At 40.6% G+C, this 273,940-nt stretch overlaps 2 protein-coding genes and 1 long non-coding RNA gene across 7 annotated transcripts; 1 reads left to right on the top strand and 2 right to left on the bottom strand.

The window, feature by feature from the left end:
* Positions 1 to 8,153: 8,153 nt before the first annotated feature.
* On the bottom strand, positions 8,154 to 69,893 carry LOC134347510 (protein maelstrom homolog). Of its 2 annotated transcripts, none has more exons than XM_063049848.1 (12): positions 69,635 to 69,893; positions 62,874 to 62,975; positions 47,497 to 47,569; positions 39,855 to 40,010; positions 30,578 to 30,619; positions 29,032 to 29,162; positions 27,766 to 27,820; positions 24,925 to 25,069; positions 19,246 to 19,308; positions 17,671 to 17,800; positions 9,242 to 9,308; positions 8,154 to 8,595 (listed from the first exon to the last, which is right to left on the bottom strand). In XM_063049848.1, the coding sequence occupies exons 1-12, from the start codon at positions 69,764 to 69,766 to the stop codon at positions 8,468 to 8,470; spliced, it is 1,224 nt and encodes a 407-aa protein (XP_062905918.1). In that variant the 5' UTR covers positions 69,767 to 69,893; the 3' UTR covers positions 8,154 to 8,467. The 2 variants fall into 2 exon arrangements, with proteins under 2 accessions (XP_062905918.1, XP_062905917.1); XM_063049847.1 differs by having other exon boundaries at positions 47,497 to 47,572; positions 69,635 to 69,892.
* Positions 69,894 to 100,730: 30,837 nt separating this feature from the next.
* On the top strand, positions 100,731 to 225,861 carry LOC134347945 (immunoglobulin-like domain-containing receptor 2). 3 transcript variants are annotated; one of them, XM_063050613.1, is made up of 10 exons: positions 100,732 to 101,020; positions 156,214 to 156,552; positions 157,754 to 157,873; positions 182,216 to 182,272; positions 197,445 to 197,591; positions 205,224 to 205,388; positions 205,664 to 205,777; positions 207,509 to 207,704; positions 210,780 to 211,401; positions 215,798 to 225,861. In XM_063050613.1, exons 1-10 carry the CDS (start codon positions 100,972 to 100,974, stop codon positions 215,831 to 215,833), a joined length of 1,845 nt encoding a protein of 614 aa, XP_062906683.1. In that variant the 5' UTR covers positions 100,732 to 100,971; the 3' UTR covers positions 215,834 to 225,861. The 3 variants fall into 3 exon arrangements, with proteins under 3 accessions (XP_062906682.1, XP_062906683.1, XP_062906684.1); XM_063050612.1 differs by lacking the exon at positions 215,798 to 225,861 and having other exon boundaries at positions 100,731 to 101,020; positions 210,780 to 211,549; XM_063050614.1 differs by lacking the exon at positions 182,216 to 182,272.
* LOC134347948 (uncharacterized) lies at positions 147,647 to 250,073 on the bottom strand. 2 transcript variants are annotated; one of them, XR_010018306.1, is made up of 5 exons: positions 249,683 to 250,073; positions 169,044 to 169,165; positions 156,444 to 156,520; positions 154,268 to 154,352; positions 147,647 to 147,907 (listed from the first exon to the last, which is right to left on the bottom strand). It is a non-coding gene; the product is annotated as an uncharacterized LOC134347948 (long non-coding RNA). The 2 variants fall into 2 exon arrangements; XR_010018305.1 differs by lacking the exon at positions 156,444 to 156,520.
* Between the last annotated feature and the right edge of the window lie 23,867 nt (positions 250,074 to 273,940).

Below are 273,940 nucleotides of genomic sequence, written 5' to 3'. Positions count from 1 at the left end.
CCTGGAATCATTCTAGTGAATCTTCTCTGTACCCTCTCCAACGTCAGCACATCCTTTCTTAAATTAGGAGACCAAAACTGCCCACAGTACTCCAAGTGAGGTCTCACCAGCGCCTTATAGAGCCTCAACATCACATCCCTGCTCCTACACTCTATTCCTCTAGAAATGAATGCCAACATTGCATTCGCCTTCTTCACTACTGACTCAACCTGGAGGTTAACTTTAAGGGTATCCTGTACGAGGACTCCCAAGTCCCATTGCATCTCAGAACTTTGAATTCTTTCCCCATTTAAATAATAGTCTGCTCGTTTATTTTTTCTGCCAAAGTGCATAACCATACACTTTCCAACATTGTACTTCATTTGCCACTTCTCTGCCCATTCTTCCAATCTATCCAAGTCTCTCTGCAGACTCTCCGTTTCCTCAGCACTACCGGCCCCTCCACCTATCTTCGTATCGTCAGCAAACTTAGCCACAAAGCCATCTATTCCATAATCTAAATGGTTGATGTACAATGTAAAAAGAAGCGGCCCCAACACTGATCCCTGTGGAACACCACTGGTAACCGGCAGCCAATCAGAATAGGATCCCTTTATTCCCACTCTCTGTTTCCTGCCAATCAGCCAACGCTCTATCCACGTATGTAACTTTCCCGTAATTCCATGGGCTCTTATCTTGTTAAGTAGCCTCATGTGTGGCACCTTGTCAAAGGCCTTCTGAAAATCCACAGATACAACATCCACTGCATCTCCCTTGTCTAGCCTACTGGTAATTTCCTCAAAAAATTGTAATAGGTTTGTCAGGCAGGATTTTCCTTTAAGGAATCCATGCTGAGTTCTGCCTATCTTGTCATATGCCTCCAGGTACTCTGTAACCTCATCCTTGACAATCGACTCCAACAACTTCCCAACCACCGATGTCAAGCTAACAGATCTATAATTTCCTTTTTGCTTCCTTGCCCCCTTCTTAAATAGCGGAGTGACATTTGCAATCTTCCAGTCCTCCGGAACCATGCCAGAATCTATCGACTTTTGAAAGATCATCGCTAATGCCTCCACAATCTCCACAGCCACCTCCTTCAGAACACAAGGGTGCATTCCATCTGGTCCAGGAGATTTATCTACCTTTAGCCTATTCAGCTTCCTGTGTACTTTCTCTGTCGTAATTGTGACTGCGCACACTTCTCTTCCCTGCCATCCTGAGCTTACACAGGCTAGACATACAAAAATAAGCATTTGGAAGACCAGCAATTTGGATTTGCCAGCTGCTGTGAGGCTGCAGGCTTCTACTGCCATGAAGAAACATGAATCACAGCTGCATTTCCAAATTCTGGGCTCTTCAAGTTACAATTGTTCACAGGAACAGAACCCTTGTGTAGCCTGGAGAGGACCTGGATATTGAAGCATCACTTGCAGCTTTATGGTATATTCTGAAAGAGCGGATAAAGCATGTGATTACATTGTATTGCTTATGATGAGCCAGAGGATTTCCTGTCCAATTGAAATTGTTAGAACACAATTGCAGTCAAACAGCAACCCAGATTATGGGTGTACCATTTTCAATTAAAGATGTGTGTTGGAAATGTTGCATTAGATACAGAGGCTTTAATTCTTCTGAATTTGGTGTGCCTTATGCAATCTGTACTTGCAGTGTCAAAGATGCAGGCACAAGGTACATATAAGATATTTGTAAAATACAGTTTGTTACGTACCGCGTAACTGGGTTGCCAAACCAGCAGAAATGGAATGCTCGTTGAGGTCTGTGATTACTAGGAACTAATAAAATTTCATTAAAGAAATAAGTAATACAGCACACTAATCACAAGGATATAAATGTAACAGGTTAGCAATGATAATACACACATATACACAGAAATAGGGTAATAGGAATCAACCAAGCTCTATCGCAGTCTAGGGGTAAAATGATCAGTCTTAAGTGAAGCAGAGTTCAGTTCAGTTTAGTGCAGTTCAAAGTAATCGCTGTTGTTATACCGTTGGGGGGGAGAGAGGGGGAGAGAGGGGGAGAGAGGGGGGAGAGAGGGGGGAGAGAGGGGGGAGAGGGGGGAGAGGGGGGGAGGGGGGAGAGAGGGGGAGAGAGGGGGGAGAGGGGGGGGAGAGGGGGGGAGAGAGGGGGAGAGAGGGGGGGAGAGAGGGGGGAGAGAGGGGGGGGAGAGGGGGGGAGGGGGGGGAGAGAGGGGGGGGAGAGAGGGGGGAGAGAGGGGGAGATACAGTTGGTTTTGGGCAGACCTTTTGATGTCTTCTGATCCCACTGTGGTCACCGACTGTGACCCCTCCTTTCCGGATACGATCGTTCTTCCGCGGTGAACCCGGCACCCAGGCAAGGGCGGACACACACCCCAGGTTCCCACCGATTGTACCTTTACACCCTGTGAGCCTCTGACTGATTCCCGTGAACCGGTCCTCCAAACTTCCGCCAACTTGTGGGGGCACACTGCTCTTTCCAGGGTCTCGTGGCAAGTCCTGCCTTAGCAAACCTGCTCCTTTTATCCCCCTGCTGGGCTATCGCCTGTCCATCAGATTTCAAACAGTTCAGGTTCAAAGCAAACGGTCTGTCAATATCTGAATTGTGTTTCTTTCTCGTTAATCTCTCTCTTCTCTCTTATTAGCATTTTGAATGTTTCTCCATTGTCTTCCGTTATCTCTCTCATTAAGATCATCCGTCCGGTAGCTCTGCTTGGCGTCACACATGACAAGTTGCAGAAAAAAAACATGGTCCAAGACCCCGAGCCCATGAATGTTGCAGCAGTCTGCAGTTGATCACAATACAGCTTGTCTTCTGCCAAGTGAACACTCAAGGGCAGCACCACCTCCAGCTCGGAAGCTGCACCACATGCCACTGGTGGAGCACACCGACTCTTGACACTCTCTCCTGGGCAGCTGTAAAAAGGTGAAAATGCAGCTAGTCCTCGCTCCAACAGAGGCCACACAGCTCCCTTGCCATCGCCAATAAATCAGTGAATCGGACTTGGAGCATTTCACATTAATAAGGTCCAACATGGTCTTGCAATGACAAGAAAAGTGACCAAGATAAATCACTCAGTTCGACTGCACACCACCTTTCTGTCACAGGCAACAACATGATCTACACCAAGTCCAGCTCCTTCAGCTGATGAACAATCAGCAACTCACTGATGGGGTAGACCTGTAGTACTTTAAATCCTTAATATCCAGCATGGTTTTGAGATCATAAAAAATGTTTAAAAAGAACAATAACATCTTTTGCTGACTCCATAGAAGCTGTTTCAATTGAATGCTCCACCATCTTACTGGAATATTGATATCCGAAATGCAGCACCTCACAGTCAGCCAAGTTGAAATCCATTTGCCATTCCTCAGCCCATCTCTCTAAATGATCAAGATCTTTTTGGGATTCATTATAATCTGCTTCACAATGAACAAGACCCAAATTTCGTATCATCAGCAAAATTGGTAATCGTGCCATATACATTCACATCCAAATTATTTACATAATTAAATAAGACTAGCGCTCCACTAGTCACAGACCTCTAGTCAGAAAATCAACTTTCAATTATCACTATTTCCTATTGACTCAATTCTGAATCCCACGCAACCTAGTCATCCAACTCAGCTTCCCGTGCAGGACCTTGTTAAAAGCCCTACTCAGGCTCATACAGATAACATCCAGTGCCCTATCTTCATTCAGAACACAAATTGCTGGAGGAACTCAGCAAGTCAGACAGCAAGTATGGAAACCAGCTGACATCTCAGGCCAAGATCCTTTATCGGGGCTGGAAAGGAAGGGGCAGAAGCCAGAAACCCCTTAGGCACCTCTTTAAAAAAACTCATGAGAATAATCAGATATGACCTCCCACCATCAAGATCATGTTAACCATTCTTTATCAGGCCATGTCTATCCAACTGATGGCAGACCTCATTCCTCAGAATCCCCTCAGTAATTTCCTTACAACTGAAGTCAGGCTCATGGGCCTCTAGTTCCTTGGGCTTTCTTTGCTAGTCTTTTTGATCAATGGAACAGCATTAGCCACTCTCCAGTCTTTTGAACTTTAGCTGTGGCTATTGATAAAGCAAATAACTATACAATGGCATCTGTAATTTCCCTGAACTCCCATAAGACCTGTGGGAGTGGGAGAGGTGCACTTGGGCCCTAGGGATTTGTCCACCTTAATGAACTTCAAGGCTTCAAATACCTCCTTCCTTGTAATATGCATATGTTCCAAGACACTTTCACTTATCAGCCTCAATTCTTCAGCATCCATGGTATTCTCCTTAGTAAATAACAAGAAGAAATAAACATAAAAAATTTTGGCCATCTCTTGCATCTCCACACTTAAGCAGTCCTGATGGTATTTATTACACTCAGACCTTACATAACACTGGTTCAATAATAGTTATTCAATTCTTTATTAATTTTTTTTTTAATGACAAAAATTCATTCTAAACAACACTTGAAACTTTTCAAGAGTGGCTGCCATTACAGTAAACATTTGATCAGCTTTGCATACGCTCTGAGCCACTCGCATATGAATGCTCTGCCTCCCCCACGTGTGTAAACATTCTTGCTCCCTTGCCAAATTATTCCATTTGCTTCACCAATAATAATGTCTGGAAAACAGCCTGCAACCTCCAGTGAGGGTACATTCAAGATGTCTAGGGAAAGTATTAGCATGGATGTGAAACTGCAAGTGATACAGCGTTTGGAAGCCGGTGAGTTAGGTTGATGTTGGTGCCTCTCTGCAATTGGGTATGTCAACGATCAAAACAATTATAAAACAAAATGCTGACAAGATAAAAGCTTCTGCAATGATGACCTCAAAGTTATCAATGAAGGTGACTCGTTCAGGGAGCCATTTACTTGGGAAAAAAAATGGAAAATAGACTAAATATAAAGGTGGATGGCCAAAAAATTGAACATGCCCCTAAGCCAACTGATAATAATGGAAAAGGAAAGAAGCATCTTCAATCATATTCAACAGCAAGATATGTTGGTAACATACACAGCCAGCAAAGGTTGGTTTGAGGGATCTAAACAGAGCAGTAGCCTTCATAGCATACATATCTCTGGTGAAGCCACTAGTGCAGACAGCAAGAACTTCAATAACGAAGAGCTTAGAGATTTGGCAGAGCAACACATCCTGGGTCAATCTGAGGACACGGATGGAGAAGAGATGACACCAGCAAGAAACTTCACCACAAAATTCCTCTGCACTAGCATCACCACAGTCACACAAATCATGGACAAGTTCATCAATAATGCAAAAGTTGCTGGTGAACGCAGCAGACCAGGCAGCATCTCTAGGAAGAGGTACAGTCGATGTTTCAGGCCGAGACCCTTCGTCAGGACTAACTGAAAGACCTAGTAAGAGATTTGAAAGTGGGGGGGAGGGGGAGATCCGAAATGATAGAAGACAGGAGGGGGAGGGATGGAGCCAAGAGCTGGACAGTTGATTGGCAAAAGGGATACGAGGCTGGAGAAGGGAGAGGATCATGGGACGGGAGGTCTAGGAAGAAAGAAAAGGGAGAGGGGGGGGAAACCAGAGTATGGGCAAGGGGTATAGTGAGAGGGACAGAGGGAGAAAAAGCATGTGTGTATATAAATAAATAACAGTACGAGGAGGAAGTGAGGCATTAACGGAAGTTTGAGAAGTCAATGTTCATGCCATCAGGTTAGAGGCTACCCAGACAGAATATAAGGTGGTGTTCCTCCAACCTGAGTGTGGCTTCATCTTTACAGTAGAGGAGGCCGTGGATAGACATATCAAAATGGGAAAGGGACAATTTCATGCAAAAAAGCAGACATGATTTCCTGCTACCAAGAACTGCTTCATGGGAAGAAACTTAAGAAAAGGCAGTCAAATCAATGCCTACTTGAAGAAACCACCAGAGTTTGAGGAGCCACATCCTGGTCCCTCCTCTAAGATATAGCCACCACCCGCTTCCCTCTGCTGCTGCTACGATGTGTTGCTGAGCCAATGATGTACAGGTTAGGTGTTTGTTACTCCATGAATTACTGTGTATACATAAAATATCATATATCTCTGGTTTAATTTTTTTAAAATCTGACACACGTCCATTTACGTAATGTTATAATGACCCCGCGTAACACTGATTTACATAGCGCTCCACCTCCAAGGAACACATCCTCAGCGGTAAAGTGAGTTCTGCGTAGTCTCTTCTAGTAACTCTTTTACTGTTAACATGATTTAAGAATCTCTTGGAATCATTAACCCTGCCTGTCACATCCTCTTTTTGCCCTCCTGATCCCCACATAAACTTTTTTTATATTCAAGGGGTTCATCTGTATCCAGCTATCTAAAAGCGATATACACTTCCTTTTATTTCCTGCCCAAGGCCTCAAAATCTTTCATCAGCCAGGGTTCAGTGAACTTAGTCTATCCACTATTCACCCTAACAGGAACATAAAGACCTTGGACTCTTGATATGATCCTTTTAAAAGCCTCCCACTTACCAACTGTTCCTCTGCTTTTAAAGGGTTATGTAGTCTTCCCTAGCTAGATCCAGCCTAATGCTCTCAAAGTTGGCCCTGCCCCAGTTGAGGACTTTAACCTGTGCACATGTTCCATCTTTCTTGGCAACCATTTTAAAACTAAGCACCTCAGCACCTCGAAGAGTGGAGAAAAAGTGGTGCAGCAGCAAGCAGAACCGGCCCAAGCTTCACCTCTGGTTCTGACATCCTGTCTTTTCAATCCATCCAGCCTGGCATTTAAATTGTCTAAACATTGGGTCATTCCTCGCACTGGGTCCTGGACCCTGCCACCACGTTTTGGCCTGTACCCGACCTTTGCATATCGGCCTGGCCCTTAAATCGTTCCAACCTCACTCTCAACTTAGATGGATGGGCTCTGAATCTACCTCTCCTTTATTGGCTCGCTCTGACTCCATCTCAAACATGCTTTGACCTCAGTCCGACTCGTCTCCATCTCAAACATGTCTCGACTTTGCCTCGCACCTGCGCACTTCAATCCTCGACTCACCCTCACCTACCACTTCCTTGTTTGCATTGATAATTTACCATAACTTTGCATCAGGACTTCAGAACTGGCACCACTCACACCAATTTCTACTTTGACTGTATAGCAGTGGAAACCGCGAGTAGTTTCAATTTCTTGGGAGTATACATCTTGCACAACTCTTCATTGTCAAAGAATACATCCCACACCATCAGGAAAGCTTACCAATGCCTCTACCTTCAGAGAAGGCTTAAGAGAGCTGGAGAATGCACATCAATACACACATCCTTCTACAGATGCACAGTTCAGAGAATTCCAACATGCTGCATCAATGCATGGTATAGAAACAACACTGCAGCGGACAGGAAGGCTCTATAATGGGCAGTCAAAATTGCCCAATGCATCACCAGCACACCTACCATTAAGGATGTACATACAGAAAGGGCCAGGAAAAGGGACAGTAACATCATGAAGTATCCCACCCACCCTGTTCATGGACTCTTTGTCCTACTCCCATCATGGAGGCGGCTAGGTAGCATCCATGCCAGGACCACCAGACTCAAAGTTACTTTCTCCAGGCAGTAAGGCTGATCAGTACACCCACCCTCCACACCTCTTAACACCACTACTTCTTCATTTCCTGTCAGTTATGTACTGATACTGAGTCTAGCATCACTTTATGGACATACAATCAGTGTATGTAAGCTATATATTTATGTTTTGTTCTTTATCTTACTGTGTTTTTGTGCTGCATTCGATCAGGAGTAACAATTATTTCTTTCTCCTTTGTACTTGTGTATTGGAAATGATATTAAACAAACTTGAATTCCAAATACAGCTCTTTCCTGAAGTTCCCCTATATAATGCCAAATATTTCTCTATATATGGACAACATAACACTTAAAAATTGAAAACTATCTTGAAAATCTAATTCCTAAAACACACAGTAAAAGGTCTGTCCTTTTCAATCCCCTTCTCTCTACCACACTACAAACATCCCACACTACACTTCTGGCTAGCTAGTTAAATTCAGTTCAGCTCATTTGATAAAGTGCACAAACACAAGTTTCCATCTGCCAATTGGTATAGCATCACTTAACCATAAGGTTTTCCTTTATAAAGTAGATCCTTAAAACTTAAAGTAATCCTCTATAAATTATCACCAAAGCACACTGTTGTCAAACATTTTATTTAATAACTTTTACAGGAACAAATTCAGGAATTTGATCAATAAAACACAAAACAAATTAAGAATATCACTCCGTGGCATTACTCCAGTAAAAGAAATTCTACTATTAATATAATGTGAAAATCTTAAATTGAACATGCCATTTGCAAAAAAACTCTTTTCTATGCAGAGTGATCCATTACTAGGTTTCACATTCTGTTTTATATTTTTATTCTAGTATTGTTTATGTTCTTGTGCATACACACAAAGTTAGAGCTGAACACCAAATGGCTTTGTCTTTCTTTAACAGATTCAATAATTAAACGTTTTTATTGCTGAAATCCTGATGGTGAGTGGGATGGAAAATTCAGCCATGCTGCAACAGCACCTCTCCCTCTCCCAAACTGAGCTGCAAGGGGGTAATCCATCAAATTGGATGCCAAAGCACTGTTTTTACCTACATTGTAAAAGAAGAGAATCTTTTTGAATCCTAATGCTCATAAAAATATCAAAATTACTTCCCAACAAATTATTGGGAAATGCATGTTATCATTATGGAATTAATTTTCACTGCCATACCCTTTATTGAGTCAGTACTAGTAGTAGTGAATAGCTGCCTGTAGTTAATGGAAGGGTAAGCTCAAATGCAAAATTACATGGGTTTGCTGCCGAGGACTTATTCTGCTGGCACTAGGACATAGCACACTTGGGTTACCTATAGTACAGTGAAGCAGTTCTACCTCCAATACAACCCTGATGTGTTGATAGGGAGTAAACACAAATACTTAGCTTTGCTCTAGTTACCAGAATTTAAACAGGCATTGAAAAATAATTAAAGAATAAAAATATTAAAAGTTAGCTAAAAACAAAACAAAATAACTTTAGTATTTTAAATAAGTTGCAGATCCCACACTATTCTAGAGCTAACACTTTTCAGTGATTAATGGCCACGATGTACTGAAATTTTCTTTTTCCAAAAAATGAACCGGGTAGAAGTTCTAATCAAATGGAAATATGTATATTTTGTTGAAGTATGCAGTAGGTTTTGTAAGACAATGATGCATGATAAATGAGAACATTTCAAAATAAATAATTTCACTTACCACTGGAAATGCGTTCAGAAGGTGAGTGAAAACAATGTCTGGTCAAATTCTCTGTGGCTTTTGCTTGCTTTTAACAAAATCAGAAAGTTATTTGCAACTATGACTTTTGCTTTATTAAACAAAATCAGTTAAAACTTCCTTCCAGGTTGTTTATGATCTTTACCCCCTCCTAAATTATTCTCTCTTCAAGAGAGAAAATCCAGTGACCATCTCATAAACGTTTGATCCTAAGATCATATTCACAGCAGTAGAACTAGGCTATTTCACTGATTGAGTCAGCTTCACTAGTCAATCATGGCTGATCCAATATTCCCTTTCTTCCCATTCTCCAGCCTTCTTCCCTTTAACTATCAACCTTTTCTTTAAATATACGCAGTAACTTGGCTTCCAAAGTTGTCTGTGGCAATGAACTGCCAACACTCACTACCTTCTGTCTAAAGAAATTCCTCCTCATTTTTGTTCTAAAGGGATGTTCAAACACACACAAAATGCTGAAGATGCTGGAGGAACTCGGCAGGCCAGGCAGCATATACGGAAAAGAATACAGTTAGCGTTTCAGGCAGAGACTCTTCAGCAGGACTAGACAGAAAAACGATGAGTTGAGTTAAAACGTGGCAGAGAAGGGGAAGAACTACAAGGCAATAGGTGAAACTGGGAAGGAGGGAGTGGTGAAGTAAAGAGCTGGGAAGTTGTTTGGTTAAAGAGATACAAGACTGGAGAAGGGCAGAAGGCCATGGAAGAAAGAGAAGGGGAGAGGCACCAGAGGGAGGTGATGAGAGGAATAAAGAGATAAGGTGAGAGGGGAATGGGAATGGGGAATGGTGAAGGGGGGGTTGCGGGAGCTAGGAAGTCACCAGAAGTTTGAGAAATAGATACTCATGCCATCAGGTTTGGAACTACCCAGGCGGAATATAAAGTGCCGCTCCTCAAACCAGTAGAAGGTTGTGAACTGACATGTCAGAATGGGAATGGGAAGTGGAATTGAAATGGGTGGTCACTGGGAGATCCCACTTTTCCTGGTGGACAAAGTGCAGGTATTTGGCAGTCTCCCAATGTGCGTCGGGTCTCACCAATATGCAGGAGGCTACACTGGGAGCACCAGATAGAGTAAATAGAAGTGGCAAATGAAATACAATGTTGGGAAGTGTATGGTTATGCACTTTGGCAGAAGAAATAAACAGGCAGACTATTATTTAGATGGGGAGAGAATTCAAAGTTCTGAGATGCAACGGGACTTGGGAGTCCTCGTACAGGATACCCTCAAGGTTAACCTCCAGGTTGAGTCGGTAGTGAAGAAGGCGAATGCAATGTTGGCATTCATTCCTAGAGGAATAGAGTGTAGGAGCAGGGATGTGATGTTGAGGCTCTATAAGGCGCTGGTGAGACCTCACTTGGAGTACTGTGGGCAGTTTTGGGCTCCTTATTTAAGAAAGGATGCGCTGACGTTGGAGAGGGTACAGAGAAGATTCACTAGAATGATTCCGGGAATGAGAGGGTTAACATATGAGGAACGTTTGTCCGCTCTTGGATTGTATTCCTTGGAGTTTAGAAGAATGAGGGGAGACCTCATAGAAACATTTCGAATGTTGAAAGGCATGGACAGAGTGGATGTGGCAAAGCTGTTTCCCATGATGGGGGAGTCTAGTACGAGAGGGCATGACTTAAGGATTGAAGGGTGCCCATTCAGAACAGAAACGCGAAGAAATTTTTCTAGCCAGTGAATCTATGGAATTTGTTGCCACAGGTGGCAGTGCAGGCCAAGTCATTGGGTGTATTTAAGGCAGAGATTGATAAGTATCTGAGTAGCCAGGGCATCAAAGATTATGCTGAGAAGGCGGGGGAGTGGGACTAAATGGGCGAATGGATCAGCTCCTGATAAAATAGCGGAGCAGACTCAATGGGCCGAATGGCTGACTTCTGCTCCTTTGTCATATGGTTTTATGGTCTAAATAGAACAAAGAACATATAAATCTACAGCACATTCCAGGCCCTTCAGCCCACAATGTTACGCCGACCATATAATCTACTCTAGAAACTGCCTAGAATTTCCCTCCAGAGTCACCTATTTTTCTAAGCTCCATGTACCTATCTAAGAGTCTCTTAAAAGACCCAGCTGTGTCCACCTCTACAGCTGTCTCTGCCAGTGCATTCTAGGCACCCACCATTAACTGTGTGAAAAACTTACCACTGACATCCCCTCTGTACCTACTTCCAAACACCTTAAAACAATGCCTTCTTGTTAGCCATTTCAGCCCAGGGAAAAAGCCTTTGGCTATCCACTCGATTGTAATGCCTCTCATCATCTTATACACTCCAATCAGGTCACCTCTTCTCCTCTGTCATTCCAAGGAAAAAAGGCCAAGTCACTCAACCCATTCTCATAAGGCATGCTCTCCAATCCAGACAACATCCTCGTAAAGCTCCTCTGCACGCTCTCTACAATATCCACATCCTTCCTGTATTAAGGTGACTAGACTGAACACAGTACTCCACAGTCTAACTCTTATACAGCTGCAACATTACCTCATGGCTCTTGAACTCAATACCACAGCTGATGAAGGCCATCACACTATACGCCTTAACAACACTGTCAACCTGCACAGCAGTTTTGAGTATCCTATGGACACGGACCCCAAGATTTTGCTGGTCCTCCACACTGCCAACAGTCTGACCATTAATATTATATTGTCTTCAAATTTGACCTAACCGAAATGAACCACTTCACACTTACCTGGGTTGAACTCCACCTGCCAATTCTCAACCTAGTTCTGCATCCTATCAATGTCCCGCTGTAACCTTTGACAACCCTCCAGACTATCCGGAACACCGCCAACTTTTGTGTCATCAGCAAATTTACTAACCCACCCTCTACTCCTTATCCAGATCATTTATAAAAATCACAAAGAAAAGGGGTCCTAGAACAGATCCCTGCGGACCACCACTGGTCACCGTCCTCCATGCAGAATGCAAACCATCTACAAACACCCTTTGCCTTCCACGGGCAAGCCAATTCTGGATCCACAAAGCAGAGTCTCCTTGGATCCTATGTGTCCTTACTTTCTGAATGAGCTTTGCATGGGGAACCTTATCAAATGCTTTACTGAAATCCACATACACTACATCCACTGCTCTGCCTTCATCAATGTGTTTTGTTACATCCTCAAAGAATTCAATCAGGCTCAAAGGGCATGAGCTGCCCTTGACGAAACCATGCTGACTATCCCTAATCAGGTGATGTCTCTCCAAATGCTCATAAATCCTGTCCCTCAGGATCTTCTCCAACAACTTGCCCAGATGAAGCGTCGCCTCACCTAGAAGGACTGTCTGGGGCCCTGAATGGTAGTGAGGGAGGTGGTGTAGAGACAGGTGTAGCACCCACTCCACTTGCAAGGATAAGTGCCAGGAGGGAGATCAATGGGGAGGACCGAATGGACAAGGGAGTCGCATAGGGAGAGATCCCTGCAGAAAGCATGCTGGGGGAGGAGGGAAAGATGTGCCTGGTGGGGGGATCCCATTGGAAATGGCAGAAGTTACGGAGAATTATGTATTGGGTATGGAGGCTGGTGGAGTGGTAGGTGAGGACAAGAGGAACTCAATCCCTAGTGTGGCAGCAGGAGGTCTGAGTGAGGGCAGACCTGTGTGAAACGGAAGTGGATCAGGGCAACACTAATGGTGGAGGAAGGGAAGCCTCCTTCTTTGAAGGAGGAGGACATCTCTTTAGTTCTGGGATGAAAAGCCTCATCCTGAGTGTAGAAGCGGCAGAGATGGAGGAATTGAGAGCATTTTTACGAGAACAGGGTGGGAAGAGGTAGCTGTGAGAGTCAGTGGGTTTATAAAAGACATCAGTAGAGATCCAGAGATAGAGACAGAAAGATTGAGAAAGGGGAGGGAGGTGTCGCAAATGGACCAGGTAAATTTGAGCGCAGAGTGGAAGCTAGAGGCAAAGTTGATGGTGTTGAGTTTCACATGGGTGTAGGAAGCAGCACGAATGCAGTCATCGATGTAGCGCCCACCCCTCTTCTCTCACTACCATTCAGGACCCCAAACGGTCCTTCCAGGTGAGGTGACACTTCACCTGTGAGTCTGTTGGGGGGTCACCTACTGTATCTGGTGCTTCCGGAGCAGCATCCAGTATACTGTTGAGCTCCAACGCATACTGGGAGATCATTTTGCCAAACACCTACGCTCTGTCCGAACAAGTTGGAACTCCCAGTAGCTACCCATTTTAATTCCACTTCCCATTCTCATATGTCAGTCTATGGCCACCTCTACTGTTATGATGAGGCCACACTCAGGTTGGAGAAGCACCTAATACTCCGTCTGGGTAGTGTCCAACCTGATGGAATGAACATCAATTTCTCGAACTCCAGGTGATGCTCCAACCCCCTTCTTCACCATTCCCCATTCCCCTCACTTACCTTACCTTCTTACTTGCCCATCACCTCCCTCTGGTGCTCCTCCTCCTTTTCTCCATGTCCTTCTGTCCTCTCCTCTTACATTCCCTTCTCCAGCCCTGTATCTTTCACCAATCAACTTCCCAGCTCTTTAATTCACCCCTCCCTCCCAGTTTCACTTATCACCTCATGTTTCTTCCTCCCCTCCCCCTACTTTCTTACTCTAACTCATCTTCCCCCCCCCGCCCCCCACCAGTCCTGCTGAAGGGTCTTGGCCCAAAATGTCAACTGTACTCTTTTCCATTACTCTGGCCTGCTAAGTTCCTCCAGTATTTTGTGTGTGTTGCTTGTACTTCCAACATCTGCAAATTTTCTCGTTTCCAAAGGAATATTGTTTTATTCTGAGGCTGTGCCTTCAGATCCTATTCTCCCAGTGCTGGAAACATCATCTTCATGTCCACTCTATCCAGACCTTTCAATATTTGCAACACACACAAAATGCTGGAGAAACTCAGCAGGCCAGACAGCTTGTGTTCAATATTTGGTAGGTTTTAATGAGATTCTCCCTCATTCTTCTAAAATCCAGCTAGTACAAGCACAGAACCATCAAACTCTCTTCATACATAATCTAGGATCATTCTTGTGAACCTCCTTTGGAACCTCTCCAATGCCAGCACATTCTTCCTCAGACATGGGCCTTTAAATAGTTCAAAATATTCCAAGCTTAGAATGACCAATGCCTTATAAAGCCTCAGCATTACAGCCTTGCTTTTACATTCCAGTCTTCTCAAAATGAAAGCTAACATTGTATTTGTTTTCCTCACTGAGTTAACCTGAGAGTTAATATTTAGGGATTCATGCACTAGGACTACCAAGTCCCTTTGCAACTGCAATTTATGAGTTTTCTGCCTATTTTGAAAACTCTTTACTCTTTCTACCAAAATGCATGACCATTTACTTCCCAAGGCTGTATGCCAACTACCACTTCTTTGCCTATTCTCCCAACCTATTCAAGTCCTTCTGCAGAATACCTGCTCTTCCACCTACCTTCATATCAACCACAGACTTAGTCACAAATCCATCCAGATCACTAACATGTAACATGCTAAGTGGCAGACCCAACACTGACCCCCATGGAACTTCACTAATCACCAGCAGCCAACTAGAAAAGATTGCCTTTATTCCCACTCTGCCTTCTGCCTGTCAGCCAATCTTTTATACTTGCTAGTACCTTTCCTCTAATACCACAGGTTCCTATTTTGTTCAGCAGCATCATGTGCAGCACCTTGACAGAGGCCTTCAGAAAATCCAAGAGAATAACATCCTCTGATTTTCTGTCTATCCTGCTTGTTATGTCCTCAAAGAATTCCAACAGATTTGTCAGGAAAGATTTTCACTCGAGGAAACAATGCTGATTTTGGCCTAATTTATCACGTGCTTCCAAGTACCCTGACACCTCATCCTTAGTAATAGACTAAAATTGCTTTAAAGATCACTACTAATGACTCCACAATTTCTTCAGCTACCTCTTTCAGACCCTGGGGTGTAGTGCATCTACCTTCAGACCTTTCAGTTTTCCAAGTAGTTTTTCCTTAGTAATAGTGGCTACACCCACTTCTGCCCACAACTCTCTCAAATTTCTGGCATGTTGCTGGTGTCTTCCATAGTGAACACTGGCATAAAGTATGTACTCAGTTCATTTGCCAGTCTCCAGTGTCGCTTTCCAGCAGTTTGATATTCACTCCTGCCTTTCATACTCACCTGAAGAAAACTTTTGGTATCCTCTTTTATATTATTGGCTAGCTATCTTCAATTTTTTCTTCCCTTATAGCTTTCTTATTGCCTGTTTTTAGTCTTTCAATCCAAAAGTTTCCTGCGTATTTTTAAAAACTGTATGCTCTTTCTTTTGCTTTTATGCTGTCATTGACTTCTGTCATTAGCCATGATTGCTTCATCCTCCCTTAAGAGTGCTGCTTCTTCGTTGGGATGAAATTATCCTGTGGCTTCTTAATTACTCCCAGAAACTCCTGCCATTGCTGCTCTATTGTCATCCCCGCCACAATATCATTCCAATCAACTCTGGCCAGCTCCTCTCCCATGTCTTCCTAGTTAGCTTTACTCAACTGTAATACTGATACATCCAACTTTAGCTTATTTCGCTCAAACTGTAGGATGAATTCTATCATATTATGATCATTGCTTCCTCAGGGTTCCTTTACCTTAAGTCCCTCTATCAAATCTGGTTTATTGCACAACATCAAATCCAGATTTGCCTTTTCCCTCGTGGACTCAACCATAAGCTGCTCTAAAAAGCTGCCTTATAGGTTCTCTACAAATTCCTTCACTTGGGATCAAGTGCCAAACTGATTTTCCCAATCTACCTGTATATTGAAATACCCTATTACTATAGTAAAATTGTCCTTCTGAAATGCCTTTTCCATCTCGAGTTGTAATTTATACACTACATCCTGGCTAGCATTTGGAGACCTGTAAATAACTCCCATAAGTGAGATTTTACCCTTGTAATTCATAATGATCCTACATCTTCTGATCTTATGCCATTACTTGCTAAGGATTTAATTTCATTTTTTAAACAGAACCATCCCATCCCCTCTGCCCACCTAACCGTTTTTTCAACAGCATGTGTATCTTGGATGTTTAACTCTCAGTTGTGATCTTCTCTCAACCACAACTCTGTTAAGCCTTCAATGTTGCACCTGTTAATTTCTAACTGTGTTGTAAGCCCATCTACTTTGCATTGTATGCTGTGTAATTTAAAATAACACATTTAAACCTGTATTTGCCACGACTTTTCAAATTTGTGTGTATTTTACTTGAAGTTAAACTCTTAATCCTTTTTAAAGTTTGTCTTTTTTCATTCTGGAGACTTCAATAACTTCTCCTAAGCTCTCCTTTCTTGATACTTTATCAGGGAAAGGGAGCTTAGGAAAAGTTATTGAAATCTAACATACTTCTCTAATCTATGGAAACCCCCAACTTTGTTTACTGCAATAAGTAAAAAATTCAAGTGCAGAGATTGGAAATCTGAAATGAAAACAGAAAATGCTAGTTAAAACTCAATCCTTGAATAATCTTAATCAGAAAAGTTAACTGTTTCTCCTTCTACAGATCCTACTTGGCCTGTATTTTACCAGCATTTCTGTTTTCTGCCATTATAACACTATTAGATGATTCCTGGCAATCTGCTCAAGATGGATTTATTAAGTTTGTTTCAACTGACAACTATGGAGATATATGAAATTCCACATGACTGTACCCTCTAGCAAACAATCCTATCCAAACATATCTGCTTGCTCAATCCAGAGGACAGGCTGATTTGACAGAATTGACAGCCTTGTTTGTCAGCATTAATATAAAGGATCTATTTTATCTGATGGGATTGGAGTAATTGCTTAATAGGTTTAATGATTTTTTAAAAGTTTTAATTTGTAGTTCTACTAATCATCATCCAGATTGATTTCTTTTAGCTATTAATTATAGAAGGAACTTCTTGATAATGTAATTATATATATTTCTTTCATCATGCAAAAGCAAATGCAGATTTTATACCAGAAAAATGCTGAATCTCAGAAGCGAGTATTTTAGAAAACAACTCAGGCAAGTTAGGTAGAGACTACAAGTTAATGCCAATAACAGAAACCATTATAGTTGAAATGGTAGCAAATAATTGCACACTATGGATATATATCAATATATATATATCACTATATCAACACATCTTTCGTTCTAAAGCACCAATCTTGAAAATATGACTGTTGGTCAGCTGCATGCTAAGTAGTTACCTACTAACCCCAGGTTAAGATTCCAAGTAGAATATCTAACATTCAAAAGTCTTCACTAATGGAAAAGACTTCTCATTTTAAAATACAAACATTTACAATTCTCTATAATTCACATGCATCTGTTACAGATTTGTTGGCAAAGTCATTTAAACATTCACTCTCAAAGAAGAAGAACAAATTTGATCAAATCCTTGATCACCCAAAAGGAAAATATAATGCTAAAGCCTATTACCTGGCTAAGATGGTCCAATACCAATACTTTAGGATTCAATATGGTGCCATAGGTGAACTCTCTTTTTGGAATGTGTGCTGCTGTTATCTCAAATTTATAAATGGAAGACAATGAATCACTGATGCAGTATCTGAAATAAACATCAAATCAAACTTCAGATTTCTACAATTTGTGGGCACTAACTTATGTTTACTGAAATAGATTATATAAGATGCTTAATTGGAAAATCATATTCCTATGCATTAATTAAAAAGGCTTCAATGCACTGTGGACAGAGCATAGGAAACAGTTTAACATAATGACACCACAGTGCAAATAGTTCACTGAAATTGGTTATTAAAGCATGTTGCTCTCACCTGCAACAATTGTCACAAGAAGGGTATATAAATGGAAAGCCTTTTGAAACAATTGCAATTATGTAATACAACAAAGAATGCTGGATTCCTTAACAGGTGTAACATTTCTAGACTTCATACTTCTGTGATTTTGAAAAACTGGACATGGAGTTACAAAGCACTACAGCACAGAAACAGGCTTTTCAGCCAATCTGGACTGTGCTGCACTATTATTCTGTCTAATATCATCAATCTGCATTTGGATAATAGCCCTCCATACCCATCCCATTCATGCACATACCCAAATTTCTCTTAAATATTGTATTCACCACTGCTGCTGGCAGCTCATTCCACATTCAAACCATCCTTTGAATGAAGTTCACTCTTAAATATTTCACCTTTCACTCTAACTTCTAGTTCTAGCGTCAACCAACCTTAGCAGAAAAAAAAATACACCACTGATAACTTCGTAATACCTCTATCAAATCACCCCTCATTCCCCTATGCTCCAAGGAATAAAGTCCTAACCTATTCAAACTTTCCTTGTAATTCGGGTCCTCAAGTCCAGGCAACATTGTTGTACATTTTCATACTGATATCTTTCCAGTAGGTAGGTGAGCAGGACTGCACACAATACTCCAAATTTATACATAACAACATCTTATACAACTCCAACATAACATCCCAACTCCTGCACTCAATACTTTGATTTATGAAGGTCAATATGCCAAAAGATTTCCTTATAACCCTATTTATCTATGACACTTCCAAAGAATTATGGATCTATAATCCCAGACCCCACTGTTCTTTCAGACAGACAGAGAGAGATACTTTATTGATCCCGAGGGAAATTGAGTTTTGTTACAGTTGCATCAACCAAGAATAGAGTATAACAATCCTCAGTTCCCTACTGTTCACTGTGTATGTCCTACCCACCCTGGTTTGTCCCCCAAAAGTGCAACACTTCACATTTTCCCATATGTGGCACTTGATATTATTGCTGTTCCCTGGGTATCATGATACACAGATAATGGACACGATTAGTAATTTGGTAGCTGGGTTATCATAGACAGTATAATATTTTAATAACAGAAACCAAGAAATAAAACCAAACAATTCCATTTCTACAGGACACGGAAATAAATATTGAACACATTTTCAGTAAGATATATTGCTATTGACTACCTTATCCACGTTCCAAAAGTACATTGAGCGATTTTACTGGAAAATATTAACTTACGCACATTTCTTGGTTGTTGCTAATGCACAATACACTATGTCACGCTCATCATGCCATTTACACCTTTAGAGGAAAGAAGATAAATATTTTTTGGAAAAGCAAGTTCTTTAGCATCATTTCCAGAATATTTTGTGTAACAATACTTCATACAGAATCCAATAATACGCTATAGGATCTTAAATAACTGTGTTCCAAAACACCTGTATTTCTATATCTAACAAATCAGTTGCAAGGTAGGTGCTGAAATTTTCCACATCACTAATTGTAGCATTAGAAATGATCTTTCAAAAATCATTGGACTTTGACATGGTGCCAGAGGACTGGAAAACTGCAAATGTCACTCCACTATTTAAGAAAGGAGGAAGACAGCAGAAAGGAAATTATAGACCAGTTAGCCTGACCTCAGTGGTTGGGAAGATGTTGGAGTCAATTGTTAAAGATGAGGAGATGGATTACTTGGTGACACAGGACAAGATAGGACAAAGTCAGCATGGTTTCCTTCAGGGAAAATCCTGCCTGACGAACCTGTTGGAATTCTTTGAGATTACAAGTAGGATAGTTAAAAGGGATGCAGTGGATGTTGTATATTTGGACTTTCAGAAGGCCTTTGACAAGGTGCCACATGTGAGGCTGCTTACCAAGTTAAGAGCCCACGGTATTACAGGAAAGTTACTAACATGGTTAGAGCATTGGCTGATTTGTAGGAGGCAGTAAGTGGAAATAAAAGGATCCTTTTCTAGTTGGCTGCCAGTGACTAGTGATGTTCCACAGCAGTCAGTGTTGGGACCACTTCTTTTTATGCTGTATATAAATGATTCAGATGATGGAACAGATGGCTTTGTTGCCAAGTTTGCACATGATACGAAGATTGGTGAAGGGGCAGATAGCGTTGAGGAAATAGGTAGGATGCAGAAGTACTTAAGACTGATTAGGAGAATGGGCAAGGAAGTGGCAAATGAAATACAATGTTGGAAAATGCATGGTCATGCACTTTGGTAGCAGAAATAGATGTGCAGACTATTTTCTAAACGGGGAGAAAATCCAAAAATCTGAGATGCAAAGGGACTTAGGAGTCCTTGTGCAGGACACCCGAAGGTTAACTTGCAGGTGGAGTCGGTGGTAAGGAAGGCAAATGCCATGTTAGCATTCATTTCAAGAGGTCTAGAATACAAGAGCAAGGATATGGTGCTGAGGTTTCATAAGGCACTGGTGAGAAGGCCTCACCTTGAGTATTTTGTACAGCTTTGGGGCCCTCATCTTAGAAAAGGTTTGCTGGCATTGGAGAGGGTCCAGAGGAGGTTCACTAGGATGATTCCCGGAATGAAAGGGTTATCATACGAGGAACGTTTGATGGCTCTGGATCTGTACTCACTGGAATTCAGAAGGATGAACCTTACAAATGTTGAAAGGCCTAGACAGTGTAGATGTGGTAAAGGTGTTTACTATGGTGGGAGATCGAGGGCAAGAGGGCACAGCCTCAGGATAGAGGGGCGCCCCTTCAAGATAAAGATGCGGAGAAATTTCTTTAGCCAAAAGGCAGCGAATTTGTGGAATTTGTTGCCACATACAGCTGTGGAGGCCAGGTCACTGGGTGTATTTAAGGCAGGGATTGATAGATTCTTGCTTGGACATGGCACCAAAGGTTACAGGGAAAAGGCCAGAAACTGGGGGTTGAGGAGAACAAAAAAAAGGATCAGCCATGATTGAATGGTGGAGCAGACTCGATGGGCCAGATGGCCTAATTCTGCTCCTATGTCTTATTGTCTAAATCAGGAAGGTGAGAACCACAAAATCACAACTAATCTAATTAGGATGCTCTAGCTCTTCCAATAAATGCAACTGTTTTATGTAAAGTAAGAGAGATTTTTCTTTGATGCGACACGTAAAATGGAAGATAATGTACATCCAATCACTGCACAGTAGCATTATGGCTGTTTATATGGAATACAGACCAGGACAAATGAACCAGCAAAATTCATTTAAATCTGACCTAGGAAATCCAATAACCTTCAAGGAAAGAAGCCTTTTCTTTTTATTTGTGTGGGTTGGCCTGTGCGACACCAAGCCATAATAAATGTTTGACTCTTAATTAAAGAGGAGGAGGAGAAGATGGCAGCGCAGCCTCTCCGGTGAATGATATCTGTAATCTGTCAAGTAGGGGACCGTGCACAATTCTGATTTGATGGAGACAGACGTGAGAGTACGGAGGAACATCTGGAGAAACTTCTGAAATGCCTGCTTCGCTGCCGCTGCTACTGTGTGGTAACCGGAGTCTCCGGAGCAGAAGGCCCCGAATCCTCAGCTTTGTTTGTTTCGGCGGCCAGGGATGGGTCAAAGGTGCTCAGCAGAGGATGGCACTCGGGAGGCTGTATCGGAGGGGCTGGTCGGAGGCTCGAAGTTTTCGGATGGACGGACTCTGTGTCGGCTGTGGTTGGCTGCTTCCAAGGCATCAGCAGTTGTTGGTGCCTTGAAGGTTTATGGCAGGGAGTTTCTCCCTTTTGCCGCCTGCTATCGGAGACTCGGGAGTCGATCGGGACTTGAGATTTTTTAAAATTGTGCCCATGGTCTGTTCTTTATCAAATTACGGTATTGTTTTGCACTGCTGTAACTATATGTAATTATGTGGTTCTGTCAGTGTTAGTTTTTGGTTTGTCCTGTTTTCTGTGCTATCACTCTAGAGGAACATTGTATCATTTCCTAATGCATGTATGCATTTCTAAATGACAATAAAAGAGGACTGAGTGTTCTCATAATCTAAAAAAAATGCCTGTTGAAATGGGTAAATTGATGACAATTTGAGATAGAAGTACCCAATTTCCTGAATGGATTTTTAAGTCTCAAAAGGTCTAGGAAAATTGCCAAGTCGACATTGAAATGTCAACTGTTTACTCTTTTTCCTCTTTTTCATAGATGCTGCCAGGCCTGCTGAGCAATTTGTGCGTGTTGCTTTAGATTTCCAGCATCTGCAGCTTTTCTTGTCTTTAGAAAAACTGAATGAATGGTTTTTAATTAATATTTGTTGGTTGGAATGAAGAGGTGCTGCTATCTTTGCTAGGCACATACTATAGCACACACCTATGAGCATGGAACTAACTAATCCAGCAGCACATTTAACAATATCAGTATCAAAGATACTGCAGCAAAAGATGCTGGAATGCAAGATGGCCCGCAAAGACCCAGAAAGAAAAGAAGAGATATGACAGCAAAGTGTACCACTGCCCTGGAAGAGAAGAGAACCTAGGTGAATAGTGAGAAAGGGACAAGAACACAGGGGTGGGGCATGGATTAGCTGAAATTAGAAAAAAAAAATCCACTTTGAATGATGGTGGCTGAATAAGAAAGCAACTTTAAAAAGTCCACTAATTTTATTGGTAATAGAGATTAATAACCCTGCATCAGAGCTGCCAATCTCCATGGAGTTACCAAGGCCAAATTAATTTCTGAAGCATGCTTTAAATAGTCTGGACAACTTCCTGAAAACACAAGACACTGAAATTGGAAATTTCCTCAAACCGAATAATCAGTCCAAGCATATGTGAAGCCTTATAATCATAGCTTCCTGCTTAGTTGTTGCTTCCTGACATATCTTTTATTGCCAAATTCTTCTTGAAGGCACTGATATTGCCTGTTTTCCGAGGCAGACTAGAATGCTAGCAATCAATGTTGAAATTTGACAGGAAGGAACCAACAGGACACGTATGCATGTTAAAGTGACCCAAACATTCCCTGCCCGCTTCACAATTTTAAATACTCAAATGACAGTTCAGTCTGGTCTTACTGATGAAAGTTTTTGTTTTGAAAATAGACTTATTGAAATCCCTACAACTCAGTAAATTGTACAGCTGAAGTCCACCATGCATTAGTTGGTACATCAAATTGAAGTGATGATTTTGCAACTTTGAAAAATGCTAGTGGTTTACAATAAAAAAACAAGCTCACTTAATTCTATTAATATGGTAATAACTACAACACAGTTCTACCAACATTAATGTTTTTTTTATGAAGCCAATGAGGTACTAAAGGACAACTAACAAGATGTAATATTAAGTGCAATCTTAAGCAATTAAATGTCTGAATAAGAACAAAGGAAGTTAGAATTTTTTTCACCCAGCCAACATTGTCACAGGCACAGGCCTTCCCACCACTGAGGACATGTTGAAAAGGCAGTACCTAAGGAAGGCAGCATCCATCGTTAAGGATGCTCACCATCCAGGATATGCCCTTGTCTCATTACTACTATCAGGGAAAAGACATCCAACATTTTAGAAAAGCTTCTTCTCCTCAGTCATCAGATTTCTGAACAATCCATGAAGACGACTTCACTATAACCCTATTACACAATTCATTTATTTATTTATTGTAGCTTAGGGCAACTTATTATGCCTACACCGTACCGCTGGTACAAAAGGACAGATTTCACATATGAAACAAGTGAAAATCTGCAGATGCTGGAAACCCAAACAACATACACAAAATGCTGGAGGAACTCAGCAGGCCAGGCAGCATCTATGGAGAAGAGTACAGTCGACATTTTGGGCCAGGACCCTTTGGCAGGACTGGAGAAAAAAAAAGCTGAGTAGATTTAAAAGGTGGGGGGAGGAAAGAGAGAAACACCAGGTGATAGATGAAACCTGGAGGAGGAGGGATGAAGTAAAGAGCTGGTAGGCTGATTAGTGAAAGAGACAGAAGCCATGGAAGAAAGAAAAGGGGAAGGAGCACCAGAAGGAGATCAAAGTCAAGTCAAATTTATTTATAAAGCACATTTAAAAACAACCCATGTTGACCAAGTAACACACACAAAAGTTGCTGGTGAACGCAGCAGGCCTGGCAGCATCTCTAGGAAGAGGTACAGTCGACGTTTCGGGCCGAGACCCTTCATCAGGACTAACTGAAAGAAGAGCTAGTAAGAGCTCTTAGTAGCTCTTCTTTCAGTTAGTCCTGACAAAGGGTCTCGGCCTGAAACGTCAACTGTACCTCTTCCTAGAGATGCTGCCTGGCCTGCTGCGTTCACCAGCAACTTTTATGTGTGTTGCCTGAAATTCCAGCATCTGCAGATTTCCTTGTGTTTCCATGTTGACCAAAGTGCTGTACAAACCACAACATGGTGATGGGCGGGCAAGGAGATAAGGTGAGAGGAATAGGGTGATGGGAAATGGTGAGGTGGGGGGCGGGGGGAGGAGAGGTGGAATTACCATATGTAATTTACTGGAGATTTCACAAGTGATGACAGTGACAATAAACCTGATTCTCACATCACCTAGGATAGCACACCTATGTGCAATTTATGTTTCACCAAATTAAGGGTAAATACAAAAAAAATGTGTGAAGACTGGTAACTAGGTTAATTGTGGCAATGCGTGAAGTTTAGCAATTTCACTTCACATTTTTCATTTTCATAAAATATTGAAGCAATTACATCTTGCAAATTTCATTCCATAGCTGACTTGTGAGTAGTTGTTGTTTATTGTTTGTGAGTAGTTTAATTTGTTTCTTACCCAGTACCTGGTTTTGCAAGTCATGCTTGCACAAGCCCAATATTAAGACAGTGGCATAGCACAATAATCACACAAAAGCAACATTCTTTAAGACAAAGATTAAGAGCTCTTTTTCTTAAAACTGACTTTTCCTCATTTTATGATTTCTTACATTAATTTAAAAGGACATTTTTTATGGACATACCTGGTATTCATGGCATAATCCCAAACTATAACATTCAGCATTCTTTCAACACTATCCTTTGAAGGCTTTTTTTTAAGCTTGTGCTCATGAAGTTTTATTATGAGTTCTTCTATCTCAAAAACATTCACTGGAATGCTGCTACCACCTGTTGTAAAAAGTATATAAAATAATAAAATTGACAACTAAACTTCGTGTCAAATTATTTTCATTGTGTGCAACAATCATGTTGGAGAGTAGCTATACATCATGATGAATTTCTGAACACACTGTCTTTTGCAATATCAACAAAATGACATGGAAGTCAACTCCTATCATTCACCCCAGTCCCACAGTTTGGCATATCTTTCTATGCAACTTTGCCTCATGACCACTTTACAGAAGAGGTCTCAATCATTCTTCCTTTAACTTATCATTCATTCTACCGCAGCATCAGGATTACATTTGTTTTCCCTTGCCATGAGTGCTAAATGAATATTCTTGCTTGTTTTCCATCACAGAATGGCAAGTTGATGGCCAGGTACACATTTAAAAAAAAATCAAAGGCTGCTAATATTTCTTTCCATGGAAACTGAATCTTTTTAAACAAAAGGAATGTTCCCCATTGCGTTCATTAAAGGAAGGTCAGGAAATATGGTTGGAATGCTGATACTCTGATATACAATTTCAAAATGCCACAAATTCCAGTTCTATGCCTTATGTTGCTTCAGAGGCATGATATCAATGAAAATGACAAATTTCAATGTAAATTTATTATCAAAGTAGAAATGTATATGTTACCATATACAACCCTGAAATTCACTGTCTTGTGGTCATACTCAATAAATCCATAGAATAATAACTGTAATGGAATCAATGAAAGACTGCACCAACTTGGGTATTCACCCAGTGTGCAAGACAACAAACTGCAAATACAAATAAAATGAAATAATATATAAACAATAAATATCAAAAACAGTGATTGAAACTGAGTACATAGGTTGTGGGAGCATTTCAATGATGGGGTAAGTGAAGTAGAGTTATTCTTTGTGGTTCAAGTGCTTGATGGTTGAGGAGTAATAACTGTTCCTCAGCCTGGTGGTGTGAGTTCTGAGGCTCCTGTACCTTCTTCCTGATGGCATCGGTAAGAAGAGAGCATGTCCAGGGTGGTAGGGTTCCCAAATGATGGATGCTGCTTGTCTGCAATAGCGTTTTGTGTAGATGTGCTCAATAGTGGGGAGAGTTTTACCCAAGCTGTTTCCATACCAGGCTGTGATGCAGCCAGTCAATATACTCTTCATTACACATCTATAGAAGTTTGTTAAAGTTTCAGATGTCATGCCAAATCTTTGAAACTCCTAAGGAAGCAGAAGTGCTGCCATGCTTCCTTCATAGTTTTATATTGCAATATTTATCCTCTATTCTTGGTTGGTGCAACTGTAACGAAACCCAATTTCCCTCGGGATCTATAAAGTATGACTGTGACTATGACTAAATGCAGTTACGTGATGGGCAAACAAAAAGTCCTTTGAAATAACAACACTGAGGAATTTAAAGTTGAATACACTCTCCACATCTGATCCTCCAATGAGGACTGGCTCATGGATGTCTGGTTTCCTTCTCCTGAAGGTAATAATCAATTTCTTGGTCTTGCTAACATTGAATTTGTTGTTATGACACCACTCAGCCAGATTTTCAGTCTCTCTCCTATATACTGACTCATCACCACCTTTGATTCAGCCTACAACAGTGATGTCATCAGCAAATTTGAATATGGCACAATAAATCTTTCATCAGATCTCTCAAAATGTTTTCATATTTTGTACACTGCTATCCTTGCCATAACTGCCATAATTCAAAGAATGTCACACTTTTGAAATATCAGCAATGAGCAATTTGGAGCATCCTTGGTTCTTACATGAATTAAAGTTCAGAAATGGATCTGCACACACTGATGTCAGTTGTCAAGTCTCTTGCAGATAACAAACCACACCAAAAAAAGGTTACTTGCAATGACACAAATGCAGCATAATATGATCTATGCTCAGCTTGTTGAAAGAATATATTGTAAGTACCTGAATGCATAGGAATGGAGAGAGAGAGAGAGACCCTCTGCTGGTCGGGGTCAGCCATGATGTTGCACTCTAGCTGTCGACATTCAGTCGATATACAAGCCAGGCCAGTATGATATGGAGAGCAAGCTGTTGTCCATGCATCAGGTTCCCCACCCCCCATCACAGCTGATGAATCCAAAGGAATGGCAGAGACCAACACAGTTTGGCACCAGCAGCATCACAGGAGTTGCCAGTCAGTGCTGAACTCAAAGTTGGACTGCCTTAGCGACTTCAGTTCCAATTTGGGGTTTACTCCCAGAGCCATCCCCATGAGTGGGTATGGCCTCAAGGCAATGGAAGTTTGAGATCAGAGTTTTCCTTCTGTTATATAAAATGCCAATCATAACTGATAAGCCCCAGCTGCCAGTAACCTGCCTCTGGCCCTTCTATCAGTAGAAACGGTTCTGCTGGGCATAGTAGCTAAACCACATGTGAAGGCCTGGAGGTGGACCTGATTGCCAAAGGATATTTGAGATGCACACCATTGGGATCATTAGGTAGTGGTAGTGCCACCCCACCCCTGCCCCATCTGCAAAGTAACTGGAATTTAGTAATATTTATCCCTTTTGTATGATGAAATAGTTTATATTCTAATTTAAATATTGCCTTAATATCTAATTCACAGGAACCAAATACAAACTTTTATCAATTTTATTGTAATAGCTTTCAAACAAAATTTAAATTAAATTTTAAATCTAGTACCAGCGATCCTTGCAAATCAAGAAAATACTAATAAGTATTAATTAAGTACCTGATTTGCGGGCTAACCAGTTCAGGCACCAATTTACTCTGACGCATTCAGCCAACTAGAATATGAAAAAGATCACTTTCAGTTTTGAAGAGCTGTACTTCTAACATGCACAGGTATATTCAGATAAGAAAAAAAATCTCCAGAACATCCAGATCAATAGAAAGTACAGAGACGAAAAGGAATAAACTGAACAGAAATTATATTTTCAATTAGAACTAAGAGCGTGACAACTAAATTCTACTGAAAAATAAAAATTGAAAAGTAAAATTAGATTAAAGAATCAGATGAAAAGTAAACAAAGGCAAATTTAATCAGTTATTCAACAATAAACTACTGAGACTAACTCTTTGTAAATGATATTTCTTTGGTAAAAATAATTTCAATGTGAAAAAATTTGTATATATGCAGCATGCCATAAACAATTCCTAAATGGTTTGCATACAAATGAAATGCAGTGAAATATGCAGGTAAATAATTGTACAATACAAACTTCATCTTCACTGTCTAGCTACTACCTCAGCAATGAGTGTAGAGCTGGTGACTAGTATTTGTTGATACCAGCCTTTTGGGATTAAGGAAACTAAGCTTCAAGATAGATAGGCTACATCATTTTCACCACAGCATTGACAAACTGAAAAGCATTTGAAATGGAATGAGTACTCAAAATTGTCACATCAATGCTCTGTATCTTAAAGAACCTTGGATGTGTAGTGTTTGGTAATAACTATACAAGGACATAAAGGCTAAATTTCACTTTTTTAAAATCATTTTAAAAATCCTTCTGAATTTCTTGAAGAAAACTTCACTCTAGTTGTCAAAGGAAAAATGTCAAGTAATCTTATCCAGAAGTGCTTCAAATGTAAATATTCCAGGGAGATGCAGCATGACCAAAGATGATAAATTAGCCTGTGTTTTGCATCAATGACAGACTAGTGTACTGTTTTTGCACTGTGTAAAATATTACACAGCAGAATAATCTGACCGATTTATTTGAATACTGAGTAAATGTTTAACAACTGTTACCTTTCAGGATGTTGTTAATTTAAAAGCAAACTTTCCATGTAATAATATACAAATACACAAAATTGCAATTAATACTTTATCTTTGAATAAGGATTACTGAAACACTTTAGCAATGAGATTTATGAATGCCAATCTAATTTTTGCTTTACAAAGCTGAATTATAACTCTCTCCTCATTCCATATGACAACGTTTCTTCAATATATCTATGGAATTTCTTCATTCAGGATTATAATCAACATTACCTTACTGTAAACTGGGATGAAATCATTGCTTCTTACTGGTTTCAGAAAAGCAAGGAACTGTTGAAATATCTCACAATAATTGGAACTGGCGATTTCAAAGTTTGAAAGTGGAATTTTATGAGTACTGTCACCTAGCAAAGGGAATATTTTTAAATTGCATCAACTTAATGTAAATAAAATCAGACTGTTAGTATCAACAGTGACAAAGGTTCACGCTATGATTTTTTTAATTATTACATAGTCCGCGACATACCATGCTGTGCAAAAGTCTTGGGCACATATATAGAGCTAGGGAGCCTAAGTCATATGTACTGTATTTGTCAATGTGGAGTGGAGAGCGAGTTTGTAAATCTTGCAGGATCAAAGGATGTTGGGAATGGCTAGCATGAAGCACTGCATAAGAGGCATGGGACAGGTGGCAGAAAAGGACGAGTGCCAGGGGTGGGGGGGAGGGGAGGGTTGCATGGATACAGACACACCCAGTCCTGAGACACCAGGCAAGGTAACTTAATCCAAACAATTGGTTTATTGATCATTACAGAATGTCTCTTTCATGCTTCCCACTCTCTGCCCTCTCCTTTATCCTTTTCCCCAACCATGACTCTTCTCTCCCTGCCCACTTCACCCACTCAGACCACAACAGAGACTCATATCAGAATCAGGTTTATCACTCACATATGTCATGATTTTTTTTTGCAGCAGTACAATGCCATACATAAAATTACTATAGTACCTCGCAGTAGTCTAAGGCATTTTAGCTATATTTGTGCCTAAGACTTTTGCACAGTACTGTAATGAACTAAATACTTGAACAATACAATATGAATATATTCAAATATTTTCTTGCACTGAAGTAGAAAAAATTATCTTTGGAGGCTGTTTACATTCAAAGGCCAAACATTTTAATGGCAGTCCCATCTCTAAAGTGGACAAAGAGGCAGAAAAACACCCAAGCATTTGCAAGCTTTGAAAAAGATACCGAGTAATCAGAATATATTCTGTTTTATACAAGGCATATTAACTCCTTATCACTGAAAAAAATAGTTAAAAGGATTAGAAGAGAAGAACAAAAAAGGATAATGCTGGAAAACTGATACAAGATCAGGACACACTCAGATTGGGCAACATTTGTAATCGCTGCCAAATATAATACACCATATTGCAAAGTAGCCAAATTCTTATCACTCAGGAGACTTTAAGCCCTCAATAGGTTTCATTAGTAGGGAATACATCAACATTTCTCTGGCCAGAATGAAGTTATGTACTCAGCAATATGAAATTAACACATTCTTCCATTAAATGCATTTTATTTCCTTCCTGTGCTGTTCTGCTTCTCCAGAAAAATCTATATAATAAATTAAGTGAAGTGCTACTCTAAAAATAGAGTAAAAGTAAAATCTACTGACAGCATTGCGCATTCACAACCTTCAAACAACATGGGTTCCTTTTATCTATCAGAACTCTGGTAATATCTACCCCATTGCAATTTTCCACAGACATTTACATAAATGGTAATTATTTCAAGTAAGAATATTCAATTACATACTTGAAAGTTGGCAATGATATCGAAAACCATAGGGGATCATGCCTAGATCATGAAGGAGGGAGAGAAAAATAAAAATTAACATTATTTATAAGTACACACACCACTTTTGCAAAACGTTAAGACTAGAGATAGTGAGGTAAAGGTGTTAAGTTAAAATTTTCTTCTGCTATTATTAGGTTCTTCCATTTAATTATGCTTTTAAAACATAAATAAATGCAAGAGTAACAGAAAATCAGGAATAAATGGTTTTAATTTTCATTTTAAAATACTTTTTGAAGTATTATTTCAAAACAACATTAAAATATATAAAAGTAAAATCAGCATTTTCCCGTGAATTGAAGGATTTTAAAAATCGCAAGATTTATACAGTTTACCAAACCTACTAATACAAACAAGCAGAAAAAACTTAAAATGAATGCAAAATCTTTACCCTAGTAACAAGTAATATGTCAGTTAAATCAGTACCAGATCATGCGGGTAAGCTCAGATACTCCTATATTCAAGTGAAGAACAATGTGCAGAGGAATGACAAAGAGTCACATTATACATTGCAAGCACACTTTCAATTCCAGTAACTTCAGCTACATTGCGATTTTTATTCCAACCATTCAGGGAAAATGTTCTCTGGCCACCATACTTCATAAAACAATCATTTTTATTTAATGAAGAAATTCTCCATATCTCACCATCAAGTAACTTTTGAAATAATTCAGAATGTAAAAGAAATTCCAGCTGTTAAGTGCATTTTGGTAAAATTGATCCGCATTCAAAATACATCTTGATGTCCAAAACGAGCTTGTTTTTTACTTGCATTACACAAAATTGAGATTCCATTTTAGAACAACATATTTATCAGCAAAAAAGTTGATATTGATTCTACTCACTTAACTGCCACATTCAATTATGTTCTATGTTTGTTCAACGTTCTAAATATCTGACAAAACGTGCAAACTCCAAGAACATTCATGATGCAAACCCATTCCTAATCATCTCTCCCAGCTTAAAACTGCTTCTTAACATGCTGAGTTAGAAATTATCTACAGACATTTCCCCTCTAGGCACATTTAAGACCACAAGACATAGGAGCTGAATTAGACCACAGAGCCCATTGAGTCTGCTTTGCCATTTTATCATTGCTGATTTATTTCCCTCTCAACCCCACCCTCCTACCTTCTCCCCATAATCTTTAACACTCTGACTAATCAGGAGTCAAACATCTCAGTCTTAAATACACCTGATGACCTGGCCTCCACAGATGCAAATCCCAGATTCACCATTCTCTGGCTAAAGAAATTCCTCCTCACCTCCATTCTAAAAGGACATTCCTCTATTCTGAGCTTGTGCCCTCCGGTGCTAGACTCCCCCTCTACAGAAAACATCCTCTCCACAGCCTTTCAACATTTGATAGGTTTCAATTAGATCTCCTCTCATTCTTCTAAATTCCAGAAGTACAGGCCTGGAGCCATGAAGTGTTCCTCATATTAAAAGCCTTTCAACCTGGAATCACTTTCATGAACTTCCTCCAAACACTCTCCAATGTTAGCACATCCTTTCTTAGTTAAGTGGCTTAAAACTGCTCACAATACTCCAAATGAAGCCTCGCCACTGCCTTATAAAGCCTCAACATTACATTCTTTTTATATTCTAGTCCTCTCAACATGAACGTTTTGCTTCCTCACTACCAACTCAATCTGCCAGTTAACCTTTATGGAATTTTGCATGAGGACTCCCAAGTCCCTTTGCACCTCAGATTTTTGAAATTTTTTTCCGTTTAGAAAATAGTCTGCTTCTAACAAAGTGCATGACCATACACTTCCCAACACTGTGTTCTATTTGCCACTTCTTTGCCTATTCTTCTATTCTGTCTAAGTCCTTCTGTACCTCCCTACTTCCTTAAACAGTACCTGCCCCTCCAGTTATCTTCATATCATCCACAAATTTGGCCACAAAGCCATCAATGCCATCATCCACATCATTAACATACAATGTAAAAAAGGGATCATAACACCAATCACTGCAGAACACTACTAGTCAGCGACAGCCAATCGAAAAAGGCTCCATTTATTCCCACTCTATCTTCTGGCAATCAGCCAATACTTGATCCATGCTAGTATCATTGCTGTAATATCATGGACTCTTATCTTACTAAGCAACCTCAAGGGCAGCACCTTGTCAAAGGCCTTCTGAAGAGTACACATATCCACCCATTCTCCTTTGTCTATCCTGCTTGCTATTTCCCTCAAAGAATTCCAACAGATGTGTCAGGAAAGATCTTCCCTCAAAGAAAACATGCTGACTTTGGCCTATTTTATCATGTGCCTCCAAGTACCCCAAAACTTCATTCCTGACAATCAACTCCAGCATCTTCCCAACCACTGAGGTCAGGCTAACTAGCCTATATTTTCCTTTCTTCTGTCTCCCTCCCTTCTTGAAGAATGGAGTGACAATTGCAATTTTCCAGTCCTCCATACCCATGCCAGAATCTAATGCTTCATGAAAGATCATTACTAATGTCTCCACAATCTCTTCAACTACCTCTTTCAGAACTCTGGTGTAGTCCACCTGATCCAGGTGACTTATCTACCTTCAGACCTTTAGTTTCCCAAGCATCTTCTCCCTATTAATTGGAACTACACTCACTTCTGCCACTTGATACTCTCAAATTTCCAGCATACTGCTAGTGTCTGCCACAGTGAAGATTGATACAAAATAGTCAGTTCCTCCACCATTTCCTTGTCCCTCATTACTAACGCTCCAGTGTCACTTTCCAGCTTTGACTTCCCTCTTCAGCTTTGATTATGCCATCTTTCCTTTAGAATACAACTACTTCTTCGGGATGTATCTATACTGCACCTTCGGAATTGCTCCTAAAAACTCCACCATTGCTGCTCTGCCCTCAGCCCTGCTAGTATCCCCTTCCAAATATCTTTTGCCAGCTTCCCTCTTGTGCCTCTGTAATTCCCTTCATGGCAATACTGATACACTTGACTTTAGCTTCTCCCCCTCAAATTGCAAGGTGAAATCTATCAGCTTGTGCTTGAGCCTACTCGGGGAAAGGCTATTTTAGATTGGAAGTTGTGCAATAACTCAGATCATATTGAGAAGCTTAACTTAAAGGAACCCTAAGGAGGCAGTGATAATAATATGATTGAATTCATAGTGCAATTTGAGAGTGAGAAGCACAAGTCACATGTATCAGTATCACAATGGAATAAAGGGAATTAAAAAGGCATGGGAGAGGAGCTTGCCCAGGTGGATTGGAGGAGGATACTGGTGAGAAGATGATAGCAGAGCAGAGATGGCTTAAGTTTCTGTGAACAGTTCACAAAGCGCAGGATAGATATGTCCCACAGAGGAAGTTGTTCTCAAATGGCAGGGATAGGCAAATGTGGCTGACAAAGGAAGTGAAGGACTGCATAAAAACCAAGGAAAGGGCATACAAAGTAGCAAAAGTGAGTGGGAAGTTGGATGATTAGGAAGCTTTCAAATCCAACAAAAGGCAACTAAAAAAGCTATAAGAAGGGATAAGATTAAATATGATGACAGACTAGCCAATAATATAAAGCAGGTGAGAGTTGATATTAGATCACTGGAAAATGATGCTGGTGAGGTAGTAATGGGGGAAACAAAGAAATGGCAAATGAATTTAATTAGTTATTTGTGTCGGTCTTCACTGTAGAAGACACTAGCAGTGTGCCAGTGGTCCGTGAGTGCCAGGAAGCAGGAGGAGTGCCATTTTATTAAAGAAAAAAGTGCCAGGCAAACTAAAAGGTCTTAAGGTGGATAAGTCACCCGGCCCAGAGGGACTACATCCCAGAGTTCTGAGAGAGGTTGTTGAAGAGATAATGGATGCATTGGTCATGATCTTTCAAGAATCACTTGATTCTGCCATGGTCCCAGAGGACTGGAAGATTGCAAATATTACTCCACTCTTTAAGAAGGGAGGAAGGCAAAAGAAAAGAAATTACAGGTCTCAGAGGTTGGGGAAGTGTTGGAGTCGATCATTAAGGATGAGGTTTCCAGGTACTTGGAGACTAATGATAAAATAAGTCAAAGTCAGCACAGTTTCTGTAAAGGGAAATCTTGCCTGACAAGTCTGTTAGAGTTCTTCAAGGAAGTAATAAGCAGGGTGGACAAAGGAAAGGCAGTGGATGTCACTTACTTGGATTTTCAGAAGGCATTTGATAAGGTGCCACACATGAAACTGCTTAACAAGATAATATCCTATGGCATTACAGGAGACATACAGGGATGGATAGCAGAACAGCAGGAGGCAGCAAGTGGGAATAAAAGGGGCCTTTTCTAGTTAGAGGCTGGTGACTAGTGGTATTCCTCAGTGGTCAGTATTGAGACTTTTCATATTGTTTGTCAATGATTTAGAAAATGGAATTGTTGGCCTTGTGGCAAGGTAGTGCTGAGGAAGCAATGTGATTGCAGCAGGACTTAAGACAAATTGGAAGAATGGGTAAAGAAGTGGCAGATAGAATACAACGTTGGGAAATATATGATAATGCATTTTGGTAAAAGGAACAATAGTGCGGACTATTATCTAAACGGGAAAAAGGTTCAAACATTAGAGGTACAGAGACATTCGGGAGTTCTCGTGTAAGACTCCCGGAAGGTTAATTTACAGATTGAGTCTGTGGGAAAGAAGGCAAAGACAATGTTGGCATATATTTCAAGGGGAATAGTATATAAAAGCAAGGAGATAATACTGAGCCTTTATAAGACACTAGTCAGGCTGCACTTAAAAGAGTACTGTCAACAGTTTTGGGCACCATATCTCAGAAAGGATGCATTGTCATTTGAGAGAGTCCAGAGGAGGTTCACGAGGATGTTTCTAGGAATGAAGGGGTTAACATATGAATCAGAATCAGGTTTATTATCACCGGCACGTGACGTGAAATTTGTTAACTTAGCAGCAGCAGTTCAATGCAATACGTAATCTAGCAGAGAGAAAAAAAAAACAAGTAAATCAATTACGTATATTGAATAGATTAAAAAACAGAAATACTACATATTAAAAAAAAGTGAGGTCGTGTCCAAAGCTTCAATGTCCATTTAGGAACCAGGTGGCAGAGGGGAAGGAGCTGATCCTGAATTGTTCAGTGTGTGCCTTCAGGCTTATGTATCTCCTACCTGATGGCAACAGTGAGAAAAGGGCATGCCCTGGGTGCTGGAGGTCCTTAATAATGGACGCTGCCGTTCTTAGGCACCACTACCTGAAGATATCCTGGGTACTTTGTAGGCTAGTGTCCAAGATGGAGCTGACTAGATTTACCACCTTTTGCAGCTTCTTTTGGTCCTGTGAAGAAGCCCCTCCGTACCAGACAGTGATGTAGCCTGTCAGAATGCTCCCCACGGTACAACTATAGACATTTTTCAGCTAGTACTCACTGGAATTTAGAAGAATGCATGGGGATCTCATTGAAACCTATTCAATGTTGGAAAGACTAGATAGGGTGGATATGGAGAGAATGTTTTCTATGGTGGAGGTATCAAGAACTAGAGGGCACAGCCTCAAAATTGAGAGGTGACCCTTTAGAACAGAGGTAAGGAGGAATTTTTTTTTAGCCAGATATTGGTAAATTTGTGGAATGCTCTGCCACAGGCTGTGGTGGAGGCCAAGTCCATCTGTATATTTAAGGCGGAAGTTGATCATTTCCTGATTGGTCAGAGCATCAAAGGATACAGTGAGACGGCATGTGTATGTCGTTAAGTGGATTCCGGGATCTGCCATGATTGAATGGTAGAGCAGACTCGATGGGCTGAATGGCCTACTCCTGCTCCAATCTCTTATGGTCCTATATTATGATCACTGTCTCCTAATCATTCCTTTACCTCAAGCTCCCTTATCAAATCCTATTCATTACACAACACCCAATCAAAAAAAGCTGATCCTTTACTGGGCTCAACCATAAGCTGCTCTAAAAAGGCTATCTCCTGGGCATTCTAGAAATTCTCTTTCTTCGGATCCAAAATCAGCACCAACTTAATTTTCCCAAACTACTTGCATATTGAAATCCCCCATGACTAACATAATATTGCACTTTTGATAGCAATTTCTATCTCCCATTGTAATTTGTAGCCCACATCTTGGCTACTTTTCAGAGCCATGTATACAACTCCCATCAGGGTCTTTTTAGCACCTGTAGTTCCTTTACTCTACCCACATTGATTTTACATCTTCTGATCCTATGCCACCTCTAAGAATTTGATTTAATTTTTTTTTAATCAACAGAGCCACCTCATCCCTTCTGCCTACCTGCCTGTCCTTTTCATACTCTAAGTATCTTTGGATGTTAAACTCCCAACTTATCCACAACTTGGGGGATGACCACAATGTCATACCAGCTGATCTCTAACTGCGCTTTAAGATCATCTATCTTATTCCATATACTGTATGCATTCAAATATAGCACCTTCAGTCCTATATTCATCACTCTTTCTGATTTTGTTGCCATTACACTGTGACTCATCCACTGACTGAATCTTTGTCGTATCATCTGTCTGTCTCACTACAACTGCTTCTGCTGATATACCAACAGTCCCATCCTCAGCCCTATCACTTAGTTTCTCATCCTCCTGCCAAATTAGTTTAAACCCTCCCCAACAGTTCTAGCAAACCTGCTGCAGGGATATTGGTACCCCTTGGGTTCAGGTGTAACTTTTCCCTTTTGTACAGGTCATATCTTCGCCAGAAGAGATGCCAATGAAACATAAAATCTGAAACCCTGCCTCCTGTACCACTTCCTCAGTCCTGCATTTATCTGCCAAATAATTCTATTCTTGCCCTCACTGCCATGTGGCACAGGCAGCAATCCACAGATTACTACCCTGGAGGTCCTGCTTTTCGGCTGTCTATCTACCTCCCTAAATTCTCGCCTCAGGACCTCCTCCCTTTTCTTTCCTATGTCAGTGGTGCCAATATGTACCAAGGTTTCTGGATGCTCACCCTCCTCCTTTAGAATGTCATATTAATGTTTCCTCTCAATCTTTTCACTTCATTTTACATATGTGAAGAAAGTATATTTCTTCAATGTTATGATGTACAAACTTACAGAACAACAGAATTCAAGCAAAGATCTTTTTCTCCCTACTACCTCAGAAAACTTCTCAACAATACACCGATTCCCGAGTTATCCATGGATCCCATTCCTTGAGGACAGACATAAACTGTATTTTCCCCCAAGTCAAAAATGAATAATTTCCTCCAAAAATGTGATGGGAAATCTTGAGCCTTGTCATCTCTTGGGGACTAATTTACAAAGGGTAGACTGGGGAAGGTCAATTCAAGTGATAGGACTTGTTACCAGCAACTGAGCTGTGACATGTTTGTGTGAATGTTGCTCAGGAGGAGTGACTGGGGGAGGAGAGCCAATATGCTAATCAGAAAGAAAACTAGAGTCAAAAAGTTAGATAACTAAGGTACAGATACTGGTACTTTGGCTGATATAGTCTGTGCCAACCTGCTCTTCTGCCTAGTTCCATCTACCTGCACTCGGTCCATAGCCCTCCATATCTCTCTCACCCACATATCTATCTAAACTTCAGATATTACAATTGAGCCTGTTATCTACTACTTCCACTAACAACTCATTTCACACTCACAGCACCCTGAGTGAATAAGCTCCCCCTCAGATTCCCTTTGAATATTTCACCTTTCACCCTAAACCTATGATCACTAGTTCTAATTTCACCCAACTCAAGCAGGAAAAGCTTCCATACATTCACCCTATCTATACATCTCAGTTTTGTATACCCGTATAAGATCTCTCCTCATTCTCCTGCACTCCAGAGAATAAAGTCATCACTTTTCCCTACAAGTTCTAGCAACATCCTTGTAATTGTTTTTTACACTTTTTCAAGCTTATTGATATCTTTCCCATGGATGGCCAGAACTGCACACCACACTCTGAATTCAGCCTCACCAAAGTCTTGAAGAACTTCAACATAACATCCTAGGTCCTGTACTCAATGCTCTTATTTATGAAGGCCAGAAACTCTTTCTACGACTTTATCTACCAGTGGTGCCACTTCCAAGGAATTATGAATCTGTATTCTCAGGTCCTTTTTCCTACCACACACCTCAGTGCCCTACCATTCACTGTGTAAGTCCAATAGTGCTTTAACATAAGTGGTCTAAAGGGAGATGGCTCAGGCTTCATACCACTTCATCCTATCTGAATGAGGAGTTTGGAGAAGGCTTTAGGTGTTTTTATGGGTGAGCAATACATTGTTACATAATATTGCACTTTCCTCAGTCATCTTCTTGCTAAACCTCCCCTATTTCCAGTACTTGACAGAAGAATGTTGGGGAAAACACTGATCCAAGTCTCATGGACCCTGTCTGCATCTTACAATTGCCTCTGGCAGAATACCTGCAGCCACACCGCTTCCGGTGTTCTCCTAGTCTCTCTGCAATTAGACCAAAGGTGATGGAAATCGAGAGGTGTCCAAGAACCACCTATTAACTGACCCTACCCCCACGAATTTAGAAAGAGTTGAAAAAAAGTTTTAAAATTAACAAAATGTAAGAAAATTGAATTGCCCATGTCTCTTAAATGTTTTTATTTTTTGAAAATTTAAGTAAAAGCAAAACTGTATTTTACTTGTCACATAGGTTAGCATACCAGCAGCTCTGATCAGTTAAAGACTGACCTAACCCCAAGGGGCCAGATACAAAACAAATTCAACTCTTCAGTTCAATACTTCATGAAACCATCTCAAATCTGACCACTGTTCCTTTCTATACTTAGTATTGCTTTGTTCAAGTGCAGAACTCCAAATATATACTAACATGCACTTGGCAGCTATTCAGCAATTAACTACCTAGCTATCAAATGGCCGTCAGGATAATCAAGCCCAAGGTATATCAGTGTTCCATTTTAGTTCTAGAAACTCGCTGTCTACCTTTATTAAATAATAACACAACTGTAGAAAATGGTAAAAATATTCAGTAGTTCAAAGAGCACCCTTGGATAGAAAATAAAGAATATAAATTTCTGGTTGATGTCCTTTCATCATTAAAGTTTTTTGAGCCTGTTTTGCTGAAATGTTAATTCTATTTCTCCTTATTGTTGCTGCCTGAACTTTCTAACATTTTCTGCTTTTATTTTAGAAACACAGTAACCTCCCGCAATATTTTATTCTCTCTGATGACCACTTTTATAAAGCAATCTATAATAAATACTGTTTTTCCATTCCAAACTGTTCCAGAGAACAAGACTCTCAATCTATTACAGTAGTGTAGAAACTAAAATGCACTAATGTTCACCTGGATCAATGAAGCAATGAAATTCATCTATTATGCCTTTCTTCATTGAATATTTAACACAAGCCATTTCACAAGGCAGGAAACGTTGTTCACAGTTTGAAGGAAGATCTGCCAAACTAAGGAAGCTGATAAAATGGAAAACTTCATCACAAACCTCTGAAGAGAGAAAAAAAACCATGAGCTAGCATGAAAACTTGCTAGTCAGCACATGAACAATTAGTTACTTTGATAAGAACATGAAGAATATTTTTGAATATAAAGAATGTTTAAAATCTAGAATTGCTAAATTATCCATCTTTAGTAATGCATACTATATGTTAATTTAATTGAGAACCACCAAATTCAAGCATACCAGCTTTTAGAGTACAAAGTCTTTTTTTAAACCAATCTGACAAGGAATTTCTGCAGCTTTAAAGATTCTTTTAAAGCAGGAGGAGAAGATGGCAGTGCAACACAGCGCGCACAGCTCTCCGGTGAAATGATATCGTATTTGTTAAATAGGGTACCATGCACAATTCTGATTTGATGGAGACAGACGTGAAAAGCAGAGGAACATCTGGAGAAATTTCTGAAATGCCCGGTTCACTGCCAGTGCTACTGTGCGATCGAGAATCTCCAGAGGGAAGGCCCCAAAATCCCCGGCTTTGCCTGCTGCTGGCGACCAAGGCTGAGGTCGAAGCGTTCGGCAGAGATGGTGCTCGGTACTCGGTGTCGGGGGCTGACCAGAGCTCCAAGTTTTCTGACGACTCAGAGTCGGACTGTGGTCAGGCATAGCAGGGAGAGTTTCCTTCCTTCTCCCGTCTGCGTGGATTTGTGGGACTTTCGAGAGACTCTGAACTTTTTTATTGTGCCATGGCCTGTTCTTCATCAAGTTATGGTATTGTTGCACTGTTGTAACTATAAGTTATAATTATGTGGTTTTTGTTAGTTTTTCAGTCTTGGTCTGTCCTGTGTTTCTGTGATATCACACCGGAGGAATATTGTATCATTTCTTAATGTATGCATTACTAAATGACAATAAAAGAGGACTGTGTGTCCCCATAATCTAAAAAAAAATTTAAATGATTAGATTCTTGACTTGGGGAGTAAAAGTTGGCATCCTGTTTACCATTTATTATTATTTCATGCCATTTAGATTTACGATTGTTTTTTTCCTTATTCTTCATGAAACAAGTGTATAGGAAATGATTGTTACTCTGGATCCGAAGCAGCAAAAAAAAAGCACACACACACACACACACACACACACTCACTCTCTCCCACATTCACAATAAAATAAACAATTTAACCATAGAATGAATTTTCCCATTCTCACTCTCCTTCAACTCAGTCTGCTTTATCCTCCTTCCATTAGCTACTAATGATCTTACATCCAAGTCTTTATCTAAGTATTAATTGACATAACTTGTAACAAAGAGTTTAACATGCAACAACTTAATCTAAGGGTCTTTGGGACTTACTGAACTGATTCTTTTCCTTCTGACCAACCAATAAATCTGGACAAGTTCTACCTCAAAAGCCCACTAGCTGTAATTGCTTCAGTTATTTTAATACATTAAAGTATTTCTCATAGTTGATTTTAGACACAAAAGTTTTTTATTATTAATTATTTATTGCAACACCAACAAATTACATTCAATACAACAAGTTGCCAATTACGTTTGACTGTTTAACCCAGCAAACCCCCAACCTTCATCACCATCCCCTCCACCCTTTTCTCCCCCCATCCCTCTCCCCTCCACCAATCAACTGAATAGTAGTACATACACAGACAAAGCATTCCTATTTTAACAGAAGATCTTTTAAGTTAGATATCAAATTTGTCCACATTATAATTGTGTTTGGTCATGCATCATTTACTCTTGCTGATGAAAGTTCCAGGTAAGAAATGTCCAAAAAGCTCTGAAGCCAGTGAGTATTTGAAATATCATGGGGAGGTTTCCAACGCTGGACTACAATCTTCTTAACTGCAGTCAGGCCTGCCAGCCAGATTTTGCGTGTTTTTTCCGTAAGGGAAAGGTGGGAGTCATCATTTAGATGTACAGCGGGGACCATTGGTAATTGTACCCCTGTTAGTTCTGTAAGAGTGCTGATAACCTTCCCCCACAAATCAAAAACCCCTGGACATTCCCATACAACATGCATAAAAGAGCCAATGGCTCCATGGGGGCAAAATGAGCAATAAGAGTCAGGAACCAGTCCCATTTGATGTATAATTCTCGGTGTTAAATATACTCTATGACAAAATTTCAAGTGTATATACTGATGATTTGGGTTTTTCAAAGCACTGGCAGCGTTATCCCAAATCGCATCCCAGTCTAAGTCTTGTCCCAATTCAGATATGTCCCTATCCCAAGCTTTCATTCCCGATGTGGGCATATAATTCCGGGAATTTAATTTATCATAGATATATGACACTATCTGTCCTGGAGCACTCTGTATCCAACTTAAAATGGGATGGTCCTTTAAATCTGACCCCCAGGGAACGCCGTAGGCTCTACAAGCTGATCTTACTCATAAGCAGAAGAGAATGTTTATCAATATTATATCGAGATATCAGTTCTTGAAAGCTAAGGATAGTACTTGCCCCATTAATATCTTGAAGAGTAGTAATACCTTTATCCTCCCAAGTTCTGTTAATGAATGATTTCCCCCCAGATAGAAAATGATCATTGTTCCATAATGGAGATGATTTACACCATACGCTTTTAAATTTTAGGAATTTTTCTGCTGCTCTAAACACTTGTAGTGTATGGGTTAAAATTGGACCATAATACAATACACATTTTTTGGTAGACATACCCATAAGGAGAAAGTCCTTCAACCTTATTGGTGCTATTAGCTCCTGTTCTATATTTTTCCAGGACAAAACTTTATCCTCCTCCATCCAATAGCTAAGACTTTTTAATACAAATGCCCAGTGATACAATTTAAAATTTGGACATGCCAATCCCCCATTCGACTTTTTGAATTGTAAAGCTGACCATTTTATATTGGGTCATTTACCATTCCAAACATAGTATCATAGTAAGGAGTCCAGTTTTTGCTAATATCCTGCTGGAGGTGCAAGTGGGATCATTGAGCTGATAAAATTAATGCGGGGTAAGATGTTCATTTTAATGACTGATATACAGGCTGGGACTGATGCTGGCAGGTGTCTCCATCTATCAATATCTTCTTCTATTTTTTTCAGAATTAAAGAGTAATTTGTTTTAGCCACAGATGATAGGGAAGTATTAACTTTAATACCCAAGTAGAGGACTTCATTTGTAACATTAATCTGGGGAGGAAGAGACACCTTACTTTTACCTGTATTAATCAGCATCAATGCTGATTTTAACAAATTAACTTTGTATCCTGGATAAGAAATCCAAATTGCTCCAGTGCTTTTAAAACATAGGGGAGAGTTTGTTGAACATTCGCCATATAAACTAGCGTGTCGTCCGCATAAAGTGATATTGAATGCGATGTTGTACCTATTGTAATAGGGGAGATCTGAGGAGAGTTTCTAACCAAGTGTGCAAGCGGTTCAATAGATATATTAAAAATTAAAGGAGACAAAGGATCCCCTTGACGTGTGCCCCGTCTTATGTCAAATAACTCTGAGAAACCTCCTCCCACATATACCCGGGCTGAATGATTAGCATACAGTGTTTTAATCATATTGATAAATTTATTGTTGAACTTAAATTCTTTTAGAACTCTCCAAAGATATGGCCATTCAAGGCGATCGAACGCTTTTTCAGCATCTAGAAATAGCAGGCCACAGGCAGGCGGGATTTTATGAGTTGCACTCAGTATGTGTAAGAGCCGGCGAATATTATCAGATGTAAGACGCCCCTTGATAAAGCCCGTTTGATCTGGGCTAATTATTTTCCCAACTACTGTCTCAAGTCTACTGGCTAAGACTTTGGAAAGTATCTTGTCGTCGGCATTTATCAAGGAGATTGGATGGTAATTGGCACACTCCAAGGGGTCCTTACCAGGCTTAGGTATAACTGTGATCAGGGCTGTGTTTAGATCTCTATGGAAAGCGCCATTTCCAAAAGCATAATTTAATGTTTCTAACCATACTGGTCCAAGAATATCCCAGAGTACTAAGTAAAGTTCCACAGGTATGCCATCTATACCTGGTGTACGGCCCTTATTTGTAGCTTTAATTGCTTTGAGTAGCTCATCCAGTGTAATCGGAGAGTCTAGAGTTTTGGTATCCTCTAAGGATAACGTAGGGAGGTCTAATCCACTAAAAAAATCTGTGAAGTCATTCTCAGGAACTGAGCCACTTGTATACAATTCTTTAAAGTAATTCTTGAATGTCTCGTTCATTTCCTCTGTTGAAGATACTACTCTACGTTTAGCACATCTAATCGCTGGCATAAACCTTTTAGTTTCCTGTCGTTTGAGTGTTAGAGCTAAAAGGTGGCTCAGTCTGCTGCCTTCTGCGTAATACTTATGTTTGGTTATATGGATCATATATTCTGCCCTGCTTCTTAATAAATCATTTAATTCTGCTCGTTCCCCTTGTTTTGAGCTCGTTTTCTTTTGTTATGGTGTACCTTTGAGATCATTTTCCAAAACCTTACATTCATCTTCTAAGGCGGAAATCTTTTGAAGTCGGCTTTTATGTAAGTGAGAACTGACCGATATGGCGTTATTTCATAAGAAACCCTTGATGGAGGCCCAAATCACTGTCACATCTGAGACACTATTTTTATTTAAATTTATAAATTCTGTCAGTTTTGTTCTCAATTGTGATAGAAATTCGTCGTTTTTTTTAGAAGGGTGGAGTTAAACCTCCACCTAGTAGCCTTATTTTTAATTTTGCCATAATTAAAAGTAGATATGACTGGGTTGTGATCAGATACATGTCTGGGCAAAAATTCTATTGAGTGTACTAAAGGCAGCAGACGGGAAGATATAAGAATATAATCTATCCGAGAGAAAGTTTTATGTCTTGTGGAGAAGAAGGTATAGTCTTTAGCAGATGGATTATGCACCCTCCACACATCAGTTAAATCTAAATCCGTTAGAAAAAGGTTAAGTGCTTTGGAAGCAGATTCTTGAGAGCTTGCTATAGTTGAGGAAGATTTATCGAGGTTAATATTTACCAAAGCATATAGTTGGTAGTCACTTAACTTCAGTAATTATGAGGTAATTGAGGGAAAAAAATTCAACCTTGAATATAGTTGGGGCATATAGGCTAATGAATGCAACTTTTTTTTTAACCTTGAATGGATGTGCAGCAAAAGGCTAGACGTCCTTTATTGTCAGCACCCGTCCTTTCAATTGATACATTAATATTACGTCTCATTACTATCATAACTCCTTTCGTACGAGTACCATCAGCTGATGCCACAACTGGTTTATAAAAACTGTTTTGAACCCTGGGAATGTCATTAGGTTTAAGATGTGTTTCCTGTAACAGCGCAATATCCATTTTCTTTCTACGTAAGAAACCTAAAACCTTTGAACGCTTGTAGGGAGAGTTTAATCCTCTAACATTAAATGATACAATAGTAAGATTTTCTAATTTATCTGTGTTGCTTATCTTCCCCTGGATCTGTTGTTGTAAGTTGGTGGTGGAGCCGAGTTACCCCCTTCCCACCCCCCCCATCACCCCTCTCATTCAACCCTTTACTTTGTAACATCTGTGTCACTTAGCAATGCCAGACACTGAACACTGACATCAACCGCCCCCCCCTTCCAGCACCAACAAATTAGAAAGGCAAAGCAGTTCTCATAGACAATCACATCAAAGTGACAAGAAAAAGAAACCTGGGCAAACCCGTTAACCTACATAAGTAAAATAGTTTCCGTCTCACACATATTATAGCACATGATCAAGATCCCAACAGCTATCTTGCAAGAAACTGTCGCTTCAATAGATCGTCGCTCAGCGATGGCGCTAATGACGTCTTATCTGGTGCCCAGAAATATAAACAAGTATACTGGAGACATAACGTTCTAAAGTTAGTCAGAACAAACAGCTGTTTCTCAGCTTCATTCCTGATGAAGTATTACATTTGGATATATTGAATATTACCTTAAAACTCTGACCTGCAATAGTCAGAAACAAATTGCCCCCTTAATTAACTAAATACAAGGGTGCAACGAATGACTTTCTGATAAAAGAATAACCAGAAAACTTCACACTTAGAATGTTAACTTGCCCGTGCCTGTTAGATTGCGCATACAGGGTAGTCCGAGCTCTTAATGCTGTTCTATCTCCTCCTGAGTGGCGTGTGGACTTCGCCCAGGGTCTTCTTCCACATCTCCCAGCACCGATAATTTCAGAACTTCTTTCGCTTCCTCTGCCGAGTTAAACGACACCTTCATGCCCTTGATATTCACTTTCAAGATCGCTGGGTATATGAGGAACAAATCGATCCCCTTCTGTCGAAGCTTATCGCGGATCTCCTTGTATCCCTGCCGTTCCTGCATCGTGCCGGGGCTGTAGTCAGCGAAGAACTGCAGCTGGGTGCCATCAGGGAGAGTAGGTTTGGCTTTCCTCGCACCCTCCAGGATAGCCTGCCAGTTGGAGTACCGTAGAAGCTTAAAAATTGTGGTCCGCAGTCTTGAGGAGTTGTTGGAAAAGATCCTATGAGCTCTATTGAACTCCAAAGGAGTGCTGTGTGAATTCTTGAGTGCTGGAATCCAATTAGGCAGCATCTTCTGGAGGTAACCTCTTAGATCGTCACCCTCAGCGCCTGTCGGTAAGTTGACCAGCCGCATGTTGTTTCTCCTGGATCTGTCCTCCAAGTCGTTTAACTTCTTCCATATCTTAGACACCTCTGCAAGACAGGAGTTAGTAACTTTCTCATTCTTGCGTAAGCAAACCTGAATGTTCTCTATTTTGTTGAAGACCGTGTTAAATTTTTTAGCGTGAATGTCCGCTTGCTCCTTTAACGACCGGAGAATATTGCCATTCTCTGCCATATGCTTCCGTATGGGGACGAGAGCCTTTTCCAACGACTCCTTTAGCATGTGTGCTACCATTTCTTGCAGCGATTCCATCTCCATTGCCATTATTTGTTTAATTAGCATAGCTATTTCTCCGGATGAATCGCTAGCTTGGTGTCGTCTGCTGGTATCTTGTTTCCTGGTTGAATTTGTATCTTTTTTTGAAGCCATGTCTTTAGTTAGATCTTCCTTCAACTCAAACTTGTATTAACACCGTCTATGAGCCCTGAAGAACTTGAAAAAGGAGGGTTGTATGTCAGCGCTCAGTGCCGTGCTGCCATCTTGCCTCGCGCCTCACTGGAAGTCCACAAAAGTTAAGCGATTGTGCCTGTAGTTGTTGGAATGATTCAGCTGTCCATGAAAAGTGAAACTTTATTTGCCCATTTCCCTGTAGAAATTATTTCCTAAAAGGATTCCAAATCTCCTTCCTTGCCTCAACACCCACTGGAATTTAAGAACAATAGTGATGGGTCTGTTTCACTTTATGGAATATAATACACAGTCTTCAACTATTCAACAAGAGTTCGGCATGATTATCCATGAAATGTCACATAGTAACTTCTACCTCTGGGTGAAACCCCAGCATTATAATATTATCAAAAAAGTATACAGTATTTGGGCAATATAACTAAAGTCAATAGTTTTAATGCTACAGTAGAAGCTTTAGATAAACATTAAATACCTTTATCACTAAACCAGATCATGGGAGGACTGTTCATTTCTCTTGTTGCTACAAGGTGCACAGGGTTCTGCAACTGCTAGAGAATATAACAAGTGAGTATTGTCAAAGAAATTGAATAAATCAATGATTATATTCACAGTTTAAGTAGGTATTGTCATACATAACACAGTAGATTTAAGAATTTCCTCAATCTAAAAAAGGCATTCAAGATTCCTAACAAAGGCAAAAATTAATGCTCTAAGCATAAGGGGGAGAAATAATCCAGAGAGCCACATATCTGGATAGGGAGCAAGGTTCTAAGGTTTACTTTTAATGCAAAACAGATCAAACATTGGGGCTTAAAGAAACACATTCAGAAAATGTTGGATACTTTGCCACTGAAGATATACAGGTAGATATAGAATATATTCATTATTTCTTGAAATATGAATTTTAAGACCTATACCTATTTGTGGCAGTAGATGAAATTCATCTTATCATCACACACTGCACTAGTAACCAGCTAAGCCTTCTTTCTCCCCTACCCTAAAAATACTTTTTGATCACATACTCCAAATGGAAAAGGTGGAAAGTTTGTGCATCCAAAGCCAATACAAATCAATACTTCTGTGACAAGGTCTTAAGGGCTAACATCACCATTCCAGGGAGAAACAAATGCCAGTTAAGACCATCAATTCGAAGCTGTGAAATTATCTGCTGTATTTCCATAATTTGAAAAGGCAAAGAAATTATAATATATATTTGGTATATCAGAAATGTAATATATATTTCACTCTTAAATTCAGAACCTACTGGCTGTTGGAGTAGCAGCGTTTTTATAATTGCTCTTACTCTACTTAATTTACTGTTTCCAACTTGTTTTGAAAACTTACTTCTAAATGCAATATTGCTTTACGAAGAGTCGTGCCAAAGCTACTAAAAAAGAAGAGGACCCTCCCGTAACTTTGGAATCTATTTTGGAGACACATCGAAAGCATAAAAATGAACTTTTGGAGGAATTCCAGCAGGAATTCCAGCAACTCAGCACTAAATTTAAACGAATGGATGTAAAATTGGATTCTATTCAAAAAACTTTAAGTGAACACGATAAACGGATAAAAGAGAATGAAGACACATTGACGATCTTGGATGTGAAGATTGATGACCTGGAAAAGATCTGTGAAACAGTCAAAGGTTAATGAAACATTAAGACAGAAGATTATCCACTTAGAAAATAGAAGCAGAAGAAATAACTTAAGTATTCTGGGTCTTAAAGAGTTAATGGAAGGAAATCAGCCTTCGGAATTTTTTGCAAACCTTTTGGCTAAATTATTTCCGAATATTTTAAAATCTCCACCTAAAATAGACCGAACTCATTGATCACCAGTATCAAGATCCTTTTCAGGAGAACGACCCAGTTCAGTGATAATTTGTGTTCATGACTTTCAAAGGAACTTTTAATTCATGAATCTCGTCAGAAACGTATGACTGATTATGAAGGCCAGAAGATCAGAATTGTGGAGGATTTTTCATCTGACGTGTTGAATGAACACTTCAAGTTTTAAAAAGTTATGTTGGAGATGAATAATAAAGGTTTTAAACACTCTCTTCATTACCCTGCTCATCTTAGAATCATTTTGAAAAATGGCTCTCAGAAATGGTTCCGTTCTACTCAAGAGGTGCAGGATTTCTTAATTTCCGAATCAGTATCAGAAGTTTAATTGTTTAATAATTCCCCACATAAATCTATGCTGTGTCTGCCTGATGGATCCTTTTTTCAGAATCAGCAGTCTAAATATTCATTACTTTCTTTTATGAACTTTTTTTTTACTTTTGGTATACCTTCGTATCTAATTTTTTTTGTACTTTTATTTCTTTGCTTAGAAAATTAAGGATTTAACATTACTAAGTTTTCATTGAGTTAATACATTCCAAATTAATATGTTCTGATTTTTCTTAGTTCTTTTTAATATTTTATACTCTATTTTTTCACGAGGTTTTTTAATTAAATTTAATTTTCTCTGTTTCATGTTATGTCTTGTTGGAATGCAGTTAGCCTTGGAAATTTTTTGGAGCTCAGCCAGTAAATTGTTTTGGGTGGGTAATGTTGGTAGGTTTAGCTGTCGACTGCCCTTTGGTCAACTTTTTTCCTTTTGGGGAGGGGGATTTTTCTTTTCTATCAGCTGTTTGGTTCTCTTAGCTTCATTTGTTGCTTGGTTACTTTATCTTAAAGTTCATTGTTTGGATTTAATATACGTTTCAGCTGTTTTTATTCTAAGTTCTCTCTTAAGCAATATTTCAAATGGACCATACTATTAATTTACTTAGTTTTAATGTGAAAGGATTAAACCATCCTGTGAAGCGTAATAAGATATTTAATTATATTAAGAAATTGAATGTCTCGATTTTTTTTTACAAGAAACACATGTACATAAATGTGATAATTTACGTCTTTTCAGCCGTTGAAAGAATCCGTGTTTCATTGCTCCTTTCAGGCTAAGGCTAGAGGAGTTTAGATTCTTATAGACAATTCAGTTTCTTTCATTCAACATAATGTAGTGTCTGACACCAAATGGGCATTTTGTTATAGTGTCTGGGAAATTAGATAATAAGTTAATGTTTTTTGCTAATTTGTATACCCTGAATATAGATGATCCAGGTTTTTTTGAACGCTTTTTTTCACTTTTACCAGATTTAAGTCTGTATTCTCTGGTTTTAGGAGGAGACTTCAACTGTTGTTTAGACCCTGTTTTAGACAGCTCATCTTTTAAACGACTGACTTTTAGTCGACCTGTCTCCTTTATCCAATCTTTTTTAATAAAATGTGATATTGTTGATGTTTGGCACTTTTGGCATCCAACAGATAGAGAGTACTCATTTTTTTTCTCATGTTCATCATACGTGTTCTAGAATTGATTTTTTTTGTTGACAGTCAATTGATTCCTTTGGTTCAATCCTGTGAATATAAAGAAATTGCTCTTTCAGATCATGCTCCTGCGTTTTTATCTTTAAATCTTCCGGGTGTCTCCTGAATAAACAGATTCTGGCATTTTAATCCAACTTTGTTATCTGATAAGGATTTTTAAAAAATTTTGGAGAGACAAATTACTCTTTTTTTTTGAAGCAAATAAGCTAGAAGAGACTTCTAGTCTTATTTTATGGGATGATTTTAAGGCTTATATTAGAGGACAAATTATTTCTTTTACCACAAGTGTTAAGAAAAAAGCTAATAAGGAGAGAATTGAATTAGCCAATCGTTGAAACAATTAGACCAAAAATATGCTTTGGCTCCAGATCCTGCTTTACATAAAAAACGCATTGAAATTAAAACTAAATACGATCTGCTTTTAACTTATCCAATTGAAACTCAACTTTTAAAAGATAAAAGTCAGTTTAATGTTCATGGAAGTAAAACAGGTAAACTATTGGCTAACCAATTAAAGATCTTTACAGTTAAATGCCAAATTACAGAAATTTATAAAGCTAATGGTGATAAAACATCTGATCATTTAGAAATAAATGATACTTTTAGAGAATTCTAAACTGTATAGTTCTGATCCTCCTAAAGATAATATTGTAATGAATAATTTCTTAGATCGATTAAACATTCCTATACTTTGAGGATAATTGAAAATTGCTGGATCAACCCATTTCTTATGAGGAAATTGCCAAGGTTGTTCATCTTTGCACTCGGGGAAGGCTCCGGGTCCTGATGGATATTCTGGAGAGTTTTATAAGGCTTTTTCCTTTTTGCTCACTTTCAGACTCTTAAATTAGGTAGGTTGCCACAATCTTTTTATGAAGCCTCTATTTCGCTTATTCTTAAAAAGAATAAGGATCCAACTGAACGTTCTTCTTATAGACCAATTTCCTTACTTAATGTTGATACTAAAATTTTATCTAAACTTTTGGCTCGTAGGACTGAAAATATTTTGCCGTCTATTATTTCTGATGATCAGACTGGATTTATCAAAAATCGATACTCCCACTTTAATATTCCTTATCAAATAGGTCCACTATCTCCACAGCTACTTTCGCTACAACCCTTGGATGCAGTCAATTAGGTCCCAATGATTTGTCCACCTTCAGTCCCACATGTTGCTCAAATACTTGTGACTGAGCTTTCACAGGTTCCTCCACGCCATTTGAAATCGGCCCATCTGCTATCTTTGGGATATCTGCAGTGTCTTTCATGGTGAAGAAAATGTAAAATACTGACTTCACACATCTGCCACTTACTTCCTGTGATTGATTCACCAGCCCTGTTCTCTAGCTGTCCCATATTTATTTATCCGTAGAAACCTCTAATTTTGATATTATGTACAAGTTTTTGGGCTTTTTTGACTTTCACTGCTGGGTCCCTAAATCATCTTGCTCCTTTGGCCTACCATCAGCCTTATTTCTCTAATTTAACATAATCCTTGATCCCGCTGGATTTTTTTCTGAAATAGGAGCTAGATTAAGATACAAACAAGAGAGAATCTGCAGATGCTGGAAATCCAAGCAACACACTCAATGTCCTGATGAAGGGTCTTGCCCCAAAAGGCCTACTGTTTACTCGTTTCCATAGATGTTGCCTGACCTGCTGAGTTCCTTCAGCATTTTGTATGTGTTGATAGGTTAAGTTAATAGTTGCAGTCTTTTTACCAGTGTAGAGGAGTCTAAAACTTGAAGGCATAGGTTTAAGGTGACAGAGGAAAAACTTAAGAGGTACTATTTCCACCATACAGAGGAGGATGGATCGAGCTACAAAAGGAAGTGGTAGAGGTTGGTACAGTTTCAACACAAAAAAGAAGATTCGGACAAGTACACGGAGAGGAAAGGTTTCAAGGAATATGGGCAAACTGGAGGCAAAAAGGCCGAACTCAGGTAGGAAACTTGGTTGGCCAAAAGGCCTGTTTCCACGCTACATTACTCACTGGGATAAATTCCTGCTGAACGCTATGGGTCAGCTGTTTGAATATATGTGACAGTTCAACTACTGACTTGTCTCTTAGCTAATATTCCCAGTAAACCTTAGACAAGTCTGTTATAGCATTATAACTACCCTTATTCAAGTTGAGATAGTGGTGTTCATCATCAAATTGCATTGGGAATTCTATCATATTGCACTCACTACCTCCCACAGGATCTTTAACCACAAAATCCCTTGTTAATCCTTCCTCACCATTCATGATCAAAATTAAGTTTGCTTCTGTAACAAACTGCTCTAAGAAGCAGTCCCTGGTACACTCCACAAATATTTCTTCTTCAATACCCTTACAGTTGCTTTGTTTAATTAATATGTAGATTAAAATCTCTCATACCAATTGCATTTTCCTTCAAATATGTCAAGATATTTCCCATTAATGCCTCGCCCTATGAAGAGAGGCCCAACTCTGCGGCCTAAAAACTATTCCTGTTGCCTTCCTTCTCATCAGAAACAGAATAATTAATTTTTCCTCAAAGGAAAGATTTTGAGTCAATATGGATGGAAGTCAGGAACAGGAAGGGAGCAGTTACTCTATTGGGGGTATTCTATAGGCCCCCTGGTAGCAGCAGAGATACAGAGGAGCAGATTGGGAGGCAGATTTTGGAAAGGTGCAAAAATAACAGGGTTGTTATCATGGGTGACTTTAACTTCCCAAATATTGATTGGCACCTGATTAGTTCCAAGGGTTTAGATGGGGCAGAGTTTGTTAAGTGTGTCCAGGACGGATTCCTATCACAGTATGTGGACAGGCCGACCGGGGGAATGCCAAACTAGATCTAGTACTAGGTAATGAACCGGGTCAGGTCACAGATCTCTCAGTGGGTGAGCATCTGGGGGACAGTGACCACCGCTCCCTGGCCTTTAGTATTATCATGGAAAAGGATAGAATCAGAGGGGACAGGAAAATTTTTAATTGGGGAAAGGCAAAGTATGAGGCTATAAGGCTAGAACTTGCAGGTGTGAATTGGGATGATGTTTTTGCAGGGAAATATACTACGGACATGTGGTCAATGTTTAGTGATCTCTTGCGGGATATGAGGGATAAATTTGACCCGGTGAGGAAGAGAAAGAATGGTAGGGTGAAGGAACCATGGGCGACAAGTGAGGTGGAAAATCTAGTCAGGTGGAAGAAGGCAGCATACATGAGGTTTAGGAAGCATGGATCAGATGGGTCTATTGAGGAATATAGGGAAGCAAGAAAGGAGCTTAAGAAGGGGCTGAGAAGAGCAAGAAGGGGGCATGAGAAGGCTTTGGCGAGTAGGGTAAAGGAAAACCCCAAGGCATTCTTCTATTATGTGAAGAAAAAGAGGATGACAGGAGTGAAGGTAGGACCAATTAGAGATAAAGACAGGAAGATGTTCCTGGAGGCTGTGGAAGTGAGCGGGGTCCTTAATGAATACTTTTCTTCACCATTCACCAATGAGAGGGAACATGATGATGGTGAGGACAATATGAGTGAGGTTGGAATTATGATGTTGCAGCAATTAGTGAAACTTGGCTACAGGAGGGGCAGGACTGGCAGCTTAATATTCCAGGGTTCCGATGTTTCAGATGTGATAGAGGCAGAGGAATGAAAGGTGGGGGAGTAGCATTGCTTGTTAGGGAAAATATTACAGCAGTGCTCAGGCAGGACAGATTAGAGGGCTTGTCTACTGAATCCTTATGGGTGGAGCTGAGAAACAGGAAAGGTATGGCCACATTAGTGGGATTGTATTACAGACCACCCAGTAGTCAACGAGACTTGGAAGAGCAAATCTGCAGAGAGATAGCAGGCAAATGCAGGAAACATAAAGTTGTGGTGGTAGGGGATTTTAATTTTCCATACATTGATTGGGACTCCCATATTGTTAGGGGTCTAGATAGTTTAGAGTTTGTAAAATGTGTTCAGGAAAGTTTTCTAAATTAATATATAGAGGGACCAACTCGAGGGGATGCAATATTGGATCTCCTGTTAGGAAACGAATTAGGGCAAGTGACAGAAGTCTGTGTAGGGGAGCACTTTGGTTCCAGTGATCATAACACCATTAGTTTCAATTTGATCATGGACAAGGATAGATCTGGTCCTAGGGTTGAGGTTCTGAACTGGAAGAAGGCCAAATCTGAAGAAATGAGGAAGGATCTAAAAAGCGTGAATTGGGACAGGTTGTTCTCTGGCAAAGATGTGATTGGTAGGTGGGAAGCCTTCAAAGGGGAAATTTTGAGAGTGCAGAGTTTGTATGTTCCTGTCAGGATTAAAGGCAAAATGAATAGGAATAAGGAACCTTGGTTCTCAAGGGATATTGCAACTCTGATAAAGAAGAAGAGGGAGTTGTATGAAATGTATAGGAAACAGGGGGTAAATCAGGTGCTTGAGTATAAGAAGTGCAAGAAAATACTTAAGAAAGAAATCAGGAGGGTTAAAATAAGACATGAGGTTGCCTTGGCAGTCCAAGTGAAGGATAATCCAAAGAGCTTTTACAAGTATATTAAGAGCAAAAGGATTGTAAGGGGTAAAATTGGTCCTCTTGAAGATGAGTGGTCGGCTTTGTGCGGAACCAAAGGAAATGGGGGAGATCTTAAATAGGTTTTTTGCGTCTGTATTTACTAACGAAGCTGGCATGAAATCTATGGAATTGAGGGAATCAAGTAGTGAGACCATGGAAACTGTACAGATTGAAAAGGAGGAGGTGCTTGCTGTCTTGAGGAAAATTAAAGTGGATAAATCCCCGGGACCTGGCAGAGTGCTCCCTCGGACCTTGAAGGAGACTAGTGTTGAAATTGCGGGGGCCCTGGCAGAAATATTTAAAATGTCGCTGTCTACGGGTGAAGGGCCGGAGGATTGGAGAGTGGCTCATGTTGTTCCATTGTTTGAAAAAGGATCGAAAAGTAATCCGGGAAATTATAGGCCGGTGAGTTTAACGTCAGTAGTAGGTAAGTTATTGGAGGGAGTACTAAGAGACAGAATCTACAAGCTTTTGGATAGACAGGGGCTTATTAGGGAGAGTCAACATGGCTTTGTGCGTGGTAGGTCATGTTTGACCAATCTGTTGGGAGTTTTTCCAGGAGGTTACCAGGAAAGTGGATGAAGGGAAGGCAGTGGATATTGTCTACATGGACTTCAGTAAGGCCTTTGACAAGGTCCCGCATGGGAGGTTAGTTAGGAAAATTTAGTCGTTAGGTATACATGGAGAGGTGGTAAATTGGATTAGACATTGGCTCGATGGAAGAAGCCAGAGAGTGGTGGTAGAGAATTGCTTCTCTGAGTAGAGGCCTGTGACTAGTGGTGTGCCACAGGGATCAGTGCTGGGTCCATTGTTATTTGTCATCTATATCAATGATCTGGATGATAATGTGGTAAATTGGATCAGCAAGTTTGCTGATGATACAAAGATTGGAGGTGTAGTAGACAGTGAGGAAGGTTTTCAGAGCCTGCAGAGGGACTTGGACCAGCTGGAAAAATGGGCTGAAAAATGGCAGATGGAGTTTAATACTGACAAGTGTGAGGTATTGCACGTTGGAAGGACAAACCAACGTAGAACATACAGGGTTAATGGTAAGGCACTGAGGAGTGCAGTGGAACACAGGGATCTGGGAATACAGATACAAAATTCCCTAAAAGTGTCGTCACAGGTAGATAGGGTCATAAAGAGAGCTTTTGGTACATTGGCCTTTATTAATCGAAGTATTGAGTATAAGAGCTGGAATGTTATGATGAGGTTGTATAAGGCATTGGTGAGGCCAAATCTGGAGTATTGTGTTCAGTTTTGGTCACCAAATTACAGGAAGGATATAAATAAGGTTGAGAGAGTGCAGAGAAGGTTTACAAGGATGTTGCCGGGACTTGAGAAACTCAGTTACAGAGAAAGGTTGAATAGGTTAGGACTTTATTCCCTGGAGCGTAGAAGAATGAGGGGAGATTTGATAGAGGTATATAAAATTATGATGGGTATAGATAGAGTGAATGCAAGCAGGCTTTTTCCACTGAGGCAAGGGGAGAAAAAAACCAGAGGACATGGGTTAAGGGTGAGGGGGGAAAAGTTTAAAGGGAACATTAGGGGGGGGGCTTCTTCACACAGAGAGTGGTGGGAGTATGGAATGAGCTGCCAGACGAGGTGGTAAATGCGGGTTCTTTTTTACATTTAAGAATAAATTGGACAGATACATGGATGGGAGGTGTATGGAGGGATATGGTCCATGTGCAGGTCAGTGGGACTAGGCACAAAATGGTTCGGCACAGCCAAGAAGGGCCAAAGGGCCTGTTTCTGTGCTGTAGTTTCTATGGTTCTATGATGTTCTGGAGCATGTTGATATTAAGGGAGAGGAGGTGTTGGAGTTGTTAAAATACATTAGGACAGATAAGTCCCCGGGGCCTGACGGAATATTCCCCAGGCTGCTCCACGAGGTGAGAAGAGATCGCTGAGCCTCTGGCTAGGATCTTTATGTCCTCGTTGTCCACGGGAATGGTACCGGAGGATTGGAGGGAGGCGAATGTTGTCTCTTTGTTCAAAAAAGGTAGTAGGGATAGTCCAGGTAATTATAGACCAGTGAGCCTTACATCTGTGGTGGGAAAGCTATTGGAAAAGATTCTTAGAGATAGGATCTATAGGCATTTAGAGAATCATGGTCTGATCAGGGACAGTCAGCATGGCTTTGTGAAGGGCAGATCGTGTCTAACAAGCCTGATAGAGTTCTTTGAGGAGGTGACCAGGCATATAGATGAGGGTAGTGCAGTGGATGTGATTTATATGGATTTTAGTAAGGCATTTGACAAGGTTCCACACGGTAGGCTTATTCAGAAAGTTAGAAGGCATGGGATCCAGGGAAGTTTGGCCAGGTGGATTCAGAATTGGCTTGCCTGCAGAAGCCAGAGGGTCATGGTGGAGGGAGTACATTCAGATTGGAGGATTGTGACTAGTGGTGTCCCACAAGGATCTGTTCTAGGACCTCTACTTTTCGTGATTTTTATTAACGACCTGAATGTGGGGGTAGAAGGGTGGGTTGGCAAGTTTGCAGACGACACAAAGGTTGGTGGTGTTGTAGATAGTGTAGAGGATTGTCGAAGATTGCAGAGAGACATTGATAGGATGCAGAAGTGGGCTAAGAAGTGGCAGATGGAGTTCAACCCGGAGAAGTGTGAGGTGGTACACTTTGGAAGGACAAACTCCAAGGCAGAGTACAAAGTAAATGGCAGGATACTTGGTAGTGTGGAGGAGCAGAGGGATCTGGGGGTACATGTCCACAGATCCCTGAAAGTTGCCTCACAGGTTGATAGGGTAGTTAAGAAAGCTTATGGGGTATAAGTCGAGGGATAGAGTTTAAGAGTCGCGATGTAATGATGCAGCTCTATAAAACTCTGGTTAGGCCACACTTGGAGCACTGTGTTCAGTTCTGGTCACCCCACTATAGGAAGGATGTGGAAGCATTGGAAAGGGTACAGAGGAGATTTACCAGGATGCTGCCTGGTTTAGAAAGTATGCATTATGATCAGAGATTAAGGGAGCTAGGGCTTTACTCTTTGGAGAGAAGGAGGATGAGAGGAGACATGATAGAGGTGTACAAGTTAATAAGAGGAATCGATAGAGTGGATAGCCAGTGCCTCTTCCCCAGGGCACCACTGCTCAATACAAGAGGACATGGCTTTAAGGTAAGGGGTGGGAAGTTCAAGGGGGATATTAGAGGAAGGTTTTTTACTCAGAGGGTGGTTGGTGTGTGGAATGCAGTGCCTGAGTCAGTGGTGGAGGCAGATACACTAGTGCAGTTTAAGAGACTACTAGACAGGCATATGGAGGAATTTAAGGTGGGGGCTTATATGGGAGGCAGGGTTTGAGGGTCGGCACAACATTGTATGTTCTATCGCAAACAACAGGAATTCTGCAGATGCTGGAAATTCAAGCAACACACATCAAAGTTGCTGGTGAACGCAGCAGGCCAGGCAGCATCTATAGGAAGAGGCGCAGTCGACGTTTCAGGACGAAGGGTCTCGGCCTGAAACGTCGACTGCGCCTCTTCCTATAGATGCTGCCTGGCCTGCTGCGTTCACCAGCAACTTTGATGTGTGTTGATTGTATGTTCTATCCTATTCTATGTTCTATGAAAGTAAACAACTTACAAGAATACGAATCATATCAGAACTTTAAATTCAACTGTAATCAAAATTCCTCTTGAAATATTTTCACTTCAATAATACAAGTGAAAATAAAAATATTTTAAAAATTTGTATTCACACTTGTGTAGTAAAACATCCCCTGGGGTATCATGGTAACATCAAACAAAACTGGCACTAAGCCTCACAATTAAGTCAGATTTTGATTAATATTTTAAAGAAAAATTTCAAGAATGCTGCAAAAAAACTATGAAATAAAGCAGTTAAAAACTTACAACAGATCACAAAAGAGCAGATTGAAAATGTAGAACAATGGATATTTGATTGCTTCTGATTCAAGGACTTTGGCTAGAAAATTAAAATCTAGCAAGGTTTTTGGTAAAAACTGATCGATCTTTTATTTAATTTATTGAGATACAGTGCAGATTAGGGCCTTCAAGCCATGCCACACAGCAAACCCCCAATTTAATGCTAACCTAATCATGGGACAATTTACAATGACTAATTAACCTACCAACTGGTACATCTTTGGACTGTTGGAGGGAACTACAGCATCCGGAGTCATGGGGCGAACATATAAACTCCTTACAGGCAGTGGCGGGAAATGAACCCAAGGTCGCTAGAACTGTAAAGTGATGTGCTAACCACTATGCTACCATGCTACCTTTGAATACAAAGAGGAAACCAAGATTAATTTGAATGTCAGGTCAATCTGGGATAATAGGTGGGAGATGATGAAACTAATCCCTGCAGGCAGTGGATGGCAGGAATAAGGTGGAGGGGGAGTTATAAGGAGAGGATGAGTAGGGATTGCAGATACTTTGCCCAATTGATCATTTTTTCCACAAGTGAGCAGATTTTACATCTGCAATATAATCAACTACACCTTCTGGATAATAAATAACACAAATGGTACAAATACAGTATGCAGTAATCCTCACTTTACTAAATGCCCAGAAAAAGCATAATTTCAGGCATATTGCAATGACAAATTGGAAAGCCAAGTTAATTTTCCCCTCCATAATTCTGAACCATCTTCAATGTCACAATTAAAATCAGACAAGGCCAAACTACATCTGCTAGAAGCTCAACATAGTACTTTCCATTCTATTTGGTTTAGCACTCTACTACAGTGGTCCCCAACCACCGGGCCATGGACCAGTACTGGGCCACAAAGCATGCGCTACGGGGCCGTGAGGAAATGATATGACCTGCACCTTTCCTCATTCCCTGTCACACCCACTGTTCAGCTTGAACGTACGCGAGGTCATTACCCACGTGTCATCCATGTCAGCGTGGGAAGGAGATCAACTCCTCGAGCTTGCAAATGATGGCGGGCTGAAAAGTATGTTTGACATAACATCTCTGCCGGTATTCCGGATCAAAGTCAAGGCTGAATATCCTGAGATAGCCATGAAAGCACTGAAAACGTTGCTTCCATTTCCGACATATCTCTACAATGAATGCAACAAAAACTAAACTGCGGAATAGACTGGACACAAGGAATCCCCTTCGAGTATCGCTGTCTCCCATCACCCCTCGATGGGACCGTCTTGTTGCAGGAAAACAAGCCCAGGGCTCCCACTGATTCAGTGATATTGGTGTGTTGCAATGATTTTATATGTTCATACAGGAAAAATATGTGCTGTGAGTTTAATATCCAAACGTTACTTAAAACGTTATGATGCTATTGACTTATACGTGACTTATATAACCATATAACAATTACAGCAGGAAACAGGCCATCTCTGCCCTTCTAGTCTGTGCCGAACACTACTCTCACCTAGTCCCACCGACCTGCAATCAGCCCACAACCCTCCATTCCTTTCCTGTCCATATACCTATCCAATTTTTCTTTCAATGATAATATCGAACCTGCCTCTACCACTTCTCCTGGAAGTTCGTTCAACACTTACTTCAAGCTCCCCTGATAATTGACTTATCACTATATTCACGCGAGGAAAATATGCGCTGTGTGTTTAATATTAAATTTGTTAGATAAACCCTTTTAGAAAATGAAATTGAGTATATTAGCCACTTATCACATATATTCTGGTCGTGATTAACACCCCGCCCCCGAACAGAATTGCCAAAAACAATTTGTAGAAAAAAATCGGCACGTACATGCATGCGCACGGGCGTTTAGAGATAGAAATAGGGAGGAGCTGAGGGCAATACTGAGGGACCTGAAAGCCAGGATACAGGGAGGCTAAGGACAGGTACAGGAGGAAGCTTGAGTGGAAACTCCAGCAGAACAACATGAGAGAGGTCTGGAGGGGGATGAGGTCCATCACTGGGCTCCGGCAAACTAGCAACAGAGGAGCTGAAGGCAGTGGGGACAGGGCCAATGAACTTAAACTGTTCTTTAACAGATTTGACATTGTGGCCCCTGCCCATCCCCCACATGAGCCATCTGTTGTTGGCCCCCAACCAACACATATTCCACTCTCCCCTCCTACCCCTCCTCACAGTCCCCCACTCTGCTCTCATGACTATACCCCTTCCCCACACGAAACCACCACGGTGGGCTTCACAGCCGAACAGGTGAGAAGACAGCTGAAATGTCTCAACCCAAGCAAGGCTGCAGGACCCAATGGTGTCACTACCAGGGTGCTCAAAGCCTGTGCCCCTCAGCTATGTGGAGTACTTCGCCATGTATTCAACATGAGTCTGAGGCTCCGCAGGGTTCCTGTACTGTGGAAGACATCCTGCCTCGTCCCTGTGCCGCAGATGCCACGCCCCAGCAGCCTCAATGACTACAGACCGGTGGCATTGACCTCCCACATCATGAAGACCCTAGAGAGACTTACTCTGGAGCTGCTCCAGCCTATGGTCAGGCCACACTTAGATCCCCTCCAGTTCGCCTACCAGCCCCGACTAGGAGTTGAGGATGCCATCGTCTACCTGCTGAACCGTGTCTATGCCCACCTGGACAAGCCAGCGAGCACTGTGAGGGTCATGTTTTCTGACTTCTCCAGTGTGTTCAACACCATCCGCCCTGCTCTGCTGGGGGAGAAGCTGACAGCGATGCAGGTGGATGCTTCCCTGGTGTCATGAATTCTGGATTACCTGACTGGCAGACCACAGTACGTGTGCTTGCAACACTGTGTGTCCGACAGAGTGATCAGCAGCACTGGGGCTCCACAGGGGACTGTCTTGTCTCCCTTTCTCTTCACCATTTACACCTCGGACTTCAACTACTGCACAGAGTCTTGTCATCTTCAGAAGTTTTCGGATGACTCTGCCATAGTTGGATGCATCAGCAAGGGAGATGAGGCTGAGTACAGGGCTACGGTAGAAAACTTTGTCACGTGGTGTGAGCAAAATTATCTGCAGCTTAATGTGAAAAAGACTAAGGAGTTGGTGGTAGACCTGAGGAGAGCTAAGGTACCAGTGACCCCTGTTTCATCCAGGGGGTCAGTGTGGACATGGTGGAGGATTACAAATACCTGGGGATACGAATCGACAATAAACTGGACTGGTCAAAGAACACTGAGGCTGTCTACAAGAAGGATCAGAGCAGTCTCTATTTCCTGAGGAGACTGAAGTCCTTTAACATCTGCCGGACGATGCTGAGGATGTTCTACGAGTCTGTGGTGGCCAGTGCGATCATGTTTGCTGTTGTGTGCTGGGGCAGCAGGCTGAGGGTAGCAGACACCAACAGAATCAACAAACTCATTCGTAAGGCCAGTGATGTTGTGGGGACGGAACTGGACTCTCTCAGGGTGGTGTCTGAAAAGAGGATGCTATCCAAGTTGCATGCCATCTTGGACAATGTCCCCCATCCACTACATAATGTACTGGTTGGGCACAGGAGTACATTCAGCCGGAGACTCATTCCACCGAGATGCAACACAGAGCGTCATAGGAAGTCATTCCTGCCTGTGGCCATCAAACTTTACAACTCCTCCCTTGGAGGGTCAGACACACTGAGCCAATAGGCTGGTCCTGGACTTATTTCCTGGCATAATTTACATATTACTATTTAGCTATTTATGGTTCTATTACTATTTATTATTTACGGTGCAACTGTAACGAAAACCAATTTCCCCCGGGATCAATGAAGTATGACTATGACTATGATGACTATGGTGCCCACGCAAGGCTTCATGGTCATTGTAGTCTTTCTCTGGGTAAACCCAACGTATTTGACTGCTACTTTTGTCCATTGGCAACCCTACCCCCCCCCCACCCCCCGGTCGGCCGGTCCGCAAGAATATTGTCAATATTAAACCGGCCCACAGTGCAAAAAAAGTTGGGGACCCCTACTCTACTAGATAGGATCAGAACCATTACAGAGAGAGGACAAGTACACTCTTCAATGGAAAATGAAAATACACTGACCTGTTCATTTTCTTCAAATTTGTTCACTGTCTTGTTTTTTCTCTCAGCTTTCCATTGATGTGCCATCTGTACATACTTCCCCTTCTCCGATTCATTCAGTGACTTCAATAAAGATTGCAGAGATTGTAACCATCCACACTTCTATATTCTATATTTTAAAATATTGATAAAGTATCTAATTGAGCTTGTCTGTTTAAAAAAAGCTTACTATAAGCTTGAATTTTTATGACTGTGAAATTAGAATTTTGTTTCCCACCTGTAAGTCAAAAGGGTGGAGTAACTCTGATCACTGGGATCTAAAATATTTTAAATTAGCATGTGTGATGTACACACTGCCTTCAGATCAACAGGACCTAATGGGTTGTGTAGATCCAGGGAAAGTTTCAGATGACCCAAGATAATAAAAGAGAAGATCCACTAGTTTTACAGAATGATATGCATTTTCAAAGATTGTACAGTCATAAAGATTATGTTTCAATGTTTTTCATTAAATTTCAGTAATTACATTTGTTTTCAGATGGTTATTCATGATGGAACATTAGATATATCAATGCATTTAAAATTGCAATCGTTTATCACATCAAGCATTTTTTTTTTAAATTCTAGACAAAACAAGAAGATGATCCTGCACAGTAAGAAAAATGTGAAATCCAATGAAATACAAACAGCTAAGGTAGGGAAGAGATCATTGATCTTTGAAGTAGTGCTTTTATTGCAAGCAGTCAATGACTTTGAAACAGTTGCTCAGCCTGTTCAATTGTTGGTTCCTCAAGAACTGTGTAGTACCTGGGCAGGAGTTAACAAATCTAGCCAGCACAGCCTGCAGTTGAACCTAATCTATACTGCTGTCATATCTATCTATACTACCCTTTGGCCTTAACAGTCACATATGTACACATAACAATTGACCTGTTTCAATGGTAAACTCTACAGTCTTCCTCAAGCACAAGTTAATTAAATAGCAAGTTTTTCTTCATCTTGTTTTACGATGGTTGGCACCCAGCTTAATGGTGCATTACTGCCACCTTCTGCTCCGGAGTGTGCAATAGACTTGCATTCTAAATCCCTTCACCCAATCACACACACGCACCCTAACCTACACTTTATCCTCCCATGTTTGGCCACCCTAGTACCCTACTCCTGCTTATCCATCATATCCTATTTAAAAAAACCTTGTGCCCCTTAAGAAAGCTAAAAATACCTTGACCTGTGCTCTCTCACCCATGCCCAGCAAATGACAAGTTCTCCTAGAGACACCTTATTATATGTTCTCTGAAACAAGCAGGGCATGGGCAGGGCTTAATGCTCAATTCTGATTGGCCAGATCTGAATTGCTCTAATTGTGCACAAGATATTTGTTCTTAGAGATGCAAAGGAAGAAGAATGCAAGATCAGAGAAGTATTCAAGAAAGATGACTACCCTGTGCACATAGTCAAGAAAGGAATGCAGTGCAACACAACACCATAAAGACAACCTCCTGATAGAACAGTTATTGTCATACAGTGGCAGTTTAACTGAAAAGCTAAGATGAATTTGCCCAAAATATGGTGTCCAGTTAATAGCAAAAAGGACACAATTAGAAAAATGCCAAGCAAAGTGGCACCTAGAAAACCTAAAGAACTGTGTTAAGGAGTTGTGTACTCCAAACATCTATCACCATGGCAAAAAGTATATATTGGTGAGACCTGCTCAGCTCTTGATGGGACGCCATTTGAGATCCAGTCTGCCAATAGATTAGAGCCTTCTGAGAACAGAGGGAGGTGAACAAGTGAAAAGATGGAAAGATGAACACAAAGCAAAGCAGAAAACATACTTTGACAGATGTTCTCATCCATTACCTGAACTGCACCAAGGAGATGAAGGATACAAGACAAAATGAACACATGGACACAGAAAGCTACAGTACTTGAATTAGTACAACCTAGATCATACATGGTCCAAACAGAAGAAGGAGCAATGTTAAGAAGAAATCGCAAAGACCTCAAGAAAGAGCCAACTTCAGAGTTGGCTAACTGATGCAGACGAGACAAAACATGGAAATAACGAAACACAAGAACTGTGTGAACCACTTAGAAGGTCTACTCTTGTTCATAAACCCCCAGAGAGACTGATAGAACATGTCAAATTATGCATTTGCTCTGGTCAATGTTGGTAATTGTTTTTCTTTTTAAGGAAAGGAAGATGTGGTGATATGATGTATAAGAACGTTGATGGGAGAGAGTTCAGAGCATGAGCAGGGATGATAGAAAGATCGAGAAACATGGTATTATAAAAACCTTGTGGTTGTTAAATAAAATTCTATTCCTTCCAGAACATGGTTCTTTATTAGTAACCCACGGTATGTATGAATATAAAGAACACAATAGTCAGCACTGTCCCTTCTTGTACAGAGCCTCTGTATTTTTAGTCCTGTCCAGATAGTGTTCAATTTTACTTCGAACTTTACTCCCGTCTTTGCTGTAACGTAGCAATCAGAACTGCACACAATATTCCCAAGTGCAACCTAACTAACCCTTTTTTTTCAGAAAACAACCCTTCCCGATTACTAACTCTTACTAACTTACTCTCGTACTAAATCTCTCTTACTTAATCTCTTACTAATTCTTCCTTCAAATCTCTTACTAACTCTTCCTTCAGTTAGTCCTGACGAAGGGTCTCGGCCTGAAACGTCGACTGTACCTCTTCCTAGAGATGCTGCCTGGCCTGCTGCATTCACCAGCAACTTTGATGTGTGTTGCTTCCTGATTAATAAGTAAGTTCCCTTATATCAGAAACTGCCGCTTAAATTGGTTAATAATCATTTTTCATATCTTGGGATAAAAATTACCTGTAAACATAAGGATTTATTTAAGACTAATTTCCTACCCTTAATCGACCACATTACACAACTTTCATTTAAGTGGTCTCCACTTTATCTAACCTTGATTGGTTGTATTAATGCTGTTAAGATGTTTATTCTGCCAAAATTTATATATATATTTCAAGCATTACCGATTTTTGTTCCAAAATCCTTTTTTGACAAAGTTGACTCTAAAATTTCTTCAACCAACATACATCAAAGTTGCTGGTGAACGCAGCAGGCCAAGCAGCATCTATAGGAAGAGATGCAGTCGACGTTTCAGGCCGAGACCCTTCGTCAGGACTAACTGAGGGTCTCGGCCTGAAACGTCGACTGCACCTCTTCCTATAGATGCTGCTTGGCCTGCTGCGTTCACCAGCAACTTTGATGTATGTTGCCTGAATTTCCAGCATCTGCAGAATTCCTGTTGTTTGCGTCTAAAATTTCTTCATTTATTTGGCAAAATAAAAACCCGAGACTGGGTAGAATACATCTACAGAAAGCTAAGAGAGATGGAGGTTTGGCATTACCTAATTTTAGATTTTATTATTGGGCAATTAATATTCGACACATGAAATTTTGGTTACTTGACCAAGATACACTATCCATTCCTAAATGGGTAGTATTGGAATTACAATCTGCTCAAGGTTATGCACTTGGCTCCATTTTAGGTTCTTCTCTTCCTTTCAATTTGTAACGCCATAAACAGGTTTGTAACCTGACAGTTAAACATACCTTACGCATCTGGTTTCAATTCCGAAAATTTTTCAATCTTAATCAATTTGGGCTAGCGATTCCTATTTTAGGCAACATATTCTTTCCCCCTTCCTCTACGGACCGTGCCTTTCAAATTTGGAAGACCAATGGTATATCACGGTTTTTGGATTTATTTTCTGATGGCTCCCTTATGTCTTTTGAACAATTATCTAACAAATATAACTTACTAAGAATACATTGTTTTAGATATCTCCAAGTTAGAAATTTCCAAAGTACCATACTTTCTTCCTTTCCGGAGTTACCCCCTGCATATATTTTAGATACTATAATTAACCTTAACCCTTGTCAGAAAGGTGTAATGGCTATTATTTATAATACTATCATGAAACTTCGGATAGCTCCATTCGATAAGATTAGGTCCGATTGGGAAAAGGAATTGGGCTTTACTATTTTGGCGGATGATTGGACACATATTTTACAACTAGTCAATACTTCCTCTATCTGTTCCAAACATTCCCTAATTCAATTTAAAGTTGTTCATAGAGTGCATATGTCTAAAGATAAATTAGCTCGTTTTTATTCTCATATTAACCCTCTTTGTGATAGATGTCATGGGGAGATAGCTTCCTTAACTCCTATGTTTTGGTTCTGTCCTACTCTGGAAACTTTTTGGAAAGACATTTTTAATATTATCTCAAAGGCATTGAATACAGATATTTCTCCCCACCCTATTTCTGCTATCTTTGGATTACCTAAAACTTCCAGTAATCTTTCCCCTTCAGCCCGTAGAATGATTGCATTTCTTACTGTAATGGCGAAAAGATGTATTTTACAACACTGGAAGGAGATTAATGCCCCAACTACGTTTTTTTTTGGTTTTCTCAAACGTTACTATGTTTAAATTTGGAAAAAATCAGAAGTAACCTTTATGATACTTCAGTTAAATTTGAACAGACCTGGAGATCTTTTATTCAACATTTTCATTTAATGTAACTTTTTCCTTCTCTTTGACCATATTTACATTCCCTTCAACATACATCAAAGTTGCTGGTGAACGCAGCAGGCCAAGCAGCATCTATAGGAAGAGGCGCAGTCGACGTTTCAGGCCGAGACCCTTCGTCAGGACTAACTGAAGGAAGAGTGAGTAAGGGATTTGAAAGCTGGAGGGGGAGGGGGAGATGCAAAATGATAGGAGAAGACAGGAGGGGGAGGGATAGAGCCGAGAGCTGGACAGGTGATAGGCAAAAGGGGATATGAGAGGATCATGGGACAGGAGGCCTAGGGAGAAAGACGGGGGGGGGGGTGACCCAGAGGATGGGCAAGAGGTATATTCAGAGGGACAGAGGGAGAAAAAGGAGAGTGAGAGAAAGAATGTGTGCATAAAAATGAGTAACAGCTGGGGTACGAGGGGGAGGTGGGGCCTAGCGGAAGTTAGAGAAGTCAATGTTCATGCCATCAGGTTGGAGGCTACCCAGACGGAATATAAGGTGTTGTTCCTCCAACCTGAGTGTGGCTTCATCTTTACAGTAGAGGAGGCCGTGGATAGACATGTCAGAATGGGAATGGGATGTGGAATTAAAATGTGTGGCCACTGGGAGATCCTGCTTTCTCTGGCGGAGAGCGTAGATGTTCAGCAAAGCGGTCTCCCAGTCTGCGTCGGGTCTCACCAATATATAAAAGGCCACATCGGGAGCACCGGACGCAGTATATCACCCCAGTCGACTCACAGGTGAAGTGATGCCTCACCTGGAAGGACTGTTTGGGGCCCTGAATGGTGGTAAGGGAGGAAGTGTAAGGGCATGTGTAGCACTTGTTCCGCTTACACGGATAAGTGCCAGGAGGGAGATCAGTGGGGAGGGATGGGGGGGACGAATGGACAAGGTAGTTGTGTAGGGAGCGATCCCTGCGGAATGCAGAGAGAGGGGGGGGAGGGAAAGATGTGCTTAGTGGTGGGATCCCGTTGGAGGTGGCGGAAGTTACAGAGAATAATATGTTGGACCCGGAGGCTGGTGGGGTGGTAGGTGAGGACCAGGGGAACCCTATTCCTAGTGGGGTGGCGGGAGGATGGAGTGAGAGCAGATGTACGTGAAATGGGGGAGATGCGTTTAAGAGCAGAGTTGATAGTGGAGGAAGGGAAGCCCCTTTCTTTAAAAAATGAAGACATCTCCCTCGTCCTAGAATGAAAAGCCTCATCCTGAGAGCAGATGCGGCGGAGACGGAGGAATTGCGAGAAGGGGATGGCGTTTTTGCAAGAGACAGGGTGAACGTCGACTGCGCCTCTTCCTATAGATGCTGCTTGGCCTGCTGCGTTCACCAGCAACTTTGATGTATGTTGCTTGAATTTCCAGCATCTGCAGAATTCCTGTTGTTTATATTCCCTTCTTGGTTTTTAATTGTTATTAATGGAAGTCGGGTTTGAGGACGTGATTGTTTAAGTTGTTTAAGTCTACTTGGTACCTAGTTAGCCCATTGCTTTGCTTTGCTTTTTAGGTTAGTTACACGGTGGGGTTTTTTCTTCTCTTTATTGGTTTATATGGAAAATTAGTATACTACTATATTACCTCGTTATTTTATAACTAAACTGCACTGTTTGTACTTTTTTATGTATTAATATCTCTTGTAAATTTTTATTGCATCAGTGTATTAGTTTCTATATGTTTTACCTTTTCTGTACTAATTCAATAAAAAGGTTTAAAAAGAAAGAAAACAACCCGAACATAATGTCCCAACTCTCATAGTTAATGCGTCAACCAATAAAGTCAAGCGTCCGATATCCTTCTTCCACGCCAACAACTGCGTCGCTACTTTAGAGGGAATCTCTGTACAGTACTGGTACCCGGGGTGTCTCTCTGCTACAACACAACCCAGTTCCATGCCATTCACTATGTATGCAGGAACCTTGGCTTAATTTATTAAAACGTATCTTGTCGTAGGTACTCACTATGCACCATCAATGTTGGTGCCTGCTACAGATTTACTACAATTATCATTTGTATCTAAATCCATTATGAGACAACAGAACCTAGCACTAGTTCCCTCAACACGCCATTGATTACAGCCCTCTAATCCATGGTCCACTCCCAGTTAAACAAATTAACGCTCCAGCTTCAGCCAGGCGGTCTGAGTAATTGGTCCCTGTTGGAAATGAGCTCGCACTCTACGCGCTTCACGACATGTCCGACACCCTGGGCCGGACCCCCTTACCTCCCAGTCCGAGCTGCAGAGCGGAACGGCATCCTTGAGTCCTTTCACTTCGATCCCTTTCTGCTTCAGCTCTGGGATCTTCTCGAGCATGAAGAAATAATACGCGTTTCTCACTGGCTTTTTCCGCGGCATTTCCGCGAACGGTGCCTCACTCACAGCGTCGAAAGTCAGGCCGCACGCCGACTCACTCCGTGAACGGCCTCCGCCCGAATCACGAGGCCGGAGAGGCGGGAATGGAGGGAGCGGGACGGCAGGCAGCTTCACAGCGAGGGAGGGCGTGGTGAGGGGCGCTTGTGAGGTAATGCGAGCTACCTCACACTCTAAGAATGAGGCTTCATTTTCCCATAACGTGTTTATGGTTTTTAATGTTTATCGTCAGCACTGTTTAGATTTCTGGCAAGGTTTGAGGAAACATTGTACTTCGAAGCTAACTTCGTTTGAAATGAATGATTTACAGTCTATTGTTTGTGCAAGTTTGAAAGATGAAACATGCGTATTATTCATTGTTTTTCGTGGCTGGATCAGAATCAGATTTAATGTCACTGACATATGTTGTGGAATTTGTCTTACGGAGCAGTACACCGCAATGTATAATAAAATTGTAAATCGCAATAGCTATTATGTATTTAATGTTTCAGTCATATTTGAGTAATATTGTAAAGGTCGTTAAGTATTCTTAGTTTAAATAATTCATTACGATTTATATTTAAACTGCAAATTGGTTACGTCATGACGCTACCACATGATACATGCACGCTAAACTTAAAATGCGAACCAAGTTAGAGTCGCCTTCCTGCCTCTTGTTTTCCTTTCAATTAGTTTTTAATGGTTTGGAGTTACAAAACATAACACTAACAATGAGGTATTTTTTAAAATGAACACGAGATGTCTAACTATCTGTTCAAATGCAGCGAGACTTCCGGGTTTAAAAAGTGCTGCAAGAAATTGAGTAACAAAAAATGTTTTTGTTTGGAACAGCACCTTTTCTTCGCAACAGGAAACGTGGTTGAGTTTTTCTAAAGGCAGAAAACCGAAGAATTCACGGGTTCGTAAACTCTGTACTGGGTGATAATCATAAAGCTGCATCAGAAAGACTGATGTGTTTGATGGCACAAAAAAACTGCTGTATATGGGACCTATATGGCTGAACAAATGGTGCTACTGTTGTGGCAGATGCTCACTTGCACCAAACTAATGTAGATTTAAAGGTAAAACTTGCAAAAAATGTAACAAAGTTGGACACGTACAAAAAGTATGTTGGACAGACAAATGGATTGCACAGGGAAGAGAAATATTTGAAGAGTCTTGTTGAAGTTTCTGAAAGCACTAATCTGCACACAGTTGGGTAAAAGAAGGTAATAATGAGAGTGACACAGCACTGGGCAGCCTTGAGATTTATAAGGTTTAAGCTAACAAGAGGCAAGCAATCTGTTCTGCACCACAAGTAAACAGCAGATTAATTGAAATGGAATTGGACACTGGCTCTTTGCACAAATTGAGTCTGAACAGCATTTCAAAGATACTGAACTGAAGCCTGCAAACATTCAATTAAGAACATGTACTGGAGGAAAAAATGATCCCTGTGGAAATGATATCAAGTGAAATGTACAACCAACAAGCCGCATTAGGTTTGTATGTGGTTAAACAACAGGGTGGGGGGCAACTGTAGGGTAATGATCGGCTGAGACAATTATGACTTGTTTGAAGATCATCCACTATTTGCATGCCACATCCCCTGCAAATGAGTCAATTGAAAGTGATTTAAGAAAGGTGAATTAAGATGATGGCACTAGAAAACTTGAACATAAAGGGTAAAATTGTGTTAAATGAAAATGCCACACCCAAGTTTTAGAAAGCTCCTTATAGGATCCGTGGTAAAGTTGCCAATGAGCTAGATCACATGGAGACTGAAGGAATTATTTCCTAGGTTGAGTGGAAACAATGGGCAACACTAGTGGTCTCAGTAGTCAAGAAGAATGGGTCTGTCAGGATCTCTGGTGATTTTAAGGTCAGCATGAACTCAGTACTGAAAGTAGATCAGTACCCTCTGGCAAAAAAAAAAGGATGTCTTTACTAACCTTTCGAGAGGAAAGTACTTCAGTAAAATGGACTTAAATGAGGCCTAGCTACAGATTGAGATGGAAGAAGTGTCTAAAGTTGATCCCACCATAAACACTCACAAAAGGTTTTATTACAATAATAGGCTTATTTTTGGATTAGTATCTGCATGTGCATTCTGGCAGAAAACTATGGGCTAGGTGCTGCAAGGTTGTCCAGGCACCCAGTGTTAACAGTATGGACGCTGAGGAACATCTCCAAAACAAGACAGTGTTAAAAAGATTATGGGCTCAGAGCACAACACAGCAAGTGTGAGGTCTTTAAACCAAGTATCACAATGTGGTCACACTATCAATACACAAGTGCGCTGAGAAGATTTTCAAGCAGTGCTGGATGACTAAAGCCAAAGGATGTGGCACAGTTGCAGTCTTTTGCAGGATTTGTCAATTATTTGAACTCATTAATGTAGTGGACAAAGTAGAAACATAGAAAACCTACAGCACAATACAGGCCCTTTGGCCCACAATGCTGTGCCAAACATGTCCTTACTTTAGAAATTACCTAGGGTTACCCATAGCCCTCAAGTTTTCAAAGCTCCATGTACCTATCCAGGAGTTGCTTAAAAGACCCTATTGTATCCGCTGCCACCACTGTCACCGGCAGCCCATTCCATGCACACACTACCCTCTACGTAAAAAGAAACTTGCCCCTGATATCTTCTCTGTACCTACTTCCAAGCACCTTAAAACTGTGCTCTCTTGTGTTAGCCATTTCAGCCCTGGGAAAAAGCCTCTGACTATCCACATGATCAATGCCTCTCATCATCTTATACACCTCTACCAGATCACCTCTCATCCTCCGTTGCTCCAAGGAGAAAAGACCAAGTTCATTCAACCTATTTTCAGAGGGCATGCTCCCCAATCAAGGCAACATCCTTTTAAATCTCCTCTGCACCCTTTCTATAGTTTCCTGTAGTGAGGTGACCAGAACTGAGCACAGTACTCCAAAGTGGGGTCAGACCAGGGTCCTATAAAGCTGTAACATTACCCCTCTGCTCTTAAACTCAATCCCATGGTTGTTGAAGGCCAATGTACTGTATGTCTTCTTAACCACACAGTCAACCTGTGCAGCAGCTTTGACTGTCCTATGGACAGACCCCAAGACCCCTCTGGCCCTCCACACTGCCAAGAGTCTTGCCTTTAATACTATATTCTGCCATCATATTTGACCTACCAAAATGAACCACCTCACACTTATCTGGGTTGAACTCCATCTGCCACTTCTCAGCCCAGTTTTGCATCCTATTGATGTCCTGCTGTAACCTCTAACACCCCTCTACACTATCCACAACACCCCCAACCTTTGTGTCATCAGCAAATTTACTAACCCATCCCTCCACTTCCTCATCCAAGTCATTTATAAAGGTCACAAAGAGAAGGAGTCCCAGAACAGATCCCTGAGGCACACCATGGGTCACCGACCTCCATGCAAAATATGACCATCTACAACCACTCTTTACCTTCTGTGGGCAGGCCAATTCTGGATCCACAAAGCAAGGTCCCCTTGGATCCAATGCCTCCTTACATTCTCAATAAGGCTTGCATGGGGTACCTTATCAAATGCCTTGCTGAAATCCATATACACTACATCTACTACTCTACCTTCATCAATGTGTTTAGTCACATCCTCGAAAAATTCAATCAGGCTTGTAAGGCATGACCTGCCTTTGACAAAGCTATGCTGACTATTCCTAATCATATTATGCCTCTCCAAATGTTCATAAATCCTGCCTTTCAGGATCTTTTCCATCAACTGAAGTAAGACTCACTGGTCTATAATTTCCTGGGCTATCTCTACTCCCTTTCTTGAATAAGGGAACAACATCTGCAACCCTTCAAAGGGCCAAGGAATAGTAGTAACACAGAAATGGTACTCACACATTATGATCCACATTGTTGAGTTAAGCCTGCTGCGATGTCTCACGTCGCCTCATGGAATAGGTGCAGTCATGTCACATGTTATGAGTGATGGAAGTGAAAACCCTATAGCTTTTACATCACATTACTGCTGCAGAGAAAAATTACACACAGACTGACAGAGGCCTTGAGTCCAGTTTGCGGTTGTAAAACGTTTCAACCAGTACCTGTATGGGTGAGAGTTTAGCCTCATTACAGATCGTCAACCATTAGTTTCCATTTTCAATCCACAGATCACTATGCTGACAGCAGCAGCATGAATGCAAAGATGGGCTCTGTTTCTATGAGGACACGATTACAAGAGGATGACTAATCATGGAAATGTTGACAGATTGTCCCCTCTCCCCTTGGAAAAGGGAATTCCTGAAAAATTTACCAAAAAATGCAGTCGTCGACTTATTCTTCCTAATGCAAATTGAAAGTCTCCCTACTGTGGCAGAGATGATCCAAAGGGAAAGCATAAAAGACCCCACACTGTCCCAGGTCTACTTGATAACTCAAAATGGCTGGAGTGTGGAGCAGACATTTCAGTTCCCTCATTTTTCCTAGGACCAGGATGAACTTGCCCTTGACAAAGGTTGCCTTATGTGCGGATTGAGAGTTGTTCTACCATAGAAGGTGAGAACTAAAGTGTTGCTATATGCCAGTCACCTAGGCATGGTTAAAATGAAAGTGTTGGCTCAAAGCTTTTTCTGGTGGCTTCGGATAAATCAGCAGTTGAAGCAGGATGCCAACATGTCCAGAGGATGCCAGGAGCAGCATCTCCCCATTCCTGGGAATAGTTTACATTGCCCTGGCAGAGGATTCACGTGGAATTTGTCAGACCATTCATAGACACAAACTTCTTAGTAGTAGTGGATGTAGCTACATACAAAGTGGCCAGAAGTGTTTCCAATGTTAGCAGAACACTCTACACTGAAACTGAATCAGCAGCTCGCCAATTTCCTCCTTACATATTTTGTAATGCAGCATGCACCTAAACCAACTATTCACTAACTATGCTGTTCCTGGGTTGTCCCTTGGTTTCATGTTAGGATCTCCTCAAACTCAATCTCAGAAGGAGTATGCAGGACAAACAGCTGAGACAAATTGAGGGCTCCTCAAACAAGGAGATTCAATGTTTCATTCCAGGACACAGTCCTGGTGAGGGAATACAGAGGTGATTAAAAGTGGGTACTTGGAAAGATTAAGGCCAGAACTGGTCCACTCTCCTACACAGTGAAGATTGTATCTGATATCATCTTGGGATAACACGTCGATCAGTTAAGGAGAGCAGAGTCAATTGTTAGAGAAGTGGTTAGAGCTGTCAGAACCACTTCCTGCAGTCTCCCAGAGTCAACTCCTACAACCACCACTGAGGAGGTCCCAGAACCTGAGATTGTTTCACAGCCACCGGTCTTGCCTGCCAAGCAGAGTGAGCCCCCTTGACAGTAAAGACGTTATCCCATGAATAAGAAATCCTCCACAGCAATCAAATTATTAGACCAAATGGAACAATTTGGAATGTACTATTCTGTGATGGCCATGCAGTATTTGTATTATTAAACGAGAATTCCCTGGTTTCCTTGGCTGCTTAAGTCTAGGGAATGCACGCTGCGGTCCCACCAAACCCTTGAGATTGTGATGACTCTCCTACCCCAAACCCGGTTTGTGTGGATGCTGTAACCTACCCTACCTGTTACAAATCAGTGCCAAAAAATAACAGACAGCACACTGCATACGATTAAAGGAATTATATTTATGAATCTTAACCAAAGGGTTAATAAAGAAAAGAAAGAGGAAAAAAAACAATAAGGACCCTTTATAATTGAACAGTCAAATGTGAACAAGTTGGAGCTCAACTCTTCCCAAAATTCATAATCACCAATCCTCAGTCAATCTCTGTGCCCGGTTTCATCGAATCAGGGTCCCCCACCAGGTCAAATCCTATGACTGGTTCTCTCCAGAGTCTTCTCTCCATTTCCCGCTGAACTAAGTACCCAGCTCACATTCCAAGCACCCATTATCTCTAAACATTACCCAAACACTGCTCCTACAGAAAGACCATTGCATTAGCAGTGAAACCTTTCCCAAGGTGCAGGGTTTCTCAACTGGGGTTCTGCGAGAGATCGTGATTTAAAAAAAAATAAGCAGTGTTTTTTGAACTTTATGCAATGCACGATGCTGGCACTCGCAGTGGTGGGCAGAGACCGGGCAATCCCATTAGCAATCTCGTTAGAGGTCTCTTAGACCAGTATGGCAGTGTGCAGTAGGTCCATGCTTATTTGGTTGAGTCCATTCTCAGTTTTTGATGTGAGATAGAGGAGGCCATTGATAATTGGTGAGTGCTGTATTGCAGTGGAGGGGAGAATGGTAGGCTGATGAGTGTGAAGTGCATTTTCCGAGCATTGAATGGACTCTCCCTACTTGGGCTGTGATGTCAGCCTCTCTCTCCTGAATAACCTCCCCCAAGTTCCCCTGACATGCCACTGACTGACTTATGGAAGCAAACTCTACTACTGTAGTAGAAAATTGGAGGGAAATTTTCTTTCTAAAGATGGTCCAAAGTGGTGATTTTTGAAGGGGAGGTGTGAGATAGAAGAGGATGATTTCTAGGCCTATGCCTACGCACAATTCTGATAAGGCTAATGATGAATTAAATCTTCTGAGTCATTTCACTGCACTGGTGCCACAACAGATACAATAAAAGCTACTTATCAATGGGTTTTGCATGGACTGGTGATCCAAGTTGTCCTATTCCATTGTGCCTAGTCTGTGGCAAATGACTTGCGAATGTAGCAATGGCTCCAGCAAAATTGAAGAGACACTTAACTACAAATCATAGTCATATGTCATGTAAAAGTGCTGATGATTTTAAATAACTTTTGAAATCTCAAAACAAACAGATTAAAGCTTTTGAAAATAGTCAGTCAGTAAAAAGACTTAGGAAGAAAGTTATTTAGTAGCTTTAAGACCAGTTCACTTGAGAATGTTTAAAAAAAAGGTGACAAAAAGCACACCAATCTCCAGCCACATACAGAAATCCAGTGGCTTAGCAGAGGAGGAGTTCACAACAGGGTGTTTGAGCTGAAAGGCGAATTGCAGGAGTACTTTCAAGAAAACAGTCGGTCAGATTTTGCTAATTTCTTTAAAGATAAAGAGTGGCTGGAGAAACTAGCCTATTTAACAGCCATTGTTTATCATATGAACCAGTTGAAGACTTTGTAAGGCCCTGGAGAAAATGATTTGACTTCAATTGACAAGATTCTTGGATTTAAAACTGAATCTTTGGGAAAATCATGTTGCAAATGTCATAACGGGGGCACTGGGATTGGACCCAAGACACGGACCTTGAAGTACAAGGAACAGGACTAGGTTTGTCAAGAAAGCAAGGGAAGGGGGGAAGAAATGACACTGGACATTGACACAGGCCCTGGATGAGACTAGGATACAGAGCCTGGGCTAGGACTTGACTAGGAAAGCGGAACCAGGACAAAGAACTAGGAACTAGAAGCCTGGGCTAGGACTCCGAGCCAGACTGGACAGGGACCCGGAACCTGGGTCTTGACTCTGGCTTGGACCCAGAGCTAGGTGAGGACAAGACGTGACTATAGGACTGGACGTGGAATTCCTGCACAGGATGAGAACCCGAAGCCTTGACTTGGTCTTGGCAGAACAGGAACACAGAGATGGGACCCCTCCTTGGGAACAGGACGTAGGGCCAGGAGTCGTACACAGAACACTGAGAGACAGTTCTCCACTCAAGGTAGCGGCAAACAGCCGAACCTACCCAGCCAAGGCGAGGGCACAAAGAGACGGTTCTCCACTCAAGGTAGTGACAAACAGCCAGACCTTCCTAGCAAAGGTGAGGACACAAAGAGACAGTTCTAAACAACGTAAGACAGTTTCTTATCTAGGCATAGCAAGGCTCCGGTCTTGCTCCAGCAGTAGAACTTGACAGCGATACAGGCAAGGACGCAGGCGAGGTTGCAGGCAAGGCTTCAGGCGGAAGGTGAAGGGAAGGGAACAGTCCAGCAAACGAAGCAGAACCCAGGAGCTATTTATGTAGCCAGCCCAAAATGAGAATCAGGTGCCTCAATTAGAGCACCCAACAGAACAAGGGAAAACCAGAAAACCTGGAATAAAGAAGGATGGACCGGACCGTGAACCAGAATGCGGACTTCACGGACCAGACCATGACAGTATCCCCCCCACCCCCATGGGAGCCTCCTGGCAACCAAACAGGCAATCCCAGACCATGGACGACACGGGTGGGGAGGGGCATTCAACACGAGAGAACACGGGATGGCGAGAGTAACACAACAGTGTCTGTGTCGCTGGGTCTACACTTGACTGGACGGTTCTGTCATAATGAGGGCACTGGGAGCGGACCCAAATGCAAGACACTGAAGTACAAGGAACAGGACTAGGTTTGTCAAGAAAGCAAGGGAAGTGGGGAAGAAATGATGCTGAGCATTGACACAGGCCCAGGATGAGACTAGGATACAGGGCCCGGGCTAGGACTTGACTAGGAAAGCGGAACCAGGACAAGGAATTAGGAACTAGGAGCCTGGGCTAGGACTCTGAGCTGGAGACTGGACAGGGACCCAGAACCTGGATCTTGACTCTGGCTCAGACCCCGGATCTAGACGAGCACAAGACGTAACTACAGGACCAGATGTGGCTACAGGACTGGACGTTGAATTCCTGCACAGGACGAGGCACATGGACAGGATGAGAACCGGAAGCCTTGACTTGGTCTTGGCAGAACAGGAACACAAAGCCTTGGCCTTGGCAGAACAGGAACACAGAGACATGGCCACACAGTGCATGGACCCCTCCTTGGGAACAGAACTTGGGGCCAGGGCTCTACACAGAGTCAGGGACCCCTACTCGGGAGCAGGACGTACATAGAACACTGAGAGATAGTCCTCCACTCAAGGTAGCAGCAAATGGCAGGACCTACCCAGCGGAGGCGAGGGCACAATAAGAGACGGTTACCAACACAAGCTAACAGCAAACGGCCAGACCTACCTAGTGAAGGCGAGGACACAAAGAGACAGTTCCAAACAATTAAAGACAGTTCCTTATCTAGACACAGCAAGGCCCCGGTCTTGCTCGGACCGTAGAACTTGACAGCGATACAGGTGAGGCCGCAGGCGAGGTTGCAGGCAAGGCTTCAGGCAAAGGCTACAGGAGGAAGGTGAAGGGAAGGGAACAGTCCAGCCAATGTAGCTGAACCCAGGAGCTATTTATGGAGCCAGCCCAAAATGAGAATCAAGTGCCTCAATTAGAGCACCCAACAGAACAAGGGAAAACTGGAAAACCTGGAATAAGGAACGATGGACCGGACCGTGAACTGGACCATGACAGCGAAAGGAAATCTTAAAACATTTCCACTGCTTCTTGGGCTTGAGAGTGAGGAAGAATATCAGAAAGTCTCGAGTCTTACTGAAAACCACCTGGAAGAACAGCAGAATAAAATTGAACAATATTTTTCCTTTTTTTTCAACACAAGTGTATGACTGTATGTTCTACTCAGGCTTAGAACTTTTATTTGAGAGAAGAGGAAGAACTTTGTGAGCTGCACCCAAGATGAGACGTACTGAGCTGACCCTGGACAAGTTCTGGATTTCAGTAAAAGAAGAGTATCCTGGCATTCATAGGAAAGCAATGAACATTTTGTTGCAGTTTTCAACTTCTTACATGTGTGAACAAGCTTTTTCTTGTTTAACAAGCATCAAGAGCAGGGATAGAAATTGGATCATTGAAGGTGAAATCCATGTGTGCTTATCTCAAGTTCAACCCAGAATTAAGAAATTTATTCTATTTGCCTGATGAGTTGTTAAAATTTATGAAAGGGAAAGAGATGTTATTTTCAAGAAAGGTAAGCTAAGCTTAACTATCTTTTTTTTCAGGAAAGGTTGGCTAAAAAATTCATTCTCTACTCAAATCAGCATCAACAATTATTTTTGGATTATTATACCCTGTATCTACAACTTATCACGCTAATGTAACATGAGCTGTAGATATAATAATTTTTATGCAGGGTTTCCCTCAAATTTGAAAATTATTTCAAAGGTTCCTCCAGCGCAAAATGGTTGAGAAGGGCTGGTATAGTAAGTTGAGATGCATTCTATATTGAGTTGGAGTTTATAGCCAGGTAAGGAGGAGTGTTGTGTATTTTATATTTCAGTAATATAAATATGTTGATGAAACATTCTTGTCTAATTCAGTACAGGTTATACGTAAAAATACATGGTTTGCATACGTCCTGACACTACCACATGATACGTGTTCACCTCACTTAATGTAAATGCAAAGTATGACTCGCATTCAGAGTTATCTTGTTTTCCTTTCAGATAGTTTTTATGTTTTGGAGTTACAAACGTTAACAAGTATATATAAAGATAAATGAAATAAGTAGTGCAAAAAGAGAAAGAAAATACTGAGGTAGTGTTTGTGGGTTTATTGTCCATTCAGAAATCTGATGGTGGAAGGGACGATGCTTCTCCTGAAATATTGAGTGTGTATCTTCAGGCTCCTGTATCTACTCTTTGATGGTAATAATGGGAAGAGGACACATCCTCTGTAATGGGGGTCCTAAATGATGGATGCCAACTTTTTGAGGCATTGCTTTTTGAAGGGGTCTTGGATGCTGGGGAAGGTAGTGCCCTAATGGAGCTGGCTGAGTTTATAATTTTCATGCAGCTTTTTCTGATCCTGTGCAGTGGCCCCTCCATACCAGATGATGATACAACTAGTTAGAATGCTCTCTGTACACATTTTGGGGTGTCTTTAGTGATGTACCAATTCTCCCCAAACTCTTAATGAAATATAGCCACTGTTGTGCCGCCTTTGTAAGTGCATCAGTATGTTTGGCCCAAGATGGATCCTCAGAGAGATTGACACCCAGGAAGTTGAAGCTGCTCACCCTTTCCACTTATCACTTGATGAAGACTGGTGTATTTTTCCTCAACGTCCCCTTCCTGAAGTCCACAGTCAATTCATCGGTCTTAAGGCTGATTTATACTTGTGCGACAAGCTTGCACCGTAGCCTACGCACATGGGCAATGCCGTTGTGAGCATTTATACTTGTGCGTTGGTGTGTCTGCATCGCTCAGTAATTCGGGCACGTCGCGCATGCGCACACACCTGCCCGTGCAAGGCTTCATGGTCATGGTAGTCTTTCTTGGGGTAAACAAGTTTAAAGCCAGTGGCTTTTTGCATAAAAGCGAAATGTGTCCTCCATAATTTCGGAGGTCTGTAAAGCTTTATGGAAAGCATTGCAGCCAGAGTTCCTTCCCTGTCCTTCAGTCGCCCAATGGGAAGCTATTGCAGCGTAGGAGGAAATGCGATGCTACCAATGCGATGTGATGCTGCGTTGCCGCGACGCGTAGTTACATTTTGGGAGAGGTGCGCGTCAGGCTACGGCGTAGGGATCTGTGTAGGGTTCGCGGCTACGCCGTACCTACAGTGTCAATTTGATGCAGAAGTATAAATCAGCCTTTATTGACGTTGAATGGAAGGTTGTTGCTGTGACACCACTTAACCAGCTGATCTATCGTGATCCTGTCCGCCTCCTCGCCACCGTCTGAAATTCCGCCAACAATACTGTGTTGTTGGCAAATTTGTAGGTGGCATCTGTGCTGTGCCTAGCCACACAATTGTGGGTGTAGAGAGAGTAGAGCAGTCAGCTAGCGCATATCCTTGAGGTGTGCCAGTGTTGATTGTCAGCGAGAGGGAGATGGTACTTCCTATACGCACAGACTGGTTTCCTGGGTTGGAAGTCAAAGATCCGGGGCAGAGGGAGGTGCAGGGGCCCAGGTTTTGGAGCTTGTTGATTGGAATTGAGGGTATGATTGTGTTCGACACAGAGCTGTGATCAATAACAGCAGCCTGATGTAGATACTACTATTGTCCAGGTGACCCAAAGCCAGTGAGATTACAACCACAGTAGAACTATTGTGGTGATAGGCAAATTGCAGCAGGTCCAGGTCCTTGCTTAGGGGGTCTGCAGAATTCCTGTTGTTTTCATTACAGTAGATATGAGTGCCACTGAACGATGGTCATAACTGAGAACACACAGCAAACACACTCCTTGTGCACGCACGCACACACACGCACACACACACACACACACACACACACACCTGCTGTCATTGAGAGCACTTCAATGTCTTCCCCGGTACATTCTCATAATTAACTCACTGTTTTCCCCCGCATTGCTATATACATTGAGTCAGGCACCAAAGTTTAGTTTAATTTCATTCTTGTACTTTAAGTGTGCGATTGTGTTGAGCGTTGTGCTTTTTCATACTGTTGTCTCCCGGCGGTTCCCTGGTGTCTGCTGGATCCTAAACCAACCTGATGCTTTCTGCACCTGTGCTGAACTCGTCGATTTCATCCACTTTGCCTCCAACTTCCACCCTGCCCTCAAATTCATGTGGTCCATTTCCAACACTTCCCTTTCCTTTCTCGATCTCACTGTCTCTATCTCCAGAGACAACTTATCCAGTGATGTCTATTATAAACCAACAGACTCTCGCAGCTACCTGGATTATACCTCGTCCCATCCTGCCACTTGTAAAAATGCCACCCCCGTCCTCTCAGTTCCTCCATCTCTGCTGTATCTGCTCTTGGGATGAGGCTCTTCAGTCTAGAATGAAGGAGATGTCCTCCTTTTTCAAAGAAAGGGGCTTCCCTTCTTCCACCATCAACACTGACCTCAACTGCATCTCTTGGATTTCACGCACTTCTGCTCTTACCCCATCCTCCTGTCACACTACCAGGGATAGGGTTCCTCTTGTCCTCACCTACCACCACACCAACGTCCACGTCCAGCACATAATTCTCCGAAACTTCTGCCACCTCCAACTGGATCCCACCATCAAACACATCTTTCCCTCCCCGCCATTTTCTGCTTTCCACAGGGGTCACTCCCTGCACGACTCCCTTGTCCATTCATCCCTCCCCACTGATCTTTCTCCTGGCACTTATCCTTGCAAGCAGAACAAGTGCTACACCTGCCTCCCTACACCTCCTCCCTCACTAACATTCAGGGCCCCAAACAGTCCTTCCAGGTGAGGTGACACTTCACCTGTGAGTCTGTTGTGATCATGTACTGTGCTGAGTGCTCCTGGTGTGGCCTCATATATTGGTGTGACCCGACATTGATTGGGAGACTTCTTCAATGAGCACCTATGCTCCGTCCACCAGAACAAGCGGGATCTCCCAGTGGCCACCCATTTTACTTCCACTTTCTATTCCCATTCCAATATGTTCATCCATGGCCTCCTCCACTGTGGGGATAAGGCCACACTTAGGTAGGAAGAACAACAGCTTATATTCTGTTTGGGTAGCCTCCAACCTGATGGCATGAACATCGATATCTCAAACTTCCAGTAATGCTTCCACCCCCCCAACATCTCCCATCCCCTTGTCCCTCTCTCATGTAATCTCTGCCCGTCCATAGCCTTCCTCTGGTGCTCCTCCCCTCTTTTTTCTCTTCCATGGCCTTCGGCCTCTTTCACCAATCAACCTCCTAGCTCTTTGCTTCATCCCTTCCCCTCCAAGTTTCACCTGTTGCCTGGTGTTTCTCTCTTCCCGCCGCCATCTTTCAAATCTACTCCTCAGCGTTTTTTTCAGTCCTGCTAAAGGGTTTCAGCCCGAAACATCGACTGTACTTTTTTTCCATAGATGCTGCCTGGCCTGCTGAGTTCCTCCAGCATCTTGTGTGTGTTGCTCAGAAGCAGATTTTCTCTAGTTTGTGATGCAGTCAGGCTGGCTTTATGATGCCTTTCCCACCATACACAGTTTCTTTAGTAATAAGAATCTGTATATGTTTGCATACTGTACTTAAGATCATATGATATAGGAATAGAATTGGACCTTTTGGCCATTCGAGACTGCTCCCCCATTTCATTATGGCTGTTCTAATTTCCCTCTCAGCCCTAATCTCCTGACTTCTCCTCATATCCCTTCACGCCCTGACCAATCAAGAATCTATCATACTTTGCCTTAAATATACATAAAGGTTTGGCCTCCACAGCTGCCTGTGGCAAAGAATTCCACAAATTCACCACTCTGTGGCTAAAGAAATTCCTCCTCATCTGCTTGAAAAGGACACCCCTGTATTCTGAGGCTGTGTCCTCTGGTCTTAGACTCACCATAGCAAACACATCCACTCTATCAAGGCATTTCACCATTTGATAGGTTTCAATGAGGTCACCCCTTATTTTTCCCCATTCTAGTGAATACAGCCCTAGAACCATCAAACGCTCTTCATATAACAAGCCATTCAATCTTGTAATTATTTTTGTGAACCTCCTTTGAACCTTCTCCAGTTTCAGCGCATCCTTTTTAAGATAAGGGGCCCAAAACTGCCCACGATACACGCCAGTGCTTTATAAAGTCTCAACAATATATCCTTGCTTTTATATTCTAGTCCTCTTGAAACGAATGCTAACATCACATTTGTACTCCTCAACACAGACTCAACCTGCAAACTAACCTTTAGGGAATTCTGCACAAGGACCCCAAAGTCCCTTTGCACCTCGTTTTTTTTGTATTTTTTTCTCCATTTAGAAAATAGTCAGTCTTTTCATTTCTTCTACTAAAGTGCATGTACTTCCTGACACTGTATTCCATCTGTCATTTTTTGCCCCTTCTCTTAATCTGTCCTTCTGTAGCCTCTCTACTTCCTCAAAACTACCTGCCCCACCACCATCTTCATATTGTCTGCAAACTTCGCAAAAAGCCATCAATTCCACCATCTGAATCATTGACATATAATGTAAAAAGAATCAGTTCCAACACAGACCCCTGCGGAACATCACTAGTTTCCAACAGCCAACCAGAAAAGTCTCCCTTTATTCCTACTATTTGCCTCCTGTCAATCAGCCACTGCTTTATCCATGCTCTAATCTTTCCTGTAATACCATGGACTTGTAACCTGTTAAGCAGCCTCACATGTGGCATCTTGTCAAAGGCTTTCTGAAAATCCAAGTACACAACATCAACCGATCCTCCTTTGTCTATCCTGTTTGTTATTTCTTCAAAGAATTCCAACAGATTTGTTAGGCAAGATTTCCTCTTGAGGAAACCATGCTGACTATAGCCTATTTTATCATAAGCCTCCCAGTACTCCGAGATCTCATCCTTTAATAATCAACTCCAACATCTTCCCAACCACTGAGGTCAGACTAACTGGCCTATAGTTTCCTTTCTTCTGCCTCTCTCCCTTTTTGAAGAGTGGAGTGACATTTGAAATTTTCCAGTCTTTCAGTACCATTCCAGAATCTGGTGATTCTTGAGAGATCATTACCAATGCCTCCATGATCTCTTCAGCCACCTCTTTCAGAACCCTAAGGTGTAGACCATCTGGTCCAAGTGACTTATCTACTTTCAGACCTTTGCTTCCCAAGACCCTTCTCTCTAGTTGTGGTAACTTCACACACTTCATGCCCCCTGACACCTGGAACTTCCACCATACTGCTAGTGTCTTCCACAGCGAAGACTGATGCAAAATATTATTCGGTTCATCCACTATTTCCTTCTCCCCGCCCCCCCGCCCATTACTACCTCTCCAGCATAGTTTTCCAGTGGTCCCATATTCACTCTCGCCTCTCTTTTACACTTAATGTATCCCCTTTAATATTACCAGCTAGCTTACTTTAGTATTCCATCTTTACTTTATTGACTTTTTAGTTGCCTTTTGTTGGTTTTTAAAAGGTTCCCAAACCTCAAACTTCCCACTAGTTTTTGCTCTACTATATGCCCTCTCATTGACTTTTATGTTGGCTTTGAATTCACTTGATAGCCATGATTGTGCCATCTTTCCTTCAGAATACTTCTTCCTCTTTGGGATGCATACTGTATATCCCATGCCTTGTGAGTAGCTTCCAGAAATTCCAGCCATTGCTGCTCTGCCGTCATCCCTGCCAGTGTTCTTTTCCAATCAATTCTGGCCAACTCCTCTCTTATGCCTCTGTAATGCCCTTTACTCCACTGTAATACTGATGCATCTAATTTTAGCTTCTCCTTCTCAAATTTCAGGATGAATTTGAACATATGATCACTTGCCCTAAGGGTTGTTTTATCTTAAGCTCTCTAGTCACTTCTGGTTTGATACACAACACCCAATCCAGAATAGCTGATCCTCTAGTGGGCTCAGCCATGAGCAGGTACTCAAGAAACTCCCCCTCCAGCACCAACCTGATTTTCACAAGTTTAGCGCAGATACTTTATTTTGTAATTACATTGTGAAGTGCACCATATTCTAATTCGTGTGTAGTTTTAAGTTAACTTTGGTAATTAAAGGTGATATGTCTTTGTACCTATAAAAGGAGCTCATCACCCTCAGTATGGGAGAGTGAGATGGAGGCTGCCAGGAGTTCACTTTGGACAAGAATAAATAAGGAGCTATTGTTTTCTTATAGGCATCATTTTGTTAATATTAGTGTTTTTTCACTATTTTCACCAACTTTTGAGTTTGATTTTTGACACACCTCAAGTGCACTAAATTGCTAAGCAACTCCATGCCATAATCCACGTTTTTAACCGTTATTGAGGCAGATACCTTGCTGTTCTTGAGCACAGGTATGATTGTCATGCTTTTGAAGCAGGAGGGAATCTGCAGTGAGATTGAAGGTGTCCTTGAGCACTTAACTATATTTAAAAATGGCAAGATTCAGGAAACTTTGAAGGTGATAGGATTACAAATACATATAAACTATGAAAAATACTGGAAGATTATTCAGTTTTCCTTCCGTTTCAGGAGGCATGGTTATGATTTTTAATGTTTTGATCGCTGTATTTCATTGGGGGTGGGAGGCCGCTTGAAGATTCTCTTTTCTTCCTTTCTGTTTAGATTTGCCCCTTATCTGTGGTATGTTAATCTCTCCTGAAGTACATATGGTATTTAGGGATTGTCAGGCTGCCTAGGCTTCAAGAGATTATGATTAACAGCATTACAAAATAAAAAAACTTAAATCACTGTTTTGCATATTTAAACTGATTTAAAACATTAGGCTACCTTAGAAAACTAGGTCACTTTCATTATTACAGACAAAAAAAAACTACTGCCATATGGAGGAATTAAGCTATTACTCACAGAATATGGGAAATGTAAAGAAAATACAGAAAAATATATCTGGAACTACACACAGAACTTAATACCATTCAAAATATTTAATGTGGTATTTATGCTGGTGCTGGTCTGTGGAGCCACACCCACACATTGACCTATGATGTACTTGGCCCTATTAAAACTATTTTGACAGACCTGGCTGCAACCCTTGTATCTGCTTCCTTAAGACCTGAGACATTGAAATGAATGGTCATAGTACATAACTGAATTAATCCTTCAGTGATATTTGCATTGCGTACCAAATCTACCAAGTCCATTTATATTGACACGATCCTAGGATGCAACGATAACCCCCAACTTCATTTCTTTAATGCAGAGCTTCTTTTCATTGTCACCCCCAATAACAATCCATACTGCTGTCTCTGCCCTTGCACTTCTCTCTCACCAGCCCAGACAGACAAGCTAAGGTTTCTCCTAGCCCTACCTGTGAACTTTCACCTTTCTCTCCTACTTTCCCTCTGCTCTTTCAAATTCATTTTGGCTCAAAGGTTACTGGAAGTACTCAGCAGTGTAGGCAGTATCTCTGGAGGGAGAAAGTATTTTCTGCTTTATTTCATATATTCTACATCTATTTTATTTTGCTTTTCAACTCAGCAGAATTTTCACTAACTTGTGACCACCAAGTTTCCCTTCCTAACCCCCCAGCCCCAAGCTAGATATGTTAAATGTTTTCTCTGCTGGGTACTATTCCCCTCTCATCTGTTATGATCACTTGCTTTAAGGTCAACTGTTGTTCATTTCATTCCTTCAAACTACCACCATCTTAAAGACATCCCTTTCCTCTCAAAGTACTTCAGCATCCAATGCCCTCTCAAGTTGGTCCCCATTAGTTTGAGTATGACCAGTTAGTTTTGAGCTGCTGCCACAGCATCAAAATGACACACTTCAGGATTAGAGAGGGGCAGTTCTGAAAGGAGGTTAGAAACCGCAAAGGAGATACAATTTGAAAGAGGAAGTTTCAGAGGAAAGACAATTGGATGAAAACATTAATATAAAACGTCATTGAAGTTTGCCATCTTTGAAAATGGAAAGAAGGAACTTTGCTGCTAAGACCATAATAGGTCTCACCACCCTCAAGTTCATTTTCCTGCTATTTCTCCAAATTCTTTGATTCACTCACTGATTAGAAATCTATCTGAGTCTTAACTACATCCAAGGACTTTGTCTCCATTGTTTTCTCCAGCAAAGATTTCCAAAGGCTCAACATCATCTGAGTGAAGTACTTCTTTTCTGATCAAAGTGTTAAAGTTGTGCCCCCTAAATAAATGGTTTTTACTCTCTCATAAAGAAAATATTCCATCAGCATTTGTGCTGTGTATCCCTTCAGGTATATTTTGATATGTTTATTTCTCATTCTTCTAAACTCCAGTGAATGTACTCCTGATCTACTTCACCTCTTTTCTTTGTACAAACTGTCCACATCTAGCATCATCCAAGAGAACCTCCTTTAAACTGCCTCAAATGAAATAAGATCTCAAATGGGTGTCAAAAAATTGTTTACAGTACTCTAAGGGTGGTCTCAATCGTGTCTTGTGGAGTCTTCCCCATATTTTATACTCCAACCCTCATAAAATATGGGTCAACTTTCCATTACCATTCTCCATGACCGACTGCACTTGTAAGACAGTTTTCAGTGTTTTATGCACAAGTACTCCTGAATCCATTTGTGTTGCAACTTCCTACAGTTTTTTTATCCATTTACATCCATCATCATTATTTGTCATGTTGTATGATGTGGACAGTCATGGTCTATCCATGACCATGATTGTCCTTGGCAGATTTTTCTACAGAAGTGGTTTGCCATTGCCACCTTTGGGGCATGTCTTCACAAGACAGTTGACTCCAACCATTATCAATGCCCTTCAGAGCTGTCTGCCTGACCAGAACCTGCTCGACCCTGATTGGGGAATAAGCAGGTGCTACACCTTTCGTAAGGGTGATCAGCAGGCTTGTGAAGAAAAGGAGCGCCTGCCTTGCATCTCCTTTGGTAGAGACGTATCTCCACCCTAACACCCAACCATTTACATTATACTCTTATTTTATTATCTTCAAAAAAAATGTATCATTGGATCCATCCTGGGACCAACACATAAGAGCCATCACAAAGAAGCATAACAGTGCATCTGCTTTCTTTGACGTTTACATAGAGTTTGGTATGTACTAAATACTCTGACAACTTGTATAGGTGCAAGGTAGAGAGTATCCTAACTGGCTGCATCATGGCCTGGTCTGGAAACGCCAATACCCAAGAACTAAAGGGCTACAGAAAGTTGTGGATGCATCTCAGTGCATCACAAGCAAAGCTCTTCCCACCATTGATTGCATATACATGAGCAAGAAAGCAGCATCCATTTTCTAAGACCCCACCATCCAGGCCATGATCTTTTCTTGCTACTACCATTGGGCAGGAGGTACAAGCTTCAGGAACAGCTATTACTTTACAACCATGAGACTCCTGAATCGGTGTGGATAACTTACCCACCACCACTCTGAACTGATTCTACAACTCGCGTTCAAGGACTCTTTGCAAGACATGTTCTTGGTGTTATATTTATGTGCACATTAGTTGTTGACACTTTATTTATGTATAGTTGTAGTGTTCTCGTGCAGTGTGTTGAAACTCTGACTAAACACCAAGTTAAACCGGAGCCATTGAAGACAGTGTTGTTGTAAGGTTAACCATTTACTGTTCACTCTTCCACATTAACATCGTATGGTGAAAAGGCATTACTTCTATAATGTTCCTTTGTGGGTAGAAACGGAGCTCTTCATGATCATGCCGCACGCACGGCACCCACCTTCTCACCTTCTCCGAACCGGAGGTTACACACAAGACGTGGCGAAACCGGAGGTGACGTCATCACATGCCGTGATATACCATAGACAATGAATTTACCTTTGTTATACTGTAACTTAATTATCAACCTATAACTTTAACTAGAAAATAGTTACAAACAAATCATTTAAAACGTAGACCCCACGAAGTCAAATAAATGCCTTAAGGGCAACGCAATAGTTCTTTTAAAATTCTGTTGTATTTTTTTCCTGTAAATGCCTGTAAGGAAATAAATCCCAGGATAGTGCATGGTAATATATATGTACTTTGATAAGAAACTTACTTTGAGCTTTGACATGAACAACCTGCATTTTCCATACCGTACTCCATCTTCATTTATTTTGCCCACTCATTTAACTTATCAACTCTCCCTGTAAACTCTAAGATCCTCACAACTTGCCTTCTCACCTATTTTTATTTACACTGTATATTCACTTCCTTCTTCCAAGTCATTAATGTATATTATGGTATACCACGAGTAACCAATTGCCAACCTGAAAATGGCCCTTTCACTCTGATTAGCTGCTTCCTGCCCGTTAGCCAATACTATACCATTGCCATATTTGTTCTAACACCATGGGCGCTTATGATTTAACCTTTTGTGAGGCACCTAGTTGAACACCTAGAGCAACAAAAATCAATAAATCCATTGGTTCTTCTCTACTCTGCTTGAGACTTCCTCAAAAACTTTAAAGAACTTGTCAGCTACAGTTTCCCCTTCAGGAAACTATGCTGACTCTGCTTCATTAGGTTATGATTCTCAAGTGTTCTATGACTTCCATTCTAAGATATTTGTAATATTTATAAACAATTGATGTTCAGCTGTTCAGGAGGGATCCCTCCCCCTCCTGTCTTCTCCTATCATTTCAGCTCTCTCCCTCCCCCTCCCACTTTCAAATCTCTTACTAGCTCTTCCTTCAGTTAGTCATGACGAAGGGTCTCGGCCTGAAACGTCGACCGTACCTCTTCCTAGAAATGCTGCCTGGCCTGCTGCGTTCACCAGCAACTTTGATGTTCAGCTGTTCAGGCTTTTGTTACCTGCTTTTTGCTTCCCTTCTTTTTGAAAGCAGTGTTACAATTACAGTTTTCCAGTCTTCTGGTACTACTTCAAATTCTAAGGTTTTTTGGAAGATTAAAACTAATGCATTCAATATCTTAGTAGGATCAGAATTTTCAGTTAGAATACTAGAATGCATCGGGCCAGGGGCTTAACAGTCATTCCATAAATGGCATGGTCCCAAGCAACACTAAGACTTGGACTGATGTACCAAGTAGTATTCATACTATGCAGGTACCATTCTTAAATTACTCATTAACATCCTAGGGTGACACTTAGCCTAAATTTAATTGGATCACCTATATAAATCATGTTGCAAAAGGACCAGGTTGGGTGTTCTTCGATAAAAGACTTTGAAAGCTATTGAATCAATTAAGAGACAAATAAGAATTAGGTGGACTGCTCACCATTAGTTAAATGAATGCAGCTCCTACATCACTCATTATTCGGGAAATTATTGCTAACTCTACAAACTATTTCAATGGCGCCCCATCCACCATATTAAATTCACACTGTCTCTGCTGCCACAAAGATGCTATGGTGCATAATCTGCAAGAAACACAACATTACTTGGCTTAGCTTCAATCACAGCTCCATCACCAATAAGCAAAAGATGTTTAAGAAAATTACTATAACCCTGGCACCTTACCATCATAGATCTGGAAAATTAAGAAAATCCTAAATCATCGGTGGGTAAAATCCTGGAATCCCTTCCTTAGAGTAATATACTAAGTATTTTCTCCACGTGGATTACAGAAGTTTACCACCATTTTCTGAAAGGCTATTATTCGTTTCTTATTGGCCATGTTCTATGATGTAGGCGATTGTGGTCTTTCCATGAATCAAAACCTGGTTTAATATCACCGGCATACATCATGAAATTTGCTAAAACGATTGCTCTTGGCAAATTTTTCTACAGAAGTGGTTTGCCACTTACTTCTGGGCAGTGTCTTTACAAGATGGGTTATCTTTGCCATTATCAATACTCTTCAGAGACTGCCTGACATCAGTGGTCACATAACCAGGTCTTTTGATGTGCACCAGGTGCTCAGATGACCATCCACCACCTGCTCCCATGTGTTCACATGACCCAGATCGGGGAGGGGCTAAGCAGGTGCTACACCTTGTCCAAGGGTGACCGGCAGGCTAGTGGAGGGAAGGAGTGCCCTACACCACCTTTGGGAGAGATGTATCTCCACCCCACTACTCAATAAATTCCAGAGTTGGCAATAGATTCTAGCTTTGACAGCATGATCCATAATTGGATAAATATAAATTAAATCATCGTGAATAATTTGTCATAAACTAACCCAGAGCTCTATCAATTCCGTCAAAACCTGGAGGAAATTTACGATGCAATATTCCCACAAAGTATAGGAATAATGTAGGCAACACACACAAAATGCTGGAGGAACTCAGCAGGTCAGGCAGCATCTATGGAAAAGAGTAAGCAGTTAACGTTTCAGGCTGAGACCCTTCATCAGGACAGGAGAGGAGGTGGGGGAGTCAGAGTAAGAAGGTGGGGGGAAGGGATGATGTAGTACAAGGTGCAGAGGGGGTTGAAGTAAGGAGCTGGGAATTTGATGGGTGAAAGAGATAAAGGGCTGGAGGAGGGGGAATCTGACAGGAGAGGGTAGAAGACCATGGAAGAAAGGGAAGGGGAAGGTGCACCAGAGGGAGATGATGGGCAGGTAAGGAGATGAGGAGAGAGAGGGAAATGGTGAAGGGAGGGGCAATTACCGGAAGTTAGAGAAATCGGTGTTCATGCCATCAGATTGTCACAGTTATTTGGACTATAGCCTTTCTCACCCTGTCACTTGTAAAAATGTCATCTCCTTCCTCCCCCTCTGCTGCATCTGCTCTCAGGGTGAGGCTTTTCATTCCAGAGCTCTTTCTTCAAAGAAAGGGACCTTCCTTCCTCCACCATCAAAGCTGCCCTCACCCACATCTCCTCAATTTTGTGTATGTCTGCCCTCACCCTATCCTCCCGCCACCCTACCTGGGATAGGGTTCCTCTTGTCCTTACCTACTACCCCATTAGCCTCTGCATCCAGCATGTAATTCCACGCAACTTCTGCCATCTCCAATGGGATCCCACCACCAAGCACATATTTCCCTCTCCCCCTCCCACTTTCTGCTTTCAGTGGGGATCGTTCCCTTCACGACTCCCTTGTCCATTCATCCTTCCCAACTGATCTCCCTTCTGATACTTATCCTTACAAGCAGAACGGGTGCCACACCTGCCCCTACACTACCTCCCTCACTGTTATTCAGAGCCCCAAACAGTCCTTCCAGGTGAGACAACACTTCACCTGTGAGTCTGTTGGGGTTATATACTGTGTCCAGTGCTCCCAGTGTGGCCTCCTGTGTGTCGGTGAGACTTGACATAGATTGGAGACTGCTTCACCGAGCACCTACACTCTGCCTGCCAGAAAAAGCGTGATTTCCCAGTGGCCACCCTTTTCAATTCGACTCTCTGTTCCCATTCCGATATGTCACTGCATGGCCTCCACTATTGCCGTGATGAGGCCACACTCAGGTTGGAGGAGCAACACCTTATTTTCTGCCCAGGTAGCCTCCAAACTGATGGCATGACCATCCATTTCTCTAACTTCTGGTAATTGCCGCTCCCCCCCACTATTCCCCATTGCTGTTTTGCCCTCTCACCTTATCTCTTTACTTGGCCACCCCCTCCCTCTGATGCATCTCCCCTTCCCTTTCTTCCATGGTCTTCTACCCTCTCCTATCAGATTCCCCCTTCTCCAGCTCTTTGTCCCTTTCACCAATCTACTTCCAAGCTCTTTACACCTTCACTCCCCCTCTGTCCCCCCCACCCTGGTTTCACCTATCACCTACCACCTTATACTTCTTCCTCCCTTCCTCCCACCTTCTTACTCTGACTTCTTGTCTTTTTATAACAGTACTAATGAAGGGTCCCGGCCTGAAACGTCAACTGTTTACTCTTTTTCCATGGATGCTGCCTGGCCTGCTGAGATCCTTCACATTTTGTGTGTTGCTTGGTTTTCCAGCATCTATAGATTTTCTTGTGTTTGTGATAGGAACGATGTAATTATGTTTAAGGACCTAAGTATTAACAAAATGGATATGGCAGATGGGTTAAAAGAAGGAACACCAAGCCTTTGATTGGATGCAAATTCATGATAGGGTGCTAAATGAGATTCATGATCTGTTGATAGTTGTGAGAAAGCTATAATGCTGAAGAGTTCTGGTGAATTTGTTTTCAGATAATGTTGTTGCTATAATAAAAAAAAATCTAATCCTGAAACTAGAAATCTGCTAGCCTTGCATCAGAAGAACAACACCTCACATTCCATTTGGGTAACATACAATCCAATGGTATGAATACTGAATTTTCAATTGAAGGTATCCCACATTTCAGTGTCCTTTTTCCTCACCTACCGGTCCACCTAGGTTGTCTTTTTCTTTGTTCAACTTCCCCATTTCCGTCTGCCCATCACCCATACACCTATTCTCCTGTTTCTCATCTCCCTGGCCTGCTCATCCTATCCTCTCCAGCATTTGGTTCTATCTGTCTATCATCCCTCCACTTATCACCTGATAGCCTCTGTCTATACCTTCTGCCTCCCCTTTCCCCTCTCCCCTCTCCCCTCTCCCCACTAGACTGAACCTTCTCAATTTTTTAACCTGGTGTTTCAACTTATCATCACCAGTCTGTGTCTTTCATCTTCCCCCCTTCCCTGACCTGGCTCCATCTATCCACTCCCAACCTCCCCTGGTTCTACCTACCACCTGCTATTCCTATCTCTCTTCTTTATACCGGCTATCTTCTCAGTCATGTGCAAGAGTCATGACCCGACACTTTGAGCATTCCTTTGCCTCCACAGATGTTGCTTGGACCTGCCAAGTTCCTCGAGCAGCAGGTTTTTGCTTCAGATTCCAATTCCAATGCCTTGTGTCTCAGTTCTTACACTATTGATAACTTGACATTAATTCATTGAAAAAAAAATTGAAAATTAGTGTGTTGAAGAAAGAAAACAAGTTACAAAAATTCTTTCCTGACTAACTTTCTTTAGCTTTTTTCAGTTAATAACAGAATTATTTGGTTAGCCCAGAAAGCTTTTTAAATAAGCTTACAGAAGTTGAAAGTGGTAGGAATGTTAACGTGAAATCGTTTGAAAGAGAAAAAACAGATATGCAAAAGGAAAGGGGTGAGGATGGTAGATATCTTGAGTGGAGTGGCCCAACAGTAATTGCTAGAATAGTTGTTTGTAGGTTATAGCAATTATCAATTCAGAAAATTAATGCATTTTTTGCAAATTTACCCCATGATATGAAAGAATGTGAACGTAAAGAACTGGCACTGTCTTTCAAAAGGTGCTTGCACTAATTTGTGGTAAATGAAACAATATGGGCAATTGGAAAGTACTGCACTTTGGAAATCAAGCAAATCACATTTGCAGAGGAAGGATGATGCACAATGTTCAACAATGACGTAAGAATTCAATTTCAGGAGATTTTCAGCCATGTAGTTTTTTTTTGCAATTGAGAGTCGGAAAAAATGTGGTGAAGGGTCAAATGGCAACTGATTGGAAAATGATGGACCCAGCACTTAACAGATTATATGTTTTATATTTATTCATGGCTTTTGGATGACTAACAGTATTTGACAAACCTCCACTACTGACAAAGACAACTACAAAAGATTGTCACTGTCTCCAAATTCCCCTTTAATTTGTTCAGCACCCAGGCATGGAACTATATGTCAATAAGTCTAATTTCTGGAATACCATACCTAACTCTGCTTTGAGAATCTCATCAGAAGAATAACAGTGGTTTGAGGTGTTATATTTGAAGGTGTTGTATTTGAATGTGTGCAGTATACAGAATAAGGTAGATGAACTTGCAGTACAGTTGCAGATTGGCAGGTATCATGGCTGAAAGATTATAGCTGCGAGCTTAATATCCAAGCGTACACATTGTATCGAAAAGACAGGCAGGAAGGCAGAGGGGGCGGTGTTGCTCTGTTGGTAAAAAGTGAAATTAGAAAGGGGTGACATAGGGTCAGGATGGCGTTGAATCATTGTGAATAGAGCTAAGGAACTCCAAGGGTAAAAAGATGGGAGTTGTATTCAGACCCCTAAACAGTAGTAAGGTTGTGGCCTACAAATTATAACAGGAGATAGAAAATTCATGCCTAAAGGGCAATGTTACAATAGTCATGGGGGACTTCAATATGCAGGTAGATCCGCTATTCTGAATTGGGTGTTATACAGTGAACCAGAACTGGTTAGAGAGCAAGGTAAAAGAACCCTTAGTGATCATAATATGATGGATTCACCCTGAAATTTGAGAAGAAGCTAAAGTCAGATGTTGTAGTATTACAGTGGAATAAAGGGAATTACAGAGGCATGAGAGCAGAGTTGGCCAGAATTGATTGGAAAAGAACACTGGCAGGGATGACAGCAGAGCAGCAATGGCTGGAATTTCTGGAAGCAATTTGAAATGCACAGGTATATACATCCTAAAGAGGATGGAGTATTCTAAAGGAAAGGCGACACAACCATGGCTAATAAGACAATTTAAAGCCAACATGGAGGATTGGGAAGCTTTTAAAAACCAACAGAAGGCAACTTAAAGTCATTAAGAAGGTGAAGACGGAATATGAAAGTAAGTTACCCAATAATATTACAGGTTACCAAAAGTTTCTTCAGATATGTAAAATATAACAGAGGAGAGAGAGGATATCTGGCCGCTGTAAAACTATGCTGGAGAGGTAGTAATAGGGACAACGAAATAGCAGATGAACTGATTAAGTATTTTGCGTCAGTCTTCACTGTGGAAGGCACTAGCTGAATGATGGAAGTTCCAGGTGTCAGGGGGCATGAAGTGTGTGGTTACCATAACTAGAAAGAAGGTTCTTGGGAAACTGAAAGATCCGAAGTTAGATATGGTGTACACCCTAGGTCTGATGTTCGAGAGGTTGGGGCCAAAGACTGTAGAACTCCGGAGGCAGTCTCTCCTCAGATTGGAGGCCCATCCGGGTGTGTGAGTGGCTGGCATTGTGGGAAAGGGAGTTGGCTTGCTCTTGTTCTTGCTGCTGCTTGTGTGGTTCTGCTGAATGTCGAAGGCATGGAATATGTGGCAACATGTGCGGTTTGTCCTAGCACATATGTGGTTGTTAACACAAAACAATGCATTTTACTGTATGTTTCGATGTACATAATAGCATAAGATGTAAGAGCAGGACTAGGCCATTTGGCCCATCGAGTCTGCTCCACCAGTCAATCATTGCTGATCCTTTTTCCCCTTCTATCTGTAATCTTTGAAGCTGGGTCCAATCAAGAACCTATCAATCTCTGCCTTCAATACACCCAACGATCTGGCCTCCACAGCTGCCTGTGGCCACAAATTCATCACCCTCTGGCCAAAAAAAATTCTCTGTATCTGTTTTAAATGGACGGCCCTATCCTGAGGATGTACCCTTCTTGTCCAAGACTTACCCCATCATGGGAAACATCCTTTCCACATCTACTCTGTCTAGGCCTTTCAACATTGAAAAGGTTTCAATGAGATCCTCCCCCCGCCACCACCAATCAATCTAAACTCCAGTGAGTACAGACCAGAGCCATCAAATGTTCCCCTTTCATTCCTGGAATCATCCTTGTGAACTTCCTCTGAACCCTCTCCAATGCCAGCACATCTTTTCTCAGATAAGGAGCCCAAAATTGTACACAATACTCAAGGTGAAGCCCCACCAGTGCCTTATAAAGCCTCCACATTATATCCCTGCTCTTGTATTCTAGACCTCTTGAAATGAATGCTAATATTGCATTTGCCTTCCTCACCAATTCAACCTGCAAGTTAACCTTTGGGGTGTTCTGCACAAGGACTCCCAAGACCCTTTGCAACTCAGATTTTTGGATTTTCTTTCCATTTAGAAAATAGTCTGGACATCTATTTCTTCTACCAAACTGCATGACCATGCATTTTCCAATATTGTATTTCATTTGCCACATTCTTGCTCATTCTCCTAATCTGTCTAAGTCCTTCTGTATCCTACCTGTTTCCTCAACAATACCTGCCCCAACACCAATCTTCGTATCATCCGCAAACTTGGCAACAAAGCCATCTATTCCAGCATCTAAATCATTGATATAGAGCATAAAGAGAAACTGTCCCAACACAGACCTCTAGTCACTGGCAGCCAATCAGACAAGGATCCTTTTATTTCCACTTGCTGTCTCCTACCAATCAGCCACTGCTCTAACCATGCCAGTAACTTTCCTGTAATACCATGGGCTCTTAACTTGGTAAGAAGCCTCATGTGTGGCATCTTGTCAATGGCCTTCTGAAAGTCCAAATATACAACATCCCACTGTATCCTCTTTATTGTACTTGTAATCTCCTCAAAGAATTCCAACAGATTTGTCAGGTATGAATTTTCCTTAAGGAAACCATGCTGACTTTGTCCTATCTTGTCCTGTGTCACCAAGTACTCCATAACCTCATCCTTAACAATTGACTCCAACATCTTCCCAGCCACTGAGGTCAGGCTTGTCCTTTCAGGGTAGATATACAGCTGAGTCTTGACTTGAGGCATTAGACCTGCTATGTTGCCCCATCCCTCTGTGAAGTGGTTGTTTTGTCTCGCCAATATACAGATCTGTGCAGTTACGGGGACACTCCATTGATAACAATGTGCGTATTTTGAACAGGGAGGACAGGTGGTTTGAATGAGGGTTTAAAGAAGCCATCGTTTTCAAGCTGGAAAGCCCATCCCTGAATAGAAGGGGTGTGGTATGATACCAATGATCAGCTACTTACAAAGTAGTTCTAACATCCCTACCCTGGCATCTCCACAACAGTTCACCCCCTTCATTCATGCAAACGTGAGACTAAAGACCCTCTTGTTATCTCTACAACTCTTAATGACCCTCGTTTGATTGCTGTACCTTTAAACAACTCACAGTTTATAAGCTGGAAAACTACCCACTATGGATCAGAAATGAAGAAGCCTCTCAGATGAGTGGTGAAGCATCCAGACAGCACAGAAAGTCCAGTTGCCTTGACTTATTGCTGCTTGGTATTTGATGCCATTCTTTACCAGCAGAGCCCACCTTCCTATCCCTCTGATACAATGTATAACCTTGGACGTTCAGTTCGCAACTACAACCATCCTTCAGCCACAGTTCAGTGATGGCCACAAATTCATACCTGGCAACAAGCACTCCCACCTTATTTCTTATACTCTGTGCATCTAGGTACAACACTTTTGAGTACTGGATAAATAAATCTGAGTCTGAAGAACCTGATCATTTGGGTTGATGAACGTAGTACCAGCAACTCAAGAAATTTTAATGGTATTTGGGCCAAAGCAGTCCTGTGGGTTGGCATCCAACACTATGAATACATTCTTTCCAACTTGGTTGTTATGAAATCCACTTACTCACCCAATACTTCTACAAGGAAGTCCAAACCTGTGATCTCTACCACAACCTGTTCTCTCCAAGTCGTGTACCATCTTGACTCAGAAATATGTCAACAGTCTGGCATTATTATGGTCAAGGAGCTCTACAGCACTGAAACAGGCCCTCACTTGAACCATCACCCTCCATACCGCCCCCCCTCCCCTTCATGTACTTGTCTACACTCTTCTTAAATGTTGCAATTGAACCCTCACCCACTACTGGTTCCATGCTTGCACCACCCTCTGTTGTCAAATTCATGGATAGCACAGTGGGAGAACTTTCAACAGATGGACTGCAACAATTCGGGAATGTCTCATCCCATCTTCTCACTGGCAGGAAGTGGCCAGCCGGGGTCACATCCCGCAAGATCTTCCCTGTAATCAGCTAAGAGTCCACGAAAGGTATTGTTTCTCCTTTAATCACTATTTGCCAGGGCAGTTTTATTTGTTTCCTACTTGAGCAGATGCTTGCACTTTTCCTGTGGCTTTCAAAATTTGGGCTCACGTTTGAAACAAGGCTGGCGCACTCAAATCCAGCGTTTTTAAAACAACATCAGAACTGAATGTCGGAAGATTTTCAGCGTGAGGCTTTTTCTGGAGAAAAATTATACATGTCTTGAGTGGCAAAAAGTCAAATGACAGTTGAAAAGGAGAAATGATATCTGTGCTTAAAAAGCAATCACTTGTAGAAGGGAAGTAAAGGTTAAAATCTCAGCTCAAGATGGAGTTGCATAACGCATCGAGCGGGGGTGGAATTGTTAGCTGAATGGGTGAACAAATTAGACAGAATAACCACCTAGTTTTGTTTTAACTTGCTTCTTTCGAAGGATAATCGGCCTGGAAGGTTAACTTTCCAACCATTCTGTCTTGAGCTGCCAAATGTGTTCACAATTAATTTTTTTTAAATTTTGCTCAAGTTGTTCTGGAATCCACTCAGTTGAAATGTGACGTTTGGAATCAGGACAATTGCTTCATTTTCCCGAGAAGGTTATCAATTCCGGTCATGCCTCCGCTCGGCGCTGCCTCCAATAAATGTCTGAATACCGCAAGTTGATTACATTGTTGCAGCAAAATTGTGCTACATGAAGTGTACAGATACATCACATAAAACAAACAAGCGTCATCTTTTCATTTCAAAACGACTTCCGTTGCTGGAATTTTTAACTAAATTCATTAACTTCGGCATGACGGCTTTCTGTTAATGCACACAGCTGCATTGAAACAACGAGCATCATCCATGCAGTCGAAAGTTCATGCGTTTGGTACAGTTAATTAGAATTCTGATCTTATTCCCAAATGAAATACGAAAAAAAAACCGATGGCGGTAGAAATTCTGTAAAAATATAAACAAAGAATTAAATAATTTGTACTTTATTCGTTTAACACATAGCAGCGTCACGAACGCAATCAATTTCAACCACAGCGGAGCCCAAAACAGCATCAATGAAGCCATGTGATTGGAAAAGCTCATTGGCAGAGGGGGGGGGGGGATCCAGGACACTTCTGGCGTGAATTAATTTCTGTGTCAGACATTGCTTTAGCCGATGTACAAAGCAATAAAATATTTTATGCTGTAAAGCTGTTATCTGAACTTCCGAGGCGACGTTCCTTCCTGCAGACTTTCTTTCTGTCGGACTCGGGCGAGTGCACAGCCCTTACAGGGTAGACGAGTAACAGGTGCCAGATAAAGCTTGCCCGATAGTTTAGTGTCTGCCAGTATTGAGAGAGACGGGAGAGAGGGATTTCAATGGGAAACAGGAATTTAATTCACAATCCAAGATTACGTGATATCGAGTCATAACAGAAACTCTGGGATGTAAAGGACATTCAAAATGTGGCAATCTGCATTCTCATGGTGGATGGCTCTTCTCTGCCTGGCAGGTAAGAGTTAAACTATGTTTAACTTTGTAGTAAATGCGATGGTACCGCTAGCTCCCGCAAAAAAAAATCGATGAATGAACATGGCTGTCCAAAGGCGAGTTTATCGTTCTTTTCGTATATTGTGTGCTAAATCACCTGCTATTTTCGAGATGGTTCGCAATTCTCTATTTAACCCCCTGTGGACGTGCTGCATCATTAATAATTATACTAGGTGTATCTTGGTCCCCGTGTGATTAATCTGTCATTTGAAAATTGATATTTAATCGCTGAAGTGTTTCAAAGTTTTTCATTTAGTAATATTGGTGAAACCGTTAGACGCACCGGAAGCAAATAAAAACATGTATTATGTTTTAGTAGCAGAATGCCTTACCAAAAGATCGCTACGATCTTAGTATTTCTAAACAACAGAATATTAAACTATTCATGTTAAATTGAAAATTCTGTATTTCAGTGATTCGGTTCGTTAAAATCCTCGTCACTGGAATGCTAGACGATCCGTGATTCATCCTTTGCTCCGAGTCGCATGATGCAGTTAATCACACATGCATAGATTCGGTCTGTTGCAGGAGTAATACACGAACTCGTTTCTCCAAATAAATTGTATGTTTGCTTGGAGAATCGTGAATGTAAATGAACACGACTAATAGGAATTCTGTTTCATGCTTGCGTCTGAACTGAACACCACGTTTTTCCAGTCTATTCTTCAACCTTTTGCAGTAGGCGAACCAACGCTTTGTAGTTTGCAATACATATGCTGTTAGGCTCAATTTGTGCCAGGGGATGCAGCAAAAACAATGATTGGCTCCAATCCCCGAAAATGTTTAATTGTTTATCCTCTGAACTGGTTGGAACAAAACTTCAGAAGGACTGCCGATATTTTACTGCAGTTCCCGGAGAGCTGGACGCAAGTGCAACTAGTTGTTAAAATGGAGGCACTCCTGCATACAGCTTCCTTGATAGATTTTGTAGAACATTAACGGGAATTTTATTTCTTTACTTACCGACCTACTTCAACCAACAGAATTATTGGTCCTCCGGTGAACAGTGTACAGTATAAAAAAATAATGATGTAGACCATGGAGCCGTCTCGTTTTGCGCTCACTTTTGTGCGAACATATCAGTAAGAAAATGTGTGATCAGTGCAGTGAAACGAGTTAAACCAAAATGTTGGAAGTGTGGAAATAAGCTTGTTAAAGTGAAATTGAGTGGATTAAAGGTCAAACTTTAAAAGGCATCACTCATAACGTAACAAGCTTTCGTGTGTGGGGGCGGGGGTAGGGGAGGGGACACCATGGAACTGCGTTTAGAAAACAGCACATTCGGTATGCTCTATGATTAACTGAGTTTATTGTATATGGGCTGCAGATTCTATTTCTGCGGAAGATATCACTTTTCAAAACAAAACTTTTAATTGGATGACCAGTTATAGTTTTGCTATGCTAATATTTCATAAAATTTCAGATTCTTTGGTAATATTATTTAGTAATACTATAAAAAGTAAGTAATACTAGTTAGAACAAGAGCAGTCCAAACGTGAGTAACAATTTGCACTGCAGGCAATAATTATGTTAGAACAGTGTATGATGGTAGACCAGAACTTGACTTGTGTGTACAGTGAGATGCAACTGAACTAGAGGAATCAGAGGAGGTTTATGTAATGTCACTACAACTGAAACGTTTAGACCATAAGACAGGAGCAGAATTAGGCACTATATATAGGCTGGGGTTGTTTTTTTCTCTCTCTCTCTCTCTCTCTGTAAAGCAGTGATTGAATGGAAAACTAAGGTATAGAAAATGGAGGGCCCTAGGTAGGTTCCTCCCATTTGCTGTTTCCCTTGGCAGACAGGTCAAAAACCAGGGTGTATAAATTTAAAGTAATTGGTAGAGAAGTTAGAATAGTAATGAAGGAAGGTCTGTCCAACCAGAGACTAGTAGATACTTGGAATTCAGACTGTAAATGAGTGGCAGAGAAAGAGACCCTCATCATATTTAAACACCTGTGTACAGGAAGAGGCAGGGTTAGGTTGAGTGGCTGTTTTTGAACTGATCAGATATGCAGACATCCCACCCTGCAAAAGCTCATTTCGGGGAGGTAGCACCGTCAATTTGCGGGAGACTCCTGGAACCAACGGGAGAGGTGGGACGTCTGCAATAGAGTAGCTCCTGAGCAGCTAGCCAGCTAGTGTAAATAACCTGTTAAACTCACCTCAACATGTCTTTTACAGTCTTAACCCACCATGGGCAATAGAAAAGTCACTGTTGCAAACAGTGCAGTGAGCAACCCTGTCATTATTTTGACCCCTATTAGGCAGGGGTACACTTTAGTGTAGTCTGGGGTGACGTACGTTTTAATTATTTTTTTTGGAACACTTTGCCATGGCTCATTCGCTCACTCTCTCTCTCGCTCGCCCTCGGAAAAATCGATTTCCGGGATATTGTATATAATTTGTGGGCATCAGGGAGCCACTATCAATATGCAGGAGACTCCCGGAACTTCCAGGAGAGGTGGGATGTCTGGATATGATGAGCCCCAGAGATCTCCTTTCATGTCTTTAATTTTCCATGATTTTGTAACAACCATGAGCAAATTATTTTTGAAAAAATTCAATTGGCCAGTAGTATAAATGTGCTGGAGAGGTGAGTGTTAATGAGCAGAGCTATTTCTGGGTATATAGTTGAAGACCATTGTGGTTCACTGAGGAGATCAGCTAAAATGTGGTTGGGTTGTTTTAACAAAGTTGCTGAATATTTCCATTAATGTATTAGGCCACTAATTTTGATGTACTATCAGATCAATACTAACTACTTAGAGTTGCCAGTATTATGGATGTAATTATATATGACTATGCAATTATATAAGCACAGAATCAGTCACCATCAAATACAATAAATATATTGCCCTGCATTGTGCTCTGTGAATGGTGATTAGTTGGTGACCTACTTGTTGCAGAATATCTAGCCTTTGTACTGCTCCTGTAATCAACTATTGAGTTGACTAGGGTTTTTCACTGGTGGTCTGAGTCACAGAGATGCAGCACAGAAACAGTCTCTTGGGACCCACCAAGCCCATGCTGACTATTACCCACCCATTTTCCCCAATCCTGTATCAATCCAATTTTTATTCTTCCTACATTCCCATCAACTCTTCCCAGGTTCTGCCACTCACCTACACTCTAGGGCAATAATACAGTAGCCAATTAATTCTCCAACCTACACACTTTGGAAATGTGTAGGAAACAGGAGCACCCAGAAGAAGCAGGCACAGAAACAGGGAGAATGACAGCACAGATACTATTGGAGGTCAGGACTGAATCTAAGTATCTTGCGCTATAAGGCTGTGGTTTGACTAGCTGTATTACTGAGATGATAAAGTACTCCTTGAGCACATACACCAGCGTAGAACCAAATAAAAGTGCGCGAGAAAGAAGATTCTATTTAGCACAATAGCTTGTATAAAATACATGGTTAAGACTCGGGGCTTTTTGTGAGGAGATGAAATGGAACTGTGTAATTTGGCTTGGGTAAAGTTTGTATTGTGTCCTTAGGCTTTCACTTTGTGAATAATTATGACATTAGCATCTCTAAAAATTTAATTTGAATATTCTGTAGCATATTAATGTTTCATATTCACCTTCTCCCTTCTTGTTTTGGAATCGTTTTCCTCGAGTTTGTTCTGTACAGCTTCAAAGGTACAATTTAATGTCAGAGAAATGTGTACAATATACATCCTGAAATGCTTGTGTGTCAAACTAAAATATTGCACTTATTCTTAGTGTTTATGTATATGAACTTCATCCTAGATGTTTTTTTTTTCACTTGCAATATCTCCATCAGGATTTCTGCATGGTTCTTTGCCAGTTGTTCCCCAGTTGAAACAATAATAAAATTTTTAAAATGTTTTTTCTGTAGGTTCAAACACTGACATTTCTCCATGTCATGTTTGGTGTTGCCTTAATATTCAAACTTATGGTACAATGGGGCTTTCTGGAGCAACCAAACCTCAATGTTAAATAGATGTTTGGCCCTATCATTGTAGTTTGTGTTATGTTGCGTAAGTAAGGGGTAGGGAGGGACACTGCCACATGTTGAATTATCATCTCCAGTGGCCATTATTTTCTAGAGTAGCAGAATATGAAGACTGAAAGGGTGGAACAAAAATAAAGTACTGAAACTAAGTAATTCAAGGTCTGGAAAGTTTTCAGATGTTTTGATGAAATTGTTGCATTGTTTATTTTGTTATTTCCTGAAGAGACTCACTCTCTGGGACACGGCTCAAATAACAGGATAACACCATTATTTTAATCAGGTTCCATTTCTTTAAGTATGATCCTTAGCAGAGATAGTCAACTGATAATTCTATTAATGTGAACATTGCTGCAGCAAACATTTCCAAGCAATCACTGATTAGAGTTCCGTCTATCCAGCATGGTGTGGCTAAAGTCAATAACAATCAATCCAGATTTTCATGGCAATATTGTTAATCAGTATATATTCTTTAAAGTATGAGTTGAATGAACCTGTGGCAGCTGTATTAGTGAAATTAAACAAGGAAATCAGGGAATGTCTGCCTCTCCATCCTCCATAAGCAAAATAATGTGTTCCACTGTGAAATGTGCCATTCAAACATGTGCAATCACAATAAGTTCAGGTTCCAATTTTGTATACTCATGAAGCATAGTAAGAAAATATAGAATAAGTAAATTTTTAACATTATGATTTGTCTTAATTACTGTTAACAGCCATCCCAGAATGGAAATTTGAGCCCAATTTCATCAGGTTTCATTATTGGAGTTAAGAAAATTAAAGCACGGGTCCCATCTCCTCAAGTCTGCCCACCAGTTCCATTTCTGTGCTCTCAATTCCTCAAACTTCCCTCGAAAGATTTATTTATATTCTTTAATCTCTCCAATGATTTAGTCCCTATAATCCTCCATATTAGAAACCATCCTCTGCAAGCTGGTTTGTTTGTACTTCAGTTTTAAATTACTGCTCCCTTATTGTGTAACGTTTTTTTAAAGATTTTCCCGTCCGAAAAATCTCAACATTATCCCATCATACTCATTACGAACTTGTATGTTTGATTAAGATCACACCTTATTCTTCTAAACTTCAAAGAATACAGAGCTAATTTTGAAAGGTCAACCCTTTCATCCCAGGAATTAACCTAGTGCATGTCTTTCAATGTCATTAACAACACTTAAAATTAATGGGGGGGGGGTTCAGAGATATGGGGCAAATGTGGGCATGTCAGACTAGCACTGGACTAGCATCATGGTTAGCGTGGATTAATAGAGCCAAAGGGCCTGTTTTTATGTTACTCTGGCAATTTTTTTCTTAAATAAGGGGACCAAAACTACACAGACCTGAGTGACCTCACTGGTAATCTGTACAACTGTAACATACTTGCCTATTTCTAACCTCCAAGCATCTTACAATAAAGGTCAATATACCATTTGCTTTCCTACTGAAGTTTTGTGGTTCATGTGCAAGAACACCAAGATCCTTCTGTACTATTTTTCTTCCTTTAAGTAATAGTCTGCCTTTGAATTCTTCTCACCAAAGTGCATGACCTTGCACTTTCCACATTTGTCAAGTTTTTTTTCCACTTTAATACTATCCAAATACCATCATTGCAATGTCCTCGCTCCACTTTTTAAGAAGGGAGGGAGGCAAAAAAACAGGAAATTACAGGCCTGTTAACCTGACTTCATTGTTTGGGAAGATGTTCAAAGTAAATTTATTATCAACGTACATATATGTCACCACATACAACCCTGAGATTCATTTTCTTGTGAGCATACTCAATAAGTCTATAATAGAGTAATAACCATAATAGAATCAATGAAAGACCGCACCAACTTGGGCATTCAACCATTGTGCAAATGACAACAAACTGTGCAAACACAAAATTATTAAATAAATAGTAAATAAGCAATAAGTATCGAAAACATGAGAGGAAGAATCCTTGAAAGTGAATCCATAGGTTGTGGGAACAGCTCAGTGCTGGGGTGAGTGAAGTAATTCACTTTGGTTCAAGAGTGTGATGGTTATTAATGGTTCCTGAAGCTGGTGGTGTGAGTCCTGAGGCTCCCGTACCTCCGTTCAGATGGTGGGAGTGAGAAAAGAGCATGATCTGGAGTGATCAAGAGTGAGAAAAGAGCATGATCTAGAGTGAGAAAAGAGGATGATCTGTAGTGATCAAGAGTGAGAAAAGAGCATGATCTGGGTGGCAGATGATGGATGCTGCTTTCCTGGACTCCTGCTGGAGTCTATTATTAAGGATGAGGTTTTGTGGTACATACTTGGAGGCACATGATAAAATAAGTTGAAGTCAGTTTGGTTTCCTTGAGGAGAAATCTTGCCTGACAAATCTGTTGGAATTCTTTGAGGAACTAACATGCAGGATTGAAAGATGTGGGCATGAATAGAAAACTGGCTGATTAGCAAGAGGCAAAGAGTGGGAATAAAGGGGTCCTTTTCTGGTTGGCTGCTGGGGTTCCACAGGGGTCATTGTTGGGACTGCTTTTCACATTAAATGTCAGTGATTTGGACGATGGAGTTGTTGGCTTTGTGGCCAAGTTTGCAGGTGATATGAAGATAGATGGAGGAGAAGTTGGTGTTAAGGAAGCAGGGGGTCTGCGGAAGGACTTAGACAGATTAGGAGAATGGGCAAAGAAGTGGCAAGTGGAATAAGGAAAGTGCATGGTCATGTACCTTGCTAGAAGGAATGAAGGTGTAGACTATTTTCTAAATGGAAAGAAAGTACAAAAAACTGAGGCGCAAGGGGGCTTGGGAGTCCTTGTGCAGGATTCCCTGAAAGTTAACTTGTGGGTTGAGTCAGTGGTAAGGAAGGCAAATGCAATGTTAGCATTAATTTCAAGAGGACAGAATATAAGAGCAAGGATGTCATGGTGAAGCTTTATGGCATTGGTCAGATCACACTTCAAAGATTCAAAATGCATTTATTATCAAAGAATGTATAAATTATACAACCTTGAGATCTGTTTGCTTACAGGCAGTCGCAAAGCACTTGGAGTATTATGAGCAGTTTTCAGCTTCTTGTCCAGGAAAGGATGTGCTGGCAATAGGGTGGATCCAGAGGAGGTTCATGGGAATTATCCTGAGAATGAAAGGGTTAACATATGAGTATTTGATGGCTCCAGGCCTGGATACAATGAAGTTTAGAAAAATGATGTGGGATCTCATTGAAACCTATCGAATATTGAAAGGACTAGATAGTGGAGGTGGAGAGGATTTTTCCTGTACAGGGATACTGTAGGACCAGAGGGTGCAGCCTCAGCATAGAAGAACGTCCCTTGACAACAGATGTGCAATTCTTTTAGCCAGTGAGTGGTGAATCTGTGGAATTCATTGCCACTGGTTGCTGTGGAGGCCAAGACAGCGGTTATATTTAAAGCAAAGGTTGATAGCTTGACTTGTAAGTGCATCAAAGGTTATTGGGAGAAGGCAAGAGAATATGTTTGACAGGGTAATAAATCAGCTATAATGGAATGGCAGAGTAGACTCGATGGGCTGAATGGCCAAATTCTGTTCCTTTGTTTATGGTCAATGTGCCCTCACATCTATTTGTGAGAATCGGCAAACTTGGATACATGATATTTTGCTTTCTTCTCCAGCTCATTAATATACAGTGCCTATAAAAAGTATTCACCCCTCCCTGGAAGTTTTTGTGTTTTATTGTTTTACAACATTGAATCACAGTGGATTTAATTTGGCTTTTTTTTTGACACTGATCAACAGAAAAAGACTCTTTAGTGTCAAAGTGAAAGCATATCTCTACAAAGTGATCTAAATTAATTACAAATATAAAACACAAAATAATTGATTGCATAATTACTCACCCCCTTCAAGTCGGTATTTAGTTGATGCACCTTTGGCAGCAATTACAGCCTTGAGTCTATGTGGGTAGGTCTCTATCAGCTTTGCACATTGGGACACTTCAATTTTTTCCCCTTCTTCTTTACAAAATAGCTCAAACTCTGTCAGTTTGCATGGGGATTGTGAGTGAACAGCCCTTGTCAACTCCAGCCACAAATTCTCAATTGGATTGAGGTCTGTACTCTAACCTGGCCACTCCAGGACATTAACTTAGTTGTTTTTAAGCCATTCCTGCATAGCTTTGGTTTTATGCTTGGGGTCATTGTCTTGCTGGAAAACATATCTTCTACCAGGTCACAGTCCTCTTGCAGACTTTGTCAGGTTTTCCTTCAGGATTTCCCTGTATTTTGCTGCTATTCATTTTACCCTCAATTGTCACAAGCCTTCCAGGGCCTGCTGCAGTGAAGCAACCCCAAAGCATGATGCAACCACCACCATGCTTCATAGTAGGGATGGTGTGTTTTTGACGATGCGAGGTTTTTGGCTGATGTCAAAAGGTTTAGTCTGGTTGCAAAAAAGCTCAATTTTGGCTTCATCAGACCATAGAACCTCCTTCCAGCTGACTTCAGAGTCTCCCACGTGCCTTCTGGCAAACTCTACCTGAGATTTCATGTGAGTCTTTTCAATATTGCTTTCTCTTTGCCACACTCCTGTAAAGCAACAACTGGTGAAGCACCCGGGCAATGTTGTTGCACGCACAGTCTCTCCCATCTCAGCCACTGAAGTTTGTAACTCCTCTAGAGTTGTCATGGGTCTCTTGGTGGCCTCCCTCACTAGTCCCCTTCTTGCACAGTCATCCAGGTTTTGAGGACAGCCTGCTCTAGGCAGATTTACAGCTATGGTGTATTCTTACCATTTTTTTGATAATTGATTTGACTGTACTCCAAGGGATATTCAGTGACTTAGAAATTTCCTTGTATCCATCTTCTGACTTGTGCTTTTCAATAACCTTTTAGTGTTTTTGCTTGGAATGCTTGTTTGTCTTGATAGTGTAGTTTTTGTCAGGATACCAACTCACCAGCAGTTGGACCTTCCAGATACAGGTGTATTTTTACTATCAACTCCTTGACTGCACACAGGTTTATATGCATTTTGGACACCTTAACTAAGTATGTGACTTCTAAAACTAATTGGCTGCACCAGTGATGATTTGGTGTGCGGTATTAAAGGGGATGAATACTTATGTAATCAATTATCTTGTGTTATGTATTTGTAATTTATATCACTTTGTTTTCACTGACATGAAAAAGTCTTTTTCTGTTGATCAGTGTCAAAAAAGGCAAATTAAATCCACTGTGATTCAATGTTGTAAAACAATAAAACATGAAAACTTCCAAGGGGAGGGGGTGGTAGATACTTTTTATAGGCACTGTAAGTAGTAAATAATTGAGGGCCAAGAACTGTTCCTTGGAAACTCCAATTGTTTCATCCTTCCAGCCTGAAAAAGACTTTTTTTTCTTTTGGCAGTGAGAACCAACTGCTTCTTGCTACTTCTTTCTGCATCATTTGTTTATCCTAGGTAACCTAAGTTCTGTATTCTGTACCAATCTTCTGATCAAGTTATTATGTATTTTCTCAACTTTTGACATTCCAGGGCCCTTTTATAGGGTGCAGTACTGCAATGGTTTTCAAAGCAGAACAAATTCCAGTGCAAAACTTCACAAACTGAGCAGATTTCAGTATAATGATGACTGGTGCTGTTTATTTACTGCTGTCCACTGAATCTGGCTCATGTTTTCTAAGCATACTCCAGAGAACTAATATTAAATCCTCTTTGATCTGTTCAATACACAACAAGCAATATCTTTGTCAATTGAGCCAACCACTTCTTGTACAATAAATCCACCAGACTCATGAATCTTTACAACGTTCCCACTTTTTAACATCTTGGGGCTATCCTTTTTAGGTAAGGAGGTTAAATTATATAATGTCCTCCAGAGGTGGCCTGTAATAAGATTTATTTCCTCCTGCACTCAAATTCTCTTATGACCAACACAATTTTTGTCTTCCTAGTTGCCTGCTGTACTTTCAACTGTGGGGGGATGAGATGGCATAAGAAAATTGATTAAATTGAGTTAAATTGAATTAAAATGAGTTAAATTGCTGATCACTTTCCTATCAATCCACATACCAATAACCAACAATCTTTTAGTTTCCTTTGAATCCTATGATATCATTATCCTGATGTTGATATGTCCTTAATAATTAGAACATCATTCTACTCACATAAAAGAGATACCAAGCACTGCTAGCAATTTCATGTTCAAGGAGCTGATTCTTAATGTTGATGATATTTGAAAGATTTGCTTCAAAAATCCTTCTAATACATGTATTTTTATAATTCCAATTTGCCAAAAATCTCATTAGATTCAAATTCTTTTATTGTAAAGATATCTTCCCCACTGATGATTTCCAATCTTTGAGTTGGAGCTCAGTGTTAGTACTGCAAGCATTTAAAAATAAATATGGTTAAATTCCAAAAACCTTTTATTCCATCTCTTTATGTTCAATAAAATGTTGATTATGAGTAATCTCACTGGGGATTTGATCACAAAGGGTTATTCAGATTCATTTTCCTGCATCTTCCTCCACTTATTGTGTGCTTGACAAGTTGAATGCACTTAAAATATGTTTCTGTTAGTCAAGACTGGGAAAGTTATAATCTGTTCAGCTAGATCTTTAGAGAAGCCCAGCATCAGCTTCAGTGCACCCCACCCACATGATTTTTCCTGACATGGGGAAGGTTCCACAAGATTGGCAAATTATAAATGTAAGCTCTCTTGCTGTCTGGAAAGCAGGGAACTAAGGCTTGGTGGCTACTCATCTGTCAGAAGGAAAACTTTTTAAAAACTGTTGTAACAAGATGTACAAAAAAAAACTATATCCAGGTCATTGGACAAAATCAACATGGTTATGTGAAAAGGAAATGGTGCTTGACCAATTTATTGGAATTCTTTTGATGAAGTGACATTCAGTGTACTTTGATTTCCAGAAGGCATTTGATAAGGTGCTCAATCAGAGATTATTGTAGAAAAATATAATATTATGGAATTGCATATTGACATGTTTCTGGCTAACAAGAAATGGAAGATGGGCATGAATGGGTTTTATTCGGGCTGGCAAGATGTAAGAGAGATGATGCCTCTTTTTAATGAACTATAAAGATGGAAGAAGGCACAACAGGTATGATTGTTAAATTCGCCACTGACACAAAGTGTAGGAATTAAGAGGACACAAGGATGTATGTAGCATATGTGAGTGAGTAAGGATCAAGTAAAATGGGTACAACATAGGAAAATGTGAAGTTATCAGGATAAAATAAAAGGAGAACATCTAATTGTTGAGAGATTGCAGAAGAATCTGATATCCTACTATGACTTGCTAAGAGATACTATACTGTGCCTTGAAAAGGTATTCTGCCCCTACAACTAATTTCACATTTTCCTATAAACACTGCCTGGCCTGTTGCATTCCACCAGCATTTTGTGTGTTGCTTGAATTTCCAGCAACTGCAGATTTTCTCATGTTCACATTTTATTCTCTCATTTTCTAAATTTCAAATACACTGAAATGAGATTTTGAGCTATCCTACAAAACATTGTGAATCATGTCAAATCAAAAGAAAAATTCTAAAATCTGTCAACAATTTATTAAATTTTTTTTCAAAAAATTGATACTTCAAAAGTATTCATCCCGTGTGTCATCTACACTAACTTTCTTCAGGTGTAATATACATATCAACTCACCCAATTTGTTGATGTAGGAAATTGGAGGGTCACATGAATAAATATTCCCTCTCTCTGTAAGGTCCAATAGTATGGTAGATTTTCAACAGACTAAACCAAAATGAAGATGAGCGTTCAATGGAAGTCCGGAAAATGATAATAGAGAATCTCAAATCTGGGGAAGGGTACAATATAATCTCAAAGACACTGAACAAATCTTGGACTCAGTGCAGTCTGTTGAGGAAAAAGTGGAAAAATATGAAACCACAGTCTAACTGCCCAGGTCAGACTGCCCTCTAAAGTTGGTCACCGGAGGTGAATGGCATTTGTAAGAGAGGTTACTGTGACACCAACAGTCACTCTGAATGAGCTGCAGAAGTCAAAGGCTGCAACTGGAGATGAAGTTCATGACTTTACAAATTTAATGCCTTGTACAAAAAGGGTATGTCTGGAAGAGTGACAAGGAAGATACCCTGATTTTATAAAAAACATTTCTTTCCCCATAAGGACCTTGCAATCACTTAGAAGATGCGGTAAAGATGTGGAAGAAGGTCTTGTAGTCGCATAAGACTGAAGTGGAACTTTTTCACCTCAACACTAAGCGATATGTGTGGTGTAAATCTAATACTGCGCATCAGCCAGGTAACATCATCCTTCTGTAAAATATAGGAAAGCAGCATCACGCTGTGGGGAAGCTTTTCAGCAGCAGGGACTGGAGGTCTTGTCAGGATTAATGGAAAGATTAATGCTGCTAAATGGAGATCCTGGGTAAAAACTTGATGGCCTCTTTCAGAAAGCTTAAACTGGGGAGGAAGTTCATCTTTCATCAGGACAACGGCCCAAATCACACTGCCACAGCAACCACTGAGTGGCTTCAAATGAAGAAAATTGATGTCCTTGCGTGGCCCGGTCAGAGTCCTGACCTTAACCTGATCAAACATCTCTGACAAGACCTCAAGATTACTGTCCAACACTGCTCCCTAACTAATCTGCACACCTTGAACAACTTTGAAAGGAGGAATGTGCAAATCTTGCTCCTTCACGTCGTTAAAAGCTAATAGAGACTTGCCCAAAAAGACTACAGGCTGTAATAGCTGTGAGAGGTGGCTCAACTAATTACTGAGTAAGGGGTGTATGAATACTTTTGAACTGGCTGACATCCAGTTTTTTAATTATTAGTTTTTCATGCTTCACAAAATTTTTTCCATTTTTGGGCTCTGCTGTGTAAAAATAAGCATATGATTCACAAATAAAAATACTCAGTTAAATTGATCCAAATCCTTGGTTGTAATACTCATTTATGCGAACAAAGGATTGGGGGTGAATACTTTTACAAAGCATTGTATAAATGCACGGATCGTATTTGTGTATTAAATGGACTGATAAACCTGACATATTTGCATGTTCCTGTGACAAAATGTGTTTGGTTTCTGAATAGCTGTGCCATTCTCCCTTAAAATTATATCATAGCATGTGAAGCATCCATTCTTCCTGTCCTGGTTTCCTGCACAAACTATATTGCCACATGCTGTACAGTTCACTCACCTGTCAACGGCTTCTTGCTTTCCCTCCTCCACTTTCTTATGCTGACTTCTCATCTTTTCTTCCAGTCTTGATGAAGGGTCTTGTCTGAAACCTGCTGAGTTCCTCCAGCATTTTGTGTGTGTTGCTCGGATTTCCAGCATCTGCAGATTTTCTCATGTTTTGTCTTTTTCATCTCTGTCGATTCAATTACTGATTGTAACCCTGCCAAGTTTTATTCCACTAGAAAGCTTTGAAGTTGCCTCCAGTAAATGGAATATTGCTGTTGCAATAATCAGTTCATCTTTTAGTATTAGGGATGGCTAAATTGTTCAGTACTTTTTTATGTGTGTATATATATATATATAAAACAACAGATATTGGTGAGCAATTTACAGTTGTACAACTATCAGGGAGACGTTAAGTAGTTCAATTGCTTTTTGCAGTAACTACAAACAAGTGACTTTGTTAGTAGTTGATGAATTAGATCCTGAAGTCCATGTTGCCTAATTGTCTACATAAGAAAGAGGAGCAGAATTAGGCCATTCAATCCACTGAGACTGCTCCACCATCATGGCTGATCCTGGATCCCACTCCACCCTTCTCGAAAGGCAGTAAAACCCTGAAATGTTATTGAAGGTAGCACCCAAGTTTTTAAACAGCGTATAATTTTTGCTTTCCTTTTTATTGAATCTTATTCTCTGAATTTCAAAATTCTCTGCACATAAAATTAGTAACAATTTCTCTGCACTTTATTTTTAATTATATTAAAGCTTCTAAATACTTACATTTGGAAATTATAATCCTTTTTCCAGACTCTAATCTAAAGTCTTAATTTTATTTTAAAGTAAGCTCTTTATTCCCGGTGGAAGCAATGTCCTTGGGGACAAATAAACCTTTGCTTACTTAGAAGCAGAGAGCTGCTAATTGAATGGCATAAGTGGGAAAACATTGCTAGGATGTCTTGATGTTAGGGTATTGGGAGGAAAGTATAGGGGAGGTTGCCAGAGTTTTTTTTATACAGTGTGTGCATGCATGGCACACACTGCCAGGGTTGGCAATACAGGCAGATACATCAGGGACTTTTAAGAAACTGTTAGATGGGCACATGATTGATAGAAAAATGGAATACATTCCAAATTAAATACAGTACTTCAAAATCCAGAAGATTCCATAGAAGATTTTGGATTTGGGGGAAACCTGAAGCAATTTAATTGTAAGACTTGTTGAGAACTGATACCAGTATCCCAACTCCATCAAAATGCAGACCCAGTATTCTCATACTGTCAACCATTCATTTGTGCCAGGCTTTGATACCCTCAGCCCCCAAACCCCTGACATGATGCAGACTAGTCACCAACCATCCTGAACTTGTATCCAAACTGAGTGTTGAGGGACCTTGGATATTACTGATGCCATGACAATCCAAAAATAAAGGTTTTCTCTGCAATTGAGCTTAATTGACAACAATTGATAACTAGTGGGAATTCTTTGCACATAAACAATTGTTAGATAATAATCTGTTACTGCTCATAAATGACTGTCTTGTTCTTACTTTAACAATGCTCTAAGTTGCATGGTTTGGTGTTTCAGTGCACACTCAGTGGACCTACTTTATTAGGTACACAGGTACATCGGTTCATTAATGCAAATATCTAATCAGCCAGTCATGTGGCAACAATGCAGTGCATAAAAACATGCAGGCATGGTCAAAAGGTTCAGTTGTTCAGACCAAACTTCAGAATGGGGAAGTAATGTAACCTAAGTGACTTTGACCGTGGAATAATTGTTGGTACCAGACGGGGAGGTTTGAATATCTTAGAAACTGGAATCATTCTTGTGAACCTCCTCTGGACCTTCTCCAATGCTAGCATATCTTTTCTTAGATATAGGCCCCAAAACTGCTCTCAATACTTCAAGTGAGTTCTGACCAATATCTTTTAAAGCCTCAACATTACATTCTTGCCTATATATTCTAGTCCTCCTGAAATGAATGTCTACATTGCATTTGCTTCCTTACTACAGACTCAACCTGCAAGTGAACCTTTAGTGAATCCTGCACCAGGGCTTCCAAGTCTGTTTTGCACCTCTGATTTCTGAATTTTCTCCCCATTTGGAAAATAGCCCACGCTTTTATTCCTTCTACCAAAGTGCATGACCATACACTTCCCGACTATATATTCTATCTGCCACTTCTTTGCCTGTTCTCCCAATCTGTCCTAATCCTTGGGCGGATCCCTGCTTCCTCACGAATCCCTGCCCCACCACCTGTATTTGCATCGTCTGCAAACTTGGCCACAAATCTATTAATTCCTTAATCAAAATCTCTTGATATATAACGTGAAAAGAACCTCTGTGGCACACCACTAGTCACTGGCAGCCAACCAGAAAAGGCCCCCTTTATTCTATCTCTTTACCTCCTGCCAATCAGCCAATCTTCTATCTTGCTGTAATATCATGGGCTCTTTTCATGTTTAAACAGCCTCAAGTGTGACACCTTGTCAGAGACCTTCTGAAAACCCAAACAAACAACATCCACTGACATTCCTTGTCAATCCTGCCTGTTATTTCCTCCAAGTATTCCAGCAGATTTATAAGGTAAGATTTCCCCTTAAGGAAACCATGCTGACTTTTGTCTATTTTATCATATGCCTCCAAGTACCTTGAAACTTCATTGTTGATAAACCCCAGCATCTTTCCAACCACCGAAGTCAGGCTAACTGGTCTATAATTTCCTTTATTCTGCCTCCCTGCCTTCTTAAAAAGTGGAGTTACATTTGCAATTTTCCAGTCCTCCAGAACCATTCCAGAATCTAGTGATTCCATTATTAAGTGCCTCTACAATCTCTTCAGCTACCTCTTTCAGAACCCTGTGTTATAGTTCACCTGGTCCAGGTATCTACCTTCAGACTTTTCAGCTTCCTAAGCACCTTCTCCTCAGTAATAGCAACGACAGTCTCTTCTGCCCTATGGCACTTGCAGTTCTAGTATATGATAGCCGTAAACATTTAGTCATACAAAAAATAAACAACATAGCCCAAGTCTCAAGTCCATGATTATTGTCAGCAAGAGCAAGCCCACAGCAGTCTGCAGACGAACATAGCCCAGCTTGTCGAGAAATCTGGAGGGTAGCACCAATGCCAGCATAGAGCAGTGAGTCTGCCTCTGTCCTGAGCGGCTGCATACAGGTGACCCCACGGCATGAGGAATGACTTTCCAACTTTAATTCCTACTCATTTCTTTGCCAACAGTGAGCAAATAATTCTCATCCCGTTCTCTCTCCTTTACTAATCTGCCCTTGCTAAATCCAATTGCTTCAGCACTAATCTCCCTGTGCCCTGGTTAATATCCACTAATTCAATCCAGCCTGGTGACCAAATTTAGATCCTCTTTGTCTGGCTGCTTGGTAGACAAGCCTTTGGTGGTGGTGTATTTATATTTGTTTTAATTGGTAATTTAAAATACTACTGAACATACAGGGTGAGTCAGCAATGTTCAGCCAGAAATACCAAATGGATAATTGACTTCTACTTCTCCGGAGATCCCACCCATTGCAGAATCCAGTCACTGGTCATTTTCAATTACTCCACGTGTAATGAAGAAATAGCGGAGGTGACTTGATACAACAAAGGCTGTCATCGTCGTCGTGGCTATCCCTCGAGGTCGAGGATGATGGTCTATTGCTCCTGTCGCCCTCCCCCGATTGCCGAAAGATTTGAAGAAGTGGCCCACAGAGTGAAGACGCCTGTGTGTGTATTTGTTTAACGTGTACTTGATGTTGCACTCCAAGAAGCACACGATACTTCACAAATCAACCAACTCATTCCAGTGGCATGGAAACCACGACGATTGGAGCTGATGGATTTGTTGCAGCCTTCATCCACCTTCACAGCCATTGAGTTCGAAGTAACTTCGTCCACCTGTTCCACCATTGAGGTCTTGGTTGGTTTGTTCTTTGTCAGGGACCTCACCCTCGACCTTACCGCCATGGGTGACCCTACAGGGAGCATAGCTCCAGACGGCATCGCTCTCGGGATCTCAACGGCTGTAGGGCCACAGTACTCAAAACCTGCAGTCAAGAACTAGCTGTTCCTGAGCAAGATGTCTGAACAGAACTGGTATCTAACAGGATATTGGTGGAAAATAACCCTCCAATGCCCTGTTCACAAAAATAGGGCAAATCTAATCCATCTCAGTATAATCCATTCGGTGTACCCTTACAACTCTTGCTTTGGCCAGTGGCTTAATATGGGGGGGTGATGGCCCCTGGCCTGGCCAAACTTAAGAAATCTCGTTTGGGTGGATGCTGCATGATGTGTCCCCTGTTACAAATCAGTACCCCGAAACAACAAACAGTACACAATATGCGATTAATGATTAGGCTTTATCATTCTTACTTTGACTATATGATTAGTAAAGAAATGAAAAAAAGGGCCCAATCTTGTTAAACAGTCTGTTGCGCAATGTTGGAGTTCACAGATAAGCCGATTGTCCACCATCGGCCTCCTCTGATTGTCGCTGCCCTTTGGACCCTCGCTCCAAGTCCATCCCGTCTGGCGGTCTACCAACTCTCTCCATTTGCGTCTTCTCTCCTCATCTCTCCCCACCAAATGACCATGAAAATCTTTCTTCCAGCTCTCAAGAAAGAACAACAGCATTCCAAACCCTGTTATCCCTAGTCATAACCCAAACATTGCTGCTACATAGAAACCATTACATTATCAGTGAAACCTTACAGCATGTTACACAGCAGTGAAACCTTACAGCATGTTACACCCTCAATCATCAATAAGGTGATGGAAGACATGTTCAAGTGGTACTTATTCATTAATACAGTTTGCTTTTCTTTTCACGATTACCTGTGTTCAGAATTCATCAAATCCTCCAAAGCACTGAATTTCCAATTTGTAGTGAGGTATGAATGACTGTCCTTGTATCTAGGCAGGATTTGATCTGATACGGCAGCAAGGGGCCGTGAACATCAATGGGCATCAAACAAAACATTTCAATGGCAGGAATTGTAGAAAGGGGGAAGGTTTTCTTTACTTTATACACCTCTGCAAGGGTTCATCAGAGCAGTGTTCTAGGCCAACCAGCTTTGGCTGCTTCAACATTGGCCTTTCCTTCATCACAACATCAAAATTATGGAGTGTTCTGATACAGGGTTTTGACCCAAAATCTCCAATAAGGAAAGAGTAGCAGGTGCTTGGAAACACTATCTCCTACATATAAACAACAGGAATTCTGCAGATGCTGGAAATTCAAGCAACATACATCAAAGTTGCTGGTGAACGCAGCAGGCCAAGCAGCATCTATAGGAAGAGGTGCAGTCGACGTTTCAGGCCGAGACCCTTCGTCAGGACTAACTGAAGGAAGAGTGAGTAAGGGATTTGAAAGCTGGAGGGGGAGGGGGAGATGCAAAATGATAGGAGAAGACAGGAGGGGGAGGGATGGAGCCGAGAGCTGGACAGGTGATAGGCAAAAGGGGATATGAGAGGATCATGGGACAGGAGGTCCGGGAAGAAAGACGGGGGGGGGGGTGACCCAGAGGATGGGCAAGAGGTATATTCAGAGGGACAGAGGGAGAAAAAGGAGAGTGAGAGAAAGAATGTGTGCATAAAAATGAGTAACAGATGGGGTACGAGGGGGAGGTGGGGCATTAGCGGAAGTTAGAGAAGTCGATGTTCATGCCATCAGGTTGGAAGCTACCCAGACGGAATATAAGGTGTTGTTCCTCCAACCTGAGTGTGGCTTCATCTTTACAGTAGAGGAGGCCGTGGATAGACATGTCAGAATGGGAATGGGATGTGGAATTAAAATGTGTGGCCACTGGGAGATCCTGCTTTCTCTGGCGGACAGAGCGTAGACGTTCAGCAAAGCGGTCTCCCAGTCTGCGTCGGGTCTCACCAATATATAAAAGGCCACATCGGGAGCACCGGACGCAGTATATCACCCCAGTCGACTCACAGGTGAAGTGATGCCTCACCTGGAAGGACTGTTTGGGGCCCTGAATGGTGGTAAGGGAGGAAGTGTAAGGGCATGTGTAGCACTTGTTCTGCTTACACGGATAAGTGCCAGCAGGGAGATCAGTGGGGAGGGATGGGGGGGACGAATGGACAAGGGAGTTGTGTAGGGAGCGATCCCTGCAGAATGCAGGGGGGGGGAGGGAAAGATGTGCTTAGTGGTGGGATCCCGTTGGAGGTGGCGGAAGTTATGGAAAATAATATGTTGGACCTGGAGGCTGGTGGGGTGGTAGGTGAGGACCAGGGGAACCCTATTCCTAGTGGGGTGGCGGGAGGATGGAATGAGAGCAGATGTACGTGAAATGGGGGAGATGCGTTTAAGAGCAGAGTTGATAGTGGAGGAAGGGAAGCCCCTTTCTTTAAAAAAGGAAGACATCTCCCTCGTCCTAGAATGAAAAGCCTCATCCTGAGAGCAGATGCGGCGGAGACGGAGGAATTGCGAGAAGGGGATGGCGTTTTTGCAAGAGACAGGGTGAGAAGAGGAATAGTCCAGATAGCTGTGAGAGTCAGTAGGCTTATAGTAGACATCAGTGGATAAGCTGTCTCCAGAGACAGACAGAAAGATCTAGAAAGGGGAGGGAGGTGTCGGAAATGGACCAGGTAAACTTGAGGGCAGGGTGAAAGTTGGAGGCAAAGTTAATAAAGTCAACGAGTTCTGCATGCGTGCAGGAAGCAGCGCCAATGCAGTCGTCGATGTAGCGAAGGAAAAGTGGGGGACAGATACCAGAATAGGCACGGAACATAGATTGTTCCACAAACCCAACAAAAAGGCAGGCATAGCTAGGACCCATACGGGTGCCCATGGCTGCACCTTTAGTTTGGAGGAAGTGGGAGGAGCCAAAGGAGAAATTATTAAGAGTAAGGACTAATTCCGCTAGACGGAGCAGAGTGGTGGTAGAGGGGAACTGATTAGGTCTGGAATCCAAAAAGAAGCGTAGAGCTTTGAGACCTTCCTGATAGGGGATGGAAGTATATAAGGACTGGACATCCATGGTGAAAATAAAGCGGTGGGGGCCAGGGAACTTAAAATCATCGAAAAGTTTAAGAGCGTGAGAAGTGTCACGAACATAGGTCGGAAGGGATTGAACAAGGGGTGATAAAACAGTGTCGAGGTATGCAGAAATGAGTTCGGTGGGGCAGGACCAAGCTGAGACAATAGGTCAGCCAGGACAGGCAGGTTTGTGAATCTTGGGTAGGAGGTAGAAACGGGAAGTACGGGGTGTGGGAACTATAAGGTTGGTAGCAGTGGATGGGAGATCCCCTGAGCGGATAAAGTCGGTGATGGTGTGGGAGACAATGGCCTGGTGCTCCTTAGTGGGGTCACGATCGAGGGGTAAATAAGAGGAGGTATCCGCGAGTTGTCGCTGTGCCTCGGCAAGGTAGAGGTCAGTACACCAGACTACAACAGCACCCCCCTTATCGGCGGGTTTAATAATAAGGTTAGGATTAGTGCGGAGGGAGTGGAGAGCAGAGCGTTCCGAAGGAGTGAGGTTGGAATGGGGACAAGGTCTCCTACATATTCCTGATTTATATCACTGGTCCTTTATTGTTGCTGGGTCTAAATCCTGGAACACCCTCTCCAACAGCACTGTGGAATACTTTTTTCTGCCAGGACAACAGACAACAGCAGTTCAAGTAGGCGGGTCATAGCCATTCTCAGGGCAACGAGAGTTGAACAATAAATTCTGGCAATGCGTATATCTTAACAAGTATAAAATATATTGATCACTTTTCAATTTAAAATTAACAATACAAAATAAATGCTAAGCACTTCTGTAACATTTATATACAGGGTCTGAGACACAGATTTTTCTGAAAAATTTATACTTTGGTCTTTCCAGCACTGCCCCAAGTGTAATGTATTTACAACATCAGTTTGTTTAAGCATGTCATAATACTTAATTTGTATATAGTTTATATATAGTTGCATTTTTTGCACCATTTTCAGAATTTTAAGCAGAATATTTCTCCTTGTCTGTTTGGTAAGCATGATTTATTTAACCTTCCTCTTTTGAGGCAGTGATTAAAATGTAAGAGATGATTTTTAAACAAATAGCACAGTACATACTGTGTGTTGCATGGAAAGTAGCTGAAATGTTCTTTTCACACTGATTGATAACCAAGTAGAAGGAACAGACTGAACACATTCAGTGGCCACTTCAGTGGGAGTGTGGCTGAGGAACGCGAATAAAGAATCAGCCATGATTGAATGGCGGAGCAGACTCAATGGGCCAAATGGCTTAATTCTGCTCCTGGTCCTTCTGGTCTATGGTCTTTATTAGGTACACCTATTCGCCTGCTTGTTGATGCAAATATCTAATCAGCAATCATGTGGCACGACTCACTGCATAAAAGCACGCAGACATGTTTAAGAAGTTCAGTTGTTGTTCAGACCAAATATCAGGAAGGGGAAGAAACATGATCTTGGTGATTTTGACCATGGAGTGATTGCTGGTGTCAGACAGGGTGGTTTGAGTATCTCAGAAACCGCAGATCTCTTGGGAGTTTCACACACGGTAGTCTCTAGAGTTTATAGAGAACGGTGCAAAACAAATCAAAAAGCATCCAGTGGGCACCAGTTCTGTGGCCAAATAGCCTTGTTAATGAGAGAAGTCAGAGGAGAATGGCCAAACTAGTCAAGACTATAGGAAGACAACAATAACTCAAATAACCACACACATTAAAAAGTGGTGTGTAGAACAGTGTTGTGTGAAGGCACAACACATTGAACCTTGAAACGGACAGGCTACAGCAGCAGAAGACCATGAACATGCACCTGGTGGCCACTTTGTTAGATACAGGAGGTGCCTAATAAAGTGGCCACTGAGTGTAAATATAGGGTTTTAGGTCTCCAGAAGTCAATTTGTGAGACAATGGTAAAATAATCTCGTGTGCTGCCATTTCCAATGTGGAGGATACAGAGTAAATCATCCCATGTCCATCTCATTATTTCTAATGGTTACCTTAAATGTGACTTAGACCATAAGACAAAGGAGCAGAAGTCGGCCATTCGGCCCATCGAGTCTGCTCCGCCATTTTATCATGAGCTGATCCATTCCCCTATTTAGTCCCACTCCCCCGCCTTCTCACCATAACCTTTGATGCCCTGGCTACTCAGATACCTATCAATCTCTGCCTTAAATACACCCAATAACTTGGTCTCCACTGCTGCCCGTGGCAACAAATTCCATAGATTCACCACCCTCTGACTAAAAAAAATTTCTTCGCATTTCTGTTCTGAATGGGTGCCCTTCAATCCTTAAGTCATGCCCTCTCGTACTAGACTCCCCCATCATGGGAAACAACTTTGCCACATCCACTCTGTCCATGCCTTTCAACATTCAAAATGTTTCTATGAGGTCTCCCCTCATTCTTCTAAACTCCAAGGAATACAGTCCAAGAGCGGACAAACGTTCCTCATATGTTAACCCTCTCATTCCCGGAATCATTCTAGTGAATCTTCTCTGTACCCTCTCCAACGTCAGCACATCCTTCCTTAAATAAGGAGACCAAAACTGCCCACAGTACTCCAAGTGAGGTTTCACCAGCGCCTTATAGAGCCTCAACATCACATCCCTGCTCCTATACTCTATTCCTCTAGAAATGAATGTCAACCTTGCATTCGCCTTCTTCACCACCGACTCAACCTGGAGGTTAACCTTAAGGGTATCCTGTACGAGGACTCCCAAGTCCCGTAGCATCTCAGAACTTTGAATTCTTTCCCCATTTAAATAATAGTCTGCCTGTTTATTTTTGGAGAAAAATCATTGTTGCTTCTTGGTGCTTGTATGGGTGAAATCACAAGGAACATCTGAACTAGGAGTTTCACTGCTTTGGTAAAAGTGCATTTCACTCTAACAAATTATGTGTTCACTAATCAGGATAAAAGAAATGATTAATTTCTAATGTTTTTATGGTTATGTAACTGCAGCATGGCCTTTCTTCAAGTTTGAGTTTTCATTAATTCAGTTATTAGGGAGCGCAAACATTCATTTCAGTCCTGCATTCCATTCTGCTTCAGCATGTTCGGCCTAATAAAACACAATGTCTGTTGTTTTGGTCATAAAGGTAGAATATCCTTTCACAGCGGGGAATGTAGCAGTTACAAACATCCTCAGCCAGGTGTCAATGGAAATGTGGTTCCACTGCTTTTTAATTTGTTTATAACCAGTTTAACGATAACTGAAACTTGTGTAATGCTTGAATAACAAACTCATTAAATTATCAAGAATATTATAATTCAGCAGTATGTTCACAAAGCTTATGTTTATCACTGTAATTTCTTACAACATCTTTGCAGGAATAATACTGAAATTGAATACCAGATAATCTTAAGAATTTCGTTCTCCCATACATTCAGATTGTTGTATCTTTTTGTTATTCCACCAAGACAGCAAATACTCTATGGTTTATAAGTGAGTTTTGGAAAAAGTACCGCTCAAAGAAAACCGGGTGGTACAGTTAGCTTAGAGCAGCGCTCATTCACCTCCAGAATCTGTACTCAAAACTGAAGGATGGAGGTCTCCTTTTTTTCCATAAGAGTTTGAAATTAAGCAAGCTTCAGCAATACTGCCCATTTTGGGGGCAGGGGTCATAAGATAAAATTCATCCTAATTCTGAATTTATAGCACTAAATTACCAGTTTCACTGAGAGAAGACAAGTGGATGGCATGAGTGAAATATGACATTAGTTATGGGAATATTTACTTGGGATCAGGGTTTTGGGAGTATGTGTAGAGGAGGCCTTTCTAAGTATAACTCATCTAAACCATGAAGCCATCTGAGGAGGTCTAATATTTGCGAGATGAATTTTTTATGTCCTCTCTAGTCAGCCAGTGGTAATAATTTTATTCATTTTACCATTCCTGAGATCTTTGTAGTCACTGAGTCAAGAAAGAATCTAGGTCCTGAAAGTACTGGTTTCCTCCAAATGATCAAGCAGCAATATGGAACAAATAAGTTAGTGTGAAAATCGTTTTGTCTTTATAAATGCAATGCATGCCAATGTTTAGGACTGGTGCATAACAAACATTAAGTGTTATCATAGCTGCTTACTTGCTATGATATTTAAAATAATGAGTGTTGCCAAAGATGAAATCAATAGTTCTCTATATGTGAACAAAATATGAACAGCATTATGGACAATGTATTTTTATCCAATGAATAACATCATTTTTATTTAATTGCCCATTGTGGGTGGTGGGATGAGCTCTGTCTTGCTGGGTATTAAAGATTTAAAACTCTGCAGCCTTTGAATTGTGTTCAGGTCCTGAAACTACATTTTGGTTTTAATGAGCATTTTGTCGATCAAATAGACACATCTAGATAAAATGAAATGTTCATATCTTTTAAGAATCTTTTTCCTCTGTCATAAAGATTTATTTATTTGTTTTTTCATATGAAACTACTGTTCATGAGATGCAACCTCATGGAGGTGCTTTGAGTTCAGTTCTGGCATTACCACTAAAGTCCCGTTAACTCTTTAGTTGGATTACTGGGAATTAATAACAAAAGCTGCAATCCACAGTTTGCAAATGTGACAAAGAAACAGGCCATTGTCCTAACAGATTTGTCACTAGTGTTTGTACTCAGCGTGAATTACCACTTGCTCATTATTTTCTGAATTAATTAACATGTCCTATTTGACAAGAGTTCTCTTGAATTCCACAACTGTTCTCTGTGGTAGTAGATTCTGTATTTTAGATATTCTCTAGTGAAGAAGTTTCTTTGGAATTCTGTATAGGATTTATCAATGAATTATGGACTCTTCCTCTGCTCTCCCATGCCATTTATCCTATTGACCTTGATGACCTCTACAGTAACAACATTTTGGTATCTTCTATATAAGAGGGCTAACCTGTTTAATCTTTCGTGATGGTTTTAACCTCTCATTCTAATAAATCTCTTTTGCATATCCACAAATTCCCCTTGTATCCTTTCCCTAATATGGAATCAACACTAAATGTGGTTGAAGAACATGGAATCATAGAAGTAGAGGTAAACTGCATGGCCCATCAAGCCTGCTCCAGTATCATTGAGATTACAACTGACGTATGTCCATTTTTCCACCTGCTTTTACTAATCCTATCCTTGGTGTCCAAGACACTGTCTCTTAGCCTTGAAAGTATGAAACAATGTAGAAAATTCCAAGGACTTCTAACCTACTGATTACAAATATTTTCCTAACCACCTCTCTAACAAAGTCAAAGTCACTGTTCCTATCTGAGTACATACATGTCACCACATGAAACCCTGAGAGTCTTTTTCTGTGGCCGTACTTAACAAATCTGTAGAACAGGGTAACTTCTTACCCTGACATACACCCAACTAGCTCTAGACTATCCAGCAAGAAATTTGTAACTTCTTAGCATCTTACTTAACTATCCAGTTCAGAATTTTACTTGTATATTCCAATTCCCTTGCTATAAAAGTTATGATATTGTTGTCTCCTTAATTGTCTGTCAGTTTATATTCTGTGTATCATGATCTATACATCAATATTCACTAATTACTCACCATTTTCAGTTTTTTCTTTTCTTCCTACTAAAATACACAGCTGTTTCTGTCTTGCCTATTCACTCATCATTTTCTTTGTCAACTTTTTGCTGCTTCATCACAACTTTGCATTAGTAAATTTGGATCAATTACACTATTTTTCATCAAACATTAATATAGATTGTAAACAGCTGGCAGTGAACACCAGTCCTTGTGGGACACCACAACATGCCGTTTGCCATCCTCAAAATGGCATATTAATTCTTACTTTGTTTCCAGTCCGTTAACAATTCCTTTATCCAAAGTCGTGGAGGGAAATCAATGTTTCAGGATCAAGTTTAATATCACCGGATATGTTGTGAAATTTTCTTTGTATTTGCTGCAGCAGTACCCATGCGCCCGATCCACCTGACAAGGGTGCACAGCAGAGACATCGGGATGTCATTTGGACTGGAAAAGTGCAGCCGGATGGTAGTGAAAAGAGGCAAACTCATCAAGACTGAAGGAGTCGAGTTACCTGAAGGCCACATAACAGATGCACAGGACAGCTACAAATTCCTGGGGATCCTGCAGGCACATAGAAGGCATGATTGAGGACACAAGGAAGGCTGCAACATCCAAGTACCTCCAAAGAATGAGAGAGCTCCTAAGAAGCCAGCTGAGTGGGAAGAACAAGATCAGAGCCATCAACACCATCGTCCTACCGTTCATCAGATACACAGCCACAATAGTGTGCTGGCCAAGGAACAAACTGGAAGCCGCTGACATCAAGACCCAGAAACTACAAACAATACATGAAGGATTCCATCCAAAGTCCAATGGTGAGTGACTGTACATCAGCTGGAATAAAAGAGGAGGAGAGGGACTTGGAAGTGTCAACGCCACAGTCATGCAAGAAATACGAAGCAGCCACGAGTATATCAGGAAGATGACCCCCAAGGACGATCTGTGAGGAGAATATCTCTGACAGTGGGTAGGGAGTTGGTGAAGCAGAGCCAGAAGACCAGAGGCCAAGGCAGAACGAGCCACTGCATGCGATATTTCGTTGCCAGATATCAGAGGTGGCTGACATAAGGAAGTCCTACTAATGGCTGGAAATGGCAGTGCTGAGGGACCACAGAGAGGCATCGCTCATGGCTGCACAAGGACCGGCGCTGAGCACAAGAGTAATAGAAGCAGGGACTATCACACCAGGCAAGACAGAAGATGCAGACTGTGTAAGGAAGCTGCTGAAACTACCCAGCACATCGTAGGGTGCAAGTTGCAGACAGAGACAGCATACACTGAGTGGCACTACCAAGTTGCAGGAATTGTGTACAGGAACATCTGTGCTGAGTGTGGAGAGAGAGAGAGAGAGAGAGAGAGAGAGAGAGAGATATACATATATATACACACACACACGCACACACAACAATAGTTGTATCATCAGCAAATTTATAGATGGCATTTGAGCTGTGCTTAGCCACACAACCATGGGTGTGGAGAGAGTAGAGCAGTGGGCAAAGCTCATTTCCCTGAGGTGCACCAGTGCTGATTGTCAGCAAGGTGGAGGTGTTATTTCCAATCCACACAAATTGTGGTCTTCCAGTTGGGGAGCTGAGGATCCAGTTGAAGAGGGAGGTACAGAGATCCAAGTTCTGGAGCTTTTCCATCAGAACTGTAGGAATGGTTATGTTAAATGTGAGCTGTAGTCAATGAACAGCACCCTGACATAGGTATTTCTCTCAACCCTTTACCTGGACTGAAAGAAAAACAGGAATGGCCATTGTAAAGGAGTGAGGGGAAAGTGATGGAGCAAGACTTGTCGTGATAGTTATATCTAGGTAAGGAGGGGTAATAGGCAGATGGAATTAGTAACAGTCTGATAGGTGATGGGAGGAGATAAAAAGGCCTCAGATGATGGAATCTGAATATGGCGGCAAAATTAGTCAGGGAAGGAAAATTACTTAGGGTTACTATCCTTGGTACAATACAGTAACACTGATAGAAGTGCCTCTTTGTAGACATTAGGCAAAATTGCTTTGGGCCATTCTTTCTGTTAACTGCAGTATACTGTATAGATTAACGACATTACTTTGTAATGGAAAGTGCAAATTGTACATAGGAATTCTTTGGACGATTACTGTAATTTTTCACAAAACATTAAATTAATAGCTGAGGAAAGAATTAATGGCAGACAGTAGCAAAATGAAACATAGGAGCAGCATTAAGTACACCTTTGGGTATTTGGAAGAGGAACAAGCACAATAAAAGACAAAATTTGACCACTTTATATCAACAGTTTAAACAGCAAGTTCACCAATTCATCAAAGAAGGAAAAGATGTTGTTTTACCTTGGGTTGGAATGTAAGTTTTAGCAATGGCTTAAACGAAAAACTGTCAGATGTATATCTCTCATTCCACTGCTGGTAGTTACTCATCTTGCCTTGTGATTTTATTTGTAGCTCATTCTGTATTTGAGATTTCTTTACTTTATTGTTTTCTCTTCGAATTGTTTCTCTCTGTGTAACAGTGAGTGATAATATTTTAAATGTTTTTAATAATATTCAAACTATTTAAAATATTGGTCTGAACAAAACTGCTTTTTATTTAGCTTGATATTTCTACTCATTCAACTGAATGCTATTATTGAAACATTCTCATACTATTTTGTTACGTGCCTAATGTATGAAAAAGCTTGAAGAAATTCTACAGCATAAAATCTTTCCTCATCTTTGCTTTTTTAGTTGTGGGAGAGAGCTTTGCTCTCTAATTGTTGGGAAAAGAAAAGGTTAAGAACAATGTTAAGGTTTTCAAGATGGGTAGACTTGGATTGCACACTTTCTGTTTGCAAGCCAACTCTCAGAATCTGAAAGCTTAGGTAAACAAAGAAAAACTTTTTAATTCATTTGCCCCAGAATTGCTGCAAAGATATTGGCTTAATCGAGAGGCTGAAAAATAAGTGTTGCTTTTGGATTCTGGTGTGCAGAAGTGGAGATGGCATGTGATCATCACAGTTGTCCTGAATACGCTCAATGTTAAATTGTACATGTAGATTTCACTCTGATTTCAACAGAGCAGCACCTCACAGTAATATCACTGTAATCAATTCCTGAACTCTGTTGGTTCTCAGCACAAAACTGGACCAGAAAGTAAATTTATATTGCAGGTGTCCTGATTAATTAATTAAACCCAGCACAATATAAACCTCACACACAAAATGCTGGTGGGTCACAGTAGGCCAGACAACGTCCATAGAAAGAAGCACAGTCAACGTTTCGGGCCGAGACCCTTCGTCAGGACTAACTGAAAGAAGAGATAGTAAGAGATTTGGAAGTGGGGGGGGGGAGGGAGAGATCCGAAATGATAGGAGAAGACAGGAGGGGGAGGGATGAAGCTAAGAGCTGAAAAGTTGATTGGCAAAAGGGATACAAGGCTGGAGAAGGGAGAGGATCATGGAACGGGAGGCCTAGGGAGAATGAAAGGGGGAGGGGAGCACAAAGGAAGATGGAGAGCAGGCAAGGAGTAATTGTGAGAGGGACAAAGAGAGGAAAAAATAATAAGTAAATAAGGGATGGGATAAGAAGGGGAGGAGGGGCATTAATGGAAGTTAGAGAAGTCAGTGTTCATGCCGTCAGGTTGGAGGCTACCCAGACAGAATATAAGGTGTTGTTCCTCCAACCTGAGTGTGGCTTCATCTTTACAGTAGAGGAGGCCGTGGATAGACATGTCAGTATGGGAATGGGACGTGGAATTAAAATGTGTGGCCACTGGGAGATCCTGCTTTCTCTGGCGGACAGAGTCTAGGTGTTTACCTCGTGTTTACAGTATAAACCTGAACACTGACGGCTATCAAATTACACATATTGCTCTTCCTCAAATATCTAATGAAATTCGATTAATTTCTATCTAAATAATTCCCCGACAGATTTATTCCTTACAACGCACATCGAAGTTGCTGGTGAACGCAGCAGGCCAGGCAGCGTCTCTAGGAAGAGGTACAGTCAACGTTTCAGGCCGAGACCCTTCGTCAGGACTAACTGAAAGAAGAGCTAGTAAGAGAATTGAGAGGGGGAGGGGGAGGTCCAAAATGATAGGAGAAGACAGGAGGGGGAGGGATGGAGCCAAGAGCTGGACAGGTGATTGGCAAAGGGGATATGAGAGGATCATAGGATAGGAGGTCCGGGGAGAAAGACAAGGTGGGAGGGAACCCAGAGGATGGGCAAGGGTTATAGTCAGAGGGGCAGAGGGAGAAAAAGGGGAGAGAGAGAAAGAATGTGTGTATATAAATAAATAACAGATGGGGTACGACGGGGAGGTGGGGCATTAGCGGAAGTTAGAGAAGTCAATGTTCATGCCATCAGGTTGGAAGCTACCCAGACGGAATATAAGGTGTTGTTTCTCCAACCTGAGTGTGGCTTCATCTTTACAGTAGAGGAGGCCGTGGATAGACATGTCAGAATGGGAATGAGGTGTGGAATTAAAATGTGTGGCCACTGGGAGATTCTGCTTTCTCTGGCGGTCAGAGCGTAGGTGTTCAGCAAAGCGGTCTCCCAGTCTGCGTCGAGTTTCGCCAATATATAGAAGGCAACATCAGGAGCACCGGACGCAGTATATCAGCCCTGACACTTCCTCCCTTACCACCATTCAGGGCCCCAGATAGTCCTTCCAGGTGAGGCGACACTTCACCTGTGAGTTGGCTGGGGTGATATAAAAAAGACTTGGCGACCGCGAAGCTCTTTACTGATTGAACTGGCTGAGCTGTTTATTCTGTACTTCCCTCCAGAGGTCTAGTTTCAGGACGTCTGTGTGAAATCCCTTCCTGGGGTTGAAAATGGACACCAGGGGCTGGTGGTCTGTCACTAGCGTAAACTTTTGTCCATAGAGGTATTGGTGTTGTTACCTGTCCCATGAGTATCTCGTGAATATGATGTAATTGTCTTATGCTATTGAAATGATGTAATGGTCTCGTGCCCTTGGAATGATATAATTGTCTTGTGACCGTGGGGTGATGTGGTGTCACGTGATGGCATGTTCCAACTGGTATATAAGGGGAAGCAGTTGTTGCATAGTTCATTTTGTTGGGAGTCCACCATTGGCAGTTATGCCATCGGAGAAGAAAAGGGGTAAGAGTGAAGAATCTCCAGCTCCGAATGAACCCCAAAAGGATTGGGGTTAACCAGTGGCATTTGGCGCGTTACAGGTGTGACTGACACTTGGAACCATCTGTACGTGGCATGCACGTTTTGTTAACCCTGACACGGTTTGGGATGTGCATGATCACTTTGTTGAAAGGTCAGTTACTTGAGAAATCGTATTCTGCGTCATAACTTCGGACAAGGCATTTTGGCTGGAGCTGCGTCAGCAGTGATGTCTTTACTTCAGGGACTGGTCCCAAGCTGGTTTGAGAAGTTTCTCCTTTCGAATATTTCAGGAATCATTTGGACTTATTAAATTACCACCTTAAGACTGTGTTTCAATAAGATCTGTTGCATACCGCTGTTAATATCCATTTAAGTTAGTCATTCATTTACTGTTCCATGTTTATTTGAGTAGAGGTTAATAAATGTCATTGTTTGTTTTATAAAAACTCGACTCAAATTCATCTCTGTTGCTGCTGGTTTATAACATATGTGGGGGCTCATCCGGGATTGAACAAAATTAGAGCTTAATTGGTTGTTTAATTTTCGATCTGATTGGAAAAGGGAAAATCCTTTTTGTTTGATTGGTTTGTGTGTGGTAATCAGCAGCAATGGATGTTAGGAACTTTCAGGAATCACCACCCCCTGCGGCATTAGTTTCTGCGAAAAAGGGTGAGGTGCAGGAAATTGCTGAAAAACTGAAGCTTACGGGGATAACTACGGCTACAACTCAGTCTTCTCTTGTGTCTTATGTAAGGCATGCTTGTCAATGACATGTCTACAATATGAGATTTTATTCTTGAAAAACTCACATTTCTCTCTCTCCTTGCACATGGACCATACTCATTCAGCCTGTAAACACTTTACCAAGGTTCTGGAGGTGCTCTTCATCACCCTTGCCAGTCACAGTGATGTCATCAAGGTAACATTTTGTTCCTAAGATACTTTGGAGCACTTGGTCCATTGTTCTTTGCCAAATTGCTGGAGCTGATGCGACACCAAAAACGAGACCATTTTACTGGAACAGTCCTTTGTGAGTGTTGATTGTGAAGAACTTCCTGCTTGACTCCTCGATCTCCATTTGCAGATAGCCTTGTGAGAAGTCAATCTTTGAAAACTTCTCCCCACTTGCTAAAGATGCAAAAATGTATTTTATTCATGGCAGGGGATACTGCACAACACGCAGCACAGGGTTGATGCTCACTTTGAAATCCTCACATGTGCGAACGGCTCCAGTCTTAACCTTTCTTGATCACTGGGACAATGGGCATGGCCCAATCACTCCACTCAGCCTTTGAGAGAATTCTAGATGCCTCCAAGCTCTGAAGTTCAGCTTCCACTTTAGGACATATCATGTAAGATACTAGACACGCTTTATGAAATCCTGGTGTTGCTGCTTCATTCAATTCAATTCTGGCCTTCATGCCTTTGAGTTTACAAATCCCCTGCTCAAACACCTTCTCATTAGCATTAAGCAGCTGTTCCAGTGTCTGGTTAGTGCTACCATTTGGGCTGCAGTTGTCTGTTAATGCCATATTGAGAGCTTTGAGTGTCAGCCTAGTTGCATTTTTCTCAACCATTCATGTCTGAAAAGTGCTGGCTCTCCACTTTTCAGCACGAAGCTCTAACTGCTGTGATTGGCCTCCATACGTCACAGTCACTTTTATTTTGCCTTTGGGAGAAACCTTTTCTCCTGTGTAGGTCTTTAGCATCACTGAGGTCTCCTCTAATGGTATTTGGAAGTCTGTTGTCAGCCTGTGAAATTATAGACAAAGTTGACCCTGTATCCAGCTCCATTTTCAGTTTTGTGTTTGGAACTTTTCAGTCGGTGTGGTTTTTCTTTTTGGACAAGCTTTTTGTCCGCCTTGCACTCTCTCTCTGTGTCCTTATCTGTGACACTTCCCGCATACTTTTTCTTCGAACCAAGTCATTTGCCACATCAATAACATTTTTGGCTTTTTGCACCATTCAGGGGCATTTTGTGCATTTCATATTCTAAACTCCCTTTCTGTAGTTCTGTGTCCTTTGCTGCTAGCTCTAATGGTCAATGCCCGTTCTAAGGTTAGATCTCTTTATGACAGTAGCCTCTTCTGAGTGATTTGACTGTGCATGCTACATACAAGCCTGTCCCTGAATGCATCAGTATGTCCGTCTCTAAAGTTACAGTACTGGGAAATTTTGCACAGTTCTGCAATGTATTCAGAAATGCTTTCATCCTTTGACTGGTTCATATTGTAAAATCTGAATCTCTCAGCTATGACCAGGGGTTTTAGGGCTCAAGTGATTTTGTATATTGCAACAATTTTGTCAAATGTTTTGCTGGCTTTTCAAGGGTTACTAGGTCGCATAAGAGACTGTATGTTCTAGCATCCATTAAGCTAGAAGCGTGGGAACTGTCTTTTGCTCATCCACGTTGTTCCCCTTCCAATATGGTTCAACCCTCTTGATATACGACTCCCAGCCTTCATTAGTACTACCAAATTTGTCAACATTCCTGACTAAAGTGATCACCTCATTATTTTCACTTTAAGTTTGTTAGTCGTGTCTTCCGCAGTGTACTATGCAGTTACTCACGTATCCCTTTGTTAGCATCCATGACGGCCTTCTCTGTACTGTTGCTGTCTCATCCTGTAACTGTCCATGCAGTTCATGATATTTTCTGACATTCAGGTCGTACTTGTCGCCAATTTGTTGTGCAACTACGTATCAATTAAATAAAAGCGCACACACACAGGAGATGGCTTTAACTGGTGTGTTCACATGGCAGTGAGAAAGAGAGAGCAATGCACATGCATAGACAATAGATCGATGTGCATGTATAGACAGCAGATCAATATGTAGTGCTAAGGGGAGTCATTGCTCTCAAAGAAACAGATCCATACATTACAAAAATAATAATGTTCTCAATTAGTTATGCATTATTTAGGTTTAATATTATTCACATGTCTTAAGTTTAATGACAATTTGAAATCTTTTTATTGTGGATTAAGTGAAGTTTTAATGGAAGAATCTTGCAGTATTACTCTCATAAAGTCATTGGGAATCAAACATAATCTAATTTAATTGAAAAGCAAAACACAGTAGATGATGACAACCTGAAACAAGAACTGAAAAAAGTTTAGAGGTACTTAGCAGGCCAAGCAACATCTGTGGAAAGAGAAACTATCAACATTTCAGATTGTTGACCATTTTCCTTAGAAATTTTCCAGTGGCTTTTAAGATACATTCATACAATATTTGCACCGTGCTCAGGCTGTTATTCTTGGATTGCAGTGTATTCAAAAGATGAAATCTTTATCAAGAGAGGACTAGTATCAGTTTCTGGACTTAAAAATAGACATTAAACTGATATTACTAAATATTTATGGAAATTCTATGGTGTTTGAAAATACTTTAAATTAACTTCTAGGATTAAAGACACTGTTATCCTGCTGACAAGGATAGTTTGATAACAATGAATCTTTGTTCTTAGGCATTTTTAAATGGAATTTCAAAGAGGACTTGAGAAAGGATGCAAATTTGAACAAATCTCCCAGAATTGTTAAGTGAATTCGCTCCCAGCCCTCACTGCTGTGCGGTCTTCCGTAAAATTGCCTGCATTTGAAAGTAAAAATGGTCCTGACCAAAGATAAGATGGGCTCTTAGCTGGAGGGTAAAATGTTATTTGAGAAAATGGAAGCAGAATTCTGCTGATGAAGAGAAGATCCACTTGATTCTGATGAATACTTCAATCAGGATTGCCCACAGAAAGATTACAAGTAAAAAAACATTAAATTATGGTACACTTCACTGGATTAACCTATTTATTTTTTGACTGAAATAACTATCTTGCTTTCCTTGCTTCTCCCATATCTGCTTGCTGCAGACTGCACCCTGCCAAGTCTTTCCAGCTGGGTGACTTGGATCTCCTGCCTGTCATTGCATGTATCGCTGAGATCAGAAAGCAGAGGTTTTGGGTCTAATCAGTAACTAGAACTAAAACAACTTCTGTCCTTTTGAATGACGTCTTTAAATTAAGTCAACCAATCTAACAGTATAGGTATTAAATTTAATTAAAAATTCACACATTCACAGTGAATGGAATAAATACGGCTAAATAGTGGAAATCATATTGTTCACTAATTTTTATTGGTAACAGCATGCCCGTTTAAGATTGATATGCTCTTGGACTTTCTAAGATCATTTGCAGTCTCCATATTTAGTTTGAACCTGAGCTGAATTCCATTTGATAAAGTTTCTCATTACAAATGCTGCCTTTCATTCATAGTCTGATTTCTCTCACCGCTGTCTCTCTGTTTCAGTTGTTTTAAACCTGAAGCTTGTGGATGTGCCTTTCTTACTCCAGTTTCCATCTCAGTGGTCTTCTCATTGACTCTTAACATTTTGCACTCCACACTGTTGATCTAAGTTAACTTCTTAAAAAAAAGTTAATGTGGATATTTTTACTGTTACAGTAATTTATCACACGCTGACCTCCCATTCTCTTAGTCATCCTGGCAGTTCATGGAGAATGTCCACTAATCTGACCTCCTCAGGGAGCAATTAGTTTCTGCAGAAAACTTCAAATCTGCAAAATGTCCTTTAGCACTGTGTACACACTCCCTGCAAACATTTGCAACTTTAAACAGTTATGGAAACCAGGAAATCTCCAGTAAAACCAAATCAATATCAAGTGAGATCATCCAGCAGCTTAGTAATTCACTCCTGATTTCACACTAAGTAGTGCTGCTCCTCAGGTCTGCACATGCACTGGAGAATGCCATTTTGAGTTACCAAAAAGCAAGTGACACTAATCCAATTTTAATGCCTGAAATTTAAATTTGAAAATAATATTTTCCCTGTGGAGAATCTGATCACGGATGTTCAAGATAAAATAGTTATTAAGAGAGCAAGAGAAAAATTAGAAGAAAAAATCAGCAAGAGTTATTATTGGGCTGAGGCAATAATTGAAGTTAGAACCATTGCATCCTAAAACAAAAGAATATAGATTAGCAATTGAAACGAAGCATTGTGTAAAGCCATAGGAGCTGGGATTAGTTTGAATAACATTGATAAGAAGCAGCACAAAATTGTGATTCTTCTGAATATCAGCAGTGAGATTACTGAAATGCAGTGCACGGATTTGATTTTAAAAACAGTAATGTGCCATGGATGATCTAGGATTGTTTGCTGACATAATAGGCTTAATTGGGAGTGGTTCTATCCTGGATCATCAGCAAAACAACATTTTTTAAAAAAACACTATATTTCTCCTCTGAGAATTTTAACAACACACGTCCCAAGTGGGATGGACAATCTATGTCAGATGCATTTTACCCCATATTTTTCACCAAAATTATTGTTGCACAAAATTTCTCAACAGGAATTGAAGTTGGATAAGGGCCTTTAAGATCCCCTTACAAGATGATGTAATACATGCAGCTTTGTTGATGGTGCAAAGCTAGGTTCCAGTGTGCAGCACAGAAACAGGCCCTTCGGCCCATGTAGTCCATGCGGAGATATTTAAAATGCCAACTCTCATTGACCTGCAGTGGGACCATAGCTTTCAATATCCCTATTATCCTCTCGTAAACATTGAAATTAAGCTCTCGTGCATTACTTGTGCTGGCAGCTTATTCCACACTCTCACAACCCTCTGAGTGAAGAAGTTGCCCTTCATATTCCCCTTAAACTTCTCACCCTTCATCCTTAGCACATAACCTCTGGTTGTAATCCAACCCAACCTCAGAGGAAAAATTTTGCTTGCATTTACCTTATCTATATCCCTCATAATTTTGCATACCTCGATTAAATCTCCTCTCAATCTTCTATATTCTAAAGAATACAGTCCTAACTTATTCAGTCTTTAGCCATGGGCACTTGCATGGGTCCCAGCTATGCCTGCCTTTTTGTCAGCTATGTGGAACTGCCTGTTCCAAGCCTGCACTGGTATCACTCCCCAACTTTTCCTACGCCACACTGACAGCTGCATTGGTGCAGCTTTCTGCACCCATGCTGAGCTTGTCGACTTTATCAAATTTGCCTCCAACTTCCACCATGTCCTCAAATTTACCTGGTCCATTTCCAACACCTTCCTCCCCTTTCTCGATCTTTCGGTTTCTATCTCTGGAGACAGTTTGTGTACTGCTATCTTTTATAAACCCACTGATTCTCACACCTATCAGGACTATATCTATTCCAACCCAGTCACTTGTAAAAATGCCATCCCCTTCTCTCAATTCCTCTGTCTTTGCTGCATCTGCTCTCAGAATCAGGCTTTTCATTCCTGAACTAGTGAAATGTCCTCCTCCTTCAAAGAAAGGGGTTTCCCTTCTCCACCATCAATGCTGCCCTACCCCCCATCTCTTTCATTTTGTGCACAGCTGCCCTCACCCCACCAGGGACAGGATTCCTCTTGTCCTCACCTACCACCCAACCAGCCTCTGCATCCAGCATATAACTCTCCATAACTTCCTCCATCTCCAACGGGATCCCACCACTAAGCACATCTTTCCCTCTCCCCCCGCTTTCCATTTTCCACAGGCATCGCTTTCTACATGACTCCCATGTTCATTTGTCCCTCCCCACTGATCTCCCTCCTGGCACTTATCCTTGAAAACAGAACAAGTGCTACACCTGCCCCCTACACCTTCTCCCTCACTGCCATTCAGGGCCCTAAGCAGTCCTTCCAGGTGAGGAAACACTTCACCTGTGAGTCTGCCTGAGTCATCTACTGTACCTGATGATACCAGTGTGGCCTTCTGTACATTGGTGAGACCCGACATAGATTGGGAGACCGCTTCACCAAGCATCTAAGCTGCGTCTGCCAGAACAAGCTGGATCTCCCTGTGTTTACCCATTTCAATTCCATTTCCCATTCCCATTCCCACATGTCAGTCCATGGCCACCTCTGCTGTGATGAAGCCACCCTCAGGTTGAAGGAGCAACACCTTATATTTCATCTGGGTAGCCTCCAACCTGATGGCATGAACATTGTTTTCTTGAACTTCTGGTAAATCCTCCCCCCCTCCCAACACCTTTTCCCATTCTATTTCCCTCTCTCACCTTATCTCCTTACCTGCCCATTACCTCCTTCTGGTGCTCCTCCACCTTCCCTTTCTCTTATGACCTCCTATCCTCTCATACCAGACTCCCCCTTCTCCAGCCCTTTTATCTCTTTCACCAATCAACTTCCCAGCTCTTTACCCTCGCCCCTCTCCTGGTCACCTGCTACCTTGTACTTCTTTCTCCCTCCCCACCCCCCACCTTCTTACTCTGACTTCATCTTTTTCCAGTCCAGATGAAGGGTCTTGGCCCAAAAGGTCAGCTAATTACTCTTTTCTATAGGTGCAGCCTGGCCTGCTGAGTTCCTCCAGCATTTGTGTGCATTGTTTTGATTTCCAGCATCTGCAGATTTTACCTTGTTTGCAATCTTTTCTTATAACTCAAGTCCTCCAGACCTGCTAACATCCTTGTAAATTTTCTCTGTACTCTTCTAACCTTGATTATATCTTTCCTGTAGGTAGATGACCAAAACTGCACACAATACCTGTACTCCAAATTAGGCATCACCATGTCTTATACAACTTCAACATGACATCCCATCTTCTGTACTCAATACATTGATTTATGAAGGCCAATGAGCCAAAAGCTTTCTTTATGACCCCATCTACCTGTGACACCACTTTCATCGAATTATGGACCTGTATTCCATGATCCCTTTGTTCCCCCACACTCCTCACTCAGTGCCCTACCCTTTACTGTGTAAGTCCTACCCTGGTTGGTCCTGCTGAAGTGCAAAACCTCGCACTTGTCTGCATTAAATTCCATCTGCCATTTTTCAGCCCATTTCTCCAGCTGATGCAGATCCCTCTGCAAGCCATGATAGCCTTCCTCAGTGTTCACTACACCCGCAATCTTGGTGTCATCCGCAAATTTGCTGATCCAGTTAAACACATTATCATCCAGATCACAGGCCTCCAGTCAGAGAGACAACTATCTACTACCACTCTCTGGCTTCTCCCACAAAGCCAATGTCTAACCCAATTTACTACCTCATCCTGAATGACGAGCATCTGAACCTTCTTGACCAGCTTCCCTTGCGGGACCTTGTCAAATGCCTGACTAAAGTCCATGTAGCCAATATCCACTGCCTTACCTTCATCCACTTTACTTGAAAAACTCTCTGAGATTCGTTAGACATGACCTACCATGCATGAAGCCATGCTGACTATCCTTAATCAGTCCACGTCTAACCAAATACTCGTATATCTGTTCCCTTAGAATATCTTCCAATAACTTTCCCACAACTGATGTCACTCACTAGCTGATAATTTCTTGGTTTCTGTTTAGAGCCTTTCTTAAACATTGAGTATCCTGTCGCGAAGGATGTTTTAAATATCTCTGCTGGGGCCCTGGCAATTTCTGCACTTACCTCCTGTAGGGGCCAAGGGAATACTTTGTCAGACCCTGGGGATTTATCCACCCTGATTTCCTGCAGGCAACCGAACATCTCCTCCTCTGTAATCTGTATGGGGCTCATGAAGTTGATGCTATTCTGCCTCACTTCTATAGACTCTGTATTCATCTCCTGAGTAAGAAAAGATGCAAAGAATGCATTTAAGATCTTCCGCATCTGTGTTGGTTCCACACAGGGATTACCATTCTGGTCTCCTAAAGGACCTATTTTGTAACTTGCAATCCTTTTGCTCTTAATGTATCTGTAGAACCCCTTAGGATTATCTTTCACCTTGTCTGCTGGAGAAACTTCATGCCACCTTTTGTTCTTCCTCATTTCTTTCATAAGTGTTCTCTTGTATTTCTTATACTCCATAAGCACCTCAATCATTCCTACTTGCCTACACCTGCTATGTACTTCCTTTTTTTTCTCATAACTAGGGCCTCAAAATCTCTTGAAAATCAAAGTTCCCTACACTTGTTATCTTTACCTTTTATTCTGACAGGCACATACAAGCTTTGTACTCTCGAAATTTCATTTTTGAAGGCCTTCTCACTTTCCGAGTACATCTTGCCAGATAATTTCTGATACCATCAAAATTGACCTTTCTCCAATTTAGAATCTTAACCCACCGACCAGACCTATCTTTCCAGATATTTACTTTAAAACTAATTGCATCTTGGGTACTGGATGCAAAGTGTTCCCCTACACAAGCTTCTGACACTTCCCTGTCTCATTTTCTAATAGCAGATCCAGTATCGCATGCTCTCTTGTTGGGATTTCGACATACTGATGAAGGAAACTTTCCCGAACACATTTGACTAACGCTATCCCATATAGTCCTTTTACAGTATGAGATTCCCAGTCAATATGTGGAAAGTTTAAAATCACCTACTATAATAACCTTATGTTTCTTGCAACAGTCTATGATCTCTTTACAAATTTGGTCCTCTTAATCCCTAGTACTGTTGGGTGGTCTGCAATATAGTCCCATTAACCTGGTCATATCTTTCTTATTTCTCAGTTCCACCCATAATGCCTCATTAGTTGAGTTCTCCAGTCTGTCCTGATAGAGCACAGCCTGATATTTTCACTGACCAGTAACACCAACCCTCCTCCTTTAATCCTTCCCACTCTGTCACGTGTAGAACAACAGAACCCTGGAATATTGAGCTGCCAGTTCTGCCCCTCCTATAGCCAAGTCTCACTAATGGCTACAATGTCATAATTCCAGGTTTTGATCCATGCCCTGAGCTCATCCACCTTTCCTGCGATACTACTTGCATTGAAATGTATGCAGCTCAGGACACCAGTCACACCATACTCAACCTTTTGATTCCTGACTTTGTCTTATCATTGTGAGGAGATAAAGAATTCAGGAAGACATAGACAATATATGAGTGAATGTCTCCATGTAATATGACATGAGATGAAACCAACTAATTGGGTAAACAGAATTGCAGGAAGAACATAATCCATACATAGAGCACTGGAGGTGAGGATTGAATCTACATTTCTGGATCTTTGAGACAACAGCTTTACTAGTTTTGTCATCTATCATCCTAATGATTGCTTAAAGTCACAAGGTTGACCAGCCATGATGCTACGAGGCACTGTTAAACACTCTTAGCAACGGATTTCCATTAAATCACTTGTGAAACTTGGTTGAGCAAATGGGGAAGTTGAAATTTCAACAGTTGCATTGGATAAGGACATTTCCGGTAAATAGAAAGAAATGACAACAGCTTTCAGGTGGTAGAGACGGATTATTGCTGCATTTGAAAATTGGCTTGGAAATGCAAATAGTAATTTGATGCTAAGGCATTCTTTGAGAAACTCAGAGTGCACTTTAGAAATGTTGTTCCCTTCTTTAGTGGTTCCCATTCGTTCCCATTCCTGCTGATGGAGACATTGTGTGCAACTTCTGCTGAGTGATGTGCTGCTTGAACAGACAGGGGTTTCCTGTGTTATGGATGACCAGACTACTGAAATCCAGCTCCATACAATTTTAACCTGTACTTCAAAACAGTAATAATGATACATATTTCATGATATTCATTAATGTCTGAATATTCTATTAATTATGGATAGTGTTGGGGTGACATTTTGATGAAATGAAAAAATTGTATGCAGAACAATACAATAGATTACTATAGAAAACAGATTTCTGACTTACAGAGAAATTGGCTTAAAGGTAGTTCTCAAGAACAAAACCAGTAATTTTTATCCTTGCATTCTACTGCTGCTGCAAAACAACAAATTACACATAATATAAACAGTGATACAGTAATAAATCTGATGCTGAAGTTGGTCCATACAGATCAACTTATTACAACAGTGCATTGAGGTAAAACCATCATCCCTACAAAGCAAACCAATAAGCTCCAAGAACTTGACCTCAATACTTCATTGTGCAATTGGATTCTCAATTTGCTCACTTGCAGACACCAGTCAGTTTGATTGGCAACAACGTCTCCTTCACCATCTCCATCAGCACAAGTGCAACACAAAGCTGTGTGCTTAAACCCCTTCTCTACTCATTTTGTACTTATGACTGTATGGCTAAGCACAGCTCCAATACCATATTCAAGTTCACAGACAAAACCACTGTCATTAGCCAAATCAAAAGCGGTGATGAATCAGCATATAGGAGGGAAATTGGAAAATCTGGCTGAGTGATGCCACAATAACATCCTTGTACTCCCCACAGCCCCAGGCTGAGCTCCCGAAGAAAGGATGCCGATCCAGAGGGAGAACCTGGGAACCGAGCATCGTGCCTTCTGGGGAAAACCCCAATGGGGCAAGTGTACCCATGCTCCCCATCTGGGGCAGACGGCGCAGCCTGCACTGGGAAGCACAAGACACCCCAGTCATGGAAGGATAGGCAATGCGGCAGGCACCACCAATGCCACTAGAGAAAGAGGAGGACTAATGAGGCCCAGCAATCCACCCTGAAGCTCCCCCAGATACAATGGTACCAACCGCCTGGAAGTTAAACTTGCCGCATGGCACAAAGGATGGAGCCCCTCTGAGACGGTGGTGTACCTTGCCCTGGTGCTGGAGGGGGATGCCCTGCATGCCCTCCTCAACCTAACGCCAGCTGAGCAGTGTGGATACAGGAGGGGGATGCCCTGCATGCCCTCCTCAGCCTAACGCCAGCTGAGCAGTGTGGATACAGGAGGGGGATGCCCTGCATGCCCTCCTCAGCCTAACGCCAGCTGAGCAGTGTGGATACAGGAGGGGGATGCCCTGCATGCCCTCCTCAGCCTAACGCCAGCTGAGCAGTGTGGATACAGGACCCTTGTAGTGGCGCTGCAGTGACGTTTTGAGCAAAGCCCATCGGAGGAAGCAATGAGGAAAGAACTGGGCAGCAGGCCATGTGGGAGAAAGCCTGGGGGCATTCATGGCAGATCTCCACCACTGTGGTTGGCACGGATTAACCCCAGTTCTCTCCCGTGACCCAGGAAGAATTTGCCCTCCACACTTCTGTAAAGGCGCTGATGCCAGAGTATCTTCAGCAGCATGTTCGCCTGACATCACCGTCATCGCTGGCAGAGGCAGAGAGGGCAGGAGCAATCTTAGCCCCCTGCGCTCCAGCGCCAACCGAGACCTCCAGCAGAATCCATCTGCTGTCGCCTCCCCTGGTGGGCCATTTGGGTGAACAGCAAGGTTTATACATGGACTGCATGGTGGAAGGCATCAGATGCCGTGCATTGGTGGACATGTGGTCAACCATCACCATCATCTGTCCAGGTGTCCTCCCCAACATGGACCAGCCATTCCTGCCTGGGTGGCCAACAATGGTGGTTCAGCTGGTTCTGGTCACCGGCAACTGTGCAGTGATAAGAGGGAAGAGGTGGCCCCTCCATCTGGTCCCTTGCCCGGCTCTCACCAAACGCCAGACAGCGGAGCTACGGATCAAAGTGATGGCAGCTGCTGGCATCATTGAGCCCTCCAACAGCCTCTGGGTTGCCCCAGCGTTGTTGGTCAGGAAGGAAGACAGGTTGGGGTGGTTCTGCATTGACTACCACCTTCTCAATGCTGTATACCAGAAGTGCTCCCATCTGCTGCCCCAGACTGTGGATGTCCTGGACTGTATTGTGGGTTCAGCTTGGAAGACTTGAAATGGATTTAGCTGGCCTGTAAAGTAAGTTATTGATCCCATACAGGTTTGAAGGTTCTGGAGAAATGTGCTGCCCCAGCAGGTAAGTAGGGTCAGCTATGATAGCCTTGGTATTAAGACTCGGTCCTGGGTGCTCTCTAGGACCAGGCTTCTGATCTGGAGAGGCCTCAGCAAGAGAGAGCCTGTGATAGTATAAATCACAAATTATGTCCAGCTGTGTGGGGTGTGCAGGCCTGTTGTACAATTGGTGTATTTTGAGTAATCAGTTTGCAAAGTATACTATGCTGGTTTCCTTGCCTGTTATTTCTGAGTTCTCACAATCAGTTGAAGCTACACAAAGCTCATTTCTGAATGTCAAATATCCTTTACTTTTTGATTGAATTATTTGGTTTCAACTTCCATTTGATTAAACAAGCAAACCAGCTTTGTTAATCTTCTGTGATAATTAAAACTGCTTTCATTATATTGTGTCTTCATGGATTAATAATCAAAATATGAGACTGATTGCTGCAACAAAGTAAGGTATGAAGGAGTAAATTACTTAAGATGTTTGTGTTATGTTTTAAGTTGTTTGGTATGTTAGCTGATCTTTATTAAGGAGTTTTAAAAATTTTTAAAAATATGCTTAACTTTTTTTTACTTTGTTCAGAAACATTATATTTATTATACTCTTGACACTTTTGACAGCCAGTGAAGCTGTGTGCCAGACTTTGCCAGTTGTTATTGCAATTAGTGTGCTTTATTACTGGGATTACTTTCATACACCTTTTGTGGGCTTTGTTGCGGTTTATAATCTATGTAAAGCACTTTGAGCCTGTATCTTAAAGTATGAAAGGTGCTATATAAATAAAGTTATTATGTTTTTAATAGGTCATTGTTACTTTGTGTACACAGTAATAATGATCAAACACGAGGAAATCTGCAGATGCTGGAATTTCAAGCAACACACAAAAAATGCTGGTGATCACAGCAGGCCAGGCAGCATCTATTGGAAGAGGTACAGTCAACGTTTTGGGCCGAGACCCTTTGTCGGGACTAACTGAAAGAAGAGATAGTAAGAGATTTGAAAGTGGGAGGGGGAGATCTGAAATGATAGGAGAAGACAGGAGGGGGAGGGATGGAACTAAGAGCTGGAAAGTTGATGATTGGCAAAAGGGATATGAGGCTGGAGAAGGGAGAGGATCATGGGACAGGAGGCCTAGGGAGAAAGAAAGGGGGAAGCCCAGAGGATGGGCAAGGGGTATAGTGAGAAGGACAGAGGGAGAAAAAGGAGAGAGAAAAAATAATAATAATTCATGCCATCAGGTTGGAGGCTACCCAGATGGAATATAAGGTGTTGTTCCTCCAACCTGAGTGTGGCTTCATCTTTACAGTAGAGGAGGCCGTGGATAGACATATCAGAATGGGAATGGATGTGGAATTAAAATGTGTGGCCACTGGGAGATCCTGCTTTCTCTGGTGGATAGAGCGTAGGTGTTCAGCGAAACAGTCTCCCAGCCTGCGTCGGGTCTTGCCAGTATATAGAAGGCCACATCAGGAGCACCGGACACAGTATATCATCCCAGCCGACTCACAGGTGAAGTGTTGCCTCACCTGGAAGAACTGACTGGGGTCCTGAATGGTGGTGAGGGGGGAAGTGTAAGGGCATGTGTAGCACTTGTTCCGCTTACAAGGATAAGTGCCGGGAGAGAGATCGGTGGGAAGGGATGCGGGGGACGAATGGACAAGGCAATCCCTGCGGAAGGTAGGGGAGGGGGGAGGGAAAGATGTGCTTAGTGGTGGGATCCCGTTGGAGGTGGCGGAAGTTACGGAGAATTATATGTTGGACCCGGAGGCTGGTGGGGTGGTAGGTGAGGAGCAACTTTCCAGCTCTTAGCTCCATCCCTCCCCCTCCTGTCTTCTGCTACCATTTTGGATCTCCCCCTCCCCCTCCCCCTCCCACTTTCAAATCTCTTACTATTTCTTCTTTCAGTCAGTCCTGACGAAGGGTCTCGGCCCGAAACATCATCTGTACCTCTTCCTATAGATGCTGCCTGGCCTGCTGCGTTCACCAGCCATTTTTAATGATGATCAAATTTCCAGTTTAAGATGGCGCTACTAAAGAAGGGTGACAGCTTACTGGTGGTTCATAAAGCAAGATTTACAACTAAATACCATATTAATAATACTTTTTTCTGTGGAAAATTGTGGTAAACGGTTAACACAAACAATGAAGAGGAAAGCAAAGGTGAGGCTGACTCGAGGGTCAAGGCATGAGTGTGCAATGCAAAGTCGGATTGAGGTCAAGGCATGTTCAAGGTGGAGTTGGAGCGAACAAAGTGGAGAAAAACCACAGCAGAGTAGTTTCGGAGCTCATCCAACTAAAGTAGGAGTGAGGTCTGATTGATCTAAGTATTGGGCCAATTTGGAAAGATCGGGTATGGGGCGAAACATGGCGGTGGGGTCCAGGCCCAGAGTATACCGATGCAGCGGGCCCGGGTCCTAGTGCAGGGGACAACCTGCTGCTTGGACAATTTAACCTGCGGACCAGATGGTCTGAAAGGGCAGGGTGTTGGGACAGGAGGTGAGGGTGAGGCTGGTTCTGCTCACTGCTTCATGACATTTACTCTGCTCTCCATTGAACTGAGGCGGGAGACTCACTTTCCTTCTTAGCGCTGTCGCTTGCTTTAATTGTTTGCATGATTTGTGTGTTTTTTCTCTCTCTGCATTGGGTGTTGGTCTTTTATTTTTAATTGGGTTCTTTTGGGTTTCTTGTTTTGTGGCTGCCTGCAAGCAGGCGAATCTCAAGGTTGTATAATTTATACATAATTTGATAAATATCCCCATAATTTAGAATTAATTAGGCATTGATATTTTGTTTATTATTGTAGTGCAGAGTTCAGAGCAGCTTTCAAAAAGTTAAAATAGCACAAATGAGGTTTTCCACTTGAGATTAAAATGGCTCTCATTATACAGCACAGAACAGAATTTCAGAAAGTTCGTTTCCAAGGATACCATTGTGGCCTTCTAAGAAGTGTGTACGGGGGAGGAATGCTTTGCAGTCCTGCCATGTCATTTAGGTCTTGGGAGTATATATGGAACAAAAGAACAGACTCTCAGATTGAAACAATTGTTTATCTATATAACTCAACATTTCCAAAAAAACCATTTGTTCAGTTTTTTAGAATTTATCTTGGAACAGTGTAATTACTTCAGGCAATCAAATTCCATTTTAGTTTAACCACAAAATGGCTGATCTTGTAGATCACAACTAAAATTTGAGTTAAAGGTTCATTCTCCATTTTGAGCAGCTTTAATTGATATGTAGAACATAATTAAGTCTGTTATTAATCTCATTTTGGTTCAATGTGTAAATATAGTTAGATTTTAACTAGCTATAGAATCCATTGATCGGATGGTGGTGCTCAGCACCCCCCAGTCTATTAACCATTTTAAAGACAAGAGATTCTGCAGATGCTGGAAATCCAGAGTAACATACACAAAATGATGCAGGAACTCAGCTGGGCAGTCAGCATCAATGGAGAGGAATAAAACTTCATCAGGACTGGAAAGGAAAGGGGAAGAATACACCATGTTACTACTTCATGATTATCTGAAATTAAGTTATTGGTGACTCTAAATCAGAATCAGGTTTAATATTATCAGCATATGTCGTGAAATTTGTAAACTTGGCAGCAGTACAAGGCAATACATGATAATATAGAAAAAAAATTATTAAATCAATCACAGTAAGTATATGTATATTAAATAGGTAAATTAAAAATAGTGCAAAAACAGATAATAAAAAAAAGTGAGGTAGTGTTCATGGGTTCAATGTCCATTTTAGGAATAGGATAGCAGACGGGAAGAAGCGTTTCTGAAGTGTGTGCCTTCAGGCTTCTGTACCTCCTTCCTGGCGGTAACAATGAGAAGGGGGTATGTCCTTGGAGAAAACCTAAATCATGCTAGGCTGTGTGTGTGTGTGTGGGGCCTCCGTCGGTCGTGGTCGACCATGGGTATTGCGCCTCTGGTAGTCACTGGTTTGTCGAGCAGCGTTGACTGCGGCTATTGAGGCCGATCCTGGAATGGTAGGCTCTGCCACAGTTGCTGCATGTGTAGGGCGTCGTGGAATTGTTGTCCACTGTGCCCTCCGTTTAGCTCTCCGCTCCTCAAACTGACTCAGGATCACCCTTTCACCTTGCTGTAGGTGTTGCTGAAGAGTACCTTGCCATTTGTTGCAGTCATCTGCTATATCCTCTCAGCACTCTGTGATTTTTAAGGCTTTCATGTTGTGCTTGCAGAAGTCCTTGAGGCGAAGCTGGGGTCTACCAACGTTCCTCTTGCCTGTTGCTAATTCTCCGTAGAGGATGTCCTTTGGCAGTCTATCATCCTTCATACGACAGACGTGGCCCAGCCAGCGCAGTCTGCGTTGTCTTAAAAGTGTGAACATTGTGGGAAGTCCAGCACGGGAGAGGATGTCAGAGTTTGAGACTTTCTATCCAGGTGATGCTGAGGATGTGGCAAAGGCTGCGCAGTTGAAAACTATTGAGTTTCCTCTCCTGTTTGGAGTAGATGGTCCAAGTCTTGCTACCATACAGGAGGGTGCTGATAATGCATGCGTTGTACACGGCAGTCTTGGTCTTTGTAGCGAGTTTCAGATTCTCCCAGACCCGTGAGGAGAGTTGAGCAAGGATCGATATTGCTTTGCTGATACGCCTATTGATTTCAACATCGAGGGAGAGAGTGTCGCTAATGGTTGACCCCAAGTATGCGAACTCGTGGACCACTTCTAGATCATAATTGTCGATGGTAATGACTGGTGTCTCCACTACGTTCTGGGCAAGGACATTTGTTTTCTTTAGGCTGATGGTAAGCCCGAAGTCCTTGCATGCCTTAGAGAAGCGGTCCATGAGAGTTTGTAGTTGCTGTTTGGTGTGCCAGGTTATAGCAGCATCATCAGCAAAGAGCATGTCACGTATTAATATCTTTCGCACCTTTGTTCTTGCTCTCAGGCGCGCAGGGTTGAACAGCCGCCCATCAGACCTGGTGTGCATGTAGATGCCTTCTGTTGACATCCCAAACGTGTGCTTCAATAGCATTGAGAAGAAGATGCCGAATATTGTTGGGGCCAACACGCATCCTTGTTTGATTCCACTACGAATAGCGAAGGGTTCTGATGAGCTGCCATCATACTGAACAGTAGCCCTCATATCGTCATGGAATGACTTGATGATACTTTGGAGATTCGGGGGACAGCCGATCTTGAGGAGAATCTGAAAGAGCCCGTCCCTGCTGACAAGGTCGAATGCCTTGGTCAAGTTGATGAAAGCAACATAGAGGGTTTCTGTTGTTCCCTGCACTTCTCCTGGAGTTGATGGAGGTTCAATGTCCATTTAGGAATAGGATGGCAGACAGGAAGAAGCGTTTCTGAATCACTAAGTGTGTGCCTTCAGGCTTCTGTACCTCCTTCCTGGCAGTAAAAATGAGAAGAGGGCATGTCCTTGGAGAAAACCTAAATCATGCTAGGCTAGGCGCTAACTAAAATCACAGTGGTCTTGACTCTCAATACTGCTTTATTCTTTGTGCTTTGGGATGATGCACCTTTTGTTATTCTCTGTATTCTTTGCAATCTCAAACTGAACTCCAGGATCTTATTATATTTACTACACGAACCACCCTTGTGTTTGCTTCTCTCTCACCTCTGAGTACTCATCCACATCTCCATTGATCACCTGCACTTTTGTTAACACACGACTAAAATGAATGTACTCTTTGGTACTATGGGTCTGAGAGGGAAGGAGTGTCTTTGGCTGTCACAGGAAATCTAACTTGCAAAATAAAGTTAATGACTTGAGCATTAGTAAATGAGTGTGATCTCATGCTACTGGCATATTATTGCCAGAGATGCTATTGTTATAATAGTAGTGTTGTGTTTTTTTTAAAAAAAAGAACCTGATTTGTGCAACACTGGCAAAATCCAGACTTCCTAGGATTGGACTAACTTGTACTGTTAGGTGGAAACTACATCAAGTTGAGAGAAAATTCTTCTGTGATTTGTAAAAATAATCAAATCAATTCTAAAACAATGTGAGTACATTTTATTACACCATCAAAGTTTTCTTGTCATGAACTAGTACTGAAATAAAGTTGAAAAATATTTGATTCCCCAATGTTTACTAAATTTATTGAATTTCTATAAACATTGGTCCTGCATGCATAAAATATAAATGATCTGATTGTATAATTCTGCAGAGAAATGTACTTTTTTTCAGAAGCAGTCACATATCAGAAGTATTTTAAACATGTCAATGGGGAACAAAACAAATGAAATTTCTGATGTAATTCTCGCAATTGTTCTAAACTTTATGAAAAAGACAGGTTGAAGAAATAATAAAGATTAATTTATATACATTGAAATGGATTGGAGAAGCTTGTTTGTTTGTTTATTTATTTATTTAGAGAGACAGCATGGAATAGCCTTTCTGGCTTAACAAGTCACACCTGCCTATTTAACCCTCGCATGATCACTGGACAATTTACAATGACCAATTAACCTATTAACTGGTACATCTTTGAAATGTGGGAGGAAACAGAAGCATGTGGGGGGGGGGCGGGGGAAGGAGAAACCCACATGGTCACAGAAAGGATGAACAAACTTCTGACAGGTGGCACTGGAACTGAGCTCTGAACTCCAACTACAGTGATTCTGACCTCCACTTATTTCTTATCTCTACTTACTTCTTCCTGTATTATAATGTTCCAGACAACATGTTCAAGTGTTAGGAAATAATTTTGTTCAATACATGATGAAAAGCTCTATTGTGATGTATGAATTAATTTATAATAAATCTGAGAAAATTATTAAGGGAGTTTAGTGGACGTTCTTTAAAATGAAATTATGTTACTGGATCTAAACAGGTGACAGGATGCTCCAGCATAGCAACAAAATCAGGGAACCGTGGTAATGTAGCAGTTAGCATGATGCTTTTACAGTCAGAGTTCGGAGTTCAATTTAGGTGCCCTCTGTAAGAAAGTTTGTACATTCTTCCCACGTGCACTTGGGTTTCCCCCAGGTGCTCCAGTTCCCTCCCACATTAGTTAGTAGGTGAATTAGTCATTGTAAACTGTCCTGTGATTAGGCTAAGGTGGGGTGCTAGATGGTGCAGCTCGATGGGCTAGAAGGGCTTCTTCTGTGCTACATCTCTAAATAAATAAAACAATTTCATATGGAATAATCCTCAATGAATTGATGGGAACTGAGGATCTAATTATAATTAGGTACAATAGATTATTTTCAGTGAGTCATGTTCAACATCAAAGTCAAAGCAATTTTCTAAATATTGGCTACTAATTATAACTGTTATCTTTGTGAAAAACAACTGTTTTCATGTATTATTTGCAGTTAATTTAGCATGATGAATGGGGATTCATCATATTTGATTCAGATTCTGAACTGAAATATTTTAGATCATTATTAATAATTTATATTTGTTACCTGATTTTGAAAGACAAAAAAGACCTTCTCTGTTGTGATTTTTGTTTCTTTTGAATGAAAGGAGACTAAAATGTTACTTTTCCCTTTTGAAATCTGTGTGGGTGTAAAATCACCAGGCATGTTTCAAAAGCTTAACTTCCAACAAAAGTGGAGATTTCTAGAATGCTGTAGGTGCTGAAGATTCAAAATGCACACAAATGCTTGAAGAGGATAATCTGCGGGGAAACTGATCTGAAACAATAACTCAATTTTTCTCCCTCCAGATGCTGTTTGACATGCAGAATATTTCCAGCATTTGCTCTTAAAATCAGATTTCTTGTAATAAATAAACAATCTCATGTTTCCCTCAGCTGAGAAGAAACTGCCAAACTTTCATTGCACTTATAGTTGCCTGCTGGCTTTCCAGCAGCTCTGGGATCTTGGTGAACACAACTCTACTTAACCAATCAAACTGAAAAATTAGTAATGAATGACGCAGATCTGAAGCGGGAAGTCATAGTCATGGAGTTGTAGAGCATGGAAATGGGGCCCTTTGGCCCCACTCATCAAGGTGCTTAGCTGAGCTATTACCACTTGATAAGATATGGGCCAGACACGTGAAACTTTTCCTATCCATATCTCTATCTAAATGTCTTTTAAACGTTATAATTGTATTTTCTTGGTGAGTTTCTAAGGAGTAAATCATTGAGAAGAGGAACTAATCAGTATACTGTGCCAATTCATTTCTACAATTAATACACATTTACACATAATCATGGATCTCAATGGCACATGTCCTACACTCCTCGGAGAAGTAAATATCTTATTTAGGGATATCCTGATTTTTGATGCCCATACATCTGTGGTTCTAAGAAGTCCAGTTTACCTCTTAAAAACAATAAATACTACATTTTTTTTCCAAGCAAAATCTGGTCTTGTTGATCATACAATTTACAGAAGGTCAAAGGATACAGCGGGATATAAATCAGTTACAGTTATGGGTAGAGAAATGACAGCTGAAGTTTAATCCAGGCAAATATGAGGTGTTTGACTTTGAGAGGTCAAATATAAAGACAATGTATACAGTTAATGGCAGAACCCATTAACAGTACTGATGTGCAAAGTGATCTTGGAGTCCGAGTCATACTTCCTTGTAAGTGGCAATGTAAGTAGATAGAGTGGTTAACCTGCACTGTCACCTGTTTGCAGACGTCCAGGAGAGTCGGTGCCGGAGGTGGTGTGGTGCAGCATCCAGGCTGGCATCGGTGCTGCTCTCTGGTGTTCGCGTGGCAGAAGATGAGCTGTATTGTGTTCGACTGTAGACTGCTGCAATGTTCATGGATTCGGGGACTTGAACTATATTTCTATAGCCTGACTGTGACTGTATTTTACTGCTATATTGTATGTGCCTTGTGCTGTGTATGACTTGTGGTCCTGTGTTTTGCACCTTGGCTCCAGAGTAACACTTTAGTTTGTTTGTATTCATGTATGGTTGAATGACAATTAAACTTAGTCATAGTCATACTTTATTAATCCCCGGGGAAATAGGTTTTTGTTACAGTTGCTCCATAAATAATAACTAGTAATAGAACCATAAATAGTTAAATAGTAATATGTAAATTATGCCAGTAAATTATGAAATAAGTCCAGGACCAGCCTATTGAGTCAGGGTGTCTGACCCTCCAAGGGAGGAGTTGTAAAGTTTGATGGCCACAGGCAGGAATGACTTCCTATGACACTCTGTGCTGCATCTCAGTGGAACGAGTCTCTGGCTGAATGTACTCCTATGCCCACCCAGTACATTATGTAGTGGATGGGAGACATTGACCAAAATGGCATGCAACTTAGACAGCATCCTCTTTTCAGACACCATCGTGAGAGAGTCCAGTTCCATCCCCATAACATCACTAGCCTTACGAATGAGTTTGATGATTCTGTTGGTGTCTGCCACCCTCAGCCTGCTGCCCCAGCACACAACAGAAACATGATAGCACTGGCCACCACAGACTCGTAGAACGTCCTCAGCATCGTCCAACAAATGTTAAAGGACCTCAGTCTCCTCAGGAAATAGAGATGGCTCTGGCCCTTCTTGTAGACAGCCTCAGTGTTCTTTGACCAGTCCAGTTTATTGAACTTGAAAGAAGGAATATGGCATTCTTGTCTTCATCACTTGGGGCACGGAATATAAGAGCCAGGAAGTCATGATGGTGTTGTATCAGACTTTGGTTAGGCCACACTATTGCATGTAGTTTGCATGTAGTTCCAATTGCCCCTTTATAGTAAGGATATGGAAGAAGTGATTTGCCAGGATGCTGCCTGGATTTAGCATATTAGCTGAAAGGAGAGGTTGAACAAACTCAGATTGTTGTGTCTGGGGTGTCAGAGGCTGAGGGGAGTTGTGATAGAAGTTTATAAAATTATGAGAGACATGTCAAAAACTAGAGAACACACCCTTTAAACATTTTCTTCTTATATTAAAGCTGTGTGTGGGGTAAGTTTCTCCATTCTTTGATCTTGGGTGGTCAATCTTCCTTGGCTGCAATTTACAGAGAAAATAAAAATGCATTGTTTTATTTTGATAACCAATATTCTCCCCACCAAATCCAAATTCTTTACAACAAGTGCACTGCTTTGTTTAACCTGACTGTTCATAAATGTTTTTGCTTCTAACACATTGTTTTCTTACCAAACTAGTAACTTTTCAGTTGCCGACAATGACTTTTCAAGGCAGTCAAACAGTTGGAGATGTCAAGGAAAGGTTTCAATAGAAAATATATACAGAGCATTCTGGTTAATTGGGCCATCAGTTAACTAGGACAGCCACTTACGTGGAACAACTCTAAACGAACAAAAAAAACTAATTGAGAAAATAGTCAGATTCCCTTCATATACTTGGGACATCATGCCATTTAATTGGGAGAAGAGACTTCTGCTGAACAGTTTCTAACCAGCATCAGTTGCATGCACCTCTGTGGCCATTAGACACTATGCGATGCCTAGAGTGAATAGTTTTGAAATAGCATCAGTTGAGTGTGTTTGTATTCAAACAGCATTGATAGTTGGCAAGAAATAAGCAATAAGACAAATAAGAATTGTTTTGCTCTCTGTGGTTTCAAGCATTCAGTGCTACCCCTTTTCAGGTGTTAAATGGGCATTACTTTGTCATAATGCCAAATAGGATGACACTAAAATAAATTCCAATATTAGAACATCTTTAACTTAATTGTTGTAGTTTCCTACTTTTCAGTAAGCAGTAAAAACCAACCTGAAGTGGCTGCTGTTGCATAATTTTTGCAGTGACTCATGAGAAGTGTGTCAATGCTATTAAAGGACTTTCCCCATGACATCCAGTGTGGATTTGTGGAAAATAGTTCCAAGTTCAAGTGTAGGGGTGAAAGGTATGAGGAGAGGGCTATCAGTGAGTAAAAAAAACCATGACGCATGGAAGGGACTGATTGCATGCTGTCCTACAGTATGTATGGTCCCCAGCCACTCTGGGCAAGTAGCCATGGGTCAAGGCATCTGTACCCTACTGGAATTCCAAACTGTGCTTAGCACTGTGAGCACTGAGATCTTTAATACTTTATACATTTCCTTCACATGTGTTAAATATAAAATGATGTATGAAATGCCAGAAAAATCTTGCAATACACAGAGCTAAATGATTTTGCAACCAACGGCTCAGGTGGAAATTCTGCAGTCTAGTTGCAAGTCCCAACCATCTTTGGACAGTTCAATTCCATGTGGCTGAGAATACAGGGTACAATAAAGGCTATGGGATGTGACAACAATTCAGCTGGTGGACTAAAGATTTGAGCTTCTCAAATAGATACATCTCTAGCCAATATGTTCTTGCACAGTTATAACACTGGTTTCTATGATTGTGGAAAGTTGTCCATTTATGTCATGTTCATACAAACTAGCACAATCTACTCTTGATCACCTACAAAATGCTAGAAGCAATCATTGATGATGCTGTCAAGTGGTTTTTCCTCAGAATCCAATGTAAATACCAATGTTTCAAGTGGGTTACTATTGCCACTAGTGTATAAATATAAACTGCTGTGAGTCAATGCTCTTAAAAATAAAACACTCTTGAAAATACACCCTATATGAGAACAACTGAACTATAACATCCAGGTTTTTATACTGTCAAAAAGCTATTTTCTGTTGGTATTGTGTATGTTAGTGCAGAATATAGAAGAATCTAGGGGGTAATTTTCTTCAGAATTATTAAGTAGTATTTATTACATCAGGATGATATAATAATATGATCATATAATGGCATGTAGAATTATTATCTGAATTATAAAATTCAAGGCTCCTGAAGAAAATATTGTACATATGAAGTAATCTTAGTCATTTTTATTCTAAATCATTTTTCATTATATTTACAGGTGTATCCTTTGGTATTCAAGTGACCATTTCAGAATACAAAAAGATAGCCATGTTGTTCCAGCCTGTGGTTCTGCAGTGTCAGTATTCCACCACATCTGTCCAACAACCTGTTGTGCAATGGCGATTTAAGTCATACTGCAAGGACCGTACCATAGATGCATTCAGTATCCACAGCACATCCACACATGTTATCAGCCAGAAAGAACAGGCACCCACGTGGGATCCATACCTAGACTGCGCGGATAATAGTCGCACAGTCCGAATTGTGGCTTCCCGTCAAGGATCTGCTGTCACCTTAGGAGAGTACTACAAAGGAAGGGAAATAACCATCATCAACAGTAAGGATTATTATTTCCCAGTAACTTTATGTATTTGATGATAGATTTGATTTTGGTGTATAATTACTAATAAGATATTTAAACATTGGAGCAATTGTGCATGTATATCCAGCTTACATTACAGTGAATTTCTTAGCTTGGATCAGTAACAATCCCAAAGCATCCAAATTGCAGAATTTGAGATATATTTTGCAAGATGTATTTTCTTTTGCACTTAAATAATTCAATACAATTCTCTTGTGGCCCTTTATTGTTTCAACTAGTGTAAAAAAAATCAAGTGAGAACTGATATCTGAGACTGTGTGACAAATCTAATGTCTGAAAGGGAATATGTATTCTGTTTCCCTCTCTTTAGCACAAATATTTTTCAGGAATAAGAGAGCATACTTAGCCTCTCAGCATTGATTAAGTCTAACCTGTGGCTCAAAGGTTTGGGGGCAAACTTCTGTCATCATTGCACTAGTCAGAATTCCAAGAGTTCAATACTTTACAACTTGCTGATAGTAAATGTATGCTTATAATTCTTAGAAGGCCCAGCATACCATGAGTTTATAGATGGGACACCAGAACTCTCATGCTCGTTCACTTAACATTTTAGCTGTGAATTTGCAGGGCCAAAATATTTTACTTAACCTATTTCAACACTGAATATATAAATCTTATGGTTATAGTCATTCATGTAAATTGGGACATATTTGTATTGGTGGGGTGGTCTCAATACAAAAGGAACCACAAAATTTAAGCTGAAGTAATTAAGACTCCACATTAGTGTCCTTAAATCTTACTTGAAATTCCATGAAAATATTTTTTTCATTAAAAATTGGAAATAAAAATCCTTAGCAGTCACGCAGAATAGATAAAAATAAATCAGCATAATGTATTTTGTTTGAATTATGCCATTGCCATAGATGAATTACACTCCATTGTAATAATTTTATAACTGGTATCAATCTGAAATTTTAAAATAATCCCACCATTGTCTACTAAGAACAACATCATACTGTCAATTGTGTTACTGAATTACATTTTCTCCCTACTATAATATAGCTGTGCATTGAATGTTAAACAGAAATTACTCACCAATTAGAAATATAGATGATAAAAGGATGCTAATGAGCACATATTTGTTTGTAGACTGAACCTTGATTTTTTTTCCAATGCTGTCTAGTTCAATTATGTGCAATGGTTTGGTGTCTTATAGATGCAGATCTCCAGATTGGAAGGTTACATTGGGGAGACAGTGGAGCTTATTACTGCTCAGTTATCACTCCAGATGATATTGTAGGTAACAGTGAGGAAAGAATGGAACTTCTTGTCTTGGGTAAGTATACATGGCTGGTGTATTTAAGAAGCTGGCCATAAATGTAGGTGTAGCCAAAAGCAAACTGGAATAACCTCCTGGACATTTGCTTTGAATTTGTGCATGCATTTTTTCTACTACCGAGAATTAAAAAAAGTATTGGTCCAACTATGATATTTAATTACAAAATTGTCTTTGTATAATATATTAAATAGGATTTATGCTCACAATATTAAAAACTACCTACGAATTCAATAGAAGGCTGGAGTTTCCATTCGATTTTACTTACTGTTTTCAGTCCAGTGTAATTCCCCCTGGCATTGGCATAGCAGGTGCAAATAATGAGTGTTTTAAGTCTCCAGAACAATTTGTGCAAGTTTTGAAATACAAATAATAAAAGCTGGCCCCACCAACCTACTCGCTCCAATTCAAAACCGGCACACCCTCGCTGAATTAATTTCCCTCAGCTGTTTCTGCTAATTGCATTCTTCTGTGGGCCTTTGGCAAAACTCCAAAAATTAAAAGTTGGTTTTGTATCAAGGGCATTAATAGACATAGAACATAGACAAGCAGTGCAGGCCCTTCAGGCCACAAGGTTGTGCCAACCTTTTAACTTTCTCCAAGATCAGTCGAATGCTTGCCTAACACATTGCCCTCAATTTTTCGTTCATCAACCACCATCCCTGACAGTGCATTTGCATACCTGCCACTCAGTGTGTGAAAAAACACTACCTCTAATATCCCTCCTATACTTTCCTCTAATCATGTTAAACACATCTATCAAGTCACCTCTCATTATCCTTCACTCTAAAGAGAGAAGCTCTAGTTCACTCAGTGGCTCCTCTTAACACATACTCTCTAATCCAGGCAGCATCCTAGTAAATCTCCTTTTTACCCTCCCTATAGCTTCCAAATACTTCCTATAATGAAGCAACCAGAACTGACCATAACACTCCAAATGTCGTCCAACCGGAGTTTTATCGAGTTGCATCATTACCTCATTTCTCTTGAACTCAGTCCCCTAACTTAATGAAGGCCAACACACCACACATCTTCTTAACCACCCTACACATCTTCTTAACCACCCTATCAACTTGAGCGGCTACTTTGAGACATCTATGGACTTGGGCCCCAAGATCCCTCTATTCCTCCACACTAAGACTACTGCCATTCACCCTGTTCTCTGCTGGAAGTTCAACCTTCCAAAATGAATCACTTCACACTTTTCCAGATTGAACTCCATCTGCCACTATGGGAGATGATAGATGGAAAAGGCAAAAATGAGAAGCAATCTGATTGGGGAGGATCATGAGAGAAAGGAAAGGAGGAGTACCACCAGGGGGAGGTTATAGGCAGATGAGGAGAAAAGAAGAGGTAAGAGAAGCTAGAGTGGAAGAAAAGAGAAGGGGGAGAGAGAAAAAGTACCAGATGTTAGAGAAAGCAATGTTCATGCCATCAAATTGGAGGCTACCAAGACAGAGTATGAAGTGTTGCTGCTCCAAGCTGAGAGTGGCCTCATTGTGGGAGTAGAGGAGGCCATGGACCAACATGTTGGAACGGGAGTGGGGATTGGAATTAAAATGTTTGTCCACTTGTTACAGATGCTTGACAAAGTGGTCCCCCAATCTACATTGGGTCTCACCAATGCATCTGGAGCATTGGATTAACCGTAAGGCCCATCGAGAGTCTGTTCCACATTTCATCGTGGCTGATCCATTTCCCTCTCAAACCCATTCTCCTTTCACACCCGGACTAAACAAGAATCTATCAACCTCTCCCTTAAATAAACCCAATGACCCAGTACCACAGCTGCCTGTGGCAACAGATTCTACAAATTCACCCCTCTGGCTAAAGCAGTTCAACCTCATCTCCATTCTAAATGGACGTCCTTCTATTCTGAGGCTACGCCCTCTGGTCCTACACTCTCCCACCATAGGAAACATTCTCTTCACATCCATTCTATTCAACATTTGATAGGTTTCAATGAGATCCCCTTATTCTTCTAACTTCCAGTGAGTACAGTTCCGGAGCCATCAATAACTCCTCATACAATAAGCTTTGCATTCCTAGAATCATTCTCATGCACCTACTCTGAACCCGCACCAATGTCAACACATCCTTTCCTAAATGAGGGGCCCAAAACTGCTCTCAATACTCCAAGTGAGGCCTCACCAGTGCCTTATAAAGCCTCAGCATTACATCCTTGCGTTTGAGTCCTCTCAAAATGGCACTTGCCAATTGATGACCCCAACAGTTTTGCAGGTGAAGTGTTGCTACACCTGGAATGACTACTTGGGGCCCTGAATTGAGGTGAGGGAGAAGGTGAATGGGCAGGTATAGTACCTTTTCCACTTGCAGGATTAAGTGCCGGGAGGAAGAAACAGATAAGAGAAGCATGGAGAGAGCAGTTCCTGCAGAGAGTGGGGAGGAGGTAAAGATGTGTTTGGGGGAGGATCCCATTGAAGATGGTCAGAACTTCAGCATCTTCAACAAGATCCAACCACCACATTCTCTGTAACTTCCACCATCTTCCGCTATCCTCTTTCCACTAGTTCAAGCAAGATTTATTTGCTGATACTGAAATAGGCTTGAGCTCAAAGTTGGGTGGACAAAAACATTTGAGAAATGGGCACAAATTTGGATGCAGTTGCGCCAAAAGTAAGATTATATGCAAGCAGAAACCAGATTAGATCATTTAACATAGCGGCTTCCAGTAAGATGGTGGCATGTTCAAACACAGCAGCTTCTACAGGGTCAACCAAAGGTGTTATCGTCCTTTTTAAACTTTTTTTTATGATGACAAGACCCTGCTGGGCATTTAGAACTTAAAGTCCTGCAGATCTACCCCATCAACGAGTTGCTTACTGGCAGAGAAACTGAAAGAGCTGGAGTTGCTGCTGCCTGCATCGAAAAGCATCGGAGCAGTCAGTGCACGAAGGCGGCATGCAGTCTAACAGCAAGTGATCGTCTTAGTTGCTTTTCTTGCGATCACAGGACCCTGTTGGAGATTGTTAATGTGGAATGCTGCAAGTCCAATTCACTGATTAATTGGCTGATGTGGGGGAACTGTGTGGCTTTGGTCATAGTGAGGGCTGGACCTCAAGCCACAATGTTGCCTGTTTACAGCCGCCCAAGAGAGTGACGTTGTAGTCAGGGTGCTCTACTGGATGCAGTGTGGTGTGGTTTCCAGGCTGGAGTCAATGTTTCTTCCCACCCCGTGCTTACTCGGCAGAAGACAAACCATATTGTGCTTGACTGCAGATTTCTGTAGTATTCATGGACTCAGTCTTGGATTATATTTTGTTTTCTGTGACTGTATTTTACTGCTATTTTATATGTGCTATACGTGCCTTGTGCTGTGCGTGACTGTTGGTACTGTGTTTTGCTCCTTGGCCCTGGAGTAACACTGTTTCGTTTGGCTGTATTCATGGATATTCATGTATGATTGAATGACAATTAAACTTGAAGTTTAACATGCCTTTCTCGGAGAACTGCACATAAAATCCCTTTTCCTTGTTTTAGTCAGAATTACCAAATTACTAAAATAAGGAATAGGGGTAATTTCTGCCGAATATTTGAAGTGCTACTTGTTGTTAAGTGCACTATTACAACAATCTCACTCCAAGCTTTAAAAAAAACTGTACCTCTGGTTTGAACATTAACTTAAATACCATCAGACCATACTGTAGCTAGTATTATAATGAGGATAAACACTGTAGGTGCATGCTGATTCTTTGAATATCTCAAGCAACGCAGCTAAGCTGATGTTTCGCATATCATTCCTTTACTATAAGGTATTCTTTTAATTATTTGAGCTGGACTAGTTATAAATTGTCCATATGTATGTCATTGCAATACAGAGTATGATTTGGGTGTATGTTTTAAATATTTTGATAATAATTTACTACTGATCATAACTATTAAAACGTTAGTGAAGTCATCTATAAAATGAGTATCGTTTGAACAGGAAGTTCTCTTCCTTTGCCAATGTCTCCCATGAATCGTAGCACCAGAGAAGGTACAACAGATGAACTTTAAATACATTGATTAAATGTCACTAATATGATACTGTGTGCCATGTTGCTGCCTGATTGAAGGATGGAGGATAATTTTTCCATGTCCAGACACTGACTGAGCCTTTTGAAAAATGACTGAGGTAAAACACCAATAACCCATTCCAGTTGTTCAGAAATTCCCATGGTGTGGCATCTGGCTCCCCTGATCTCCACACATTCTATACCCCTCACCCCTCTCTACCCATTACCTCAGTCACTGCACTGCACTTCTTATAATTTGTAAGTGCATGCTGGTATTTATATATTTATGCACATTTATTCCAAATCCATTCTTCAATCTCTAACTTAATTTTTATATAATTCATTATTTTTAATTGTTTGTTGTTTTTATGCATGTGATGCCAATGATCTACAGCAAATATCTAATATATTTAAATGTATATGGTGAATAAAGTTGATCCTTAATCCTTATGCAGAACCCTTAAACAAACTGAGGCACTAGTTCCTGAACTGTCTTTTAGCATATCAGGATCCCAGTTCCTCTCGCTCTCTTCCACACACTGCCAGTCTCTGAAAGCTCAGTGGGGCCTCAGTTCCCATGATCCCTATAAACTCATTTGTTAGCGTATTATCTTGAAATTCCCTCAAAAGACAGAAGGAAGTATGCAAGTGACTGAGAAAGCAATTACTAATGGAATATCATGGACAGTCAAACAGTTGAAATATTTGAAATGCTGTCACATCAACAGTCATAAAATGCCCATAAAATACAGTTGTCACTCACTGCAAGATGAGAAATGGATTCTCTAATATTATTATACATAGAGAATAACTGTCCTTGTGGGTGTCCATTCATTTCTAAGTAGAGCTTTTTAAATTTTATAAACACCTCACACTGTTATATAAGCATTTTAATTCTCATATTAAAAATCAAAGATTTCTATCCATCACAAGTTCTAAAACATGTAGGTTTCCAGGAGCCAGTTAACCTGACTTCAGTAGTTGAAGTTCATTAATAAGGATGAGGTTTCAGAGTACTTGAGGGCACACAATAAAATCGGCCAAAGACAGCATGATTTCCTTAAGGGAAAATCTTGCTTGAGAAATCTGGTGGAATTCTTTGTTGAAATAACAGGCAGGATAGATGAAGGAGAGTCGGTGGATATTATTTACTTGTATTTTCAGAAGGTCTTTGACAACTTATGGTACATGAGGCTGCTAAATAAGATAGTAGCCCATGGTCTTATAGGAAAGATAACTAGCATGGTTAGAAGAGGGGGTGACTGGCAGGAGGCAAGAGTGTGAATAAAGGGAGCCTATTCTGGTTAAATGCCTATAACTAGTAATGTTCACCAGGGATCGGTGTTGGAACCACTTCTTTTCACATTATATATCAATGATTTGGAGGACGGAATTGATGGCATTGTGGCCAGGTTTGTGGATGATATGAAGATAGGTGGATGGGCAGGTAGTATTAGGGAAGTAGGAAGTCTTCAGAAGGACTTGGCTTAGGAGAATGGGCAAAGAAGTTTCAGATAAAATACAGTGTAAGAAGTGGGGCTAATGCCCCACCTCCCCCTGGTACCCCATCCATTATTTATTTATATACACACATTCTTTTTCTCTCTCTCCTTTTTCTCCTTCTGTCCCTGTCACTATACCCCTTGCCCATCCTCTGGGTTCCCCCCTCCCCCTTTTCCTTCTCCCTGGGTCTCCTGTCCCATGATCCTCTCATATCCCTTTCGCCAATCACCTGTCCAGCTCTTGGCTCCATCCCTCCCCCTCCTGTCTTCTCCTATCATTTCTAATCTCCCCCTCCCCCTCCCACTTTCAAATCTCTTACTAGCTCTTCCTTCAGTTAGTCCTGACGAAGGGTCTCGGCCTGAAACGTCGACTGTACCTCTTCCTAGAGATGCTGCCTGGCCTGCCGCATTCACCAGCAACTTTGATGTGTGTTGTAAGAAAGTGTATGGTCATAAACCTTGGTAGAAGGAATAAAGGCATAGACTATTGTCTAATGAGGGAGAAAATTCGAAAATCAGAGGTGCAAAGGGACTTGGGAGTCCTCGTGTAGGACTCCCTCAAAGTTAATTTGCAAATTGAATTGAGGAAGGCAAATGAAATGTTAGCATTCATTTTGAGAGGACTAGAATACAAAAACAAGGATGTAATGCTGAGACTTTATAAGGCATTTGTCAGACCACACTGGAGTATTGTGAACAGTTTTTGGCTTCTTCTCGAGGAAAAGGTGTGCTGGCATTGGAGAATGATTCTGGGAATGAAAGGGTTAATATTTGAGGAACGTTTGATTGCTGTGAGCCTGTACTTACTGGAGTTTAGAAGAATGAGATGAGGATCTCATTGAAATCTATCAAATATTCAAAGGCCTAGACAGAGTGGATGTGAAGACAAAATTTCTTATAGTGGGGGAGTCTAGGACCAGAGGGCTAGCCTCAAGATAGAAATGAGATGAGGAGGAATTTCTTTAGCCAGATGGTGGTGAATCTGTAGAATTCATTGCCACAGATAGCTGCGGAGGCCAAGTCATTGAATATATTTAAAGCGGAGGTTGATATAATTTTGATTACTAATGGTGTTGAAGGTTGCACGTAAAGACAGGAAAATGGAGTTGAGAGGGATGATAAATCAGCCATGATGGAATGGTGGAGCAGGCTAGATGGGCTGAATGGCCTAATTCTGCTCCTTTGTCTTATGGTCTTATGGTTTTAAGGATTAATTTTCATTTGACTAAAAGTGCTTTGTGATCTTACTTGGTACTCTGCATTTTGCTGGGATTTCTTTAAACCAAATTGTAAAACTATGTTGACAACCTACAGTCTGCAGATCCTCTGTGGACCACCAGGCCATTGTGAAGGTTTGCTGAAGTGGAAAGTAATAACATCTAGCTCATTTAATCTGCCCTAAATCCCCATGCACCCTTAGGTGATCCATCTCTTAAAGCTCAGGAAATTACAGCTGCCCCAGCCCAGAGGCAGGGGCACCGAACTAATTCAATGATAAAGATGCTTTTGGAGCAATCAATTTCTCAACTGCAGCACTTCATCACATGAAATGTAATATACAGCAGAATATGGCACACACACACACACAGCGTATAATACAGCTGATACGAACAGTGTACCAAAATGAGCAACTGGTGAAGGTTAGTCCCCAAGGGTAAGGTTGAAAGTTTAACTGTGTAGAAGTCCCTGTGGCCCAATAAATAAAGTTGGGCCAGAGAATTTCTAAGCATCTATTGGCCTTGAAGCCAATGTTAAGCTCTATTACTTCGGAAACTGCTTAGGAGAGGCAGTAGAATTTTGAATCCCAAACCTGTTAAAGTGAGGATAAAGAAGGATCAAGGCAGGTGGGAATAATGCAGGAATGTGTTCCTGGGATGAAAGCAGGTGAGGATAAAACGACAAGACATAGGAGCAGAATTAGGCCATTTGACCATCGAGTCTGTTCCACCATTCAATCATGGCTGATCCTTTTTTTCCCTTCCTCAGCCCCGTTCCCTGGCCTTCCCCCATAACCTTTGATGCCATGTCCAATTAAGAACCTATCAGGCTCTGCCTTAAATAAACCCAATGACCTGGCCTCCACAGCTGCCTGTAGTAACAAATTCCACCAATTCACCACCCTCTGGCTAAAGAAATTTCTCTGCATCTCTGTTTTAAATGAACGCCCCTGTATCCTAAGACCTTGCCCTCTTGTCCTAGACTCCCCCACCGTGGGAAACATCCTTTCCACATCTACTCTGTCTGCATTCGAGAAGTTTCAATGAGATCCCTCTTCCCCCCCATCCTTCTAAGGGGACATTGAAGTGCAGTTGATTTTGAAGATCAACTATGTACGCCAGGCAGAGCCAAAAAAGCCATGAGCCCTGCTCCTTGTGCTACTTACGTTCCTGTCCAATTTTAATTATTAATTGTACATGATTATGTACAAACTGTAGTTCTGTTCTTAGTTTCCCAAATAACTGCTAACAATGGTAAGTACCAGTGTTAGTAGTGATTTATGGAACTTCTGGAATTAAAAAAAAGACCACACCTTCCCTACGTTTTATTTATAATACACATCGCCAGTCAGATCTGAAGCTTACATAAATCTGGCTCTAAATACTTAACTGAGTACTCACTTATTCTCAACAACATGGTTAATGAGGACAATGAAAAGCAGCAAAAGTGTACACCACCACAGTCAGTAACATTGCTTTCAACCCTGATTCAATGAGAAGTGCAGAAGGGCATGCTGGGAGCAACACCAGACAGACCTAATAATGGAGTGCTGACCTAATGAACACAATACATGATTATTTTGCATGCTGAAGCAGTACACACATCTTTGCAATCGTATAACTCAGCCATTTCACAACCAACTGATCAGACAATAGCTCAGCAGTCCCTGCATATCTAACTGCAAATGATCATGGACAATTAAACTGATGTTGAGTGTGAGGTTGTTATTGCGACGCCACTCGAGCAGATGTTCAGACTCGCTCCTTTGCACTGAATCATCACCACCCGTGATTCAGACAACAGCAGTGATGGCAAATTTATAGGCAACATTGGAGAGAGTAGAGCAAGGGCTAAGCATGCAGCCTTGTGGTGTACATGTGCTGATGGTCAGTGAGGAAGAAATATTGTTATTGATGTGTACTGATTGAGGACTGAGGAACCAGAGGTATAGATTCTCAGGTTTTGGAGCTTGGGCTTCGGAAGGGATGATAGTGCTAAATGCTGAAGTGTAGTTTTTAAATTTTATTTAGAGATACAGAGCAGAATAGGCCCTTTGAGCCGCACCAACTGACAACCTTCCATTTAACCCTAGCCTAATCATGGGATAATTTACAATGATCAATTAATTGGTACGTCTTTGGACTGTGGGAGGAAACCAAAGGACCTGGAGAAAACCCATGCATTCCACAGAGAGGATATACAGTCTCCTTACAGATGATGTTGGAATTGAACTCTGAACTCCGATGCCCCAAGCTGTAATAGTGTCGTGCTTGCTACCACAATAGTGGCACTCTGCAATTGATGAACAGCATTTTGATGTATACATCACTGTTGTCCAGATCATCCAGAACAGAGTGGAGAGCTAGTCAGATAGCTGTTGATCTATTGTGCTGTTCAGCAAGTTGAAGAGGAGCCAGGTCATTTCTGTGGCTGGAGATGATTCGTGCCATAACTTCTCAGAGTACTTCATTAAAATAGATGTAAAGAACTGAGATGAGGAAGAATTTCTTAAGCTAAGGGTGGTGAATCAGTGGAATTCATTGCCACAGACGGCTGTGGAGGCCAAGTCATTGGGTATATTTAAAGCAGTGGTTGATAGGTTCTCAATTAGTAATGGTGTCAAAAGTTATGGGGATGAGAGGGATAATAAGTCAGCCATGATTGAATGGCAGAGCAGACTCAATGGGTTGAAAGACCTAATTCTACTCCTAGGTCTTGTGGTATAATGTTACAAAATAGTAGTCTTTAAGTTCCAACTGCCACCACTTCATCCAGCTTTCCTACTGAACTATGCCTTATTGTATTAAACAACCACCTTTGCAACCTGTGACTCCACTAATTTTAATGTTGGCTGCAAACATATTAGTCATGTCACCTATGTTCTCATCTAAGAACTCATCACTGTGTACACTACTTGTGACAGTTTTCCATTCAGAAATAGCACCCATGTATGCAACCCTGTTTCTCCTGTCACTAAGCCAGTTTTGGATCCAGTTTGCCAACATACCTTGGATCCTTGTGCCTTAACTAAATCAGTTTCGCATGCCCAAGTCCATGTAAATCATTGTTACAGCTTTGCCTTTATCAATTCTCTTGGCTACCTCTTTAAATATCTATTAGATCTATAAGGTATGATTTCTCCTGCACCAAACCATAATGACTCCTAATCAGTTTTGGTCAAAAATGGATTAAGTGGATAATGTTCATCAGTTATAGAAGTCTGTTACTAGTATTGGGTGGGTCGTAATTTAGGGGTAATTGGCATAGAACTATAGCAATTTATCCATCAAAAATGTATGCAAAATTTATTAGGATTGGCAGTAATGAATTACCAGCTCTTGAAATACAGATTTTGGCCTCCAAATTTGAAAGTGAGATAATTAACCACAATCTGCTACTCATTAACTGGATGTCAGCAAATTTTAAAATTATAATTGATAGCTTATCTCTTTATTGTTCTGCACCATTTTATTTCAAAACCTTTCTGGACAGGCCACAAGCTGCGAGGCAATAGTGCCTAGCATTACAGCATTGTTCTCTTTAGCAGCTGGTGTTGATGAGTGTGTGTCTGGGCTGAGGAGAGGCAGTCTCCATAGAATTTTTCTTTGCTTCCCTCTTGTTCCCCTCCCCCATTCACTCCTAAATTTCTAAACCTTTCTTCTCTGTAATGCTTCATCCATACTAAATTAGGTTGCCTGGAATCATTTTTCCAAATGAGATGAGCAAAAGAAACAAAAGAACCAAGTAAAATCTTGGTTGAAAGTGGATTAAGTCTACTTAATGTTCATCAATTATAGTGGTCTGTTACTAGTATTGAGTAATTTAGGTATAATTGGTATCGAGGTATAGCAAAGTCCTTTGCAATAATGGGATTTTAAAATGCAGCTCCAATATACAGTTATACAATTTTAAGGCAGTTAAGTTATTTTCAGGAATGGAGCAATTGTACAGACCTTCCTAAAACAGCAATTAAGGCTAATGTTTTGGTCATCTCATCAACCACTCTCCAATAATTCTCAAAATAATATGTGAAGAAATTCTGTAATCCTACGATACAGCAGCCACAGATTTATTCTTAAGAATACAAATAATAAGCTGTAAGCAGTGAAGGTTTTGTTGATTAAGGTCTCTGCTTCCAGGGTTTCCATGGCAACCACATTTGCAAGGCTCTTGTTGCTTGTTAGGCCTTTGATCTTTTCAAAAGTATTTCTGTTGTGTCCCTGCCTCCCTCTACTGATTTATTGAAGGCTGCAAAAGCTTGCCGAGGACCAAAATAAGGAAAATAGAAATAAACAAATTAATTGAACATATATCTGGCAACAAATCTGTAACAATCTTCTATGGTATGGTGGAGAACGTTTCCTTAGATAAACAAACACACCAGTGTCTCTGGTGACCTGCTGTGCTCAAGAGTTCAAAGGAAATCCAACTTACAATCAAGGAGTTTTCATTCATTTGTGCCTCTCAAAGACATTTGCCGTTGGTATGACACAGTTGGGTTAAGCAGCAGCTCGAGCCAAGGGTCAAATATGAATTGGACTCCTGTATTCAGATTGCTGTGATAAAATAAGAAAACTAATATGAAAAATACATCCATTAATGTACAATTTGCAGTCCCTGATAAAGTTTTTAAGATAATGTTCCTTTAGTCATTCAGTTAGCTAATTATAAGCACTTTATGACATTGTTGCATGTACTTTGCTATACACAAAGGCATGTTAAAGAAATTAGTACCGAATCCTTGAATTGAACTTTAACATTAATTAGCTGTGACACCTCAATTTCTGAATAAGGGCAGCAGTATATTTAATATGAATATACATTTACTAGCTCTCACAATATTTAATATTCCCATTTTTGTAAACTGTGACTCGTAAACTGTTTGCCTGTGCCATCTTTCATATCCCAACATTGGCACCATTTCTAATTGTACTGTTTGGAACATGTAGAGAATGAGTGATTAGTTCTTTGCCACATCTGGGAACAAATAATTGCTGTTGCCACATATTAAAATATAAAAAGTTTTTAAATAATTGTTCTGTCCTAACATGGACAGTTGCTTTCTAATTTCGTAAATGTGCAGTAGGCAACATAATTCCTTTCAGTGGAGTGCTATATCAACATGTCCATTAATCAGCATTACTCAGCCCCAGATTGCCAAAACTACCAAAGGATATCATGGTTCTATTTCAATGATGTCACGTGTGTAACTGGGTATTGGGATACACAGATGGTCAGAGATGTCATGAGATGGTTCAGTAGCTTGAATTTCCTGTGTGACTAATACATCAGTACACATATAACCGATTACATTGTGAAACCATTGCAGAAATTATACTTTTCTGTGCTCTTCTGGTGATTTGCATTAGTAACAATTATTAAGCACCTTTAATAGCTAACCAAGTCAACAGCTATTGGTGAATAATTCACTTTTTAGTAAAACAAATTAGATCAATGCAGTGAAGCTAAAATTAAAATTTTAGGGTTAAGAAATACGTGCAACATTTCACACACTAACTCTATTAGCTATCTAAACCTATATTAAATTAAAGTTTTGTTTATAACACAGTGTCTTTATTATCTTAACATGCTTAGATGAGCAGAGGAGCTGTCATAGGTTGTTGAATTCTTTCAGCCTCTCCTCCAGACATGGGCTATTCTTTGCTTGTTGGTTTTACTGCTCCATGTCTGTGGCACACAGCAAGCAGATAAATAAGCTTGTTGTTGTTAAAGGTAACAAGAAGGCTTTACTGCAACTCTGCAGAATAATACAGATAACTGAAATGCATACACCCATATTCTGCTTTTAAAAAATTTGGCCTGTGCATACTTTGAGAACAGCTAAGTTTTATTTTGTCATCGTGGGTCATCTTGTTTGGAAGAGGGAGTAAACCCGGTAATTATGAATTTGAATGCCCAGGACATATTTGCACTAGAGGCCCCCTGTTGGTTGGGGTCAAGCATGGATATTGCTTCCTAGCTCTCGATGTGATATGCAAGCCAGGGTAATATGATATAGAGAGCAAGCTGTTGCCCATGTAGCAGGCTCCCTCTCTCCATTCAGCTGATGAATGCAAAGGAATGGCAGAAACCGATACAGTTTGGCACCAGTGGCAGGAGTTGCCAGTCAGTGTTGAATTCAATATAGGACTGCCTTAGGGACTCCAGCTCCAGATTTTTCCTTAGGGTTTATTCATGAAATCTTCCCTATAGCCACAAGACAGTGGAGTTTTGAGATCAGAATTTAACTTCAGATGAGCTGCCAACCATGGCTGACCCATCTGCCTGAAGCAACTTCTTTTAAGGCAGCAGTAACCCGCTTTTTGCCCCTTCTCCTGTCAATACCAATGGTTCTGCCAGGCTTAGTAGCTGGACTTAGTTGTCAGAGGCTATTTGAGTCACATGCTATTGGGAGCATTTCATAGGTAGTTTGACCGTATTCCCACTACCACCCCAGTATAACAACCTTAAGGAACCATATTTGCACGGGGGAAATGAGATGTGTAACAGTTGTCTGAATGGTTATCATTCACTTTACATAACAACCCAAAATCAGAATATATCCAATCTGACATGTTATAAAATTATTAGATAAGGTGTGAAAAGGAATTTAGACAGCAGAGGTGAGGCAATGACATGCTAAAATAAGCTATTTGTAACACTCTGCATCCTCAAGAATCCAATGGGCCTTTGTTACAAATTAAATTAGCGACAAGGACTTTGTGAGGGGGAGCGGTGGGGGTGGATTGACACGCCTCCAATTTAAGCCATCCTATTTAGGCCTGTTCCCATAGAAAGTCTTAATTAGGCTATCCATCAAATTGCTTTCACAGTCCTTAATGTCCCAGAGGCTGTTTATTTTCTATGGTGATAGACTCCAGTTGTTCTGATCCACAAACTCTACTGGTGATTTCAAGAATGCCTAAACTACTTTTATCCTTGGCTGCATTATAGAGCACTGCAGGAATGTAAAGCATTAATTTATGTAGATTTTTAAAATGTATTTGAAGTTGCATTTGCAAGTAATCTCATTTTGGAATTGTCGATCAATGAGCCAACAGTTTTAAAAATAGCCGTTGATAAATTTCCAGGTCCAAGAATTAGGGTAAACAAGATATCTGCAATTATTTTAGTAAATTTACAATATAAACAACTATATTTAAGACAGCGTTTCTGATAAAGCTTCATTTATAAGAAGCATAATTACTAAGAAGACAAGAATTTAAGATCCAAAGCTAAATGTCTGCAGATGCAGGTAATCTGAAACATAACAGAAGATACTGAAAATATTCAGTAGGTTAGGCAGCATTTCTGGAAAGAAAACAAGTTAATATTTCATGTCAATAAACTATCACTATTGGAGTTTCATCATAATTTATTCCTTGTTATGGAGGAAGGGGTCTGTTTCACTTCCACCATTTAGAAAATGAATATGATATAAAACCTAACAAATACATGTAGCCCCCCGGCAAGCCTCAGGCTCGCTCAACTCGCTATCGTCTAGGGAAACAGCCCTCAGCCCCGCCAAATTGGCTAATTAAGTTTGCATGGACGCTGTGTGATGTACCCCACCCTGCCAAATAACAGACAATACACCAAATATGATTAAATGAATTACGGTTTATAGATATTACTGGAACTATATAATTAATAGAAATAAATATAAAAGGAAAATAAAAGGCATCACACTTATCAAAGTTCAATTTCTTCGTGCACAAACAGTGGGAGCTCTAGTAACGATCCTCTCTTCACCATTTGATCCCCTCTGACCACCTCGACCTGCCGCCTGGGACCAACCACGGTGGTCGACCAGACACTCCACACGAGTCTGTCTCCGTCTCCGTCTCCTCTCCTCGCCGAAAACCCTGGACCTCGGACTCCTGCTCGGGGTCCGACCCCGTTCGCCGGCTCACAGCACCTTGTTCATCCTCTTTCTCTCGCCTTCTGCCCAAAAACCCATGCATCACAATAACTTACAGACACACAGAAAGAATAACATCGATCCCAATTGGTTCATTTGCTCTATCAGTAATATAACCCAAACAAGCAGCTAGCGAGAGAACTTTCTCAGCATTTAACATAACAAAGAAGCCATTTCAATCATAACATAACAAAGAAGCCATTTTAATTAGCCTGTGCAGTAACATAAAAGAAGAAACCCCTTACATACAAGTTACAGGTGTTATACGTGGAGTGATTGATAAGTTCGTGGCCTAAGGTAGAAGGAGTCAATTTTAGAAAACCTAGCACATTTATTTTTCAACATAGTCCCTTGGAGAAGATGGCGGCATGTCGCAGTGCATGCAGCTGCTCAAAATTGATATCGTATTTGTTAAGTAGGGGACATGCACAATCCTGATTTGATGGAGACGAACTTGAGAAGCACGGAGGAACATCTGGAGAAACTTCTGAAATACCTGCTTCGCTGCCGCTGCTACTGTGTGATCGAGAATCTCCGGAGGGGGAAGGCCCCAAATCCTCGGCTTTGCCTATTGCCTGTTGCTGGGGCCAGGGTTGAAGCGCTCGGCAGAGATGGTGCTCGGTGTCGAAGGGCTGGTCGGAAGCTCGAAGTTTTCCGATGGACGCAGAGTTGGACTGTGGTCGGTGCTTCCAGGATGCTGCATCGGCAAGTTTGCGGCGCTGGAAGTTCATGGCAGGGAGAGTTTCTCCCTTCAACCGTCTGCGTGAGATGATGGGACTTTCGAGAGACTTTGAGACTTTTTTTTTACTGTGCCCATGGTCTGTTCTTCATCAAGTTACGGTATTGCTTTGCACTGTTGTAACTATATGTTATAATTATGTGGTTTTTGTCAGTTTTTTTTAGTCTTGATTTGTCTTGTGTTTCTGTGATATCATTCTGGAGGAACAAATTGTATCATTTCTTAATGCATGCATTACTAAATGACAATAAAAGAGGACTACGTGTCCTCATAATCTAATCTAATCCTACATTTACACACTTAGTCCAGCAGTCGTGGAGCAGACGGATCTTTGCCCCCCAGAAAGTGTCCACAGCAGGGGTGATTGATAAGTTCATGGCCTAAAGTAGAAGGAGATGAGTTAATAACTCATCTCCTTCTATCTTGGGCCACGAACTTATCAAACACCTCTAAAGTTATTAATTTCAAACTTTCTGCATGATCACTCAAAGAGTTGAACTGCATGTGCATGTAAGGAGAGCTGTGTAACTCACCTTCTACCTTAGGCCATGAAACATAGAAACATAGAAACATAGAAAATAGGTGCAGGAGTAGGCCATTCGGCCCTTCGAGCCTGCACCGCCATTTATTATGATCATGGCTGATCATCCAACTCAGAACCCAGCCTTCCCTCCATACCCCCTGACCCCTGTAGCCACAAGGGCCATATCTAACTTCCTTTTAAACATAGCTAATGAACTGGCCTCAACAGTTTGCTGTGGCAGAGAATTCCACAGATTCACCACTCTCTCTGTGAAGAAGTTTTTCCTAACCTCGGTCCTAAAAGGCTTCCCCTCTATCCTCAAACTGTGACCCCTCGTTCTAGACCTCCCCAACATCGGGAACAATCTTCCCGCATCTAGCCTGTCCAATCCCTTTAGGATCTTATACGTTTCAATCAGATCCCCCCTCAATCTTCTAAATTCCAACGAGTACAAGCCCAGTTCATCCAGTCTTTCTTCATATGAAAGACCTGCCATCCCAGGAATCAATCTGGTGAACCTTCTTTGTACTCCCTCTATGGCAAAGATGTCTTTCCTCAGATTAGGGGACCAAAACTGCACACAATACTCCAGGTGTGGTCTCACCAAGGCCTTGTACAACTGCAGTAGTACCTCCCTGCTCCTGTACTCGAATCCTCTCGCTATAAATGCCAGCATACCGTTCGCCTTTTTCACCGCCTGCTGTACCTGCATGCCCACTTTCAATGACTGGTGTATAATGACACCCAGGTCTCGTTGCACCTCCCCTTTTCCTAATCGGCCACCATTCAGTTAATAATCTGTTTTCCTATTTTTGCCACCAAAGTGGATAACTTCACATTTATCCACATTAAATTGCATCTGCCATGAGTTTGCCCACTCACCCAACCTATCCAAGTCACCCTGCATCCTCTTAGCATCCTCCTCACTGCTAACACTGCCACCCAGCTTTGTGTCATCCGCAAACTTGGAGATGCTGCATTTAATTCCCTCATCCAAGTCATTAATATATATTGTAAACAACTGGGGTCCCAGCACTGAGCCTTGCGGTACCCCACTAGTCACCGCCTGCCATTCTGAAAAGGTCCCGTTTATTCCCACTCTTTGCTTCCTGTCTGCTAACCAATTCTCCACCCACACCAATACCTTACCCCCAATACCGTGTGCTTTAAGTTTATGAACTTATCAATCACCTCTGCCGTGGACACTTTCTAGAAGTCCAAGATCCGTCTGCTCCACAACCGCTGGACTAAGTGTGTAAATGTAGGAGGGGACTATGTTGAAAAATAAATGTGCTAGGGTTTCTAAATTGACTCCTCCTATCATAGGCCACGAACTTATCAATCACCCCTCGTATAGTAGAAGTTCATATTCTTTCATTGCCTTTAATTAACTTAAATTAGGACATTTTCCATTTTATATCTGGCTCCCTTAGCTAGCTAGTTGAAAGTTTCTTTGTAAAATAACCCACTGATAAAGTACATTGAAGTGCTTCTTTGTGGTGAAGACAAATGCAGCCATCTTTCTGAGCACTCAAAAAAGCAGTGAAATTATTTCTTTTTAATTTTTTAAAAATTGAGATATAGCATGATCTGGCCCTTTAAGCTATGCTGCCCAGCATTCCCCCGATGTAATTCTAGCCTAATCATGGGACAATTTACAATGACTAATTTAATCTACCAACTGGTGTGCCTTTGGACTGTGTGAGGAAACCAGAGCACCTGGAGGAAACCTATGCAGTCAGGGGTACAAACTATTTACAAGCTGCAGCTGGGTTGCCTGTACTGTCAATTGAATTGACTATTTCTTACATCCTACACATACATGAGGAGTAAAAATCTTTATGTTACGTCTCCATCTAATGTGCAATCACAGTAATTTATAATTACAAACGAGTAATAGAACAGTCGATGTAATATAGGGTACACACGAATCAGCGTGAGTTCATCAGTCTGATGGCCTGGTGGAAGAAGCTGTCCCGGAGCCTGTTGGTCCTGGCTTTTATGCTGTGGTACCGCTTCCCAGAGGGTAGCAGCTGGAATAGATTGTGGTTGGGGTGACTTGGGACCCCAATGATCCTATGGGCCCTTTTTACACACCTGTCCTTGTAAATTGTCTTGAATCGTGGGAAATTCACAACTACAGTTGCGCTGGGCTGTCTGCACCACTCTCTGTAGAGTCCTGCGATTAAGGGAGGTACAGTTCCCATACTAGGCAATGATGCAGCCAGTCAGGATGCTCTCATCTACTACATTATGATAAACTTAATGACCAATCATTAGTCTTTGGTGTTTGTTATTCAATTATGGTTGTGGCTCGAATAAAAATGGTAGTCATTTCTTCCTCTTCATATATCCACTTGAACCAGCATGGTGCCTTAATGCATTATGCTAAGAACACCACTTGTCACTGAATGGAAAAATCAGCCTAGCTTATTTGTTGGATTCAGGGGGAACATTTCAATTATTGAATGGCTCATGGCAAAAGAGCAATCAAGATTAAAAGCAAAGAGGATTCATAGATATGTAGATATAGCACAGAAATGGGTCCTATAATCTATCAAGTCCATGCTGGCAGTCGCCATCCATTTTATACTATCCTACATTAAGCATTTTATTCTCACCATATCCTCATCAACTCCCTTCAGATTCTACCAATCACCTACCCACCAGGGACAACTTTTAGTGGCCATTTCATTTTCCAAACTGCATATCTTTGGGGTGAGGAAAGGCACACAGACAGCTCCCAAAGTCAGGATTGAACCAGAGTCTCTGCCACTGAGGCATCAGCTCTATTAACTGTGCCATTATACTGTCCTATAGGAAAATGTGACAATTTCCAATCCATTAAAAGAAGCTGAAATACACAGTTACTGCTTTAGTATGCTAAAGATTAAAGTATAATTTTATATAGAATTTATTTAGAAAAATGGCTTGTATCATGCCTAAATGTACACTTTCTAACATGACCTTTTATAATCATGATGCAAATAGAAATCACTTATAAATAATTTTAACCCAAATAGTCTCACAGAATTGCATTCAGATAACTCCATATATGCTCCCTTCAGAAAATCCCAAAGCGGTTTATAGCCAGTGAACCTTTGTTTAATCCTGGCCATGATTGTGATACAGGGAATATGGCAGTCACTTTGTACACAGCAAGTTCTTGCAAACAATCTGTTGAATTACAGATGAGGAAGGCCTGTTTTTAATCCTTCGCAGGAGGCTATATTTAAACACATGTCATCCCATTATATTCAATCATGCACAATAAGACTCCCACTCTTTGTGGTGTAGTTTGTGAAGACTTTATAACCCATTCAGTCATCAGCTGGATGCTTTCTCAGTGATCAACCAGAATAGGTGGAGGCGTTCAGAGAAAAATAAAAATGAACATGAATCATTGAGCCAAATATGTGTTGTAACTTCAGTTGAAATCATTTGAAGATTCTGTTAAACTGGTTATCCATCGTGTCCAATGATGACAGGAAACCTGTGTGGGGAGAATTTTTAAATTGGAAAAGCTTGTTGCACTGGGGCATTTCCACTCTCTTAACCTCAGACGTCCAGGTCCAGCAGTACAAACAAGCATCAAAAACTGGGGACCTCCGTGGTTGCAGTGAATAACCATGATGTCTTCTGTGCCTGTCTTGCCCTTTGCTCTTCACGGAGTGTTGTAGTATCACCTTCCTGGCCGTTGGATCTCACTGCCCAGATCTCTGGAGCTGAATTTGCACACTCGGCATGTCACTATCTTACCAGGATATGAGGCTGCCAGCTACCCTCACCTGGTTTAGCCCACCTGTTGAAGTGATGTACCAGAGTGTGGTCATTGTCACAGGTGAGAGCTGAGTGTCTGGTGGAAACCAGAGGTGAGTGAGCTGCCTGGAATGAACACGGCAAGCCCCTTCATCAGATATCGGAGCGATCATGACACAAGATCTGCAATTTTGTTTGTATTATTGCTGTGTTAGCCTTAAAGGTAGTAAGATAAATTTAGAAGCAGATCATTCTTTTTGGGGTTGCCAGTTTTGATGGTTTACATGTAGTAAACATGATTTTCTGATATATTATTGATGATTTTGCGTTTTATATTTATGTAAGAAGTAAAGCAAGCTTCCTCTTATAAGTATTGTTGACTTTGATTTAATTGCACATTTATAATATTTTATATTTTGCCTCTTCAGAATACTCTGATCAGTTTGAAGAGAGTCACCATAGTGGACCATTAAAATTAATCAACCATTTTAAGAAGAACTTATTGTAAACAATCACAATATATCAAACCAACTGCAAACAGACTAAGAAAAAGCTGAACATTTTTTAAATCTTAAGCAACATTTAAGTTTTGGTCATGGTATGAACACGTTTTAATGCAGCACTGCCATCTACTGACATGGATGATAGAAAATGCCAATAAGTTTTGAACATTCCATAATATTCCCAACAACTTTGTCATTCTTCAATTTAGAAACCGAACCTGTTTGTGTTTGATCTAATGTACAGTAAAAGCAATTCTGCATACATCAAACCACCAATCATTCTTGATTAATCATAGACAATCAAGAGATTAGCTTGGGCAAGATTTCTCCAACTCTGGCTAAGGTTTGCAGCACTGGCAATTGGGTGCCTGATATTACTGGTCACTCTGCACATTTCATATACTGTTGGCAGAAAATGCAGCTTTTGGAGAAATCTTTGAGTTTCATTATTATCCCATAATACATCTAGTAATACATTGTGTAGGGGCTGGGAATATTTGACCTCAATTAAAGGATCTGCACCATCACATAGATATTGTTCATATAATATCTCCCAGGATAGTTTTCAATCTCTGTATTATTGAATAATTCAATGAACTTTCATTCACTAATCCCAGCCTTTGTTTTGGTAATGACATATCCTACAAGCAGTGATCACTGGCTTGGTACCAGGCCAATTGATTGTGTGGTACAGGAAACGTTGCAGACACAAAGAAAAGAACAATGTCTCTCTCTGAATTCTTGAGCTTTTCTTTGCCTAATTGCCTGTTGTGCTCTGGTTGCCAAGAGAGTTCTTTAAGTGCTGACTTGCTTCTCAGGAGCCAACGTGCCAAATATGTGGCAGATGTAAGCTAAACATACAGGTCCCAGTGGGGACTGAAGGGGTCTCATTTTGGTCAATGAATTTGTGTTCTAAATTTATATCATCAACCTTTCAAATTTTTAGGTAATGGCAGTGAGCGGGTGTACTGCACATGTTTATCATAACAAGAGAGGGTGAATTCCAATTTCTAGTGTCATTTGTGATTTGGCCCAGTTTGGTTCAATGAAATTTGCCCTTTAACATACCCAAGCACTTACTCAGCCCCCTACTACTTCAATAAATTCCAAAAAGAACCATGAAACAAAGTTATTCAAAACATTTTAGCTCAGGTATTTTAAGTCAAATCATTGAAAACAAAATTATTTAATTTAATTGCCGATGATTTGGTCTAAGACCCTCCTGATGAAGGGTCACAGCCTGAAATGTGGATTGTACTCTTTTCCATAGGTGCTGCCTAGCCTGCTGAGTTCCTCCAGCATTTTGTGTGTGTTGCTTTGATTTAATTCAATAAATCCTTAGAATGTTCAGAGGAAATGTACTATAAACCTAACAGTTGTTTTTCATTTATTTCAGTTTAGTTCATTAAATTAGCATTGATTAAAACAGATGAGGATTTATAGGATGTAGTTAATAAATCCTTGAATATGACATTGGCCAGTCAGCTAGTAATAGGCAACCCACAATGGCTACACCATGAGCACTAGTAGATCACTTCTTGGCTGAGGAGCAATCCCAATAAAAAGAAATAAGTACATGGCGGTGCAGAAATGAGGCTTATCAGTAGCTAAACAGACAAAATAAATTCTGGACCATTACCTCTGCTCTTTTATTATATGTTCTTTCCTTTATGAATGTAGACATTGGAAACGGAGTTCATTTGACCCCATGAGTTTCTCTGCCATTTAACTAAGATAATGGCAGATTTGACTCTAATTTCTACTTTGCAATCATGTTTATCTTAGAACAGTTCAGCAGAGTACAGTCCCTTCAGCCCATAATGTTGTGGCGAACTACTCCAAGATTAACTTAACCCTTCCTTTCCCCATTACCCTCCATTTAATTTCATCCATGTGACTAAGAGGCTCTTAAATGACCCTAATGTTCTGCCTTACCACCAGCCCTAGCAGTGTGTTCCACAAACTTAACACTCTGTGTAAAAAAAATCCTACATCTGATATTCCCTCTATACTTTCCTCCAATCACCTTAAAATTATGCCCCGCTCATGTTCCATTTCTGTCCTGGGAAAACATGTCCGGCTGTCTGCTCTATCTATGTCATTTATCATGATGGGACTCCCTTCAGTTGGTTGGTACAGGTTTCAGTGACCTACCAGGAACACCATCAGGGCCTGATGCCCTGTCGTAACCTACAACAATCTTCAACGTTATCCACAATACCACCTATCTTCATGTCACCCAACCCACTTTTCCACTTCCTCATCCAAGTTACTTACAAAAATCACAAAAAGCAGTGATTTTTGTGATGCTGCTGATGCTACTGTAACTTTATTAACCCTTTCTGTACCAGTGGTGCCAGAACAGATACCCATGGAATTCCACTGGTCATCAACCTCTAGGCAGAACACACTTCATCAACTACTGCTCTCTACCTTCCATGGACAACCCAATTCTGAATCCACACAGCCGGGATTCCCTGGATCCCATGCCTCCTGATGTTCTCAATAAGCCTACCGTCAAGCACCTTACTAAAATCCATATATACCACATCCAATGCTCTAACTGCATCAATTTGCTTTGTCACTTTCTTGAAAAATTCAGTCAAGCTCATGAGGCACAACCTGCCCCTCACAATGTCACGCTGATTATCCCTAATCAGACAACACTTCTCCAAATGCTCGTATATCTCTTAATTGCTTCCAGTGTATTTACATCATACTTCAAAAAAATATGACCAGTGTACTTCAGATGGAGACTATATAACTGAGGGGTAACCTCCCAGTTTTGTGCATACAGTTATATTATAAATAAGAAATAACTTGAATCACGCATCTAGAAACTGATATCTGAGAGCTCTTCATTTTGCATTATTGAGAGAGCACCATTCTTTTCAAATTCCTGCCAAAGGAGAAAACTGACAAATGAAGTCTAGTGTGAAAAATATGAACTATTGCTTGCTTGTTTAACCTATCTGTATCCTTCTGGAGCCTCCTCATTGTTCTTTTATTAGTTTATTCAGCCAAGTCAACTATATAAATTGTATGAAGTTCAGACCCCAAAACCAAGCATTATCAGAAAAATTCCCTTTTAGACTTGGTCTCTGTTTCTGGTTTGCCAGCCAATTTTTCAACTACACCAAAATGTTATCTCCCATGACTTGTAAATTTTGTATAATAATGCTTGCTGAATTATCAAATACCTTCTGTAAAACTATGTGTTGGAGATCTCCTTAATCCACAGCATGTGCCACTTCAAGCAACTCTGCTAACTTGGTCACAAACACAAGAGATTCTGCAGATGCTGAAAATCCAGAGTAACACATAAAAAATGCTGGAGGAACTCATCAAAATTAAACGTAAAATTTGCTTTTTCTTCCAGTCTAATGGAGCCCTGCATGGGTCAAGCAAATTATGGACAATTAAGATCCATTCCATCAATAATCTCACTAGCCAATTCTCCTCAGAATGATCCATCAGGACCTGACTACATATCAGGGTGCAATTCCAACAATTTGCAGTAGCCGTTAATGGTGCAGAACTGTAACAAGTGAAGACTAAAGTGAAGTACTGATGGACCCCACACATTAGGAACATACCTGGGATTTAGAGAAATGCCGAAAGTGTGACTGTTCTCTTGGTTGGGGAGGGTTGTCCATTCTGTCATTCTAAGCCATTTTAAAGAAGAAACTCTGAATACATATTCTGACCACTGGTTAAGGAAAATGGAGAGATTATTTTATATCTTTGACCATTCTTGGGTGCATATACAAACTAATTAAAGTACACAGTCTAATCTAAATTTCTGAATAATTTGGAATAAAATTATTAGTGTCCTTTGTACTAAACTAGAAGGCAAATTTATTGTGGACAATTTTTTCCATATGCCTTTTGGGTGAATTTAGTTTTGCTGTTCTGTCAGTATGATGATCTAAAACTGCTGATTTTATGGAAGACAATGGATGGAGAATGACATTGGTTTGAACTAAAGTAATCATTAGTGTTATTGTGTTTATAATTACCAGCATGCAGTAGTTACAAAGCCTGAACATGTATCTGTCACAGATACAAATTAAGCTGTACTCTTTTCATGCATAGTAATCATATTTCTTTCTTCTCTCTTTCTCTCTCTCTCTCTTTCTACTTCTCTCTTTGAATTCCTAGGTAGGAGTGAAGTGGTTGCAGATCTGTTACCCAATTTTGATGTAGAGATTATGCCAGGTACTGGTATTTCTCATGAAGACCATTCTCTGCCTCATCCCTTCCTAACAAACCGTGGTCATCATTATGCCGTTTATTTGTATCTCAAAACCTGACATTTAAAGCAAATTGTTATCTTAATGTTTTTCTAACTGCATTGAGATTTATGCATCAAATGAATCTGACAGACATGGCAGATGCATTAATACAGGAAAGTTTGAGATCTGGCAGAGGAACAGCTACTGCAGATTATATCATAATTTTGAAAATATCTGCAGTATTGAATAGAAGAGAGATACTTGACTTTTGAAAAACAGGACTTAGCAAATTATCCCAATTTTATCAGGCTGTTTAAGAAAAGGAAGCAAAATATTGAGATACATAACACAGAAGATCACTTTCAATCTACATTTTAACTTCGTGGGGCCATCTGGGCTTCTGCATGCAGTTTTATCATTTCAACGATTTTCAATTATTGATGGGGTAGAGGGAGCTCCTCTGTAAATTTATCATCACCAACACTGAATACGTTGTTTAGTGGTGGTCGTATGTTTACTCTCCTTTCAAAGGAACAAAATGAATTTTGAAATACAGTACATGTTGCTACTATGCGGTGTAGTTACTGGCTGGGTATGAACTCTTTGCATGTATGTTTGATTTCTGAACTGAAAGGACTGACTTATAAAATAATACAGGCTGGGACTTTACTCTATTTATGAAATGCTTTGGACAAATTTAAGATAAAGTAACCAGGAAACGCAGTTAGAACCTTTTTAAAACTGAAAATGTGATATGTGGAATGGATCACAGCACAGATAAGAAAGAAACCTTAAAAGGTTTTGCAGACGACAGGATTTTGTTAGCATTTAAGGCCTAAATATTTTTGCACATTTTAGAAAAGAAAGGATCAAGTGTTTTGGATTAGTAGGCTAGATGATTTGAGGACTGCCATATACTGTACTAAATCATGTTGCAAACTAGCCTTCAACTTAACCTTATTCAAGATGAAATTAATATATCTTACCTGATAGTTTACAATATGGAATCCAGATGTCAATGCCATTTTCACAAACTAGATTAGCTATCATTTGAATCAACTCCCAAAAATGTTATCACTAACTGTAGAAAGTGAAATAAGAACGCATTGATTTCTATTGATTTGGTGGCTTATGTGTAGTAGTTCTTCACTGCAACAGTTGCTTTAAGATTTGAGAGGAGGGTGCTGTAGCTACTAACTTAGTGAACTCTGCAACTTGGTGAACTGTTCCAACTTTGCACAGTACAGTCGTCATTTTAGGTATTGCACTGTACTGCTGCTACTGCTGCAAATAAAAAACAAATTTCATGATGATAAACTTGATTCTGATATGGGATTCTATTGTGCACTGAGAGTGGGAAGGAGGCAGGGAGAGGGGAATCATAGTTGGAAAAAGGGGAATGGAGAGGGGAGAAAGTGGGAATCACCAGAGAGACATTCTGTGATGATCAATAAACCAATTGTTTGGAATCAAATTACCTTGTCTGGTGTCTTAGGACTGGGTGTGATTGCACCCACACCACCCCCCAGCCTGGCACTCCTTCTCTGCCCTCACCATTCCCAATATCCTTTGCTCGCACCAGATTTACAAACTTGCTTTTTGCTCCACGTTGACAAGTACTGTGCAAAAGTCTTAGGCACCTAGCTATATATATATGTGCCTAAGACTTTTGCACAGTACTATAGGTACCATGCTTCAAGTTGTGTTGAAGATCCTTACTGTTTCTTGTCTAAGTGAGTGTAATATTCTATGTACAGCTTAAGGATGCAAATTCTATATGATATTGTTGTCATTCAAAGACTTTGCTTAAAACATGCATATTGATAGCTGAATCTTGTGATGAAAACTTCCATAGGCTATCCTTGAGAAACTGTATCTTGAACCAAATAAATAGACTAAGCTCTCAATCTGTTTCTGCTATCTCTTTCTGGAAGATACACATAAAAATATTTCTTTCCCAGGATATTGATGCCTCCAGCAATATTCAGAATGTTGTGGGCACTGCAATCAAGTAAATCTAATATTCTACTTTGTTTAGATGAATCCAAACTTGCTGAGACTAATTTTAAGTCCTTTTTATTTTAATGACTGTCTAGCAATATCATTAACGTCCTTTTCCTTTTTTGTATTTGTTTTTGGAGCCTCACCTCCAGTTTATTTGGTAAATATAGTAAGTAACTACTCAGATCTCAGATCATGCCAACCAGCCTGCCTTAAGGATCTTTACTTACTTGGACTGCTGGCAACTTAAAAGTAGGAGTCCTTAGGTTCCCCACTTCAGTGGTCCATTGTGAATTAATAAATATTTACTGTTCCAACAATTCATTATTTCACATTCATCTCTATGGAATCCTTTGGTGTAATTATTTCAGATAATGTAGATCAGCAAATTTGCGGATGACACCAAGATTGGGGTGTAATGGACAGTGAGGAAGGCAATCGAAGTTTGCAGCGGAATCTGGACCAGCTGGAAAACGTGCTGAAAAATGGCAGATGAAATTTAATGCGAACAAGAGTGAAGTGTTGGTCTTTGGGAGGAAAAAACAGGGTAGGATTTGCATGGTGAGCAGCAGAGCAGTAAGGAGTGCGGTAGAACAAAGGGATCTGGGAATACAAATTTATAATTCCTTGAAAGTGGTGTGACTGGGAAACGGTCATAAAAGGAGCTTTTGGCACATAGGCCTTCATAAATCAAAGTATTGAGTACAGGAGTTGGTATGTTATGTTGAAAGTGTATAAGATGGTGGTGAGGCCTAATTTGGAGTATTGAATGTAGTTCTGGTCACCCACCTACAGGAAAGATATCAATAAGATTGAAAGAGTTCAGAGAAAATTTACAAGGATGTTGCCAGGACTTGGGGATTTGAGTTATTGGGAGAGGTTGAATAGATTAGGACTTTATTCCTACAGCGTAGGAGAATGAGGGAAGATTTGATAGAGGTATACAAAATCATGAAGGGCATACATAAGGTAAATGCTAGTAGGCTTTTTCCACTGAAGTTGGGTGAGACTAGAATTAGAGGTTGTGGTGATATCACTTGTCACTTGCAGGAACGTGATTGGACAGAGTTTGGAGCATGTGCAGAAATGACAGAATGATCTAGAAAATGTATGATAAAAACATGGTTGCTGTTCACTGTTGTAAATAAAAATTCTAGTTTTAATTTTTCCAGAATATGGTTTGTTCTTAGTAACCCACGGTACATATAAAGAACACAACATGGTGTCAGAAGTTGGTCTGGAAGAATAATATGTTTCACTAACACAGGAGAAGCAAAGATAATCGGAAAAAAAAGAGCACAAACTTTTTTATTGTTTGCTAACAGCTTTAAAAATGAAAGTTTTGCAACTCCCATCGACACTTCAGCTGACTGGAAACGTAGCTGAAAACTGGAAAAGATTTAAACAGCATTTTGAAATTTATTTATCGGCGATCGGAGCAGATAAAAAATCTGAAAAAACTAAAGCTGCAATTCTACTCCACGTTATAGGTGATGATGCAATTGAGGTATATAACCATTTTACTTTTGAAAATGGAGATAATTTGAATCTAAAAGCGATAATCGACAAATTTGACGCATTTTGTATACCGAAGCATAATGTGACGTATGAGCACTATAGATTTTTCAAATGTCAGCAGAGATCTGGTCAAACGATTGATCAATTTGTTACGGAGTTGAGAAATCACAGGAAAAGATGCAAGTTTGCAGAACTTAAAGGCTCTCTCATTAAAGACAGAATTGTTTGCAGCATTCTTGATAATGGTCTGAGAGAAAGACTGTTAGAACAAGATTTGAATTTGGCAAAAGCTGTGGCACTCTGCAAAGCTTCGGAGATGGTGATGTCACAGGCTAAAGAGCTTTTTATCAAGAACGGCTGCGTAGATGCTGTAAAGCGCGAACATATTAGAAAAATTAATGCAGTGACAGCAGAGCAAGACATCATCTGAAAGAAAAAAATTTTGTGATCGCTGTGGGCGGCAACATCATCTAAAGAAGTGTCCAGCATATCAGAGAATGTGCAACACCTGCGATAAGAGTAATCATTTTTCACGCTGTTGCAGAAGTAGAAAGGAAATAAAACACGTAAATGCAGTGCTTGAAAATGAACGTGAGGAGTTTTATATAGATGTGCTGTGTGAAAACAAACAAAGTAAGAATGACTGGACTATTCCATTGCAAGTGAACCAAAAGAATATTCTGTTTAAATTGGATACTGGAGCACAAGTAAATGTTCCTGCAGAATCTGAGTTTAATGCATTAAAGCCTAGATGAAAGTTACATCAGACAAATATAAAAGTGACTGGGTATTCAGGTGCAGACATTCCAGTTAAAGGAACATGTGTGGCAAAAGTATCACACAAAAATATGGTGCACACGCTTTCATTTGTGGTGATGCCAAAGAATGTGCAGTAAATACTGGGTTTATCTGCCTGTGAGAGACTGAATTTGGTGAAAAGAGTTAGTTCTGGACAGTGACACAGAGTCAGATTACAGTGAATTGACGGAAGAGTATGAAGTCATACAGAGACCAAACTTGCCGGTACAGTACAATACTGATCTGAAGCCAAAGAGTGACAAGAATCAGGATCCAATTGAAGAAGTGAACGCACAAGTGAAGGAATTGAGAAGTTTTATTGAAATGATGAAGTCTCAGCATAAAAAAGAGATTACACAGTTAATGAATGAATTGCGATTTCTTCTCAAAGACCTCAAGAAAGAGTCAACTTCAGAGTTTCAGTTAACTGATGCAGACCAGACAACACATGAAAATGACAACGAAACACAAGAACTGTGTGAATCACTTAGAAGGTCTACTCGTGTTCGTAAACCCTCAGAGAGACTGATAGAGACATGTTAAATTAGGCATTTGTTCTGATTAATGTTGCTAATTGTTTTTCTTTTTAAGGAAAGGAAGATGTGATATCACGTGTCACGTGTAAGAACGTGATTGGACAGAGTTCAGAGCATGCGCAGAACTGACAGAATGATCGAGAAACCGCATGTTAAAAACGTGGTTGCTGTTTGCTGTTGTAAATAAAAGTTCTAGTTTTAATTCTTCCAGAATATGGTTTGTTCTTAGTAACACACGGTACATATAAAGAACACAACAGAGGTCATAGGTTATGGGTGAAAAGTGATCTTAAGGGGAACATGAGGGAGAATGTTTTTATTTCAGGGGTGAGAGTGTGGAATGTGCTGCGAGTAAAAGTGGTAGTTAATGATTCGATTTCAACATTTAAGAGAAAGTTGGATCGGTACATGAATGGAAGAGGTATTAAGAGCTATGCCAGGTGCAGTTCGAGGGAACTAGGCAGTTTAAATGATTCGGCACGGGCTGGATGGTCAGAGGGCCTATTTCTGTGCTATGGTGTTCTGTGACTATAATTCTGGATGCTTTCATTTCTCTTACACCTGCTTCTAGTTCACATAGCTTGAGAATTACTGCAGTCAGATTTCTGCAGTAATGCTAATTCTCTGCCAGAGCATTTCCTATTGATCACAACTGTTGACAAAGTGGAATACTAGTCACGTTTATATACTTTCAATTCTACTTAATGTTATTGTCTTGTCTAGCTGTTTACTTCATAGGATCAAGGACTGTGTGTTTGAATAGCAAAACTTTAAATAGGTTCACGGTACTGTAAGAACAATTTGGTGTTAAAAGCACCATGAGGCAATCTTGAATGAATAATTATTGGAGCAAAGCTACAATTATTACTTAGAATGCTGGAAGATAATGCAAATGGATTTATAATTTAATGTGTTCCAAGGGAAAAAAAATTTTGCTTTCCCTAAACACACTTGCCAACCATGGATGCAGAATTGCTACTTTAAAAGATCTTATTATGAAATACCTTTTGCTAAAGATAATTACTTCTGGATAACATAAATTATAGCAGCAGACAATCAAAGTTGATTGAAAATGTGCATTTATATAGTATTCTTATTTACATCCTTCTGAAATATCCCAAAACACTTCTCATTAAAATAGCTGTTGGAAGTGTAGGAACTGTTGTTCTGCGGGTAAACATGGAAATCTATCTTGTGCATTTAGCCCCTGACAACAATGAAATGATTGACAGCATAATCTGGTTTTGTAGCTGTTGTTTGGAGGTAAAGCTGTTGGTCCAATCTTAACATGCAATCCTCAACATTGTGGCAACAGAGAGACTGAGCTACAATTTAATAGAATCTTATCTGATGATGACAATTACAATAAGGAACACTGCTTCAGTACTTGCTAAAATTTCAGATAATGGACCAGAATCCTCAAATAAATTTTTGAATCCTGAGGTGAAAGCAGCATCAACAATCTAAGATTACACTATAGAGAAAGTAAAGATTATTTTAGAGATAATAAAAACCAGTGCATTGAAGAATACTCAGAAAGCAGCAAAAAAAAAATCCTAACCAGTGATAGCTGGGAAAAGAAGAATGCAGGCCTCTTGATCTGCTTTATATTGATAGTGGTGAAAGTGTATTTTGTGGTACAATACCTGATATTCCCAGCTAGAAATCTCTCTTAATGTGACTCATGAAAATACTAGAACAAAAACTGCACATTCTGGAAATGTACAATAAAAACATAAAAGTCCTTGAAGTACTTATAAGTACATCTATGGGAAGAAAACAAGGTTTTATGTTTCTGGTTAAAGACCCATTGTCAGAAGTGGGAGGAAGACTAAAGAAGCTGAAATAAAGCTTCCTTTATTTCTTTTCTAGTTCTGAGAAAGAATCTTTGACTCGAAACAATAACTGTTTCTCCTCATATGGATGTGGACTGATCAGTTGAGTAATTTAGCATTTTCAGTTTTTATTTTAATGTTGCTCATCTAGATTGTGGTAATTTATATCAGAATGATCTGATCAAAACAAATAGTTACAAAAAGAGTACAAAAATACCAGCTATTTTCTGCATGTATTTTTTTCACAGCATGCTACAATGTCAATAATGGAAAATGAGCAATTACATGATGCAATGATTAACAAGTGGAATTGGATGAGATAATTCAGTTGAACTTCCCATTAATGTTGTCAGTTGACATGATAGTGTTCAGTTTATAAATAATAATCTACTCCGTTATGTATACATATTAATTTTAAATTATGAATCACAAGCATTTTTTCCCCCACTGCTAATCTGGTCAGTCTCTTTTCAAAGTCTCTTCAGATACCCTCTGTGAAAAATAGAGTCTACAGCATAGAAATAGGCCATTCAGCCCAATGATCCATGCTGATCAAGATTCCCATGAATGTTAGGAATACAATTTTATACCAGAGGGTTTTTATCACTGGGCACTGTTTGATATGTTACAGTTATCTACTTTGGAAAAGGTGTTATTTTTCTCTGAAAAGGTAAAAATTTCTGAATTTTGGGGAACAAGAAAACAGAATGGAATGATTGACACTTTTTCACATTTTAATGCTGGAAATACACAGCAGCTCAAATGTGGACAGAGCAGCAGTGTTGTTAGCATTCTAGGATATGAATTTTTGGTGAGTTCATTTTAACTGTCTCCTTATTCTTTCTAATCTCTGAGCATTCACAATATTTTTCTGATCCAAAATCTGTAGAATTTAAAATGTGTGATTGATAAACATTATGCTGGCTGAAATGTGACTGGATTTTTTGAGCTTTTCGTACACATAATATGAAAGAATATGCCTATTCTAACATCTAAACCTCCCCAAATGTCCTGTAGCCAATTGAGCACTTTTGACATGGTCACTTCTGTAATACAGGAAAGGTGACTGACTGACAGTTTGAATTTTACAAAGGACAAAAAGTAATGAACAATGTTTTTACTGATCTTGGTTCAGAAAGAAATACTAAATTTGGCATCAACAAAGTATCTTATTTAGGAATTTCTGTTTCTAAAGGTCATTAGTAAAATAACCTCACTATGGCTGACTACTATTTCTATGTTGTACTCCTGTGCAGTGTGACTTATAATACCTATGGACATGGTGAATATGGAGAGTATCCAAATATACCACTGCAATACTCTCTATTGTAAGAGGTGCAAATTTAATTTCTCTATTGAAGGCATTTACTTTTTCCTCATTCTCTCTATTGATGATGGAAAAGAGGCCATAGAGTTTGTTTTCCCCTTATTTGTGGATGGATTACCATTTTGCTATAGGAAGACCATAAGGCATAGGAGCAGAATTAAGCTATTCAGCCCATGGAGTGTTTTCTACCTTTGATCATGGCTGATATATATTTCTCTCTCAATCCCAAACTCCTGCTTTCTATCCATAACCTTTGATACTTTTACTAATCAAGGAACTATCAACCACCACTTTAAATATACTCAATGACATGGCCTTCTCAGTCATCTGTGGCAATGAATTCCACAGACTCACCACTCTCTGGGTAAAAAGTTCCTCCTTATCTCTGCTTTTAAAGGAACATCCTTTTATTCAGAGGTGTGCCCTCTGATCCTAGACTCTCCCACTGTTGGAAACATCCTCTCCATGTCCACCCTATTCAGACGTGCCAATATTCAATAGGTTTCAAAGAGATGCCCACTCATCCTTCTAAACTCCAGCAAGTATGAGCACAGAGCCATCAAACACTCTTCATTCGTACATTAAGCCTTTCATTCCCAGGGTCATTCTCATAATCCTCTGGACCTCTCCAACTCTAGCACATCCTTCCTTAGATATGGGGCCCAAAACTGCTCACAATGTTCCAAATGTGGTCTGACCATTGCTTCAGCGTTACAAGTTTGTTTTTCTGTTTTAGTCTTCTATAAACAAATACTAACATTGCATTTGTCTTCCTAACTACCAACCTACAGGTTATCCTTTAGAGAACCCTGCATAATTACCTTTGCACCTCCAATTTCTCAGTTCTGTCCATATATGGAAAATAGTCTATACCTTTATTCCTTCTGCTAAAGTGGTTGGCCATCCACTTCCCTGTGTTGTATGCCATCTACCATTTTACTGCCCATTCCGCCAATCTGTCTTCATCCTTCTGTTGACTCTCTGCTTCCTCAGCACACCCTGTCCTTCCACTTATCTTTGTATCATCTGCACACTTGACCACAAAGCCAACAATTCTATCATCCAGAGCATCAACATATACAGTGCCTATAAAAATTATTCAACCTTCTTGGAAGTTTTCATGTTTTATTGTTTTGCAACATTGAATCACAATGGATTTAATTTGGGCAACATACATCAAAGTTGCTGGTGAACGCAGCAGGCCAAGCAGCATCTGTAGGAAGAGGTGCAGTCGACGTTTCAGGCCGAGACTAACGTTAGTCCTGACGAAGGGTCTCGGCCTGAAACGTCGACTGCACCTCTTCCTACAGATGCTGCTTGGCCTGCTGCATTCACCAGCAACTTTGATGTATGTTGCTTGAATTTCCAGCATCTGCAGAATTCCTGTTGTTTGGATTTAATTTGGGTTTTTTTTGAAACTGATCAACAGAAAAAGACTCTTTCGTGTCAAAATGAAAACAGATTCCTACAAAGTGATCTAAATTAATTACAAATATAAAACACAAAATAATTTTTTTGCAGAAGTATTCACCCCCTTCACGTCAGTATTTAGCAGATGCACCTTTGGCAGTAATTACAGCCTTGAGTCTGTGTGGCTAGGTCTCTATCAGCTTTGCACATCTGGACACCGCAATTTCCTCCCATTCTTCTTTACAAAACTCTGTCAGAATGCATAGGGATCATGAGTGAACAGCCCTTTTCAAGTCTAGCCACAAATTCTCAATTGGATTGAGGACTGAACTCTGACTTGGCCACTCCAGGACATTAACTTTTTTGTTTTTAAGCCATTCCTTTGTAGCTTTTGGCTCATTCTCTTGTTGGAAAACAGATCTCCCAAATCTTCTCCAAGTCAGTTCTTTTGCTGACTGCATCAGGTTTTCCTCCAGGATTTCCCTGTATTTTGCTGCTTTCATTTTACCCTCTACCTTCACAAGTCCTCCAGGGCTTGCTGCAGTGATGCAGCCACCACCATGCTTCACAGTAGGGATGGTGTGTTTTTGATTATGTACGGTGTTTGGCTTATACCAAACATAGTGTTCAGTTTGATGGCCAAAAAGCTCAATTTTGGCTTCATCAGACCATAGAACCTTCTTCCAGCAGACTTCAGAGTCTCCCACATACCTTCTGGCAAAGTCTAGCCTGGACTTCATGTGAGTTTTTTTCAATGATGGCTTTCTCTTTGCCACTCTCCCAGAAAGCTGCAACTGGTGAAGCACCCAGGCATCAGCTGTATGCGCAGTCTCTCACATCTCAGCCACTGAAGCTTGTAACCCCTCCAGAATTATCATAGGTCTCTTGGTGGCCTCCCCCACTAGTCCACTTCTTGCATGGTCACTCAGTTTTTGAGGATGGCTTGCTCTAGGCATATTTGCAGCTGTGCCATATTCTTCCCATTTCTTGATGATTGACTTAACAATACTCCAAGAGATATTCAGTAATTTAGAAATTTTCTTCTATCATCTCCTGACTTGTGTTTTTCAATAACCTTTTCATGGAGTTGCTTGAAGTGTTCTTTTGTCTTCATGGCGTAGACTCACCAACAGTTGGACCTTCCAGATACAGGTCTGTTTTTACTACAATCAATTGAAACACTTTGACTGCTTGTCTATCCTGCTTGTTAATAATCCAAAGAATAACCCGACTTATAATTCCCTGTACTTTATCTCCCTCATTTCTTAAATAGTGTTGTGACATTTACAATTTTTCAATCCTCCAGAACCATTCTAGAATCTAGTGATTCTTGAAAGATCACTCCGCAGTCTCCTTAGCCAACTCTTTCAGAACCTTGGTGTCTAGTTCATCTGGTCCAGGTGCCTTGTCCACCTTAAGACTTTTTAGCTTCCCAAACACCTTCTCCATAGTAATAGTGAATGCACTGACTTCTGCCCCTGACACTCTTGTATTTTTAGCACATTGCTGATGTCTTCCACAGTGAAGATTCTTGCAAAATACTTATTCAATTTGCTCGCAAACAACAGGAATTCTGCAGATGCTGGAAATTCAAGCAACATACATCAAAGTTGCTGGTGAACGCAGCAGGCCAAGCAGCATCTATAGGAAGAGGCGCAGTCGTATCCCCTTTTGCCTATCACCTGTCCAGCTCTCGGCTCTATCCCTCCCCCTCCTGTCTTCTCCTATCATTTTGCATCTCCCCCTCCCCCTCCAGCTTTCAAATCCCTTACTCACTCTTCCTTCAGTTAGTCCTGACGAAGGGTCTCGGCCTGAAACGTCGACAAGAGCAGGATCTCCCAGTGGCCACACATTTTAATTCCACATCCCATTCCCATTCTGACATGTCTATCCACGGCCTCCTCTACTGTAAAGATGAAGCCACACTCAGGTTGGAGGAACAACACCTTATATTCCGTCTGGGTAGCCTCCAACCTGATGGCATGAACATTGACTTCTCTAACTTCCGCTAGGCCCCACCTCCCCCTCATACCCCAGCTGTTACTCATTTTTATGCACACATTCTTTCTCTCACTCTCCTTTTTCTCCCTCTGTCCCTCTGAATATACCTCTTGTCCATCCTCTGGGTCACCCCCCCCCCGTCTTTCTCCCTAGGCCTCCTGTCCCATGATCCTCTCGTATCCCCTTTTGCCTATCACCTGTCCAGCTCTCGGCTCTATCCCTCCCCCTCCTGTCTTCTCCTATCATTTTGCATCTCTCCCTCCCCCTCCAGCTTTCAAATCCCTTACTCACTCTTCCTTCAGTTAGTCCTGACGAAGGGTCTCGGCCTGAAACGTCGACTGCGCCTCTTCCTATAGATGCTGCTTGGCCTGCTGCGTTCACCAGCAACTTTGATGTATGTTGTTTATTCAATTTGCTCATTTCTTTTGTTCCCTGTTACTTCTCCACATCATTTGCCAAATTGTCCAATCGTCCAATTTCAGATTTCAATTTCAAAATCAAATCGTCCAATTTCATTCCTGCCACTCTTTTTATATATCTGAAAAACCTTTTAGTATCTTCTTTTATATTATTGCTTAGCTTACTTCGCTAATCTTTTAATCTTTTCTCTCTTTATTGCTATTTTTAATTGCCTTTTATTGGTTTTTTGAAATTTCCCAATCTTCTAATTTCATGCTGGTAGTTGCAGCAATTTATGCCTTCTCTTTTGCTGTTATCTCTTTGGGATGAAATGATCCTACATCTTCTGAATTCTCCCAGAAATTCCTGACACTGCTGATCTATTGTCATCCCTACTAACAGTCCCCTTATAATCAACTTTGACCAGCTCCTCTTTCATCTTTACTCAACTGTAATATCAATACATCTGATTTTAGCTTCTCCCTCTCCAAATGCAGGGTGAATGCTATCATATTATGATCACTGCCTCCTGAGGGTTCCTTCCCCTTAATTAAATCTGGTTCACCACACCTCACTCAATTCAGAATTGCCTTTTCCCTAGCTGCTCTAAAAAGACATTTCATAGGCATTCTACACACTTCTTTCTCCTGGGATCCAACACCAATTTGATTTGCCCAGTTTACCTGCATATCGAAGTCCTCATGACTTCCTTAATATTGCCTTTCTTACATGTCTTTTCTATCTCCTGTTGTAATTTGTACACTATATCCTGGCTATTTGAAGGCCCCTGTATAACTCCCATCAGGATCTTTTTACTCTTATAGTTTCTTAATTCTAACAACAAGGATTCTACACCTTCTGAGATTACGTCACTTTTTGCTAAAGATTTGATTTCATTTTTACCAACAGAGCTACCACATCCTCTCTGCCTACCTGTCTGTCTTTTTGATGGGATGTGTGTCCTTGGATGTTTAGTTCCCAGCTGTGATCTTCTTTCAGCCATAATTCTGTGATACCTTCAATGTTGCACCTGTCAATTTCCAACTGCTTAAAGCTCATCCACTTTATTTTATATACTGTGTATATTCAAATGTGACACCTGTCTTCCTGTATCCGCCACCCCTCTTCTCAAACTTCTTTCCATATTACTTGAAGTTAGATTCTAACCACCTTCTGAATTTTATTTTGAGCTTCATTCTGGAGCCTTCAGTAGTTTCTCCTGTGCTTTAATTTCCCTTTTACTTTATCACTACTTTTTCAATTTGCTGAATTCCCCCCAGCCCCCCCCCACTCATTAGTTGAAAGACCTGAACACAGCCCTAATTATGTGATTCACTAAGAATCTGGTCCCAGCATGGTTCAGTGGAGCTTGTCCCATCAGTCCCTACTGTTGTGCATACAGTGAGCAAGGATCTCAGACATTTTGGACAAGTTCAAGGGCTGAGGCTCCCGCAGCACTATCTCTTTGATCCTCATACCTGCCTCATTCACAGTCATACCCTCTTGTCCCTGATCATGGAACAAATTAGAAACAGTTAATGTATTAGGTGTGACTGCCTCCTGAAAAATCACAGCTTTAGTAGTGATCACTAGATTCTGGAATTTTCCAAAGGACTGGAAAATTGCAAATATCTCTCCGGTCTTTAAGAAGGGAGGGAGGCAAAAGACACAAAATTATAAGGCTGTTAACCTAACTTCAGTGGTTGGCAAGATGTTAGAGTCCATTATTAAGGATGAGGTTTTTGGATATTTGGACGCACAATAAAAAAGGTTGAATGTTTCTTATGGGGGAAATCTTGCCTGACAGAGCTGTTGGAATATTTTGAGAAAATAACAGGCAGGATACACAAAAGAGAGTCAGTTGTTCACTTGGATTTTCAGAAGACCTTTGACAAGATGTCACACAAGAGGCTGCTAAACAAGGTAAGAGTCCGTGATATTATTAGAGAGAAGATATTAGCATGGACATAAGATTAGCTGACTGGCAGGAAGCAAAGAGTGGGAATAAAGGGGGCCTTTTGTGGTTGGCTGCCAGTGACGAGTGATATTCCACAGGGGTGGTGTTGGGTCCACTACTTTACACATTATATGTTAATGATCTAGATGATTAATTGAAGGGCCTGTGGCCAAGTTTGCAGATGATACAAGGATAGGTGAAGGAGTAGGTAGACTTGAGGAATGAGATAATCTACAGAAGGGTTTGGACAGATTAGGACACTGGACAAATGAAGTGGCAGTGTAGAACACAATGTAAGGAAGTGTGTGGTTATGCACTTTGATACAAAAAATAAAAGTGTGGACTATTTTTTAAACAGGGAGTGAATTCAGAAATCCAAGATGCAAAAGGACTCAGGAACCCTTGTGCAGGATTCACTAAAGGTTAAGTTACAGGTTGAATCAGTCGTAAGCAAGGCAGATCCAGTGTTAGCATTCATTTTGAGAGGACTACAGTATAAAACCAAGGAGGTAGTATGAAGGCAATGAGATCATTGAAGGTGATGTTGTACTTTATTATCAATGTTTGCTTTCCCCAAGAGGATACTCATGAGAGATAGGAAGTGTCCACATTTTTCAGAGTTTTGCTGTGATCTTTTATTATTAGAGGCCAGTGTGGTACAGAAGTGATAAAAATCATATTGGAGGCTTTCTTCCAGGCCTTTGCAGATACGTGCATTTTAGCTTGTGATGTTGAGCTGAACAGATTCAGACTTGCGTTCCCTGTGTGAGTATTGTCTGCAGAGTTCTCGCAAAGTAGCTGTCCAGCAATACAATAGGTTACTGTGATTGGTCTCATGACAAATGCTTAAAGAGAAGGAAATCAGCTAGATGCTGGGGAAGGGCAAAGATAAGCTTAATTAAAACTGTAGGACGAAAATCATTCAAACGTTGTTTCTATGTAGCTCTAGCATATTGATTCTGGGATTTACTTTTGAATAAACATCTGGGGTGGCGTCACCCTTTTCCCTAAAATCTAAACAAAAAATACTTTGAATAATGTTCCTTGTAGAATCATTTCCCAACCATATTCTAGTAAGAGTAACAGATTACAGAATTATGGATCATAATTTATTTTAAGAACAATCAACCTTGCAGGTATACAAAATGTTAGAAATGTTTTTCATTTAATTACTTTAGGAAACACATAGGAATTTAGAAAAAGGAAGTAAAATCTATACTGAGCAACACAATTTTTAAAAATGTTAGTGAATAATCATTAGGTTTTATAGTGTATTAATCAGATAGGAAGTTATTTAAAGCATGCCATAATAGTGTGGTTTTTATTTAGCCATTCATGATGTATAATGCATTGTGAAATATTTTGTATTACAGAATGGGCGTTTGTTGGTTTAGTGCTCTCCGGGTCCTTTCTGCTCCTTATTCTTCTTGGTGTATGTTGGTGTCAGTGCTGCCCTCACACGTGCTGCTGTTATGTTCGCTGCCCTTGCTGTCCAGAATCCTGTTGTTGCCCTCAAGCCTGTAAGTATACCTTTCCACCCTACAACTGTTAAAAGGATTGTTATCTTATTCATTTTTCTCTACATTGGTGTTCTGGTATTTTAAAGATTTTTAATTTAGTTTAACATGCATTATAAGGAGGACCATGTTTTCCCATATTTACACCTGCCGTGCAGTGTGAATGATACAGTGAATTTCCAAAGTTTCCATAAACTATACATCGACCTGAGTGGGAATTTTGTCGATTGAATATAGTAATGAAACTGCTGAAAAGGATCTCATCAGACAGATGTCTTTATGTGATGTTACATGCTAAAATAAAAATGTATGGGAACATTTTGAATCACGTAAAATAAAATACAAATCTTAAGACACCATAAAAATAATGCTTGCAGGATGGTCAAAAAGTGAGTTTAAAAAGTTCCAAAAGCTTTATCTGCTAATGAAAGCTGAAATAGAAATGCTACTGTAAGAACGATACACTCAGTGGCCACTTTATTAGGTGTCACCTAATAAATTAGCCACTGAGTATACATTCATGGCCTTCTGTAGTCCATCCATTTCAAGGTTCAACGTGTTGTGCATTCGGAGATGCGTATCTCAAGTCAAGTCAAGTCACTTTTTATTGTCATTTCGACCATAACTGCTGGTACAGTACACAGTAAAAATGAGAAAACGTTTTTCAGTACCATGGTGCTACATGAAACAATACAAAAACTACACTGAAATATGTAAAACAGCACAAACACTACACTAGACTACAGACCTACCCAGGACTGCATAAAGTGCACAAAACAGTGCAGGCCTTACAATAAATAATAAACAGGACAATAGGCACAGTAGAGCAACACACACAAAAAATGCTGGTGAACACAGCAGGCCAGGCAGCATCTATAGGAAGAGGTACGGTCGATGTTTCGGGCCGAGACCCTGAGGCACAGTAGAGGGCAGTAGGTTGGTGTCAGTCCAGGCTCTGGGTATTGAGGAGTCTGATGACTTGGGGGAAGAAACTGTTACATAGTCTGGTTGTGAGAGCCCGAATACTTTGGTGCCTTTTGCCAGATGGCAGGAGGGAGAAGAGGTTGTATGAGGGGTGTATGGGGTCCTTCATAATGCTGTTTGCTTTACGGATACAGCATGTGGTGTAAATGTCTGTAATGGCGGGAAGAGAGACCCCCAATGATCTTCTCAGCTGACCTCACTATCCGCTGCAGGGTCTTGCGATCCAAGATGGTACAATTTTTGAACCAGGCAGTGATGCAGCTGCTCAGGATGCTCTCAATACAACCTCTGTAGAATGTGGTGAGGAATGGGGTGTGGAAATGGACTTCTCTTAGCCTTCGCAGAAAGTAGAGACGCTGCTGGGCTTTCTTTGCTATGGAGCTGGTGTTGAGGGACCAGGTGAGATTCTCCGCCAGGTGAACACCAAGAAATTGGGTGCTGTTAACGATCACTACGGAGGAGTTATTGATGTACAGCGGAGAGTGGTCGCTCTGTGTCCTCCTGAAGTCAACAACCATCTCTTTTGTTTTGTTCACATTCAGAGACAGGATATTGGCTCTGCACCAGTCCGTTAGCTGCTGCACCTCCTCTCTGTATGCTGACTTATTGTTCTTGCTGATGAGACCCACCACGGTTGTGTCATTGGCGAACTTGATGATGTGGTTCGAGCTGTGTGTTGCAGCACAGTCGTGGGTCAGCAGAGTGAACAGCAGTGGACTGAGCACACAGCCCTGGGGGGCACCTGTGCTCAGTGTGATGGTGTTAGAGATGCTGCTTCCAATCCGGACTGACTGAGGTCTCCCAGTCAGGAAGTCTAGGATCCAATTGCAGAGGGAGGTGTTCAGGCCCAGCTTTCCAATTAGTTTCTAAGGAATAATTGTGTTGAATGCTGAACTGAAGTCTATGAACAGCATTCGATTGTATGTGTCTTTTTTGTCCAGGTGGGTTAGGGCCAGGTGGAGGGTGATGGCAATGGTGTCGTCTGTTGAACGGTTGGGACGGTACTCGAACTGCAGTGGGTCCAGTGAGGGGGGCAGCAGGGTCTTGATGTGCCTCATGACGAGCCTCTCGAAACACTTCATGATGATGGATGTGAGAGCAAACAAAATGGTAGTCATTGAGGCAGGACACTGAAGACTTCTTTGGCATGGGGACGATGGTGGCGACCTTGAAGCACATAGGAACGACGGCACTGCTCAGGGAGATGTTGACAATGTCAGTGAGAATCTCAGCTAGCTGGTCTGCACATCTTCTAAGCACTCTGCCTTGAATATTGTCTGGTCCAGCAGCCTTCTGTGGGTTGACCCTGCACAGGGTTCTCCTCACATTGGCCACAGTAAGACACAGCACCTGGTCATTTGGAGGAGGGGTGGTCTTCCTTGCTGCCACGTCATTTTCCACCTCAAAACGAGTGTAGAAGTTGTTCAATGTATCTGGGAGGGAGGCATCACCAGCACAGGCAGGTAGTGTTGTCCTGTCGTTGGTGATGTCCTGAATGCCCTTCCACATGCACCGCTTGTCGCCGCTGTCCTGGAAGTGGCTGTGGATTTGCTGGGCGTGTGCACGCTTTGCCTCTCTGATGGCCCGGGACAGTTTGGCCCTCGCTGTTGTTAGGGCTGCCTTGTCGCCTGTTCTGAAGGCGGAGTCACGGGCCCTCAGCAGCGCACGCACCTCCGCAGTCATCCATGGCTTCTGGTTAGCACGTGTAGTGATAGTTTTGGCCACAGTGAGGTCATCGATGCACTTGCTGATGTAGCTAGTCACTGATGCCATGTACTCCTCTAAGTTGGTAGAGTCACCATCCGTTGCAGCCTCACTGAACATGTGCCAGTCAGTGTGCCCAAAGCAGTCTTGAAGTGCAGAGATGACTCCTGCTAGCCAGATTTTCACCTGCTTCTGAACTGGTCTAGAGCGCCTGATGAGCGGTCGGTATGCTGGGATTAGCATAACAGAGATGTGGTTTGAGTAACCGAGGTAGGGGTGGGGCTCCGCCCGGTATGCATCAAGAATGTTTGTGTAAACAAGGTCCAACGCATTCTCCCCTCTCGTTGCAAATTCCACGTTCTGATGGAATCTGGGGAGCACTGACTTAAGGTTCACGTGGTTAAAATCTCCGGCGACAATTAACAGTCCATCAGGGTGTGTGTTCTGCAGTTCACTAATAGCCCCATACAGTTCACAGAGCACCTCCTTAGCATTAGCACTGGGGGGAATGTAGGCACTGACTATAAGGACAGTGGTGAATTCCCGTGGTAAATAAAATGGACTGCATCTAACAGTCACAAACTCCACTAGCGATGAGCAGTATCTGGAAACCAACACAGAGTTCTTGCACCATTCCGTATTGATGTAAACACACAAGCCACCACCGCGAGTCTTACCAGAAAGAGCTGCATCTCTGTCTACTTGAAACAAGACGAGCCCGTCCAGCTGAATAGTGGCGTCTGGGATTCCGTCGATGAGCCATGTTTCCGTGAAAACATACGCACAGCAGACTCTGTACTCCCACCGAGTATTTCGTTGGAGTTGGATGTAGTCCAATTTATTGTCCAGGGAGCCGACATTGGAGAGCAGAATGGGTGGGAGAGCCGGCCGGCTAGGGTTTGATTTTTGCCTGGCATGGACTCCTGCCCGCTTGCCTCGCTTCCGCTTCCTCGCACACCGCTTACAACGTCCCCCACCTCTGGCCACCGGCATCAGGCAACTCCGAGGACTGCGGGCCCGATCCCCTTAGCAAGCCAAGGTCGCATAATTTAACCGGCAGATCTTCATGAAGGTTTGTGTTTGGGCGATCTCTGTAGTGTAGCAGTATCTGGCGATGGTAGATAGTCACTCTGTTATCCATGTGCCTTAATCAAAAATTATGCCTTAAAATTAATCTTTTAAAAAGTCACTGTTGTAATGCATGGTTATTTGAGTTACTGTTGCCTTCCTGTCAGCTTGAATCAGTCTGACCATTCTCCTGTGACCTCTCTCATTCACAAGGCGTTTTCTCCCACAGAACTGCAGCTCACTAGATTTTATTTTGTTTTTTGCACCATTCTGTATAGACTCTAAAGAATGTCGTGTGTGAAAATTCCAGGAGATCAGCAGTTTCTGAGATACTCAAACCACCCCATCTGGCACCAACAATTATTCCATGGTCAAAGTCACTTAGGGTGGCATGGTGGTGTAAGTGAAACCCCGATTTTACGTGCCCCGATTTAACGCGAATTCGGATGTAATGCGATGATGTACATGTCAATCCATACTCCCCCTTCTCCAGCCTTGTATCCCTTTTGCCAATCAACTTCCCAGCTCTTGGCTTCATCCCTCCCCCTCCTGTCTTCTCCTATCATTTCGGGTCTCTCTCTCCCCCTCCCACTTTCTATCTCTTTTTTCCGTTAGTCCTGACGGAGGGTCTCGACCAGATGCTGCCTGGCCTGCTGCGTTCCACCAGCATTTTGTGTGAGTCATTGGACCTTTTTTTGCTCAAAATGGAACAAACTGCTAGAAAAAGAAAATCTTTTCTGTGAAAGATAAGCTTCATGCACTTGATGCATTCAAGACTAAAAGTCAGACTCAAGTTGCACGAGACCTCGGGATACCGGAATCAACACTTTGTGGCTGGAAATCTCATGAAGAAAAGTTCAGCGCGTCGCTTTGCAAAGTTGAAGAAGCAGGACTAAAAGCCAAACGCCTGAAGACAGCCAAAGATGTCAGCCTTGATGACTTCCTGTACGAGTGGTTCATTCAAGCTCGCTCAGAAGGCCTTCCAATTTCCAGTCCTATTCTCAAAGCTCAAGCCGAGAAGTTTGACAAGCAGATCAATGGAGAAACCTCACAGTTCAAAGCTAGCAATGGATGGCTAGACCGATTTAAATGCCATCACGTGATTTCTCAAGTGTTAGTGTCAGGAGAAATTTGCTCAGCTGCAAGTGCCTCCACCAGTGAATACTCAGCTGAACTAAAACCTCTCTTAGAAGAAGGTGGCTACGTGGAAGAACAAGTGTACAACTGTGACAAAACAGGCCTCTGCTACAAGATGATCCCAGACCGTACACTGCCTAGCAACGATGACGCCACCAATGTGAGTTCAAACAACGCAAAGATCGCGTGATGTTGTTGTTTTGTGTAAACAAGATTGGAACACATCAGTTAAAACCACTCATGGTTGGCAAATCTCACTCGCCCCGCCGTTTCCACCATGTCAACATGAAGTTGTTACCGTTCGAGTACACGCACAGCAGCAATGCTTGGATGACAAGTGTCATCTTTGAGGATTGGTTTCACAAAACCTTTGTCCCTGCCGTCCGCGCTCGTTTGTGTAAGCAAAAGCTAGAACCCAAAGTTCTTCTTTTGCTTGACAATTGTCCCGCTCATCTGCCAGCTGCCAACCTAGTAAGCTGTGACGGAAAGACCCGAGTTTCTTACCTCCCCAAGAACACTACATCCAAGATCCAGTCCCTAGATCAGGGGATCATCTCCGTGTTCAAGCAAAATTACAGGTGGGAATTAATTTGTAGAATTATAGACGACTTAACAACGCTTGAAGCCTATCTGGAAAGCCTGAACGTGAAGGAGGTTTGCCACTTAGGTGGGAAGGGCTGGGCAGCAGTCAGCTCATCATTTGCAGAGAAATGCTGGGAGAAGAGTCTGGGGCCAGCCTTTTCATCACACCAATCCACCACGGAAGATGATGATGACGAGCCAGATTTGTACGGCTTCACAGAGGAAGATATGCGTGAGGCAGAGAAGCTGTCTGAATGGAACAAAGAAGAGCTACACCAGTGGTACTCTGCCAATGACGAATGCCCAACATATGAGCACCAGGCGGGCGCCGAGATCATCCGTAACGTAACTATAGCACCAGTGGAGGCAAGTGTACCGGTTCTTGAGCCACAAGAAGATGATAATGAAGAGCCTCCTCCCCCAACCCCAAAAGTGTCTGAAGCCATTGAACACCTCAAGGCTAGTCTCCATTGGCTGGAGATCCAGGAGGTAGACCACATAAAAAACCTCCAACTCAGAAGCATTCCAGATTTTGCTCACAGCCAGCGACATGCTACATTCAAGCAAGGAACACCTGATCACTTTTTTAGAAATAAACTGTAAATGATGATTGCTAATACCTTGAATGTTTTTATTTGTTGTTTTGTGTATTAAAAAGCTTTACTAAAAATTAATTTGGTTTAATTTCTACAGTAACAACAACCCTGATTTCCCACGATGACATTTTATGGACCCAAACAATCGCGTTATAACGGGGTTTCACTGTAGTTAGCAAAATACTTTACAATGCAGGCAACCTGGGTTCAATTCCCGCTAATGCCTGTAAGGAATTTGCATGTTCTTTCCATGACCGTGTCGGTTCCTCCGAGTGCTTTGGTTTCCTCCCACAGTCCAAAGGTGTACCAGTTGGTAGGTTAGTTGGTTATGGTAAATTGTCCAGTGATTAGGCCATGATTAAATTGGGAGATTCCTGGGCAGTGTGGCTGAAAGGGCTGGATGGGCCTACTCTATGCTGTATAAATAGATGGATGGATAGATAGATAGATAGAAAAATCAATAAATCACATTACTTCCTCACTCTGATGTTTGGTCTGAACAACAACTGAACCTCTTGACCATGTCTGCATGATTTTATGCATTGAGTTGCTGCCACATGATTGGCTGATTAGATATTTGCATTAATGAACAGATGTACCTGTGTACCTAATAAAGTAGGTCCACTGAGTGTGCACTGAAACACCAAACCATGCAACATTTAATCATAATTGTTTTTGGATTGACATGGCATCAGTAATGTCTAAGGTCCCTCACCACTCAGTTTGCTCACCAGTTCAGTATGGTTGGTGATCATGGGCTCTGTCTGTGCTATGCCAGGGGTAGGAGTGTATTTGGAAGGGAGTTGGGATATTGGTATTAAAATTGAAATGACGTTGGCAGCATCAGAATATTAATGATGATATCTGGCTTGGATGGTGGTGGGGGGAAATTTTGGAATGGGGGAAGAAAGGAACCTTGGCCTCGCAGTCAGGAGAGAAATTGTGGAGACAACAGATAATATGCCGATGCAAAGGGAAGACAATGGAGTGTCAGTGCAGAGTTTATAGAATATGCACCAGGGGTGGGACTGGGGCACAGTAGCAGGTCATTGAATCTTGCATTCTAGTCTGCTGCTATGATAGGAAGTCCACAATGTCCTTGGAGTGTCCAATGACAACTATTCCCAGGAAAACATGGTCCAAGTTCTTCTACACACAAAATACTCTGCAGATGCTGGGGTCAAAGCAACACTCAAACACGCTGGAGGAACTCAGCAGTTCAGGCAGCATCCGTGGAAACAATCAGTCAGTGTTTCCATGGATGCTGCCCAACCTGCTGAGTTCCTCCAGCGTGTTGTGAGTGGTCCAAGTTCTTCTGTAGTACTCCAAAAGGAATATCATATGGGAAATAATGTCACCCTGTTTGATCCCAGTCTGAAAGTCATATCAATAACTTTTGGTGACTTATATCAGGAAATGGCCAGTTGTATTTCTTGAATGACAAAATATTCCAGAAATGGGTTCTGTTATACTTCATTCTGGTAATCATCAGGCAAATATCTATGTACAAGTAGGCAGGATGATTTTTTTCTAAGTTTTAATACATTTAACCTCTTTTTATCAGTATATATAGCTGGAAAAGCAGTAAAAGCTGGACATCTTCCAAATGTTGCAGACTATCCACCATACTACATTCCCAGTGTTTCTAGGATACCAATCACACCAAGTGTAATTGATACAAAGTCTCTGCCTCCACCAGCACATGTCGACACGGATATGGGGGAATCTGGTAAGGAGAATTTCTCTCAAAACAAAGATCAACTTAAAGACATAGACATTATCATTATCAATTTGTCTGTGTATAATATTAAACTGCCACAATGATACAAGTCAGCTACTTGAACCTTCTTAAAATGGTGGTTTTGTTCTGTCACAGAGAAACACATATAAAAAAAGTAGTAACTGCAAACTTCTACTTATAGTACTATAACTTGTTTTTATAAACAATTAGCCTATTAACGTACATGAGGCTAGGGTTTATCAATTTTTCGATTTTCTCCTCAGTACGCAGTGGATACAGAATTCAAGCTAACAAAGAGCAAGACTCCATGAAAGTTCTTTACTATGTGGAGAAGGAGCTGGCACAGTTTGACCCCTCTCGGAGAAAGTATGAACAATGTACGGGTTACAAGTATTGAGATTTAAGTGATGATCATGGTTGATTTCTTGTACAAAGTATAAATCTGTTGCCTCAGCAAAACACCAGTTTTCATAGAACCTTCAGCCACTCTTATCTTATTTCAGTCTGAATCATCATAACAAATAAGGTTCAGTTCTCAATAAGTCTTACAATTAAATTGCCTTATGTTTTCCCTGATTCCAAAATTTTCTATGGAACCTTCTGGTTTATGAAGTATTTTATTTGAAATGCAGACTTTCAGGCAACCTGGATTTCAGGATATAATTAATCAACTACTATCAAAGTTACTTGTTTGTAGTTACTTCAAAAACCAATTGAAACACTTAATGTCTCCCTAATAATTATACATCTGTGAATTATTCACCAATATCTCTGTTGTTTTAAATATAAGATAGAAGTACTGAACAATTTAGCTATCCTTAATACTACAAAATAAACAATATTACAACAGCAATATTCCAATTACTGGTGGCAACTTCAAAGCTTCCTAATGTGATAAAACTTGGCAGGTATATGATCAGTGATTTAATCAATAGAGGTGAAGAAGAAATTGACAGGTGGGTGAACTGCACAGCATATGGTAATTTAGTTCAGTGCAGGAAACCAGGAGGTCAAACAAATTGATGTGAAGAATGGATATTCACATGCAATGGTATAACTTTAAGGGGGAGTGGCATGGGTGCAGAGAAACCAAACATATTTGTCACACAAATATTTGAAGAAGGCAGGTTAATTAATCAATTAATAAAGTAAATAGAATCCAGGCATTTATAAATAGAAACGCTGAATACAAGAGTTGGGAATGATGCTAAACCTGGCATGTCAACTTTAGTGATGTCGTGAAAATTTAGGAGAGGCTGACAGAAGAAACAGTTCTTTACAAAACAAGTAATTAGAGTTTGGAATGCTTTGTCTCATATTTTGGTGAAAATAGATCAAACAGTAGCTTTTAAAAAGAGAATTGGGAAATTGAAGGATGTAAGTTGTCAGAGCTGTGGTGACAGAGGATGGAAGAACTAGGACTAGCTGAAGTGATCATTGAAAGATCAGGATGGGCTGAATGACCAGTGTGGGTGTTGTGCACTTCAATACATGAACAATAATAGTCGATGATAAGCACTTAGTCCTTTTTGTAGCCATTATTGCTTTCAGAGATATTTTGGTCTGGCGACTGGTACAGTTCTTCGGAAAATGTATAAATAGCTTGTTTTACAGATTTGATTCCACAGTCACCAACCTCATTGTTGGAATCTCTACTTGTGCTGGATCTCAAACTAATGTGCTGTGGTTTATGTGTGGCTGTTTGAACTTCTGTGTAAATCTGTATGCTTCTAAAAATATTTGATGTGATTATTAGTTTACACTTGGGACATTAGTTTTTTAGATTTTTCACAGCCTTTATAATTTCAAGATCCAACTTGTGAACAATGATCTGGCACTAGGTATCTGTTTCACAAAGAGCAGAATGATATTATATGAAATTGATGCCATTGCGCGTTTACTGAAAGAACACTTCTGTGGGAAATCCCAGCCTTTACTGTTTTTAATTGAGCTCAGTGTCTCTTTCCCTTTTCACATGCAAATCAGCATCAGTGATTTGAATTTTGAACTAGTTCTTGAAAAGTTCTATGTTGGTTTTGTTTGTAACATTAACCCATCACAGAAGTATTAGAAAGATAATATAAATTATCTGTATTTATATTATACAGCGAGCAACATGTCAGAGTTAAGTTCACTGCATGATCAGAATGCCGATTTCTGCCAGAACTTCTGCCAAGCTCGAAAACAAATGCAATCTCCAGTTACTGACCAGGATGTTGACTTGGCATTCAGGGCTCAGCTCATGAGAGGATCTGGACATTTCAGGAGCAGAGCAAAGAGAGACAATGACCGTTGCAGTAGCAGGTACAACAAAAGCAATTTACAATCTGTATTAAAGTTGTCACTATAACTTTTGCAGCCATCTTTATTCTTGGACATATTACTCCCATCAGCTTTTTCTTAAATATCCTTCTTTCAAAAATTGAAAATTGGCATTCATGTCTTAAGTGTGACCAAGAGTGTATAAGCATTCCTGCAAGTAAGTTAAACAAAACAAAATACACAAGTAGAAAACAGTTACAAATACATTTGAAACTAACCTTAATACTTTTAGAGTCAAAGAACAGCACAGTGTAGAAACAAACCCTTTGGTCAAAGTCAAAGTTGAATTTATTGTCATATGCACAAGTATGTGTGTGCACTAATGAGATGAAAATCTTCCTTGCAGCAGCATCACTACAGGCACATAGCATTATTTAAGGAGCATTCACAAGAGAAACATAACAGAATTTTTTTCAAGATAGAACACAATTAGAAGAAAAAGGTTTATTTTAGTGCAAAGTAACCTAAGTGGCCATAGTATTGATAAACTGTAGTGATAAGGGTTTTGCCAGTTGCATCAAGGGAAATAGGTGTTCTTGAACCTAGTGGTGTGGGGCTTCAGTATCTCCTGCTCAGTAGTAGCTGCAAAAGGATGGCATGGGCCAGACAATGGGGATCTTTAATGATGGCTGTTGCTGTCTTTAGCTGCTACCAATGATAAGGACGTGCCAGTGATGTATTGGACTAAAGCTCATCACTCTCTGCAGCTTCTTACATTCCTGTGCATTTGAATTGCTATACCAGACTATGATGCAACCAGTGCTCATGTCCATTGCAGCCATTATACGTATCAATGCTAGTACCATTTATCCTCATTATGCCTGTTGCCTTCAATGTCTTGGTGACTCAGGTGCTTGTCCAGATGCTTCTTAAACATTAAGAGAGCATCTGCTCCACCATCTGAGAACCTTCCAGTTTCCAACCACCCTCTGTGTAATTGAATTTCTCCTCAGATCCCTTCTAAAAATGATCTCTCACATTGAACTTATACCCTCTTGTCTTAGACCAGGGGTCCCCAACCATTTTTTGTGCTGCAGACCGGTTTAATATTGACAATATTCTTGCGGACCGGCCGACCGGGGGGCGGGTGGTAGGGTTGCCAACGGACAAGAGTAGTGTTAGTCCCGAGAAAGACTACAATGACCATGAAGCCTTGTGCGGGCACCAGTGCGCATGCGTGGACTTGCCGATATTATTCTCTGCAAACCGTTTTTGACAATTCTGTTCGGGGGTGGGGGTGGGGGTGGGGGGGGTGTTAATCACGACCGGAATATTGGTAATAAGTGGCTAATACACTCAATTTTGTTTCTAAAGGGTTTATCTAACAAATTTAATATTAAACACACAGTGCTTATTTTCCTTGCATGAATATAGTGATAAGTCAATCATCAGGGGAGGACGGGGAGCTTGAAGTATGTGTTGAAAGAACTTCCAGTAGAAGTGGTAGAGGCAGGTTCGATATTAACATTTAAAGAAAAATTGGAAAGCTATATGGACAGGAAAGGAATGGAGGGTTATGGGCTGAGTGCAGGTCGGTGGGACTAGGTGAGAGTAGTTTTCGGCATGGACTAGAAGGGCCGAGATCGCCTATTTCCATGCTGTAATTATTATATGGTTATATAAGTCACTTATAATAGCATCATAACATTTTAAGTAACGTTTGGATATTAAACATACAGCGCATATTTTCCTTGTATGAACATATAAAATCATTGCAATGCGCCAATATCGCTGCATCAGTGGGAGCCCTGGGCTGAATACTTGTTTCCCTGCAACAACACGGTCCCATCGAGGGGTGATAGGAGACAGCGATACTCGAAGGGGGTTCCTTATGTCCAGTTTATTCCACAATTTAGTTTTTGTTACATTCATCGCAGTGATAGGTTGGAAATGGAAGCGATGTTTTCAGTGCTTCTGTGGCCATCTCAGGATATTCAGCCTTGACTTTGATCTGGAATGCTGGCAGAGATGTTATGTCACACACACTTTTCAGCCCGCCGTCATTTGCAAGCTCGAGGAGTTGATCTCCTTCCCGCGCTGACATGGATGACACACGGGTAATAACCTCGCGTGCGTAATGGCTCAACAGTGGGCGTGACTGGGAATGAGGAAAGTTGCAGCTGACTCATATCGCCAAATCATATCGTTTCGCCGCGGCCCGGTAGCGCATACTTTGCAGCCCAGTACTGGTCCGCGGCCCAGTGGTTGGGGACCGCTGTCTTAGACACTCCCACCAAAGGAAAATGATTCTTACTGTCTTCTCTGTTTAATCTCTAAATAATTTGTTCTGAGGAAAACAAAGCCAGCTTATTCAATTCATCCTAATAACTAAGATGCTCCAATCCAGGCAACATCCTGGTGAAACTTCTCTGCACCATCTCTAGTGCAATCATATATTTCATAAAGTGTGGTAACTGAAACTACATACAAAACTACAAGAATGCCTAATCAATGTTTTATAATGTTGTTATATGATGTTCTAGCTCTTGTATTCAGTGCCACAGTCAATAAATAAATGTGATCATGGTTAAATCTCTTAAGTACTATGCTGGAAAGTAATTTTCTATTGTATAATTTATATACTTACAAATTCTGAAGACCCACGGTAACGTTAAAATCATTGCTTTTTGTAATTTTTACCTAACATGTGAAAGGATATAAGTGAATCTAATGAACACTGGTTCTAATGAAAGAAAGTCGCTATTTGTCCAACTTCCAGTCTGAATAGTTCTGATTTTTACACACACTTCTCATACAGATGGAACTTATCTGTAACATTTCATGTTTCATTTCCAAGAACAATGTATTTAATTTATATTCTGTAACTTCAAATTCTGAGCACACTAATAAAGTTTCTTACTCCAAGACTAGGTTTAAAATGAGATCTGCCAGGAATGGTGAAGCCTCTAAAATCAGAATAAGTTTAGAGTATGTATATAATTTACAAATTCACATGAATTTCAGTAGTAATATTTGGCTATTTATTAGCTGTATATTAAAATTTAGTTCACTCTGAAGAGCTATAAAAATGCTAAGATTATTTTAATTATTCACTAGGTCACGCTCTCGATCTTGTGACAGACAAAGAATTGAACTGCACGACAAAGAACTAGCAAGTTCACTAGATGAACTTGAAGAATTTGCAGAATCTTATCATTACAGAGGGAGGAGAGGTAATTCACTTGAGCCAGAACGACGGGAGAGAAAAGAGGCTGACAGAGGGCAGTATTACAGAGCACTCAGAGATCGATACCACTATCAAGGGAGCTCCTTGGATGATTATTACAACAAAAGAAGTCGAAGCAGGAATGAGCTATATGAAGCTGACCAGGGACATGTTTACAACAGTCAGAGGAAAAGAGATAAGCAGGATGAGTGCCCATTAAGGTGTACAAGCGATGGTGGTAGAACCTATGATGATGCTTTCATGAACAGTATTCTGGAGAAAAAGGCCAAATGTAAACCTTACAATGAAAGTTACAGCAGTGAAACGCCTTCCAAAACTAGTATTAAGCGAGTAAATGACAACTACTATGGGAAATCTCCAAGTTACAAGACAGAAGAAGAAGAGACATTGCCTCCGTACACTGAAATGCATTTGCAAAAGGTTAAGCCAGAAGAACTGCCAGCAAGGATCTACTATCATGAGCGAAAAGAGCAAACAAGACAGAAGAAAGCCGTAAGTTCTTTGATTTCTTTCAGGAGAATGTTAAAGAAAATCTACATAAAATGCTGGAGGAGCTCAGCAAGTCAGGCAGCATCTATGGAGGGAAATAAACTGTTGACATTTCAGGCTGCGACCCTTCACCATTTCCCTACATAGGTGTTGTATAACTTGCTCAGTCCCTCTGGGATTTTGTGTATCTTGCTCAAAATTTCCAGCATTTGCAGAATTTTTGTGTAAATAAAATTATACCTTTAAGGAACTTGCACAGCTTCTTTGAAATGTATACATTTAATTTAAACTTGGTTTGGTATTGCTTTGTGTTTATGAATCTTGTGCTGATGTAGCCTGTTAGTTCTGATGAACAATATTTTACCAACTTTAATGAATTGCAAAATATCTAAAGTCAGGTACCTCAGTGTGACTGATAGTGTGTACATTTAACCATGTTCCACTCTGTGCTAAAGTACAAATTTATCAGCTTGGTTCTTCACATTGGTGGCACTGGTAAAAATGTGAAGTTAGTTTGAAATTATCTTTGCATGGGAATCATGGTAGACTGTGGAACTTTTTTAGTAATTGGCATCAATATGAAAGATAAAATAACATTGAAGTTTTACCTGTTAAATTATGGTGAGACGAATCTTCATTTTTGACAGTGTTTAACAATGATTATGTACTATTAAGGTTTTTTCCAAACAAAAAAAAAGTGGCCTGTTACATTTAGAAACAGTAAAAATTATGCAGTGATCTATTTTTATATTTTATAGTTATTGTAACAATTTTGAAATTATTTTTATTTACTTTAGAATAAACTAACTGTGATGCTAGCTATGAAAATATTCCCCTGCAGTCTCTGTAGAAGCTTATCATTAAAATTACTTGAAGAAGCAAAAGAAACAGTTCCAGCCTTATAGGTTGTATATTTAAGCACTGCCTTTGACCACAGACAGCACTGACCCTGGCAAGAAACCAACTATGAATAACTAAATGCCCTGCTGTAGTCACTAGCAGATTGAGCACTACCTGAAATATTCATGATACTTTAATATTGTCTACCTCAGGAATGTATGAATTTCATAGCAGTTAAAACTCTTCCTTTAACAATTTAGTACTTAGAGCTTAATTTACCATAATCAAACAATCCTTATCTGAAAAGATGTGACATTCCTGCTCTTCCCATCACATAGGAAAGAAAGCACCACACACCTAAATTCACTCCTGGGCTTGGGTGCTATCTGTGTGTAACAAGAACTGGCTGGAGCAGATTGGGAAGGGAAAACAAAAATCATGTTTGTGGAAATAGTGTTTGTTGTCAATCACTGATTATCAAGTACATTATCCTCTCAGGGCTGCTGGACTTAGTCCAGGTGTGTCCTTTTCCATATCCTCTGCCTTGGTAATCATCTGGAATGTCTTTTAGTTTTTCTCGGCATTCGAGATGGAACAGGTTCAAAGGGCCACAAATCACCAGAGAATGGAGGCAAAAGTGTACCCAATGTTACCCTCATCCTGATGACCATTTTTGTATCAGGGAATAGATGGACCTAAAGTATGTGGACACCAAGTTTCACTACGTACTGAGGTTCTACCTGTCCCTAGCGTTGTGGAAAATAGGCCTGGCCCCTCTACAATGCAACACGCCAATCAGCTGGATGTTATCACACTAGCTGGCCTTTGTGGAAAAGTTCTTCCCAGTAAAAACCTTTACCACAAGTGTATCAGGCAGTGGTCACTGCTGAATGTACCAAAGACACTGAGGGACTGGGGCACTATGGATTCTGTAGGTTAGTTCCCTGAGTAAACAGTCCAAACCAAATGGCAGCATGCCTCATTGCCAGATGTGACCAACAAGCACCAAGACCTTGCATGGCTGACATTAAAATGTGCCCTCTAATCAGAGCCTTCCTCTGCAGATTGTATATCATCCCCAATGCACTTGGGATGGCTACAGTGGAGAAGAGTTGGTCACCAACCTCTTTGCAGACTGTGAGTTTGGAGATGGAGTGTAGATGAATGTAAGAGTTCGATTACCGGTTCATCTCCAGCAGCTATGTATCAGAGGACTCTATGATCCATGGGCTGTTCCCAGGGGCACACACTGAGACAGACATCAATTGCTGCCTGAAGGTCATCAACTCGGTGAATGATGCCATTTGGTCTGCTGTTAGGGTCGGCACAACATTGTGGGCCGAAGGGCCTGTACTGCGCTGTACTGTTCTATGTTCTACAACCTGTTGGTCTTCCAGCACAGCAATATGTCTGTAAGGGAATACTATAGAATGGCACAGTCCAGGCTGTAGGAGTACATGCTGAGTTGAGTGCTTCACTCCCTCGAACTCAGTGCTGCCAATGTTAAGGCATTGTGGGGAAAGTGCTTTCACTGCTGCACATAGAGGAATGGAGTTGAGTGTGGAAGACCTGTGAACAATGAAAGCAGTATAACCTCAGGGAGACACAAGTGGCAAAGGTGCTGTTTGTGTTTATTTTTCTCTATAAGTTTCTGAATGTAACAACTATCAATGCAAAAGGTTTCCTGCATTGTATATATTTTTTTATTTTGAATAAAACCTATTTTTGAAATTTTAAAAAAATCTGCATGGAGTTTGCACAATCTCCTTGTGACAGTTTCTTTCCAGAATCCAAAGACATTCAAGTGTGGTAAGTTAACTGACTGTAATTTGACTCCAATATAGGTGAGTGGTAGAGTCTTAGGGGTATTACTGAGAATATGGTGAGAATAGAAAATAGAATTATTCTAGGGTTTGTGTTAGTGAATGTTTACTAGTCAGTGCTTCCTTATTGGACTGAAGGGCCTGTCGCTGTGCTGTATCTCTGCATGATTAATTAATTTTCTACAAAATCTTCACATTTTTCTGTCGTCATTCTTGCTTATGTTTTTCTATTATACATGTGAGCAGAATTTTTACTCATGTTTTTCAGAGTTTTAAATAACCCAGAGTTTGAAATATTAAAGAAATTGCATTATAAATATTCAGTATCTAATTTACCTTATTATGGATAGTTGGCATGGACATGGTTTAGCTGAAGGCCTTATTTCTAATACGGACTGCCCACTCTTTACAGAGGGGCTACATTCCTGATCAATCTTCCATGTCACAATTGCCTGTCAGGTGATTGTGGTAATCTATATATATATACACACACACATATACACACACACACACACATATACATACACACACACACACATATATATATATATATATGTGTGTGTGTGTGTGTGTGTGTGTGTGTGTGTGTGTGTGTGTGTATATATATATGTTGTAACTGAATTACCGGTCTGGACATGCCTGGACACGCTCCTCTGCTGACTGCTCCTGTGGCTCCTCCCACAGACCCCTGAATAAAGGCGATTGTGCCATTGCTCCTCCTCTCAGTCCAGGGCAGATACTCAGCATGGACGTGGGACCATTTACTGTTAATAAGAGCCTTTCAGTATTTACTCTACTTCCAGTCTTTTGGAGTAATTGATAGTGCATCAGTGATCAAGCCCCCTTTTCTCTGTGAATTCAATGTAATAAGTGGACACACATTTCTACAGTTTGTTTTTCTCTAATATAAATCCATTCTTTTGCCAATGATAAATTGACATATCACCATTATCTAACAACCAAGGCCAACAATGGATTCAGGAGATGGATAAGGATTGTGCAAAAAAAAAATTCTGTGGTTTTTTAGTTTTACTCAATACTGTGAAGCAACAAGCTTTGGATGTTATCACTGTGTTGATTGAATGGCAGGCGCATCCAAGTCTCTGCTTTGGTATGCCTTCTCCAGTCTGAGGATGTTGACAAACATCTCAGTGTATATCACTCCCAGGTCTCTTTATCTGCATGGCCATGGATTAGAGAAGGGTCTAGGAAGTGGAGATATCAGGAAAAGTGATGGAATTTGAAAATCAGGGTTCATTGGAAAAAAATGGCATACGAAGAATTCAGAAGAGTAAAGGGTGAAAGCACGGTAATTTAGTGGAAATGGAATAAAGGCTGAGGTATTACTTTAAGGAGCTGGTCATGGCTACAGCAGCTCCCACAATGCCACACTATGAGACATTTGCTCACATGGCAAAGGAGACTCAGCTGTGACTGCCAACCCAATTGGTACTGTGACGACATATTCAAATCTTATTGCCCCACAGTATTGAGTGACCAGACTTGTAATTTCTTTCATATTTTGTGTTTATTTATCTTCCCCCCATAAATTCTGTAAGAGTGAATTTTATTTTGTATCTCAAAATTTTGGGTAGTGACAAAATGACATAATGGCAAATTGCCATTATCTGAATAGTGAAATTCAGGGGTTGCCTGTATGATATTTCTGTCTGACACTATGTAACAAAAATATTTGAAGTAACAGGTTGTTAATCATTGTGTTTTTTATCTTGCAGAATCATTTCCCAGCCAGGGATGCTCTTGTGGTGTAAAAACAAAAGGGATGAAGGGAAGATTCAGCCTCTGAGGTTGTAATATTTGACAAATGGGAAATGCCAAGGATGTCAGAATGCTGGAGACATGTTTTATTTTCAACGTGGGTCTCAACAACATTTGCAAAAACAAGTTTCAGAACTCTGGGAGCTGTCTGCACAGTTTAATACCTGCAGTATTATGAGTATCTGGCAGATTTGTCGTTTTGGTTTACATGTACAGTACACAGTATCAATAAAATAGCTTTAAAACATGACACAGTTTATGCCATGTTTTATGCTATAATCTGGAATTTAGGAATAGTTTTTTTTGTATCTGGTGACTGATTCAGTTCACTGGAGTGTGGCCATAACTATGCCAATTTGTCCCAGGGATTGATATCATGATAAAGTATCAAACTATAGCCAGAGAATCACATAATATTCAGACACAAATAAAGGTCTACTATTGCCTATGCTGGCTTTCTGAAGGAACTAATCAATTTGTCACTAAATGTGGATTTTTAAGATTTTTCATGTTTCTAATATTTACTTACTTTACTTCTAAAAGCCATTATGGGTTACAATTCCACCTCACTTTCTTGTGTGGAATTCCAATCTTAACAATATACTACCTAAGAAAAATGAAACACCAGCCTCTATTAATTCTTTTAGGGCTTAAATAAAAAAAAATGTTATTCTTTCCTAGATCAGTTTCCTCATTTACTTTATTGTCATTTAAAATAATTTTTTTTAAACCTTTTAGAATTCTTAGAATGAAAATGGCATTATTCTTAAGTTTCTCCTGATAACTACTACTTTATAAATTTAAAGTTTCTGATCATGCATATTTTCTGATATTAAACACTTTATTTTTGGTTAGCAATGCCTTTCACCTTTATACCTCAGGATAAGAAATCCACTCTAATTTTCCCTGATGGACATTAACTGTAAATTCACACTTTCATTCCCAAGAGAATGTTTAAAGAACCTTATCTCAGGATTGGAGGTTTGTTCAATTAAGGGAAATAATGGATTTGTGAATAAACAAATGAAGAATGTCATTTTTAAAGTAAATTTATACCCCTCGCTATTGAACATAAATTATTTGTTCTACAGTGAAGAATGAGTTAATTATAAAAACATTTAACAAGAGCCATGCCAAAACCTAACCAACTAATTCAATATGCGGCTTCTCAGTCCAGTTTGCTTTCAATAACAGATGCTACAGTGAATGACTCTTATTTTTATAGTGTGATGAGAAAGCTATTTTTTTGACATCTTTAAGATGCACTATATCTAATTTTTGAACTAAATGCCTGACACATTACTTTATAAATACATTTTCATCCATGTAATAGGAGTTTATTGAAAATGTGACTCAGCAAGTTGGACAATATTTGTGAGGGCAGAAACAAAATTAACAACCCAGATTTTATAGTCAATTTCAAAGGGTCTGTGATCTCTGGTGACTTGAGAGAATAAAAGGCACCAGCGAAATTTTTGGTGGGCTTTCATGCAGCAGTTCTTCTATTTCAATATGACTTTGAATTGGGTACAATCCTTAAGAGGATCTTTGGTGTCCATGATCAATGCCAGCTGATCAGCCAATCAAATTATAAAATATTTATAACAAATTGGGAGACAAAGAATATTCTTCTAATGTTCCTTTTTGATGGCCATTTGAGCAAATGAGACCCCATAAATATAAAATTAGTTTTCAGAACTGGAGGGGTGTTCAAAGGTGGAAAAAAGACTATCTGGCATGCCTTTTTTAAAATGCAACATCTTATTCAAAAAGTTTCATATTTTCAATGGATTTACATTTAGAATAGGGCATGGATATTGAAAATATTATTAAAATATTGATTTCCCATAAACTTTGAAAAGACTAAACAGCACACCCTCTGGAGATAAATGATATTGCTCAAAACAGGTTCTCATTTTTGGCAGTTATTAGTTATGCAGTTGAGCATAAATGCATAACTAAAAGATTCCCGTTGTGTTTATACAATAAATGAGCACTTAGTACATTCACAAGACCAGAGGCCAATGCTTCAAATTGATGACGTCATTGACCTGAAACATTAACATTCTTCCTCTTCCTATTCATGCTGCAGGGTATAACTTTTAAAAGTTATCTTTAAAATGTTAGTATTCACTTCAGGTATCAGTCTATTTCCCAAGAATGCCGTAAGACTCTTAAATCTGACAAATTAGAACTGCCATAAATATTTTTCCACTACAAATTAGGAAGTTGCTTTTCTGGATTTATATTAACTTTATATCTCTGTCTTCCTTTCTTCTCATAAGTCCATGCAAACTAGATCTAGATCTGCATCTTCAGTCATGAAGTAACTATTCTGAAGTTAACAGGTTCCTTTTAAACAAAAATTGTTAGCCATTAGTCCTTTTAAGTTTATTTGCACTTTACAGCTTCTGTTTGAATCAGATTAAACTGAACATGATTTTTTGTGTTTTGTTTTATCAGCCCTTTATTTTTTTTATCACATATAATCCACTGCTGTCAGAAACATGTCTGCAGGAAAGTATCTCTGTTGGTGTTGCCATAGTTTCAATTTACAACTTATGCAATATGCTGTCACATAATAGCCTCTTTTTGTTTACTATAACATTGCCTATTATTAAGTTAGTTAGCTGCTTCCCTGTTAAAGCTTTTCCGAGATAATGGTTAGAGGAAAAACTTGAAGTCACATTTCACTATGAGATCCTATTAATACAGAGCAGCCCTAGAAATAGGTTTTGCTATAAGATTTACAGGAAGATATTGTTTCCTGCTTGGCATTTCTGCCTGCCACACCTCCAACAGTGCAAGGTCATTAGCTAGGGCCCACTGCTCATTGACCCTAGCCCTGGTACGCCTCCTGGTGGCACCCACTGCAGCTTCCAATGGGGATAGTTGATCCCCAATTTCTGTCCTTCCTCCTTTGCTGCAGCCAAAAGCTGCCCTTTTCTGCCTCTTCAGCCAACTCTCTAGTGGCCCCCCTGAGCCTCGCTCCAAACACTGCCATATCATGGAGTAAATGTCGATGCGCCAAAACCCCGGCATCCTATCTCCACGGGGTGGAGGATGGTCCTCCAGCCAGTTTCCTTACATTCAGCTGCCAGGTATGAGTACTTCAGCCCTGCACTTCAACTCCTTCCTCCCATGGGATGGTTAACTCAATGAGGAGGACTGTCTTGGTGGGTATGTCTGGGCAGAGGGAAGTGATGGAGTTTTCAGTAGGGAACTGCAGCTGTCTGCCAAGGTCTGCCCTCGTTACACGCCTTGCCTGTGGAAAGGAGTTCTGAAGGAGCTCTTGGGCAGGTGCATTCAGTGCTCTTACCAGCCTTAACAAATGGAATGAGTTGTCATCCCGCTGGAGAAAGGCTGCTTCTCACATCCCACATGCAGCTGTCTACGATCTTCCCCAGCTTCTTTAGGACTTAGTTGTGCTCCCATCTGTAGTGCTCTTGGGACAGCACAGTCTTGCATCCTGCCACACCATGTTGTAGGATGGCATTGGTGGTATCGCACAGGAGACAGCTATCTTCATTACCAAACCACTGATGAAGATTTCGGGGGCAGGGCAAGGTGTCATAGGTTGCCAGGATGAGGAAGCGGAGACTGGCTTGCAGGATCTTCCACAAGTCAGACCAATTGAATGACCTGTTGATGGTGCCCTCAATGTTGTCCAACTTCCCTGGTGTCTTTACATGTTGTCCAACTTCCCTGGTGCCTTGTGCCACTGCCTTCACTCTGCAGCACTCCTGCTCTGTCCTTGTCACCTCCTCCACTACCATGGCTTTCCTTTCTTTTTTTGAGGCCTTGGACCAGAAGCATGCTGCCTTCCCCCAGTCAAGTCCTGCAGGTCCAGCTTGGACTCTGCCGACAACCTCTTGGTGCTGCAGCCTACTGATCGTCTTGAGCTCTCCATTTATGGCTGGTGTGGATTGAGACATTGGCACTCCTCACCAGCGGGCCAATGGACTCCCTCAGTTCAATGGTCAGTTAGGTTTTCTCCTGCTTGCACATCACCCTTTGGTATATAGTGTGAACTGGTAGCAGCACACTTTATACTTTCCAGGAAGTTGGGTCAATTCTGGCCAGACCCTCTGCAAGCTGTTTCTGTGCTACTTTTCCCCACCTGCCTGTCAGAGAGCTCTGTGATGTACTGCTTCCAAGGCTTTGGATGGGATGCCTGGCCAACAATGGGATTTCCTTGTCCCCTACAATAAAGGTGATGTTGTCACTTCTGGCCCCTTTTCAGAGGGACAGACTTTGCAGCTTGCTGGGCTTGATCCTTGCCCATGTCATTAGCTTGTCCAGCCTCTTCAGCAGCCTTCTTGTGCATGGAGCTTTCTGATGGATGACATCGTCCATGTAGCTTCTCAGTGGAGGGACCCTCTGCCCTGACTATATCTTTATCCTCCAACTTTCTGCCTTGTTCCAATAAGGATAATCTTGAAGGCTACCACAAACAGGATGGGAGAGGTGGAACACTCCATTACAATGCCTACTTCAAGCTGCTGCCACCCCGTTGCAAAGTCTCGAAAAGAGAAGCCCGTCAGCAGGTCACTCAACTAATCGGAAACCAGGCCTCTAATGCAGTCAGGAATGTAAAAGAACTCCATCGCAAAGTTGATGAGCTGGTGTGGCACAGATCCATAGGCATTTGCAAGATCCAGCCACACAATGTGCAGGTTACCTTTCTCACGCTTGGCTCATTGGATCTGGTCCCATATCAATGATGCATACTCCACACATCCCAGGAAGCCTGGAACTCCCATGAGGTAGCTGGTCATCCTCTTAGCCACGACAGAGAAGAAGGTTTTCCCCTTGACATTTAGCAGTGCAATGTTCCTAAACCGGTTGATAGAACTGGAGTTCTGGTCTTTGGGGATGAACACCACCACAGCTCTTTGCCACTCTGATGGGATGTGCTGGATGCACAGTATCACTTTCATCATTATGTTATAGTGGTGTCCAACATCAATTTTCCATTTCTTCTTTTTAGTTACTATAACTTTAGGAAACGTCTGTTGGATGTTTTACTGCTGTGATGGTCGAAAGATGTTCAATCTGTTGGAGTAATTGCAATGCATTTAAAGCACACCTAAATTGCATTCTTTCAGGGAATTGATTTTTAATATTTGTGCCACCAATATCGCTATCACAGTTTTCCAATTTTAGAAAATGATTACCTTGTTCTTAACGCCACAGCTCATGCCAGGATAGATATTTTAACTAGTGTACGTTGAGATGAGAAATCCTGGCCCTAGCACTATGTTTTTCTTTTACCTGGATGTTATTCCCTTTGGTATGGTTACAATCATGTTAAATGTAGGTTCTTTCTGTCATATTTCTTATTCATATCCGCTGGGGCAGATGATATATGCAGTTTATAATATTTATGATAAATTAAGAGATTACTCATTACAATTGTGTAGCCAAAGAAATTACCTGTATTATTTTCTATAGAATCCCAAAGGGATTGATTTGCCATGATTGAGAAACTGCCTTAAGTATTGTAACTACTCAGAATAATTACCTTTTGGAATTACATATCCAACTCTTTCCAAACCTGGTTGCTAACTAACCAAAGTATTGATACTTCATTTAGAAATAATAAACTACTGGAAGAACCTAGCAGGATGGGCAGTATCTGTGCGAGGAAGGGATTTTAGATGTTTTGGGTCAAAACTCTACAGAATTGATGCTGCTCAACCTGCTGAGTTCCCACAGCATCTCACATACATATCTCAGTTGATACCTTGTATATCCATAACAATGAATCATGATCTTTCCTGATCCTTCTTAACCTCCAACACTTCTGATACTGCAGACTAGTTCCTCTTAACCTACCTATAGATTGCTGTAACCAACTGTAATAGGAAATTTATTGCTCCCAACAGCTACTATGCCACTGCATGGTTAATTAAGCAAACACCAGTGGTTCATGTGCCCTCATTCACATCACTTGTATTCCAGACTGATGCACGGTATCACTTTCACTAGTATGTACTAGTGGTGTCCAACATTAATTTTCCATTTCTTCTTATTAGTTGCTATTAAATTCAAAATATCTGGATGAACAAAAACTTCAACTAGATATCAGCAAAGTCATGGCCAGGTTCTTCATCTCCAATACTTCTGCCTCCAGACGAGACCCCCTAAGCCTCATTCAGTACTGTCCTAACCCAACTGTTAAAATGTAATTCTCATCTTCCTGCACCTTCTGAATACACTACTCATCACTCCTCTCACATATCAGTTCCAATCCCAAACTACTTTCTTCTAATTCCATAAGTTTTCTCTTTTTTGCCATTGCTCAAAGGGTATTATAAAACTTCCAAAAGCTTGCGCAAGCATAACGGCTCAATGAGAATTGATACTTTCATAATCATTTATGGACTTTGTTAGCCATAGAGGTGTTCTAAATTCTTAAATAAATTTGGATTTGCTGTTGCTTCCGCAATATTGGGTAAGTCTATTAAAGTATGATCTTTCCTACTGAATCCATTGTATCTGATGATATATTATTCATAGTTCATGTACAATATTAAGTGTAATTGGTTCCCTCCCATTTATTGACTTTCAAGCCATGTATGATCTTTCAGCCATGGTGTCTTTCATCAATAAAGCCATCTTCTTAACTCTATTAACATGAGAAGTAATCAAAGAGTTGCGTGTTAGACCATTATTGAACACATCCCCTCTTATATCTTAGTCTGACCAAATTCCATAAATTTTTGCGACAAATATACCCCATTAAATCTCACTTCCACATACTCTCTACTCCTTTGATCTATAAAAGAAAACCATGGTCTCAAATACTATCAACTGAATTGCACCTCAAGTTTTGATCACTTGACTTGAATTCTTCACTGATGTGCCAGAGGTATGCTTAGATTTGCCTTGCATTCCAGGATTTTGTTTATCCTGCAGTCTAGAAGCAATAATGGTTGCTTAATTTCAAAGAGATGTGTAGGAGTGTCAAACATATCCCTCAGTCCCTCAAATGATTTTGTAGTTTCTCCCAGTCCACCAACCCCTCACCACAGTAGCCAAGTGGCTAGGCTTTACTTTGCCATGAGATTGGTGTTCGATTGGGAACTCATTAGAATATCAAATTCTACATCCTTTTCTCAACTTGGCTATAATGAGGGTCTTGACCTGAAATGTTGACTATCCTTTTGTTTCCACCGAGTTCCTCCTGCAGATTTCTTTTTGCACCTTATTTCAGTAGTTGCAGTCTCTTGTATCTCCACTTATATTTTTAATCAAATAAAACACCAGCAAAAGAAGTTTCTTATTTAACCTTTACACAAATGCAGCTCTCACACCTCAGGATTTTTTCTAATTGAGCAAACACTCTCAGATTTCATTATAAACAATATTTCTGCAGTCTCAGTTTCACAAAATAAAAAAATGCCAATTTACAAAAATTGACCTCCTTCTCATTAAGTTGTTTTAACTTTGAAATCCACTGCTGCTTTTCTTCTGTGCTATGAGCTAATATATATCTTAATTCAAATTGGACAGTTGGAGGTATGGCAACCACACTCGAATTAAAAAAAGGGGCTTAACTCAATGACAATCTTAGAGAAGCAAAAAAAGAGAATCAATATAGCAATATGGACTATGAAACATGTCTTCTCCATGTTCATGCTTGCCAATCTTTTTCTCAAGACTAAATGTATTCCGTATGAAAAATAACTAACAAGCATCTAATCAACCTGTCCCACACGACTGGAATGTCTTGTGCACCACAATCAATATATTCTCCAACCCGGCCAAACACCATGTAACCTGGGAGAGAACGTATATTAACGTAGGTATCTATATGTATATTATAGACTAACACATTCAATGATGGAATTATCGGAGCGTCAATCTAATATAATTTCCAATTTATGATCAAAGTGATATTTTTAAAAGATGGATGTGATTTTCTGTGGTTGTTATCTGAAAATGCAGTTACTATGACCAGTGACATTATCCATCTCTCAGTAGTAGTGAATGTGTAGTTCTATGGGTACTTATTATGTAGTCAAATATTAAATTTTTTGAATCTGTATTTAATTTTAATAATTTTCTGAACACTAGTGATAAGAGTGTAATTGCTAAAAGAGCTTGTACTGGTAGTCATTGTGAACCTTTGACCTGTATACTGATATGAAAATAAGATTTCTATTTTACATAAGTATTTCTCTATGAATACTTCTTTTTATTGTACCTTATGATGTTGGAAACTAAAGTCTTACCATAATCACTTTGTTATTATTTCTGGGGAAAAACTGAAACTACAAATATGCTTAGTAATTTAGGGGTTTGCAGACTTTCGTTAGCTCAGTATTACATTAGGAAGGACATTAGTTCTACCCATTCTGTCTGTATAGAATAATGTAAAATGTGGCCAAAGACAATACCAGGGGCCTTATTACTTGTGGCAAAATATCTCCTGAATATTCTTAATAAATAATAGAAAGAAATATTATTTCACAAAATGTATTCATAATGAAAAGCTACATTTCTTCGAAACAGGAACCATAATTATGGTTTTGCTGTTTACCAGCACCAAATATGCCAGTGTATGATGCTGTGATAGAAATTTGCAGTGTTAAGTTTCACATATCATTAGCTCCTTAAAGAAAAGCTCCTACTATCCATATTGAAAATCAATTTCAAACTTGTTCAGTTTTATTCCAATTTCATGATCTGGTGACTGAGTCACTGTAGAACCACCTTCTTCTAGCTGCTTTTGTTTTGATATAGCTAAGAAAAGAAAGAATATTAATAGGATTTTAAGTATTCAATTGTTTTGGCCTTTTACAAGCCTCCTAGGCTTCACTCCATTTACCCACTATGAACATCCTTTGAATCATACTAATAGCCTCTTCCAATGATCAACGTGCCTGTCTTATCCATTAGCAGCCCAACCATCCAGTACAGACCATTGTTTTTGCTGATTACACATATAGAACTGCAGCCTGCTCACCATCAAATGGTGGGGTGGCACAGTAGCATAGCAGTTAGCATCATGTCTTTACAGCACCAGTAACCTGGGTTCAATTCCTGCCGCCATCCATAAGGAGTTTTTACATTGTCTCCATGGCTGTGTGTGTTTCCTCCTGGTACCCAGGTTTCCTTCCACATTCTAAAGACATACAGGATAATAGGTTAATTGGATAGTCGTGTGATAGGGTGTCCCAGGCTTATTGAGCCAGAAGGATCTGTTACCAATCTGTATCCCTAAGTAAGTAAATCAAGTCCATCCTCTTCCCATGCCCATCCCTAAATTTCCAAAGCATTTCAGGCACATGCCTGCTTTCTAGTTATGGATGATCAACAAATATTAAATGTGAAAACAGTGGTGGAGCCTACAACAGGCAACACAGTAGCATAGCGATTAGTGTAACATTATACAGCGCCAGTGACCCAGGTTCAATTCTGCTGCTCTCTGTAAGGAATTTATACATTCTCCCTGTACCCATGGAGGTTTCCCCCTTTCGAAGATGTATGAGTTAGTAGGTTAATTTGTCACATGGGTGTAATTTATGTAATGCAGGCTTGTTGGGCCAGAAGGGCCTGTTACTGTGCTGTATCTCTAAATAAAAAGAAGTCTTCAACTACTTGTGCCAGCCTCCCCTTTCCTCATTGAGCTCACTGTGTGATTGTTCATTGCCATTTGCCTCTACTTCCCACACCTCCATTTGCCTGTACTTCCCATGCCATTTGCCCAACTTCCAACACCTCCTCACAGCTCGTTGGTTTGTATTTAACTGGACACAGCACAGCTCATGCCCGTTTCTCACCATTAAACAGTTCATAGCTTCATTCCCAATTCTTTTTAGCAGCTGTTTCACCAAGCATTTCTTTTTCTATAACACCCACTTCCCTTCTCCAATACTGAGCATTCTTAAAGGTCTCGGTCATCTTTCTACTAAATATCATCTAATGTCTCCTCTCCACAGTGATTACCTTTATTTTTTTTCTCAGCTAAATAATCACCTGGCACTCTTATTATCTCACCACCCAGCCTCATTCCACCGGGCAGCTATTTCCATTCCTCTTCCCTCTCTTCTCTCGTCCATCTTTTCCACCATCCATTACTTCCCTTTCCTGTCACAGTCTGCATTCTTATCCATAATCCACCATCTTCTTCACTTTCTTTTCTTATTATTTGTTCTCCCTTCTCCTGCCTCAGCTCTCCTATTGTCTAGGCAGATTGATATACTTAACTTCAAAACCCCTTTTCTACCCCTGGCCATATCTCTGTGTGCAAAATCTCATGAGAACGAGTAAATCCATAACTATTTTGCCTCCAGCATACAGAACAATCGATGGGCCTTAGTGCTCTATTAAACTGGCCCCAAGGGTCAAAAATCTCTTTTGTTTTCTTTTTAAATCTTTTTATTGAGAAAGTATACAAAAAAGGTAAGCCATATAAACATTAATACAATGTTAAAGTATAATAAAATTCCAAAAGATAACAATACCAAAAAGAAAATACTACAAACAATGTAATTTAAGCATAAGAAACCAAGATAACATAATAGTATACTAGATTTTATATATATCAATGGAAAAAAAGAAAAAAAAACCCAAAAAAAAAACCCACCGTGCAACTAACTAAAAGCAAAGCAAAGCAATGGGCTAACTTGAAACCAAACAGAGTTAAACTTAAAATCACGTCCTCAATCCCGACCTCCATTAAAACAGTGAAAAAAAACAAGAAGGGTAAATATTACATTAAATGAAAATATCGAATAAAAGGTCCCCAAATCTGTTCAAATTTAAATGAAGAATCATAAAGGTTACTTCTAATTTTCTCCAGATTCAAACATAAAATCGTCTGAGAAAACCAAAAAAAGGTAGTTGGAGCATTAAGCTCTTTCCAATGTTGTAAAATACATCTTTTCGCCATTAAAGTAAGAAATGCAATCATTCTACGGGCTGAAGGGGAAAGATTACTAGAAATTTTAGGTAGTCCAAAGATAGCAGTAATAAAAATCTCAACCAAAGCGCTACTCTTTTATCTTGTAGCTTGTGGAATTGCTCTGCTTCATTTAGCCAGACAGCAAGAGTGCCCAGATTTCCAAAACAATTACTTGGCTGTGAACTGCTTTGGGACATGTTGAAGAAAAGACACAACATACATCCAGCTTCATCTTTCTTTCAAATTCAAAGCACTGAATAGATTTTTTTCCTCTCTAAAAGTCTGCCGTATGTCCTCATAAAATTGCTGACACAATCTTGTCTTTACTGTTGTGCCAGCCATTTTTTTTGTTTTCTTTGAGAAGTATTTAAATCCAATCACTTTTGTTCACGTTCTGAGATTGAGAATGTTTGCTATTATCTATGTATTTCATATTTACTTGTTCCTAATAGAAATTTGAAAGCTTTGCCAAAGTAGTGCTGATTTACCCATTCCACTAATATTTATTTTAAACTTAGTACAGAAGTAGACTAATTTCTACAAACTAAAAAAAAGTTGTATATGATAAATTGTTTCATTTGTTATTAATGCCAAATAAGTTCTTGTTATTCCATTACACCTCATGTTCTAACTCTGTTCAGACAATGAAAGAGTTATCATTCCATTAGGTTGCATGGATTTAGGGTATAAGATGCTGGGGAAAATGAAGAGGGAACATTACAGATAGTAACAGGAAAAGGCCATAATACCCTTTGAAACTGTCCTATCAGTTGGCACAATGGCTGAACCTGTGCCTCTAGACCACATCATCACCTGATCCTTCGAATATTCAAAAATTTATCAGTTAGATGTAATGACAAAGCATCTGTGGTGCATTGGGAGAAGATTGCCAAAGATTTACTAACTGGCAAATGTAGAAATTCTCATTGGCAAATTGGTAAATGCTACCACTTTTATTGTGCACTTGATAACAAGCTTTTGAACTTGCAAACTCTTAGCTGCAAAAATAATTATTTTAATTCTACCACACTAGAACCAGCCTTTTAATACAATACTAATTATTAAAGGGTTCATATAACCGCAATGGAGACAGCAAGAAGCAGAAACCCCATTTTTGCCAGAAATAAACAAGTGGTAAGAGTATTAGCAGACCATTTTACCTCTCTGCAGATATTATTGATAAGAACCAAAGGTTGGAAAGGCACTACAACATCAGCTGATATTCATTTTATATTTTGATTGATTATTCTGCTTGCTAGTGTCCCCCCTGTTATATACACTATTTTCAAATATACACACAGATAGCAGATACTGTAGTTCAGTCCACCAACATAATGAAATCTTTTTCATTTGTTCACTCTTATTTGCAATCCCATACTAAGTTTTACATCATCATCAAACTTATACAACTACTTGCCTGCTTCACTATAAAATAGAGTATACAGTACAACAAATTATAATTAGCTTTTACCCGGATTCCCCAATTTGCCCAGCTACTCAATTCCTTATATTTTTAAAAAAAGGTCCTTTATCTTGATGAGACAGTTTCGATTTGTTTCAAACTCGCTTGCCCAATAACTTTTGACTAAGGGATTGCCTTTGGAACAATTTGTGAAATCTTTTTCTGCAGCTGCAAAATGTAAAGTTTAGAACAAAAAATAAAAGGCTAGGAATAAAGAACAAAAAAAGTAGTTAAATAAGTCAAAGTAATACAACAATGTGACTACACATACAGTATTCTGCACATGAGAACTGTAGCTTTTAGCATTACAAACTGGGTAATAGTTTGATTCTACGCCCACCACTGTGTGTTACATAAGTGAAAATTTTATATTAGTGAACTGGCTGGCTATGGTATTTGCAGGCTGCAGAGGTAAACAAATTGTGCTCCAGGATTTTAACTACCAATAAGAAACCCTCCACGAGCTTGATTTTTTATGGTAGAATCCAAAACTATCTCTCTATAGCTAATTTTCCTATCATCCTGCATCTAATCCTTCAAAAATGTATTTTCATTTCTCTTTAGTTTTTGCTTCTGCTACTCCCTGCACAGAGTATTCAATACATTTTCCTAAACCCTATGTTTCTTCTTTTAAATTAAAACCTTCATCAACTGGTTAAGGCAGCCTTTTCCCCATTTCAGTCTGATAATGTTGTTCAATATTCTTTCAACAAGCAACGAGAGTTCTCAGAATGCCAATACTGAAAATGTGCTTCTTAGCGATGGCTACCCACTTCGTCTCTCACACTACACCCACCTCTTCTCCTTCCCATTTGCTCTCAGTGACTCAGAGTCACCTACTGAATAATCATGAAAGTTTAGGAAATCCAAATAAATCCCATCCAATCTGCTTTAGCCAGGGCAACAGTAAAATGATACTGGTTTCAGAATCAGAATTATTATCATTCTCTTATAATGACATGAAATTTGTTTTCTGGCATAGTACAGTGCAAGACATAAAAATTACCATAAATTACAAAATAAATGAAGTGGAAAAAAGGATAATAGGTAGTGTTAATGGATTCATGGACCATTCAGAAATCTGATGGTGGGGATGAAGCTCTTTTCTGAATTGTTGAGTGTGGGTCGTCACACTCCTATATCTCCTCCTTGATGATAGTAACGAGAAAAGGGTATAACCCAGATGGTAAGGTCCCTAATTCCCTTTTCACTTTAATGATGTTTAATATTCTTTCAACAAGCAATGAGAGTTCTCAGGATGTCAAAAGTGAAAATGTATTACTTTGTGAATACTACCCACTTCAACTCTGACACCACACCTCACCTCTTCGTTCCCCTGCACCATTTGCTCTCAATGACTCAAAGTCATCTACTGAATAATCATGAAAGTTTAGGAAATCCAATTAAATATCAAGCATCTTTAATAAAATGCACCTATCTATTGTTGATCATAGTTAAAGGAAAATATCATCAATCTTCCTATTTTAGAATAAGGAAAATTAATCAGAGTCTCCTAATCATAACGCTGTTTTAATAACATTGTATAGTCTAATACTCTCCCTACCCCACCCAGCCACACTAAGATGCAAGTGCAGTAGCTGACAGTTGTGAAGACTTTTGGTGAACAGCTGGTTGACATAATTATGCAAGTGTGATCATTTGGAATGTACCAAAAGGCAAACAATGTATGGGAAAATTTGGTAGAAGAAACTAAAATAAAAACCATATAAGAAATGTTTCACTTGAACATTTTACAAAGCTGGTATTTTCAGAACTAATCTGAAAAGAATGATAAAGAACATTGCAGGTAATTAAAATGATCATTTTCATTCTCCATTTCCTTCCAATTACATAACTGCTTCAAACAACATCAGACAACTTTGAATAAAAGGAATAAAAATTGTTTTCCATTATTTACAACATTTTCCAAAATTATACTGTATATCCTAATTTGATGTACTATTGTTGGCATTATTCCAATCTGAGTTGATAAAGATACTAACAGAGCAGCAATACAATTAAGCAAATCATGCACCAGTTTATGTTAATTTAAGAAAATACTGGATTGGGCCCAATAAACACAAGTGATGTTAAATTAACTCATCTACTTTATTGTGATGTTTGTCAAAAATAGAGCCTATTACTGTTCTATCATAAGATAAGAACACTTCATTCATGCATATTGTACTTAAATTCAGTATTGATGTAAGTAGTGTATTGAAGGTTAGATATGCTGTGGTAGCAAAAGTAAGTGACACTCAGAATAATGTAATTTGCTTATTGCTTCAAGCATCTTTAATAAATGTACCTAACTTGTGATCAAAGTTAAAGACTGCATCTCAGGACGTTGGTGTTTGAGTCTGACTCTTACTGTGTTTTTCCCAAAAGTAGTGATGTTCATAAACAAGTCGGAGATAAAACTAAAAGTAGGACAAATGTCATCCCTAACTGATTCAAAAATTCAAATCCTTCTTGTGCCTGTAAGTAAGATGACCCTGCTTCTAATTAGAGAGAATTATTTAAAAGCAGCTATAAGTTGCAAAGGATATGAAAGTTATCTGAGATTTATATAATTGTATCGTTTGAAATAGTATTACATTATATATACAATATTCAATTTCTCTAAGTCCTTTAGAATTCAAAGTACATCTAAATCATGTTTGTGAATAATATTACCTTGATATCTTGTCATTTCATCATTTAATTTTCTATCCAGACATTATAAATTGTTACTAGAAACATTAATTAGCCTGATGTATCTTACAAGTGTTTTTTTTAATCATTTCAACAGCAGTTCCAACAGACCATCAAATCATCATAAACTTGATGATGATTTGATCATAGACTTGAAATGTGCTTGTGTACTTTGTTTTCAATCCTGATAATTAAGTTTCCAATAAGTTGTTTTGTAAGCATGACAATGAAAGCCATGAAATTGTATAATTCAAATATTAAAATATCACTGTAACAAAAATTGCATAATTTATTGGCATTTATATCCTTTTGCAAAAAAATTACACTCCTAAAATATGCATGTTTACATGTTCACTTTTTATACTTAGCAACAAAAAGTTAGAAATTAAAAATGAGTTTTCAATTGCACAATGGCGAGGCAGTCAGAACCATAAGACCAGAAGACACAGGAGCAGAATTAGGCCATTTGGCCCATTGGGTCTGCTCCGCCATTCAATCATGGCTGATCCTTTTTCTTTCCCCCTCCTCTGTCCCACCCTCCGGCCTTCTCCCCATAACCTTTGATGCTGTGGTCAGTCAAAAACCTATCAATCTCCACCTTAAATACACTCAATGACTTGACTTCCACAGCTGCCTGTGGTAACAAATTCTACAAATTTACCATCTTCTGGCAAAAGAAATTTTTCCACATCTTTGTTTTAAATTGATGCCCCTTCATCCTGAGGCTGTGCCCTCTTGTTCCAGACTCTGCCAACATGGGAAACATCCTTTCCACATCTACTCTGTCTAGCTCTTTCAACATTCCAAAGGTTTCAATGAGATCCCCCCTCATCCTTCTGAACTCCAGCTATTACAGGTCCAGAGCCATCAAACATTCCTCGTAAGATAACCCTTTCATTCCCGGAATAATCCTTGTGAACCTCCTCTGAACTGTCTCCAATGCCAGAACATAGAAACATAGAAACATAGAAAATAGGTGCAGGAGTAGGCCATTCGGCCCTTCGAGCCTGCACCGCCATTTATTATGATCATGGCTGATCATCCAACTCAGAACCCAGCCTTCCCTCCATACCCCCTGACCCCTGTAGCCACAAGGGCCATATCTAACTTCCTTTTAAACATAGCTAATGAACTGGCCTCAACAGTTTGCTGTGGCAGAGAATTCCACAGATTCACCACTCTCTGTGTGAAGAAGTTTTTCCTAACCTCGGTCCTAAAAGGCTTCCCCTCTATCCTCAAACTGTGACCCCTCGTTCTAGACCTCCCCAACATCGGGAACAATCTTCCCGCATCTAGCCTGTCCAATCCCTTTAGGATCTTATACGTTTCAATCAGATCCCCCCTCAATCTTCTAAATTCCAACGAGTACAAGCCCAGTTCATCCAGTCTTTCTTCATATGAAAGACCTGCCATCCCAGGAATCAATCTGGTGAACCTTCTTTGTACTCCCTCTATGGCAAAGATGTCTTTCCTCAGATTAGGGGACCAAAACTGCACACAATACTCCAGGTGTGGTCTCACCAAGGCCTTGTACAACTGCAGTAGTACCTCCCTGCTCCTGTACTCGAATCCTCTCGCTATAAATGCCAGCATACCGTTCGCCTTTTTCACCGCCTGCTGTACCTGCATGCCCACTTTCAATGACTGGTGTATAATGACACCCAGGTCTCGTTGCACCTCCCCTTTTCCTAATCGGCCACCATTCAGATAATAATCTGTTTTCCTCTTTTCTTAGATGAGGAGCCCAAAACCATTCACAATACTAAAGGTGAAACTTCACCAGTACCTTATAAAGCCTTATTATCACATCCCTGCTATTATATTCTAGACCTCTTGAAATGAATGCTAACATTGCATTTGCCTTCCTCACCATTGATTCAAATTCAGTTAATCTTTAGGGTGTTCTGCACAAGGACTCCCAAGTCCCCTTGCAGTTCAGATTTTTGGATTTTGTCCCCATTTAGAACATAGTCTGCACATTTATATCTTCTACCAAAGTACACGACCATGCATTTTCCAACATTGTATTTTTTTGCCACTTCCTTGCCCATTCTCCTAATCTGTCTAAGTCCTTCTGTAGCCTTCCTGTTTCCTCAACAATCCCATCTCCACTATCTTTGTATCATCTGCAAACTTGGCAACAAAGCCATCTATTCCATTATCTAAATCATTGATATACAGCATAAAGAGAAGCAGTCCCAACACTGAACTCTGTGGGACACCTCTAGTCACTGGCAGCCAACCAGAAAAGGATCCTTTTATTCCCACTCGCTGCCTCCTACCAATCAGCCAATGGTCTAACGATGCTAATAACTTTCCTGTAATATCTTGGGCCCTTAACTTGGTAAGCAGCCTCCAGTGTGTCACTTTGACAAAGGCCTTCCGAAAATCCAAATATACAACATCCACTGCATCCGCTTTATCTATCCAACTTGTAATCTCCTCAAAGAATTCTAACAGGTTCATCAGGCAAGATATTCCCTTAAGGAAACAATGCTGACTTTGTCCTATCTTGTCCTGTGTCACCAAGTACTCCATAACCTCATCCTTAACAATTGATTCCAACATATTCCCAACCACTGAGGTTAGGCTAACTGGTCTATAATTTCCTTTCTGCTGCCTCTCTCCTTTCTTAAAGAGTGGAGTGACATTTGCAATTTTCCAATCCTCCAGAACCATACCAGGGTCCAATGATTCTTGAAAGATCATTACTAATGCCTCCACAATCTCTACCGCTACCTCTTTCAGAACCCTAGGGTGCAGTTCTTCTGGTCCAGGTGACTTATGCACCGTTATCTCTTTCAATTTTTTGAGCACCTTCTCCCTTGTAATAGTATCTGCACTCACTTCTCTTCCCTCACACCAACACCTGGCACATTGCTAGTGTCTTCCACAGTGAAGACTGATGCAAAATACTCAATTCATCTGCCATCTCCTTGTCCCCGATTATTATTTCTTTGGCCTCATTTTCTAGTGGTCCTGTATACATTCTCATCTCCCTTTCATTTTTTACATACTTGAGAAAGCTTTTTTATTCCACCTTGATATTGTTTGCTAGCTTGCTTTCTCTTTCTGTTGCCTCCTGTAGGTTTTTAAAAGCTTCCCAATCCTCCTTCTTCCTGTTAGTTTTTGCTTTGTTGTACGCCCTCTCTCTTTTTCTTTTACATTAGCTTTGACTTCTCTTGTCAGCCACAGTTATACTATTTTGCCATTTGAGTATTTCTTCGTTTTTGGAATACCTCTATCCTGCACCTTCCTCATTTTTCCAGAAACTAAAGTCATTGCTACTCTGCTGCCATCCCTGCCAGCATCTCCTTCCAATTTCTCCTTCCCAATCAAATTTCAAATCGAACTCAATTATACTGTGATCACTGCCTCCTAAGGTTTCCTTTACCTTAAGCTCCCTAACCGCCTCTGGTTCATTACATAACACCCAATCCAGTATAGCTGATCCCCTAGTAGGCTCAACGATAAGCTGCTCTAAGAAGTCATCTCGTAGGCATTCAACAAATATTTTGTCCAACTCTTCCAGTCAATCATGGATTTAGCACTAAAATCTCCTGAAATTGTTTTAAATGATTGACATAATGGTACCAGCAACCAACGTGTCCAATGGCAACATCCTGCAGGCAGCTCACGAGACTATTTCTATGTCTTCTTTTAAATATGCTTCTTCACTTGAACTGAAATCAATTGCAGACTCCAATTTCCATTTTTATGATACAGTCCTCAGAGAGGGATCAGGAGTGGAAAAGGTGAGCAATTTCGAGTTCCTGAGTGTCAACACCTCTGAAGATCTATGCTGGACACACCATATTGATGCAGTTACAAAGAAGGCAAGACAATGGCTATATTTCATTAGGAGTTTGAGGAGATTTGGTATGTCACCAAAAAGGCTTGTAAATTTCTACAGATGTATTGTGAAAATAATTCAAACTGACTGCATCATTATCTGGTATGGGGAGGGTGGCAATGCACAGTATCGAGATAAACTGCAGAAAGTGTATACTCAGCTCAACATGGGCACCAGCTTCCCCAACATTCAGTACATCTTCAAGGAGCGATGCCTCAAATTTCAAGATTTAAAAAGCAGATTTTTGAACCAGATTCCTCTGAGTTGAACAATCCACACCAGAATGTGTGAAAAGAGCTGCTTTTTAATCAGGGTGGTGATCAAAATTTTGAAGGCGGAGATTCATGGTAGTTTCTCTATGTTGAGAAGCGACTAATCAGCAAGAGGGATTCAGTGGAAATGGCCCATTAGAGTAATTCAAGTGCAAGCAGAGCGACCATTTATTTGGAGTGTGCCAGTTTTTATAGTGACTTTGGTGAGTTCAGGTGTGAATGAGGTAGATTGTCTAGTAATTTACCCTCTCTTTGTTCTTATTTGTTCATTCCTCACTTATTAGTGCAAAGTATAGTGAGAATGGCTCCGGGGCCCAACAGTTCCCTTGACTTGTGGCACGGAACGAGTTCATGCGATTTAACAGTTGGTAAGTCAAGTACACCCTCTTAACTTTCTCTACAGATCTATAGAAAACAGGTTGCGCAACGATACAGTGCTGGCTGGAACCAAACGACGAAATAGAGCCAATCTGTGAACCTGCTGATCCAGAGGATTCCTCTTGAGGTGTTCAAAGTAACTTTGGCTTCATATGTGTGGTCAAGAACCAACCTTTGTGGATTATGAGACCTTACGTGATTGGTCAATCGCACTAACTGGAATAGTATAAAGGTAGCTTGCCGAACACCAGCTCTATTCCGACTAACATTCAGATTCCAATCTGAATCCTTGTCAGCGTAATTCTCGCTGTTGTGATTGTCTTTATCTTCACCTCGCTGTTCCTTTTTGAGCCGCTACTATCTACGTCAACTCACTGCCATTGTCATCCTCTAATAGGCATTTCCAATTTGTGTTAATTTTTTATTTTAATTTAGCCCCATTAATCATGGATAAATACTTACGGCACATTCTCTATGTGCCTGAAGGCAGTGAAGCCTTGAATTCTAATCCTGTTAAGAAACAGAAACTACAGAAAGTACCTTGAGTATGGTTTTATTCTGTTCCCATCAGATCACAGGTGCCCCATGTGTCTTATCTGTAATACTGTACTGTCTAATGAAACCATCAAGTTTGCAGGAACACTTCCTTAAAAGATGCCCTGAAAGGCTACTTATGGTATTACTCAGTTCCAGATGAGAGAAGCATTTGAAAAGTGTTGTATACTTGAGTCATTTGCCAAGAAAGCTAAAAACACCCTCGATAGTGGTCTCATTGCTTCTTATAACATTTCCAAAATGATAACAAAATGTGGAAAATCTCATACGACTGGTGAAAAATTAATAATGCATGCTGTATCAAAAGTGCTCACCACTGTTCTGAAAATGGATACCAGTATTTTAAAATCAATTCCTCTGAGAAATAACTCTTAGCTCATATATGAAGACACTGAGTTACAACTACGCACAGAGCTACAAAAAAAAAAAAAAATAATTTGGGATGCAACTGGATGAGTCAACTGTGTGAGATAATGAAGCATTGCTAATGGCATATCAAAAATGGGAAAGGTTATGAAGAGATTCTCTTTTGTGAAAAATTAAAAACAAATATCAACAGAGAATCAATCTATGACAAGCTCAAAATGTATATTGAGGATAAAAGTATTCTTATTAGGAACATGATTTCTTGTGCAACAGATAGAGCACCATATATGTCAGGTTGCCATGCTGGTTTAGTGGCATTTATGAAAAAGAAATTCCAAGTCTGTTTGCGATCCATTGTGTAATTCATCATCAACATCTTGCAGCCAAAACCCTCAGCCAGTTACTTTTTTCAAGCATGACTCTTGTAATATCCACTATCAACAAAATTAAAGCTCATCCGTTAAATAGCGGAATATTTCACCAGTTATGCCGCAATAACAATGAAGAGCTTGAACTCTTACTTCTTCCCACTGAAGTGTGTTGGCTGTCAAAAGGCTGTGGCTTAAAATGGTTCTTTGATCTTTTTTGACACTGTGATTGAATTTTTACTCAAAGTTGACTAGAACTTGGGAAACAAGATTGAACTTCTATGTGGAGATGTGGCACACCTGGCTGATATGTATGACAGTATGAAAATTCTGCATATGAAACTGCATATGTAAAGTTTCAATTTAATCCAGGGTGCACGGTGAGAATTTCAATTTAATCCAGGCAAGAAGTCCACTTTTATCGGATAATTAGAAATATATAAGCAAAATATTGGGAGAAGAATATTCTCACAGTTTCCCTGCATGGAAAGTATGGCACTCTTTAGATACTACTGAGGGGGATGACCTACTGGGGGGAGCCACAGTGACTAGGTCTCTGGCACTGAGTCCATAAGACACTGGAGCAGAATTAAGCCATCTGGCCAATGGAATCTGTTCCGCCATTCAATCATGGCTGATCGCTTTTTCTATCTCCTCCTCAACCCCAGTTCCCAGCCTTCGCCCTGTAACCTTTGATGCCATGTCCAATCAAGTACTTATCAATCTCTGCCTTAAATACACCCAACGATGTGGCCTCCACAGCTGCATGTGGCAACAAATTCCACAAATTCACCACCCTTTAGCTGAAGAAATTTCTCCACATCTCTGTTTTGAAAGGGTGCCCTTCTCTCCTGAGTCTGTGCCCGCTTGTCCTAGACTCTCCCACCGTGGGAAACATCCTTACCACATCTACTCTCTTTAGGTCTCTCAACATTCGAAAGGTTTCAATGAGATCCCCCCTCATCCTTCTGAATTCCAGCAAGTACAGACCCAGAGCCATCAAACGTTCCTCATATGATAACCCTTTCATTCCTGGAATAATCCTTGTGAACCTCCTCTGGACCCTCTCCAATGCCAGCACATCTTTTCTAAGATGAGGGGCCCAAAACTGTTCACAATACTCAAGGTGAGGCCTCACCAGTGCTTTATAAAGCCTCAGCATCACATCTTTGTTCTTGCATTCGAGACCTCTAGCACCAGAGTCTGGTACTATGGCACAGAACAGCAGAGAGCAGAGAAAGATTTTCAAAATCAGTTCAAGGATTTGAACGACCTGGAAATTCCAGACTGGGTAACTAACCCATTTTTTTGCAAAGTGGAAGAACAGTTTGCAAGAAAGAAATTATCAAAATTCAGAATGATGAAGAAACAAAAATACTTTTCAAAAATCTCAGCTTTTATGGTATGTGGCTACACTGTCATACAAAGTTTCCTGCTCGTTGGAGTAAAGCCAAACTGCGCTTCATTGCATTTCCATCCTCCTGCCTTGTTGAAAGAGGCTTCTGTGCAGTGAACCACATACTCACAAAAAATAGAAACCACTTGGACATTGTTACACATGGGGACTTAATGTTTTTGCTGTCACAACTTGAACTAGATATTTCAACTCTTGCTAAAAACCATCAAGCTCAAGGATCACATTGATATCTAAGGTGTTGTACAGCACACAGCTACTGTGTAAGCTTGGTTTAAGACAAATAAAAAATTAAAACTGAATCATTTTTCTCATTTTAGCATATAGTTGACATGTTTTGACACTGTAGGGGTGCCGGAAAGTAAATTGTGTAAGGGGGGCTTTGACAGGTATGAAGGTGCTTTAGGGGGGTGTTGGCAAGTACTGTATTAAAAGTGCTTTTGGGGGGCATAGAGACACCCAGATAGTGTGCTGCTTCCCTGGTGCAAGGATCAGGGATGTCTCGGATTGTGTCCATGGCATTCTGAAGGGAGAATGTAAGCAGCAGCCAGAAGTCTTGGTACACATTTGCACTATTGACATAAGTAGAATACCTGAGGAGATTCTAGAGGGAGATTTTAGAGAGCTAGGTAGAAAGCTGCAAAACAGGACCTCCAGGGTAGCAATAATTTGATTGCTGCCTGTGCTACGTGCCAGTGGGGGTAAGAATAGGATGATCTGGCAGGTGCTGTGTGGCTGAGGAACTGATGCAGTTCAAATTTATGGATCATTGGGATCTCTTCAGGGAAAGTATGATCTGTACAAAAAGGATGGGTTACACCTGAAACCAAAGGGGTCCAATATCCTTGCAGGTAGGTTGGCTAGAGTTGCTCAGGTGAGTTTAAACTAATTTGACAGGTGGATGGGAACTGGAGTGATAGTACTGAGAATAAGGTAGTTGGTTTACAAACCGAGGCAATGTGTAGTGAGACTCCTAACAAGGAGAGATTGTTGATAGGGCAAAATTACAGTCAACGGGATGAGTTGCAACATAAACAGTAGAAAAAAATCAAAAAACTGAGAAGCAGGTTTATTACCACCACCATGTGACGTGAAATTTGCTAACTTAGCAGCAGCAGTTCAATGCAACAGATAATATAGAAGATAAAAAAAATAAAAATAATAATAAAAAATAAATAAGTAAATCAATTACAGTATATGTATATTGAATAGATTAAAAATGTGCAAAAATCAGAAATACTGTATATTAAAAAAAAGTGAGGTAGTGTCCAGGGTTCCATGTCCATTTAGGAATCGGATGGCAGAGGGGAAGAAGCTGTTCCTGAATCACTGAGTGTGTGCCTTCGGCTTCTGTACCTCCTACCTGATGGTAACAGTGAGAAAAGGGCATGCCCTGGGTGCTGGAGGTCCTTAATAATGGACGCTGCCTTTCTGAGAATCCGGTCCCTAAAGATGTCCTGGGTACTTTGTAGGCTAGTACCCAAGATGGAACTGACTAGATTTACAACCCTCTGGAGCTTCTTTCGATCCTGTGCAGTAGCTCCCACATACCAGACAGTGATGCAGCCTGTCAGAATGTATATTTGCACTATTACACCAAGGTATATCTATAGAAGTTTTTGAGTGTATTTGTTGACATACCAAATCTCTTCAAACTCTAATGAAGTTCAGCCACCGTCTTGCTTTCTTTATAGTTACATCTATATGTTGGGATCAGGTTAGATCCTCAGAGATCTTGGCACCCAGGAACTTGAAACTGCTCACTCTCTCCGCTCCTGATCCCTCTATGAGGTTTGGTATGTGTTCGGCTTACCCTTCCTGAAGTCCACAATCAGCATTTTCATCTTACTGATTCTGAGTGCCAGGTTGTTACTGCAGCACCACTCCACTAGTTGGCATATCTCACGCCTGTACACCCTCTCGTCATCACCTGAGACTCTGTCAACAATGGTTGTATCATCAGCAAATGTATAGATGGTATTTGACCAGGCAGCATCTATAAGAAGAGGTATAGTGGACATTTTGGGCCGAGACCGTTCGTCAGGACTAACTGAAAGAAGAGCTAGTAAGAGATTTGAAAGTGGGAGGGGGAGGGGGAGATCCAAAATGATAGGAGAAGACAGGAGGGGGAGGGATGGAGCCAAAAGCTGGATAGTTGATTGGCAAAAGGGATATGAGAGGATCATGGGACATGAGGCCTAGGGAGAAAGAAAAGGGCAGGGGGGAAGCCCAGAGGATGGGCAATAACAGATGGGGTACGAGTGGCAGGTGGGGCATTAACGGAAGTTAGAGAAGTCAATGTTCACGCCATCAGGTTGGAGGGTACCCAGAAGGAATATAAGGTGACGTTCCTCCAACCTGAGTGTGGCTTCATCTTTACAGTAAAGGAGGCCGTGGATAGACATATCAGAATGGGAATGGGACGTGGTCTCACGATGCGTGCCGCTGCCGGCTCGAACTGATAATAAAGATTGACCATCCCTACAAACTCCTGCAGGCCCTTGACTGTGCTGAGCTTGGGGAACTGGCAGAGGGCCTGGACCTTGTCCAGTAGGGAAACTGCGCCATGTCAGTTGACTCTGTGGCCCAAGAAGTCGATCTCCGTCAGCCTGAACAGGCACTTTGCCAGATTGATTGCCAGTCCGTGGTCGCTCAGGCGTTGGCAGAGCTGGCGCAAATGTGCCACATGCTCTTGGTGTGAACTGCTGGCCACTAGGATATCATCCAAGTAAATGAAAATGAAATCCACCGAGTCCATGAGCCTTTGGAAAGTTTGGGCTGCATTCTTGAGACTGAAAGGCATCCTCAGGAATTCGAACTAGCCAAATGGAGTGATAAGGGCTGATTTGGACATGTTTTCGGGGTGCACTGGGATCTGATGGTATTCCCTGATCAGGTCGATTTTCGAGAAGATGGTCGCTCCGTGCAGGTTCACCGTGAACTCCTGGATGTGGGGTACCGGGTATCTGTTGGTGGTTGTGGCATCGTTGAGCTTTCTGTAGTGTCTGCAGGGCCTCCATCCTCCTGCGGACTTGGGCACCATGTGCAGTGGGGATACCCACGGGCTGTCTGAGCGGTGTACGATTCCCATCTCTTCCATCTTACGGAACTCCTCCCTGGTGAGGTGGAACTTGTCGGGTGGGAGCCCGCGAGCTCGGGCATGTAGTAGCAGTCCTTGCGAACTGTGGGGTGACTATGGAGGGGAATTCCGCCAATACCCTGGCGAACTCATTACCCGAGGGGACTGCTGGACCTGAAATGCAGTGAGATAGTTTGCGGGCCGTACACCGGAATACTAGTGTCATTTGCAGTGGTGAGTTTGGGGCCTGGGACCGCGTTACGAGTGTCCATATTCAAGGGGGGGGAGTACGCTGACTTTGGCCCCGGTGTCTACCAGGAAGCGCTGCCCGGAGCGTCGGACCCAGAGGTACAGGAGGCTGTCTCGGTGGCCAGCCGTCATAGCCATTAGTGACAGCTGGCCCTGGCATTTCCCGGAAAAGCACATGGTGGACAGCAGCAGCATGCGCCTGAGTCCCATCTTTGGTGATAGAAACACCATTGTTCCGAACTTTCGTCTTTTTCCCCCGTGGGTCTCGACGGCTTCGGTTGTGGGGCCTGGTCTTTGGGACGTGCGATCGTGGCTAGGCCAATGGAGGCTGCTCCATGTTGCTTGCTCTGCCAAAGGACGTCTGCTTTAGCCGCGACCCCGTGTGGGTCGCTGAAATCCTCACTCACGAGGAGGAGGCGAATGTCCTCTGGCATTTGCTCAAGGAACAACTGTCAAATAAAAGGCACAGCTTATGGCTGTCCATGAGAGCCAGCATATCATTCACGAGCTCAGATGGCGTGCAGTCGCCCAGGCCGTCCATGTGTAGGAGCCACACAGCCCATTTGCGGCGGGAGAGTCCGAAGGTACAGATCAGGAGCGCCTTAAGCTTAGTGTACCTGTCCTCTGTTGGTGGCTGACATAGGAAGTCGATGATCTGGCCTGCCGTCTCCTGGTCGAGCGTGCTGACCATGTAGTAGTACCACGAGGCGTGGGGCTGAGTGGCCCAGAAAGTTGGGAGCTTCAGAGAGATCATGCTGTGCGAGTTGCTCGAACTCACGGCTGATCGCTGAGTTTCCGGCTCCAGATGCCGTCTGGAACGTTGGGGTCACCAATGTTGTCGCGTGCAAATGCACTACTAAAGAAACACACAGAGGCAGAGAGAGCTGAACTCAGAATACCTTTACTGATTCAAAATCACACGCTTAAATCTCCCCTTCCATGGGCCCCTGCGACTCGCGGGGCAGACGTGACGTCAGACTGTCACCGGAAGGTCCGCCCTGAGTGGGTAGTTCCAAACGTGCTACCGCGTCTGCCTGCGGCTCCCGCGTGTGCAGGCCTCCACATTATATCCAATGATTTAGATGATGGAATTGATGGCTTTGTTACAAAATTTGCAAACGATATGAGGATAGGTGGAGAGGCAGATAGTTTTGAGGAAGTAGAGAGGCTACAGAAGGACTTCGACAGATTAGGAGAATGGGCAAAGAAGTGGCAGATGGAAAACAGTGTCAGGAAGTGTATGGTCATGCACTTGGTAGAAAATTGCAAGTTTTGACTATTTTCTAAATGGAGAGATAATACAAAAAAACTGAAGTGCAAAGTGACTTGGGAGTCCTTGTGCAGGATTCCCTGAAGGTGAATTTGTAGGTTGAGTCTGTGGTGAGGAAAACAAATGCAATGTTAGTATTCATTGCAAGAGAACTAGAATATAAAAGCAAGGATGTAATGTTGAGACTTTATCAAACACTGGTAAAGCCTCAGGTGGAGTATTGTGAGCTGTTTTGGGCTCTTAATCTTAGAAATATGTGCTGAAACTGGAGAGGATTCAAAGGAGTTTCACAAAAATGGCTTGTCATATGAAGAGCATTTGATGGCTCTGGGCCTGTATTCACTAGAATTCAGAAGAATGAAGAGTGACCTTATTGAAACCTATCAAATGGTGCAAAGCCTTGATAGAGTGGATGTGAAGAAGATGTTTTCTATGGTGGGAGAGTCTAAGACAAGAGGACACAGCCTCAGAATAGGCATCCTTTTAGAATGGAGATGAGGGGGAATTTCTTTATCCAGAGAGTGGTGAATCTGTGGAGCACACTCGATGGAACAAATACCCTAATTCTGCTCCCATGTCTTATGGTCATAAAAGGAGGCATCAATCATTAAGGACCCCCATCATCCAGGACATGCACTCTTCTTATTGCTACCATCAGGGGGTGGGTACAGGAGCCTGAAGGCACACAATCAACAATTCATGAGTAGCTTCCTCCCCTCTGCCATCAGACTTCTGAATGGACATTTAACCCAGGAACACGACCTCACTACTTTTTTAAAATCTCTTTTTGCACTATTTATTTAATTAATTTAACTTTTATGATTATATATGGGTATGGAGGGCTATGGACCTGATGCAGGTTAATGGGAGTAGGCAGTTTAAATGGCTCAGCACAGATTAGATGGGCCAAGGAGCTTGTTTCTGTGCTGTACATTTCTATGACTCTATGTCACATAACATCAAGTTTCACGACATTTCATCCTTATTCGGATGACTGAGTGATCTGGTGTTTTTGTTATCTCCTGGAGAATTTGTCAAGGTTGAGAATGCAGTGTGCAGCCATTGTTTTCTAATGGCAGGAACACGAACCATGGGCAAATCCATTAATCCTTGCCGATTAAAGCGTAGAGCAAAATCGAAATCAGGGAGGACAAGAACAGAAAATGAGCGAGTGTTGCCTGTGTTTGACAGGTTTCCCTCTCACTGCTGCAGGAAGGTGCAGGTTCAATCACTTCTGCAGTTTTGATGTTTAATGTCCTCAGCAGTGAACACATTCTGTGGTTGTGGACTCCTTTTTGGAGGACTCTGCAGTTCATGTTGCATATGTTTCTGGTTAGTCTTTCTTTGCTATTTGCACAATTTGATCGAGGCACTTTGGCATGGAACTGGCTCGGCGGGTACGGCCTGCAGTCATCGACACAGTGCTAAACTGAACTGACTCAGTGGCTGTGGCTCCTGGACTATTTTGGGGACTGCAGTTTGATGTTTAATATTCCATGTGTTAATTGCTCATATTTTGCTGTTTGTGCGATTTGTTCATTGTTTCACACATTGGGTGTTTGATGTTTTGTGACCGCCTGTGGGAGGCTGAATCTCAGGGTTGTATACTGTATACCATACATACTTTGATAATAAATATAGTTTGAAACTTGAAACTTTTAAGCTACACACTAAAGGTCTGATGACAAAGGTATGGTGTTCATTTACCAGGATGCACACATTTAAATGATTGAGTTTAAATGCCTTCGTAAAGATTGTGAATATTTTAATATTATGTCAGCCTTTTCTAAAAATATATGGATAATTAATTCCTGGGAAAAATTCAAGGGTTAGCACAACTGGAGGCAGACATTTTGAACTTAAGTCATGGCAATATCAATCACCACTCCTTTTGATGGAAGGGATGATGAAATAAAATAAGATGGTTGCCATTCCAAAACACACCAACGCCACTCCTACCAATTCCCACTCTCATAGTGCAGCACTGCCACACAGTGGAAGGAAAAAGAAATGTTCAAGGATGTGGCTGATACGTGCTACACTACATACTGGCTGAAGGTATCTTTTACACAGGTAGTCCAGCTCAGGTAGCTGCCCATTGCTACAGAATACAAGTTCCCTGGATCTGCTCTTTCAAGATCTGTTAGTCTGTTTCAACCTTCACATGTATTAAATGGAAACTACCTCATGTGTTTTCTGATGCTGCCTGACATTGTTGTCATTATTCTACTGCTACTCTTCCATTTGGAAATCATTGTTGACAAATGATAAACAAATCCGAACTGGCAATGCCAAAACATTGCAAAACCCTATCCCATTTGATAATAATAGTAATAGTTCAAAATTTTGCAAACACGTGGCTTTTGAGGCGTGCGTGTTTAATATTTGTTTCTTAACAGTACTGGATGTAGAATTTGTGTGATTGGTTTAAAAATTTGATGCCAATATGTTGCATAATAATTTAATATGACTGTAATTAACCAAAAAGTAAGGCAGTATCTTTGCAGCAGTTCAAATCTAACTGTTAGACTGAATGGGTGGCTCATATCTAAAATATCCACCAATGCTATTAATCATTTAAATCCATTTTATATCCTTTAAATAGACATAACTATCCAAAGTCTAAATATATTGATGTTTTCCTCCCTCCAAATGGGAACTATTGATGTTGATTTCAGATTATACTTAAAAGGTGTTTGTCCTATCTGCTGGTTGTGCTCATTTAAAGCTCACATTCCAAATTTTAATAAATTAAATACACAGAATCAAAATCAAGCTGACATTGAGTATATATCAATACAAAATTCAGTAGCAAATTTCTATTCAAGCAAGTTAAATGTTCACATACTGCAATACTGTGGACTTGCATTTCAAACATGAACATCAAATTCTTCATTGCCCAAATCTTATACCTGACTAAATCCTAAACCGAGTACAGTATAAGGTTAAGGCCGATAGTACCAGCTGCCTCTTCAGTACTAATAGATAAACGTATGTTGGAGGTTTTGCTATAGATTATTAATCACACACTGTAGGACAAAATAGTATCTGTTAACATGAAAATAAAATGCCAATTAAGTGGCTTTGAATTTTACTATTACACTTTGTCACTTTATCATTTCCTGTCAGAGTCACCTTATGTACAGATACTCCTGCACCTAGTATCACTTTATGTACAATCAGTCAATGTACAGTGTCTGTGGAAAGTATTCACTGCCCTTGGAATATTTCATGTTTTATTGTTTTACAACATTGAATCACACTAGATTTAATTTAGCTTTTTTTGATACTGATCAACAGAAAAAGACTCTTCCGTGTCAAAGTGAAATTAGTCTCTATTAAGTGCTCAAATTACAAATATAAAAAAGTATTCACGCCGCTTTAATATGGCATACTAAATCTTCTTTTAGACATCACATAATCACATATTAATTAAATCGAGATCACCTGTGTGCAGTCAAGGTGGTTCAATTGATTGTAGTAAAAATATACCTCTATCTAGAAGGTCCAACTGACGTGAGTCAGTAGAATGGCAAAAACTACCCCATGAAGACAAAACACTCCAAGCAATTCCACGAAAAGGTTATTGAAAAGCACAAGTCAAGAGATGGATACCCCTTGGCGTATAGTTAAGTAAATCACCAAGAAATGGAACGAATATGGTACAGCTGTATATCTGCCTAGAGCAGGCCATCCTCAAAAGTTAAATGACCGTGCAAGAAGGGGACTAGTGAGGGAGGGTACCAAGAGACCCATGACAACTCTGGAAGGAGTCTCCATTTGGCAGCGTACTGAGTAAGACGTTTTTGTCACAGCTCTGTCTTTCACAACTTACTTTTCACTGCTAGATCCATTTCAAGTTTGAAGATTTATTATATTTGCTGAAGGATTTACGATTTAATTACGATGGCTGGAACCGAATTAAGGAGTGGCAAAACTCTTCCTGAGCCACAACAAACAGAGAAATCAGAGGAAGTTTCTACCTCACTCTTTCCGATTAATAAACATCTTCCCTTATATTATAAATTTCCATTTAAATTGATTGATAACTATTTTTCTTATCTTGGGATTAAAATTACTTGTAAATATAAAGATTTATTTAAGATTAACTTTTTACCATTAATAGACCATATTACTCAACTTTCATCTAAATGGTTTCCTTTATATTTAACTTTGATTGGTCGTATTAATGCAGTTAAGATGTTTTTTTTGCCAAAATTTTTATATGTGTTTCAGGCATTACCAATTTTTGTTCCAAAATCTTTCTTTGATAAAGTTGACTCTAAAATTTCTTCATTTATTTGGCAGAATAAAAATCCGAGACTGGGTAAAATACATTTACAGAAAGCTAAGAGAGATGGAGGTTTAGCATTACCTAACTTTAGATTCTATTATTGGGCAATTAATATTCGACATATGAAATTTTGGTTACTTGACCAGGATATACTATCTATTCCTAAATGGGTAGCATTGGAACTACAATCTGTTCAGGGCTATACACTTGGCTCTATTTTAGGTTCCTCTCTCCCTTTTGATTCGAAACGCCTTAAGCAGGTGTCTAACCCAATAGTTAAATATGCTTTGCGTATTTGGTTTCAATTCAGAAAATTTTTTGATCTTAATCAATTCGGGTTAGCGATTCCTATTTTAGGTAACATATTTTTTCCTCCCTCTTTTACGGATCGCGCTTTTCAAACTTGGAAGACTAAGGGTATTTTACGGTTTTTGGATTTATTTTTAGATGGTTCCCTTATGTCTTTTGAACAATTATCTAATAAATATAACTTATCAAGAATACATTTTTTTAGATATTTACAAGTTAGAAATTTCCTAAGTACTATACTTTCTTCCTTTCCAATGCTTCCTCCTACATATATTTTAGATTCGATAATTAACCTTAATCCATGTCAGAAAGGTGCATCGGCTATGATTTATAATATTATTATGAAACTTAGGAAAGCTCCATTTGATAAGATTAGGGTAGATTGGGAACAGGAATTGGGGCTTACCATTTCTGTGGATGATTGGGGGCAGATTTTACAATTAGTTAATACTTCCTCTATTTGTGCTAAACATTCCCTAATTCAATATAAAGTTGTTCATAGAGCACATATGTCCAAAGATAAGTTAGCGCGTTTTTACTCGCATATTAATCCTTTTTGTGATAGATGTTTGGGGCAGATAGCCTCTTTAACTCATATGTTTTGGTCTTGCCCTACTTTGGAAACTTTTTGGAGAGACATTTTTAATATTATTTCTAAGGTATTAAATATAGATATCTCTCCTCACCCTATTACTGCTATCTTTGGACTACTTAAAATTTCTAGTAATCTTTCCCCTTCAGCCCGTAGAATGATTGCATTTCTTACTTTAATGGCGAAAAGATGTATTTTACAACATTGAAAAGAGCTTAATGCTCCAACTACCTTTTTTTGGTTCTCTCAGACGATATTATGTTTGAATCTGGAGAAAATTAGAAGTAACCTTTATGATTCTTCATTTAAATTTGAACAGACTTGGGGATCTTTTATTCGATATTTTCATTTAATGTAATATATACCCTTCTTGTTTTTTTTTCACTGTTTTTAATGGAGGTCGGGATTGAGGACGTGATTTTAAGTTTAACTCTGTTGGTTTCAAGTTAGCCCATTGCTTTGCTTTGCTTTTAGTTAGTTGCACGGTGGGTTTTTTTGGGGGGGGGGGTTTCTTTTCTTCTATTGATATATATATAAAATTTAGTATACTATTATGTTATCTTGGTTTCTTATGTTTAAATTACATTGTTTGTAGTATTCTTTTTTGGTATTGATACCTTCTGTAATTTTATTATATTTTAACATTGTATTAATGTTTATATGGCTTACCTTTTTGTATACTTATTCAATAAAAAGATTTAAAAAAGAAAAGCACAAGTCAAGAGATGGATACCCCTTGGTGTATAGTTAAGTAAATCACCAAGAAATGGAACGAATATGGTACAGCTGTATATCTGCCTAGAGCAGGCCATCCTCAAAAGTTAAATGACCGTGCAAGAAGGGGACTAGTGAGGGAGGGTACCAAGAGACCCATGACAACTCTGGAAGGAGTCTCCATTTGGCAGCGTACTGAGTAAGACGTTTTTGTCACAGCTCTGTCTTTCACAACTTACTTTTCACTGCTAGATCCATTTCAAGTTTGAAGATTTATTATATTTGCTGAAGGATTTACGATTTAATTACGATGGTTGGAACCGAATTAAGGAGTGGCAAAACTCTTCCTGAGCCACAACAAACAGAGAAATCAGAGGAAGTTTCTACCTCAGAAACAATGCTCTCTTTAATAAAGTTATTAATGTGAAGATCGGTACGGTGGATACCAAAATGGATAAATTGACGAAAGCTAATGAATTGTTTGAAAAAACCATCCTCGCTATTCAGGAATCTTTGAAGAATTTGGAAGATCGATATCAGACGCTTAAGCAGAGTACTCACAGAAATGAAAGGGAATTTGAATTAATGAATCAATCTATTAAAGAACAGGATTTGAAGATGTCTTTTATGGAAAAGGAAATTAATGAGAATACTTTGAAATTATCAAGAATTTAAGAAGAAAATGATTGATTTGGAAAGCAGAAATCACAGGATGAATCTATGTATACTGGGCCACTAAAGTTTTTTTTTTGAACATGTTATATTTACTTTTTAGTGACATTCTCCAAGCCTGTCCGATATTGGACAGAGCCTACCGAATTCAGCGTCTTAAACCATCAGCCGAGATTAAACCACATCCTGTAATTCTCTGTTTGCATTATTTTACAACCAAAGAAGCTATTCTTCGGAATGCAAGGAAAAGGGATAAGCTAATTTATAATGAAATTAAGATTCGTATAGTTGAAGATTTTACCCCAGAGATTTATGCTGAAAAAATTAAATATCGGGAAGTGACGGCAGAATTTTTTAAAATTAACTGTCGCCCGTCTCTGCGTTACCTGGCTCGTCTGATGATTACTCCACCCAATGCTCGTCCAAAACGGATTGACTCTCCAGAAGATGGTTGGAAACTTATAAGAGTTTAAGTCCACTTCGTAAGCAATTTGAAAAGTTGATCCTTAGCTGGGAGTGGTTTGTAAAGCCGTTGATGAAAGGCTGCTCCTCATTTTATCAATGTTCAGACACAGACTTGGTTAACTTACTTAGATCTGTTGTTGTTTGCTTTAACAGTTAATGTAGTTCTGAATTTAACACATATATATTTACTTATTTTTTTCTTTGATTTTTAAGTCTTTAGTATTAGTCATAATATATATTAGTTGATTGGATATATCCTTTTTTTGAATACACGGCTGGTATATTAAATGGATTTCAGATGGCCATCGTTAATTCGGTCTTAACTACTGTTAGACATAATATGAAAATATTTGTAATCTGTTTACTTCTTTATGTATTCTTTGTTATGTCTTTTTGGCGGTGGTAACTTTTTACTTTGTAAATAGGAGCTGCCAGCTGGAGACCGGGGTTAATGGTTAATGATTAGCATGCCGTTCGTCTATTGGGCGGTTTCTGGGCTTTTGGGGGAGATGGGCGGGTCTATTGGGTTAGTTTTTTTTTGACTGGGCAGTCCTGAGGGGTTTTTCTTTGTTAATCATCTTGCTTTTCTTTCTGATCGAGACAAGCTTCGTCCTTTCTTCCGATTTAGGCTGCGCCTGCGCATTAGATTACTTTATAAATTTTTTAAATTAAATTTTAAATATGTATCTGAATAAAATCAATATAATATCTTGGAATTTAAATGGTATAAACCAACCTATTAAGCGCAGAAAGATTTTTAAGAAATTAAAAACACTTCATGCAGATATTATTTTTGTGCAGGAGACACACATCCGTAGACAGGACGAATATCTCTTTTTTAAATTTTGAAAGGGACCCTGATTTCATTCTTTATCAGTAAATAAAATAAGAGGGGTATCTATTTTTATTAATTCTAAAATCCCTTTTCTTCATTTTAATACTGTTACTGATTTAATTGGAAGATATTTAATTGTCACTGGTTTGTTGTGTGGTCAAAAGGTGGCTTTGGTGTGTGTATATGCACCTAATATAGACAGCCCTGAATTTTTTAAGAAGCTATTTTCTGTATTGTCGAATTTAAATTAATATAAGTTGATTATGGGCGGTGACTTTAACTGTTGTCTTAACCTGTCGATTGACAGATTGTCCACCAATCCATCACTTCCTAATAAAGCTGCGACTTGTATTAATTCTTTTTTATTAGAATACAGTCTGGTCGACATTTGGAGATTTAAATTTCCTAAAGAAAAAGATTTTTCTTTTTTTTCCACATGTATCCATAAATTTTCAAGAACTGACTATTTTTTCTTGGATACGCGATTGGTGCCCTCTGTTGTTGAGTGTGCATATGATGTGATTGCGTTGTCAGACCACATCACATCACGACTGTGCTGCAACACGCAGCTCAAACCACATCATCAAGTTCGCCGATGACACGACCGTGGTGGGTCTCATCAGCAAGAATAAAGAGTCAACATACAGAGAGGAGATGCAGCAGCTAATGGACTGGTGCAAAGCCAACAACCTGTCTCTGAATGTGAACAAAACAAAAGAGATGGTTGTTGACTTCAGGAGAACACGAAGCGACTACTCTCTGCTGAACATCAACGACTCCTCCCTAGAGATCGTTAAGAGCACCAAATTTCTTGGTGTCCACCTGGCGGAGAATCTCACCTGGTCCCTCAACACCAGCTCCATAGCAAAGAAAGCCCAGCAGCGTCTCTACTTTCTGCAAAGGCTGAGAGAAGTCCATCTCCCACCCCACATCCTCACCACATTCTACAGAGGTTGTATTGAGAGCATCCTGAGCAGCTGCATCACGGCCTGGTTCGGAAATTGCACCATCTCGGATTGCAAGAGCCTGCAGCGGATAGTGAGGTCAGCTGGGAAGATCATCAGGATCTCTCTTCCCGCCATCACAGATATTTACACCACACGCTGCATCCGCAAAGCAAACAGCATTATGAAGGACCCCACGCACCCCTCATATAAACTCTTCTCCCTCCTGCCATCTGGAAAAAGGCACCGAAGCATTCCGGCTCTCACAAACAGACTATGTAACAGTTTCTTCCCCCAAGCCATCAGACTCCTCAATACCCAGAGCCTGGACTGACACCAACCAACTGTGCCTACTGTCTTGTTTATTATTTATTATTATTTATTGTAGTGCCTGCACTGTTTTGTGCACTTTATGCAGTCCTGGATAGGTCTGTAGCCTAGTGTAGATTTTGTGTTTTTTCTTACGTAGTTCAGTGTAGTTTTTCTATTGTTTCGTGTAGCACCATGGTCCTGGAAAACGTTGTCTCATTTTTACTATATTCTGTACCAGCAGTTATGGTTGAAATGACAATAAAAAGTGTCTTGTCTTGACTTGACTTGACTTGAGATCATGCACCTATGAAACTAACTTTGGAACTCCTTGATAATATTCACAATGGAGATTTAATATTTCATTGTTGCAAGATTCAACTTTTGTAAATTTTATTAAAGAACAAACCTCTCTATTTTTTGAATTGAATACAACTGAGGGAATGTCAAATTTGGTTATTTGTGATGCGATGAAATCTTTTCTTAGAGGACAAATAATTTCATATTCTGTAGGTTCAAGGAGGAAAATTAAGGCGGAACTTTTGCTGATCATTAATAGGATTAAAGAAATAGATAAACTCTATTCAGTAACACCTAGTAAAGATCTCTTTAAGGGAAGGGTGGAACTCCAAGCACAACATGATTTGCTTTTGACTTTTCCCATTGAACAGCAACTTCTTAAATCCAAAAGCCAATTTTATATACATGGAGACAAATCAGGTAAATTATTAGCTGGTCAGTTAAAAGCAAATATGGCTAGAAGACAGATCCTGAAAATACAAAGACCTGATAGAACTGCAATGGTAGATCCTTATGAAATTAATAAGATATTTATGGATTTCTACTCTAATCTTTATGAGTCTGAACTTTCAGATATTACCTTTATGAATAGTTTTCTGCAAAAATTGAATATACCTAAAATCTCTATTCAAGACATGTATACATTAGAGGCACCTATTAAACAAGAGGAAATAGCAAGGGCTATATCCTCTCTCCAATCAGCTAAGGCTCTGGGACCGGATGGATATACAGTGGAATTTTATAAGACTTTTACTGATATACTTATACCTCATTTATGTCAAATTTTCACTGATTCTATGTCCTCTGGGACTCTCCTGAAAACTTTCTATGAAGCTTCAATCTCTTTAATTCCTAAAAAAGATAAAGATTTATCTGAATGCGCCTCTTATAGACCAATTTTTCTATTGAGTGTGGATTTTAAAATTCTCTCTAAGGTTTTGGCTAATAGACTTGAGAATATTTTACCTATTGTTATTTCCAATGACCAGACTGAATTTATTAAAAATAGATATTCACATTTTAATATTCGAAGATTATTAACTATTATTCACTCTTCTCCATCTAAAGAATCTGAATGTGTTGTTTCTCTTGATGCAGAGAAAGCTTTTAATAGGGTGGAGTGGTCTTACTTATTTGAGGTTTTGGCAGGATTTATTTCCTGGATTAAATTGATCTATCATTTATCTATCTATGGCTACTGTTATAACTAATAATTAAAAATCTCCCTATTTTAGATTACATAGGGGTACTCGACAGGGATGCCCCCTTAGCCTTTTATTTTTTAACTTGGCCTTTGAACCCCTTGCTATTGCTCTTAGAGATTCTAACACTGTTCAGGGTATTATGGTTTCGTTTTTTGCAGATGACCTGTTAGTTTATACTTCAGATCCTAGGAAATCTATTCCTTCTATGTTTTCTATATTTTCTGAATTCAGTAGTTTTTCTGGGTTTAAATTAAATTTACATAAATGTGAGTTATTTCCTATTAATAATTACTCGGATCCAAATCATCAAATACCTTTTAGCGTTGCTAAAAATTACTTTACCTATCTTGGTATTAAAATTACTAAAAATTTTAAGGATTTCTATACATATAATTCTTTTTCCATTAATTGGCTACACCAAACAAATGCTTTCTAAATGGTCCCTATGACATTATCATTAATAGGTCGAAATAATGCTATTAAAATGATAGTTTTACCGAAATTTTTATATATATTTCAGGCAGTTCCTTCCTTTGTTCCTAAAAAGTTCTTCGACAGAATAGATTCTATAATTTTATTTTATATTTGGAACAATAAAAATCCTAGATTGAGTAAATCCTTAATGCAGAAATTAAAAAAGGATGGTGGTATGGCTTTGCCTAACTTTAGAATATACTACTGGGCAATTAATATTCGATACATTTTTTTTGGATTCAGTATTCAGATACACATGAATGTCCTTCATGGTTGGACTTAGAGGTAAACTCGGTGAAAGGATTCTCTTTGGCCTCTTTACTGGGAGCTCCTCTTCCCTTTTTGTTTCCTTAGATTAGCAGACAAGAACTTAATCCCACTGTTAAACATACATTAAGAATTTGGTTTCAGTTTCGTAGATTTTGAGTTAAATAATTTTATTCTTTCCAGCAATATCCATCTCAATTACTTTTTAAACCATCAATTTTGGATAAGGCCTTTTTAATTTGGAAAACCAAGGGAATAATAACTTTTTCAGATTTGTTTTTAGGGGACTGTTTAATGTCTCTTTCTGTTAGTGGACAAATATGATTTATCTCACGTACACTTTTTTAGATATTTACAAATTAGGAATTTTTACGTGGTTTGTTGCCAAATTACCCTTCTGCTTATCCACCTAATATGACAGATGCTCTCTTTCAGTTTAAACCATTTCAAAAAGGGTTTATAGCTATAATCTATAAACGGTTATTGAACTCACGAATAATATCTAATGATAAAATTAAACACGCTTGGAAATCGGAACTTCGAGAGTCATTTTCAGATAATCAGTGGAGTAAAATTTTTCATTCGGTTAATAACTCATCTATTTGTGCCCATCATTCCTTGATACAGTTCAACGTAGTGCATCGGGCCCATATGTCAAAGGATAAAGTAGCGCATAGTTTCTCCAATTTCAATCCTATTTGTGACAGATGTAATACCGAGCTAGCCACTTTAACTTATATGTATCAGTCTCCTATAAAGCTAGATAACTTTTGGAGAGATGTTTTTAAAATACTATCAAAAGTTTTGGATCCGGATCTACAACCTAATTTGCTTACGGCAATTCTTGGGATTATCCCATCGGAAGCAGGAAATATTCCTGTTTCCACTCAACGTATGATAGCCTTTTCGACCTTACTGGCTAGGAGAGCCATTTTATTGAAGTAGAAGGATTCTAATCTACCTATGGTCTTTTATTGGCTCTCCTCCATTATGTCCTGTTTAAGTTTAGAGAAAATAAGAAGTCGGAAATTTGATACATCCTTTAAATTTGAGCAAATCTGGCAACCTTTTATCCAATATTTTCATTTAATTTGATTTATTACTCTTTCAATCTTTTTTTCCTGAAGTTTTAGATTTGATCAGAAAGTCTTTCTTTTTTTTTGGTCATATCCTCAAAATGGACTGCCCAGTCCCTTTTTTTGGGTTTTTTTTTTGTTTTTTTTCTATAGTGCAGGGTTTTTTTTTTCTTTTCATTTAAAACCCAATGTTTTTTCTTTTCTCTTCATAAACTGATAAGAGGAGAATTGCTATTTTCCATTTTTTAAATTATATATTTTATACTAGGTTAACAATATCTATGATTTTGACAATGTCTATCTTAATCTCGGTTATATTGTTACTGATATATATATTTGAGATAATTCTCCTCTTGATTGTATTTATGCTCCTTTTAACTCAATAAAAAGATTAATAAAGAAAAAAAAAGAAAAAAAGACAACTCTGGAAGAGTAGCAAACTTCAGCGGCTGAGATGGGAGAGACTGCATACAATAACTGTTGCCCGAGTACTTCACCGGCTTTATGGGACAGTGGCAAAGGGAAAGCTGCTGTTGAAAAAAAAACTCTCACGAAATCTTGGCTAGAGTTTGCCAGAAGGCATGTGGGAGACTCTGAAGTCAGCCCATGGTCTGATGTAATCACAGTTAAGCTTTTTGGCCATTAGACTAAGTGCTACATTTGGCATAAGCCAAACAATGTACATCATCAAAAATACACCATCGCTGTGAAGCATAGTGGTGGCTGCATCATGCTGTGGGGATGCTTCACTGTAGCAGCTCTGGAATGAATACAGGGAAATCCTGGAGGAAAACCTGATGCAGTCTGCAAGAGAACTGCTACTTGAGAGAATATTTGTTTTCCATCAAGGCAATGACCCCAAACATAAAGCCAAAGCTCTACAGGAATGGCTTAAAAATAACTAAGTTAATGTCCTGGAGAGGCCAAGTCAGAGTCCAGACATCAATCCAATTGAAATTTGTGGCTGGAACTTGAAAAGAGCTGTTCCCTCACGATCCCCATGGAATCTGACTGAGCTTGAGTGGTTTTATAAAGAAGAATGGGAAAGGATTGCAGTATCCAGATATGCAAATTGATGGAGACCTATCCACGTGGACTTAAGCCTGTAATTGCGGCCAAAGGTGCATCTACTAAATACTGACTTGAAGGGGGGTGAATAATTATGCAATCAATTATTTTGTGTTTAATAAATGTAATAAATTTAGACCAATTTGTAGAAATGTTTTTTCACTTTGACATGAAAGGGTCTTATCTGTTGATCAGTGTCAAAAAAGCCCAATTAAATCCACTGTAATTCATTGATTGGAGTATGGCACAGATGCAGTAGAAGCATCCCCATGCAAGTCCGAAAAAGAGTTTTTAAAACTCAGTCTCCATAAAAGAGGGGTACCATCTAGCGGAGTGGTTGTCGGAGTAGTCTGAGTCAGAGTGGTAAGGCTCTGGCTCAACAGGGCTTCAGCGAGAACAGGAGGAAGCAAGGCAAGTAAGGTCATTCCTTTTTTCTTATTTAACTGTTGAGAGAATAGGGGGTATGTCTACAGGGTCAGTGTTCTGTTCTGGGAGACTACCAGCCTCCCCGATGGCCACGTCTGCACCAGGTGCATCTAGCTACAGCTCCTTAGAGATCGTGTTAAGGAACTGGAGCTGCAACTTGATAACCTTCAACTTGTTAGGGAAAGTGAAGAGGTGATAGACAGGAGTTACAGGAAGGTAGTCACCCCAAGGCTACAGGAGACAGATAAATGGGTGACTGTCAGAAGAGGGAAGGGAGAATGTCAGATAGTAGAGAGAACCCCTATGGCCATCCCCCTCAACAATAACTAGCAACACACATAAAAATTGCTGGTGAACGCAGCAGGCCAGGCAGCATCTATAGGAAAAGGTACAGTCGACGTTTCGGGCCGAGACCCTTCGTCAGGTCTAACTGAAAGAAGAGATAGTAAGAGATTTGAAAGTGAGAGGGGGAGGGGGAAGGGGAGATCCGAAATGATAAGAGAAGACAGGAGGGGGAAGGGATGGAGCTAAGAGCTGGAAAGTTGATTGGCAAAAGGGATAAGAGAGGGTCATGGGAAAGGAGGCCTAGGGAGAAAGAAAGGGGAAGGGGGGAAGCCCAGAGGATGGGCAAGGAGTACAGTGAAAGGGACAAAGGAGAGAGAGGAAAAAAAATTAATCATTAAAAAAATGTATTTATCATTATTATTAATTTTTTCTCTCTCTCTCTCCTTTTTCTCCCTCTGTCCCTCTCACTGTACTCCTTGCCCATCCTCTGGGCTTCCCCCCTTCCCCTTTCTTTCTCCCTAGGCCTCCCGTCCCATGATCCTCTCATATCACTTTTGCCAATCAACTTTTCAGCTCTTAGCTCCATCCCTTCCCCCTCCTGTCTTCTCCTATCATTTTGGATCTCTCCCTCCCCCTCCCACTTTCAAATCTCTTACTATCTCTTCTTTCAGTTAGTCCTGACGGAGGGTCTTGGCCCGAAACATCGACTGTACCTCTTCCTATAGATGCTGCCTGGCCTGCTGCGTTCACCAGCAATTTTTATGTGTGTTGCTTGAAATTCCAGCATCTGCAGATTTCCTTGTGTCAACAATAACTACTTCATTTTGAGTACTGTTGGGGGGGGGGGAACCTACCTCGGGAAAGCAACAGAAGCCTTGCCTCTGGCACTGAGTCTGGCCCTGTGGCTCAGAAGTGTAGGGAAATGAAGAGGATGGCAGCAGCAATAGGGGACTTTATAGTTAGGGGGCCAGATAGGCTATTCTGTGGATGCAAAAAAAAAATGCTGATTGTAGTTTGCCTCCCAGATGCCAGGGTCCACAATGTTTCTGAATGCATCCACAACATCCTGAAAAGTGAGTGTGAACAGCCAGAAGTCGTGGTACATATTGGTAACAATGACATGGGTAGAAAAAGGGAGGAGGTCCAGAAAACAGAATACAGGGATTTAGGAAGGAAGCTGAGAAGCAGGACCTCAAGGGTAGTAATTTTGGGATTATTGCCTGTGCCACATGACAGTGATGATAGGAATAGAATGAGGTGGCAGATAAATGTGTGGCTTAAGAATTGGAGCAGTGTTGGGAAATGTATGATAATGCATTTTGGTAAAAGGAACAAAAGTGCAGACTATTTTCTAATGGGGAGAAAATTCAAACATCAGAGGTACAAAGGGACACTTCCTCATGCAGGCCTCTCAAAAGGTTGAGTCTGTGGTAAAGAAGGCAAATGCAATGTTGGCATCTATTTCAAAGGGAATTGAATATAAAAGCAGGCAGTTAATGCTGAGCCTTTATACGGCACGGGTCAGGCTGCACAGAGTATTGTCAATAGTTTTGGGCCTTAGAAAAGATGTGTTGTCCTTGGAGAGAGTCCAGAGGAGATTCACGAGGATGATTCTAGGAATGAAGGGGTTAACATATGAGGTGCATTTGGCAGCTTTGAGTCTGTACTCACTCAAATTTAGAAGAATGCGGGGGGATCTCATTGAAACCTATCAAATGTTGAAAGAACTAAATAAGGTGGATGTGGAGAGGATGTTTCCTGTGGTGGGGATTTCCAGAACTAGAGGGCACAGCCTCAAAATTGAGGGGCGACCTTTTAGAACAGAGTAAGAAGGAAGGCCATAGAAGTTCTCTACCATCTGATGTTCTCCCATCCCTCTCTTGACAGTCTCCTGAAGGCTTTTTTAGCCAAAAAATGGTGAATCTGTGGAATGTTCTGCCACAGACTGTGGTGAAGGCCAAGTCCATGGATATATTTAAAGTGGAAGTTGATAGTTTCCTGATTGGTCAGGGCATCAAAGTATAAGGCGAGAAGACAGGTGAATGGGGCCAAGTGGGATCCGGGATCAGCCTTGATGAAATGGCAGAGCAGACTTAATGGGCTGAATGGCCTAATTCTGCTCCCATGTTTTGTGGTATTATGGTCTAATGTTGTAAAACAATAAAACATAAACTTCTGGGGGGCATTTTTTATAGTTAATTTTATACGGCCACACTCAATTACTTGTACATTGTGTTCTAGAGAATTGCTTTTATATTTATTGAGGTTTCCTTTTTTGATTTTTGTTATATTCTTTATTCTTATTGTGATTTTTTTAAAAAATTCTGCATCAGATTTGGAGTAACAATCATTTTGTTCTCCTGTACACTGACAATAAACAATCTTTAATCTTGAATAGCAAATAAGTTCAATATTTTGTCTTCATATTCAGTAAAATACCTCACACATTGTGCTAGCAAATCTCTTTTTCTGGAGATTCCTTTAGTCTTTCCTTTGTACACTATGTATAGAGATTGGCATCCACAATAGGTCAGTAAAAAAAAATAAAAGGAACACGGTCAGCTAATTGTGTTTTTAGGGAAATTCTGCGAAAGAATTTGCTGAGACCAAAAGTTGAGAAATGGAATATAGAACAATACATTATAGGCCCATCAGCCCATGATCTTGTGCCAACCATTTAAACTACTCTGAGATCAATCTATGATGAATAATATTTGGAAATAATTTTCTTTGCCTAAAAATATCCACTGATCTGGGATAACATGGCATATCGTAAACACAAAATACTCTGCAGATGCTGGGGTCAAAGCAGCACTCAAAACATGCTGGAGGAACTCAGCAGGTTGGGCAGCATCTGCAACACCTCATATATTGTCTAGGTAGTCTCCAGCCCCTTGGTATGAACATTGAATTCTCCAACGTCCGGTAATTCCCTCCCCCTCCCTTCCCCTATCCCAATTTCACTCTGCCCCCTCCCCCAGCTGCCTACTACCTCCCTCATGGTTCCGCCTCCTTCTACTACCCATTGTGCTTTCCCCTATTCCTTCTTCACCTTTCCTGCCTATCACCACCCTGCTTCCCCTCCCCCACCCCTTTATCTTTCCCCTTACTGGTTTTTCACCTGGAACCTACCAGCCTTCTCCTCCCCACCCTCCCCCCACCTTCTTTATAGGGCTTCTGCCCCTTCCCTCTTCAGTCCTGACGAAGGGTTCCGGCCCGAAACGTTGACTGATCGTTTCCATGGATGCTGCCCGACCTGCTGAGTTCCTCCAGCGTGTTGTGAGTATAAAATGGCATATTCTTTCCTTTGTATTATTATGTGAAAACAAATTGTGCCTATTGAACTACATGAGTCTGATCTGATTGCTGTTCCCAGCACTGAGGTTGCAATGTAATAAAGCAGCTTAACCATTAATTTCTGAACTATGTATTGGTTTCACCTTTTAGAGACTTGAAGAAATCCTAAGCAAAACTATTCACCTCAAAAGGGTACTACTAAACACACAGACCTCCTGGTTTTATCTTATCATGTGTAAAGAGCTATGCCGATCAATATTGTATAAAACAAGATGTTCATGCTCCTAATGGGGCCAAATAGCAGCATTGTTATACTCAAGGAGCCATCTTAGGCAAGATCCTATGCGAGTGCGTTCAGTGACAGAAATTTTGTATATCTGTATCTGAAAATAAAGACTCCCTGCTAAGTTGCTGAGTTAAACTCTGTGGTTGTAATGGAGATCATATTTACACTGCCTAGATGCAAACTGACATTTCTCCTCATAATTGGATTCTGCTCAGAAATGAATTCTTCATATGAATGCTCATACACATATGTGTTTACAAAACCAATGTAATACAGTGTTTACATTTCAACTCATACATTTCTATAATTGTATGTGAATTTTTATTCATAATTAGAGAAGTTATTTACCAATGTAATTTATTGCATTATATTTACTTCCAATTTTCACAAAACAAATACTGTTTAGTTGTCTTAACATAAGCCATGTAAGATTTTTGCATCATGATTATATCAATTCAGCAGATGGCACATAGCCAATGCAAATCTTGATTTTGTAACCACCACTGATAATCCTTGATAGCAAAGTTTACATGACTAGTCTTGGAGTGTTCTTTTAGAACCAGCATTGATTTGTCCTTTAATACCATGACCTTTCAAAACTACCGCAGTTCTTGTCTGCCAGGTAGATGTAAGCTTGATTAAGATCAAAAATAAGCATATTAATACCACATTATCAACATGTACATTCAAAAATAAACTTGAAAATTACAGGGAACGATAAAAGAAGCACTCATTCTCAAAAATCCCTTTTTCTGCTATTATAACGAATTCATTGTTCTGTTTAGTTTGCAACTACCCCAAAAATTTACAGCCAGAAACTATTTTATTTTAATTTTATGGAGATCAGTTTTACATATAGTTGTTGGGAAAGTTTCTAGTAACCCACATGCCAATAAGAATAGGGCAGTGAAGGGGTGCAGATATATCAAGAAATGTGTTAAATTCTATATCGTTATACCCTGCCTTGAAACTTCAGTCCATTCATTTCAGTTATGATGACTACACCTGAACTGTAATTCAACTGTTCACTCCACATTCTACAATACTTGTGTTTTATAAAATATTTTGTATAGTTTCACATTATTTTACTGTTTTACTTGCATCTAGAGTCAATCTTATTGTGCTAGCAGACAATTCAATAGTCTTATAACAGTAGTATAGAAGCTGTCTTTCAGCCTGACAATACAAGCCTTCAGGCTTTTGTACCCTCTGTCTGATGGGAGAGAGTAGAAAATAGAATATCTAGGATGGATGGGGTTTTGATTATAAGACTATGAGATATAGGAGCAGAATTAGGCCATTTGGCCTCTCAAGTCTGCTCCACCATTTGATGAAACTATGTACAGGGAGGAGGTCAAACACCTAGAGAGCTGGTGCAGGGATGACAACTTGATGCTTAATGTCACCAAAACCAAGGAGATGTTTGTTCTTCTGCCATCAGGCAAACGTTACAGGAGCATCAAAACTAAAACCACAAGGCTACTAAACAGCTTCGTCCCACAGGCAGTCAGATTGCTAAATAGCTGCTCCACCTGACTCTGCTTTGGACACTTAACTTGCACTGGACATTTATTACTGATTTTAACTGACATGTGGCTGTTGTGTTTTACTATTTATTGTTATGTTTATTATCTAGTGTTGCGTTTGTTATGTTATGATTGCATTGCCCCTGAGAAACGCTGTCTCGTTCTGCCCTGCAGAGCTGATGTATGGTTAGAATGACAATAAAGTTTTTTGAATCTTGAATCATGGCTGATACATTATCCTCTTATCCTCAATCTCCTGTCTTCTCTCCATATCCCTTCATGACTGACTAATCAAGAATTTATCAACTTCTACCTTAAATATACACAAACGCTTGGTCTCCCCAGCCTCCTGTGGCAATAAATTCCACAGATTCACCATGCTCTGGCTAAAGAAATTCCTCCCCATTTCCATTCTAAACTGATGATCCTCTATTCTGAGGCTGTGTCCTCTGGTCCTAGACATTCCCAACACGGGAAACATCCTCTCCATATCCACTCTATCAAGGCCTTTCACCATTCAGTAAGTTTTAATTAGGTTACCCCTCATTCTTCTCTATTCTAGTGAATACAGGCCCAGAGCCATCAAACACTCTTCATATAACAATCTCTTCAATCCTGGAATCATTTTCGTGAATCTCCTTTGAACACTCTCCAGTTTCAACACTTCCTTTCTAAGATAACAGGCCTAAAACTGCTCACAATCCTCCAAGTGAGGCCTCACCAATGCTTTATAAAGCCCCAGCATTACATCTGTGCTCTTATATTTTTCCTCTCAACCTGTAAATTAACCTTTAGGGAATCCTGCACAAGGACTCTCAAGTCTCTTTGCATCTCAGATTTTTGAATTTTCTCTCCATTTAGAAAATAATCTACCCTTTTATTTCTTCTACCGAAGTGTATGACCATACACCTCCCAACACTCCATTCCATCTGCCATTTCTTTGCTCATTCTCCTAATCTGTCCAAGTCCTTACATAGCCTCTCAGCTTCCTCAAAACTACTTGCCCCTCCACCTATCTTCGTAAAGTCCACAAATTTCGCCAGCAAGCCATCAATTCTGGCATCCAAATCACTAGCATATAAAATAAAAAGCAGTCCCAACACAGATCCCTGTGGAACACCACTAGTCACAAGCAGCAAACAAAAAAAAGGCACCCTTTATTCCCACTCTTTGCCTCCTGCCAATCAGCCACTGCTTTATCCATCTTTCCTGTAATACCATGGGCTCTGAGCTTGTTAAGCAACCTTATATATGGCACCTTGTCAAAGGCCTTCTGAAAATCCAGGTACACAATATCAACCGATTCTCCTTTGCCTATCCGGCTTCTTATTTCTTCAAAGAATTCCAACAGATTTGTCAAGCAAGATTTTCCCCTGAGGAAACCATGCTGACTATAGCCTATTTTATCATGTGCCTCCGAGTTCCCTGAAACCTCATCCTTAGTAATCAACTCCAACATTTTCCTAACTGAGGACAGACTAACAGACCTATAATTTCCTTTCTTCCACCTCTCTCCCTTCTTGAAGAGTGGAGTGACATTTGCAATTTTCCAGTCTTCTGGAACCATTTCAGAATCTAGTGATTCTTCAAAGATGCATTCACAATCTCTTCACAAACAAAAGAAAACCTGCAGATGCTGGAAATCAAAGCAACACACACAAAATGCTGGAGGAACTCAGCAGGTCAGGTAGCATCTAAGGAAAAAAGTTCAGTCAACGTTTTGGGCTGAGGGGAATGGTGCAGAGGGGGCCATTACCGGAAGTTTGAGAATTTGATGTTCGTGCAATCAAGTCGGAAGCTACCCAGACAGAAGATAAAATGTTGCTCCTCCAACCTGAGTGTGGCCTCATCACGACAATGGAGGAGGCCATGGATTGACATATTGGAATAGGGATGGGAAGTGGAATTAAAATGGGTGGCCACTGGGAGATTTCGCTTCTTCTGGTGCTCAGCAATCTACATAGGAGGCCGCACTGGGAGCACCGGATATGGTATATGACCCCAACAGGCTGAATGGTGGTGAGTGAGGAGGTGTAGTAGAAGGTGTAGAACTCATTCTGCTTGCAAGGATAAATGCCAGCAGAGAGGGACGAATGGACAAAAGAGTCATGGAAAGCAGAAAATGGGTGGGGGGGGGGTGCTGGGAAGGATGTGCTCGGTGGTGATCCTGTTGGAGATGGAGAAGTTATGGAGAATTATGTGCTGGCTGTAGAGGCTGGTGGGGTAGCAGGTGAGGACAAGAGGAACCCTATCCCTGGTAGGGTGGCAGGTGGATGGGGTAAGAGCAGACGTGCATGAAATGAAAGAGATTCAGTTAAGGGCAGCAGTGATGGTGGAGGAAGGGAAGCACCTTTCTTTGAAAGAGGAGGACATCTCCTTTGTTCTGGAATGAAAAGCCTCATCCTGAGAGCAGATGTGGCAGAGAAGGAGGAACTGAGAGAAGAGGATGGCATTTTTACAAGTAACAGGTGGGAAGAGGTATAGTTCAAGTAGCCGTGAGAGTCCATGGGTTTATAATAGACATCAGTAGAAAAGCTGTCTCCAGAGATTGAGACAGTGAGATCGAGAAAGAAGAGGGAGGTGTCAGAAATGGACTGGGTAAATTTGAGGGCAGGGTGGAAGTTGGAGGCAAAATTGATGAAGTCGCTGAGTTCTACATGGGTACAGGAAGCAGCACCAATTCAGTCGTCGAAGTAGCATAGGAAAATTGGGGAACAGATACCAGCGTAGCCTTGGAATATAGACTGTTCCACGTAGCTAACAAAAAAGGTAGGCACAGCTAGGACCCATGCGAGTGCCCGTCGCTACATCTTTTGTTTGAAGGAAGTGGGAGGAGCCAAAGGAGAAATTATTAAGAGTGAGGACAAGTTCCGCTAGACGGAGGAGAGTGGTGGTGAAGGGGAACTGGTTGGGCCTGGTGTCCAGAGAGAAATGGAGAGCTTTGAGGCTTTCCTTGTGGGGGATGGAGGTGTATAGGGACTGGACATCCATAGTGAAAATAAGATAATGGGGCCAGGAAACTTGAAATCATCGAAAAGATCCAGGGCATGTGAAGTGTCATGAATGTAGGTAGGGAGGGACCAAACTAGGATGGATAGAACAGTCGAAATATGCAGATATGAGTTCAGTGAGGCAGGAACAAGCTGAAACAAAGGGTCTATCTGGACAAGTGGGTTTATGGTTCTTGGGTAGGAGACAGAAATGGGAGGTGTGGGTGCAGGAGCTATGAGGTTGGTGGCAGTGGATGGGAGATCCCCAGAGCTAATAAGGTCAGTGATGATGTGGGATTCTGTTCGACGGTAAGTAAGAGGAGGTGACTGAGTGTTGTCACTGGGCCTCAGCTAGGTAGAGGTCAGTCCACCAAGAGTACTACAGCACTTCCTTTATGTGTGGGTTTGATGGTGTGTTGGAATCAAGACAGTTGCTGTCCTGTCGACAATTGGTAATGAAAAGGTCTAGAGCAGGAAGAAGACCAGGGCATGGTGTCCAGTAAGAGGAGGAGGGTTGAAGATGGGAGAAAGGGTCATTGGTGCGGGGTGCAGAGTCCTTGCCAAAGAAGTAGGCTCAGCGACAGAGGTGGAAGAAAAGCTCAGAGTCATGCCAGGCATGTAAGTTGCAGACGTGAGGGCGTAGGGGGTCAAACGTGAGGCCCTAACTGAGGACAGAACATTCTGCCTTAGAGAGGGGAAGGTCAAAGGGAATAGTGAATACCCAGCACAGATGGGAGCTGGGATTAGCAGAACCCTGGGGTGTAGACCATCGTGTCCAGGTGACTTAACTACCTTCAGATCTTTCAGTTCCCAACAGCCTTCTCCCTAGTAATGGCAACTTCACACACTTTTGACCCCTAACATTCTGGAACTTCCACCATACTGCTAGTGTCTTCCACAGTTCATCTGCCATTTCTTTCTTCCTGTTACTACCTCTTCTTCATCGTTTTCCAGCAGAGATATCCACTCTCGCCTCTCTTTTACTCTTTATGTATCTAAAGAAAATTTAGTATCCTCTTTAATATTATTGGCTAGCTTACTTTCATATTCCATCTTTTCCTTCTTAATGATTTTTTTTAAGTTGCCTTCTGTTGGTTTTTAAAAGTTTCCCAATCTCTAAGTTTTGCTGTAATATATGCCCTCTCTTTGGCTTTTATGTTAGCTTTGATTTTTCTTGTTAGTCACAGTTGTGTCATCTTTTCTTTAGAATACTTCCTCCTCTTTGGGATGTATATATCTTGTGCCTTCCCAATTGCTTCCAGAAATTCCAGCCATTGCTGCTCTGCTGTCAACCCTGCCAGTGTTCTTTTCCAATCAATTTTGGCCATTTCCTCACTCATTTCTCTGTAATTCCCTTTACTGCACTGTAATACTGATACATCTGACTCTAGCTTCTCCTTCTTAAATTTCAGGGTGAATTCGATCCTATTATGATCATGTGCCTTAAGTGTTCTTTTACCTTAAGCCCTCTAATCAATTCTGGTTTATTGCACAACACCCAATTCAGAATAGTTGATCACCTAGTGGGCTCAATCACAAGCTGCTCTAAAAAGCTATTTCGAGAAGATCCCCCTCTTGGACTCTAGCACCAACCTGATTTTCCCAATCTACCTGCATATTGAAATCTGCCATGCCTATTGTAACATTGCTGTTTTGGCATGCATTTTCTATCTCCCATTGTATTTTGTTGACCACAACCATATTACTGTTTGGTGATCTGTCTCCAATTCCCATCAGGGTCTTTTTATCATTGGAGTCCCTGAGCTTGATCCACGATTCAACACCTCCCAACCCTATGTCACCTCTTTCTAATGACGTGACTTCATTTTTTTTTTTACCAACATAGCCATGCCACACCCTCTGCCTACCTGCCTGTCCTTTGAATACTACGTACATCCTTGGGCATTAATCAGCTATAATCTTCTTTCAGCCATGATTCAGTGATGCCTACAACATCATACAAGCCAATCTGTAACTGTCGTACAAGTTCATCTACCCTATTCTGTATTCTATGCACATTCAAATATAACTCCTTCATTCTTGTATTCGCCCTTTTTGATTTTGTCCAGCTTTTATGTTTCAACTCATTATAGTGTTGCTTTGCCAAGGCAGAGAGAAGTATAGCGTCTATGGAGGGAAGGCTGGTTTCCATGATGTGCTAAACTGTATCCACAACTCTCTGTAGTTTCTTGCAGTCTTTGGCAAAACAGTTGCCATATCAAGCCATGTTGATAGGATGCTTTCTATGGTGTATTAATAAAAAATTATAATAATTAAAGGGGATATGCCAAATTACTTTAGCCTCCAAAGGAAGTAGAGGTACTGGTGAATTTTCGTAGCTGTGATGTCTACATGGTTGAACCAGGAGAGGCTATTGTTTATGTTCACTCCTCAGAACTTGAAGCATTCAACTCTCTTGACCTCAGCACTGTTGATGTAAACAGGAATGACTAGCTCTTTGCTTTGCTGACACTGAGGGAAAGGCTGTCATGACACCATTACACAAGGTTCTCTGTCTCCTTCCTGTACTCCAACACGTTGTTATTTGGGATTCAGCCCATTAGAGTAGTGTCACTTGCAAACTTGTGGATGGAGCTAGAGAAGAATCTGGCCATACAGTTGTGAGTGTACAGTACAAAGAGAAGAGTAGGGGACTGAGAATGCAGCATTGTGGGACATCAGTGTTGAGAATAATCATGGCAGTTGTGTAGCTGCCTACTCTTAATGATTGTAGTATGTTTGTTAAGAAGTCAAGGATCTGGTTGCAAAGGGAGGTGCTGAGAATCAGGTTTTGGAGTTTTTTGATGAGTCTGCTTAAAATTAAAATTTTGAAGGTGAAGCTATATATAATGGGTGTCTTTACAACTAAAATGCTCCAGAGATGAGGGTAGGGCCAGGGAGTTGACATCTGTCATATTCCTGATTCAGGACTAGGTAGGTTGCAGTGGATCAAGGTTGTCTGAGAGGCTGGAGTTAATGTGTGCTGTGACTAACCTCATGAAGCACTTCATGATGGTGGATGTCAGTGCCTCCAGATGGTAGTCATCAAGTCATGTTATCTTATTTTTCTTTGATACCAGAATGATGGTGGTCTTTTTAAAGCAGTAGGAAACCTCAGACTGAAGCAAGGAGAGGTAAAAGATGCCTTCAAATATCCCTGCCAGTTGATCTGTGCAGGATCTAAAAACAAGGCTAGGGACACCATCCAGGCCAGATGTTTTCCATGGGTTCACTCTCTGGAAGACTGATTTTACATCAGCAACGGTGACTGTGGATTCAGGTACAATGGAGAGTGTCAGAATGGATAGCATTTTAATTCCTTCTGTTCAAAACGTGCATAGCATATGTAAGTTCATCAGGAAAAGATGTTTCTTGGTAATGCTGCCTGATGGTTTTGTAACCCATTGTAGCAACTAAGCCTTAACATAACGAACTGCTGTCTCATGGTATCTCTGATAACTTTATGGAGGTCATCTTTCAATTTCTTGCATAGGTCAGGGTCACCTGATTGGAACACGGCAGTCCTGGAATTCAGTAGGGAGTGGATCTCCTAGTTCATGCATGGCTTCCAGTTTAGGAACACCCAGATATCTGAAAATATCAAAACAGATTCTAAAATCTGTAAAGACTGAAAATTATTTGAATTTTTTTAACTTTAAAAAGATTTCAGGAGTTTGGAGATCTTTAATGTTAGTTGTCAAAATGCTGTTGTTCAAGCCATTACTGGGCTTTATTAGAACAGGGTAGAAAACTAAGTTGAAGTGGTCACAATGAGAATGATACCAAGAATTAAGGCAACTGGGAACACTGATAGAAATATCTTGCAATCCTCCAATCTGCACATCTCCTCTACAGAATAGAGGAGATTTCTTCATAAACCGATTCAAGTTTTCAAAAATGAAAGGTACTAGTAAAGAGCTGCTTTGGTAGAAAAAAGAGAAATGGTGACTATTTTTAAGTGGTGAAAAATGGGAAGCATCAACATTCACAAAAGACAAAAAAGCGAAGCGACATACCAGGCTTTGAAATCCTCTGAAGATTATTATAAAATAATGAAGCTTAAATATGAGTACAATTGTGTCTTGGGTAGTCAAATAGGTAATCTCTTAAAATTAAGACAAAAGCATTTTGAAATGGGGGACAAGCCTGAGGGGCTCCTGGCACGGCAGCTCAGGGGCGCCCAGGCCCTAAGGTCAATTCATTGCATTGGATTGAGGGCGGGTTAACTAATCCCAAGGAGATAAATGACTGTTTTAAAGAATTTTACAGCGAACTCTACACCTCTAAATGCAATGCCACTCAATCTGATTTGAATGACTTCTTTGACTCTTCTTGTAATGCCGAGACTTAGTGACGCTGCTAGGGAGGACTTAGATTCTGACCTCACATTGGAAGAAATAACTTCTGCCATTAAGTCATTTCCGTCCGGCAAGACTGCTGGGCCGGATGGATTTGGCTGTGAATGTTATAAGAAATTCTGTGATATCCTTGCCCACTTCTCCACAGAATGATATCTTGCTCTAAGAGAGATAAAGCCTTGCCTAGGACATTGTATGAGGCTAACATTTCACTCATTTTAAAAAAAGATAAAGAGGAAACAGACCTGGCCAGCTATAGGCCCATTGCACTTCAGAATTTCGATAGAAAGGTAATTACTAAAATGCTGGCTAACCGACTAAATAAGCATTTGTCATCTATCATTCATCCTGATCAGCCAGGATTTGTCCCGGGTAGGTTCTCTTTTTCCAATGTCAGATGCCTCCTTAATACTATATATGCTGATCATGGGAAACTAATGGGCAGCAATTTTATCCCTTGATGCACAAAAGGCTTTTGACCAGATTGAATGGCCTTACATGTTTGAGTCACTGTACAGGTTTGGGTTCGGGGAGTCATTTGTATCTTGGGTAAAACTGATATACGCCAGCCCAATGCGTTCTATTATAACTAATGCTGACAAGTCAACTCTGTTTCCCCTACACCGTTCAGTCCAGCAGGGGTGCCCTTTCTCGCTGGCCCTTTTTGCCGTCGCAGTAGAGCCCCTTGCCTTAAAAATAAGAAGTCATCCAAATATTCTGGGTTTGAAAGTGGGAGGTATTGAAACACTTATTAGTTTATATGCCAACGATGTGATACTCTACTTACAAAACACAGAAAAGTCAGTCCCTCTTCTTCTAGATTTAATCACCTCTTTTGGCAGATTATCGGGATACTCAATCAATTGGACAAAAAGTGACTTTGTGCCACTCTCCAACGACTACACGTGGGGTTTTTTGGAAAGTATCCCGTTCAAAGTAGTTAAGGATCACTTTACTTATCTCGGCTTGACAATCCCCAAAGATCCTAAATTAATATTCAAATTAAACTTCGCAGAGTTTATTTCAAAACTTAAACAGAATATAGACAGTTGGAAAACCCTACCTCTGTTCATGATTGATCGTATAAATTCAACTAAAATGGTTTCCCTTCCTTGGTTTCTCTATCTTTGTCAAAATCTCCCCATTTTTCTTACATCAGCTTTCTTTAAAGAGTTGGACTCCATAATATTGTCTTATATCTGGAATTATAAGAATCACAGGATCTCGAAAATTCATTTACAAAAGCCCAAGTCTGAAGGAGGGCTGGGATTACCTGTATTTACCTGTATTATTGGGCTGTCAATGCTAGGGCTTTAATGTTTTGGCAACAGGGGGCTCCGGATAACTTAGCCCCTGGGCTCCCTCGTGGCTATGTATGGAGTCCGACTCTGTTGTCAATTCCTCCTTGCCAGCCATGCTGTTCTCCAAGTTAGAGAAGCCTGGGACTTCAAAAAGTTTGAGTTTTGTTTTGAAAAATTCCGTCAGAATTCTAAATCAGATTAGGAGCGTTCTGAAATTACCAGAGACCTCTGTACAAACACCAATCTGTTTCAATCACTCCTTTCTACCCTCATGGTCAGATAAAACCTACCATGCTTGGAGGGAGAAGGGTCTAGTTTCTATTGAAGACCTGTACATAGAGGGATGGTTTGCAACATTTAGTCTGCTGAAAGAGAAATTTGAGCTGCCCTATTTGCACTTGTTTTGTTATTTACAAATTAGACACTACATTCAATCTCAGATTTGTAATTTTGAAATCCTTCCAGGGAAACATATGTTTTTTGATATTTTAAAGAACCCTCTTGACTCCAGGCATCTTGTTTCTAAGTTTGCATGTTTGTTCGATAGTTGCACTGTAGTGTCTACTGTGAAGATTAGAGACGCCTGGAGAGAGGAGTTGGGCATTGAATTATCTGAAGCTGCCTGGGATAAGTGGCTGTCTATGATACAGGCTTGCTCTGTTAACAGCAGGCACCAACTGATCCAGTTTAAAGTTGTCCACCATCTCCATTACTCTAAACTTAGATTGCACAGGATTTACCCTTCTGTCTTGCCAATGTGTGATAGATGCCAAGGGACGGAAGCCACGTTGTCACACACCTTTTGGTTTTGCCCATTACTGACTGGATTTTGGTCCAAAATATTCGACTGGTACTCAAAGGCCTATAAAAGATCCTTCCCCTTGGAAGCTGGTCTCGCTATATTTGGCTGCTCGCAATCTACTATTTGTTTCCCTGCAGCCACACAACAGTCTCTGATGCTGGGGATGATTGTTGCCAAAAGTCTTATCTTGAGGGAATGGAAATCACCTTCTCCCCATTCCTTTCGGAGATGGATGGCTGAAATGATCTCAGTTATACAGATGGAGAAACTTAAGTTCTTGACAACCAATTCAATTAAAAAATATTCGGCTATCTGGGATCCATTTCTTGCCTACCTGGACGAGGCCGGGGGCGGATGAACAATTTCCCCCCAGCTGATTTCTCACGGCCCTCGTTTGAGATTTAATGTTTAGTATTTTTGAGCACTTTGTACAATAGGCATCCCACTAATGTTATGGCTTTTTTTTGCTTATTTCTTTTTTTATACATGTTTGAGCTGGTATGTTTTTGTCGATTTCATTGTTTTTTTTTGAAAATTTTGAAAATAAAGTATTTTTTAAAAAAAGACAAAAAAGAGACAAGTGATATGTTGGGCCTTACAGAATGTCAAGAGAACACACACCAGTCCTTACTGTGGGGTCAACAGTCAACAGAGTGAGCACTTTCAAGTTCCTGGGTGTCAACATATCTGAAGATCTATCCTGAGCCCAACATATTATGAAGAGGGCACATCAATGGCTGTATTTCATTAGGAGTTTGAGAAAATTTGGTATTTCCCCCAAAGACTCCAGCAAAGTTCTAAAGATGTACCATGGAGGACATTCCAACTGGTTGGTTCACTGTGTGGTATAGAAGGGGCACTGCAGTGTTAGGAAGTATTCTGGAATTATGTGAATATAGCAGATGTTAGTTCAAACAAGAACCAATCTTCAGTTCTTATTGTAAATTTAAATAAGTTCAGGAAACTTGCAATTAGTCTTTAGTTTTTATTGTAAATTGCATGCAGAAAACTGAAGTTAAAAGCCCACAAACTAAAAGATGTGGTTTACAAAATGGTGACTATGTTTGCATCTTCACGAGTCAAAAGTTAAGACAATGGTCTTGTGTTAATTGCCCTATACTGTATCAACTATGGGTTTAAGGAATTTGCACCATTGTAAATGTAAATAAGTTCAGGGAAGTGACTCAGCCAAGAAATTTGAACATTGAGGGATCTCTTCTGCTGCTGGTATGTAATTCAAAGGAAGCATTGCCAACTGAGGTAAAGTAAGTCATTGTAACTATTGAAATTGTATTGAATCACCTACTGCTACCATTGATCTTAAGGATATAAAAATTGTGATGTACTTTGAGTTTGTAAGCCTCTGTTGAGGGGGTCTTTAGAATGATGCCACTTGTGGTGAATAAAGTCTATATCACCAGTGTTCGTGTCTTTCCATATAGTGATATAACACTATATCACCAGCGTTAGTGTCTTTCCATATAGTGATATAACACTAGATCACCAGCGTTAGTGTCTTTCCATATAGTGATATAACACTAGATCACAACGGTTCGTGACTTTCCATATAGTGATATAACACTGTATCACCAGTGTTAGTGTCTTTCCATATGGTGATATAACACTAGGTCACCAGCATTCGTGTCTTTCCATATACTGTACAGTAACACTATATCACCAGTGTCAGTGTCTTTCCAGGAACTTTGATCACAGTCACAACACACAGGATCAGAAAAAGCTGCGGAGGGTTGTAAACTCAGCCAGATCTATCTTGGGCACTATCCCTCCCACTATCAAGGACATCTTCAAAAGACCATGCCTCAAAAAGGCAGCATCCATCATTAAGGACTCTTACCACTAGAATATACCTTTCTTATTACTACCATCAGAGAGGAGTTACAGGAGCCTGAAGACATACACTCAATGTTTTGGGAACAGCTTCTTCCCCTCTGCCATCAGACTTCTGAATAGACAATGAACCCTTGAAACACTACCTCACTGTTTCTGCACTATTTATTTAATATATATATTTCTTATAATTTATAGTATACATTTTATGTATTGCAGTGCACTGCTGCTGCTGCTGCCAGCATTAAGGATAATAAATCTAATCCTGATCTTGGCAGAATATTGTGTACAAATTTATAACAACTATATCATAAAAGCATATAGTTCCTATAAAGTGAACATTTACCAGACTGATTCCTAGGATGGCAATTTTGTCCTATGAGTAGTGATTAAGTAGGCTACAGATCTGCTTTCTAGATTCAGAAAGACAGAGTTGGCCCACTGAAATTTACAAAATTCTTACTGGCTGTACAGATTGGATGCAGGGAGTATGCCAAAAGGAGGTAGGACAGGCAGGTGTGTTTGTGGTCAGTACCCAGAGAATGGACAGATGGGTGGGGAGAGATGTGCTCCTGTACTAG

Source organism: Mobula hypostoma, chromosome 6, assembly GCF_963921235.1.
Source record: "Mobula hypostoma chromosome 6, sMobHyp1.1, whole genome shotgun sequence".
NCBI lineage: Eukaryota > Metazoa > Chordata > Chondrichthyes > Myliobatiformes > Myliobatidae > Mobula > Mobula hypostoma.
The sequence above is the reverse complement of the archived record's forward strand: the minus strand, read 5'-3'. Positions and strand labels throughout refer to the sequence as shown.

Coding starts and splice junctions, on each gene's coding strand:
- LOC134347945 (XM_063050612.1), top strand. CDS start 100,972: ATGTGGCAATCTGCATTCTCATGGTGGATGGCTCTTCTCTGCCTGGCA. Junction 156,553..157,753: donor GGAAATAACCATCATCAACA/GTAAGGATTATT, acceptor GGTGTCTTATAG/ATGCAGATCTCCAGATTGGA. Junction 205,778..207,508: donor TCGGAGAAAGTATGAACAAT/GTACGGGTTACA, acceptor TATATTATACAG/CGAGCAACATGTCAGAGTTA.
- LOC134347510 (XM_063049847.1), bottom strand. CDS start 69,766: ATGCCGCGGAAAAAGCCAGTGAGAAACGCGTATTATTTCTTCATGCTC. Junction 62,976..69,634: donor TCTGCAGCTCGGACTGGGAG/GTAAGGGGGTCC, acceptor TCTTTATTGAAG/TCACTGAATGAATCGGAGAA. Junction 8,596..9,241: donor TTCTGAACGCATTTCCAGTG/GTAAGTGAAATT, acceptor TTTACAATGTAG/GTAAAAACAGTGCTTTGGCA.